The following is a 288,358-nucleotide window of genomic DNA, read 5'->3' as shown; positions in this document are numbered from 1 at the left end:
ATTTAGTTGGTAAGTACTGGTAAAAACAATAAAGCCCCCAAAATAGCTAAAGGGAATCAATAATGAGTAAAATAAACAAACAAACAAAAAACTCATTTCAATGGTGTTGTGGCTAAATCTGGTTCTGAGATTCAGCTTTTGTATGCTCTTCTACTGCCTCCTGTCTGAATTCTTTCATTATGAAAGGAATAATAAAGAAGCTTACATATCACATTGACTTTTTTTTAATCCCTTACCTTCCATCTTAGAATCAATACTATGTATTGGTTCCAAGGCAGAAGACTGGTAAGGGCTAGGCATTGGGGGTTAAGCTACTTGCCCAGGGTCACACAGGTAGGAAGCTTGTCTGAGGTCAAATTTGAACCTAGGACTTTCTGTTTCTAGGCCTAGCTCTCTCTATTCACAGAGCCACCTAGTTGTCCCGATACTAACTTTTAATGAGAAGTCCTAGAATTTCCATTTCATTTATCTATTCCTAACAGTTAATTACAATGGCATCTGGGGCTTAAAAAATAGGAAAACTATTGCTTCTGTCATTCTGAGACAGACTTATATGGAAGCTGCCTGGATTCTTAGGACTCCCAGGATGAGGTCTACAGTTTGAGCTTCTCTGCCTAAATGAAATAATCTTCTGAGAGAAAAATGAAGTTCCATTTCTACTTCCTACATTACTAGCTGTTAAATCAATGAGAATTTTCTATGAAAAATAAGGCAAGGTTTTAAATTTGGAAAATTTACATGAATCATTTCAATCAGTGAATCAACAAGCACTTATTAAATCAACAAGCATTTATTAAGGGCCTCTGTATGTGGTCCTTATAAAAGCTGTTATAAAAGGGAAAAAATCTGCAACAAAAGCCTGCTCTCAAATAGCTTACAATCCCTTAAGGACTCTTTTCATCCTAACAACTGGCCACTTCAAACAAAAATAAATAAATAAATATGTGACTGAGACATTCCCTGCTTTCAATGGTCCTGTGTTTATTCTCCTATATGGAGTCTTTGATGTCTGATGAAGGCTGAACTACACCTGAAAGCCTTCCCACATTCCTTACATTTATAAGGTTTCTCTCCAGTATGAGTTCTCTGATGCTGAGTAAGTGATGAGCTCTGATTGAAAGCTTTCCCACATTCATTACATTCATAGGGTTTCTCTCCAGTGTGAATGACATGATGTCTAATAAGAGCTGAGCTATCACTGAAGGCTTTCCCACATTCATTACATTCATAAGGTTTCTCTCCAGTATGAATTTTCTGATGGATGATGAGGTTTGTACTCTGGCTAAAGTCTTTCCCACATTCATTACACTTATAAGGTTTCTCTCCAGTATGAATTCTCTGATGGTTCGTGAGATTTGCACTCTGACTAAAGGCTTTCCCACATTCATTACATTTATAGGGTTTCTCTCCAGTATGAATTCTCTGATGCTGAATGAAGGCTGCACAATAACCAAAGGATTTTCCACACTGAATACATTTATAGGGTTTTTCTCCAGTATGAGTTCTTTGATGATTTGTGAGATTTGCACTGTGGCGGAAGGCTTTTCCACATTCGTTACATTCATAGGGTTTCTCTCCAGTATGAATTCTCTGATGCTGAATAAGGGCTGAGCAGTCACTGAAGGCTCTCTCACATTCATTACATTTATAAGGCTTCTCTCCAGTATGAGTTCTCTGATGTTTTGTCAGGTTTGCATTCTGGCTGAAAGCTTTCCCACATTCATTACATTTATAAGGTTTCTCTCCAGTATGAATTCTCTGATGCTGAACAAGGGATGAGCTCTGGCTGAAGGCTTTCCCACATTCATTACATTCATATGGTTTCTCTCCAGTATGACTTTTCTGATGTTGAGAAAGGGATGAGCAGTAGCTGAAGCCTTTCCCACAATCATTACAAGTATAGGGTTTCTCTCCAGCATGTATCTTACGATGTTTAAGTAGTTCTGAATTCTTCCTATGTGTATTATATTTAAAGAGGCCTTTTCCTATAGGAATTCTCTGTTGTGTAACAAGGACTGACCTCAAACCAAAGTTCCTTCCAAGTTCACTAATTTCATGACCTCTCTCTCCAGGGGAAGGTTTCTTGTGCGTGATTTTTACTTGCCTTAAATCTCTCTCTTGGTTTTCCTGTTGCCTCTCTAATCTGCCATCACATTCCCATGTGTCTTGAAAGGTGGGGTTCTCTGGACTAATCCTTGGCAGTGTTTCCATTATTGCTTTTTCAGATGCAGGTGAGTCATCTTCAAAAAAGTCAAGATTTGGGGGTGATTTTTTGGACTTAGGTACAGTCTCCCAGTCTGAAAGAAACAAACAAAAAATGAATATGTCTCTTGGGAGAGACATTGTAATAGGAATGTTGCATACCCATACAATTTTATATTCTTTACATATACATACTTTAAATGATGTGAACAATATTTCAGCTCATAGTACACAATGTCAGGCTTCTCTGGATACACCAGAAACCAGTAACCTATGTTACAATACCAAAGAAAGCACTAAAACAATCCTTAATTACATGCAGGGGTGCTACTGCTAAGACCCATTGCAAAATCATGAAGCAAATGAAATTTGTTGTTGGCACACTCCTATTTAGCATTCTATATCCTTCTCTCAATCAGTGATGCCCTTCAAGCATCTGAGGCCCTAATGCTGCTCCTGACTTTCCAATACATCCTGAATACTGTGAATCTTAAAATTGCTCAGACTATACCTTAGAAGATTTGGTTAAGCTATTCCACTATTTTAACAATGGAGGTACTTGGTCAGGAATGTATTGAGAACTTTAAAATTACTCCACCCTGCTCAGACAGTGCCTTAGGGGAAGATAAAGTTGGAAATTCCTGATTGAACAATGAAAAGTCCCCAACTCTTACTTATAGTAAAGCAAAAACTCTAAGCTAGGGGGTCTGTTTTTAGATATAATACAAAATGGTGCTAAGTACCTATAAAGGTTAAATTAATCATTAAAAGGTCAAGCAACTTACAAAAGGCAAGCTTAGCAAAAGAGATGTGAAATATTCAGAAGATATAATATACTCAGAGAAGGTGAGGACTAAAGAGTGATGAGAACTAAGAATGGGCAGTCCTGGGAAAAAGCATCTACTATGATTGGTAGATGTGAAAATTTAGGGGAGGTGACATAAGAGAAAATTCTCTTTAAAAGGAGCTCTCCGAACTCAGTTGAGGGTTCAGGAGTTCAGAGGAGGATCTCTGAACTCAGTTCAGGAGTTGAGGATTTCAGTGAAGGACTGGAGCTTGCTTGAGATGATCTTGTGGTGAGTGATAAAGACTGCCTCTCTCTCCCTTGGCCTAGGCCCTTTCTTTTCTCTCTCTCTCTCTCTCTCTCTCTCTCTCTCTCTCTCTCTCTCTCTCTCTCTCTTCTCTTAATTCCTTCATTTGTATTAATTAAAATCTCCATAAAACCCAACTGACTTGTGTATTTTCATATTTGGGAATTTTCCCATGGCGACCACTTAATTTTAGATTTTAAATCAAGATACTAAAAATTATCTTTACAGTTTGGCAGAAACCTTTACAGTTTTGGCAATTCACAGTCTTGGCAAACCATATTTTCACGGTTACAATACTTCTGCCAAACCAACCAAATCATGGTAGGAGTAAGAAAAATCTGCAGTTTTAAGTCTTGGATCTACACTATTTAAATGACTTTTAAGCAATTTACTTCCTTGAGCCTCAATTGGTTTCCTGATCTGGAAAAAGAACATATTCATCAAGAATCAAAAATAGAAAGTTTTTTTTGTTGTTTTGGAACTTCAGGAAAAAAATTTTAAGAAAGTTCACTGAAACATTTTTTCAAATGCACAGAAAAGAACACAGGAAATTTAGAAGGAAACAGATAAATGATAGTTTTGAGACTGCTAAGGGTAAATTTTTGGGTTGTTGGCTGAATATATTATATTGGTGGTCACCAGGGATTAAAATTCAATCCCAATTAAATACTCAAGTCAGTTTGGGATTTTATGGTGGTTTAATTACAATAGAAGGAAGAAATTAAGAAGAAGGAGAAGAGGGAAAGGGTATAAGATTTTCTCTGGCCTGGCCTAAACCAAGGGGAGTTCAGAGGCCTCAGCCAAGGGGCCTTCTCAGAAGATTAAATCTAGCTTGGCTTCCAGCCACGAGGCCTCCTCCAAGATGAGGGGCCTCCTTGGAGGATAGTGCCTTCAGGAGGTCAAGGAAAGGGGGAGTTAGCCTTATCACTCACCATGACCGATTCAGGAAAGACACCTCACCACACTACAGAGCTATTCACAATAAACTCCACTGCCAAGTCTGCCAAAGCCACAAGCCTGCCAAATGCCACCAAGAGCGCCCAACACTGTCGAAAGCAATCACAGGAAGTGACGTGAAATATACAGACAGTTCTTTATATCATTTCCTATGTCTCACATTTACCAATGGTGGCTTAAGCTTGGCTTAGGACAACCCAGGGAGTCAGTCAGTTGTTTCTGATTTGTCACTTGCTAGCACATGCTGGTCTTAGGCCATCCTCCCTTTCAGTTAATCCTTAAGTGGGGGTGTATACATTCTTGGTTGCTAGAATTCTAAAGACTAAGCAGGGTGGAGTAAATCTAAAAATTCACAAAACTAATATACTGAATTTATTATATACTTTCCAAAAAAGTATAATAGATATCAGTGTTTTCAAATATAATTCTCTTTTCTGCTCTTCTTTGAACTGCACATGGAAGTATTTTTTGGTTTTCATTAAATTCATAACCAAAAAAAAGAATCTTAACAAAGAAAATAAGTCATAGATGATGAGAGCTGGAAGAGACCTTTGACATTAGCTATTCATTTTAGTAAACATTTTTAAGTAACCACTGTATGTGCAAGGCAATATACTAGGACCTTAGAATCCAAATACAAAATCAAAATAGCCCCTGCCCTCTTGAAGCTTATAGTACAGCACAAACACTGATAAACAAATATAAATAATGGACAAAATAAAAACAAAGTCGCTTCTGGGATGGGAGAGCACTACCAGCTTTAAGTATGCGTAAAGATCCTAGGGCAGAGGTGCCATTTAGCCTGATTTGAAGAAATTGTAGATTCTAAGAAGCAGAGATGCAGAAGGAGAATATTCTAGCCATGGGGAAATATGCAAGAGATCTAACATCACATCTCAAAAGCAACATATCTGAAATGAAACTCATTCTCTTTCTCCCCTAAAAGTGCATGTCCTCCTGACTTTTCTGTTTTTGTGGAGGTTACTCACATCCTTCCAGTTACTGAGGTTTGCACTCTTGGAGTCAGCCTGGCCTCTTTATTCTCTCATTTCTCATACCTAAGCAGCTGCCAAGTCTTGCCAAGTCTAGTTGTACTCCACTCTTCAATTTGTTCTTTTATCCTCTGAAATGGGAGCCAACCCAATTAAGGTTCTCATCATCTGTCACCTAGACTATTAGCATAATTTCATATTTGACCTCCCTATGTCCAGACTCTCTCCTCTCCATCTTCTACATGGTTTCCAAAATAATATTCTTAAAAGACTGATCATGTCATTCCTCATCTGGAGAAGCAGGGGAGTATGTAAAATAAACTATAAACTCCTGTTTGACATTTCTATGTCCTTCACAATCTGGCTCCAGCCCTACCTCTCCAGATACATTTCACATTACTCTCTCAATCTATTACAGCCTATCTGGTCCACTTGCTGTTCTCTATACCACAAACACTACATTTCAAATCTCTGACTTGGCACAGGCTATCTTCCATGTCCAGAGAAGGCACTTCCTTCTTGCTTTTGCTTCTTGAAAGTTCTCATTTCCTTCAGGGTTTGGCTGGTGCCATCTTCTATACAAAGACTTTCCCGATTCTCCCCCCATTCCCCACAATGACTTCTTAGAGCTCTTCCCTTCTTGAAATTACTTTGTATACTTTGCATTTACTTATCTATAGATATAGATTCTCCAGGTAGAATGTAAACTCTTTGAAGGCAGGGGCTCTTTTGTTTTTCTTTATATTGTCTTGCACACATTAGACACTTAAGTAGAAGTGACTTGAATTAAGAATGAAAAAGCTCTCTGAAGGAGAGAATTTAGAAAGAGGAAAATAAGAAAAGTAAAGTCAATTTTGAATGACTCCCAGTTAAAAAGCAGAAGCAAGTATCAGAAACAGAAAGGCATGTCACAGAGCTATGAACAGATCTAATGTAGTATGATTTCAAAGAACCTAAGTATGTCTGCTTCGGTGAAAAGATCAAGGAGAGCACAGAAGTAAAAAATGACATTGATTTTTACTTGGAAAAAGTAAATCTTCAAATTCCATTTCTTCTACCATGAGCAGGATAGAAGAGCAGTTCAGGACGATATGGATGGAATGGGGAGCAAGGAAATGGAGACAAGACCTCCAGACCATGTGGAGAATAAGATGAAGGAATGTCAATAGACAAGAGCTAGAAGGGGCAATAGGATTTATGAAAAGTTCTTGTTAGGATGATAAAACCTGTGTGTGTTTAAAAATCAATATATTCATGAATCTACAAATAAGGTGAAAATGAGGATGCTAAAGAGAGACAAAAAAATTCTATATAAAAGTAAATTGTTGTGATATGGGAGTGAGACCTATGAGAAAGTAGAAAGCGATTTTACCTATAGGTGAAAAGTCACCTCTGACTGTGGAAAGAAATGTTAGAAGAAAGATATCAAGTATTATTTGGGGGGTGGGATAGGGGAGTTTGAGAACAAACCACTGCCTTACCTTAAAAAGTATCACCATTTCATCTGTAAACTTTGCTGTTAATAATAGCTTTCACATTTATATAGTGATTTATAGTACCTTTAAAAATGCTTTCTTTACCACAACCTTATGTGAGTTAAGTAATATAGCATCTTCGTTCTATAGCTGAGGGAACTGAGGCTCAAAATGCTCAAGTTACTTACTCAATATAAAACAATGCTGCATCTGGGACCAGAAGTCAAGTCTTTTGACATAAAACCCAGTGCTCTGTTAATTTTCTTCCTTTTAAAAAATATTTTAAATTTTTTTCTTTTTAAATTTTGAGTTTCAGATTCTCTCCTTTTCTTCCATCCCTACCCACCCACTGAGAAGGCAAATAATATATTAATTATATATGTGAAACCATGCAAAACATATACTCTGTTAATTTTTAATCTTATTCTCTCACTCACCTGAACAAGTGCTTCCTGGAACTTCTTTCCTGGGTATCCATGATTCTTCTCCTTCTCCTTGCTCCAACTCAGAGTTCACATCAGGTTTAGAAACTGGAAGCCCTGCTCATGGGGGAAGAGATGAGCTTTGAATGTTTGTGGCTACTACAAAGAACCATTTTAAAGTTCAGCTATGGCCCTTGTTCTTAAGGAAGAGGACATAATATAAAGGATCCAAGGAACATGCTCTGAAGAAGAGACATATCAGGAAATTATTCTTAGTTCATAAAGAAAATTATCTAATTTACCCACCAGGAGTCTCAGATAATTAAGTTGAGGAGAGAAAGTTTTTTTTGTTTTTGTTTTTGTTTTGATGGAATGGGAGTAGAGGGGAAAAGAATAGAGAGACAATGGATAGAGAAAAGTGAATGTCTCAGGTCCAACACAAAGACATTTCTCTGGGAACAGGGAATAGAAACAATTTGTTCCTAGGCCCCAAGAAGGTTAGGTATTTATGACTCATGAACCCCAAGCCAAAATTTAATTAAACCCATCAGATGATATTTTGGGTTTTAACAATTGGAGAGCCAGATACACAAAGAGGCAGTTGTTCTTACCCAGCAAAACCAAATTCCTATACTTCTCCAACATCAGATCTTTGTATAGGTCTTTCTGAGGAAGTTCTAGTTGCTTCCACTCCTCCGGAGTGAAGTCCATGACCACATCTTTAAATGCCACAGATTCCTGAAACATAAAATATTTCTATTCACCCAAGGCCTCAACTTTGGAGATGGTCCTAGAAAAAGGGCTAAAATGGTCAGAATTAAGTGAGGTAAACCATGTTATGGAAATAGATACTGACAAAGTCTTGGGTGTTTCAAGTCAAGCACTTATAGAATATTATAACTACCAATGACAGCTGGGCTCTGATGAAAAAGAATTATAAAATACTTTTTTCTATCTTGGGGTTAACAGTTTTGCTAAGAAGAAAATAAGAATAATATAGCCCAGTGCTTTGTATTTCATATTTCTTAGAATATGACTATACAATCTCAGACCTGGAAGGAACCTCAGAAGCTATCCAGTTCAACCCATGCCTGAATAGGAAATTCCTCTATAATTCTCTCAAAGCAGTCATATCAAGAGCTAGAAGGGGCAAGAGGATCTACAAAAAGTTCTTATTGGATAGATGAAACCCGTGCATGGTTAAAAATCAATGAGCTCATGAGTCTATGAATAAGATGAAAATATGGTTGACAAAGAGAGAAACAAAAAAGTACTATATAAAAGTGAGTTATGAAAGGGGAGTGAGAAAGAGATGCTATCTTACTTACAGATGAAAAGTCACCTCTGACAATGGAAGGAAATTTAAGAAGACATAAAATATTATTATTATTATTAGGGAGGTTTTGAGAACAAACCACTGCCTTTCAATTTAAAAGTATTATCCTTTCATTTGCAAACTTTGCAGATTTATATATTACACTTTAAATTTCAAAGAGCACATTACATTTGTTAACTCTTTTAGCTCCGAGGACATAACTAGGTAGGGAACACTGTACTAGGACTGACACAAACTGAGTCTAAATGCTGGTTCTGTCATTTACTCTGCCAGCAGCGATTCAACCTTTAACAAAATACTTAAATTCTCTGATCTTCAGATTCCTTATCTGTGAAACATGGGCAATGACTTTCTGGCCAAGTCTCATAATCACTCTAGAGCTCAGCTTCCTCACCTGTAAAATGAAGTGACTGGAGCAGTTGGTGTCTATAATTAGATGAATTTTAATGACCCTGCTAGCTTGTATATGCTATAATTTCTATCACTAGGAGCAATATATTAATGTTGTAGGGTTGCAGATTTCAGCTTACTATAGAAACAAATTTCTTAACAATTAGAGCTATCCAAGATTTGAATGAGGACTTTAAAAGGTAGAATGTTCCTCATCACTAGAAGTCTTCTAGTAGTGAATAATATGACTACTTTGGGGGGATTAAAGAGGAATGTCTATCTAGGCATGGGTTGAACAGGATGACTTCTGAGGTTCCTTCCAGGTCTGAGACTGTATGATTCATATTCTTTTTTTTTTTAACCCTTACTTTTCATCTTAAAATCAATACTGTGTATTGGTTCTAAGGCAGAAGAGTGGTAAGGGCTAGGCAATGGGGTTAAGTGACTTGCCCAGGGTCACACAGCTAGGAAGTGTCTGAGGTCAGATCTGAACCCAGGACCTCCCATCTCTGGGCCTGACTCTCAATCCATTGAGCCACCTAACTGCCTCCATAAGTCATATTCTAAGAAATGTGTACAAAACACTGGGCTAGGCACTAGAATAAAGAGATAACTAAAGCAAGATCCCTACCCTCAATTCTACAAACTTTTATAAAGGGACCACTGTGTGCAGGGCACTGTGCTAGGTGGTGGAAGAAGTTCAAAGGGAGTTTACTCTCAAGTAGGAAGTTATGACATATATACAAAGGATTGAAGTACATAAGTATGAAGCTGGAGGATGGAAAGGTAATTGCCAATGGGAAGAGAGGAGATGATAGATAGGTAGGCACATCTGTTCTTTTGCTTTCATTTGGAAAGGTTTTTTTGATGGCAGTATTGGAGAGTGGGAGGTCACAGAGTGCTGAGCCAAAGGATAGGAGTAGAGAGAGAAAGCACAGTACTACATAGTAAAATTAATATAATTAAAATATAGAAATGTGGGTTTCTTTCCGCATTCTTTATATAAAGTCAAATTTGTATAATGCAAATTTATGTAAAGTGAAAACTTTTTGTACATAATGATTCCTTTTGATCTTGGGTGCCAACAGAGGCAAAGCATCCAAAATGAGGGAGGCAAGAGTAAATAGTTTTACCTAATCAAACACATGGAATAGTGTATTCAGTTTGGGGCAACACAATTTATTGCTATGATCAGTAAGATCTAGCTTGCATTTATAATGCTTTAAGGTTTGTAAAGCACTTTGCAAATGTCCTCATTTCTCATCTTGCTGTACTAACTCTGGGACTTCTCTGAGTCCACCTTGCCCCAGGAAACTCATCATTGGGATAATCTCATCAACATGTAAGCTACCATCAGCTTTGGTAACCCACCTCATCACTATCTCCTCTATCCCCCAGACTGGAGAATGGGGTCACGAACTTCAAAACTTCCACTTAAGGAAGAAGTTTAATTCTGATTTCTCCTCATTTCTCACCTGGCTACTAAAAGCTCTGGGGCTTTTTTGACTGCTCTACCAGACCCTTGAGTTGGGTCCTTTCCCTCTCTACCAGCCCCTACTCCATATTTTTTAGCCTTTTGTGTGTGGTCTTCCACCATTAGATTATAAGCATCTTGAGGGCAAGATCTTTCTTTTTCCACATATTTCTACCCCATTTCTTAGCAAAGAGTCAGGCACATAGTGGACATTTAATAAATGTTTACTGACTTTTTCATTTTATCCTCAAAACAACCCTGGAATGTGGGTGCTATTATCATCCCCACTTTTCAGATGAGAAGACAGAATTTAAGTGACTTGCCTAGGGCCACATATAACTAGAAAGTGTCTGAAGATGGATTTGAACTTGGGTCTCCTTATTCCAGGCCCAGTTCTCTATCCATTATACCACCTACCTGCCCCTTGTGATAGAGGCTGGCACTAGAGAAAAATTGCCAAACTGAAGAGTATATGAAATTGATCACCTCGATGGGGGAGGGGCCCCAGGAGTGGAATCTGGAGGAAAGAAGACTCTAGCTGGGAGAGCAGTGAGGGTCTCTCCATCTTGAGACTTCTAAGAGAGACAGTGGGAAAAAGACTTTCTCCTGAGGGTTACCCATTTTTCCTGCTGGTGACTGGAAATCTTTCCCCCCAACACTTTCCAATTGAAGGGACTTTCTGAAGAGAAACCTGAGCGGACTTTACCTCGGCTCCTGTTACCCAGGGGTGAGTCAACCTGACTTTCTCTCAGGTGGCTCAGGCTGCCAAGGCCCGAGTTACCCCAAACTTGAGGAGGGAGGAAAAGGGTTTAGATAGAGACAAGGACCCTCTTTTCCCACCTTCCTTTTCCCATTCTTTCCTGCCCGTTATTCCTTTTGTATTACCTGATTGAGTTAATATTAAAAGTTATCTGTTCCCCAAGCTGAGTGTGAGTGAACAGATCAAGGGGAGACCTTTTGGTCTCGAGTTGTAGAAGGGCGACAAGAGGGACAAGAGCAAATTGAGGAGAGCAGCTTTATATGATTTAGATTATATATATATATATATATATATATATATATACATATACACACATATACATACATACACACTCTTTTATATAAGGTACAATCTTTCAGAACCATGTTCTATTCACAGGTTGCATTCTACCAAGTTTCAGGTCAAATACAACTTCATGCATTAGTATCTCTAGTTCATCTTGACTGTTAGTTATATTTTGTGGATTTTGACATGAAAAGTACATCATAAACTATATAAGACATTCTTCATCTACTTGCTCTTTCTTAACGGTCAGGACAATTCTTTTGAGTGGTTACAGATCTCTTCCAGAAGACTCCACATTACTCCAAATACCTAAACTTATTTCCCTCACTTTCTCCAACAGGAAACAACTACTGTCAGGTCTATTTGTTTTGCAGAGACTATATACTTTCTTCCACCTCAAAGTCATTTTGCTCATGCTATTCACACCTACTTTCCACCTCCTTACTAACCAAATACTACTTCTTTCTGTCTTTCTCTCTCTTTTCTTCTTCTTTTTAAACCCTTCCCTTCTCTCTTGGAATCAATATTTTGTATTAGTTCTAAGGCAGAAGAGCAGTAAGGGTTGAGCAATGGGGGTTATGTGACTTCCCCAGGGTCACACAGCTGGCAAGTGTCTGAGGCCAGATTTGAACCTAGAACCTTCCATCTCTAGACCTGGCTCTCAATCCACTGAGCTGCCCAGATGCTGCCCCACCCCCTTTACTTCTTAAGGCATGGCACAAACCCTATCTCTTCCATGAGGCCTCCTGACATTAACTGGAGTTATAAATCATGGTAAGTTAAAAAGATATGGGTGGGAACCTAAGAGGTCATCTAATCAAATTTCCTCATTTTTACAGATGAGTAACTAGAGGCCCCAAGAGGTGAAATCTTTTGCCTAAGGTCACATGGTAAGACAACTAGGTCTTCATCCCAAAGCAATAAAAAAAAAGGGGGAAAGGCCCTGTTTGTACAAAAATATTTATAGCTGTTCTATTGGAGACTAAAGGGATATTCCTCAATTGGGGAATGACCGAACAAAATGTGGTATATGATGGCAATGGGATACCACTGTGCTATAAGAATGATAAACAGAACGATTTCGAAAAGAACTGGAAAGACCTATGTGTTCTAATGCAGAGTGAAATGATCAGAACCAGGAGAACATTATACATAGTAATTGAAACATTGTGGGATGATCAAATGTGACTGACTTTGCTACTAATAGCAACACAATGATCCAGGACAATTCTGAGGGACTTATGAAAAAGAATGCTATCCACCTTCCAAGAAAGAACTGTTGCAGTAGAAATGCAGATGAAAACATGATATATCACTTGTGGGCATATGATTTGGGGTTTTGGTTTTTAAAGATGACTCTATTACAAAAAAGAATAATATGGAAATAGGTATTGAGTGATAACACATGTATAATCCAGTGGAATTGCTCGTCAGCTCTGAGAGGGGGGAGGGAAGAAGGGAGGGAGAGAACATGAATCATGTTATCATGGAAAAATACTTTAAAAAATTAATTAAAAAAAGACTGAAACAACTGAACAACAACATAAATGTATATTGATTTACATGTACATAGGAACATATGTATTTATATTGTGATTTTCATTGATATAGGGCAACGGTTTCTAAACATTTTTTGTTTAAGTCATTATGAGTTTAAAAAGTTAAGTCTATACTCCCTATATGAGCAGAAGAAGTTAGGAAAGTAAGCCCACATTTCTTACTCTGTAAATATATCATGTATATTAGTTTTAAGAGGCCCAAAAAATAGAAACTAGAAAGTCTGCGCTAAAGATGAAATAAATATCTTAAATATATTTTATTTATTAAAAACAAAACTTTTTTTGCTCTCTATAAAAAGTATTATTGATAATATTTTTAATAAGAGCAATATAATTGAATATACTTTTTTAATCTTGGTTTTCACATTCTGTGATGCAGTAATTCAAAAGTCTGGTTCTAATTTCTATTTATTTGCTACTTAATTTTAATGGCTTTCATAGCTGAAAGACACTTTATGTAGAGATACAAACTGAAGTACTTAATAAATAATGATTCTCAATTAGAAAAAAATTATTTACTTACAAAACTGAGTAATATGGAAAATGTGTTTTGCTTGATAATACATGTGTAATTTTGAAAAAAAAAATCACATGGTAAGGAAATAGTAAAGTCAGGATTCAAGCCCAGCTCTCTAGGACTCTTTCACAATAATCTAACTATTTAGCAATGGAAGAAGCCTCAGAGATTAAGTCTAACCACCTCATTTTATTTTATTAATTTTTTTTAATTTGAAAATTTTTATTTAATTAATTTAGAATATTTTTCCATGGTTACATTATTCATGTTCTTTCCTTCCCCTCCTCCTATCCCACTCCCGTAGCCAACAAGCAATTCCACTGGGTATTACATGTGTTATTGATCAAGACCTATTTCCATAATATTAATATTTGCATTAAGGTGATCGCTTAGAGTCTACATCCCCATCAACCCATGTGATCAATCAGTTGTTTTTCTTCTGTGCTTCCACTTCCACAGTTCCCTCTCTGGATGTGGATAGTGTTCTTTCTCATAAGTCCCTCAGAACCATCCTGGATTTTGCTGCTAGTAGAGAAGTCCATTACATTCAATTGTGCCACAGTGTATCCATCTCTGTGTATAAGGTTCTCCTGGTTCTGCTCCTTTCACTTTGCATCACTTCCTGGAGGCAGTTCCAATTTACATGGAATTAATTCCTCCAGTTGATTATTCCTTTCAGCACAATAGTATTCCATCGCCATCATATACCATAATTTGTTCGGCCATTCCCCAATCAAAGGGCATCCCCTCATTTTCCTTTTTTTTTTTGCCACCACAAAGAGCACGGCTATAAATATTTTTGTACAAGTCTTTTTCCTTATTATCTCTTTGGGATATGAACCCAGCAGCAACCATCTCATTTTAGAGATGAGAGTGGAGTTTCAGGTGGGAATTTAGAAAAAGAAGCAGGATCTGACTCCAGATCTGGTACCCTTTCCATTACACCACACCATCACATTTATTAATTGCTTTATTCATGTATGTCTTGATTCCTCCATTTAATCTTGAGAGTAAAAACTATCATGAATCTTAATATTCTTCATAATCTTACATTCTTCATAGAAGTCACCTGAACACAGAGTATGAATAAATTCAATCTGATTAAATATGAGAATAAGAATGTTGTATGCAGAGAAGAGGAATGTTGGGCAAAAAGGAATATTTTCTAAGGAATTCACCAACTCTCAGGATTGGCTGGAGGAAACAAGTCTTCAACCTAGGGTACCTAAGTGAAATTTCACCAGGCAAAGAACAGAAAAGGAAATTTGTCCTAAATGAAAAAACATATTCCAACATACCTGGGACTTGGCTGTCAAAAGCACACCAGCCATACCCTCATCTTCTAGTCTCCCTTCTTCAGAAAGGACAGAGTCCTGAGAATAAAGACCTAGAAGAAGAGAAAAGAATCATTAAGGAGGCCCATACTGCAATTCTCAGTTTCACCGGACTAGAAATTCTATATAAAAAAAAATATTTTTATTGGAAAGAGAGAATTAAAATGAAACAAAAGTAACTACATTTCTCTCAGGGCTAGCCAATGCCCCAATTCTGTTATGATCACAACGGGAATCCTAAGATTTGGGGGGGCGGGACGGGGGAAGCTGACTTGGGAACTGCGAATTTTACAACTTTGTTCCCTAAACAGTCTAATAATCAAACTGAAATCATGCCCTGTGCATTGGCAAATCACTGGATGTCTGTTCCTTCACCTATCCACAAACCCATCAGAAGCATGTAAGTCGATGAAAAATGGTCTCTACATAACTTTGGTGCCTCACTGCAAAGAGCAAAGCCAAAAGGGAAGAATGCAATACCAGGAAGGTACCAGACATTTATTCCCAGAATCTACAACACCCCAAAGGAAGAAAGATCAGAGAGAAGGAAATAATTTCCTCTTCCCTCTACTTGCCAGGGTGGGGGTGTCTGTTTTCCCCAAAGCCACAGCAGGGAATTTAATCCATCCCTCCAGGGCACAGACCCTTCCACCCACCCCTCCAGTAACTCTCACCTCCTTCTTGCAGCATTGGGGTAGTATGCCTAGGTCACTGCCTCCCGAATGGATAGGAAATGGATGGCCTCCTTTAAAAGCCCAGACTTCTCAGGGCAAGACGTTTGGCAGCAAAGGCAGAAAATGCTCTTTTCCGTGACTCTCACCTCGGTCCCGAAGAGCCGTGGAGAGGCCTCTGGTCAGGACTCTCCACTCCCTGCATCAAAGTATATGGACACCAGGAGGGTCCTCGGAGAACGAGTCATACCTCATTTTACGATCTAAATGCTGGAAAGAGGCTACTGACCGACCCAAGGTCACACAGCTAAGAAGCGGAAAGGACGGAATTCAAAGTCAGCCGAGTCTGCAAACGTCACGCACTTAGCCTTTGCCCTTGTACGAGCCAAAAGGGATCTCTGAGGTCTCCTGTCTGCTGCCTCGGCCCTGCAGACTTCCGCTAGGTGGCGGCTGCAAGGAGGGCGGGCGAAACGGGAACTGGGGTCTGAGGGGGCCTCTGGGGCCTCTGGAGCGCCAGGCCCCGCCCAGCAGGGGCCTCCTCTACACCCCCCCACCCCCCACCAGCGTGAGTTCACCGGAGCCAGGGGAGCAGGGCAGTGACTGAACACAGCTCGAGACCCCGCCGCCGGCACTTCCGGTCATGCGCGGAACCTTTTTTTCCAAGTGCCAGACTTTCAACGGAGTTCTCGCGACGGGCACTCTATTCCCCAAATCCTTACCAGTCACTCTATCAGCTGATTGATCTATAGATAGATATGGGTATACACACATGTACACATCTATTACACACGCATACGCACATGTACACAATTTATACATGCATATATGTGTGTGCATATATACAGGCATATACCCTATATACACACGTGCAATTAAATATGTGCATATCTACCTGGTTTATAGATATATGCAAATGCACACGGTAGGCATACGAATATATGTGTGCATGAGTAGGCATACATACAAAAGACATATATAAAGTAAATACTAGGGAGAGGCTGTGTAGCTGCTGGGGGTCTGGGGGAGATGGAATCAAGAAAGATTGAATGTGGGAGTGACTTTGAAGTCAGACTTTCTTTAAGGAAAAACCAGGCATTCTAAGAGTGGGAGGGAGCACCAGCGGGAGTTTATCAAGACTTTCTATCCAGTTAACTTGGATGACTCTTGCAAGCAGTATAGAATTTGCTTCTAGATGGACTTTATTCCACCAAATGCCATTGTTCAGACTTTATCTCCCAGAATCCTGTTGTTCCTTTCACTTGTCAAGTTCAAAATGTTCCATTTCCCCAACAGATGAGGCTTTTGGAAGTTGTAGTTCTGAGTCTCCTCTGGAGCAGATACCCATGTTTGGGGCCTGGGGTCCCAGGGACCCACCAAAGATTGACTCTGCCTCTGACAAACTTGTTAAGGATCTGATAAAGACCCACTTCCAGGAGGATAAAACTCCCACCATTTGAGTTTGTGGTAGATGGGATCTGGAAGTGATCTATAACTCTCCTGGGTGCTCCAGTCTTTCTGAGAGTCTTTGCTACACCCCCACCCCCCCCACCCCAAATATTTCCTCCTGCTACTTGAATACTAATGTCTTTCCTTCCCTACTGCATCATGTTGTTGACTAAGACTGTTTCATTCTCAAAACACCATCTCCCAGTGTGGTGCAATGGAAAAAGAAAAATGCTAGATTTGATCAGAGAATCTGGGTTCAAATGATAATTCTGCCACTTTTTTACTTGTGTAATCTTCCTGAGCCACAGTTTAGAAAAGGAAATTGGATTAGATGAACTCCATTATTCTTTCTATCTCTAAATTTATTATCTTGGATACAAAATTTAGGGTAATGACAACTGGTCTTCCTCTAGGTATTAAGAGGAGTTGGTTCTAAAGGGTACCCGTGACAAGAAGTCTTGCAGGACCTAACTTGAGACTGGGGCCTCAGGGTTGGCCTCAGCATTCACAAACTGCGGGAGCTTGGGAGCCACAGTTAACACAAAAGGGTCAGGGAGATTTCTTTTATAGTAGTAGTGGTAGTCCTACATGATCGAGAATGACTATTGTCTGTGCAGTTTCATCTACGTTGTACCCTCATGTGGCTTTGAAGTCCAAAGGCTGAGGCGCAAATTTTGTGGCACATGGGGCATGGGACGCCAGTTGTTACGGGAGGTGCGGTTGTGGCCTGATGTCGGCATTCACGCGCAGCGGCAAGACGTCGACGTCGTTCATCTTCAAAGGTGGCGGCGGCACGGTTAATGTGGGTTCGCCAGCTGCTTCTGTCCGAGGCAGCAAGTTCTAGTTGCTTTGGTGTAATGCCACTTCAAGTTTGACTTTAGCTGATCCTTGAATCTTTTCTTTGGTTGGCCTTGTTTCTTGAGTCCAGCTGACAGTTCACCATAGAATACCTGTCTTGGTATTCGCTGTGGGTCCATGCGGATGACGTGTCCAGACCATCGTAGCTGGGTTTTGAGGATCATGACTTCGATGCTGGTGGAGTTGGCTCTGTGATTCGGTCCTGCCATTGGATCCTCATTATTGACTGGAGGGAGTGTTGGTGGAATTGCTCCAGCTGTTTTATGTGCTTCCGGTACAGTGTCCATGTCTCACAACCGTACAGGAGCGAGCTGAGGACCACTGCGTTATACACTTTGAGCTTCATTGCAGTGCTTATACCTCTGTGTTGGAGGACTTTGCAGCGCAGTCGCCCAAGTGCCTGGCTGGCCTTTTGGATCCTGGCATTAATCTCGTGGTCTAGGGACCCGTCATTGGTGATGGTGCTGCCCAGGTACTTGAAAGTGTTGATGTTAGAAAGCTGTGTGCCGTCGATTGTAATGCACGGCTGGTTCGTTGGCCTCCCTAGTGCAGGTTGGAACAGCACCTCTATTTTGCTGAGGCTGATAGTCAGGCCAAACAGTTTTGTTGCTATGGAGAACCTGTTCACAATGGTTTGGAGATGATTTTCTTGGTGGGCCATGAGAGCACAGCCATCTGCAAAGAGAACTTCCAGGATGAGTCTCTCTGTTGTCTTTGTCTTTGCAGTCAGGTGGCAAAGGTCAAATAGTGAGCCATCCAGTCGGTATTTGATGTCGACGCCCAGGTCTAGATCCATCACAGCATGTAGTAATACTTGGGTGAAAAATAAGTTGAATAGTACCGGAGCGAGGACACAGCCTTGTTTCACGCCATTGGAGATGTTGAAGAGATTGGAAGTCTCTCCACCAGATAGGACTTCCCCTGTCATGTCGACATGAAAGAGCTGGATCAGCTTGACGAATTTTGCTGGGCAACCAAGCTTGCTGAGGATCACTCACAATGCGTCCCTGTTCACTGTGTCGAACGCCTTTGTCAGGTCTATGAAGACAATGTAGAGACTCAGGTTCTGCTCAGGGCATTTTTCCTGCATTTGCCTCACCGTGAAGACCATGTCGATGGTGCTGCGATCTGGTCGGAAGCCACATTGTGATTCAGGCAGGTTCTGCTCTGAAACAGATGACAGGAGACTGTTGAGTATAACACGGGCGAGGATCTTTCCAGCCGTGGAGAGTAGTGAGATGCCTCTGTAGTTGTCACAGGCTGCTCGTGAGCCTTTGTTCTTGTATAGGGCTACGATGGAGGCATCTCTGAGTTCTGGGGGCATGTCTTCCTCTTCCCATATGCTGGTCAGCACTATGTGGAATGCCTGGAGTACCTTTCCATTTAAGGCCTTGTACACCTCGGTTGGGATCCTGTCTTTACCGGGTGCCTTGCCTGCACTCATTTGTTTAATGGCTTTTTGGACTTCCTCTATTGAAGGAGGGACGTCAAGTTGTTCAATGGAGCGGTTTTGGGGGATCTGGTCAAGGGCTCTTTGGTCTACTGAAGAGGGTCGGTTGAGAATCTGACTGAAGTGTTCTTTCCACCTGTTGCTGATGCCTTTTTTATCTTTTATGAGAGTGTCACCGTCAGAGGATAGCAAGGGAGTGGTGGTGGGTTTTAATAGCCCATAGACAGTCTGGAGGGCACTGAAAAATTGTTTGTAGTTTTTCGTATCAGCAAACCACTGGATTTCTTCTGCCTTTTTTTCCCGCCATAGGTCTTGCATCTTCCTGATCTCACACTGCGCCGTGGCTTGGAGAGACTTGAATCTGTCCTTTTTTGGAGCAGAGTTTGGGTTATTTTGCCACTCCATAAAGGCTTTGTTCTTCTTGTTCAATAGGTCTTCAATAGCAGTGTTGTTCTCGTTGAACCAGTCCTGGTGATTGCGTTGTTTGGGGCCTAGGACTGCCTTTGATGTTTCCTTCACTGTGTCTCTGAACTGGTTCCATTTCTTGGTTGAGCTTCCAGTGAGTGGTCCCTTGGCAGACAGCTTGTCGTCCAGGCAGGACTGGAACGTTTGCAAATAAGATGGATCTCTAAGACAACTCCCGTTGTAAAATGTACAAGCTGTCTGGGCGCATTTTGGATGGTGAGGTGCAATGCGCATTTGAAGAGTCACTCTAACCAATTGGTGGTCTGTCTAGCATTCAGCTCCTCTCATGGCTCTGGTGATCTTTACATCCTGGATGTCTCGCCAGCGTACAATGATGTAGTCAATGAGATGCCACTGTTTTGATCTTGGGAGCATCCACGTTGTTTTATATTTGTTCGCCATGCTGAACACAGTGTTCGTGATGGTGAGTTCGAACTCTGAGCAGTTGCTGAGTAGCAGTAGGCCGTTGTTGTTCATTTTGCCCACGCCGTGTTTGCCGAGCACTCCTTTCCATCTCTCATGGTCCTGGCCAACGCAGGCGTTGAAGTCTCCCAGTAGTATCAGCTTGTCATTTGTGGGCACTGAGTGCAGGACGGCACTCAGGTCAGAGTAGAACTGCTCGATGGTCTCCTCTGTGCTGGTCAGTGTAGGGGCATATGCGCTGATGATTGTGGCATACCAGTCTTTGCTGAGAGGCAAATGGATCTTCATGAGCCTCTCGCTGATGCCCACAGGCAAGTCTGGCCGCTGTTTGAGCAAATTGGTCTTGATGGCCAGGCCAACACCATGGATTCTGTCTTCATTTGAGGCTCTACCTTTCCAGAAGAAGGTGTATCCAGTGGTGGGTTCGCTGAGTGATCCCTCTTCTGGTAAGTGTGTTTCACTTAAGGCTGCCATGTCGATGTTATATAGCTCCAGTTCTTTACCGATTAGATCTGTTCTTCTCTCAGGTCTTGGGGTATTCTCTCTATCCAGTAATGTCCTGATGTTCCATGCTCCTAGTAGGAGTTTCTTTGTATTTTTTCTTTGATTTCGACTGCTTAAAGGGATGACCCACCAGCCACGATGTGCTGACTGGGTGTTTGTAGGGCAGGCAATGTTTGGGACACCTTTTCTAGTCCCCTCCCTTGATTAGGGTGAGCAGTGCTGTCCTAGAGAGGGCTGCTCAGTCGCCCAGGATGCTGCTGAACGTCCCTGCTGCCCTACAGGACCGAGCCACCACTGGTCCGTGGGCCGCCTATGTGCAGGATCGTGACTACAACTGTCAGCGGTCACCTCCACCTGTTGCGTCGTCACTCCCCCATCGCCGCAGGTCTTGAAGAGGGTGGATAGGGTTAGGATAGATGAGCTTGTACAAAGTTACTTGTGCGTGAAAGAGATTTAAGTGGAAAAGTCGATGCACAGACAGTCCCACTCTCTCGGCGTTGGAAGCCTGGGTCCAGTGGCACGAAAAGTCGTTATACCTGGAGACTTCCTCAGCTGCATTGGATGGCCGTGTTGTCCTTGGTGCTCCAACACACCCTAAGCACTCCACAGCGCTTTGCTGCGTCACCCTCTCAGCCGTTGAACCTTCTTATTGGTTTCTTCCGTCTGTTCAGCCGAAGCAGTCTTCACATGATGGGTGAGCAAAGCCCTGGTTCACCATGGGTCATACTTTGCACAGCCCCTCACTTAGACCAGAGGCACAGATCTGACCCTGTTACTCCCCACTCTGAAAACCCTATTGCCTTTAGGATAACATACAAATTCCTCAGTTTGGCATTTAAACATTTCCATGATCTGTCTCCAATTTAAATTTCCTGGCTCCAAGTCCTTTCCAGATTTGGTTCTTTTTACTCCACACTTCTACATTTGTCAAACTAGACATTTCATCTCCACTTCAATGCATCTATACAAGATATTCCTCCTACTTAGAATGTGCTTCTTCCTCATCCATGCCCCCAAGAATCCTAATCTCCCTTCAAGAGTCAGCTCAGGAAACAATTTCTTAATTGGTTACATGGCTTCTGAACTCCTTTCTCTAATCCACATCTCAACACCATAATTTCTCCCTGAAATTTTCTCAGATCCCTATCCTTAGTGTTCTCCCCTCAATTCAACTTGCATTTGCTTCTCTGTATATGCCCAATGTTAGCCCTTTGAGGGCAGGGTCTGCCTCATTTTTGTCTTTATATCTCCAGCCCTCAGCAGGAGTAGGGCCTTGCACATTTTAGTAAATGTTTATCACATCAAACATGCGCAAATCTTGTCTCCCCAACTAGAGGATAAGCCTTGAACACTACTGGGTCTCAAATAACAATATGTCTTCAATGTGCTTTATATTTAACAAAGATCTCCCACATATACACTTCTCTGGCATCCTCCACTAAACCTGTCACCTAATGGCACCTGTTGAAAATAACTAATTCAGGTTACAGTAGGGAGATAGTAGGAAATAAAAGATGGCAATCATTTTGGGGGAGATTTCTGTAAGTCAGTTTGACCTAGGAGTGGATGAGGCAAAGGAATAGCAATAAAAAAACAAAAACGTTAAGATACAGGGGGCAGATAGATAGCTCAGCAGATTAAGAGCCAGACTTAGAGATGGGAGATCCTGGTTCAAATCTGACCTCAGACACTTTCTAGTTATATGACCTGGTGCCAGTCACTTAACCCCTATTGCCTATCCCTTACCATTCTTCGACCTTGGAAACCAATACACAATATTAATTCTAAGACAGAAGGTATGAGTTTTTTTGGGGGAAAAGGTTAAGGTAGTAACATATATATATATATCTGACCATGTCCTAGAAGGAGCAATGGCCCCATAAGAAAGCTCTTTCTCCCCCAAACTCAAATCTTGGAGAATGTTAGGGGGGAAAAAGACCAAGGAAGTAAAGAGCAGAAGCCAGTAGTAACTTTTTAAGAAGTAGTTATTTCTCAGAGGAAGATAAGAAAAGAAGAATATCAAAGGAAAGTGAGAGAAAAGGGTGAAATGGGGAAGCAGGTGTGGTGAAATACAGACAATAGAACTACAAGTGAAAAAGGTAAAAGAAGACACAGAGATGGTTGGGTGGGTTAGTATAGTGATAGTCTCTTGGTGACCGAGAATGACTATTGTCTTTGTCCGTTTTCATCTATGGTGTACCCTCATGTGGCTTTGGAGTCCAAAGGCTGAGGCGCAGAGTTTGTGGCACATGGGGCATGGGACGCCAGTTGTTACAGGAGGTGCAGTTGTGGCCTGGTGTCGGCGTTCACGCGCAGCGGCAAGACGTCGACGTGGCTCATCTTCAAAGGTGGTGGCGGCATGGTGAATGTGGGTTCTCCAGCTGCTTCTGTCAGAGGCAGCGAGTTCTAGTTGCTTTGGTGTAATGCCAGCCCACTTCAAGTTGGACTTTAGCTGATCCTTGAATCTTTTCTTTGGTTTGGAAGAACTCATTATTTATGCAATCGAATCCTACCATAACTATTAGATATTTAAGCTCTCACTTCATTTGCTACACTTTGGAAAAATTCCAAAGGTAAGTTGAAGTCAAATAAGGGCTAAGCTCTGAGTAATGGCTTTGTAACACTGATTGTATTCATGTGGGTTCTTTTCAGGATGAATTCTCTCCTGTGGACTAAGATGGAAACTTTGGATAAATGATTTATGTTTTTTCATAATCATCAGGAACGTGGGTTTTTCTCCAGAATGAAGTTTCTTTTCCTCCTTTATCTCTCTCCCTCCGTCTCTCTGTCTGTCTCTGTCTCTGTCTCTCTTATTCTCTCTCACATAAATGCTCTGATATTGCTTAAGGTTTGTGCTCTTATTAAAGCCTTTCCTAAACTTACTGAATGCATAAGGTTTCTCTCCAGGATAAGTTCTCTGATGGTTACAAGCAGTTGCAAGACCTTTCCATATTCAGCACACCTAAATGATTTTTTTTCATATAAAGGTCCTCATGTTATTGGATGAATATTGGATGAAACTTTCTTCATAGATATCAAATGTCAGATCTTTCTCCAGAAAGAAGTATTGTATAATAAGGTTTCGGCTCAGATTGAAACTTGTTCTAAATTATTTACATTTGTGAGTCTTTCTCTTATTGATTCAAATGAGACTGCCTTTACCAGAAATATCCCAAATGGAAGTCAAATCCTTGATTTTAGTCCAAGTATACAAATCTGAAAGAAATTAAAAATGTAAATGTCATCTGTTCTCTATTCTGGGATAAAAATAATAATAACTGACATTTATGAGGTACTTTAGATTTGCAAAGCACTCTATTTGAAATCATCTTATAGCATACATACATGGATATTACTATCCTCATTTTTTTCAAAATAGAAACTTAGAGTTTATAGATATAGTCAGGATTTGAACTCAGGTCTTCTTTACTCCAAGTTCAGTATTCTATTCTACACATCAAGCCACTTACCAAAAAGTATACAGCAATGATCCTGTAGGGAAAAGGATATTGCTTTACTGGAGAAATAATAATTAAGCATAAATTAATGCAGACTCAGAGTATGTGAATTTTCAAAATCAGATTTTTTAAATCTGAAAAACAAATGAGAAATAATTGAAGAGAACCAAACATTTTTGGTAGTAGCAAAAAAGATGGAAACAAAAATATCATCAGTTGGAATGGCTAAAAAAATTGTGATCCATGAATGTAATAAAATATTATTATGCCATGAAAAATGACAGATATGAAGAATTCAGATATATGGGAAGATTTATATCAACTGATGAAGAAGTAAGTAAACAGAATCAGGAAAATAATATACACAATGGCTACCACAATGAAAATGCAAAAGAAAAAAGGAAAACTAAACAATAATAACTTACTGTAATAGGGGATTATTTAAGTGAGAAATAATAATTCAGTATCAGATCTGCCAATCTCCTCCCCTCTCTCCCTTCTTCCTCCCTTCACCCTCCCTGGTTACCTCCCTCCTTGTCCCTCTTCCTTTCCTCCCTCCCTTTCCAGTTGATTCTTCTGTTGGTCTCTCTAAAATCAACTCAGAGTGAGTATTATGTGTCTCAAATAAAATACTCTTTTCTCTTTTCTAAGATTAAGTAAGGGGTTTATTTGGGAGAAAGGGAAAGATAAGAAGATGGAGGGAAAGAGGGTTTGAGGTTTCCCTAATACTAGAATAATACCTAGGTTGGAGGATGGTGGAATATAGTTCAGATTTGGAAAAATTGGTTAACAGGTCTTGAAATTTAGTCACTGTAGTAGAGCAGAGAGAAATCAGAGAGCTGGACTTTTGCCCTTCCTCCTTTCAGTCTCAAGGCAAAGAGACCCAGTTTTTCAGTTTGTCAGATCCTTCTCAACTGTCTTTCCTCAGTCCTCATTCCAAATAGAATGTTCATCTTGATTGATAGTTCTGGAGTCCTTGCTTTTCCAGCTCTGTTGCAGACTTTTCCAATTTTTCTCCTCCACATTACTTACAAAGTGGAGTATAATTCTACAGGAGGTGGGAAATGGATCCTTAATGGTATCAAGGGCTCAAGTATTTCTGATGAAAATAGTGGAGCTGAATAGAACTCCCCCCTCCCCCCATCTCTCTCTCTCTCTCTCTCTCTCTCTCTCTCTCTCTCTCTCTCTCTCTCTCTCTCTCTCTCTCTCTCATAAATTATGTATAGTTATAATGACCAAGTTTGGTCTCAGAGGAGAGTTGAAAAATGTATCTCCTTCCCTTTTGTGAAGAGGTGGGGGACTATGGGAATAGAAAACTGTACATACTGTCAGATATGGTTAATGTGTTGGTTTTGCTAAGTGCCTTTTTTTCTCTCCTTAAAAATTTGTTATGAGTGATGACTCTCTAGGGAGAGGAAGGGGAAGAATATATCCATAAATGGAAAAGTATAAAACAATAGGTATTAATCAAATTATTATTAATCAAAAAATTATTTTAAAACAGCCTGACTTTATTCATAAATAATGGGAAAGCCATTGACAATGAAATATTTTGATTTGATTCAAGTAAAACAATTCCCCTTTACAACCTGGTAGACAAAAACAGAGAAATATTTACTATCTGATTAGTTAGATGCATTATTTTTAACTTTAGTTTAATATTTCCAATCCTCTGCTTCCCTTTTCCCCCTTCTAATTTTTCAGGATCAAGAAGTTTTTTTGCTTGGGACTATTCCAAGTATTAGCCTCCCTCTTAACCCTCCCTCTCCCTATTTCCCTGTTGAATTTGGTGTATTTTGAGACTAAATGCTATGTGTGTGTGTGTGTGTCTGTAGGGGGCTGTATGTAAATGTGTGTGTGCAGGCATCTTTTTTTGTTTGTTTTATTTCAGTACCTTTGTTTGTTTGTTTGTTTGTTTTTTTGTTCAGTTAAGAGTCAGGTTAATCCTAAACTTGCTTCCCTCACCCTTTCCTCCATCTTTGTATGTTCTTCCCATGTACTCCTATGAGAATAGGCAATCTCTATCCCCTTCTCTTTTCTATATTGCTGTTTTTGTTGCTGTTGAGTCTTGTCTGACTCTTCATGACTCCACCAGCCAATAAGACAGTAGGACAATAGTATCTATGGGGTTTTATTGGCAAAGATACAGGAGTAGTTCGCAATTTTCTTCTATGGTGGATTAAGGCAGAGGTTAAATGACTTGCCCAAAGTCACACAAAAGTAAGTGTCTGATGCCACATTTGAATTCAGGTTTTCCTTGACTCCAGGACCAGGGCTCTATCCACTGAGTCATCTACCTGCCTCTTTTTTTATACTAGTACATTCCTTTTATACACCTTTCCTTTTTCCCTCATAAAATCCTCATAATAGAACAAAACTACCCTTGTCCTCAGTTTTTTCTTAACTCCTTCAATGCCTTTTGAAGATATTAATATTAAAGTAATGAAGGGGGAAATGTTTGTTTTCCCCCATTATAGTTTTAGCAATTTGTCATCTTACAGACCCCTTTGTAAGGTAAATGCTCAAATACATTCATCTTTATATGTTTCTCTTGACTCTTACGCTTACATTTCAAAGTTTCTACTCAGCTCTGCTATTTTCATTAGAAATGCTTGAGTCCTTGACTCCATCAAGGATTCATTTCCCATCTCCTATAGAATTATACTTCACTCTGTAGGTAAGTTATTCTTGAGTATAAGTGTATATTTTTGCCTTTTAGAATTTTGCCTTTTAGAACATTATAATCCAAAAGAAGACTATTGTTCCTTAGTACTTGAACTCTTTATTTAAAGTCACATGTAATTTTTTAAAAAGAAATCTTACCTTCTGCAGAAGAGTGGTAAAGAGATAAACAACAGGGGTTAAGTGACTAGCCCAGGGCAACACAGCTAAAGTGTCTGAGGCTAGATTTGAGCCAGAGACCTCCTGTTTCTAGGCCTGGCACTCTATCCAATGGAGTCACCTAGCTGCCTCCTACTGGTAGTATTTTTTATCTTTGATATGAAAACTTTGGATTTTTGTCTATAACATTTCTGGGACTTTTCCTTTTTGGGTTTTCTTTCTGGAATTGATTAATGGATTCTTTCTATCTTCACTTTGTCTGATAATTCTAATAGATTGGGGATTTTTATTTATGGTTTATTGAAATACAGTATCTAGGTTTCTTTAAAAGATGGATTTCAGGGAGTCCAGTGTTTCTTAAATTTCTCTCTTTAACCTGTTTTTTAGATCAGCTATTTTTGAACATAGATACTTTTTATCTTATTCTTCTATATTTTAGATTTTTAAATTTTGTTTTAATATTTCTTTTTAAAATATAATTTGTATTCTTTGAAATATTAAGCATTTATTTTTTTTTCTCTCTCCAACCTTCCTCCGCTCACTGAAGAGACAGACTGATGGAAGAAAGAAAGAAAGGAAAGGAGAAAAGAAGGAAAGGAGGGAAGAAGGAAGGGAAAGAGGAAAGATAGTCAATAGTAAATAAACATTAACAAGATAAATAGGAAATAATGAACAGAGAGAAGACACTAGAATTAATAGAACTTGGGATAGGCTTCCTATAGAAAACAGGATGTTATTTCGAGATTGAAAGAAACCAGGGAAACCAGTACCTTATAATAGGGTAAAAGAAGACTGGAAAAGTGAGAGGAGAGTGGTCAATTATGAAGAGCTCTTAATGCCAAACAGAAGATTTTTGTATTTGATTGTGAAGGTAATAGAAAGTCATTGGAGTTTATTGAGTAGGGGTGGGGTGACATGGTGGGACCTGTGCTTTATGCAAATCATTTGGTTGCTAAATGGAGGATAGATTAGAGTAGGGAGAGACTTGAGGCAGGGAGACCCCAAAGGAGGCTAGACATCTCAAAGGTTAAATTGACCAGCCTTGGCAAAAGATTAGATAGATATGAAATATAGTGAAGAGTTGAGGATGATGCCGAGGTTAAGAGCTTGGGGGACTAGGAAAAAACTAGTGATATTGGACAGTGATACCAAATATTAGACCAAGTAAGGATTTAAGGGGAAAGATAATGAGTTCAGTTTTGGTTATGTTTAATTTAGGATGTCTACTAGACATCCAGTTGAGAAGTCTGAAAGGCAATTAGAAATGCAAGTGTGTAGGTCAGCAAAGAGGTTAGGACAGAATAGGTAGATTTGGAAATCATCAGCATAAAGATGATAATTAAATTCATGGGAGCTGATAATATCACAGAGTGAAATAATATTGATGGAGAGAAGAAAGGGTCTAGTCTAGTATCCTGTTGGAACTCCTTTAGTTGGAAAGTGTAAGCTGAATGAGGCTCTAGCCAAAATGCAAAACTCTAAGGGAAACAACAAACTGGGGGAAAAAATTTTATAACAAATTTCTCTGATAAATGTCTCATTTTTCAGACATATAAAGAACTAAGTCAAATCTATAAGAATATAAGTAATTTCCCAATTGAATGGTCATAGGATATGAAAAAGCAGTTTTCAAATGAAGAAATCAAAGAATCATATGAAAAAATATTCTAAATCCCTCTTGATTGGGGAAATGCAAATTAAAACAACTCTGATGTAATCATCTCACATCTATCAGATTAGCCAATATAACAATAAAGGAAAATGATAAATTTTGGAGGGGTTGTGGCAAAATTAGGACACTAATGCATTGCTGGTAGAGTTGTGAAGTGATCCAACTGTTCAGGACAATTAATTGGAATTGTGTCCAAAGGGATATAAAACAATGCATACCCTTTGATCCAGTAATACCACTATTAGGTTTGTCTTCCAGAGAGATAAAAAAAAAGGGAAAGGACCTACTTATACAAAAATATTTATGAATGTTCTTTTTGTGGTGGCAAAGAATTGGTAACTAAAGGAGACTACAACTGGGGAATGACTGAACAAATTGTGCTATATGATGGTGATGGAATACCATTGTGCTGTAAGAAATAATGAACAGGATGATTTCAGAAAGAGCTGGAAAAACCTACAAGAAATGATGCAGAGTGAAATAAGCAGAACCAGGAGAACATAATAACAGCAATATGGTGGGATACTTAAATGTAATAGACTTTGCTACTAAGAGCAATACAATGATCCAGGTCAGTTCTGAGGGACTTATGAAAAAAAGATGCTCTCCACCTCCAGAGAAAGAACAGTTGAAGTAGGAATGCAGATGAAAACATATGATTTTTCACTTGTTTATTTGGGTATATATTTTGGCTTTATAAGATTATTTACTTACAAAAATGAAAAAAAAAGTAAAATTGTTGAGTATAAGCAGATTCTCAAGTTAGCCATATCCAAAGACATTTCTCTTATCTATGTATTGGTCCATTATCCTTCTGTCATGAAGGAGTAGCATTGTTCTTCATCAGTACTCAGGAATCATGGTTATCCCTAGTTGATAAGTGTTCTTAAGGCTTTTAATAGTTTATTTTTATAATATTGAGGTTATAGCATAAATTGTTCTCCTGGTTCTGCTCACTTCACTCTATCATGTCTTCCCAGGTCCCTCTGAAACTATATTTCTTCATTTCTTATAGCATATTAGTTTTCTATTACATTCATATATCATGATTTGTTCAGTCACTCCCCAATTGATAGGCATTACCTTAGTTTCCAGTTTTGTTTTGTTTTAGGACACCACAAAAAGCGGCTCCCTCTTTTGTTGAATAAAGTGTTTATATATGCATGTGTGTTTCCTCTAAGGACTATATTAATTAATAACAACATTTATTAATAATAATTTTTCAGTTTCCTAAAAAGTTTAATATGTTGTCTCATTGAGGTATTTATCTTAATGAAATTTGATTTTTAATCTACTAATTATTTAAAATTAAATTATTTAGTCTTTCAGTGATTTTAATGCCTTAAGTGACTCATTACTTAATATAAATGTTATTGCATTTTGATCCATAAATATATATTTAATGCTACTATTTTTTGCATTTGTTTTTGAGATTACATGTTAGTACATGATCAGTTTTTACAAAGATGTTATATATATATCTATCTGAGAATATGTATACTCATTTCTATTTCCTTTCAATCATTGTAGGTCACTAATATCTAACTTTTCTAAAAGTCTAGTCAAGTCTTTAGCTTCTTTTTAGGTTATATCCTATTTAGGGTTATATTTGTCTAGCTCTATTCTAACTATTAAGTGTCTCATTAAGTCATTGATTTCTGTTTGGATCATTCTGATTTTTAAGGATCTTATTCCTTAAGTAAGTTATTTATTCTCTTTCCAGTTATTTCCTCCAAAGATTTTATAACATTAATTTTTTTTTTCAGTTGGGCCAGGTAGGTAGAATAATGGATAGAGTGCCAGGCCTGGAATTGAGAAATCCTGAGTTCAAATTTGGCCTCGGACACTGCCTAGCTATGTGACTATGGGCAACTCACTTATTCCTGTTTGCCTAGTTCTTGCTCTTCTCTCTTAGAGTTGTTACTAAGACAGAAAGTAAAGTTGTTTATTATATATATGTATATATTTGCTCAATTTCTTCTATTTATTAATGTAGATGTTGAAAACTCATTTTTTTCTTTAGTTCTACTTGTAGTGTTACGGAGATCCTCTCTCCTTCTAGGTTGGATTTCTGAGTATCTCTGGATCTAGAGTAAATCTCTAGAGTCAATTTTCTACTTACTCATTTTTCTAGGCCTAGTTCCTGAATTTTTTCTTAGTGCTAGGACCAGGTTCTGCCCTCTGTTGTGCTTTTAGGTGGAGTCAGTGGTCTCAGGTCAGAAGTTGTTGGGTTCCTGTGCTGACCTCCATCTCCTAGAATAAGATCAACATTCATTATTGGTAAATATTAGTGGCTTCTTCTCACTAGGCCTTGGCTCTTTGGGGTTCAGAGTACTGGAACTCAGGCCCTTCTATGGTGTCACGGGATCTCAGAGCTCAGATTCAGAGATCTGGGGTGAACAGTGCTACATCCAGACTTGTTTCGAGTCCTTTCTATTTGCTTCCCAAGTCCATGCTGTGGGTTTCTGGCCAGTCTGAGGTTTTCCTGGGGGAGCTTTTTATTCTTGCTGCCTCTGGATACAGAAATATGGAGGCCGCAGGTGTCACTTGCTGATCTTTGGTCACATCAGGAGGCATCCACCTCATTTGCTTGCCTGCTGCTGGTGCTGGCTTTCCTGGCAGCCCTTGGACTTCTGGTGCACTTATTGTATGGAGGAAGTCACTTTAGATTCTCTTTGGATTTCTGGTGATATTTTTAGATATTTGCTGGAGCAGTTAGCTGGGAGCCAGGCCCCATCTTGGATGAAAACAGTAGGTGTATTCTTGGTTGGTTAAGCACCAGGCCCAAAGAGCATGAGCAACTGCTCAGTTCCAATGGGGAGAACATTTCTGCAGTGTTGTACTGAAGAGTTTTCTTCTTTATCCTGTTTTAGCCAACATTTGTAATCAATAGTGTAGAAGGAGACCCAGAAGACACATTTAAAGTGCTGCTGGAGGCCAGTAGCCCATGGAATGGAGCCTTCTATTGATGCCATGAGTTCTGTGTGCCGGGCACAGCTTCTGTACTTCGCCTCCTGTGTAGACCCTTCCCATCTTCTCCCTTTGAGATGGGGCAGTCACGTTCTTTGTATTTTAGCATCTGTTTCCCAATAAAACTGGCTTCTCTCCAGTCCTGCCTTTGCCCTTGCTGTGTCTAACACCAGGTGGTACTGGGAGAGCGGACTGCAGCACAACCCTCATCCTGGTTCTTCCACAGAGCCTTCCTTTTGGGTAAAAGCTGCAACTCTGGGAGTGTGGGAGGGGGAGATCTCTCACTGGGAACGAAAGTTGCTTTTACCCCCACAAATCTTTGATTACTGGCGTCCCCAACACTAGAGCACAGAAAGTCTGGTTCCAGGGCTCAGAGCACCGAGGATGAGCTTGTCCATTCATGACGGGGTCACTGATTTCCATTTGGCCCTATGGATCTGGGTAGATCTTGCTCTAGAATGTTCTCCTGGGGAATCTTCCCCAGCACCTCTTCATTTTAACCCAAGCACTGACTGGCTAGCCTTTCAAACCACTTATCGAATTTGCAGATGTCCTCAAGCTCGCAGAGATAGTTAACATTTGATGATAAATCCATGATGCTGCCTCCTCTGATTTCTACACAGGAGCTGTTTGGGTCCACACTATTGCTGCTGCTGAGGAGTGTAATTCGATTTCCTGAGCCAGGACAGAGCATTGAAGCCCTGAGCTGCAGATCAAGTTAGAACTCCCTGGCTAGGGCTGCCAGGACACTGCCACTGCTCCTTGGTGCCCCGGCCAAGTGCTGCTGCTGCTCTGGGACTTGCTGCCTCACCATGCTGGAGCCTGGAGGCATTCCCTCTGCTTTTCTTTATGAGGACCTGAATACCATTCCCAGTGTTGGGGCTGGAACAATGCCTTCTGTGACAGGGCCTGAATGAAGCCTTCCAAGTCCAGGCTCCCAGTGGCACTGACACCAAGCACTGGTGTCTTATACCAAAGTGCCAGGGTCTGAGCTTTATCCACTTGGACAAAGGCTGTGCTGTCTGCTGCTGGTACCCATAGACTGACAATTCTGCCTCTGACTGGTCCACATTGATGAGATCAGAAATGAATGGCCACTTTCCTAAAAATAATAAACAGTATTTTTTAAAGCCCTCAGCAAGTGTCATCTGCAATGGGGATAAGTTAGATGCCTTCCCAATAAGATCAGGAGTGAAGCTGGGATGTCCATCATCACCTCCATTATTTAACATTGTACTAGAAATGCTAGCAGTAGCAATTAGAGAAGGAAAAGAAATTAAAGGTATTAAAATTTGCAATGAGGAGACCAAGCTATTACTCTTTGCAGATGATATGATGGTCTACCTAGAGAATCCAAGAAAATCAATTAAAAAACTAGTAGAAACAATCAATAACTTTAGCAAAGTTTCAGGGTACAAAATAATCCCACATAAATTATCAGCACTCCTTTATGTTTCCAACAAAATCTAACAGCAAGAGTTAGAAACTCCATTTAAAATGACTCGAGACAAAATAAAATACCTGGGAATCTATTTGCCAATACAAATCGAGGAATTATATGAACACAACTACAAAACACTCTTCACACAAATAAAACTAGATATAAAAAATTGGAAAAACATAAATTGCTCATGGGTAGGATGAGTTAATAAAATAAAAATGACAATCCTCATTGCTATACCTATCAGACAACCAAAACACCAGAATTAGAAAAAAAGTATTATAAAGTTCATCTGGAAGGAAAAAAGATCAGGAATATCAAGGGAGATAATGAAAAAAAAAGTGAAGGATGAAGGCCTAGCATTACCAGATCTAACTATACTATAAAGCAGTGATCATCAAAACTATATGGTACTGGCTAAAGATAGAATGGCGGATCAATAGAATAGACTTGGGGTAAATGACAGTAGTAAGATAGTGTTTGATAAACCCAAAGATCCTGGCTTTTGGCATAAGAATCCACTACCTGTCAAAAACTGCTAGAGAATTGGAAAACAGTTTGGGAGAAATTAGGTTTAGATCAACATTCTATACCAAGATTAATTTAGAATCGGTAAATGACTTAAATATAAAGAAGGAAATCATAAACAAATTAGGTGAACATACAATAGCATATTTGTCAGATCTATGGGAAAGGAAGAAATTTAAGCAGGAGATAAAGAACACTACAAAATGTAAAATGAATAATTTTGATTATATTAAATTTAAAAGTTTCTGTACAAACAAAACCAATGCAACCAAAATTAGAAGGGAAGCAACAAATTGTGAAAAAAAATTATAACAAAAACCTCTGACAAAGGTCTCATTTCTCAAATCTATAAGGAGCTAAGTCAATTGTGCAAAAAAAAAAAAAATCAAGCCATTCCCCCAATTGACAAATGGTCAAGGGATATGAATAGGCAGTTTTCAGATAAAGAAATCAAAACTATGAATAAGCACATGAAAAAGTGTTCTAAATCTCTCATAATTAGAGAAATGCAAATCAAAATAACACTGAGGTACCACCTCACACCTAGAACATTGACCAATATGACAGTAAAGGAAAATAATAAATGTTGGAGAGGATGTAGAAAAATTGGGACAGTAATGAATTGCTGGTGGAAGTTTTGAATTAATCCAGCCATTCTGGAAGGCAATTTGTAATTACATGCAAAGGACTTTAATACACCTTTGATCCAGCAATACAACTGCTGAATTTGTACCCCAAAGAGATAATAAGGAAAAATACTTGTACAAAAATATTCATAGCTGTGCTCTTTGTGGTGGCAAAAAATTTGGAAAATGACAGGGGTGTCCGTCAATTGGGGAATGACTGAACAAATTGTGGTATATGATAGTGATGGAATACTACTGTGCTATAAGGATTGATGATCTGGAGGCTTTCCATATGAACTAGGAGAACCTCAATAAACTGATACAAAATGAAATGAGCAGAACTAGAAGAACATTTTACAAAGAAAGTAAAACACTGTGGAATAATACAATGTAATGAACTTTGCTACTGGTAGCAATGCAACAAACCAGGTTACTCTTGAAGGACTTATGTAAAAGAATGCTATCAAATTGAGAGAAAGAACTATGGGAATAGAAATTCAAAAGCAAAACATATGACATCACTTATATATATATGAGTATATGATTTGCAGTCTAGGCTTTAAAAATCAGTCTATAGCAAAAATGAATAATAAGGAAATAGGTATCAAGTGGCAATCCAGTGGAATTACTTGTTGGCTCCGTGAGGGGGGAGGAAAGAAGGGAGGGAAAGAAAATGAATCATGTAAACATGCAAAAATATTCCAAAAAATAAAAATAAATAAAATTACTCTAGACAAGATTAAAAAAAGAAAAGAAATAAATGACCACATAGGATGGTTCAGGGGGACTATTGCTGGTGGTCTTTCTTTTCTATGCAGACAGATTTTATTATTGCCAGTCAGCTCAGCTCGAGGAACTCATCTTCCTTCCTTCCTTCCTTCCTTCCTTCCTTCCTTCCTTCCTTCCTTCCTTCCTTCCTTCCTTCCTTCCTTCCTTCCTTCCTTCCTTCCTTCCTTCCTTTTTTTCCTTCCTTCCTTCCTTCCTTTCTTCCTTCCTTCCTTCCTTCCTTCCTTCCTTCCTTCCTTCCTTCCTTCCTTCCTTTTCTTTCTTTCTTTCTTTCTTTCTTTCTTTCTTTCTTTCTTTCTTTCTTTCTTTCTTTCTTTCTTTCTTTCTTTCTTTCTTTCTTTCTTTCTTTCTTTCTTTCTTTCTTTCTTTCTTTCTTTCTTTCTTTCTTTCTTTCTTTCTTTCTTCACCCCTCTTCCAACTGATAAAAAATCAACATTTTTAACAGATGTGCCTAGTTAAGCAAAACAAATCCTCATATTGACCATGCCCAATAATATACATATTTATAACTCTGCATCCCGAGTCCATCACCTCTCTGGCAGGAGGTGGATAGAATGCTTCATGATCAGAGTTGTGGTTATCATTGCATTAATCAAAATTTGGGAAAATGACCTAAAGTCAATTTCTTACGTGCAATAAGACATTAGAGGGCAACTAAATGGCTTAGTGGATAGAAAGCCAGACCTGGAAATGGGAGGTCCTGAGTGCAAATCTGACCTCAAACACTTCCTAGTGTGACCCTGAACATTTAACCCCAATAGCCTGGCCATTATATCTCTTCTGTCTTGGAATCAGCACTTAGTATTGATTCTAAGACAGAAGGTAAGGGTTTAAAGAAAAAAATATATTAGATCTAGGTGACCATATTTCTGTGTGGGATAGCAGATGGTAATTCCTTTTACCTCTAAGGTTCTCTGGGACTTAGAATTTTCTTTGGAAACCTCACTTGAGGCCTTAGGAACCCAAATATCTGCTACAATTAACTTGTTTTCTGTGTGTTAAAGAGAAACAGATGGGAAAAACTCATTAACACAAGAGTGTCCCAGGAGTAAAAGAAAGGAGAAAGAAGGAATAGGAGACAAGTGATGAAGAGGATAGAGTTATATTTATATTCCACTCAAGATAAGGACGGCTAAGACGGATTTCTCTCCCTTCGTCTAATATAATGTTCAGCCTATCCATACTTTCTTATCCAGTGTGATTTTTCTGTACATCTTTGTATCTATGTGTGTGTGTATGTACGTGTGTGTGTGCATCCTTAAAGGAGTCCTATTCAGCATGCTGGAGGTCTTCCTTATTTTTTTGTTTTTGTTCTAAATAGCTCAGGGATGCTAGTACATCCCAGAGTCTCCCAGTTGTCTCTCATTTTCTAAAAAAAACCCTTACCTTCCATCTTGGAATCAATACTGTGTTTTGGTTCCAAGGCAGAAGAGCAGTAAGGGCTAGGCAATGGGGGTTAAGTGACTTGTCCAGGTCACACAGCTGGGAAGTTCCTGAGCTCAAATTTGAACTCAGGACTTCCTGTCTCTGGGCCTGGCTCTCAATTCACTGAACTACCCAGCTGCCCCCTAGCTGTGTGATTTCTGACTAGTCATTTTTCTTTTCTTGGTATGTGTTCGTCTCCTCAACTCAGAGGGTTCTTGTGAACCCAATTATTAGACTCATCAATTTATGGTTTCAGAGAGTTTGAAATCTCATGGGTAGAGAGAAATTTTGCAGTTTTCAAACCTTATGGAAGACGGATTAGACTTATTTTGCTTGACTCTAGAATGAAGAAGTGGGAAAAATGAATAGAAATTTCAGCTTTAGTTTTGAAGAAAGAAAAACCTTCTTCAACTATTGGAGCTATACAACAGTGGGACTGACTGCGTCAGCAAGTAGTGGATTCTTCCTCGCTGGAGCCACAAAGACCGAATGACCATTTGCTAGGGATATTGTAGAGGACTGCACTCCGGGGTCAGGTACCAGATTGACTGGAGGGTGTCTTCTAATTATTCATTGGTTCTGTAAAACATGAAGTCCTAAACTTGGATTCAAAAAATTAAATTCACAAGTACAATTTACAAGAGGTATAACCAGAAAACAGCTAGTGTGAAGAGACAACTATTTAAGAAACATGCAGTTCAGCTCCCCTATTTTTGCTGCCTCCTCCATGGTCCCTAGGAGGCAGTAGCAACTTCCTCTAAGCCTGAACCTCTACTGGCAAGATGATCATAAATGTCTCAAGGATCTGCTTCTCTCTGTGACTCTCTAGCCTCAGTGTTGAGACACTACAAATCATGCTAAGGAGTAGATCTCTCTCTTCCTTGTTCTGATTATTTTAAAATAAAATAGAGATATCTTTTGTTTTTACATCATCAGAATTTTTCATTGTGTCCTTTCCACTCCTCTCTCTCTAAGATAAAAGAAAAAGAAGAAAAAAATCCTCAAAACTAATTGATACATAGAAAAAAATCTGGCCATATAGAATATTGGACACTTGTAGGTCCCCCAACTGGACAAAAGAGTGGGCAGAAGAATTTTCTCATGTCTTAGGGCTGTGCTTGTTCTTTGTAATTTTATTTTTACTTTCAGATGTTTGGCATTTGTTCTTTTTTATTTACATTGTAGTTATTATGTATTTACAGTTTATATACAGTTTTCTTTCTTTTTTTGAAACCCTCACCTTCCATCTTGGGATCAATATTGTATATTGGTTCCAAGGCAGAAGAATGGTAAGGGCTAGGCAATGGGGGTTAAGTGACTTGCCCAGGGTCACACAGCTAGGAAGTATCTGAGGTCAGATCTGAACCCAGGACATCTAGTCTCTAGGCCTGGCTCTCTAACTACTGAGTCACCTAGCTGCCACATGTATATATTTTTCTTGCCTCACCTTACTTCACTCAGTATCATTTCCTGCACATCTTTCTATACTTCTTTATATTTATCATATTTGTTGTTTCCTAAAGCATCGTGATATCCCACTTCAGTCATACACCATAGATTATTTAGTCATTTCCCCACTGATGAACATCTACCTTGTTTCTTGTTCTTTGCTACCTCAAAAATGTTGCTATGAATATTTTGGTGTTTATGGTGACTTTCTTCTTATTAATTTCATTTTGGACGGTATATGCCTAGTAGTAGAACTCTGGGTCCAAGAACAAGGCCATTCAAGTCACTTCACTTACCTAATTGCACATTGGCTAAAATGGCCGTACTAATTCACAGTTCCATCAATAATGCATTAGTATATCTGTCTTTCCATGGTCTTTCCAACAGTGACTGTTCCTATCATTAGTCATCCTTGCAATTTTTCTAGGTGTGAGGTGAAATCTGAGGATAGTTCAGATATGCGTTTCTCTTATTAGTAGTGATTTGGAGCAATGGTCTCATTCTTTCTCGTCTCAGAACCTCTTTTCACTCTTAAAAATTATGGAGCCCAAAGGGTTTTTGTTTATGTTATGTGGATTACATGTATTTCTAATTGTCATAATATAAAGGAAATCTCAGAAATGTGTTAAATGTTTATTAATTCATTTAAAGTAATACTAACAAATCCATTCCATGTTAACATAAGTAATATTTTTAGTGAAAAAAATTTAGTTGCAAGTGTAACATTATTTTACATACTTTAGCAAATCTTTTAAATGTCTAGCTTAATAGAAAAGAGTTCATTTCTTATATCTGCTTCTCCATTCAATCCATTGCAATGTTATTTTGGTTGAAATAGATGAAGAAAATCTGGTCTCACACAGTTATGTAATTGGGAAAGAAAGGAATATCTTACAAGGCAAATAATGTCTTAGTATTATTGTGAAAATATTTTTAACCTCACCGATCCTCTGAAAAGGACCTCCAGGGTTCCACAGATCACATTTGGAGGATTCTTTCATGTGGTGGTGAATATTTTGCAATTCTTTTGGTTCTTTTATATTTTTCCATCTTTTATCTATTGCAGAATGACTTTTGGTCTTACAGATTTAAGTTATCTATAGCCATCTTGGATACCATACCTTTATCCTTGAAACTTGATATAAAAATATTTTCCTCATATGAAGAAAATACTCTCATCTTAGATGTATCATTTGTGTGTGTGTGTGTGCATTTGTGCAAAAGCTTTTCAATTTGAAGAAATCAAAATTCTTGGATTGATTATTTTTGCTCTTCCACCTTTTATGTCTGGAGTGCAGTATATTCCTATGATTCCAGGGGCAACTTTTGCCTAACTTGTATCCTATTATCAGGGGCTTAGATATGAGTCTATTTAGTTGAAAAACTGTTCTTAAAAGCCTAAGGCCTTGTAAACTTTGATAAAGGGCAGTCAGTAAGAATAATCTTCAAATCTGACCTCAGGGTTCCATAGAGATGAACAAGAAATATTTGAGCCAATACTGTGTATTAGACAGCAAGAGCACATAGCACAGAGAGAGCTTGGAGGTGACAAAATTACCCAGGTCCCTCTGTACTCTGAAAACTAGGCTGCTTTTACTCTAACGCTTGATTGACGTTCCAGCAGCCTGTTGTTATTTCAGTGGTGTCCAACTCTTCCTGACCCCATTTGTGGTTTTCTTGGCCGCCATGCTAGGGTTGCTTGCCATTTCCTCTACCAGCTCATTTTATAGATAAGGAGATTAAGGCAAACAAGGTTAAGTGACATGCCTAGGTCTGGCACAGCCTCCAGAAGACCAGTCTCCCTGACTCCAGGACTGGCACTCTATCCACTGCCCAGCAGCCTGTTGGCCCAACTGAAAAGGGGATGTTCAAAGAGTGAGGACCAGTTTACCTCAATGGAAACTGAGGATTTCTTTGTTCTTATCAAATAGGTAGTATTGTATTTTTCTTTATATGTCTCTTGTTCCCCATGAAGGCAGGCATCGTATCTCATTTAATCTGCCTACTGTTCTAAATGCAATAGTGCTTAATATAATTTTCTTGATATGTTAAATTGGAGATAATAGTACTCTCTTATTCCCTATGATATGTGTTAGCTCACAACACAACTAGATTCCCAACAACGAGGACACACTGGTCCATGGTTATGAATACCTACATACACATGCCTCCCCCCCCCCCCCACTGCCCACTTCTACACACTTCCAAAGGTTCACATCTATATGTAATAGACACCAACTCATAGTCATAACTATGGGAAGATCAGTAGCGATGTTCACGTAGGGACCATTTGACCATTTATTAAATGCCTACCATGTTTCAGGTACTGTTGAATCACCAGAGATGACAAGAGCAGCAAAGAAAACCAAGAGTCCCTGCCCTGAAGGAGATTACTGCTTTCTGCTGAGGGAAAAACAACATGTGCTCATATAATTACAAAGTAGGGGAACTGGGGAATTTTGAGGAAGGGCCCAAGATCTGAAGCAAAACCTCTTGCAAGAACCAGTAGAACATTATACACAGAGACAGATACTCTGTGGTTTAATCGAATGTAATGGACTTCTCCATTACTGGCAATGCAGTGATCCTGAACAACCCGGGGGGTCTACGAGAAAAAACACTATCCATATTCAGAGAAAGAACTGTGGGAGTAGAAGCACAAAAGAAAAAAACAAATATCAATAATATTGAAATAGGTCTTAATCAATGACACATGTAAAACCCAATGGAATTGCATGTCAGCTACGGGAGGGGGGTGGAGGAAGGGGAGGGAAAGAACGTGATTCATATAACCATGGAAAAATATTCTAAATTGATTAAATAAAAATTTTCAAATAAAAAAAACAACCTTGCAATAGTGCTATTAGAGATGGGTTTTGGAGGAAGCTAGGGATTCGAAGAGGAAGAGGTGAGGAAGGAGTACATACCTGGCAAAGGTACAAGACAGGAGAAAGCAAAGCTTGCAGAAACACTGGGAGCTCCCCGGCCCTGCCTACATCACTCTGAGAGGGCAAGGCTAGAAAAGAAAAGATGAGGTTGTCTTCCCTTGATGGGGGGGGGGGGGGGCTGTTGCCATGGCAAACATAAACCTCATTCTCAAATATGCAGGATGTGCATTCTTGCCCTGCTTAGTGAAGTCTGATTTGGGGATCCCTAACCAAGGGCAGATGGTACTGGTGGTGGTGGTGGTGGTGATGGTCAGGGAGGTGATAATGTGTTCTCACTCCTCTCCAAAGTTAAGCAGAGCTGTGCTAGGCCACTTGATTCATCATGATACTAGTAGAATTGCATTCAGTCATCTTCCTAGACTTTTTCCCTGAGGACTCCAGAAGGGGGTCCTAGGAAACGAAGTCCATCTTGATGGCTAGCTTCCCTCTAGATATTCAGATTCCAGACCTGGAACTGGGACTTCTGAGAGTGAGGGTAAAAGTGGGCATGGCAACTACTAAAACTTTTGGAAGTCATGGACTTCTCTACTAGCAGCAATGCAATGATCCAGGACAATTCTGGGAGACTTAGGAGAAAGAATGTTATTCACATTCAGAGGAAGAACTGTGGGAGCAGAAATACATTAGAAAAATATATGTTTTCTTTCTCATTTCTTCTTTTGAAGGAAAAAAAAAGAAAAACAAGACCTTTGTAATAAAAATGTACAGAATGTTTCTCCTTTCTTATCTTCTACTACTTTTTCCAAAGACATTTGGAAATCCAAATGAGATTATTTAGATAAAACAGTTTCCATGACATCCATACCTTCCACTACTGCTTCCATAAACCCAGGTGCTGAGATGCCTCCGGGAAAAACACAAACTAGTTACATCCAGCTAGCCCATGAAAGCTATCTTCTCTTTGTCTTCTCCTTTAGGACTTGGTAGTGGTTGATCCAGGAATCCGGCACTGTGTGGCATCAGCTGTCTGGCAGACTCTCAAGCCTGTGTGTCACAAAGCTGCCATCTTGGTTATGTCTTCATCTCCTCTCTCCTCAACTGTTGCATTTGCAGGCTTCCCTAATTGGCCCCTCTGCCTCAAGTTGTCCCCTGCTCAAATCCATCCTCTACATAGCTGCTGAAGTGATTTTCTTAAACATTAGGTCTGGATCATTTCAACAGATCCCTTTTTGCCACTGGGACAAAATATAAACTCCTCTGTGGGGCTTTTAAAATTCTTTGCAATCTGGCACCAACCTACCTTTGCAGCCTGAATGTGCATTGCTCTCTGAGGGCTCTGTGGTCTAGCAATATTGTCCTTCTTCCTGTTCTGCAGTGTCTTGTTTCTGGTGTGCCTTTTCCCATTAGAAGTCAGGAAATTAGAAGCGCCACAAAAGCTCTCCCTTACTTACCTCATTCTTTTCGAATCCCTTCCAAACTAACCTCAAGCACCATCTTCTAACTGAAATCTTTCCTAAACCCTACCCCCAACTGCTAGTGACTTCTTCCCTAAACTACTTAATACTTATTTTACGTTGATTCTCTGTACACTTGTAAAAAAGGTTTCCCATGGGGCAGTTTTGAGATTTAATACATTTGAAAGCATAAATGCTACATACCTAAACCCAATGTTTTAGACTAATTATTTAAGATTTAAAAATAATCATATGGTTCTTATTAAAATGCCAACATCACTAGCTTGGGATACACATCACTCTAGTCTATTTTTGAATTTTGTGAAAACTTTCATCAGCTGTCTTTCTGTGCCTGGAAGCATTTATAATTTGTAATCCTAGCCACCAGTTCATTCAAAGAATAAGTAGTATTGCATACATGACAGCTTTGAAGTTATCCTAGAAGACAAGAAATCTAAGAGATGCTTCAAACCATCAAAGGGATCAAGCAAGATAAGTGATAAGGGCTAGACAATGGAGGTTAAATGACTTACCAAGGGTCACATGACTAGGAAGTGTCTGAGGCATATTTGAAACCAGAACCTCCTCTCTCCAGGCCTGACTCTATCCACTGAGCTACTTAGCTGCTCCTTCTGAAGTTATTAAAGCTTGAAACTGCCCAAAGACTTTTTTCGGACACCAGGTAGATACACAATGACTTCTCTGATAGAATGTAAACTCCTTGAGGGCAGGGACTGTTTCATGTTTAATTTTTTTAGTATAGTGCCTGCTTAACAAATGATAGTTGAATGACTGATTAACTGATTGATTGACTGATTACCAAGAGGGCAGCTTACTGGTATGAGGCTCTTTAAACCTAGCCAGACTGATCCTTAGAAAGCAGAATCTTTCTATTTGGGTTGTATTTGTTCAAGCCTTACTTATGTGATAGAACCTGCCAAAGCTTGTGTTGTTCTTGCCTTTGAGAACTTAGGGTCACTTTCACGACATGAAGCATCAAGGCAGGACCTTATAGAGGGACTTGCAGGGTTCCAAGAATCAAATGAACTGTGGGATGTGCAAAGAAAATGACAAAGAAACAAAAATGATGTACATTTATATACACTTTCATGTCTAAGCCTCAAAAGAACTCTGTGAGGTAGAGAATATAAACAGCAATCCCATTTTCCTATTGTTTGGGGAAAGAAACCTTGGAGTCAGGAGATGTGGGCGAGCACTCCAACTTTGGTCACTTACCAGCTATGAGAACTTAGGAAAAACTCAGATCAGTTTCTTCATTTGCAAAGTGGGGATGATTTTTATTGACATCATCTACTTCATAGGACTGTGGTGAGGCTCTAATGAAATAAATTCAGGCATGATAAATTAATTTGCCTACTCAAAAATGAAGTAAGGATGGAACTGACATGATTATTTAGCCCACCCTGTATTTTCATAGCTGATTTTTGAGCCCAAGTATAAAACTTTATATTTATCTTATTACATTTTCTCATAATCATATTCAGGCCATCATTCTAAGTTTGCGCAACCCTTTGATTGATGGAGTTTGCTTTTCTGCCCAGAATTGTTACTCAAAATAAGAAGGGAGGTAATAAGAGGGAAGCTAGCTGCCTTTGATGAACTGTTACCAGATCCAAATGAACTTGGCTGGAGTTGGGAGTTCAAATCCTGCTTCAGATACTAGCATGATTCTGGGCAAGGAACTTAACCTCTTTCTGCCTTAGTTTTCTTATCTGTAAAATGGGGATCATGATAGCATGTACTTTCCAGGGATTGTGAAAAAAAATGATAAAGAGCTTTGTAGACTGTAAAAGTGCTATATAAATGGCAGTTTATTATTATTATATCCTAGGCACACATAAATACAGAGTCAAAGTCAATGGTCTTTGAAAAATTGTGCCCAGGGGTGATACCAAAGGAATAGATAAGGACAAATGTCATCCTGATTTTTTTTTTCAGGAAAGAGAATGGAACAGTAACTTCAAGACCAATGGTTTGATTGTGTTTGGTTCCTATCAAAACTTTAGATTATCAAAGGGCTAATTAGGAAACACCTAGGCAATGAAGTCATGTCATGAAGCTGTCATCTTGCCAGATTAGCATTTCCATTTCTGACAGGTTTCCTAGACTGGCAAATCCAAGGAATGTTCTAGATATGCTATACTATTTTATCAAGGCCTCTTAGGAAGCCTCTCTGGGTATTTTTTTTTTTTAGGAAAAGACAGGGAAATATAACTGGATGGTTGTCTAGGGAGGTGAATTTGGAGCTGGTTGAAAGGCCAGATCCAGACTCTTATTGTAAGACTGCCTTTCCATTGACCTAGAAGAGGGAAAATTTATTGAATTGCTGAAGAAGAAAAAGAAACACCAAAATCTTGTTTTAATATTAGCAAAAAAACCTGTAGAAATGGGATTTTACTTGATGATTTCTTCCTGAGCTGAATTAATGTAAATGATTAATAGTTTTCTGAAGTATCATCACAAAAGAACTCTTGTCCTTAAGTTTGTGGCTTCTCAGCACTGGCTGTTGTATAGTAGTCACAACTACTACCACCCAAAGGGAATTTATGAATCAGATCAAAAGAAAAAAATCCCTAAAACTTATCCAGTTCCTACTAGGAATAAGGTGAGAGGAAAGGGACTTGAATTTCGGGTTGATTTATGAAAGCATTATATTAAAATTTTATCAGAATGTTCCTTCTAAATGACCTGACCTTTCAGTAATATCTGTGAAAGGTATTACATTATAGTATAAGGCCATTCCCAGATAAAATACTATTTCTTTCTTTTGAAAAGGAGTCTAATCAGGATAGCCTAACTTTTCCAAAGGAAGAAAAGAATGTTCCTTAGAATATTGTTTAACAAGGAAAATATAAATGACATTGAGCAGCCTGCTAAGTGGCTCTTTGTTGTAATCATTGTTAGCTCTGCTAATTGAGCTACCTTACGTTCTAATATAACAGAAACTGCAGCATTTCCCTGCTTCCTGTGTGTTCAGCTCCTTTTGCCTTTGGGAAGTCAAAAGTTCCTTTGCTTTAAGGGGCTGTGCCTAGCTGAGCTTTACATTCTTTCAATCAGTCGGTTTTTCTCTCTGGAGATATGTTGGAAACAGGATTTTTTAGACTAGCCTTCCTGGCTCACAGCTGTGCCTGAGAATCCTCTAAATGGATTTACATACCTTATCCTGATGCTTTCAATGTATAGTTCCAGTCATCTCATAAATCATTATTCCTGAGTCTTCCTATCTGGTTCGTCTTGTCCCATTTTTCTTATTTTGTTATTGTTTTTAAATTTTATTTTAAGATATTTTTTCCATGGTTATATGATTCATGTTGTCTCCCTCCCTTTTCCTCCCCTCCCCCCAAAGTTGACAAGCAATTCCACTTTAGAATTTTAGTTTTGGTTTAGTTAGGTTTAGAAATGTATTATCACTCAAAATCTATTTCTATATTATTCATTTTTGTAATAATCTTTTAAAACCAAAACCCAAAATCCTATACACAAATAAACAAGTGATAAATCATATTTTCTTCTGTAGTTCTTCTCCAACAGTTTTCTCTGGATGTGGATAGTGTTCTTTCTCATAAGTCCCTCAGAATCGTCCTGGATCATTGCATTGCTATTAGTAGCAAAGTCAATTACATTTGATCATCCCACAATGTTTCACTTTCTGTGTACAATGTTATCTTGGTTCTGCTCATTTCATTCTGCATCAATTCTTGGAGGTTCTTCTAGTTCATATAGAAATCAAGCAGTTCATCATTCCTTCCAGCACAATAGTATCCCATCACTGTCAGATATCACAGTTTGTTTGGCCATTCCCCAATCGATGGACTCCCCCTCATTTTCAAAATTTTTTTTGCCACTGCAAAGAGCACAACTGTGAATATTTTTGTACAACCATTTTTTATTATCTCTTTGGGCTACAAACCTAATAGTGGTATTGCTGGTATTTAAAGCCCTTTGCCCGCCCCATTTCTCTAAAAAAGAAATATTTCAGCAAGTAATTAGTCATAGAAGTCACCCAATTTTCAAAGCTGGCTCCATTGTATATTTTGCTTTTTAGGAAGACTTAAAACATTTCCTTTTTAAATTTTTAGTCTTTCTTAAAAATATATATATACATAGGACTAAATACAAGCAGTATAAATGAATGAAAAGAAGCCAGGGAGAGGCAGCTAGGTGGATTGAGAGCCAGGTCTAGAGATGGGGGGTCCTGAGTTCAAATGTGACCTCAGACACTTCCCAGCTGTGTGACCCTGAGCAAGTCACTTAATCCCCATTGCCTTGCCCTTATCACTTTTCTGCCTTGGAACCAATACACAGTACTGATTCTAAGATGGAAGGAAAATGTTTAAAAAATAAAAAAGAAACCAGGGAATCAGTTTCTACAATAAACAAATAAAATCATGTTGTCCATGATAGGAAAAGGGATAAACTTATAAAAGGTGAGATCAGAATTTTAAAGTCTACTTTTTTCCTATGTTGCTGCAATATTTAAGTCTTTACAATTTCCTTAACCCCCTCTCCCCAACTCACTACATCCTGGTTATCATCTCCTCCTCACCAGACTTTGAACCACTTGCACCCTGGACTCTGATTGAGCTTTCCCCTTCTCTTGCTGGGATCCAGGCCACTACTTCCATCTTTATGTCATGTACCTGCATATGTGTCCTTTCCTCCTCGTCCTTCCATTTCCACCCATTCCCACCCCACTTATGTGTCTTCTCACCTTAGAATGTAAGCTTCCCAAGGGCGTGGGTTGTCTTATTTGTATTTATAGGGTTTAGCATAGTACCTGGCACAAAGTAAGTACTCTACCTGTTTTTCTATCTATACATCAAGTTAGGGGGTAGAAGTTTGCGCAATTTAACTAGATTTTGATTTAATATTTCAACATTTTCTTAAAAAAATTCCTTTTTGTTAACAGTCTTCAGATATTAGGAAGGCTGTCACAGGAAGAGAAATTAGACTGATTTTTTTTAAAATATATTTTATTTGATCATTTCCAAGCATTATTCGTTAAAGACATAGATCATTTTCTTTTCCTCCCCCCATCCCCCGTAGCCGACTTGTGATTCCACTGGGTATTACATGTATTCTTGATTCGAACCCATTGCTTTGTTGATAGTATTTGCATTAGAGTGTTCATTTAGAGTCTCTCCTCTGTCATGTCCCCTCAACCTCTGTATTCAGGCAGTTGCTTTTTCTCGGTGTTTCCACTCCCATAGTTTATCCTTTGCTTATGAATAGTGTTTTTTTCTCCTGGATCCCTGCAAATTGTTCAGGGACATTACACCACCATTAATGGAGACGTCCATTACGTTCGATTATACCACAGTGTATTAGTCTCTGTGTACAATGTTCTCCTGGTTCTGCTCCTCTCGCTCTGCATCACTTCCTGGAGGTTGTTCCAGTCTCCATGGAATTCCTCCACTTTATTATTCCTTTTAGCACAATAGTATTCCATCACCAACATATACCACAATTTGCTCAGCCATTCCCCAATTGATGGGCATCCCTTCGTTTTCCAGTTTTTGGCCACCACAAAGAGCGCAGCTATGAATATTTTTGTACAAGTCTTTTTGTCCATTATCTCTTTGGGGTACAGACCCAGCAGTGCTATGGCTGGATCAAAGGGTAGATATTCTTTTGTCGCCCTTTGGGCACAGTTCCAAATTGCCCTCCAGAATGGTTGGATCAGTTCACAACTCCACCAGCAATGAATTAATGTCCCCACTTTGCCACATCCCCTCCAGCATTCATTACTTTCCTTTGCTGTTATGTTAGCCAATCTGCTAGGTGTGAGGTGATACCTCAGAGTTGTTTTGATTTGCATCTCTCTGATTATAAGAGATTTAGAACACTTCTTCATGTGCTTGTTAATAGTTTTGATTTCTTTATCTGAGAACTGCCTATCCATGTCCCTTGCCCATTTATCAATTGGAGAATGGCTCGATTTTTTGTACAATTGATTTAGCTCTTTATAAATTTGAGTAATTAAACCTTTGTCAGAGATTTCTATGAAGATTTTTTCCCAATTTGTTGTTTCTCTTCTGATTTTAGTTACATTGGTTTTGTTTGTACAAAAGCTTTTTAGTTTGATGTAGTCAAAATTATTTATTTTACATTTTGTGACTCTTTCTATGTCTTGCTTGGTTTTAAAGCCTTTCCCCTCCCAAAGGTCTGACATGTATACTATTCTGTGTTTACCGAATTTACTTATGGTTTCCTTCTTTATGTTTAAGTCACTCACCCATTTTGAATTTATCTTGGTGTAGGGTATGAGGTGTTGATCTATTCCTAGTCTCTCCCACACTGTCTTCTAATTTTCCCAGCAGTTTTTGTCAAATAGTGGATTTTTGTCCCAAAAGCTGGGATCTTTGGGTTTATCGTATACTGTCTTGCTGAGGTCGCTTTCCCCCAGTCTATTCCACTGATCTTCCTTTCTGTTTCTTAGCCAGTAACAAATTGTTTTGATGACTGCTGCTTTGTAATATAGTTTAAGGTCAGGGACTGCAAGGCCCCCATCATATGTGTTTTTTTTTCATTATTTCCCTGGATATCCTTGATCTTTTGTTCTTCCAAATGAACTTTGTTATGGTTTTTTCTAAATCAGTGAAGAAGTATTTTGGTAGTTCAATGGGTATGGCACTAAATAGATAAATAAGTTTGGGTAGGATGGTCATTTTTATTATATTGGCTCGTCCTATCCATGAGCAGTTAATGTTTTTCCATTTGCTCAAGTCTAGTTTTAGTTGTGTGGAGAGTGTTTTGTAGTTGTGTTCATATAGTTCCTGTGTTTGTCTGAGCTGTGTTTGGGGGGAGCTCCGAGGGCAGTGACTTTCACTGGGACTCGGATAGAAGGCCCTGAGGGTTGTTGTTGTTTCCGATGACCCTGCTCTCTGAGCGGGGCGGGGCTGCGGCTTCCCGGAGCCTTGGACTCTGTGCTCCTACCCCTTAGGTCCAAGTGATCTTGGGTTCTGGCTTTTGAGGGGGTCCATACCTTCTGATCCAGGTCTAGGTCCAGGAGGAGGATTCCCAGGGTCTATGCTGTTGATCGTCTTGAATTTCGGCGCCTCAGGAGCTTATAGTTTGAGATCGGTCGGGAAGGGTTTTCTGGAGATCTGAACTTTAGCTTTCTCTAAGCCGCTATCTTGACCGGAAGTCAATTAGACTGATTTTGCTTGGTCCCAGAGATAGAATTTGTAGCAAAGGACCAGTTTTGGTGATTACATTAACAACAATTTGCATTATCCAAAGGGTTGCCTCAGGACACAGTAGGTGTTTGAAGGTGTTTTACCCAAAACTCCCTCATTTTCATCATACCCCAGAATTTCAGAACATGGAACTGCCACCTAATTTTCAGAATAAAAACTTTATTTAAGGAAAACAAATGTAATTTTTGATTAGATTAATGTTGGAGATAAAAATCATCTGGACAGGAAATCAATTCCTAAAACCCTTGATAGTCTGAAGAGAGGGAGATGGACACAATACTTGAGTCTTATCCTTTTTCTTCTTCAAAGAAAAATGCATGGATGAAAAAGACCAATGCTGAGATTTCAAGGTTTTGTAGTTGTTGTTTTTTTCCCTGCCTAATGCCAATTCAAATCAGAATTAAATGGGAATTGACTCCAACAGGACAGAAACCCCACCCTCCCCCCTATATAATTGGGCTACACCCTGCTCAAGAATGAGGGCACTGTGGAAATGGTTTGTGGGGAAAAAATCTACCTGGCCTAGATCTAGCCACAATTAAAACTTTTCATACGCATTCTGTCTTGGCTCTTTCAGTTCTCGATAAGACCTAAGAGTTCTGAAGTGAGATTATGTTTATTGAGAGATCCAGAAGAACCTCATTTTCAAATCATCATTCTTTCCATGATCAGGTAGTCTTCCCTTGCCTGGCAAGGATACTCAATCTTCTGATTGAAAAAGGTGGAAAAAGGTCATCATCACCTTCCTTGAAAATGAGCTTCAATTTGCTCTAAAGTCTTTCCCTTTGTTTCAGGAACAAAGAATATTGTGAAAATGATGTTGAGGACACAGAAGGCAGAGAAAAGCCAGAAAGTTCCATATGGAGTTAGAACATTCTGCAAACAAAAGAAAAACCTGTCATTTAAAACAAAATACAGACACCAGAGACAACAAATTAAACTCTTGGGTAGGAGGTTGTGGGGAAGTTTCATACCTTTCTCTTCCCAACATTAGATATCAATTAACATGGCATCATCCTTAGTAAGAAAACCCTCTTCCCCACAGGCTGTGATTGCTCTTCTGGGCACACTTGTCTACACACTCTAGGTGCTTCATACTTGTTGATTCAAAGAAAGCTCTTAAGTATTTTAACCATGTAATAGAAGACAAAAGAGCTCATGGAGATGTAATTGCCACTCAGTGGTTTAAAAAGTGATGTTGTTAAGGGGACCCCAGAATGACTGGGGCTAAGAAGCAAACTGGAGACTGGGAGATTTTTATCTTCTAGAATTTTGGTAGTCAAGGGGAAGAAAAAGCAAGGATGAGCCTTTTTTAAAAAAAAGAATAAGGAAGATCTGAACAGCAGAAAGAAGCAGGAACCAAGAGGAGGAGGAATTGATGATGTGAGGACAAGGAAATGATGAGTTTGGAAGAAGATGGGGAAGGATGACATCGAGGCATAGGTGGAGAAAGGTTATTTAATCCTGTGAAAGAAGGAAATGGCTGAGTCAGATTTAGGGGTGTGGAGTAATAATGTTGAAAGGGATAATTTTGGATAGCCTTGTTCTCAATAAAGAAGTTAATTCATCTACTGAGAGTAGGCTAGTGTCAATACAGCTCAAATAGAAAACAAAATAAAATCTGAATGTTAGATCTAAAAAACTAACCAGAAATGCTAGAGGAGAGAAGGTTGTGAGGAGTATGTATGACAGGGAATCAATAAGGGATGAATCAGATGGTTATAATTCGGTGGTAAGGCCCCAGGTATCCATGACTAATTAGAAATGGACCCAATCATCATCCGAAATTTTAAAATAGTCCAGTATTTTAAGGCTTACAGGCTTTCCTCACTATAAATGACTGCTGATATTACATAGACCTTTGGAGAATGCACTGAGGAGTTTTTCAGTTACATTAATAGGTGATCAGGTGGTCCTGGGAGTCTATTATTTATGGCATTTTATGGGAAAATGCCTCCCAAGTTCCAAATACCAAACTCAGACAAGTGATCAGAGTGAATTGCTTCTGTTAAATATATTACAATGAGGAGTGGTACAAAAGATTAGAATGTCAAGGTGCAGAAGTAATCATTGTCCCCTTGCTTCCCTACATTAGATCACATTCTTGTTCCCTGAAACTATCTTTCTATTGTCTCATGTGATTGCAATTGGGGTCTGTGTCATATGCACGTGATATTGTTTGCTGCACTTTGAAACCGCAATAAGCTTTTGCAATCTGAATACTTTAAAGTGTGTTTTTCTTTTCTTTCCATCACAAGAAGAGGTAAAAGTCCATCCCAGAGGCACAGGAGGCTCTTACCATGAGGTCGCTAAATTCTTTTGTCACAAGAAAGGACAGCATCCAGTTGGTGAGAACACAAACTCCACTGGCCAGTCCCTTGATTTGGAGGGGGAATATTTCAGACATCACCAGCGAGGGAATGGGACCCCAGCCTAGAGAAAAACCTGAAATTTCCAAGAAATAGAAGAGGATTACTAAAATCATAACATAGAGTTGACCATGGGCAGACGGATTTTTCGAATGTAGCAGATCATGAAGCACTTAAGATGGCACAGACTAGTCAAGAGTCTGCCTGGGGAAAAGACAGGTGAGAATCAGGATGGGATCTGGAGCCTGACAAGGCCATTCTGACAGACTCTCCCAAAAAACCATCTAAAACTCTCTCACCTATGAGGAAGAATCCCATGCTAAACACCGCTAGCCACGGCAGTCCAGGGCTAGTTCCTATCGACTCTGGATTCAAGTATGTGAGGAGGTTAGGATGAGAAGAGTTGTTGGGAATCTGAACAGTAATTTTAAAATAGATACCAAACATCATGCAGCTCACAGCCATGATAACACCTGCAGAAGGAAGAGAAGAATCAATAGCAAGGAGTCTGGCCCTAGGTCAGAGGTTCTTTAAAAAAAAACAAAACAAAGCCCAAACAGAGAAATTTTTTTATGCCTTATCTTTTTCTTTCTTTCTTTTTTTTTTGGTGAAACCACAATTATTTCTTCAAGAAGAGTAAAGTCTGAAGTTTATCTTGTCACAGGGAGACAAGGTTTAGAAAAGCAGTTGTTTCTATCCCTTTGTGACTGAGCCTTTTATGTCTCATTTACTGATGGATGTTGGGAGAAGAATGCACAAGGTATCGGTGAGGTGTCTCCTTATGACCAACCCTGGCATTAAAGTGTGCATGCGTGTGCATCTTTTAACTTTTCCAAGAGTCAGGTTCCTCCTTTCAAAAAGGGGAATAACATCTGTAAAGTACATACCTCATTGACTATTTTAAGGAAAGTGCCCCAAAATCTTAAATTGTTATAAGAATACAAGCTGGTATCATTACCCTCAAAGTTCTGAGCCTGATTGGACCCATTAAGAAGGAAACAAATGTTAATATTTTACCTATCGTGAAGATTGAATTTGGCTCTCATTGTAACAATGTACTTAGTACTAAGTACAAGGTACTTAGCTCTTCCTTGATTGTGAAGATTAAATTGTAATCCCCTATTTTTAGATTTTAATCCCCAAAGTGTAAAGCACAGTACTTCAAGTTCTACCCATTTTTGGATTTTAACCACAAAAAGGTGTGAACACCCATTTCAAACCTTTAGTGGAAGGTCTGTGACCCACGTGTGAAAGAGTAGGCAGTCCTGGAGTGGAGTGTCAGCTATGATTGGTAGATGTAAAATTTAGGGGAAGTGACACAAGAGAAAAATGTCTTTAAAAGTGGAAACAGAGACACACAGAAGACAGACACTCAGACTTGGAGTGAAGACAGATTTGAAGGGAGTCACTTGGAGTGAAGTCACTTGGAGTTGAGACTGATAAAAGAATCTACTGATTGAACTGACAACGTGGTGAGTGTAAAGGCTGACTTCCTTCCTTGCCCTTTCTGGAGGCATGAGCCTCAGGGAAAGGAGTCTCAAGACGATGGCCCATTGTCTTGAGGCTCCTTTCCCCTGGCTGGGGCCTTAGAATTGCTACCTGGGTCAGAGGAAGCCAGAGCTCAATTTCTCTCTCTTTCCCCTTTTCTCTCTTCCTTAATATCTTCCCTCTATTGTAAAACAAACTATCATAAATGTCATTTGACTTTAGTAATTCATTTTGGGGATTTAGAAATTAAATTCCTGGAGACCAATTAAATATTCAGCCCAACCATAAAATTAACACTACATACCAGGCATTGTGTTATATGCCTTAGAAACATTATCTCATTTGATCCTCACAACAATACTGGCAGATAAGTGCTACTCATCTCTGGTTTGAAAACTGAGGAAACTGAAATAGGCAGAGGTTAAGTGACTTGTCCAAGCTCACACAACTAGTAACTGTGAGAAGCCAGAGTTGAATTCACGTCTTCTTGACTCCTGGTTCAGGGCTTAATCCATCATACCACCTAGCTGCCCTGTGACATCATTAATCAGGACCAATTCTTATCTTCTGGGATCTCTTACACTTTAATTATCTTAGAAAATTTTAAAACTAGAGTTCTTAACTTGGGATCTGTGAACTTGCTTTAAAAATAGTATTTCAATATAATTGGTTTCCTTTATAGTTTTATATATTAAACATGAAATCTGTTGGATTGTAAGCTCCTTGAAGGCAGTGTGTAAAAGAACCCCTCTCCCCCAGAAATAATCATGTACTGGGGTCGTCCTACCCGTGTCCCCAGACTGCTAGCTTGACTTCAAGTGACTGGACGTCACATGAGTGTACTCCAAATATAGATCATGAGAGAAGTGACCTAGACATAGTGACCTGGAAAGGATCAGGTTAGGATACAGGGATAAAGGGGAAGAAATAAAAGAGGGGGTTCCAGGAAGTGCTCTCTCTCCAATTCCTTGGACTCAGTGGTATAGGACTGTGGCTGAGATAGAAAGTCATGTGAAGAGCACCACGTGGCGAGATTAGAAAAGGCTTAAATCTCCCTCTATTTCTATGCTCTCTATTTCATATAAATATTAATAAACTCTATGGAAATTAGGGACCAGAGTGTTTATTTAATTTAGTTTCTACAGCAGAGGCCTTTTTTTTTTTTAACTAGGATCTCCAGAACTTAGCAAAGTGACCGGCACATAGGCATTTAATAAATGTTTATGGACAATTCACGATTATACTATTCAGAGGAGCCCATAGGCTCCACTAGACTGCCAAATGGATGCATGACACAAAAAATTAAGAATCCCTGCTTTATTTTGGAGGGGAATTGGAAATTATGCCCGAAGGGTTATAAAACAATGCATATCCATTGATCCAGTGGTATCACTACGAGATCTGTATCCTGGAGAGATCATAAAAAGCGAAAAGGACCTGCTTGTACAAAAATATTCATAGTTGCTCTCTTTGTGGTGGCAAAGAACTGGAAATTGAAGAAAGGGATGTCCATCAATTGGGGAATAGCTGAGAAAATTGTGGTACATGATGGTGATGGAATACTATTTTGATATAAGGAATGATGAATAAGATGATTTCAAAAAGAGCTGGAAAGACCTACATGAACTGATGCAGAGTGAAATAAGCAGTACCAGGAGAACACAGTAATAGCAACATTGTGGAATGATTAACTATGATACTTAGCTACTCTTGGCAGTACAATGGTCCAGGACAATTCTGAGGGACTTATGACAAAGAATACAATCCACCTCCAAAGAAAGAACTGTTGGAGTCAGAATGTAGGTGAAAGCATATGATTTTTAAATTGTTTATCTGGGTTTATGTTTTGGGGTTTTTGTTATATATGATTACTCACTTTAAAAAATGAACAATATGGAAATGTTTTGTGTGATAATATAAGTATAACCCAGACTGCCAGTACTGGGAAGGGGAAGAGAAGGGAGGGAGGGAGATAAATTCAATCATGTAACTTAGGAAAACTTGTGTGAAAATTCATTACATGTAATTGGCAAAAAAACTAACTAACTAAATAAATAATTTTTAAAAAAGAATCTTTGCTTTAGAGCCAATGAAACTTACCTTGCCCTACTCTCTCTGTCTCTAAGATTGATTGCAGCAAGGCCCTGCCCTTCTTGCATAGGAGAGATGGTCCCTATATTTTAGTCCTGTAAGTCCTGAGTTGACAAGATCAGGCAATTCCCTCTGACTATAAGGGTTCTCCATTTGATTCATGGACACTTGTCCAAAGACTGGAATTAGAGCACAGTCCACTTCATTTCCTTATAGATGCTGGTAAGGTCTGGAATTGTGTTCCGCTCACCTGACAGCAATAGTAGTACCTTCCGACCAGCTCTGTCCATGACAAGGGCAGCTATGGCAGTGAAGACCACCTGCAGGACTCCCACAATGACTGTGGCAAGGCTACCATTCTGGGCAGGAGACAGAGGATCTAGGGCATTAACATCTCCAAGAAAGAGCACATTTGGAAAGAGATTTTCATAATGAAGGAGGTGATATTTCTGCAGAGCACTCTGGAGTCTTTCACAATGACCACTTTTACTGACCAACAGAATATTTTATTTTATTTGTTTATTTATTTTTAAACCCTTACCTTCTGTCTTATAATCAATACTGTGTATTGGTTCCAAGGCAGAAGATTGGTAAGGGCTAGGCCCTTACCTAGTATTAAGTATTAATTATTAAGTATTACCTAGTATTAAATGACTTGCCTAGGATCAGATAGGAAGTATCTGAGGCCAGATTTAAACTTAGGACCTCCTGTTTCTGGGCCTGGCTCTCAATCCATTGAGTCACTTTGATGGCCCCAACAAAGAAATTTTAGAAAAAGACTGCAGCAAGTCAACCAAGCTCATCAGAATATAAGGCTATTTTAAAAGGGTCAATAAAATAATCTGAATTAATTGGTGTCAACTTTTACCTTAAAGTTGGCTTCTTCAAAAATTGTTTCTGCATAGAACAACATCGCATTGATCCCTGAGAATTGCTGGAACATCATCAGCAATACACCAATGAGCAATGGCTTGTAAACCCCTGGATTCTTCAATATTTCCAGATAAAATCCCTGTTTCAGAAATAGGCATTTTCAGATAATTTTACAATTAAAAATTGGAATTTTAGACTTGGAAGGGCCTTTGAAAATTAGAGGTATCAAATATGTAGCCCTTAATACTTGTCAGTACAGTTTGAACCAAATCAAAATAGATTGAGAAATATGTAATAAAACAGACAAAAATATAATAAGACATAGATAATACTACATTTTAAAACTAAGTCAATATGTAGCCTATAGTGATCTTTTTGTATGGATAAGTGGCCTACATTTCTACTTAAGTTTGACATTCCTACTGGAAGACCATCTACTTTAATTCCCTCCTTAGAAAGATGAAGAAGCTGAGGATAAAAGGAATGGAAGGAGTTGCCAATCATGTTAGCAAGTTTGTGGAGTCACAATCCAATCTAACTTTGAAAACCCTCAGAGGAAGAAGGAAAGTTCTTTTCTCACTAAACTATGTGATCTATCACTTCCCCAGACCTCAGAGGTTTCACAAAAGGAGAAGGCATTTGGTGCTAAAACGATTTGGCTAAAACAATGGCTACCACTATGTCAGTGAAACATCTATGGTAGAAAGAGTATCAGACAAGCAGTGATCTTTGGCTTGAAGCTCTAGCAGCAGCAGCCTAACTTTTGGTTGCTCTTTCCTTATCTGCCCTGCCTCACATCTAGAATACTCTGTTCTGGTGCAGGAAAGCTCTGATGGGGCTGAGAGGGCTGGCCAGGAGGATCCATCTGTTAAAGGAAGTGGGGATGCTTTGCCTGGAGAACAGAAAGTTTTCTTGGGCCATGATAGCCACCATTAAGAATTAGAAGGGCTGCCATGTGGAAGAGGGATTAGATTGATTCACCCTTGTTGGCAGCATGAAGGAAGTTATAGAAATGAAAACTTCAACTCAAAGGAAGGCAAAATTTCTCAACAATTAGAGTTGTCAAAAGTTGATCTGACTGCCTCATGAAATAATTAGTATGGATTCCCTGTTCATTGCAGGGATTTCAACGTAAGGCTGAGTGACAGCTTGTTGGGGAATTTTTTTTCAGGCATGGTCTGAACAACTTCTGAGGCCTCTTCCAACACATATTCAGTGCAGTGGTCATCCTTACTCTTACCTCCTTCAAAGAAGCGAATGAAACAGGGTTTGTAAGAAGGCTTTAGATAAAATCAGCAATTTTTATACACACAAAACACATGATTAGTGAAGGGTGAGTCTGCTCAAAATATTTATAAAAACTCTGCTCTTCTCAACATGCGTCTGGCCCCATTCATGTACCAGATTTATTACATTATCACTGCTGATCATCTGTCAGAGTTCCGGGAACATCCAAGGGAGGTAATGAGCAGGGAGAGGCTCTATCTTGAACAAAGGAAAAGATGGCCACATCAGTGGGATTATTTACACATCCCTGTACATGCTGGTGATGGCATATACACTGTGCCATTTTGGGGTGGTTGACCTAGGTTCAAATCTCGGGTGTTACTCCTTATTAGCTGTCTGACCCCAGGCAAGTCTCTGGACCTCTGTGGGTCTCAGTTTCTTCATTTGTAAAAAGGGGGTGGACTGGATCACCTCTAAGCTCTCTTCTAATTCTGACCTTTTTGGCTGAAAGTTGCATGGGGTGACCAAGCAGTGGAAGGGCACCCAGCTTTTAGGCAGAAGATCTGGGTTGGGGTTCTATCTCCAAAACATATAATCCTTGTTTCTTAGGAAAAATCATTTAACTGCTCCCAGTCCCAGCTTCTTTCTGTCTCTGGCTCTCACAGGGATAATAATGATAATATTATCCCTGTGAGAGCCAGAGACAGAAAGAAGCATTATTTACCTTGTAGGGTAAGTTATGTGGAAAACTATTTTGTAAATTTTAAAGTGCTAAGGAAAGGGAAGCTACTAGATGCAACTTTAACTGCTAACCAGACACAAAGCAGACATTTCAGACTCCTTACCTGGTCCTCATGGCTGCATTCCTCCTCCTCCTCCACCTCCTGCCCTTCCCCCCACAGAAATTTCATGGCAGCCTCTGCTTCCTGTTTCTTCTGCTTATTTAACAGGAACCTTGGGGTTTCAGGCATGAAGCACATGAACAGCAACATGAAGAAAGGTGGGAAGCAGGCTAGCACGGCCAGCCAGCGCCAGTCCAGCACTAGCCCTGTGGAGGGAGAAAGAGGCGAGAGAACAGGGGAAGGGAAGGCATGAAGAATGTTACTGAGAGCAACTCCCCACAATCCCCACCACACACTACAGAGAAATGGGGCATTCAGTTTGCTTCCCAAGGGGCCTCAAACGTGGCCCACTGCGATCACTGGCCCACAAAACCCAGCCTCTCCGTGGCATAGGACAGGCAAGGTGTTACAGTGAAAAACACAGCACTTGGGAACAATGAGCCATGGATTTTTAGTCCAGGGTCTGAACTTGAATTTCTTCATCTATAAAATGGGGCTCTATAATATCTGCCATTCCCATCTCACCAGGCTGTTCTGAGGATCAATGTGGTATCACTGAAATAATGCTGGAGTGGAAGAAAGAACACGGGGTGCCAATTCTTGCTCTAAGCTAAGCTCCAGACTCTTCGTGGCTGAGTGACCAGAAGCTTTATGGTGTACGGAGCAGAAAGGACCCAGAGCTTGGTGGTCTGAGGCCCCATGTTTAAATCTGGGCTCTGGCATTTATTGTTTCTGGGATCTTGAGTGAGTCCTACCAGCCCCCCTGGTCTGCTTCCTCCACTCCAAAAAGAGACAGTTGAACGAGGCCCTCCTAGCTATTTATCTTATGGTCCTAGGAGGTCATTTGACTTCTTTGTGGAATGAAGAATGGTACGAGTTCTGCAGAAATAGGAATGATTGTTAAATGATATGGTAACAGCATTTTGAAGAGTTGCTGCTATAGATGTTTATGGCTTTGTCCTGGCTAAAGTCCAGAGAACTGTACCTGCAACATATGCTCCGAGGATCCCAATGACAATCATCAGCTGCACACATGAACCAAGCAGTCCTCGTATTTCTGGATAAGATATTTCAGCTATATATACCTGTGTATCCCAGAAGGCATTAAAATTAGATAATTAGAATACAAGTTAGGTTTTCTATACATAGGTTCTTTTACATTTTTATTCATTTTTTATCGAATTTGACAAGTATCAACCATATATCTCCATTTACAAAGAACAGGAAGATTAAATATGAAACCATTAATCTCTATTATGTATTATGTTCAGATTTTTTCTTTGAAAAATTAAATATTAAATTTGTCATAAAATCAATACTTTTCTATGAAATTTCTTTTTTTTTTAAATCCTTATCTTCTGTCTTAGAATTGATAACTAGGCATCATTTCTAGGGCAGAAGAGCAATAAGGGTTAGGCAACTGGGGTTAAGTAACTTGCCAAAGAACACAAAGCTAGGAAGTATCTAAGATGTCTCTATTTCTTTCTGAAATTCCTAGCTTTCTTTCTATTTTGAAACTTTTTTGCTGAACCTTTTTTTTGGCATCTCTATTCTTATCCTTTCTATTTTTAACCCCAGACATTAGCTCTCCTGTATAACAAAGAAGGATAATCAAGCAAAACAAATTCAGTTATCAGTTTGGATCTGAGGATGAATGTCTTATTCTGCACCTACAGTTGGTCACATCAGGCTGTAAAGACACCTGATTGGCTCTTTAGAGTTAATGCAGCTTCTAACTCCCCAAATCAGAGACCTCCAGCCTTAATTTCCCTAGTAGCAGGGACTACTGGTATATGTCACCATGCTTGACAATCATATCTGTTGTCTTTTTTAAAAATTTTTAGTTGATTTTTTCTTTATTGTCTTTTTCACTCTTGACCCAATGAGAAAACAAGCAACACAAAACCCTGTTACACAGTCAAGAAATACATTTCTGTGTTGGTCATGTCTAAAACACACAAGTCTCATTCTGAACTGTGTCCATCAGATCTCTATCTGGCCATGGGCAGCATCTTTCCTCATGAATATTTTGGAATTGAATCACATGTTTCTAAAAGTTAAGTCTCTAATATTGGAATAATGATCTCTAACAAAAAGTTTACTGTCACTATCCTGATTTTAAAAACAAATTTACAAACTGAAACATGTAAGCTGATTTCACTACTGTCTTCCTTTTTCCACCTAAGAAATAGAGACTTGGTCTCAACCAAGGGCAGAGATCATGAGAAAACGAAGAAACCCAAACAACTACTCTTCCTCGCCAGGCCTCCCAGCTTGTGACTCCTCTGGAGTAGAACCTGTGAAACAATATCAGATTTTTTGAAGCCCTGTAGGAACAAGCCATGGTGTCCTGAAGGCAGCTCAAAACTGGTTCAATTGTTAAAAGTTCAATTTAAGTGTTTTAACCTCATAAATAGGCCGTAGCTTGCCTTATTATCTTGTTGACTGTCTAGATTTTAAAAAGTGACAGAGAAATGTAATAAGTCATATTAAGTATAAAAGTATGTTGTGTTACACATTGATTTTTTTCCTTCTGTATAGCTAACTTAATTAAGCATTTACCAGCAAACTCAGCTTTAAAAGCTTTAAACAAATTCTGGCTAGGTTCCAAAATTTAAAAAGTAACAATCCAACTTTTTTTTTAAAACCCTCACCTTCTGTCTTAGAATCACTACTGTGTATTGTTCCAAGGCAGAATAGTGGTAAGGGCTAGGCAATGGGGGTCAAGTGACTTGCCCAGGGTCACACAGCTAGGAAGTATTTGAGGTCAAATTTGAACACAGGACCTCCCATTTCTGGGTCTGGCTCTCAATCCACTAAGCCATCCAGCTGCCCCTGACAATCCAAGTTTTAAATAGCAGTGATATTTCCTACATGCACTAATTCAGCTCATATTTGTATAGAACTTTGAAAAAAGCAGGTAAACAAAGGTTATGTGACTTGCCAAGGATCACATGGTTAGTAAGTATCTCAGGGTAAATTTGAATCCAGATCTTCCTTTACAAAGTATGCACTCTATCAACTATGCCATCCAGCTACCTATCTATCTGCTACTTTCACTTGGAAGTGAACTTCATTTCATTTTTGGATAACTAATTGTTAGGAAGTTTTTCTTAACAATGAGATGAAACCTTCCTTTCTAAAACTTGTATCCATTACTTTTAAGTTTTGCCCTCTGGGATCAAGGAGAACAAATCTAATACTTCTCCATATGAAAACCCTTCAAATTTTTTAACTAAACAAGAAGGAACTTGTTAACAGAAAAATGATCAAGTTAAACCCAAATAGTGATTTAATTTGTGTTTGTTGTTTATTCAGTTGTTCAATCTGATTCTTTAGGACCCTTTGGACCACAGTGTAGAATTTTCTTGGCAAAGATACTTGTTTGCTATTTCCTTCTCCAGTGTGTCCCCATTTTACAGATGAGGAACTGAGACAAATGGGGGGTAAATGGCTTGCCCAGGGTCACATAGCTAGTGTCTGAGGCTAGATTCAAACTCAGGTCTTCCTGACTCTAGGCCTAATGTTCTATCCTCAGAGCCACCTAGCTAATCCTAAATTTGTGTATCCTGCCAATCAAGATGATTTGCCCAAGAGACACAGAGAAGGAAGTAATGGTAATATCTATCACTATGTTATGCTTTAAGGTTTGCAAAGTGCTTTACATTATCTCATTATTTTACAACAACTCTGGGGAGTAGCTACAATTATTATCTCATTTTACTGATGAAGATATTGGAAGCAGAGTTTAAGTGATTTCGTCCAGGGTCGGAGGCAGGAATTAAACTTTTATTGTTTTCTTTTCTAATTTCAAGCTAAATGTTAAGTATGGCTTTAGAAACATTCTGGCTATCACTTACCCTCTCAGGTACCCCCCCCCCCCAGGCAACTATGTAAAGTGGTGGCTGATCTGTTCTTTTCAGGAAGAGGGAATTCTTTATCCCTAAAGAAATCATAGACTTGGGCTAAAATAAACCAAAATAAGCCCCACCCTATAATGCCTAAAGAAGAAAGTTAAAGAATGAATATGTTCAGTAGTCAGAAGGCCTGAATTCAAATGGTGGTTCTAAATCACCAGCAGGTGGATTTACCCCCCAGACTTTAGATTTTCTCTTTACAACAAAGGGGCTGGCTTAGATAGGGAATTTAGAAGGAAGGTCCAAATCTTCTGGACTTCAGGTGGTGTTCAGCCAGGGGGTTAAGAATGGTTTTTCTGTTTTGCTTTTTTTTTTTTAACAATAAAACTTAAAAAAATATAATGTATGTCAACATGGAATCTAGGAACCCCAAACTTGTAGCCTAGTGGGATTTGATGAACCCCAAGTTTCAGGACTACAGGTTGGAGACCCCAAAGTTTGTACTTGTCCCTTTTCCCATGGGAATCTACCCTGAAGGGAATCCTAGGCTGGCAGTTGTGGCTAGGCCACAAGTTTGGGGTTCCTAGATTCCATGTTGACATGTATAACCCAGTAGAATTACTTGTCAGTTCTGGGAGGGGAGAAGGAAGAGGAGAGGGAGAGAACATGAATCATGCAAGCATGGAAAAACACTTAAAAATAAAGTAACTTAAAATTTTAATGAAAATCATTCTTAGCTTGAGAGTCTAGACAAAAACAAGAATAAAAGAAAGCAGCCAAGGTTAACTAGCTTGTTGACCCCTGGACTAGACAGATGATCTGTCAGTTCCCCTTTCCAGCTCTAAAATGATGATCTGTATTTTTTTTTTTTAATCCTCAGTGACTTTCACAAGTTTAGTTCAGTATAACTCTTTGAACCTGGGCAGAATGAGAGTAGAGACAAGTAATTCTGGTGTAGGACTCTTCTTGTAAACAGGTTCATACTGATTTTTCATATGAAGATGTGTTAATATGTGTTAAAATGATATGAAATGAGATGCTTTTCTTTCCAAGTTCAAGTCACCTGAGTCTGTAAGAACCAAAAAAATCTAGACCATAATCCTTATCTATATATTATCAATTTCATTTGCCATATTTTTCAAGGGTAAATTTCTTTTAAAAATCTCTATTTCTGTGATGTATTTTCCAGAAACCAACTACTTACAAACTAGTTTGGCCTTTCAAGCAGTCAAAATGTTCTAGGAAGTTCTTCACTTCAACTTCAGGGAAAAAGGTTTCATTTTCTTCCTTTTCTTAGGATACCATTTTAGATGATGGAATTTCACATTTGACTCACCGCGGAAACAAGGGAGCTAATTCCACTTGCCAGGCCTGTCAAAAGACGACCCCCATACAGCATCCATATGTTCTGGGCCCCAATCATCAGGGTGAAGCCACCAACAAAAGGCACCGTGCAGAGCATCAGAGTTAGTTTCCTTCCAGCCTGGTCTACCAGCCAGCCACCTACCACACCTCCAAGAGCAGCCCCAACATTCAAAATGGACTGCCAGGAAGAAGAGGTCAAGGACAGAAGTTTAAACCACTTAAACTATTATTCCACATTGAAAGGTGGGGAATAGAAAGAACAGTGTCTTAGTTAAACAGACACAAAGGTCTTCTTACCCAAACCATAAGGTAATTAGGAATATTAGTGGTATGGATAATTCCCAACAGTGGATAACTCAAATATAACTTTATAGTCAATTTTGGAATGCACAGAAAGTTTTGAATGCAAGTTTATTTTTCTAATTCCATTTGACTTCTGATAACTTCAGTCTCTAATGACCAGATTTGATTCATATTGTTTAAAAAAGCCCTGGAAAATTGATTAACAAACAGCTCTGGGCAGAGCTGTTTCAGAAGCTGAGAAAGACGATAAGAAAGATAAGTTCTGAACTTTAAAGCCCAAACTTCTTGCAAAACATGGGTGTATTTGGGCGATGGGGCTTCTGCTCAGAGTTGGGGGGTTGGTGGGAGAGGGAAGAACCTGGGGGGGTTGCCACATTGAAGTGATAGGAGGATGGGAAAAGGTGTTCCAAAGTCAGAGTAAGGTAGGGGGTTACTTATGGGGTTGGATGGGAATGACAAGAGAGGAGCTCCTGGGAAGTCAAGATAAAAATTTGGGGTGGGTTTTCCTGAACAGACCTGGGGAGAAGTTGATGAGGGGGCCGGGAGCAAGGGGAAATATAGGCTTGGAGAAGTGTGGGGACGGGGTGATGGTCAAGAGCTGTTTTAGAGAAGGGGATCTTACCCCGAACCAGGAGGCTTCGTCATCGTTCAGGTAGAGGGGTCCTGCTCCCGCCCGCCGCAGACTGGGGATGGCAGGGGAGCTATAGCCCAGGACGAAGCCAGCGCTGAGAGGGCCCAAGGTGGAGGCGAAGGCTGCCAGGAAGAGGCCCCAGGACCGCCGGACGCTGCAGGGACCTCAGCTGGTAAGGGGGGATTGCCACAGCTGCCCCTCTCCGACCCGGGAGCCCTCCACTCCACCCTCCCCATCCGGAGAGCGCCCCCTTCCCTAACCCAAGCCTTCCTCCGCGGCTCACCTCCGGCTCGGTTCTTCTCCCCGGGACCCTGGGCCCACTTTGTTCAGCAGCGGCTGCGTCGCCTCGTCTTCCATGGCGTCCGCACAGCCGCTGCCTTCTACAGACGAAACCCGGGGGAGCGGAGGCCACAGTAGGAGAATCAGTCACGATCCCGCCCGACCCACCGCCCCGAGCCGGGCGCTCCGGGGTGGGGGTGGAGCCTCTCAAGTTGGATGGGTAGGGGGCGGAACATGTTCATCGCCGAGCCTGAACTGGCATGGGGGCGGAGTCATGGCGGGGAGGGGCGGAGTTGGATTCCACTCTTCCAGTTCAGGACTGGGGGCGGTGCTGGTATGGTGGGCGGAGCCAGAGCCCATATGATAGGTTCTGAGCAAGCAGGGGCGTGTTCTACGCACGAGAGGCGTGGCCTTGGACTCCTTCCCCTGGGGCTGGCTGAGCGACGGAGGTGATAGATAAGGTGGGAGGCGCAAACAGAGTCAGACTCAAACACTGAAGGCCAGTCAAATCCCATACTTTATTTTGGGATATAGGGTGGGTGGTAGGTGAGGAGGGACACAAGAGCCATCCAGGCCACGGCCAACAGAGCTGAGCGGTCATACACGGAGTCACAGCACATACGGACTTGGCACGAAAAACAATGAGATACAAAGAGGATTTAAGACACTTGGTGGTTCGTCCCTTGATAGACAGCACAGAGGGAAACTGAGCCACAGCCTCACAGCACAGGCTTGGTAAGTAAGGGTTAGGCAGCACAAGGCTCTGAGCAAGGGAGCCTGGGAAATAAAACGAACGGGGAGAGAGCCCTATATGACAGGAACGGACAAAATATTTCATTTTTAACACCTCTCCCACCAGCACAACTGCCCTCCTTCAAAAGGGTCCCCTTCTTTCCGGGAGAAGCCATTGGAGACCCAAGGCGGAGCCGGACAAAGAAGGCGGCTCCAGAGCTGTTGCCTTCCATTGACCTGCCTGGTCTCAGGAGTTTCTCGTAGGTCAGAGCTAGAAGGAATCTAAAGATCTAGTCCAGTCTCTTCATCTTATTGGCGAAGAAACTGAGGTCCAGAGAAGGGAAATGACCTCTCTAAGGTCATACAGCTAGTAAGGAGCAGAGTGGGATTCGACTAGGTTCTCTTGGCTGTAATTCCACTGCTCCTTCCACGAGAACAGCTTCAACAAAAGAAACTGTCTTAAAAGGTGGAGGAGGGTCCTGGTGTGGGGGTTCACGCCTGTATTCCCTGCTGACAAGGGTGGCCGGATAGATCTCTTGAGTTGGAAGTTCTGAGCTGCAGTGGGCTAAGCCAGTCAGGCGATGAAACTAAGTGAAACTAAGTCCTCTTCTGTATGGTGAGTACCCCTGGTGTAGGGGACCAGAACTTTCAGGTAGATTAAATAATGGGAATGGACCAGTCATGAGTAGCCACTGCCTTTCCAGCCTGGGTGAGATAAGGAAACTGAGTTAAAAAAATGTTTTTTTTCCCTTTAAAGATTGTGGGTACTTCTTTTAAGGGAGCTCATTTATCAAAGAAGAGAATCTTTAAAGGATGCTCAAAGACAGTGACAGGTCATAGGATGTCATATGCTTGGAGCTTAAAACATTCACAGTAATTCTGAAGGATCAGTAAAGATGAGCACACAAAAAGAAACACCTCTACTGTAAATATCTATGAGAAATTTACTTTTAGCCCCTCTCTTTTCAAAGGAAATCTTAACTTCTTCAGAAACCCAGTGGACAGTGAAACTGGCTGTCTATGACCTGCTTTTTCAAGTAGTTCTGTACCAGGGAAGGAACCACCTCCACTCATTCTGGTGTCAGAGGAATGTCTGTTTAAAGAATGTCTATTTTGCTCTAGGAGGTAACATATTTGAGCACAAACTAATCTTACAGATGTCTTTACACCCACTCAGCAAGAGATGAGGCCAAACCTTAGTCTTGAGAGCTTAGGGAGAAGACAGAAAGGGTTATAGAATTTATAGACTCATTGAATTTAAAATGGGAATGGACTAGAGATCATCTAAGGCAGCATGGTGTAGAAACCAGGAAAACCTGACCTGGATTCAAATCTTGCCTTCTTCACTAGCTGTATAATCCTGGGGAAGTCACAACTTCTTTGAGCCTGTTTCCTCATCTGTAAAATGGGCATAATATCTGTAGCACATATCTCATAAAGGTGTTGTGAGGACTGAAAAAGATAATGGATGTAAATTATTATTTAAGTATTGATTATTATCTAGGCCAACCTCTTCATTTTACAGATGGAGAAACTGAGTCTCAGAGAGGGGAAGTGATTTGCCCAAGATCACATAGCAAGTTTAGTCAAGAGCCAGGATGAGAACCCAGGTGGGTGGCAGCATGGTACAGTGGAAAGAGCATTGGCTCTGGAGTCAGAGGACTTGGGTTCAGTTCTTGCCTCTAAGCATTTACTACCTGTGTGATTTTGGGCAAATAACCTCCCTGGGCTTCAGTTTCCTCATCTGTAAAATGAGGACTAGATGGCCTCTGAGATCTTGTCCTGATGCCCAGGCTAGTGCATTTGACACTTCACTTTGATGTCCTTTAGGACAGAGGTCCTGTGGGGTCTGCAACTCTCTGGAGTCCAGGGAGAACCAGATTAAAATGTAATTGGAAAATATTTAATAAATATAATCAGGCTTTTGAGCATGCCCAGTTTGCTCAATAGGGAACTTCCTTGGATTGTTCAGGTGTCTGCCTTTAGGCTGAATGAGCCATTTGTTCTCTGGCTGGGCAAAAAAGAAATGCAAATACAATAATGCATAGATGTCACCCTCTAAAACTCAATATGCAGCCTGCAGGGATCCTTTGTATAGATAGGTGGCCTTCTTTTCTATTTGAGTTTCACATCCTTAGTCTAGAACCTCCTAGACCCTTGTAACATTGGGAGCCTAAGACTGAAGGTCACCCACAACAGCAGCAGTGCTTCTAGTTGGCTCCTGTAGCCAAACCTGCCTTCTTTTGTATTTGCAGCTTATATACTCTGGCAATGGATGAAGGTCCAAGACATGGAATGAAAGAAGTCTGGATCAAACTGCTTAGTTTGATCAGGATCAAGCTGCTTAGTTAAAACAACTTTTTTTTTGGGAAATCATGTAGTCCCCCATAGCTACAATAGCCTAGGAGTAAAGGCAAACTGTGACTTTGAAAATCCAAACCCTAGAGGCTTTAGCCAAGGTCCAGGAGGATTTTCAGTTCACTCAGGCAGCCTGCTGGTCTCCTGTCATCTCTCTTATCATGGTCTATACACTTTAATACAGATCCCTTAAATAAAATAATGCAGAAATATTCATCATGGCCTCAAAGAAGCATATGTAAATGTGGAATAAAGGCATCTCTTCCCTTTATTTTTCTCTACCTGCCTCCCTCCACCTCCACCCAATAACTCTCAGCACTAAATGAAAACAACCTGGATTATTTCACAGAATCTTAGAACTGAGGTGGTCATTCAGACTTCATTTAAAGACTACAGAGATGGAGCATTCTGTCTACTTTTGGTCCACTCTCAGTGACAGGAAGTTTTTCCTTGTTGTTGTTCAGTCATGTCTGACTCTTTGTGACCTTATTTGAGGTATTCTTGAGAAGGATCCTAGAGTGGCTTACCTTTTCCTTCTCCATCTCATTTTACAGAGAAGAAGAAACTGGGGGCAAGTAGGGTTAAGTGACTTGTTCAAGGTCACACAGCTAATAAGTGTCTAAGGCCAGATTTGAACTCAAGTCTTCTTGACTCCTGGCCCAACGCTTTATCTATTCACTGTACCACTTAGCTGCCAAACACATTTTCCTTTACATTAAACCTCAATCTGCCTCCCTTACAGCCACTGCTTCTAGTTTTGCCATCTGGGGCTACACAGAACAAATCTATTCACTCTTCTTGCCTTTTACACACTCTAAGACAATGATGACATATTTGTTAAATCTACTCATTTCTAGGTGAAATCTTTTCAGTTCTTCCAATTTATCCTGGTGTAGCACAGTTTAAAATTTCCCTCTCCCCATCCTGGTTGCCTTTTTTGGACACACTCCAATTTGTCAATATCTTTCCTAAAACATGGTGTCTCAAGCCCTGGATTCCAGCACCAAAGATTTGAGACCTCATCCTTGGCCCTGACACCTCTTCATTTCCCAGAGATACTTAAAGTTGGGGGGATTTAAATGCCTTATTGAAAGGCACTAAGTCAACAACAAATACCAATAGTTCTCCATTTATGTAATTTCAGTTCAGCAAGACCTCTGTGTAAAGTGATTATTTTTTTCAGAGGGAGAGAAGGAGATAGGAAGGGAGCTGGCACATGGTTCAAAGACATTTGGGACAGAGAAGAGAGTATGAAGACCAGGAAGGGACACCATGAGGCTTAGGGCCAGCCACATGGGGGAGAGGAAGAGCACACAGGAGCAGACACTTAGAGGTTGGACATAGGCTCAGACAGGAGAGAATGGGCAGACAGCAGATAGACATGCATGGATTGGACATTGGGGTGGGTGGGTTGAGCACGGCAAAAGTCTCCTTTCTAGATGCCAGAGGTCTCAAGCCAAGCCCCTATTTGGGGGGGGGGGGGTGGCAGTCTCTCTGTATCTGTTCTGCTTTTATTTGGAGGGTTTTATTTTTGAATTTTTAAATTTTGGTGAGAAGGTGGGAGGCCACAGAGTGCTAAGCAGGAGTGGATAGAGAGAACACAGTACTATAGAGAACTGCCTACAATTCTTTTTATCTCTTTTAAAGAAATAGGCAAGTGAGAGAGTGAGCAAATACATATCAAATATAAACAATTCTGGTGAAATATTACTAGGGACTCAGGGTGGGGGATATTAAGACAGTGTAGAAAACTCCAATTTTTGGATCTATTTAGGGCTTGACTGGTTTACTGATGTCTGCTGCTTAGTTTGTAGAACCTTTGAAAACAGAAGAAAACTTAAAAATTCATCTAGTCAAATCTCCTCTTTATTGTTCTCTTTTACATATGAGGGAACTGGTTTGCCCTCAACCAATAAAGTGGGAAACCAGGGACCTGGGAATGGAACTTAGCACTTAGGACTCAAAATTAATGCTCTTCCCATCAAACTACATTCATTTTTAATACTAAATAAATGTCTGTTGTGTCTACACTCAATCCAACTGGCAAAATAACTGAGTTCACAGAGTGACCAAAAAGGGTAGGGAAGGATGAACAACCCCCAACTCCAAATATGAATACTGTATTCTTTTAGTTCTCAATAATTTTTCAAAGACACAGGGATGTTTTTAGCTTTCTGTGCAAGGAAAATATACCTGACTGGTTAGGAACAATGTCCAACTCAGCTTGGCTCTATCTTTGTCTTACTGACATTCCTTTTTTAGCAAGTATTAGACTGAGAAGTCATGGGCTACTTTCTTCCCTTCTTTTCTCCTTCTTTGATGGTGAAGATACCATGAGGATAACAATTCCTTACATATTTTTAGCACTTTTGATTTTTCAAAGCATCTAAACATTTATCTAAATTTGGTTCAATCAACAAATATTTATTGAACATCTGCTGTGTGCAGAGCCCTGTGCTAGGCCCTAGGTAGGAGAGGCAGATAAAAAGTTTACCTCTTCATAACATAATTGTGAGGTAAGGGGGGCCTTAAAGGGAAAGAATACTGGACTTTGGGGTTAGAAGAGGTAGTTCAAATCATGGCTTCATTATTAAGTTGAGTGAGTCATTTCTGATTTTTAAAATGGGTGAAATGGGGATATTTTATATTTCTTATTTTATAGGACATTTGTGATGCAAGGGATTTATAAACCATATGATGTTAGATCAAGTGTTTTAAATCTGGGGTCTACAGATCCCAGGATAGATTTCAGGGGGTCTGTGAACATGGATAAGAAAAAACTGTATCTTTAGTTCTACTAACCTTTGCCTTCCTTTGTAATCTTCTGTATTTTATGTTTAAAACTATTATTCTAAGAAGGAGCCCCATAGGCTTCCCTGGACTGCCCAAGGGGTCTCTGACACACAAAGGTTAAGGAGCCCCATAATAGACAATATCAGTAATAATCCTTATTATGACAGATTAGGAAACTGCAGTCCAGGCAGATTAACCAAAATTAACAACTATTTCTATGGCACTTTAAGGTTTACTAAGCACTTTGATTACAAAGCCCCATGAAACAGGCAGCCCAAAAAATTATCTAACACATCTTAACAGATGAGGAAACTAAAGCTAAGAGTGGTAAAAGGATTTGTCCAAAGTCACACAGAAAATTCTGGTTAGATCTGGTATTAAAATATGGATGAGGCTCATTCTTGTTCCTTCTATGAATCCAAGCTATCTTGAGACTTCTCAGTCTTCATAGAGGCTGATAACAAGCTTGCTGGGTTTTCTCACAAGAGAAGAAAGTCTAAAGAAGTCAGGTATGAGAATTTTGTGGAGACCTGGGACTGACAGAAGAGCTCCCAATACTGACATTGAGAGGCTGAATTTATTTAAAGATTTGGCTTGACACATCTTTCCACCTCTAACTATAATCCTTTCTGAAATCTTGGAAAAAGTTGAATGCTTTCTGATGCATCATTTAAAGATAATATAAACACTACTATATCTAGAACTCCTTACCAAAGAGACCATTCTTCATGAACATGCTGATGTCATGGTGAAATCGCTAGGCTGGAAATAGGACCCATATGGTTTCTAAGACTACAGCAGGCTAACATTAAATTCTTTACTTCAGCTTAGAACAATTAAAAAACACAGAATTTTAAAACTAAAAGATCACAATTCATTCACTCATTCAAAAATATTTAATGAGTGGCTGTGTGCAGTATACTATGGGAGATAAAAAGTTGTACAAAAGTGGTACCAGCCCTCAGAAGTTTCAAATATAGGGGAAATAAGAAGTACTTGGAATATCAGGCAGTATGTGTGGCAAGTGCCTTATGAGGAGTACATGCTAAGGGCTTTGGGAGGGTAGAGGGTGATGGGTCATTTCTGGCTGGATCAAGTCATGCATTGTGGAGGACAAGACACTGGAACTGTCTTGAAGATTGAGTTGTATTTTAATACGAAAAGATTAAGAGATGGGGGGGCACTTCAGGAAGAGTTAAAGCTCAACAGCAGGAAAGCACAGTGCACATTATGGGGAGGTGACTGGTTAAAAGAGTGGCTGAACCAGAGTGTTGGTCTTGTTAGAACAGTGGGACTTAACAATGGACAGATAGATTAAGGCCAGATCGCAGAAGGGGAATAACCTGCTCAAAGTAATGCAGCAAGTGAGCAAAGCTAGGGATTCGGCTCTGATTTTCCAACTTCAAACACAGTGTACTTTTTTTATAACACATTGCTGCCTCCCACATACTGCCTCCATTTTGCAGGATCCTTGTCTGATGACAGAACAAGGTTCTCCATGAACATTTCCAGTGATGGAGAATTTACTGATTTATTGGAGAACTTTGTTAGAAAAATTTTCCTTACTTTATATTGAAACTTGTACTCCATTTATTCATGTCTGTCTGTTGGATCAACATAGGACAAATTAGTGTCCTCTTTCATATAACAACCCTTCAAATATTTGAATATAGCTCTCTTGTTCCATCCTCTGCCTCTCAGTTCTTTTGACTATTTATATTAGGACCTGCTTTCAAAACCTTCAATATTCTGTCTTCCATCTTGTTATCATCCCTCTTAAAATATGGTGTCCCAAACTGAATACAACCCTCTAGATGCAGCCTGACCAGCACAGGATAATAGGGGACTATTATATCTTTTGACTTAGCTGACACAAGGTGTTCCCAGAAGTCTCAATGCAGCTTTAATTAAAGTTTACTACTGCATGAAGACTTTTGGGACCCTCTGCATACCTCCACAAATGCTGCCTGATATCATGGTCCTCCACCACAGGCAGTGTGGTGTGGAAGCTCTCCCGGTATCTCAAAGGCTGTCATGAGAGGACAAGCTTTGGCAGACCCAACTAGGGTGGAAAGGCTTTGGGTATGGGCTTGGAGATCAATCCTATGTCTTTCAGTTGAGCACGAACCTACTTATATTGGGAGAGGTTTGGCACCAGAAGGATAGTCACCAAATGAATGATTTGTTTTACCTGTAGCATTTCATAAAGATTGTCTAGTAAAGTATAGAAAGTTTGGGCTCTGATTCAGGGAAAGGGGTGCCCAAACTAATGAAATGATGGATCTTTTCATGTACTGAAGTAAACAATTATAATAGCTTTTAAAAGCATTCAAATCATGGTTTGGCTCAATCTGAATTTAAGACAACTAATCCCCAGGTCTTTTACCCATAAATCATTATTATGTTGGGCAATCCTTTTTTCATTCTCAGTTGTCCATCCAACTACATTTATTTCACTGTCTGAACAGTTGATCTTTATCCATTTGGTATTACTTTGATGGATACATGATCTCATTGACGCTGGCATTCCTTCAAAAGGAAGACTGTAACCCATTCATACCTTCTCATCCTGTGTGACTCTTGTCCATGCCCTCCTATAAATCTTCCACAGAGGCTGGGGTAGATCTTTTAATTTTGTGTAGGCATGCAGGCTGTTCATTAATGATTAATTGCTCTTGCTACATGATAAGTTCTCTTTTTCTGGTCATACATCTCTTAGATGATATCTTCTTGCTTCTACTTGTATTTAATATTCATCAGCCTATTCACAGAGTGCAATATTCACAGAGCCTATTCATGCCTACCATGTACTTTTTCAATGTCTGCTGGGTTAATTCTTTGGAGACTGGATATTCCATGACTCAAACAGCATCATTAGAAGAATACTGATATTAAAATGATGGGCTTTTGTTTCTGGAAGAAGCTGGGGAGGGTCATTAAAAATACTATGCATTTTCCATAGGTGATTCTGCCTTCTGTCCTCCTCTTGTTCAATTCCAGGCCCAGATTATTGTCCATGCTCAGTTTCTGCCTGTATGTACCAATGGATGACTTCTATAGGGTTTCCATCCAACTGTATATCCTAGTTTGAACAACAGGAATTCTTCATCTACTTAAGTTTATTTTCTGGGTCTAGTTAAGATGAACTCTTGAGTGATTATGGACCTCATGTAGGAGGCTCTGCAATGTTCCAGGGTTTGATGAAGTAGGCATATTTTAATATGCAAAAAGGTGCATCTCGAAGACTTCAGTATCTTTAGGGAATTCCTCTTCTATTGGAATCTGTGCCAGACATCCTCTGTGACAGTGGCTAATATTTTTTGGTAAGCATGTTGTCCTGTTTTTTTTTTTTAATGTCTTTCTTGTTATTCATAATCAGAGATCTGTCAGATAGTTAATCCTTCTGGCAATGTTGTATGATTTGGACATATGTGTGGGAGATACTACATTGGAGGAAAGCCTTGAAGGGAGCATTTTGTCCTAGTGAACAAAAACTTTTATATTATAATCAACAAACAATAAGCACGGTGGCATTTTGTCTTCTCTACATCTTTCAGTCACTCATGTGACTATAAAGAGGTATTGTGTGAAAGCCTGGCCCTTCCCTTCTCATGTCCTCATCAACAATGCTGTCAGTTAGTAGGTGGATTGTTTTCATGAAATTGCTGTAGAAGAAAAATAGGCCTTAATGGGTTGATAATTATTGAATGTTTTCTTAGTCATTTAAAAAATAGTCTATGTTTTCCCCCAAGTGTTTAGTGTTCCTTTTTTTCAAGATATCTTGAAAATTGAGTTCTGTACCTTGTTACTTTTCATCATCTTGGTTTTGGCTCAGACTGCTGGGATGCTTTAGGGACTTGGTTCTGTCATGGATGGTAATGGCCATCTCATTGAACTTTGTGCCACCTGAATATTCAACAAGTACATCTTCTCTGTCTTCATATAGATTTCTGAAAAAAAATATTGCCTAGAACAAGGCCAAGACCAGAGCCCTAAGGCACAACACTAGAACATTCTTTTCAGAGTGGCTTCAACCTAATACCTTTGGGAGATGGTTGTTGAATTCTTTGGGTATGGCCGTGAAACCAGCTTTGAATGAATGTAACAACTATCATCCATCTCACATTTCCTAAGCTAATCTACTTTATCAAATGTCTGCCATGCAGGTTTGCTATATATTTGTTATATTCTGGGTCAGTCATGTCCCTAATTTGTAAATTCATAGATTTTGAGCTAGAGGAGCCCTTAGAAGTCATCTGATCTAATCCCACTGTTTTACATAAGAGGAAACAGAGGCCCAGAGGGATGAAATGAGTTGTCCAGGATGACAAAAGTAGTAAGTTAGTAAGGTCAGGATTTGAATTCATGACTCCTCAGACTTCCAAATTCACTACTTTTTCCATTGTACCAAGCTGCCTCCCCTAAAAATAATTCTGTTGATGGATATAGTACCATTTTGTCAAATTGAATTTCTCTCCCTTAATTCTTATCATACTTATGATACTATCAATGTAGCATGGTAGATAAATATTCAAGGTAGGCAAAGATGATATTCTGTAATAGGACTAGTTTCAGTTGTACTATATTAAATAATATGAATCATTTTAAAAACCATCATTCAACTATCCCATTCCCTTTACAGTTTCTCTAATTTCTTTTCAAGCTAAATCATGTGGTAACAAAGGACAAAAAATAATTCCCCCAGAAATATCTAAATAGACACATGCTTTCTTTTATAAAAGCTCCTATTTTTCATCAGTAAGTTACATGGAGTAAGTAACTGAGGTGAATTTCAACAAATCTTCAAAATTCTTTATTAATAGGACCAGAAATGTTATTGACTTTATATTGCAAAACTCTTTGAACTGCATATTTAAAGATAGTAATTTAATGCACCATGTGTAGTAATAACAGGTGCATTACCATGTAAATCATTTTATGAAAAATGGAAATTCACCTGAGTTACTGACCTTCATATTTTTCAACGCTTTAGAACATAGAAAAGAACCATCCATAACAGTAGCCTAAAACTACAGCCCCTGGGCAGCACTTAATAATTTTATGATTATTCACATAAAGTTGAATTTAGGTGACCAAGTCTTAGGCAGATTTTTGTTTTTGATCACCTATTGTCTTCTTGGCACATTAATTAGAAATGATGTTTAGCTGTCTTATCTCCTCCTTTCTGTCACTAAAGTATCTCTCTTCATGGTGTGCAGGTGATGCTGGGTTTTAGAAGGCTGTGCCATCTAGAAACTTTGGCATATCCTTCCAAGTTGGAAAGGTTTTTCTTATGAACCCAGCAACAGACATAGGACCCGCCTAACTAATGGTGGAGAGGCTCAGCACCAGGGGGTTGGCCATTATTGAGGAACGTTTTTGGCCACAGCAACTTGTTTAAACTTACTACAAGAGCTAATGGATCAGTTGCTGTACTGGCTTTCAGGCTGAACAGAAGTTTAAATAAAAGAACTCTTCTGCTTGGTTTTGCAATCTGAGGGGTTACAATCTACATTGATGGAGAGAGAATCACAGCGATGAAATAATGGATTCCTAAAATAATGAAATATTAAATTCTTCTCTTAAATAATGGAAACAAATGCTCCCAATCCATTACAACTATAGTTTAAAGTACTAATTCCAAGTTTTTTGTTTTTTTTTCCTTGTAGCTCCTTATGGTACTGTGTCTGTTATCTTCACTGTGTGAAAATGGGGAGGAATGAAAACAGCTTGTCACATGTATGGTGGCCTCCTTCTGGTTTTCTTCCTCTGTATTACACTCAGCTTCCCTCCCCCTTGGGTATTTCTATCAGATTTCTAAATGCTCCTTTGAATTTGTGACTCCTCCTCAAATACTCTGGCTCATCTGACGCTTATAATCCCTCCATGGAAACAACCTTTAGCAATTGCTTGTTCTTATATATCAGGATGAAGAGAAGCCAAAGTGGGGAAAATGACAGGATGAAGAAGACAAAAACAATATTTTTACATTTAGAAAATAGTTTTTAAAAAACTATGACATAACATAGGAGTCGAGGAGGTGAGCAGAAAATGATGAGATACCTTTGGAGTATAAATGTTCCAAGAGTTAATGGACCAGTTCTTATTTCGGCTTTCAGGCTGAATCAGTGCCTAAGTAAAAGAACTCTTCTGGCGGGTCTTGCCTTTGAAATGATCCTCTTCAACCATCATTCATTCTCTGCCAAACAAAACTCTGGCCTTTATTCTGGGGTTTCATACTGAGTTCATCATGCAAAGGTAAGGACTTTTCCAAGTAATCCATAATATGCAAGCTAAGGAGACAGTATTGATGTTGCATTTATTTCTCTTTCGGTTTTTATATTAAGGCTGTATCTCACAGGTTTGTGGGCTAAAAAAAATCCACTGTCATAGCCTGAACTATAAAAACTGTAAAATCATTGACCTGTTATGTTTCACTGAATCAATATATAAAGTAGGAAATCACCCTTTTAGAGTTAGGTCCAGTATTATATAGACTACATCACTTTTTTTAGTTGGACAGCAAAGGTCCACACAAAAAGAGGAGAACAATAGAATCAGATGTACTGAAATCAAAGGGTTGTAAGACTGTACTTGATGGGAAATGAGAGGAATCTGCCAACAGAATTGGAGAACTAAGAGGAGACAGCATTGGGTGGTGGGGAGGATCAGGAGGAGATCATCAAACTTTTATAACCAAAAGATAATATATATTTTTAACACCATCTCTATATTGTAATACAATCTTTCAAGGTAAGAGGCTAAAATTTCACCATGAAATTTCTTGTAATAGGCAGCCCCCAAACTGTTCTTAACCTCTTATGCTAAGCTAGGAAGGAATGACAACATTATATATCTTTGCATGCATAAGTGGCAGGTCCATCCATCAGGTGGTGATTAGTGAAAAGACAAGAAAATATGCACAATATTTCAAGATGACAGTTTTTTTCCTTGACATTTCGATTTAAAAATAAAAAAGAATCTAACATGAAAGACAAGGACACTAAAGGAAAGAAATCATAGTGTCTCTTGTTTTCAAACAAATTCTTATTCTTCTGCATATCAGGAAGGCTACCTTTGAAATCCAGCCAATCAGCTTCCCTCTAAACAGTAGGCATGGGACCAGCAGAATAGGAAAACAGCTGGCTACACTTTTGTGTAACCTCATCACTTCTTTAAATCTAATCATGGCAAAACTGAGTTATCAATAGGAGCAGGATTTCTTGGTTATAGAAAGTAAAGCTAAAGAAAAACCCTTATTTGTAATAAAATCAAATGACTTCTTTATAAAATATTTCTATGAAATACTTATAATGTGAAATAAATTAGAATTGTAATGAAAAATAATTCTTAATCTAAGTATTTCAAATATAAGAGGTTTGAGGTAAAGAAGAATGAATACTTTTATTTTATTAAAAGTTTCAATCTAAAACCTCAATGAAATCTACCACTTTTATTCCTAGAGGGGCTGATGGTACTTGAACTGGGAAAGCAAGGATCAAGATGGCACCAAATGTTTAAGAGTTACCCAAACTGGCCTAATATGCAGAACAGTTGGTCCAATAGAGCAGTGACCGGGATTCCTCAGGAAGTGGTGTCGAAACTTTCCTAGAGAGTATAAACTTCTGTAAGAAAAATAAAGATGGCAAATATGATTAAGATTGTCTTTACTTCAAGTCAATAATATCTTCATCAAAGGAAGCTGTGAGCTGAAATGGGCTTCCAGAGGGTGGACTCTCCTCTCTAGTGGCCAGAGTGTCAGGATCTGAACTTGTAGAAAGGAGACGCCCATCAGAGTTGTCTTCAAAGGAAGGCCTTTCAAAAGAGCCTGATAAGATTCTATAAGAAAAGAAAGAAAAATTACTGTATAAAATAACTAGTTAGGTTAAGGTACCTTTTACTGTGGTACAATGGAGTAGGGACTACTGACCTAAAATTGTTAAGAAATTATTTTTTTCTCTCTTCCAGTTCTATAATAATTGATGACACTGACATAGAATTTAAGATGCTTAAAGTAATTTTCATATATTCTTTCATTTGGATCTCACAATGACCCTATGAGGTAGCTTCTATAGTATCCCCACTTTACAAAAGAGGAAACTGAGGCCTTAAAGATGTAATTGACTTGCCCATGATCACATGAGTGTCAGATGGGGCATTAGAATCCAGGTCTTTCTGACACCAAGTACCCTATGCCTCATTGCTTCTCAGTCCATAAGTGACACTGACCTCTTTATAGTCTAATGTAACTACCTTTATGTAATCATGATTACATGATTACATGGGCACATGGGAGGTCACATGGGACAGATTCAGAGAGGATCTGCCCAGAGATCCAAATGCTTATAATGATGCTGTATGTCCACCCCACCCCAACCCCTTCCCTCAACCACAAAGGCTGAAATGTAGTTATTGCTGCTGAAACCCATGATATTGGTGCCCTCAAGGGGTCAGAGGCCCTAGATTTAGAGCTGGAAGAGACCTTGGGCATCACCCCATCTGGCTCTCTAGTTTTGAAGATGAGGAAACAACAGGCAGAGTGACTTAGCTGAAGTTTCACAAATAGGAAACAGCAGAGCTGGGATTTGAATCTAAGTTATCTTTCTTCAGAGTCAGTGTTCTGTCTGTATTTTTTTTTGTTATTGTTATTGTTTTTAAACCCTTACCTTCCATCTTAGACTCATTACTGTGTAATGGTTCCAAGGCAGAAGAGTGGTAAGGGCTAGGCCATGGGGGTCAAGTGACTTGCCCAGGGTCACACAGCTGGGAAGTATCTGAGGTCAGATTTGAACCCAGGACCTCCCATCTCTAGGCCTGATTCTCTCTCTACTGAGCCACTTTAAGCTCCCCCCTGCCTCCAATTCTGTCTGTTGCACTGTATTGATTAGCTTCTCTGCTGTTTTTAACTCTCAGAAAAAACTGGGTTGGGAATGAATGAGAACATTTCCTCTGATATTTAATTCCTTTTGGTAAGCCAAATTTTAGAACAAGATGATATGGTAAGATTAATTATCAGACAGGTACCAAGAACCTCAGCTTCATCTACGTATGTGTCAAAACCAATTTTAATCTACCCAGTTTTAATCACCTACTATGTGAAATGCTATGGTGAACAGCTCAGTTGTGGTAGGAGTGGCACTTCTTTTGTCTAGGCTGAACTGGTTTTCTTTTAAGGAATCATGGAGGCCATTCTCAGGAGTTTATCTGGCTTCCTTTTCCTTGTGGCATAAAAGGTCCAACATATGAAAAGTTGCTTTTGGAGTGGAATGCTTTCTAGTAGAATGGTCACAGCTCTGCTGGAATACCTTTCTGACCGAGTCTGGCCAGTTGCTATGGCGAATGTGGAGGTACAAGGGAGTAGAATGTGATTTGAATTAGTATATTTTAAGATCCTAGCAAACAGGAATGTTTCATTTATTGAATTTAATTTTGTCCCCAGCACCTAGTATAATGCCAGGCTCATGCTAAGAGCTTGACGAATGCCTGGTTGATTTTTAACTTCTGGGAGTGTGTCATGTGGGTAACACTGTCATTGCATCTTAACGTCTGTGTGTACCTTACTGTATTCTAATCCCAACACTAAGCCATTGGACTGACCCAGAATATCAAGTTACCTGTCGCTGCTTGTTGACCTCACTGCTCCCTGCTTGGGCTCCCCTTCTAGCAGCTTTCGGGATGTTGTCTTCGGCTTTGGTGATCCTTCAGACCTGGGTCCAGCTTCATCTGAGAGGCCTAGACCCAAGGGGAAAGGACTGGCTCAGAGGAACACAGAAACATTCTCAGGGTCAAGGTTACTAGAGAGGATCCTAGATTAGAACACAGGCAGATTACTACAGAGTTGACAAATAATATTTGGTTTTCTCTGATCATTACTTGTGTGTTAAAAGAATTTAAAGGTTGCTGGTTCTCTTCCTTTTTTTTTTTAACCCTTACTTTCCATATTAGACTGAATACTATAGATTGGTTCTAAGGAAGAAGGGGGAGAGGTAAGGGCCAGGCAATGGGGTGAAGTGACTTGCCCAGGGTCACATAGCTAGGAAGGATCTGAGACCAGATTTGAACCCAAGACCTTGTCTTTAGGCTTGGCTCTCAATCCACTGAGCAACCTAGCTACCCTCAAGGTCACTGATTTTAAGTGGCCTTTTTAAGAGGTAGGGAGGCTTAGTTATATTTATTTTATTTATTTATTTTAATAACCTTTACCTCCTGTATTAGAATTAATACTAAAGGTTAGTTCTGAGGCAGAAAAGTGGTACAGGTTAGGTAATGGGTATTAAGAGACTTGCTAGAAAGTGTCTGAGGTCACACAGTTAGAAAGTGTCTGAGGCCACATTTGAACACAGGACCTCCTATCTCCAGGTCTGTTACTCAATCCACTGAGCCAGTTGGCTGTTATCCTTAAAATATTGTTAACGGGGGCAGCTGGGTGGCTCAGTGGATTGAGAGCCAGGCCTAGAGACGGGAGGTCCTGGGTTCAAATCTGGCCTCAGACACTTTCCAGCTGTGTAACCCTGGGCAAGTCACTTGACCCCCATTGCCTAGCCCTTTCTACTCTTCTGCCTTGGAACCAATATACTGATTCCAAGACAGAAGGTAAGGGTTTAAAAAAATATTGTTAAAACAATCCTTGTCTCCCTCTTCACATTATCACCAATATGAGGGCCATTTCCACTACAGGAAAGTTAACACAATATGCCTTTGCCACACAGCATTGTGAATTATCATTAACACTGGCAAAATTCCACTGCTTGTCCCTCTTCTCTCTTTACATAACTATAAAGTACAGAGATTCCTGATGACAGTTACTTCACCTAGATCTAGGCTAACTGGCCTGGAACTGCTAAGACCAGATCATGGCCATCCAGTCCAGAACTTGAATTTTTCCTGTCCTCTAATCTGCTCATGTCCCCAACTCTCCCATGTTCAGAGAAAGACTATGCTGAGGATACTGATGCCCTTCCTTGCCTCAACTAAACAGTCCCTCCACACAGGGCTTTTACAGGTAGGTTTCCCGATCAGCTGGCACTTTCCTTTATTTTCTGGCAAGCAAACTCCCGTCTCCTGCTCCCCTAACCTCTGTGCTCAGAAGTTACTATTTGCTGACAAAAATATCTCTCTCAGCATTCTTGCTTCCATCCAGTCTCCACTTAACTGCTCTTATGCCCACCCCTTCTATTATGGCTTCTAGAATATCCATATCATTAATAATTTTCCCTCTATCCTAGAACTTTTCTTCTCATGTTCTTTTCAACTTCTTTTCTCCTGAAGAATTCTCATCCCTGGCCACCCATTTTAGTGCTAGTTGCTTTTTACTCTCCAAAACACTGGGCCAGGAGGAGGAATGGGCATACACTTTGTTTACCATGGCCACCTCCAGACTATTCTGCTATCACTTTGTATCTATCTATAACATTCACTGTATTGCTTTCTTATGAAGTTCAATACCTGGATTTCGCAGTCTTCCTCTCCTCCCTAACCCTTTTTCTCATACTTGAGAACTTCAATAAACACATTGACATTCCCTCAAACATGTGTCCCCAACTCCAGTTCATTCACCTTAACTTCTACATCTTTTCATCATCACAGCTATCCATATATCTCACTCTCAATACAAAGTTTAGAAGCTCCATTATTTTGGACACTGGAATACCACTTTGTTATCCTTCCATCTCTCTACACACTCTTCACCTTCCTGATAACATTTAATCATTCTTTAAGGTTCCAGTTCTTCTGGTCTCACTTTCCTTCTTCAACAGCCTTACTCAATATAACCAATTTCACAATTCATCATACTCCACCCTTGAATGCTTTTCTCCTTAGTCATTCTACCAGCTAGGTTCAGCCCATCCTCTACCCTTCCTTGCTTCTATTGTCTTTTTGGCTCCCCTAGTGTAGCTGAACTGTGTCCAGTACAAATTAGTATTATTTAATCTCTAGTGGACCTTAATATATAAAAATTCCCTCTCCATCCTGATTTATCCTCTATCGGCTCCCCCACAGTCACAATTCTACATTTTCTCTTATCAAGCACCCACCCTTCCCTGCTTTATACAAATTACCTTGCTTCCTACCAGACTGAAAAAACAGAGGCCATCTAATGGGTTTCCTCAATTCCCCTTTTTTCACATCTCAAATACATTTACCTTTTTACCAATCTTTAACTTTGTTCCTATGTTTTTTGAGGCAGAAGTGACTTTTCTATTTACTGAGGCCTCAAGCTTTGTGTCTTGCTTCTACTCCCACCTGTGAAAGTGAGAAATTGGAATGGTTTGCAGCAGGAACTGAGTAGCTGGGATTGATGATCTGTCATTCAAAGGAGAACATTCTGTTTGCAATGTGACCAGGAGAAATGGTTGGAAGAAGGGGATCAGACCAACTGAAATCTGAAGTCTCTTAGCTTTGGAGACAGAAAGAAGTCTTTTGTCTTTTTAGCCCTGAAGACAAAAAGGAGAAGAGTCTCTTGGCTTGGAGACAGAAAGAAGGACAAAAGTCCAGCTCTCTCTGATTTGCTCTGTTGTGATACAATGACTGAACTTCCAGACCTGTCAGTCCATTTTCTCAAACTGAACTATATTCCACCATCCTCCAGCCTAAGGCTTATTCTAGTATTAGGGAAACCCCAAGCCCTCTTTCCCTCCATTTCTTATCTTTCCTTTCTTCCCCAATGAACTTCTTACTTAATTTCGAGAAGAGAATGAATATTTATTTGAGACATCATAAAACACACCTTGAGTTGATTTAAAGAAACCAATAGAAGAATAATCAGGAAGGAAGGAAGGAAGAAGATTAACAGCCCTGATCTTTAGTTATCACTTACCATTCAAATAATCCCTTATTACAATTTGGCACCCAGACTGACTGAATTCACAATCCTGAAGACAAAATGTTTAAGCAAGTGATCTGTGGGGTGGTAGTGTTGGCAGCTATTGCAGGATATAGGATTTATAATATCTTGTATAGTACAATGACAAATATGATTGTTGATTCTGTGGAATATATAACTAACACCAAGACGTTCATACTAAATATACCATTTCAAAAAGAGATGATACTTTGGCAAATACTGACACAGATCTACATCATTTCAGTGGCTGCAATACAAGCTATGACCTACCTTAAAAACATTTATAGATGTGTAATTCCTAAAACTACAGCATAGATCATAGGTAGTGGATACTAATTTGAAGACACTAGTTAAGAAAATGTTTGAGGAATTCTTAAAGGCAAAAGGGCTAGATCAAATAAAGGATAAGGGAAATGATCAGGCAGACAATGTACCTAAGGATAAAGAAAGGCCAAGAAAACAAAGGCCAGGGCACAATGACAAAGACACCAAGGCAAATAATGAGGCTGAGAAAATCTTTCCACTTAAAGACATTACCAAGATATCTAATACAGCTAGTGTATTGCACTCCAAGATTCATAGACAATTTACTACTCAGGAATTAGATTCCATGAAGAAAAGATTCCCAAAATTTATCAACGAGCCCCATAGAACGCATAAGGAGCTAAAAGGTGATTTTCATATTTTTGAACCCAATTTTGAGGATGCAGAATTTTTTCTGGCAGAATTTTTTAGCCCCCATGATCATCCACAGTTTATTGATAGGACTAGATGAGAAAGTCCCTGACAAGTTGGCCTACAGAGGAGCAAAGAGAGGACTTTGATTTCTCTCATCCCATTAGCATGACTTATCTAAGGAAATGCAGGGAGGACTTGCTCCAAGCCATAAAAATGCGTTGATCAAAACCAAATGCTTGGAGAAAATTTGATAGAATGGTGCAAGACAAGGGAGAACATCCAGCTTCATTTATTGATCGCCTTTCTGAAACAGCTGAAGCTATAATGAGCATAGAAACAAATATAGATGAATTTGTAGTACACAGTAAGGAGACAATTTATAAAAGGTTGCACACCACACCTAAAGAATTCCTTCAAACAGTATTTTCCTAAATATGATACAGTAAATTTGACTAAATTAAGAGATGCTGCATCATACATATATGACAGTCACACAGAGCAAAGTAGACAGGTGACAGATTTAAAGCAAAAGTTGAAGGATTCACAGAAAAATTTAAGAGACAAGGAGATTGAAGAAATTTCTGACATAAAATTGGACACCTAATCAAAGACTGTTTTTTCAAGAAGAAGTGTGAAGTTAATAATAACAAAAATACACAAGTGAAATATAATAAGCAGAAGTCTACTTGTTTTAATCACTGCTCTTTGAAATCAAGTCAACAAGCCACAAGTCTTTAGGAAATGAGAGATGCTATAAATGCAGGGACTAAACCCAAATATGCAGACATGGTTAGGAGAGAATTATGAAGCCAGGACTATAGTGTATTTGCATGGAGATAGAGAAATGCAAAAAAGATAGACTGCTATTAAACTTAAGGGAAAACAGATAAGAGACAATGGAAAACAGATAAGAGACAATGAAAAGGCAATGTAAGAAATTGAATCTGTGAGTGGTGAGCAATGCAAACCAAGTAAAAGATCAAATGACAGGCAGAGAAAAGTAAAAAGAGTTTGATGAAGAAGTTAAAAATATCATTTCTCAAGTAAAAACTGAGATAGGAGACTTAGAGGAAAACTGTATAGTAACCACTCATGCAAAAAGTAGAAATCAAGTCAAAACATGCTTGGAAAACTTTTCAGTGCAGATTGGGCACAGGGATTGAATTTTGTAAAAGTCATAAAAATTCACATAAACTTAAATAGGAGTTAGTGAGATATACAGAGGAACAAAATTTCAATTCCCTGCAGCAAAATGACTGTAGCAGAAAAATCAAAGCACAAGTTTACTGTTACCAATGAGGTTACTGTTAATGGAGCTGTAAATGATTTTAAGACATTCACAGATTTGCACAAAACCCCACAAAACACAGTTAATTCTTCAAATAGCTATGTGGCACAGATCTTCTTAGAAAAAAAAAACATCTAATTTGAATCTAGAAGTTGAAAGTTTCCATCCTACAATGACTAATTTAGAAAATACAAAATTTAATAAAAATGAAGCTGACATTACATTTGAAAATACTACTCATATTCAAAGTAATGGAGGTGAAATAAGAGTTAAATTTAAAAAGATGAATGGAATGAAAAACTTAGTAACTGATAGAACAACTAAAGATTCAAATGGCAGACTTAAAACCAACATTCCAAGTGGAGGAGGGGGGGTCTGGCCAAGTAAAATTATATGAGATTAACCATAGCCATGATTTAAATTCATTTTCCAATGAAGTAGAGGATATAGTACAATAAAATTTAGATTAAGATCACTTTGGAAATGATTTAAATCAAGAAGATTTAACTAGTTCAAACATACAACTGGTAGAAGGTAGCAAAGAAGTGCAGCATGCAGAGTGATTAATTAGCAATACATACCATAGCTACACAAAAGCCAGAAATATATGTATGGAGTACTGTGGGGAAGAATGAAGGCTCACATCCCAGGGATAACAGGGGAAAATGCTGCTGTACTAAACATATTCCCAGAAAATAACATCATAGAGGGAAAGATTTCTATCTCTACACAGTCAAAAGAGAGTGAAGATGAACAAAAACTACAGGCTGATGATAGGGTAGAACCTATGAATTTTAGCAATAGCATTGCATATCTGCAAGAAGCAGTTAACCCCATAACATCAATTTTATCCTCTCAAAACACAACTCCAAATATTATTAATGAGAAAGAACCAGAAACAGATTTGGGAATCCTAAAAGCCGGTGACATAGGGTTAGATCAACACAGAAAGCCAGAGTTAACAACATCTGACACAATTTTACATGGCACTGAACAAAATCCAATAAATAACATAAGGATTACAGAATTCAGTGACTCGGAATCTGAAACAGAGTCAGAAGAAATACCAGATGGTGTAATAATAATGGATCAAAATAGCGATCTAGAATAAGAACCCTATGAATTTTACAGGCTTTATCAGGAAGTGGACGGAGATTGGGATGTGTGGGGCACAAATGAGGAAAATGAATACCTGAAACCAGAACAATCAAAATCCTATGAATATGATGATGATGATGAGATCTTTAGGCACAGAACAAGTTGTATATCATTGAAAGAACTCTTTGCTAGATTAGGAGTTGATAATCAAGAAGACTTTATAGAGAAATTGAATTACATGGCTTATACAGATATTGATTATGAATGGGAAGGAACATATTAAAGAACAAACTGGATGGGAGATAGATATACAATTTCATATCTATTCTCTAACTTCAAAAACATGACAGATACCATCTGTGGAAGAAGATTGAAACCAAGATTAGTTTGAGTTCCATAGGGCAACATACAACACAAAACCTTGTGAGAATAAAGACTAGTCTTAGGTATGAAAATAAAAATAAAAATAAAAATATTCTGGCAAAAGAACAACTAAGGAATTTAATCACAACAAGAAAACTTCTAAGCTTTTAGTGAAAACTCCAACTTCATAACTATGACAAATATAAACACTTAGGATGCTATTGAAGCATCTACCCACATTGAAGGAGTGGTTATCAAAGACTTTAACACCAGCTTATAGATGAGAACTGAAACAGGTCACCCATATCTCTTAGCCTTCATCCTAAAAACAAATCTCTACCGGGGGAAGGAAGAGAGGGAGGGACTATTGAAGATGAAGATATTACCTCATAGTTTCAGATATCTCACAAGAAACAACAATGTGATCATGTAATCAATGAAGATACACAAACATGACATCTGAAGCAAATAGCCCTAGTCATAATCAACAACACAAATAGCCCTAGCAATAATCAACAATAGTCCCTATGAATGGAAAGCTATGAATGGAAAGCTATTAAGGACAAAACAGAAAGTACAGACAAGAGAGCATTGCACATGTTAAAATAACAGAAAAGCTCTGCTAAAGCAAATGAAACAGCTCCGGATAGGAACATAGACTGTAAATCAGACAGAAAAGAAAAACACACATTTTAAAAAAATTAGCTCCAAAGAAAAGTCTCTATATAATCTATACAAAGTCTGTGCCAACAATAGTAACAGCAAAGAAAGTAACAAAATTATTTAACATGAAAACGTAACTCCATGACCAAATGAAATACATTATATCCAAATTTTATTTCCAAGATATATCTAAAAGACAGCAAACAATAAATCCCCCTGTGAAAATTCAAACATCAAAAGATAAGAAAACTTCAAATTTGCAATCATAACATACAGCTAATAACTTATACTGCATACATCCACTCATGAAGATGATCATATGTAAAGCTTACTTCCACACATGAAGAACAACTAATGTATACTGACAAGCACTCATGAAGAATTCATATCTTACTTCCATGCACAATGAAAATTTTCAATCTTATATACATGCACATGTAAAAACCTTATACACATGCATGTTCCTGAATGTTCTGGTATGTTCCTGAATGTTAAAGGACACAGGACTTCAATCAAGAGGTGATGACAGACAAAATGTGTCATGCAGCATAGATGAAAAACCAAGACATAATTTTCTACAATCAACATCAAAAGACAGGGAAGGCTTTGAAATTTTGGACTTGTGATCATGTAAGAATGCGACATATATGTTAACACCACATAAATACATACATGCTACACAAAAATACAATGGAAAAAATCTCATGGATTGGGTAAGTATATAACATATGCATAATTGCAAAACAAGATTCACACTGATATTTAAATTTCTGTGGAAAATTCAAAGAAATTTCTTATCTGCATGACTTTACACAGAAATAAAAAACAATGAATTATATTTGTACATATGTAAATCTGTATAGATACAACCTATGTACATATGTAAATACTAATGTACTAACAAACTAACTATATTAGAATAATTTATTAATGTTCTAATAACTAACTGTAGGGACAGCTTAGAGAAATTTGTTTAAAGTCTTAGGGAAGTAGGGACAGACATATACTTAAGTATAGAAGTTAGATTACATTATGATTTTAGGTTAACAATTGTTAGTAATAGAACATTTTACTTAGTTGAATTTATAGACATTAGGAGATGACAGTTTCATATTCAAAATACTGTTGAAATTGTTTAAAATTGTTACATGATTTGTTATTATGTTTAAAACTATATTAATGTAAATTCTTTACTTACCTAAACCATTTTCCTATACCCAAACTTAGCATAGAATTAGGTAGATAGAATAGCTAAGATGTATTAGGATTTGTTGTTTTGGGAGGGTGGAGGAATAAATATATATATATATATATATATATATATATATATATATATGTACATATATATATCTAAAAGGTAAGTAACATTAATACAAGATGCTGGTTGCATCTTTTTCCAAAGATGAAAAGGGGGGATTGTGGAAGTGAGAAATTGGAATGGTTTGCAGCAGGAACTGAGTAGCTGGGATTGATGATCTGTCATTCAAAGGAGAACATTCTGTTTGGAATGTGACCAGGAGAAATGGTTGGAAGAAGGGGATCAGACCAACTGAAATCTGAAGTCTTTTGTCTTTTTAGCCTTGAAGACAGAAAGAAGGGTCCCTTGGCTTGGAGACAGAAAGAAAGGATAGAAGTCCAGCTCTCTCTGTCAGTCCATTTTCTCAAATTGAACTATATTCTACCATCCTCCAATCTAAGACTTATTCTAGTATTAGGGAAACCCCAAGCCCTCTTTCCCTTCATTTCTTATCTTTCCTTTCTTCCCCAATAAACCTCTTACTTAATTTAGAGAAGAGAAAGAGTATTTATTTGAGACATCATAAAACACACCCTGAGTTGATTTAAAGAAACCAATAGAAGAATAATCAGGAAGGGGAGAGAAGAAGGGAGGAAGGAAGGAAGGAAGAAGATTAACAGCTCTGATCTTTAGTTATCATTTACTATTCAAGTAATCCCTTATTACACACCTCTCTGGAAGCCTGTCCTATCATTCAGATATTTTCCCTTGGTTTCTCTTATCCCGAACTCTTCTTATCTACTCTACTACCTCCTTTCTGGAAGCCTATACGCATAGTGAAGTTTTGTTCAAATTTTTTAAAAAAGTAGACCTTTCAATTGACTTTCCCCTACCCTCAAACTGTCACTGCCATTCAATATCTCTTCTCTCTGTGGCTACTAAACTGCTAGAAAGAGTCACCTATATGCATTCCCTTCCTTTCCTCAGAACTTACTTCTCAATCCTTAAAGCCTGGCTTCTGTTTCCAACACTTGATTGAAACCTCTCTCTCAAATGTTAACAATGAGCTCTTACCTGCTAAGCCTGACTGCCTTTTATTAGTCTACATGCTCCTTATCATGTCTTCAGCTTTTGACATTAATGATTGCTTCTTCTTCCTCCTCCCTTATATTCCACAATACTACTTTTCCCTGGTTTTCCTTCTATTTGTCTGACCACTCCTTCTCCAACTTGTTTGCTGGATTATTATTAATTTCTTACCCCAAGACTCTGTCTTGGGCAGGCCTCTCCCATCTCAATAACCAGTCTTTATCTTTACCCTGAACTTAGGCCTCCTTGCATTCTATTCAACAAGCATCAGATTCAGCAGCCTTTTGGATACTTCCATCTGGATGATCATAAAAGCAGGACTTATCATCTTTTGTCCTGAGTTTAACCCTTTCTTCAGGGTTCCCTCTTGTTTTTAAAGATACTACCACCTTGTAACCTTAAAGTCATTCTTGAATCTTTTCTTTTTCTTCACCCCTTCTGATATCCAATCAGTTGACACATATCATCTTCTCTTGAACCCACTCTCTTCTCTTCCTGCACACAACTATGTGCCCATTTCATGTCTTGTAAACTGGCACTTGATAGAGAGGTAGCATGGTACAGTGGACAGTACAGGATTTGGAGTCACAGAACCAAAGTTCAAATTCCATTTCTGCTTTGTGACCTTGGGCAAGTCACACAACCTCTTGGTCTCAATTCTTTATTCCTCTGATAAATTAGAGAGTTGGTCTCAACATCCTTTAGGGCTCCCTTCCAGCTCTGAATCTGTGGTCATATAAGTTGGACATTTGAAATAGATGCCTAAATGGTGCCCCTGTTTTCAGACTCTCCTCTTCAAGTCATCTTCCAAAGGCATAGGACTGACTCTTAAATTTAAAAACCTTCCCCAGTTTCCTATGTGCCTGTAGGGAATACAGACTCCTCTGCCAGTTAGTGAAGGGCCTTCATAATTGGGTTTCAGCCTACCTCTCTGGTCTCATTTCATATTTCTCCCCTTCACACACTGTGTTTCTGAAAAATTGGACTTCTGGCTTCTGCTCCCTAAACTGGACAGCCAAACCCTCACCTCTGACCCTTCCTCCAAGCCTGAGAACACTCCTTAATATTCTTCCTCTCAGAATTCTTATGTTCCTTCAAGTCTCAACTCAGGTACTTCCTCTAGGAGGGGAGGTCTTCTGTGATCAAATGATCATTAATGGATCATTGTTTTAAAGCTCAAAAGAATGCTAATAATCCCTTAGTCAGGCTCACTAATTTTACAGATTGAGAAGGAACTGAGACCCAGGAAAGTTATCTTGTCTAAATGCCTTATTTTACTGATGAGAAGATGGCAGACTCAGGGAGCATAAGTGACTTGTCTAAAGTTAAGAGGTGACCTTGTATGACCATGGCTGGATTTGAATCCAGATCCTTTGACTACAAATCTAGAGCTCTTCCCAGTGCATTCTGTTAATGCTCTCTCCCTACACCTTTCAACTCATGTTGTATTTACTTATCTTCGAACATGTTTTGTCTCCAAAGGAGAAAGTAAGATCCTTGAGGGCAGGGCTGTCTTAGTTTTGTCTTTGTTTCACCAGTACACAGTAACTTAAACATAGTAGGCATTTAATAAACATTCCCTGAGTTAAATTAAATCAGCTTTTTGGTGAGAGAAATTCACCTTTTTACCCTTTATTCACAGAAGGATGACTGATGTTAAGAAGAAAAAAACTGGGTGGATTAAAAAAAAAGATGCTGAAAATCCATAGAAAATTACCCAGAAGTTCTCTTCGTGTCCTACTTGCTATTTCTTTAATTTCCATTCGAGAGAGAGATAAGGAGTGAGTGACAGGAATGGCTGCTATGCCAATCCCCACTGAAGTTGGAGTAGTGATGACCTTGGGGACTAAGGGTGACTTCAGAGGTCGCTCAATGCTTCTGCCAACAAGGTTTCTGAGAGGAATCTTGTAGAGATTTTTATATGGAACATCACCTAAAATATAATTAGGAAAAAGAGAGTTTTAAATAAATATATATCTGAAATTAGAGTAACAGACATTTCAGGTAAACACAGTGCATGGGCTAAATATTTAAAAAAGAAAAAATTTCACTAATATAACACTATCATTATTATCTTCTGAGTCTTGATTTGAATGAAAATAAAAAATGAGAGTTCTTTATGGTGCCTCAGTTTCTTCTGATAGAATTTTCTAATTTTTTAAATTAACATTTTATTTTTTCTGATTTCATATAAAAATAATTTTTAACATTTAAAAAAGTTATGAGTTCCAAATTCTCTCCTTTCCTTTCTTCTCCTCCCCCTGAGATGTTAAGAGACATTGTAGGCTATACATGTACAGCCCCCTAAAACATTTCCATGTCAGTCATGTGAAAGAAAACACAGAACAAAAAACCAAATTTAAAAACCTAAAAAAAAAAAAAGTAAAAATTAGTATGTTGTGAACTATATTCAGACTCCATCATTTTTTTCTTTGAAGGTTACACCATTTTTTTTATCGTAAGTCCTTCAGAATTGTCTTGGATCTTCAAATTGCTGAAAACAGCTAAGCCATTCACAGTTGGTCATCATATAATATTGTTGTAACTAGGTACAATGTTCTCCTGGTTCTGCTCATTTCACTTTGTATTAGTTCATGTAAGACTTTTCACATCTTCCTGAAAGCATCCTGCTCATCATTTCTTAGAGCACAGTCATACACCACAACTTACTTAGCATTCCTTAGTTAATGGGAATCCTTTCAATTTCCAATTCTTGTTACCACAAAAAGAGCTGCAACAAATATTTTTGTGTACATAGCTGCTTTTCCTTTTTAAAAAAGGATATATGTGCCTAGTAAGTGGTATTGCTGGGTCAAAAGGTATGCAATTTTATAGCCCTTTGAGCATAGTTCCAAATTATTCTCCAGAATGATTGGCTCAATATAACTCCACCAACAGAGCTTTAATATCTCAATTTTGCCATATCCCCTTCAACATATGTCATTTTCCTTTTCTGTCATATTAACCAATCTGACAGGTGTGAGATGGTACCTCAGAGTTGTTTTACTTTATATTTCTCTAATCTATAGTGATTCAGAGCATTTTTCATAGTTTTGATTTCATCTGAAAACTGCCTAGTCCTATCATTTGACTATTAAATGGGGAAATATCTGTATTTTTATAAATTTGACTTGGTTTTCTATACTTTTGAGAAATGAGATCTTTATCAGAGAAATTTGCTCTAAAAATATCCCTCCATCCCCCCAGTTTTTGCTTTTCTTTTAATCTTGGCTACATGGGCTTTGTTTGTGTAAAACCTTTTACATTTAATATAATCAAAATTATCCATTTTATATCCAGTAATGCTCTCTATCTCTTGTCTGGTCATAAATTTTTCCCTTCTCCATAGATCTGATAGGTAAGCTATTCTTCTAATTTGCTTATGATATCACTCTTAATATATAAATCATGTGCCTATTTTGATGTTGTGAGATATTGGTCTATATCTAGTTTCTGCTTAATTATTTTCCAAATTTCCTAACAATTTTTGTCAAATAGTGAGTTCCTGTCTCCCAAACTGAGATTTTTGCCTTTATCAAACATTAGAATACTATGTACTGTGGAATGTGTATCCAATCTATTTCACTCATCCACTACTCTGGTCTCTAAGCCAATACAAGATTGTTTTGATGATGATTATTTTGTAATACAATTTAAGGTTTGGAACTGCTAGGCCACCTTCCATTTTCCTATCAACTGAAGAATCATTCTCATTTTCTAAGGCTTTGCCACTGGTCCATTGTCAGGGACTGTCATGGGATTGTGTTGATTCCTAGAGTCTACTAATGAGGCCTTTGTATTTCTTATTATCCAGTCAGGTGAGAGAGCCATTCCTTCTTGGGTGAATGGATCATGTTTTTGTTATTTGTATTTATTTCACGTTATCATGAATTAGGGAAAACTGGCTTTAAAGTTCTTGAATCCCCAAAGTGCTCAAGGTGGCATTCCAGATTCAATAGTGCATCTGCCCATGTATTCTTCTGAAAGGAGACACAATGGTTGCAAATTGTGAACTGAGTGAACTGTCACAAAAAATGAATTGTCACTGACTAATATCCAGGACTGACTGAAAGAGTTCCAGGTGTGGTAGAGTGGAAAGAGCACTGGATTTTGAGTCATAGGATCTGAATTCAACTCCTAGTTGTGTTTCTGTAAGCAAATCAATGACCTTTTCTGGGACTGTTTCCTCACCTATAAAATAAAGGGGTTTGCCCAGGTGATCTCGGGCTGAATTTAGTGTTCTTTCAAGCTGATGACTGTGGTTTTTAAGTGGTACTTTTAAAATAACAACTTTTTCTAGATCTGGTGGTTGCATTCTACTATCAATAACATGAAAGAAGTCACAGGAAGGGATATGGGAAATACTGTCCATGAAGGGACACCATAGTTATGCTCTCAGGAACAGTGCAGCAAATGGCCTTTTCAACTCCTAAAATGGTTTCTCTGAACTGTCCACAGCACCTTCTTCCCTCATCTTCTTAGCTGAGGATCTTGTCTCATTCTTTTTAAAATTCTCTTAAACTTCCATTTTAGGATCAATACTAAGTATGGTTCAAAGGCAAAAAATCAATAAGGGCTAGGCAACTGGGGTTAAGTGACATACCCAGAGTCACACAGCTAGAAAGTGTCTGTGGTCAGATTTATTATATTGTAAGTTTTATGGATGTGAAGTGCTATGAAATTTCCTCCCTCACATATTTATGCAGATGTATTCAGATTAATAGCCATCTTTTAGAGGAAAACAAAACATGAAACCTGCAGCTTGATGAGAGTACAAAGAAGTATTGGCAATTATGTTTATTAGCCTAAAAACCATGGCTGGCCAGCCATTTTGTTCTTTGGTCTTCCTTCATTGTTTTTTCCTCCTCTTTTTTCCTCTCAAAGTAATTGTCTAAAAGTCTTATTTGAGTAGGGGAAGATCCTTGCAAAACCCTGGGCCTATGTTGACTGATCTGATTCTCCCAGTCCTGGGGATGTCTTCATTCATATTTGTTTTAGCATTTTGCTACAGCTTGAAGCCTATGACTCCTCCCCTATATTCCAGGTTCAGTGAAAAAGAGACTTATAATGGGCTCCAAGCCATTCTGCAGAAAGGAGTACAAAAGTAGCTTCTTATATTTCTTTATTTTTTTTTTAAACCCTTACCTTCCATCTTAGAATCGATTCTAAGGCAGAAGAGTGGTAAGGGCTAGGCAATGGGGGTTAAGTGACTTGCCCAGGTCACACAGCTGGGAAGTGTTTGAAGCCAGATTTGAACCCAGGACCTCCTGTCTCTGGGTCTGGCTCTCTTCTCAATCCACTGAGCCACCCAGATGCCCCTGCTTACTATAGTTCTTAAACCAGTCAGGATCCACTTAAGTAGGAAGCCTGACTAGTGATCAGAGGAAGCATGTTTTACTTTATTACCTTTTTACTTTTTATGTTATTTTTAATTTTTAAATATTTTTCCATGTTTCCATGATTCATTTTCTTTCTCTCCCCTCTTCTTTTCCTTCTCCCAGAGGCAACAAGCAATTCCACTGGGTTGTAAAATGTTATCACTTGATACCTATTTTCATATTACTCATTTTTGCTATAGAGCTCTTTTTAAAAGCCTAAACCCCAAATCACATACCTATATATACATGTGAAGAGTGACATCATATGTTTTGCTTTTGCATTTCTACTCCCATAGTTCTTTCTTTCAATGTGGATAGCATTATTTCCCATAAGCCCTTCAGGAGTGTCCTGGCTTGTTGCATTGCTACTAGTAGTCCATTACGTTGAATTTTTCCAGTGTTTTACTTTCTTTTTTTTTTTAAACCCTTACCTTCCGTCTTACAGTCAATACTGTGTATTGGCTCCAAGACAGAAGAGTGGTAAGGGCTAGGCAATGGGGGTCACACAGTTGGGAAGTGTCTGAGGCCAGATTTGAACCTAGGACCTCCCATCTCTAGGTCTTGCTCTCAATCCACTGAGCTACCCAGCTGCCCCCAGTGTTTTACTTTCTATGTACAATGTTCTTCTGGTTCTGCTCATTTCACATTTATTGAAGTTCTCCCAGTTCACATGGAATTCCTCCAGTTTATTATTCCTTTGAGCACAATAGTATTCCATCACCATCATATACCACAATTTGTTCAGTCATTCCCCAGTCGAAGGGCATCCCATCATTTTCCAATTTTTTTTTTTTGCCACCTCAAAGAGCACAGCTATGAATATTTTTGTATAAGTATTGTTCCTTATTATCTCTTTGGAGTACAAACTCAGCAGTTGTATTGCTGGATCAAAAGGTATGCATTCTTTTAAAGCTCTTTGTGCATAATTCCAAATTGCCTTCCAGAATGGCTGTATTCATTCACAACTCCACCAGCAATGCATCAGTGTGCCAATTTTGCCACATCCCTTCCTACATTTATTATTTTCCTTTACTGTCATATTGGCCAATCTGCTAGGTATCAGTAGTACTGCAGCATTGTTTTGATTTGCATTTCTCTAAGTATGAGAGATTTAGAATACTTTTTCATGTTCTTATTGATAGTTTTGATTTCTTTATCTGGAAACTGCCTATTCCAGTCCCTTGACCAGTAGTCAATTAGGGAATGGCTTGATTTTTTTTTGTAGAACTGATTTAGCTCCTTATAACACTGAGAAATGAAACCTTTGTCAGAGGTTTTTTTTAATAAAAATTTTCCCCCAATTTGTTGGTGACTAGTGATCATAGGAAACATGTTTTAAGTAATTTTTCAGCAAGTTGTTACTAAGATTTATTTATACTGTGCCAAGTAATGTGTGGTGACACAAAGACTAAGTCCCTGGCCTGAAGGAATCGCTGATACATAGAATCTTAGCTATTGGGAGTTACCTCTTTCCTTTCAATAATATTTATCCCTTAGAAGTGGTCCATTCCCTCTGTTGGAGGGGATGGGGAACTCAAGGTAGCTTGTCAAATTTGAATACACCTCTGCTTGTCAGGAAGTTTTTGATACTGCATTGAAATCTGCTGTCCTGTAATTTATGTATAATCAGTCCTAAAATAAACCTTACCCCTATTATATAGTAAAAGCCTTTAAAGATTGAGGACAATTATTGTATTCTCCCAAAGTTCTCTCTTCTTCAGGATAAACCTTGAGCTGATGCTCACATAAGGAGAATAAATCCAATCAATCTTCCACACAACACTTCAAATATTTGAAGAGAGCTAGCATATCCCTCCTAAGGCTTTGTAGGTCAGGGATTCAGGGATTGTTAACTCTTTCATGTATGGACCTTTTGGGCAGTCTGGGGGAGGAAGGAGAAATCCCTTCTCAGAATAATGTTTTTAATACCCGAAATAAATAATCATAATAATAGCTACCACTTATACAGTGCTTTTAGGTTTGCAAAGTGCTTTATATGTTAACTCATTTGCTCCTTAAAATAACCCTGTGAAATAGAAGTTATTCTTTTCCTCATTTTATACATGAGTAAACGAAGGCAGACAGAGGCAATATGACTTGTCCAGGGTGACATAGCTAATTAAAAGCTGATGCTGGATTTAGTCTTCCTGACTGTAGGTCTATCACTCTATTCATTGTGCTATGTATCTGCCCCATAAATAATGTACATAGGATTACAAAGAAAGCCAATTCTAATGAAATAGTTATCAAAAGACAAAACAAAATGCAACCAAATTCATATACCTTTTGTTAAGAATCCCTAAATTTAGTAGAGTCTCACATGGAGAATTCCTTCATTATCCTGGTTACTTTTTAATGGACATATGCCAAGTAGAACAACTAGAACTGGATATGGTATGTCATATATTATCTGATGAGGTTAGGGCGCAGTAGGACTATTCACTATCTCATCCTCATCACTGTATTTATATATTATTGCAGCCTGAGAGAACTGCCATTTTTGGAAGGGGGTGGGTCTTCATACTAAGAGCTACTATCCTACAAAATATGTTGGGGGCAGCTGGGTAGCTCAGTGGATTGAAAACCAGGCCTAGAGACGGGAGGTCCTAGGTTCAAATCTGGCCTCAGACACTGCCCAGCTGTGTGACCCTGGGCAAGTCACTTAACCCCCATTGCCTAGCCCTTACCACTCTTCTGCCTGGGAACCGATACACTGTATTGATTCTAAGATGGAAGGTAAGGGTTAAAAAAAAAGAAAAAGTAAAAGAAATATGTCTGCAGTCCATTAACCCCCCCCCCCAAGTCTTTTTATCCCCATATGAATTGCTGTCTATCCACGTTTAACCCATCCTCTGCTTGTGCAATTGATTTTATTTTTATTTTTTACCAATTACATATAATAACACATTTCCATACAAATTTTCACAAGTTATATGACAGAAAATACCTGGAGAGACACCTAGTTTATCCTACCAAGAGAAATGTTTTAGTTTGACTTTTATGGCTGTGAAACCAATATGGTTGGCAAAAAAAAAATGCAACAGTTCATTTAATAATTATTTTTTCTGTCAAAGTAAGGGGAAAAAATGACCTTAGCTTCTTAGGGCACTTTTCAATTTTTAAATTCTTTAAAAATATAGCTCAATCCCTTATACCTGCAAGCTTCTATTTGATCACTGTTTAGGAGGGTCATCCATAGCCTGTGTCCTGTCTCCTGTAAACTGCTCAGGAATGCAGCTGCTAGGTGAGGTTGTAATTCTAGGCCAGTTTATGAGGTTTTTTGCTGTTATTGTTTTAAAAGACCTAAAGTCAATATAGTCAGCCTCTTATTACTTCCCCTTCCCTACTACACCAACAAACCCACATTACTGTGAGGATTGCAACTCTTCCCTCTTCAAAGTATACACAGCCCTCAATTCTCCTTGCAACTTCTCTGAGACATCTAATCATCTTTTCCCTTTAAATTCTCCTGCTGGTGTTTGCTGTAACCTGATTTCAAATTAATAAAAAATTTGTGGACATTAGTGGCAGGGAGCAATAATAGGGTATACTATTATGTCCTGGGCACTGTGCTAAACTTTCGGGATACAACAAAGAGGCAAAAGATAGTCCCTGCCATCAAGGAGCTCACTGTGTGACCTTATCACACAAATCATTTAACCCAATGCTCTAGACAACTTGTTAAGGCCATCAGAGGCAGAACAGATTCTGTCCTATATCAGCAGAGAGAATTTCTTTATCCTACGCCAGTAAAATGTCTTCCTCCCCCAAAATAGGGACAAAAAGACAGAGAACTTAATGTGCTCATAGAAAACACTTTGCCCAACTCTCTCATTTTGTAAATAAACTGAGGCCTGTGCCAGTGAAATGATGTGTTCAAGGCCACACACATGGTGTGACAGAACAGGGATTTGAATCTAGATCTTATGACTTCAAATCCAAAGCTCTTTCCCCTACATGTTCAGAATGTTGTGCAGCTATGGCTTTTTCTGTTTCTAATCCAGAGTGACTTAAAATCCTATTATGGCAGAGAGATGTATCCTATTTTTGAAAGACTATCTATTTTTGTAAAACAGTTATGAGTTAGCATGATAGGAAAAACAGGACTTCACCTTCCCCCAGGGAAGAAGGAAACACTGGAGTCTCACGGCCTGTGGGTGTCTGAGGAGAATTGTGGGCACTGGCATCCTTAGAACTGCTGCTAGACGAACTGTTCACTGCTGCAGCAGCTTTGAAGTATATATCTGACTGGAAAGAAAGAGCACAGGTTTGTGGAACTGCTAAGCATTCCAGGTCCTTCCTTTATTCCTCCCCGAAATCTAGATCATCTCATCTTTCTTTGTACTCTCATTACCCTCTCTGTTCTGCACAGGCTTGTTCCCTTACCATGGTCAATTCAATTCAACACACAATAAATAAGTTCCTACTGTGTGCAAGGTAATTTTCCGGGCACCAGGGAAACAAAGATGAATGATACCGTCCCTGCCCTCAAGGAGCTTACAACGTCCTAGAATTGTACACAAAGAGGACACTTGGTAAAATGTTATAGATGCAAAGGAAACATTCAGGCTCAGTGGTGTGACAGAGGTTGGCACTAAAGAAAAAGTGCAAGGCTGAAGAGTGGGTGAAACTGATCACCTCGATGGGGGAGGGACACCAGGAGATTGGAGTCTTGAGGAGGAGAAGACTCCAGCTGGTAGAGGAGTTGGTCATTTTCAGTCTTGAGAAGCCGAAGAGAGGTTGAAAAAAAAGACTTTCTCCTGAGGGTTACCCATTTTTCCTGCTGGTGACTGGAAATCCTTCCCCCCCCCCCACTTCCCAATTGAAAGGACTTTCTGAAGAGAAACCTGATCAGACTTTACCTCAGCTCTCGTTGCTCAGGAGTGTCAACCTGACTTTCTCTCAGGGGGCTCAGGCTACCAATGCCCGAGTTCCCCCCAAACTCAAGGAGGGAGGGGAAAGGGTTTAGATAGAGACAGGGACCCCCTTTTCCTACTTTCCTTTTCCCATTCTTCCATGGCCATTATTCCTTTTGTATTACCTGATTGAGTTGACATTAAAAGTTATCTGTTCCCCAAGCTAAGTGTGAGTGAACAGATCAAGGGGAGACCCTTTGGTCTTGAGTAGGGGAGGGGGGACAAGAGGGACAAGAGTGAATTGGGGAGAGCAGCTTTAGCTAAGGAGTGAAGGCAGAAGGGGGAAAACCTTCAAACCCCCTCTCCTCTCTCTGAGCCAATCCTAAACATCAGCTGTCTCCCCTGAACCAGCTTTGAGAAGGGGGGTCTCCACTCTTTTCCCCTCTCAATACTGAAAGTCTGAACCCCTTATAATATAAGTTAACCATCCCTTTATAATACAGTGGGAAATCTGAGGTGGTAAAGAACAATTTCACTGCGGATGGTGGAGAAGTTCAAGAAAGGTTTCATCAAGGAAGAAGGTCTTACAGACAAGGATTTCAATAAGTTTTATTGTTTCTTTCTCCCTGCCTTGGTCCATATTGTTTTATTTTTCCATCTAGAAAGTCGTCCAATCTATGTGAGATAGCTAAGTGGCACAGTAGATAAAATGTAGGACTTGGAGTCAAGAAGAACCAAGTTCAAATCCTGCCTCAGATCTGTACTAGTTGTGTGACCCTGGGGAAATAATTTAACAATTCCAACTCTGAGTTTTCTTATCTGTAAAATAGAAGTAATAATTTTGTTGTGAGGATGAAATGAAGTAACATGTATAGAACTTTGCAAAACCTTAAAGTGTTATATAAATGTTAGATTGTTGTTATTATTATTATCTATTTATGCTTAAGACTTAGAGACTCAAATCCCTTCTTCATGCTATTTCCTTGACTGTCATCACATTTTTGCATTATATCATCATATAATTACTTGTATTCTTTAGGGTTTTTTTTTCTTCTTCCATGTTCTATAGCCACTATATAGAGGACTAAAGTCTCCAAAGAAGGAGTCTAGAATCTGGAGACAAGGTTAGCAAGTCATTTTGATTGGGGATAACAAATATTCATATAAAGAGATGGGGTAAATCACAGGTGGAAATTGTCACAGGAAAGAAACCTACTTTCTAACAGACGGTTTGTAAATGTGGCCATTAGGGACAATCTAAAAATTTGGTCAATTTCAATGTAAAGAGGAATTGTAATCTAATTGATTACAACATTTTTATGTACTGAAGTACTGTTGTGAAAACAGAAACTTACAGGTTTGATAAAGAATTGATAAAGGAGAGTTGAATAGTAAGGAATTTTAAATTATTTTCTCTATATTTTTAAAATACTCCCTGTCTTAGTAACAACTGTATGACAGAGGGGCAAGGGGTTAAGTGACTTGTCCAGGGTCACACAGCTATGAAGTGTCTGAGATCAGATTTGAACCCAGGTCCTTCTGACTCCAGGCCTAGACCTCTATTATGCCATCTAGTTATCCCAATTTTCCCTATTCTTCAGGAGAGAAAGTGCTCTGGTTCCTGAATGGCAGTATTGCTTGTTTAGGCAGCCTGATGAGTAATTCTTTAGGCTCAATGGAAATAGTTCTGAAAACTCCTATTCCTTTGGCTTAAATTTCATCCTTACAAAGATTCTTCCCTTCTCCATGTGTACCAGAAACCAAATTACAGATTGAACATATTCTATGAAAGTGATGGATAGCTCATTCTTTAGTCAAATATACAGCTCTCACTGCTGGTTAACACATTGGCATGATGGTTTAGTTTGGTTAGAATAAATGGATTCTCTAAAGCCTGATCACCCCTGGGTGAACTGATAACATCCTCAAGTTTCTGAATTAAAGGTCAAACCCTGGACCATGAAAAATCTCAAGGTGCAGCTACCCCATAAAGACATACTGTTCCGAATTCCAATTGATCAAACCATCTCAGTGCACCATATAACTGGATTGTAGGGACTGTGTCTTCTATTTCCTTTGTTACCTCTTGGAACATTTAATACAGTGGTCTACTCCACAAGGGTCACCCAAGGACTCCTATTGTTTAAGTCCCTAACCAGCAGACTTTATTATCTGAACTTTCCATCCTTTCTTAAAATTTAATAAATGTGTTGATTTTAAATTCTACTTCTCATATACATCCCAACTTGACCATATGGTATAATGACGAACATTTTATTCTGAGTAACTTGGTTTCTCTTCTTTTGCTTGGTAATTCATTCACGGAATAACACGAGTACACTGCATTAAAGCTTTCTGGCCCCAGTTCTACTTACCCTTGAAGCTACAAGCTGAAGTTGAGGCACAACAGCTGTATGGACTAAATTTCCATTTACCACCAAGCGGATCTCAATGGAATCAGTAGTAAAGGCCAGAATGTATGGAAAAGCACACACTACAAGGTAACAACAATAGGCATTAGTTACAAATGCATTGTTTTCACTATAGTGAAGAGTGGTATTATTTCTACTGTGATTTCTTTTACATATAAGGATTATTTGCACACCAGGAATATAGATATCTAGGAGGTAGATCAGATTCATCACATGGAGAACAAATAATATTTAATTCAACAAATATTTACAAAGTTTCAACAATGTGGTAGGTCCCTATACTTCTAATGAGGCTATAGAGAGGGAAAATGACATAATAAGTCCTTAAGGAGATTATTATCTAACATATATTGCTAAGTAAGACACAAGGAAGAATGGGATGGGGTAAAAGTGAAATAGAGAAAAAGGGACCTAGGAAAATGTAAGGAAGGAAAGAGTTTCAGCTTGGGAGAATGGATAGAATATCATGGAGGAGGACATATTTGAGATGGGCTTGAAGGAAGAGAGGAATTTTAGGAGATGGGGATGTGATGGGAATATATTTTAAGAAAGGGGGATGGCCTATATGAATTCCCAGAGGATAGATACTGAATATCTTCAAGGGAGAAATGAAGAGTAATTCTATTTTTTTTACCTTTACACTTGTGCTTTTTATCACATTCTCTCTTACCTTCTGTCTTGGAATCAATGCTGTGTATTGGTTTCAAAGCAGAAAAGCAGTATGGGCTAGACAACGGAGGTTAAGTGACTTGCCCAGGGTCACATAGCTAGCTGGGAAGTATCAGGACACATTTGAACCTAGGACCTCCTGTCTCTAGACCTGACTTTCAATCCAGTGAGCACCTAGCTGTCTCCCTTTTTTCCTGACTCTTGAAGGACTTTGTTCTCATAAGTACTTATCTCTAGCATCTTTAATTTCTTATTCTCTATTGATTCCCACTAAAATCTTAAAATTGTGTTGTATTGAATGTGTAGCTAGCACATGACCAAAATATAATGTTGCTGCTCTGGATTAGTTCTTTGTCTAAAGTATGAACATGTCCTTAATTTCTTTTTCTTTCTCTTCTTTTCCATTCATCTTGGAACCCTTGCTCTCAGTCTCGCCAGAAAACATTCATCCCCATCGTTCCCTGTCTCAGTTACCTCCTAGACACTGCTGGCCTTGACGTCTGAACTACTCACTGCTTGCTCCTTTTGATCCCTAACTGTGCTTGGACCACCATCCTTTTCCAAAGGCTTCTTGACTTTTTCCTGGAGGATTAATTTCCTAAAGCTATGACACCTGTTTAGCCTTAAATAGGTCTCCCTTATCTTAAAAGATTCAACATACCTTCTCTTATCTATTCTGTCCCCTCTGGCCTACCTCCTTATTTCTCCCTCCTTTAGTTGCTTGAATGGATTTACATCTCCTCTTCACCATTCATTCACTACTATCTTCAATCTGGCTTTCTTAAGGATCACCACCAACTTTACTCTTTCCTAGTATCTCAAGTCTTTCCTTTGCTCTCATTTTCCTACATGACTTTAAAGCTTTTTTGTTGATCACTTTTTCTTTCCTGAAATTTCCCCTATGCCACTGACTATTCCTTCTGGATTCCCATTGTTTTTATTCCTTCTAAGTGTCTTTGATCTCTTCTTTTCTCTTTTTATAATTTCCCTTTCCCTCAATAAGTATATTCACTTTCCTGACTGGCCATCACTTTTCTGATGCCCAGCTTTTATCCCTTCCTCTTGCTTGGGTTTCATTCTGTAACTGGCTTTAGAGTATTCTGCCTTTACTTCAAACTTACATTTGTACTGAAACTTATTTTTCCCTCTTAAATGAACTTCCCTTTCTATCTCAACAGAAACAATATTCTGTGACTCAGGCTTGAAGCTGAATAGCTATTTTAAACTTCTTTCTTTCATCTTCTCTGTCTGAACTGTCTCCTGACTGCCTGATCTCTCTTGTGTGTGGCTGAAACCAGACTAAAATATAATTTGGAAATATTTTTAAAAATAAGTAAAATACAATAGGACATAGATAATGTTACTACGGCTTATTATAAATCAAAATGTGGCCCATGAGATTCCTTATGTTAGGTTTAATGACTCCTATTTTTATTTGAGTTTTTTTTAAAAGAAAAACCTTTACCTTTTATCTTAGAATTGATACTAATGGGGGGCAGATGAGTAGCTCAGTGGATTGAGAGCCAGGCCTAGAGACAGGAGAACCTGGGTTCAAATGTGACCTTAGATACTTCCTAGCTGTGGGACCCTGAGCAAATCACTTAACCCCCATTGCCTAGCCCTTACCTACTGCTCTTCTGCCTTGGAACCAATATACAGTATTGATTCCAAGACGAAAGTAAGGGTTTAATAAAAAAAGAATTGATACTAAGTATTATTTCCAAGGCAAAAGGATGGTAAGGGCTAGTAATTGGAGTTAAGTGACTTGTCCAGTGCCACATAGCTAGGAAGTGTCTGAGGCCACATTTGAACCCAGACCCTTTTGTCTCCAGACCTGGCTCTTAATCCCCTGAGCCACCTAGCTTCCCTCCTCTATTTGATTTTTGACACGACTGCTTTATAACTTCTTTTGGATTCATCTCTTGTTCTCCAGTTTCAACTTTCATCCCCTTTCTCTTTAGTTTCAATCTTGTCCATAATAGTTTGTTCTGATGTTTTAATATAGAGCTCCATTTTTGTAGGAAAAAATGAAGAAGAAAATTCATAGTTCTTTCTTTTGTGACTTTTGCGCTGAAATACAAGCCTTACTGTGGACCACCTAGTGACAAACTACTCTAATTGCAGATGAAATAACAAAGGGAAATAATGTTTGAAATGCTAAGGGATGAGAAGAAACATGTGACTTCACTTAGGATAAAGATCTCATTCTTTTGCCTAGCACTTATGGTTTAAGGTTCTATATAATCTCTGCCCTTTCAATCTCGGGGCCACACTGGCCTAATCCCTGTCCAGCACACATGTCCTGTGCTCTCCTGCCTCTGTGTTTCGCTAATGCAGTTTTGTCACTGGAAGTGCCTTCTTCCACCTGTTGAATTACTAACCACTCTTTCAAACCCAATTCAAATGCCATCTCTGAGACCCCAGCACCCTGCTCTGATATTTTTTGATATTTTTTATAAAATATATGTCACATCCTCTTTGGAGTCCCCATTTGAAGGCAGATACTTCATTTTCTAACTGTATTTTCCCCAGTGTCTAACATACGGTCTGCACACAATAGATACTTTCATAAAAGTGTGGTTGTTGAACTGAATGAAATTAAATCACAGAATTATGGAGAAGAAAGGATCTCCAGTCCAACATCCTGGTCTTAGCTGAGGTTAAACAGCACAATGAATGATTAGCAAGTAAGGGAAAACCCTTAAGATGCTGACACTCCATGGGGGCATCTGGGTAGCTCAGTGGATTGAGAGCCAGGCCTAGAGACAGGAGAACCTGGGTTCAAATCTGACCTTGGATACTTCCTAGCTGTGTGATCCTGGGCAAGTCACTTGACCCCCATTGCCTAGCCCTTACCACTCTTCTGCCTTGGAACCACTACATAATGTTGACTCTAAGGTAGAAGGTAAGGGTTTAAAAAAAAAAGAAAAGAAAGATGCTGACACTCCTCCAGATACTCAAATGCTATGGTAGCTGGGAGTAATAAAGGCTATATGAAAGATAAGAAGGGCTTTAGGACTGGCAGCATTTAAAGAACTCATGATTTCTCTTCTCATCCTTTTTTTTGGATACGGTATAATTACTAAACCAATTAGTGAATTTTTATATGATATTAAAACATTTAGAAATACTCTAAAGAGCTTATTGCGATGCAGTTTTTCTTACCAACAGCATAAGGAACCTGGTTCCAACTAAAGTGGAAGTCTGATGCTGACGGTTGGATCAAGGGAGAGCCACCATTAAAAGGACACACCTTTTTATAATTGCAACTGTCTGCAGTAAAAGAAAAAAAAGATGCTTATTTATACAAAAGCAATTATGACCTGTGGCATGAAATAAAGTTGAAAACTTTACAGCCTTTACAATGGGCCCATCATGGCCCATTTCATGATATTTCCTAGATAAGTCTGACACAAGTAATAATGAAACAAATAGTTCTCAATGACTCTTGGGAAGATAGTTTAGAAGAAATGAACCCTAAATGGAAAATATCATTACAATTCTTTCAAGGGGAAGAAATGCCCACCTGAAAAAAAAGGCCAAAGATTCCTGTTTAAATATAGATTAATTCCTGTTATCTCTCAAGCTTTTAGAATTCTGTCATGGTAAGATGAATATTAGGACATTATTGAACATGAAAAAATAGTCCTGAACATTTTTTCTTAACTAAAGTTGAGAATGCTTTCATTTTTTTTTTTGTGATTGGGTGGAATAGGGAGATTTGGGGTATGGTATTCACTGGAGGGCTGGACAAGAAATAAAATTTTTTGGTCATGGCATCTTAGGAAGACCATCTACTAAGGTATGGAGTTACTATAATATATATCAGTGATGGGAATGTCCATGCTAACAAAACCACAAATCTTCTGATTAGTGAAGTACGTGGGGACATTATAGCCTCAATTCTAGCTCCAGTTCATAAGCATATATTTCCTTGACTATGCCAAACTCATAGGGCCAAATGATTTGTATTCCATCTCACCAAAAAGTTCATGCCTGGATAACTAAAGAGGCCTATTTTGTTCTTTAGTTTGAAATGGGTGAAATAAAAGTAGGTTTCCTATGATTCTTTTCAATATAGCCTTTATTTTATGATGCTGATTAAAGAAATGAAAAAAAATACCCTACATTTCCTTCAATAAAGATCTAAACTGCTAATATTTGTTTTCCAAAGCAGGGAAAGTTGTTCTAAATTATTATGGATAGCTAGCTACTGTATGCAGTGATTAATGTTCCCTAACTTGTATACAATGGCCTTGGGTCAAAAGCAATAAAAGTCTGGCCTCAAACTGTATTCTAATCAATTGCATTTAATCACTAAACAGAAAAATTCCACTTCTTATAAAAAATTTTTTCATTGTCTAATATAATCTTAATATTCTTCATAGCTTGAGGCAGTTTCTATTTTAAAAGGTACAATACAGTAATGCCATATTTATCTGGCATTATCTAGAAATGAACCACTGTGATTTAATATGCCAAATGTTAACTCCTTAAACACTCAAATTAAAATAAGTGTATTTGTATAAGTAGAAAATATCCAAAATGTATTGTGTACTTTCTCCTGTTAGGATAAAGATAAAAAAAACAACAACAAAAAAACAAATTCAAAGATTTGTGACTTCACTGTAGGTACGATCGCTTCTATTAACATAGATTAAAACTTTGTTTTTGGAGATGGTCTTCATGAGTTTCTGGGACCAGAAGAAATACATCCTGTTGACCAAATTTCTAGTGATGGGGAAATAAGTATATATACATATATATAATATATATGATATTCATGATGAGGTCTTTATTCTCAGTCTTCATGTTGTTCAGTTATATCTGACTCTTTGTTATCCCATTTGGAGTTTTTTGGCAAAGATGCTAGAGTTGTTTTCCATTTCCTTCTCCAGCTTATTTTACAGATGGGGAAACTGAGGCAGACAGATGAGGAAACTTAGGGTTAAGTGACTTGCCCAGGGTTACACAGTTAGTAAATGTCTGAGACCAGATTTGCACACACAAATCTTTCTGACCCCCAACCCCAGTAGTCTATCTACCACACCACCTAGCTGCCCCTCTCAGTATTCACACAGACACAGACACAGACACAGAATTTTCTTTCTTTCAAATGTTCCTTTTACATTTGCTTTTGGGTCATTTGTCTCTTTCCCCAAAAGGTGGAATGAAGGGTATGCAACTGTGACCTCTTATAACATCAATTATTGCATCAAAGGACTTCTGCCAAGTGTTCTTTTACCCTCTGGCAAATGGTTATCTGACCCCTTTTCTTGGTAATCAGGGCATTTTGGCTTAACAGCAGGATCTGAAATATTTCTATAACTTGAACATTTTTTGGGGGGAGGGAGGGAAATGTTAAAGAGTAAAAGCAAATATATGACCTTCTTGCTCTGTAACACCTCAAAACTAATCTACTCTTAGGGATACTCTCAAATATTTAGGTACTCCAAAGGAATGATGATGACTACATCATCTTGTTACAGATATTTCAAGAGAAAAAGAAGTCATTAGTTTAAAGTTCCTCACAAAATTTCTTGAAAGAGCTTCACTTCACACAAATCATTTCCCAAATTTCCTCCTAAAGCCTATAAATCCAATAACTTATTTAATGTTTTAAGATAACTGATATATTAAGTTTTAGGTCAAATTTTTCATAGAAAAGAATGTGTTTTTATGTGCTGACCTGAGGCACTTTCTGTAATCACTGTACAAAATGCTGATGTGTTTGAATCTTTGTAGACTTTTCTAAAGAGGGCTCTATTGTGATGTGAAAAGAGTACTGGGCAGACCTGGGTCGTGGTTTCAATTTGGTACTAAATAGCATGTAACCTGGGGGCAATTGATTTTGCTCCCCTTGGGCTTTTTCTTTAACTACAATAAAACAGGAGGATAAGACCAGATAATCTCTAGTGATTGATCCCCTCTACTACACAACTGCTATGCCCTGGAACATAATTTTATTCTTTTAAATTATTATGGAGGTTTCTAGTCGTATTTGTGTTTTTATTATATATCACTCAATATACGAAAGGGGGTGGAGCACTGAATAGAGCTCAGATTGGAGCAAGGACAACCTAGGTTTTAGTCCTGCCTCTGACCCATACTAGTGTAACCTTGGTCCAGTCATGTAACTTCTTAATGCTCTAGGCAACTTTCAAAGATAATAAACTGCAGAGAAAGGAGGACTTTTGGAAAATGATTTGTGTGAACTATATACCTGGACTGGCGAAGGAATTTCTTCACTTGAGAATTCTCTTTTTCAATGAAATCATACTGTTTATCATATTTTGATGAATTTGCAGCTCATGGCAGTGATTATTCTCTCCAGTAGTACAGACTATAGTCATTGATATGCCTGATTCTTTTCCATGTCCTCCTCTAAATCTACTATTTTGGTGTCTATTCATCATGCTAGGGCCTTCCTCTTTGGCATTCTGTGTGGATACCAATGAGACACCAAGGCTGTTTATTTGTCATCCCTTGTTTATCTTACATCCTTTGGTCTACATCCTTTTTTGGACATTTATTTCTTTGATGAAATCTTTTATTCTTACAATATACCACTTCCTCCTTTTTGGATGGCTGGCAACTTAAATTTTTTGGAGAGGATGACAATACGTTGTCAAAAGGAAGAATACTTATGTTAAAAAGATAAGCCTTGGGGGCAGCTGGGTAGCTCAGTGGATTGAGAGCTAGCCCTAGAGACGGGAGGTCCTAGGTTCAAATTTGGCCTCAGACACTTCCTAGCTGTGTGACCCTGGGCAAGTCACTTGACCCCCATTGCCTAGCCCTTACCACTCTTCTGCCTTGGAGTCAATACTGTGTATTGGCTCCAAGACAGAAGGTAAGGGTTTTAAAAAAAAAAAGATAAGCCTTTGTTTTAGGAAGAAGCTTGAGGTCATCAAAAGAACTATGTAATTTTTCAAAAGTATATTCTCTTTCTGTTCAATTTTGGATCCAATTCATTGTTCATCTCCAGTGTCTGTCATACATGTATTAATATATGTATGTTTGTACACATAGCCACATACACACTGATTTACCATCTCTACATTGTCCCTCTAACTGTATGACTTAATTTGGTAAGAGACATTCTTTAAACTCTGTGGACAGTTAGGTCAAACTTTTAAAAGTAATTATGAATCTCATTTAACATTCTCTATGATGTTTGGGAGCTAGGTACAACTAGCAGAATGTCATTGGCAAACAGTAGGATTATGATTTGTAGGAAATCTCTCTTACAGAGACATGCACTTTGTTGTGCATGTCTTCCTGGGTTGTTTTTTGCTTTATTAATAATTAAAGGGTCGAAACTATCTCAGTGGTTATATCTTTCAAAGAACTTTGCATAATTTTGACATATGCATAGGAGGGTATGAACAAGCATTTATTAAAGGACTACTTTGTGCCAGGCACTGTGCTGGATCCTCACAAAAATCCTGGGAAGTAGGTACTATTTTCATCAGTTACAAGAAAATAGAGGCAAAAAGGGTTAGGGGACTTACTCAGGGTCACAAAGAATAACTTCATATTTGAGGTCAAATTTGAACTCAGGTTCTGACTCCAGGCCTAGTGTGCCACCTAGCTACCCCTGGAGAAGAGCTGTTAAGGCAGCACTTTATTGATTCAGACATTAAAAAAAATTACCAGCAAATAGTAAGATCAATAGGGGTCTTTTATTCTCTTTATTTTTCAGTCGATTGTGTAACTGTACATGTGATATGCTACATGATATAATTTGCAAAAGCCTTCCTATTCCTCTTATATTTATATTAAAGTGTCCTCAACATCTGTGTAAATATTTCATAGAGATGGAAGAGTAGGCATGTGGTAGGTTCTCTTAACTGACTTTCTAAATGACTCTTTAATGTTCTCTTGACTGATTTTTTTCAGTTATGATAAAATCTGTGATTTACTCCAAGCAGTTGGTACTTTAAATTCTTTCAGCTACCTTGATAACTGATCCCAGTATCCTCAAAATTGTGTCACATCCAGAAGCATGGACCATTTCTGGATTTTATGTGGTCTGGTTCAGTGGCTTTTCCTACTTTATTACAGTTTTTACCTCTTGTGGTACCCTGTGAATTATGATGCTAAAGCCAAAATGAGGTGCCTCCATCCGCAATACTGATGAAAAGAGTGTGTTATAGAAATTCCAATAGATCTTTCCTAGTTTTCATCTGTTATTCTCCTAATTTCAATCTTAAATGCTCATAGAATGATCTGGCATACATTTGCCTTTTGCCAAGCTTTCTGTAAACTTGTCTTTTCTTCTGCTTTCCTATATTGATGAGATTATACTTATAATATTCTACCATTTCCCTTGGTACAGTATTAGAAGTAGGCTATATTTTAAGTGAATGTTGTTTTTGGCTGATACACCTTGGCTTGGAGATTAAGTATTTTCTGTTTGAGACTTTCTAGTCTCTATAGGTCTCTTCATCATGTCAATTGATTTGCGGTGGCTAAATTTGCTTAGGAATTGTGATAATTTCTATTAACTGTTTTCTTATCCATTTCTAATTCTTTTCATCAACATTCAAATTCAAGTTATTCAATTACATGCTTTATCTTTTCATTTTCATTTTTCTAATTTGATATTAGCTTTGATGTTTTCTCTAAAAAGTCAACTGTTTTCATAATACACTTGCTTCAAAAATGGCTTCTATATTAATAATCAGTTATTTCCTGCTTATTACAATAGAATCAATTTCATTTTTTGGTGGGATGCTATTGGATGCTCACTATGCTTATTTATATTCTTCCTCTTTTTGAAGAAAAAATGAATTATTGCACAGTAAACAATGAGAAATGTGAGAAAATCAGGGGGAAATGGGCAGACTTCTATGAATTGCTAAAGCAAATAAGCAGAACTGGTAGAACAATATGCTCAATGATTACAAAATATAAATTAAAGGAACACTAAAAGAAAGCTGAATTTCGAGTATTTGAAAAACCAAAGATGGTCAAAGAAAATGAAATATCTCTTTCTCTCTTGGTTGGGAAACTATCAGAGTACAATGTTGCAGATACTATATGATGATGTCACTGTTTCAAGTGCTTTTTCTTTTTTCTTTGTTACAAAGGAAGGTTCAGTTCTGGGGTAGAGTAGAGGTGGGATTGGCATATCCCAAAATTACAGAAATGTGAAACAAAAGGTATTGCTAAAATTTACTTGGATTATAAAATTGATAATTTATGGGTATGAGGTCAGTCTGGCTTTCTTCTGCTTGTTGAAGAGCAACTGACTCCTTCATGACCCCATTTGTGTTTTCTTGGCAAAGATATTAGAGTGGTTTGCCATTTTCTTCTCCACCTCATTTTATAGATGAAGAAACTGAGATAAACTGGGTTAAGTGCCTTGCCCAGGGTCACACAGCTAATAAGTATCTGAGTATGGATTTGAACTTAGGAAGATGAGCCTCCCTAACTCCAGGCTCTATACCCTATTCACTGCACCATCTAGTTGCCTATCTCTCCTCTTCAGAACTGAGAGGATTCTGGGAAAAAGTCAGAACCCAATTTGGGGGGAACTGAGATACAGGGCAAATAATCCAATTATATGGGAACTTAGGTACAAAGGTCACAGTGAATCTTCCAGAAAGAATATTACTGAACAACTGATCTATATACCTCCTAAGTACAAGAATTGATCCCAGAATTTATTTCAGGGATAAGCCTCTCTGTCTGATTGTCTGTCTGTCTCTGTGTATGTGTATTGAGCAGTTCAGTTATTAGATTTAGGAGTTTGAGGGTAGGAAGCAAGGTAGGATGTGAATTCACTTTTCAGTCTAGATGACACAATATCAAATGAAATGAAAGAAAGCAAGTGTAATGTCCTACCTTGCTTCCCATCCTTGCAAAATGAGCTGAAGAAGGAAGTGGAAAACCACTTTAGTACCTTTGCTAAGAAAACCCCAAATGGGATCATGAAGAGACACACATAACTGCAACAACTGAATAACAACAACACAACACAAAGATACTAATTGTGTGATTCTGGGCAGGTCACTTAAACCTGTTTGCCTCAGTTTTTTCAACTGCAAAATGGTAGTACCTATCTCACAGGGCTGTTACTTAGCAGAGTGCTTGATACATAGAGGAAGTTATATAAATGCTAATTGTTATTATTAGTTTATAGTATACTAAGACTCGTGGGACAGAAAACCATTGTACTGGCTATTTCTACCAGCTTCCTGACATTTATAAATTTGACCAACATAATCTATATCTTCATCCAAGTCACTGATATAAATGTTGGAGAAAATAAGGCAAATTAAAGAGCTTAGCAGCATTCTATTAGGGACTTCTTTCAAGACTATATGTTAATACTTTAATTACATTTATTCAATGAACTACTTACTGATTTGCTGTAATATATTCTTGTCCCCCTATATTTTTTCTATCTTGTCCACAAGGATATATGTTAGTCTTGAAAGAAGTCTGTAGTAGAATGCCCAATTCATAGTGGAACAGGAAGCATTTCACTAACATCCTCAAGAAGTGACCATTTAGCTTTTGCTTAAAGACTTCCAATGAGAAGAAGTTGACTACTTCCCGAGGAAATCCATTCCTCCTTTTGGATAGCTTTAACTATTAAAATGTTTTTCCTTGCATCAAATCTAAATCCATCTCAATGTAACTTCCATTTGTTGGGGCCTAGTACCTCTAGTACCTCTTCAAAATGTCAGTCTTTCAAATATCTAAAGACAACAATCATGCCACTGATGATCTTCCCTCCTTCCCTATGTTCTTCATTTGATCCTCATCCAATATCTGATGCCCATATGGCATAAGTTCTTCAGTGCTTTCACAATCCTGGTTTCCCTCTTCTGGACACACTCTACTTCATTTAGATCTTTTAAAAAAATCTGAGGACTGGAACTGAATACATCACTCCACATTTGGTATTTTCTAGAGCAGAGTAGAGTAAAACTATTGGTCTCCTTGTTCTGGAAACTATGCCGCTCTTACTACTGCTTAGGATATCAATCAACAATTTTGGCTGCCATTGAACACTGTTCATCCATATTGAGATTGTGATCCACCAATATCCTCAGCTCCTTTTTACAAGAACTCTTTTCTCAAGAAGTGGTGGCTTCCCCCTCCTTGGAGGTTGGTTAAGGTACTTGTCAGGTATGTTATAACTGTTGAGTGGAGAATTCTTTCATTTATGAGTTGGGTTAGATGGTCACTGAGATACTTTTGACTCTCATGTTTTGCAATTCTGTCTTGCATACCTGTTCCATCTTATATTTCTGAAGTTGATTTCTCAAACCCAAATATAGCATTCTGTATATATCCTTATCAAATTTTATTGAGTTCTATTAAGTTTATATTTCTAAACTGTTCTATCAGGTCCCACTAATGTCACTTCTCCGCAGTAAACTTCAGTTGCTCCCTATAACTTCCAGGATAAAACAACAAAACAATGTAACAAAATCTTGTTTGGTGTTCAAAGCCCTTCATAACCTATCCTCTCAAGCCCTGTTTCCCCTCCTCGACCTCACTCCACTTTCTGGTTTTCTCACACTTTACTCTCTAACACATACTCTTTAACTGGCGTCCTTGCTGTTCCCTGAACAAAGCACTCTCAGCTCTGGGTATTTTCTCTTCTGTCCCTCATGACTGGAATGATCTCCTTCCTCATTTCAACCTAGTGATTCCTGTGGCTTCCTTTAAGCCCCCCCCCCCCCCAATCTCATCTTCCACAGGAAGCCTTTCTTCACTCCTCTTAATTCTAATGACTTTGAATTATTTCTTACTTATTTTGTATTTTGTTTATTTATACATATTTAATTGCTTGTTTCCCTCATTAGATGGTTAACTCTTCAAAGGGAATGAGTATCTTTTGCCTCTTTTTGCATCCTCAGTGTTTAACACAGATTGGCACAGAGTAGGTGCTTCAATCTACACTCCATCATCCCAAATGTTAGATATACTCCTAAACTTTAGGTTTATCTGCAATCTTATTTGCAATTTATATGCAAACTTCCCAAGCCTGTTATTTATATCCTTTATCCACATGGCCAAGCAGAGATTCTAGTAGCAATTCTACAGAGATCTTTCTCAAGTTGATATCGGCATATTAATGATCAATCCTTCGGATACAATATTTTAATTAGTTCTAAGTACACCTAACCTTACAAACATCTTAAACCTAAGCATAGCATGATGGACTCAAATCTAAGTATACTATGTCTAAAGTATCCCTGTAATCTACCAGTATATATTTTTCATCTTCACCTGTGATTTCAGTGAGGGGATTCTCATTACTAATGTGGATGAGCAATTATTTTGCACCTTAGAATCTCAGAGAGCTGTTGGGGACACTGAGAGGTTAACTGATTTATCCAGTGTTAGACATGTATGTGTCAGAAGCAGAATTTAAAGCTCAAGTTCTCTTGACCCTAAGAGATCTCTGGGGCATCTGTCCACTGAACCAGCTCCCTCTTCAAGTTAATAATAATCGTAATGATTATGGCTAACTTTTATATAGTGCCTACTATGTGCTAGGCACTGTGCTAAATGTTTTTCAAATATTTAATTTTATCCTAGTTACCCTGCCAGGCTGGCTTTTAGAGGTAGCTGGGTGGTGCAGTGGATGGAACTGATGGACCTGGAGTCAGGACAACATGAATTTAAATCCAGCCTCAGATACTTACTAGCTATGTGACCTTGGGTAAGTCATTTAACCTCTAGGCTTCAGTTTTCTTATCTGTAAAATAATAGCACTTACCTCTCAAATTGGTTGTAAGGATCAAAATGAGATAATATTTGTAAAGTGCATTGCAAATCTTAATGTACTATATCAATGCTATTATTATTATCATGCTTTAGTGACTACTTCTTTCCTTTCTAGGACCTCACAAATTATCTTCTGAATGATATATTCTAGAACTTTGCCTTTTTCCAGTCTTATGGTGCTTTTTTCATTTTCCAAAATATTTCAAATATTGTTGATAGTGGCTTAGAACCATACCTACCAAAATAAACTCTAAAATGGAGTGGTCACTTTCTCACAAAGTTCTCATTGTCACCTCAAAACTTTTTCTTGGTGAGAATCAGGTCCAGAATTTCAAATCTGTTAATTAATTCCTTCTACTTTTGAAGGGTGCAATTAGCATTAAGGCAAATCACAACATGAAACGATCTTTTGGACAGAGAGCAAACTCTAGTTAATTGTCTTGATAAATGAATCTCTCATTACTACTCCAATATGACTATGCCAAGTTTGTAATGCTCCCCAGCTTTCTCTTCCATTCACAGAACTCTTCTCCTCTAGCATCTTCTTGCCTTGTTAGCAGTCTAGGATCACTAGAATACTAACATCAAAGATAAGAGCAAAATTCAGGTCCTAGATGAAACAAAGTGATTTCTTGTTCAGAAATTGTTGCTTGAAATAAATTCTTACCATGAGTCTTTCCACTGGTTTGGGGATTAGTCCTAGTTTAAATTTTCAGAGATCATGCTATTTTATTATTTAAAAACTATAGGAGCATTAGAAGCAGTTATCTCCAGCTTCCTTTTCCTTGTCTTTATCAGTTTCCTTAAGCTCTTCCTCCAGCTTGAGCCCCTCTCTTGTTCCTGTTCCCTGCTCTTTTAATCTTTCTTTTTCTACCTGTGTCCTTCTCTACCTTCTTGAATTCCTAGCCTATGTATTTCTTGCCTATGTTTCCCCATAAACTCTGTACAGAGGAACTAACAAACAGAAGATTTCTTCTTTAATTATAACAATAGCACCTAACATTAAAATTGTCTTTTAAGGTTCAAAGAACACTTTACATATCTTCTTATTTTTTCCTCAAAAAAACGGAGGCAATTTTTTTTCATCTTACAGATAAACAAACTGAAGCTAAAAAAAGAGGTTAATTAATTTCTCCAAGATCACACAACAATTTTCCAAGATCATGCTATTTCATTATTTGCAGACTATAGGATCACTAGAATACTAACATCAATGATAACAGCAATAAGAAGTTTAGTAGAGTTGAAGAAGTGATCCAGATTGCTCACTACCTTTTGTTCAACTCTGGGCCTAGTTCATTATCCATTTTCATTGCTTGAACAAGATACACATGTTGATTTCTAATTTAATGAACAGTACATCCAACTAAAGTCACAGTTTGGTAATACTTTTTTCTTATCCACCTTGGTTTTTGCAGTGTAGATAGTGAACTCTTTTGAATTTTGGACTCCACTGGGGAACTTTTTAAGCATTGTTGAGGTTGATGTAATTCTGCATCCTATCAGCTCTTTATCAGGAAGAGGGTATGTTTCATTATGAGTCGTCTGGAATTTTGGATAGTTACTGAGTTGATCAGAGTTCTAAAACCTTTCAGTTGTTTGTCTTTACAATACTGCTACTGTATAAAATATTCTCTTGGTTTTGCTCACTCCATCCTGCATCAGTTCATACAAATCTTCCTAGGTTGCTTTGAAACCATCCCCTTTATCACTCCTTATAACACAACTGTATGAAGGGATAATATTGTTAATACTCAGGACAAAGTGGGACAGCTGAGTCACAGAGTCAAGAAAGGAATAAATATGGCTACTCCAATATCAAATTTCTGCCCCTCAGAGGCCTGGAGGATTATGTATTCTAATGGTTAAGGCAAGTTAATAGGGACTAAGGGAAAGGTATTCTTAGAGAAGAAAATAAACATACTCTACAATGTGACTTAAAAAAACAACAATAAACAAACCAAAGTCCAATCCCATTGTAGAATCTAGCCTTAATTTACTAGGACACTAAATCCAAAAGGGTACAGTAATGAGAATTGCATTTGGACCAGATGTCTGTCTAAAGTGAGGGAAGAGAGCATGGAGTCATGGAGGACGTATTATACAAAGAAGCAGTATAGATGCCAACAAAATGACTTTTCCCCATACAGCTTTATTTTCCAATATCTTATTTTACGAAGGTGTCATGCCAGCTATGTCTGAATCATTTTGCTACATGGGCTAGCATGGTCAACATACCCTCTCCTTGCTCTACCATTTCGGCAATGGTAGGGGCCAAAACATCATTCCTCCCTGCAGTTTACTCACTGTACAAATCTGGACTAGTTATTTCTCTCTGGGCCTCAATTTCCTCATATGTTAATATGGAAGACTGAACCAATCTCACTTCAAGTTCTACATCCCATGATCTTTTTCATGTTTCTTTGGAACTAAAGACTGTATATGAGTGAGTTGTATGTTGGTTCCCCTATTCTTTCTTTGGCCTCCTAACATTATTAGTCTACTAGAGGCTCATGGGCCACCTTGCCTCTGTCAGTCTAGGATCTTCTGGATTGTTTGTAGTTGCTGATGGTAGAGAAAGGCATGATGTAGTTTGGGGTTGAAGTGCTCCCTGGCACAATAAAGACCTATGGAACAGAGTGGCTAATCATAGGTGGCAGGCAATGGGGCTTACCACTTGAGAGAAGGGACCTCTCCCCCAGTTTCTAGGAAGTGTTAATTATGTTCTAGGAAGTGGAAATTATGTTCCAGGAGGACAGCTAGAACTGATGCCTAAGGGCTTCCTGGAGATGTGGCAGCCCATTTGTCTATGGTTTTGGTTCCTTATAGAGTATACTACAAGTTGGTCAGAGCTGCCACTAACTTGCTCAGCTAGAGAATGACTGTGGACCACAGAGTAGAGGCATCAAACACATGGCCTACAACACTCTTCAGTGCAGCAGGGAAACAGATTAAAATGGTATAAGGAAATATTTAACAAAAGAAATAAAAATACAATAGAATATAGGTAATGTTAATATGTGGTATTCTAAGTTAATATGGGGACTCACAGGGATCCTTATATACAGTTTGGTGGCCCCCATTTCTATGTGAATTTGATACTACTAGAGTATGTAGAATAAATGCATGTAAGATGGAGGAATACATAATTCACATAAAAGGACATGATTTGGATAGATTACAAGCTTGCTGGCTTCCCATCAGAGTCCTTGCCCAGGTCCAGAATAACTTATTTTAAAAGACCAACAGATAGGGGGTAGCTGGGTGGCTAGTGGATTGAGAGTCAGGCCTAGATACAGGAGGTCTTAGGTTCAAATCTGGCCTCAGACACTTCCCAGCTGTGTGACCCTGGGCAAGTCACTTAACCCCTATTGCCTAGCCCTTACCAATCTTCTGCCTTGGAACCAATACACAGTATTGATTCCATGATGGAAGGAAATTATTTAAATGAAAAAAAAAAGAAAAGACCAACAAATGTGTAGCATTTTGGCTACTGAAAAATCCTAGGGACCTTAGACATCCCTACATGGGCTGCCATGGGGTTTAATGGCACAGGGGAAGTATTGTACTCCAGGCCTCATGGGGATGAATGATGAATATATAATAGCATTACAGGCAAAAAACTGAATTGCAAAGAACTAGAACAACTATTGTACCTGCCATGGAATGGAGCAAGTAACTCTAGTCAAGATTTAGTGGTTTCAATGATCTAAAGGAGGGACTATCAGAGTGGCCTGATCTTCTGACTGATCAAACTGGTTTTTGACCCAATCTATCTGCCAGTGAACTGTGGTTTCAGGTAATTTATGTAATGGTAAGATGAATGTGTTAAAAAGTTGATCCAGTAGACCTGGCATTGGTGAAGATGCCAGTTAGTCTAAAGTTGTTCTAGGTTCTTATGCTGGATATAGATAGTAATGGATGTAACAAAGTTAACAACCTGTGTTGCTCAGGTACCTTCCTCAAATGTAATTCTTACAACAGGTAGCTTCTCCCATGTCATGTGTTTTTTTTCCCTGGTCTCCTAATTAATACATTGACTGAAACTATTCTTCCCAAAATTATCTGTGATTTCTCAACTGCCAAATGTGATTGCCTTTTATTGATCCTCATCCTTCCTGACCTTTGTTTTACACTGCTGACTACTCTCTTTTCTCTTGGTTTCTATGACAACATTCTTTTGCTTCTTTTCTCACCTGTTTGACCACCCTTGGCTGCTTAGGTCTCTTTTATCTTTATGAAACCATTTAAGTATACATGGGTTTAATCATCATCTTAGCACAACTGACTTCTAGATCTATATAACCAGCTTTATTCTCTCTCCCAAGTTCTTGTCTTATCTCACCAAATTCTTGTTGCACATTTCAAACTTGAAGTCCCATTGGCATCTCAAACTCAATATGTCTACAAGAGAACTAATTATGTTTTCCCCAACATCCACCTCACTATTAGGAATGAAGAGGATTCTCTGGTGGGTAGGGATATTATACATGACCCCATAAATTCCACGGAAGTTAGTGAATATAGGAATGGCAAGTGCTAGCTAGAGTTGAATGATTGGAGAATGGAGTTGGCCAAGACCTAGAGAATCTTAAAACTACCACATGTTTATACAATTTGTGTGGGGGGGGGAGGGGAAGAAGAGAGGGAGAGAGAAATTTACTTTATGGTTTTTATCTATCCTCTTGTGTCTCCTGGCATTAAATCTCCTGCACCTTCTAATGCCTCCAGATATATTGTGAATCTCTGGTTTTGATCTATCTTCTGTTTCTGGCAGCACCTTCTTCTGGCCCTTTCCAAATAACTGATCTATCTGGCTCACAGTGTCTTTTTAAAAACTATTAGCTTTTGTCTTAGAATCAATCTTAAGTATTGATAATAAGGTAGAAGAACAATTAAGGCTAGGTAATTGGGATTAAGAGACTCTTCTAGGGGCACACAGCTAGGGACTGTCTGAGGCTAGATTTAAACCCAGCACCTCCTGTCTCTAAGGCCTGGCTTTCAATCCACTGAGCCACATAGCCACCCCTGGTTCATAATATCTTAAGATGAATAGGTATGACCAAGTGTCATTTATACTGGAACTTCTCTACTAATCCTTTTATCCCCAATCCTGGGACCCGGAAAGGATTCTACCTGGACCATGGACACTTCCCCACTGTGGTCTGTGGCATACACACCACCTAGGGACTGGGTCATGCGGCATGGAGAATTCTCACCATTGCTTTCTACTCTAAAATGTCCTCTTTCTTATTTTGACTTTTAGGGTAGACATTATCTTAATGCTAGAATTACTAGAAACTTTTAGATAAATGAGATGTTACTGTACTATACTTTTAAAAACATTTGGATAGTTTAAAAGATTAGCATTGATATAGAAAAAGTAAATAAAGCATTTGATTTTTTTATTTATTAAAGTTAATTGAAACAAATGTTTATGAAGCAGAAAAAAATAAGGAATTTAGGGTCAAAGCCTCTGGGTTTGACTTTTGGTTCTGCTTCTCACTAAATGAATAAACTTGGGCAAGACACTTAACCTTTTTGCATTTCAGTTTCTTCATCTGTAAAGTGAGGGAGTTGGACTTGATGACTTTCAGGGTCTCTTCTAGATCTAAGTCTACGAAGCAGGAAGTTTTAAGGAAACAAGTTATTATCTGCTGAATTCAGGAATATCTGGGAGGAGTTTATTTCACCTATAATTAGGAAGCCAATAAAAATAAATCGTCTTTACTAAATCTAAGTATACTATACACTTGACATCATTAATATAGCTATTTTTAACAAAATAAGAATATATTTTAAATTTTGGTTTGTAGTAATTGCATTGTTACCAACAATTCTGAGATATCATCTCACACCCATTAGAATGGCTAAAATGACAAATGTTGGTGGAGATGTGGAAAAGTGTGGACACTAAAACACTGGTGGAACTGTGAACTGACTCAACCATTTGGTAGAGCAATTTGAAGTATGCCCTGAGAACTATAAAATTGTGTATATCTTTAGACCCAGCTATACCATTGTTGAGTCTATTTCCCAAGGAGATCTGAGGAAAAAGGGAAAGAACATATATGTTCCAAAATATCTATAGCAATTCTCTTTGTGGTGGGAAAGAACTGGAAATCATGGGGATGTCCATCAATTGGGGAATGTTAAAAAAAAATCATAGTATATGACTATGATAGAATATTACTCTGCCATAAAAGACAATGATCAGATTAATTAAAAAAAAAGAATTATGTGAGGTAATGAAGAGTGAAATTAATAGAACCAAGAAAATATTATATATATCTATAGATTTAATATTTGAAGAATAACTTATGTATGGTCACCTCCAGAAAATGAACTGAGAAATGGAAGCATGAAAGACATAATCTATATATTTTGCTGGATGACACCTTCTATGGTTTGAGAAAGGGAGGTAGAGGCTGAATTTTAAAAAAAGTTTTTAAAATAATTGCATTGTTCTTTTTAAAATTTAAGACACAATTTTAAAGTAAACTAAAACAGCTCTTCCCACCTAAACCTCCAAAGGTTTTAATGTATTATTTCAACAAAGTTAACATGAGATACTTAAAATAACATTTTTTTGGTGTGCAAGTTCAGTCTTCACCTTTTTTTTTCTTTAATATATTTAAACCTGGAACAGAAAGATGAATTTTCCAGCTTTTTCAGTTTTTAGACAATTTCTCATTTTAATTATGACACAAAAGTTTGTCTTTTTAGCTATGGAAGAATTTACTGTGGTTTAATAGACTCAAATTTCAAAAATTTCTGATGAATCTAGGTGTTTAAGTTTTTATTTATTTATTTATTTGTTTATTTATTTATTTATTTATATTACTTTCTTTTTATAAACCCATACCTTCTTTAAATTTTTTTTTAATTTTATTTGGTCAATTTCAAATATTATTTCTTGTGTAAACCCATATCTTCTGCTTTAGAATCAGTACTGTGTGTTGGTTCCAAAGCTGAAGAGTGGTAAGGGAAAGGCAATTGTGGTTAAGCAACCTGCCCAGGGGTTGGTCTAAGGCCAGAAAGTGTCTAAGGTCAAATTTGAACCCAAGATCCACTATCTCTATAGGCCTGGCTCTCAATCTACTTAGCCATCTAGTTGCTTAAGCCTTTCATCAATTCAGTGGTATAATTTTGTAATTTTGTAATATTTTACTTCCCCCTCAATTGCACATAGAAGCAATTTTTAACATTTGTTTTTTTCAAATTTTGACTTTCAAATTCTTTCCCTCCCTCTTTCCCTCTCTCTCAGATGGTAAATAAAATAAGTTATACATGGGTTTAATTTTTAATAAAATCTTGTTGGCAATTATATTTCATTCTTGATCCTCAAATTTATAAAAACTCAATTCTTGATAATTAAGTAGAGGATCTCCATGTCATAGTCAGATTTTAACAGTTAGATAGATCCTCATAATGAGAATTAAGACTATAAGAAAAGCAGAATCAGGAATTGAAATTGGAAGGGACCTCAGGGGTAATTTAATCTAATCATCTCATTTCGCACATGAAGTAATGGAGGCCCAGAGAGATTACATTACTTACCCAAGACCATGCAGGTATGAGCAGTAAAACTGGAGTTAGTAGATCAGCTCTTTTGATTCCAAATCTGGCATTATTTTCCCTATATTATACAGCCTCATAACAAATCACTATTTAGAAAAATTTTCTAAAAATCTTTGTTACTACATTGTCCTAAATACCATAAAAAGTTATAACAACTATTCCACAATAATAGTTCCATCTTTAACATATCTGACATGAAAACTACTTGTATATAATTTTTATTTATAAAAAGGTTTTAATAAAACAATCTGATTTAAATGAATAACATCTGATTTTTATTTCGGAGAAAAGTTCATTTTTATTTATCCTGACCTGCCCTAACTTTATATTTTTAATTTTCTTCTCCCTTTCCTGTCTATCTTTCCCTCCCTTCCCATCCTCTGCAGGTACCTAAAAGGAAAAAAAGAATCAAAATCAGTTTACCAAAGGAAGCACTCTGATAACTATTTTCCTGATTGATTTCACAATAAAGACAAAAGGCCAAAGTAAAAATAAGTTTATTTAAAAGTTTAAAAATCTTACAAGAAATTAAAAAATAAGAAATCTAACAACTATCTCATTACACTGTAAAAACAATGACTAAGAGACAGGATGTACCAGTTTACATTTGGGGAAATCTCTGCTCCCATTTGTAAATGGGTATTTCCAGTGGGAAGAGGTTTTATGAGGGGCAACATGGTGCAGTGGAAAAGAGCACTGGACTTGAGAGTCACATGATCCTAATTCCAAGTCTAACCCTCAAATATCTACTAGTTATTATGGGCAAGTCCTTTCATTTTTTTCTGAGCCTCAATTTCCTCATCTTTAAAATGAGAAGAACAATTCGTCTATTGACTGAGTGTTGTGAGAAAAGTACTTTGTGAACCTTTAAGTACTATGTAAGTGTATGCTATTATAAGAGCAACCCAGGCTAGCTCTTTTGCTTTTTTGCAAATGAATAATTAGTATTTTCCCCCTTGAAATGGTCCATAACACATACAAAAATCACACACACAATTTATTTCAAGAAGAGTTTAAACAAATTCATGGTATAAGTTACTAATAAGAAATAGGAGGGGTTTGGAGTACATCCTTATCTTTTGAAGATAATACCATGGAGGGCAATACCACGCTAGCTCCCAGAATATTCTTTGATATTTCACTGGCAGAGAAAGTAAAAGATTCTGTGCAGACTGATCCAGCTGAGTATTAGTTATATTGTAAGCCATACCTGGGCATAAAATCCAAGGTATGGTATATGTCAATGGAAATGATGAATTTAGCCAAGTATTATGGCACTTGTATAAGCCTCTATAAAACTTAAAAAGGACAAGTCTAACACATTTAAATATTTTAGAAATGAAACAACACTTACAGTTGTAACACAGCAGCAGTCCAGCTTCCCCATCTTCATACACATCAATAGCTGCAACAAAATTAACCTGTAATGATAATGGGCAAGGGTAGTGGGCAGACTGAATACTGACACTACTGAAAAAGATTGTTTGAATCAGCGAGATGCATAGTGTGGCCATTAATATCTACAATTGGCCCTTTGCATGACTGAAACTCAGGAAGGTATGAGTTCACTACTGTGAGGAAATATCTATAGAGCATTTATGAATGGGTGGTGATCAGAAAACACTGAGGGGAAAGACTGGAGGTAAAGATAGGTCTTTACTTCAATAGATGTGCCTTTATATTGATTTCTTTTTTCCTTCCCACATGGTTCAAAAGAAATATTTTTCTTTCTTCTGCCTGTGTTTTCAATCTTATCTCTTCCAGATTTTAAGGAGCCTTGCTCATGCCACTTTCTTAGCTTTTCTACTAGTTTACATACTATGTTTTTAACTATTTTTTTTCACATAAGTGCACATCTCATCTCCCCAACTACACTTGAGCCTCCTTATGGATGTGGACCATGTCCTATACTTCTCCCATCACCTAGCTTAGTAACAGGCATATGGTACTGTTCAACAGTAATCACTGCCTAGTTGGTTGAAGTGGATATTAAGGCTTCTCATTTTTCTTTCTAGTTTGGGTGAAATCCATTATAAAGCCTAGCTGGAAGTACCTTCATCACATCATTTTCTTTATCATTCAATGGCACCATTATTCTTAAGAGTTACATTTCTAAATCTTAGGCTTATTTTTGACTCTTTTCTCATCCATACCTTTCCTAGTCAAAGTCCTGTCAATCCTATATCTGTTATATCTCTTACATAAATGTATTCCTTACTCTATTGTCATTGCTACCCTTCATTTGGATTACTATAAGGGCCCTTACCAGTTTTCTCACCTCCATTCTTTCCTGCTCTAAACTATTTTTTCACATTACTGCCGGTTTACCATTATTCATACTTAGAACTGGTCTTGTCATTCTTCAGATCAAAAATTTTTACTGGCTGCCTATCACCTCCTGTGTCAAGTGAAAATTCTTTTCCCCAACACGTCTTGCTCAGACTCTATTGGTGTCTCTACACTTTTCCAGGTTTTTCTTATTTTTCTTCCTCCATAAAATTGGATTGCCTCTCAAAATGTTCTCTATGCCTTCAATGTCCTTCCTCAGTCTTTTTCTTCTATTAAATTCCTACCCAACCAGTAAAGCTCGATTCAAATAATACTTCCTCAGAAGCTATCTCTACCCATTTCTGTCTATAATAAAAGGTTAGTAAAATTAATTTTTAAATAATTAAATAAAAATAAATTCATAAAAGATCCCTCCTGGCTCTTCTGGTCCAGGAAGGACTTTTTAAAAAAAATTCTCTAACACTTATCACTTATGCATTACCATGTATTTTGTTTTTGTATCTTATGCTCCTATTAGAATATAAATTCCAAAGGCAAGGACGGTACTTAACTTAAACTTTTAAAAATCTCCCCTAATGTTGAACTCGGTACTCTGTGCCAATAAAACATTTAATAAATATTTGCTGACTGATAAAATTTGTATATCTCCCTTGTGGAGAAATAACTTCATTATTGTTCTTTATAAGTCTTCTATTTTGTTTGAATATGTTTAAAAACATGTTCTGTGGAAATGTGTATGAAGGAGCGCAAAGTTATTTAATCTTCTAAGTCTTGATTGATGCAATAAGCTACGTGTAGCCAAGAAGTCCACTGGTTAGAAAGGAGGTTGAGAAAAGCCAAAGAACTTCTTAGGTAGAAAAGGCAGATTATGGCAAAAAAGTTTGTTTGAAAAAAAGAATTGTGATGTGCTTTTTTATATAGGTCACCAATTTTATGTTGCCATGTGACTCTTTTATTTATTCTACTGTAAAGGTAAACTGGAGCTTTTCTTTAATAAGTTATGAACAAGAGAGTAAAGGTCTTTTTCATGAGAACAATCAAAATTTGGATGAAAGCTACCTGTGAGGGAAACAAAGCTACCCAGTGGCAGTGAAATAACCTGCTGGAGGTTCTGCTTCTAAGAGAGGAGATTCGGAACAAGATAGTTCTATTAAAAGTCAGGGAAGTATCAGGGGTAGATTAAAGAATAATTGATAACAATCAAAGATTAAAGAGAAAGGCACCTAAATGTATCTAGGGTTTTGGATTTAAAAAAAAATCTTGCTTTAAGTTGTGTTATTTGCAAAAATATAGCAGCAATTCTTTTTATTATTTATTACTATTTTGCTATTTATTATTATGTATCACCATTTATACTAGTTACTAATTCTAGAAAATATAGCATTTGTATATTTTATATAAAAAAGACAACCATAGAAAATTATGCTAGTCTGACTTTAATTAACCAAGCATAGAGGAAGTCTCATATGTTCATATCATAAGGCTAAACACTGGCTACCAAACTATTATTACCTGGCCTGCCTTGTGGTACCTTATCCATTTGGCAGGTATAGGCCCTACTGTTAGTCTTGCAATCATTACTAAGTGATGACAAATATTATCACTTTTCCCCCTACTTCACAGAGATAAAATTGTATTCTCAAATGAAAGAACATGGCCAAATATTAAGCAAGAACATGTGTCTAAAGTCAGATCTAAAAATTTGAGGTCACCACTGATGATGAATGATTTTTCTCTGATCTCTGGTCCATATCTTAAGGGCCCCACGTGAAGTGTATTTCAACTTACTATAATTCCTCCAACTAGATTAGCAGTTCTTAAGCTTTTTGGTCTCAGGACCCCTTTCTAGTCTAGCACTTACTGAGGGCCTACCAAGGAGGTTTTTGTTTTGTTTTTTTTAATGTGGGTTACATCTATTGATAATACCCATTAGAAATGAAAATAGCTTGGGAATATTATGAAAATAGTTTTTACCTCCAGAGCCTTTTAAAGGGTTTCAGGGATCCTAAGGCATTCCTGCACTATACTTTAATATGGCAAAGACAGAGACTGAAGACCTAATTTGTCAATAGAGCTCTTTCTGCTAGTTCAGGGACTGCCAGTGGGTTTTTGGGACAACTTAGGTTCTGGGATATGTGCTGATCCTCAAATCTATGCTCTTTACTTACCAGACCTGAACTGCTAAGATTGACCTCACTATCTGGATCACAGGGAAGATTCCTGCCTCTCCTTTCATCACCGTTAAGAGTATCTAAGCCCTCCTATAGTCACACATATATTCTGAGGCTAGAAGGCAGAACCCCCAGTTGCTTGCCTCTCCAGAATCCCCACAAGGATCTGATTACTATATATGATTTTTCTTTTCAATTATGTGAATCTCCATTTTCATTTATACTCAGATGGAATGAATGGACAGAGAAGGTTAAAAAATCATTAAAAACGATGATACAACTATAGGTACATTTTATTTAGAAAATAAAACACAATTAGTCATTATAACACGCAGTAAGAACATACAATAAATGATGGTCCTCTTTCATTCATGTTGGCCATGCTATTATGAACTTACCCTGTTGGCATCCACATGGTGCAATCTGAAAGACTCTCCTGTACTCTCATTCACCAAGTCAAACTGATGCCGATATGCTACACAAATCAGATTGTCATTCTCTTCGGTTGGCCCATCCACCAAGGTCATCACCACAGGGGGATCAGACAAGCAGATCTCCTGGGTCACAAATGAGGACATGTTAGAAAAGGGTTAGGATAGGAAGAAGCTAACCTGTGCCTCTCTCATAAGTATACTGTTCTCCCAAGGCTCTTTATAACACTGGACTGGTTAGGCAAATGGTGGTGACTCTAAATGGTTAGCAATTATATCCGATTTCCATGTTTTCATAACCTGTTCTCAGTTCTCAGGATGCTAGCCACGAAAAGGGTGCAGATTATGGATTTTATGAAATTAAATCAATTCAAAACTGCCACTCTTCATCTCCAGTTAATTCAAAACTGTCCTGATTTACATATTAGAATAACTTGATGTACTGAGTGCAAAAGATTCTAACTGTATCTAAGCAAAAAGAAGATAAATGGATTCTTGTATCTATCAATGATATCTCAGAGCCCTGTGTTCATGGTTTTACCTTCTATGATTTTAATACCACCAATTTTTAAAGTAGGCAGTAGAAATAAGATCTTAAGAATGAAAAAGAATGGGCAGATCTCAGGAAAGGTGGAATAGTGGGGAAAAAAAAATCCCTGGGATAGGAATCAAGAGGCTCAGGGCTATTCCAAGCTCTGTGACATTTTATTTTTTTATTTATTTATTTTTAAAAAACCCTTACCTTCTGTCTTGGAATCAATACTGTGTATTGGTTCCAAGGCAGATGAGTGGTAAGGGCTAGGCAATGGGGGTTAAATGACTTGCCCAGGGTCACACAGCTGGAAAGTGTCTGAGGTCAGATTTGAACCCAGGACCTCCCATCTCTGGCTCTCAATTCACTGAGCTACCCAGTTGCCCCCTCTGTGGCATTTAGCAAGCCACAAACCTTTTAACCTGAGACCTAATAAGTTATGTAAGCCAACCTCTTTATCTACACAGGCTTCTCTTGATAATACTGGTAAGAAACTCAAATTGAAATGGGGATCACCAAATCATATATATATATATATATATATATATATATATATATCTTTGCTTAGAAAACCACATATCAACATTATCTATGTTATGTTGTATTTTTATTTATTTATTTTTACTTATTTTGTTAAACATTTCCCAATGACACTTTAATCTGGTTCAGGCAACAATATAGTCCCTGTGTTTGAAACTTCTGCTCTACCAGCCCCTCTCCCCTTACAAATAGATACTAGACTTTGAAGGAAAGAACATTGGCCTAGCAAGTCAGGAGATCAGAGCTCAAAGCCTTTATCTGTCACTAACTTGAAGTGTGACCCCTCATCTGCAAAATGAGAAAGTTGGACAAAATGATTTTTAAGATTCCTTCTAGCTTTAATGTTCTTTAGTTCTTTTTCTATGAAATATTTCTGAAAGCTTGAAGGAGTCTGAGAACAACTTCTTAGGAAGTAAGATGCAATGAGGGAAATCTTGATTTTCACAGTCCCCCAAGGGGGTATCCAGAGCATCAGGGAGTTTTCCCAGTTTGTTCTCTACAACTCAGAATAATCCCTGCACCAAGCTTTGTTGGGTAAAAGGAAATGGCCTGCACTATCCAGGATATTACACACACAGCCTAAATCAAGCTAAAATTTATTAGAAAAGAAAACGAACCCTGATATACTGGAATTCTTCAACAGGTGATTCTGATGGTGAGGACAACAATGAGAGGCTGGTTAAACCACTTTGCCTATTGTGTTTCCTTGTGATAAGAAGTAGCTTGTTTCGAATTGCAACAATAATCCTCAATTCACTGCTGTGATGAGTGTTAATGGCATACAAATGGCAACCTGTAAGGATAAATAAATTGTAACAAAACCTCAAATTAAATTTTATAAACAATTTTTAGATTCTTGGGAGAAATCAAATTTCTTGAAACTCTCCCCCAAGTTATGAGCAATTCAATTTGTTCATTAACATGTGACTAATGCTTTATAAGCTAAATTTGACAAAATTTCCTCATTTTATATTTTCACCAAACCACAGAAGATGTTTAATAAAGCTTTTCTTTTGAACTTTTGCCAGAAGACATTCTTCTCACCAGATATTTTTTATTGCCCCCAACATGTTCTTCTAGTTTATTTTATGCAAAAATCTGATCATATCATTTTGTTGCTCAAAAATATTTAGTGTCTCCCTAATGCCTACTGAATAAAGCTCAAGTTTCTTGTGGGAATTCAAGGTTATTCAAGGCTATTAACTTGGTATCCCACTCCTTTTCCAGTCTTTCTCATGTCATTCCCCTCCATGCAACCTATATTTCAGTCAAAAAGAGTCTGCTTTAGTTCCCTGAAATATAGTTGATGCTTTCTCACCTCCATAATATTCCTCTCACTTCTTCCTAGTCTTTGAATATCATTCTTTCTCTTTATATGAATTCCTTCCCATTTTAAAAAATGCTATTTGCTAGATGGAGTCTTCCATGCTTGCTTACATTAGTAATAATTTTCTCCTTGAATATCAAGTAAGTCAATGGTTCATGGTGCATTTATTATGTGATATTGTGTATTATTGTGTCTCATTCCCAACTGGACGATAAATTCCATGGAGGAAGGGACCCTATCTTAGCTAAACTTTATTTTTACCACCTCCAACAATGTACTACATACAAAAGGCATTTAACATTTGCTTAATTAATTACTAAATGCTAAAACATCCCCTGCCACCACTCTAGTGCAGGCCTTCGTCACCTCATACCTGGCCTATTACAATATTCTTTTGTCCTACTTCAATCCATGCTCCATTCAGCCATTAAAATGATTTTCCTAAAATGCAGGTCCAATAACTATGGCTCCCGAATACCTCCAGAACCAAATATATAATACTCTGTTGGGCATTCAAAGCCCTTTATAACCTAGCTTCCTCCTGCCTCCTATTCTTATACCTTACTCCCCAACATGTACTGCTTGATTCAATGACACTGGCTTCCTAGTGGTTGTATAAACAAGACACTCCATCTCTCAGGTCTGAGAATTTTCTCTGGCTGTTCCCCATGTCAGAAATACTCTCCCTTCATAACATTCTGACTATTGATGCCCATAACTTCCTTTAATTCCCAACTAAAACCTTACCTCCTTCAGGAAGCTTTTTCCACCTCCTTTTAATTCCAGTGCTTTCCCTCTTTTAATTATTTTCTGCTTATTCTGTCTATAGTTTGCTTTACATATATTTATTTGCATGCTGTCTCTTCCATTAGATGGTATTCTGGGCAGGCATAGTTTTTTTCCTCTTTTTGTATTCCTATCACTGGGCAAAGTGCCGGGTATAGTTATTACTTAATAATATTTGTCAAATTGAATTGAATTTTTGTTGAATTGACCCAAACTCTTAGTTATTTTCATTTTACACAGAACTTACACTGGGGAAAAAAGGAATAAACAGTCATTTAAAAACAACAGTAAAAGCCAAGTCACCTTTTGTTTTTTCAAGTTTATTTTCTCTACAGTCATACTTGCTCTTCACTATCTGCTTTCCTTCCACATCTTTCCTCACAGTGCTTAGCCTAAAGACAAAGAGGCGAGCATCTTTTCCTGTTAAGAGAATGAAGATGAAAGCACTTAAAACATACAAAAAAGAGAATAACAGCAAGTTTTCCCCAAATCAATAATCCTTACTAATTACCAGAATGAAGAAACTTTAACATACATAACTAAGTGTGAAAAAAAACCTATATGACTAGAGAGGAATCTTGCTGAGAAACTCTGCAGGTCTAGCCAACCCCTTCATTGTCAGATGAGGCTCAGAGAGAAATGCTTGGATAGTATTGCCCAATTGGAAGAGCCAACTTTTGAACCCAGATCTCCTGGTTTCTAAGCCAGAGCTATCGACTATATTTTGTGTGGTTTTTCTGCAAATGTCTGATATTTAATTCATTTTTTAAAAAATCCTTACCTTCTGTCTTAGAGTGATAAAGGCCAGGCAATTTGGAATTAACTGACTTGCCAAGGGTCACATAGCTAGGAAGTGTCTGAGGCCAGGACCTCCCATCTCTAGACCTGGCTTTCAATCTACTGAGCTACCTAGGTGCCCCCTTCAGTGTTTAGTGTGGATGATAACATAAGTTCTTTAAGGGCAGGGGCTATTTTGTGTTTGTGTTTGTGTTTTTGCCATTTATATCTTTAACACAACAGGCATTTAATAAGTGTTTACTAAATTGAATTCTGCATTCACAGAGATATCAGTTTGCTCCTCACTAAATTAATTCTCTTCTGAAATTTATCACTACAAAGGGGCAAAATCATACACTAAATACATAGTGAAAACTTGTGAGTTAAATAATTGAGAAACTAAAATTTTGAAAGATCTCCAAAATTATCTCCCACATGACAACAAAAGCTATTGTAAAATCATATGTAGTAATATAAAGAGGGAATTGTTAAGACTTTTGGCAAATGCTTAATTGGTTCACTATTCTCTGTGATCTAATTCTTTACAATAGATGCGTCCTTCACCTTTCTCTGCTTGGGCTAAACTTTCTTTCATTTTAAACTGGTATGAAGGCCTATGCCATGTTTCTGTGCCCACAGTGCATTCTGTGGATATAACAACAACAGGCATGTGAGTCAGTATACTGGCTTATTCCCATGCTTTCTTAATAGTTCTCTGTTATGAGATACTATCCATAGCCATCTTAGAGATCTTTGAGATTTAGTCTTGGGGAATAAGCTACAACATCAGTGTAGAGAACTGCTGTATTCTTATCATTAAATCCCCATAAAAGAACAACATCATCTGTCCGCTTGTAACTTATAACCAGGGTCTTATTTATTCCTCTCTCTGCATTTACATGTGTTATCTGCGATAGACTCCTCAAACCCACCCCAACTCAGTCTGTTTAAGTGTTGTCTTTTTTTCCCCAAATCAGAGGTTATCTTGGCTTTAAAGCCTAACTCTCATCTCTACATATAAGCAATTTCTCTTCTTCTTGAATTTTTCATAGTTTCTTGCCTGGACCTGCCTGTTACAATTCAGTTCCCCTGTATACATGCACAAATAATAATATTAAAATGTTATTAATGCTATAATGAATAATCACAAATAAATATTATTAATAATATTAACAAATAAAAGTATCTTTACTCCACTAGTTATAAGCTTCTTGAAAACAAGACCTGAGTTGTGTCTATTTTGGTATCTCCATTTCTTGTCTCTGTACCTTGTACATGGAGGCACATAACCAGATGTGGTATGACCTGGGAAGAGGACAGTAAGACTAGAAATTCCTTTGTTTTGGAAATTATATTGACACAGTTTAAGATTATACTGTCTGTTTTGACTTCCAGTTAATATGGTTCACCATAATGAACTTGTACTCTATTGTACTCTCAATTATTTTTTATAGTGGCAAAAAACTGGAAATTAAGGGGGTACCCATCAGTTGGGGAATAGCCAAATAAATTATATTACTTTATAAAACACTTGTGCTGTATGCAATGATGAAAAGAAGTTTCAGAAAAACTAGATAAGGATTATATGAACCGCCATCTTGCTGGTTTTTTCCATACTAAACTTCCAAGCAGCTGATTTTTTGAACCCAAGCACACACTGAACCCAAGAACCCAAGTACTTAGTTGTAGGTACTGAATAACTGACAACATACTTTCAACTCTCTTTTTATATGTGTTATGCATTAGGTTGAGGCATAGATGAATAAAAGTGCTAGGCCTGAAGTCAGAGGGAATTGCTTTCAGAGCTTTCCTCTGATATATACAGTGACCAGAGTCACTGGAATAGTTTTGAACTTGATTCCTCCTCTAAAAAAAGGTCACAATATCTACATAGAGTTGTTCTGATGTTCAAGTGAGATGTTCTTAAAGTGCTTTGCAAATTTTGTGCTTGTACAAATTAAAGTGCTTGCAAATGTACTATATATGCCATCTAACATGATGATGATGATTATTTTTAATTGTTGTTTCTTTTATAAAAAATATTTTCTATTTAGAAACACCTGTGACCTCATCCTAAGAAATGTTAACAACTTTAACTTTTAACCTTTAATATTAAGATATCACTTGACATTAAAAACTATTCCATAATGTTGATCATTTTTCTGATATTTCACAAATAACTGAAGCTATGCACACATTTATCAAGGTGACATGTTATTTCTAAACTACAGATAAGGAAACTAAGATAAGAAGAGACAATGGTGAATATAATGTTATATCAAAGAGCTTAACTCTGCCTGAATTAATCAAGTCTTCTAGATATTTTCTAGAATAAATTAATGTCTTCTAAACACATAGCTGTTTCTTGACCTGCTTTTCTTTTTCACAGGATTATAAGATTTAGAACTAGAAGGTACCTTAGCAATCTTGTAATTCCTTTTATTTTAAAATTTTAATTTAATTTGTTTAATTAACAAAAATCTATGGGGCAGTTAGGCAGCATAGTGAATAGAGTGCCAGGCCTGGAGTCAGGAGAAGCAGGATTTAAATCTGATCTCATACAATTCCTAGCTATATGATCCTGAGCAAGTCACTTAATCTCAATTGCTTAGCCCTTGCCACTCTTTTGAATTGAAATGAAGTACAATTCAGAAGGCAGGGGTTAGATTTTTTTAAAATTTTCTTTCCTTTCCACTGTCCCTAATCATTAAAAAAACTTAATAAGCATAGTTAATAAAAATTGCCAGATCCAAAAAATATGTCTCATTTTGTATCTTAAGTCAAATATTTCACTATTTGGATGTGAGTAGTATGCTTCATCATTGGCCTTCTGAATCAAGGCTGATCACTGTGTTGATTAGAATTCCTGAGTTTTTCAAAGTTGTTTGTCTTTACAATGTTGTTACTGTATAAACTGTTCTTGTAGTTCTACTGTCTTCACTCTGCATCAGTTCATATAGTCCTTGTCAAGTTTTCTAAAACTTCTCTTCATCATTGCATATAGCACACTTGTTCTATAGTCATACACCATGCATATGTCAGAATTTATTTGGTTATTCTCCAATTGATAGGTATCCTCTTAATTTCTAGGCCTTTGGCACACTACAAAAAAGCTGCTCTGAAGATTTCTGTATACAAGCCCTGCTGCTCTTTATTGGATTTCTTTGAGATACAGGCCTAGTAATACTATTACGAAGTCAAAAGGGTATACATACTTCAGTGACATTTTGGGAATAGTTGCAAATATATGTAATGTGTATGCCTCCAATACAATAATAAGCCTCCAAAGAGGCTTTCCAGAATGGCCAGACTATTTCATAGCTCCACTGACAGTACATCAATGTGCTTGTTTTCCTGTAGCCCCTCCAATATTTTCATCATTTTTCCTTTTTTTCAACTTTGATAACCATATGGGTGTGATAGCTTGTTGTTTTAATTTGCATTTCTCTAATTATTAGTGATTTGAAGCAATTTTCACATGGCTGGAGATAGCTTAGATTGCTTCTTTAGAAAACTGGCTATTCATTTCCTTCAATCCTTTAACAATTAGAATGACTCTTATTTATGACTTTCTAAAGATCATAGAATGTTAGGGTTGACCTCTGAAATTTAGGGTTCTAAGAACAATTATTGCTAAGAACATCACCATTCTTAACTTTATGAAAATGATCTCTTCCCAGTGTTCTCTACATTTGAGACCTCCTCTAACTCACAGTTGGATATAGTCCAAGCCACAAGACTTTTCCTGGGCAGTGCAAATCCAAACACAAATGGAAAGTCACTATCGTTAACTAGACCCCTCTTAAAAATGTATCCAGGGACTCTTACCTGCCCCTCATATTCTCTCTCCCTACATGATTAGCTTGTGGTCACCATGTAAGGGCTATTTAGGAATGCCAACTCAGAGCCTTGGCTTCTGTCTATTGTCTCAGAGTATGAGAGAAGTTTGATATCCTTTGTTGTAGCTGTTAGCAGTAGCTGCTGCCTTTCTGTTTCCACAGCTGTACTGCCCTGACTCCTTAACAGAGAGTGGTAACAAACAGATAATAAGAGACAGAGTCAAGATAGGAACCCATTATCTTCTGATATTATTTTTGGAAAGGTCCAAATCTTGTTGTTCTTACACCATGCCATTTAGTTTTGTCTCTTTCTATTTTCATACCCACTCATTTAAAAATCATCAAGGGCTTTTTCTTTTTTCTTTTTTGTCATTCTGCTAACCACCAAACCTAGATCCTGTAATAGATGATGGCCAAAATCCAAAAGATTTGGAAATCTTAAGAATATCATTAGGATGTTTCAGGCATTTCATCTTCTTTGCCTCAAAAACTAAGACTGTTTATTGTCCAAGAAGACACAGACCCATTTTTTCAATAATAGGGCAAATCTTCTATATGAAATGCTTTTCTGGGCAATAGAAGATAATAAAGGTTTGCCTTCTATGGGAACTGTGGTGATGAAGAAATAGACATCTACAGATGAGAGCAGCAACTCTAATAATAAATACTTATAAATTAAATTAATAAGTTTCTAAGATTAATTTTTATTCATAACATGATAAGGTGCTAACCTGCTAAGATTCAGCTACATCCATAGTCTTAGAACATAGCTTTGGGCACCAAGAGATGACATGACTTGTTCAGGATCACACATCCAGCATGTATCAGGAGCAAGACTTGAACTTAGCTCTATTCTGACTGAGGTATTCCTCTTTATGGCCCTTTATTCACTGTCATCTGTCTCTTGATTAAATTTTAGGTTGCAATAATATAAGTCTGGTTTTCAGAAAAAAGGATGATTTTCAGATAGTTTTCCTCCCTAGTCAGATTAATTCTGGAATATGGGGGAGAGAGGAGGACCCAAGATGTCAAGGTGAAGATAAGGACTTGCTTGAGCTCTCCCAAATTCCTCTCCAGATGACACTAAAATAATACCTCAAAAAATCTGGAATAGCAGAATCAACAAAAGGATAAGGTGAAACAATTTTCCACCCTCAAGACATCTTGGAGGGTCAGTGGGTGATTGGGGTGAGAATGGAGCACCATCCAACACAGGCTATACTGGTACAAGTAATGTTAGCACATGCTATACCCAGCAAGCCAATAGCAAGTTTGGGGGGTAACTGATTTTGTAGTTGCAGGTAATTTTCAGAACTTTCAGTCCACAGCCTATAGAGGATCATAAAACTAGTCAGAAAGAGATTGCAGGAGACCCTGTGCTGGTACTGGGAGCAGGACTATGTTGCATTGCCCACAGGTTGGCACACAGTTGCAGGTTGGCAGTCCCAGGGCAAAGAGAAGAGCTAGTGAGGTGGGGACCTTGGTCACAGTTCCAGAATGGAGAATGCTTGTGGTTGCTCACAGAACACAAGAAAGAACAGTGACTACACCTCTCCTTATATAATACCACCTTGGAAGAACTTAAAACTTACAGACCCCTCAGAACTAGCTTTGAAAACAGCAGTATGAAAAACCTGAAGTAGCACAGCCCAACTTTAACATAAAGTTAAAATTCAAGAAATAGGCTGGAAAAAATGAGTAAATAACAAGAAAAGGAATGTGACCATTTAAAGTTACTATGGTGACAGAGAAGATCAAAATGCAGACTGAGAAGAGGACAACAAATTCAAAACAGCTATATGCAGACCAATTTACATTTTTCTCAGATTTATAAGAGCTCAAAAAAGAGTTTAATAAAAAAAGAAAAGTAGAGGAAAAACTGGGAAAAGAAATATGAGTAATACAAGAAAATAATGAAATGAGTCAATAACTTGGTAAAGAAGGCACAAAAAATAGTGAAGAAAATAACATCTTAAAATGGAATAGACCAAATAATAAAAAAGACACAAACATTTACTGAAGTCTTCCTTAAAAAGCATAATTGGCCAAATGGAAAACGATGTACAAAAATTTACTGCAGAAAATAAACTTTAAAATTAGAATAAAGTAAGTGGAAGCAAATGATTCTATGAGACATCAAGAAATAATCAAACAAAATCAAAAGAATGAAAAATAGAAGAAAGTGTGAGATATCTAATTAGAAAACCACTGACCTGGAAATAGAGGTCAAGAAGAGATAATTTAAGAATTACTGTGTGACCTGAAAGCTAATGATTAAAAAAAGAGCCTAGCTAATCATATTATTGCCCTGATACAGTAGGAATAGAAGGTAAAATAGAAATTGAAAGAATTGCTGAAAGAGAACCAAAAATGAAAACTAGGAATATTACAGTCAAATCCAAATATCCCAGATCAAGTAGAAAATACTATAAACAACCAGAAAGAAATAATTCAAATATCATGAAGCCATAGTCAGAATAACACAAAATTTAGCAACTTCTTCCCAATAAGTTTAGAAGGTTTTGAATATGATATTCTGGAGGGCAAAGGAGCAATGATTACAACCTACAATCATTTATCCAATAAAACGGAGCATAATTCTTTGGGGGGAAACATGAGTATAATGATTATTATAATTTGTATATGTATATATATACACACACACAATAACCTATCCAAAATATGGAATATAATACTTCAAGGGGAAAAATTGACATTTAATGAAATAGTGGGTTCCCAAGCATTCCTGATGAAAAGAACAGAGCTGAACAGAAAATCTGAATTTCAAATACAAGACTCAAGAAAAGCATAAAAAGGAAAGAACAATCATAAGGAATTTAATAAAGTGAAATAATTTATGTTCTTATATAGGAAGATGATATGTGTAACTCTTAAGAACTTTGAGAGAGAGAGAGAGAGAGAGAGAGAGAGAGAGAGAGAGAGAGAGAGAGGGCATGGGTATGAGTTGACTAGGAGAGGAGAAAAAGAGAGATACCAGGAGAAAGGAGGGAGAGGTATAAAGGGTTTATCCTTTATTATTAATATTATTTCATGTAAAAGAGGCATGAAAGAGGAGATTAGAGGTGGTGGCGGGCAATGCTTGAACTTTACTCTTATTGGAATTGGCTCAAAGAGGGAGTCCAACATACACATTCAATTGGGTATAATTAAATTGGGGAAACATAAGTAGGAAGGAAGAAGGATGAGAAAAAGGGGTGAGGTTGATGGAAAAGAGGCCAGATCAAGGGAGGTGGTGGTCTGAAGTGGGACAGGGTAAAAGGAGAAAGAAAGAAGGATAAATAGAGGGGAAAAGTAAGTGGAGGGAAATATATAGTTAGCAATCATAATTTTGAATGTGAATGGGATAAACTCAGTCCTAAAATAGAAGCAAATAGAAGAATGGATTAAAAACCAGATTCCTACTATGGCATTCACAAGAAACTGTAAAGATAAGATTGCAACATAAAAGAGATTTGCAAGAAAAAGCAAGAGAGTTGGAATTTGGTGAACCACCAATTAACCAGTTGGAGACAAGATTCCAATAGAATTTGGGACAAGGGGCAGTTGGGATGCCTAGCAGCTTGAACAGACTGTTCCTTTCCTCTGACTGTTGGATTTCTTGTTGCATAAAATAAAGCAGGGAGATAAAGTATATGTGAAGAATTTTAATAGAGAATCATCTATAGAACCAAGATGGATAGGTCCTCTAGACGTGATTATGATTACTCCCCCATCGGTCAAAGTATCTGAGAAAGATCCATGGTACCATGCTTCACATGTAAAACTACATTGTACCCATAATATTAACAGCGATACAGAAGAATTAAAAGTAATAACTTAAAGAAAATATATAAGAAAATATCTGAAATATTGCCAAGAGCCCTAATAATATTTTAACTATTTGTTCCTATAAGTGGAAATCTATACATGAGAGTACAATAAGAACAAAAATGAAAGCACTGCATATAATAACTCAAGAACAATAACAACACAAACGAGAGACACAAGTACAAGTTACAACAGAAATAAGAACTGCAAAAGCAATGATGAAATAAGCTCCAATAAGAAATGAACTCTGTTTACAACAATGAAAATGAAACAGTTACTCAATTAAGAAGACACATCTCTGCAGAATACATTACATCATATATAATTCTATTTACACCAACAAGAACATAAAAACCAGACTAAAGGAAAAATTCTATCTCCAAGAAAAATTCAAAAGTCAAGATAATCTTTTAATAAAAATACCTCAAAGAAGCAATTCTATTTAAAATGAAACCCCTTGTGAAATTAAACATCAAATAATATAAACAATATCATATTTCAAAATCATTAAATACACCTTGAAATTTTATACAGTACAACATACTATATACCCACACACACTTAGATTAGCATATGGAAAAGCATACTTCCACACATGAAGAATCAACTCATAAGGACTGAAAGGCATGCATGAAGAATTCAAACTTACTTCCATGCACAAGCAAACAAAAAAACAATCTTACATACATGCATATAAAGAGCTTACACACCTGCATGTTCCTATATGTTAAATAACATGGGAATTCAATCAAAGTGAGAGGACAGATAACATGTGTATGCTGAACAGATGAAAAACCCAAGACATGTATGTTTTCTACAATCAACACCAAAGAGATGGAAAGATCTTGAAATCTAGAACTGATGGTGATGAGGTCACATAAGAATGCGTCATGCATGTTAACTTCACACATAGGCACATGTACATATACAATTACGCATAAGCACAATGTGGAAAAGAATCTGATGGATTAGGTGAGTATGTAACATTTCATAATTAGAATACACAAAATTCATATTGATACAATTGTGAGTTCTGTGGAAAATTCAAACAAAGAAAATTTCTTATCTGCTTGATTTTGAACAGAACTCACATACAAAATGTATCATAATTGTACATATGTAAACTTTGTACAGACAAACACTATGTACATTTGTAAAATACTAATGAAACTAACAGTCTAATGTTAAGTTACTGATATTCTAACAACTAACACACAGGGCAAGATTTAGGGAAGTTGTTATTTAAAATTCTAAAGGAATTAGGGACAGATTTAATATAAGTTAAGATACTTGATAATGTTAGGAACAAATATTGTTTTATGAAAACTTTTATTTAGAACAGGATATAGTCATTAGGAAATAAGGAAGTTATATTGTTAATAACATTATTTAAATTTCTTGTGTTGGTTATTATTGTGTTTAAAACCATATTTCTGTATTGCATTTCTATGACCTACACCACTTTCCTTGATCCCAAATCTTATCATAGGGTTAGATAGTTTAGAATAGTGAAGACAGACTAGGATTTTTATTGGGGGCGGGGTAGTAGAATATTTTAAAATAGTATAGTTTCAGAGTTTAGATAGTTAAGTATATTAAGTAATAATATGAAAGGTAAGTATGAAATTACTTATGCAGAATTACTGGGTATAAATTCTGCTAAAGAAGAAAATGCATATTTATAAATATGAGATTGCAACACAAAAGAGATTTGCAAGAAAAAGCAAGAGAGTTGGAATTTGGTGAAATGCCAATCAGGCAATGCAGGGGTGGTTTAAAATTAAATTAAATTTAAATTAAATTAAAATTAAAATTAGGGAAACTATCAGCATAATTGATTATACCAACAAAAAAAACCAATAAAAACTGTATGATTATCTCAATAGATGCAGAAAAAGCTTATGATAAAATACAATACTAATTCCTATTATAAATATTTCTGGAAAACAGAAATAAGTGGAGCTTTCCTTAAAGTGATAAATAATGTCTATCTAAAACTACCAGCAAGCATTTTCTGTAATGAAGATTAGCTAGAATTCTTCTCAATAAGATAAGGGGTGAAACAAGGAGGTCCATTATCCTCATTCTTATTTAATATTTTCCAAAAACTATAGCAATAAGAAAAGAAAAAAAATTGAAGGAATTAGAATAGGCAATAAGAAAACAAAACTAGTTCTCTCTGAAGATCATATGATGGTATACTTACGAATCCAAGAGAATCAACTAAATGACTAGTTGAAATAAGTAACAACTTTAGCAAAGATGCAGGATATTAAAATAAGTCCACATAAATAATTAGCATTTTTATGTATTGCCAACAAAGTCTAGCAGCAAGAGATAGAAAGAGAAATTCTATATAAAATAAACTAAAATAATTGGGACTCTACCTGCCAAGACAAATTGAGGAATTAAATGATTACAATTACAAAACACTTTTCATACAAATAAAGCTAAGATCTAAACAACTGGGAAAATATGAATTGCTCATGAGTAGGACAAGCCAATATAATAAAAATGACAATTCGAATTAATTTACTTATTCAGTGCCATACCAAACTTCCAAAAAGTAGTTTATGGAGTTGGAAAAAAATGATAACAAAATTTATCTGAAAGAACAACAGGTCAAGAACATCAAAGGAATTGACAAAAAAATTTTGAAGGAATGTGGCTTAGCTGAACCTGACTGGAAACTGTAATACAAAGTGGTAATCATGAAAACAACCTGGTACTAGCTGAGGAACAGAATGGTGGATCAATGAAATAGATTAGGTACACAATATATGGCAGTAAATGACCACAGTAATCTACTGTTTGATCAATGCAAAGATCCAAGCTTTGGGGACAAGAACTCATATGACAAAAGCTCCTGAGAAAATTGGAAAACAATTTGGCAGAAACTAGGTATAGAGCAATATCTCACTTTATATACCAAGATCAAGTCAAAAAAGGGACATGATTTAGACATAATGGGTGATAGATATAAGCAAATTAGGGGAACACAGTGTACTTGTGAGGGGGAATTTGATGATATCTATTTGGGGAGTGTTGCACCAGAATGTAGCTAATTGAGAGAAGCTGAATCTTGAGCCCCTCCCCTACACTTCCTGTTCTTCCTTCCCAACTGTCTTGATGGAGATTTTCTCACAGAGAGTAAGTTGTAATTTTCCCACTAATAACCAATCCTACAAACTAGTACTTTAACTAAAGGATCTTTTATTCTTTGGGGAGAAGGAGATAAGATGAGGCTGGGGAAAGAGGGATATCAGGGTCTCCATAATTCTAAATTATCCTATTGATCGAAGGCTTTTGAAATAAAGTCTCTTCAGAAAGAACAAAAATATCTCCTCCTAAGGGGAGATAATAACAGCACTGCTAACAAGTCTCTTATGGGCAAGATTTGTCTTTTTCCAGTTCCAAGTAGAAGTAGAAATGTCAGAAACAGAGATAAAGTGTAGTGATCTGACTTCAAACCACTCTCCTCATCGGCAGGGGAAGGGAAAGCTGAGATAAGTCTGGCTGAGTCCAACTGTCTCCCTTCAAGAATTCTATGGAACTCTTTCTCTCCCATCCCCTGATGATCTGTGTATTCCAATGTTTTGAGCTCTCCTTGCTTTGCAGATCCATTTTTTCTTTGCCCAAATTTCTTCATTCACAAAATATCCCCATTTCTGTCTTTGGCAGAATTACAACCCGGAATTCTGCACTCCATTTCTCATCTTTACCTATTATCTCCTAATTTCTTCTAAGCTATGATACTATACTATTTTAAAGTATTCCACAGCCCCCCAAAATAAAAAAATCCTAGTCTATCTTTACTATTCTAATCTATTCTAAGATTTGGGATTTAAGGAGACTGGGGTAGGTCATAGCATACAAGTGTAATACAGAAATTATGATTTTGAAAACAATAATAACCAATACAACAATTTAAACAGTTTTTTATCCTAATGAACTGTAACCTGTTCTAAGTAAAACTTTTATAAACAATATCAGTTCCTAAAATTACTATGTAACTTAATTTATGTTAAATATGCTATCAATCTGTCCCTAACCTATCTAGGGTTTCAAATGACTTAAATTATCTTGCCCTGTGTGTTGTTAGAAATGTCAGTAACTTAAAATTATAATGTTAGAATGTTAGTTCCATTAGTATTTTACAAATGTACATGGTGCGGTCTGTACAAATTTTACATATGTACAATTATGATACATTTTGCATGTGAGTTCTGTTCAAAATCAAGCAGATAAAATTTTTCCTTTGTCTAAATTTTTCACAGAAACTCACAATTATATCAGTATGAATTTTTGTGTGTGCTCTAATTATGAGCTGTTACATACTTACCCAATCCATGAGATTTCTTTCCTCGTTGTGCTTATATGTGATTGTATATGTGCATGTGCCTGTGTGTGAAGTTAACCTGTATGACAAATTCTTACATGACCTCATCACTATCAGTTCTAGATTTCAAAGTCTTTCCATGTCCTTGGCGTGGTTTGATTCATCATGAGTGGATGTATGCTTTTCTGTGTGATAATCTTCATGTGTGGGTGTATGTAATATGTTGTACTAAGTAGATTTTAATATATGTCTTCTAATTCTGAAATGTGATATTGTCTTTTATCATTTGATGTTTAATTTTTCAAGGGGTTTTATTTCATGGAGATTTGGCTTCTTTGAGATGTTTATGTTAGGAGATTATTTTGACTTTTGAATTTTTCTTGGAGTTAAAGAGTTTTTCTTTGCTCTATGGTTCTTATTTTCTTATTGGTATTGACAGAATTATACATGATGTAATGTGTTTTGCAGAGATGTGTTTTCTATGTTAATTAACCTTGTTCCATTATTATTGTTGTTTTTTATTATTAGCAGAGATCTTTCCTTATTGGTGTTATTTTCCTACATATTTGGGACTATTTCATCATTTTTTTTAGTGCTAATATTCTGTTTTATCTTGTACTCTTCTGTTTCTCATTTGTGTTGTTGTTATTGTTCTTGTTGTATGCAGTGCTGTCATTTTGTCATTCTTCTTTTACTCTCATGTATTGATTTCCATTTATAGGGACAACTATTAAGATATTGTTAGGGCTATTGGCAATATTTCAGATTTTTTCTTATGCATTTTCTTTAGGATGTTACTTCTTGTTCTTCTACACTGCTGGTAATATTATGAGAATAATGCTGTTTTACATGTGAGGCATGATACCATAGATCTTTACCCAATACTTTGATGGATGAGGGAGTAACCATAATCATGTCTAGAGGACTAAGAAGCCCATTCCAGATGAGCACCTCATCCTCAAGACCACATTTGAGGAGCTTATTCAGCGATGCCTTGCCTCTGCCACAGACCCGCAAACAAAGAGAAAGTTAGATGATGCCAACAAACACCTGGAATTCCTATATAATAAACTTAGAGAGAAGACACTTTCTCCAACAATCCTCAATGGTTTGCACAACATTGCAAGGAGCGTTGAGACTCGGAACTACCTAGAGGGCCTGAACATTCATACACATGTTGTGAGCAACAGTAACTTCAGCGAGACCTCAGCCTTCATGCCAGTGCTCAAAGTGGTTCTTACCCAGGCTAATAAACTGGGCGTCTGAGTGACAGGCCCTCTCCAACCAGCAATGCCACTCTTTCAGGATCCTCCCCTACCCCACCCCTACCCCCCATGTAAGCTGCAGCCCAGGTGCCAGTGCTCACTGGCATGCTTCTATGGCTATCAAATTGAGAGCCTTTATGCTATTTTTGCAGATAAACTCACTTTAGAGTGGCTCCAGGACCTTGTGCTTTTTTAAGTTTAATCTCTTATTGCCCGGAAATGATTTCTCTCCTGCAGATAGTAGATTTCATGGATTACATATAATATGGGCTACTAAAGTAAATATTGTACTAATAAAATGTTTTTAAATACTTTGATGAGTTGTTTTAAAAAGAACATTCAGTATGCATTAAACAGAGGTAAAACCAGTTTTACTCCATATTCCTCCACATCCTTCGGATCAACCAGATTAAAAAAATATATAATCTTAAAAAAAAAAATCTTGGTTCTGTAGATGTCTCTCTAGTAAAATTTTTCACATATACTTTGTCTCCTGGTTTTATATTATGTAATGAGAAATTCAATGGTACTCATTGCACTAACAATCCTAGCTTTCTTAATTCTTTCAACCTATTTTGTATTTCTACTAAATAGTAATGGAATTGACATTCTCCTTTTAACATGGATAATTAGGGGAACATAGTTTACCTGTCAGATAAGGGAAGAATTTATGATCAAGAAAAAGATATAGAGCATTATAATATATAAAATGGATGATTTTTAATAAATTAAAAAGGGTTTGCACAATCAAAATCAATGCAGTCAAGATCAGAAGGAAAGCAGAAAATGAGCATAAAATTTTATAGTAAATTTCTCTGATAAAGATCTAATTTCTCAAATATATAGAGAATTGAGTCAAATTTATAAAACTACAAATCATTCTCCATTTGCTAAATGGCCAAAGGATATGAACAGGCAGTTTTCAGATGAAGAAATCAAAGCTAACGTTATATCAAAATACTCTAAATCACTACTGTTAGAGAAATGCAAATTAAAACAACTGAGGGACTACCTTACACCTATCAAATTGGCTAATATAACAGAAAAGGAAAATGGTAAATATTGAGGGGGACATGGTAAAATTGGAATGTCACTGCACTGTTGGAATAGTTGTGAACTGATCTAACAATTCTGGAGAGCAATTTAGAACTATACCCCAAAGGCCATAAAAATGTGTGCATACCCTTTGACTCAGCAATATTCACTACTAGATCTGTATCCTAAAGAGATTTTTAAAAAAGAAAAAAGACTTATTTATATATATATTTGATATACATATACATTATATACATATGTTCATACATACATATACAAATAAATGTTTATATTTATATACAAAAATATTTATAGCAAGTCCTTTTGTGGTGGTAAATAACTGGAAATTGAAGTGATGGCTATCAATTTGGGAATGTCTGAACAAGTTATGTATGGTTGTAATGGAACTATTGTGCTATGAACTAATGCAAAATGGGCAGAACCAGGAGAACATTGTACATTGTAACAGCAATGATGTACTGTGAAGGATTTAGATTTAGCTATTCTCAGCAATACAATGATCTAAGACAGTTTCTGACTAATGATGAAAAATGCTATACACTTCCAGAGAAAAAAATTGATGGATTCTGTATGCAGATCAAAGCATACTTTTTAAACTTTATTTTTCTCTTCTTTTTTTAGGTATGTGTTTTCTTTCACAAAATGGCTAATATAAGGATGTTTTACATGTCTGCACATGCATAACCTATATCAAATTGATGTTCTTCTCAATGAAGGGAGAGGGAAGGAGAACAGGAGATAATTTGGAACACAAAATTATAAAAAATTAAGTTAAAATGTTTACATGTAATTAGAAAAAAATTTTAATTGGAGTATGATATACAGTTTTAGAAAGGATGTTGATAAACTGGAATGAATCCAAGGAAAGGCAGTCAGGAGAGGAAGAGGACTGCCCATCAGGATTAGGTGAGGAAATTGGGGAAAAGAGAAGATTTAAGGAAAACATGATAGCTATCTTTAACTATCTGGAGAATTGTCACATGAAAGGAAAAATTAGAATTGTTTTGCCTGGAGGCAGGGAAATAAACTGGAGGGAAAGAGTGGAATTTAATAATAGACAATGGAAAGGCTTCTTAAGAATTAGAGATTTAAAATGGGCTCTCAGGAGGTGGTGAGATCCTAGCAACAAAGCTCTTTAAGCAGAAGCTATAATGCCCACCTGTTATAGCAGAAGCTATAATGACCACTATCCTTGGGATGTTGTAAAGTGGTGGGTTCATTTCCACATAAGTTAAAATAAGTGACCTCTGAGTTCTCTTCCATTTTTGAGATTCTGAAGAATTATTCTGGAAATTTAACAATACATCTCATGCGTTATTTATATAATTTGACCTTCCCTTGAAATCCTACTGCATCATATGACTCATTCCTACTTCTACTTGGAGTAGATGATACAGGATAAGAGAGAAATAAAAGCTGCTTAACTCTCTTTATTTTGGTTGTTGTTGGTTTTTTTGTTGTTGTTGATGATGTTTGTACTAAAAAGACAGCAAAAATGGCTAATAGGGAGTTGATACTCAAGTGATTAGATAAAGAGCAACCTAAATACTTTTGAGGAGTTCAAGTCACCTTTGTTTCAGGTAGTCTACATCAGTGGTGTTATACCCAAATAAAAATGCATCCATGCATGCTATATATTTACTTAGAAGATCACAAATTAACATTATTTATGTTATATTTTCTTTTTATTTCTTTTGTTAAACATTTCCCAATGATGTTTTCATCTGATTCTGGAGGAGTTTCGCCACCAGTCAGCTGTGTATTTGATACCTCTGATCTACATGCTCAGGATTGCTAGATGTTTTGCTAGTTAGCCATCTTTGAAAGGTTATAGAGATTGGAAGTGAATGGATAGAATTGGAAAAGATGAAATGTTCTGATTTTCAAAACCTGGAAGAGAATGTAGCCATCGAAAGGTTTGCAGTCATTTTTCAATTATACCCTCATTTGAGGTTTTCTTAGCAAATATACTAGAGTAGTTTTGCATTTCCTTCTCCAGCACATTTTATAGATGAGGAAACTGAGACAAATAGGGTTAAAGTGACTTGCCCAGTCACACATCCAGTAACTTTTTGAGGAAAGAGTTGAAATTCAGATCACTTGACCCTTTCCAAGATCCCTCAGCAACTCTGGTTACAGGCTCAGGAGATCACAGTTTAAGCTAGAAAGGACTTTATAAATCATCTGCTCCAATGTGTACTTCCTAGACTGATGAGACCCAAGAGCCTACCCATTCAACTGGCAGGAGTCATATGTAATGATATCTCAGGCCCTGAAGGGGCTTCTCTTGTGACCTTATGGCTTCATCCTTGCCTCCTGAGTCCAAAGATTGTCATGGGCTCAAATATCTCTGGTAACATCCCTGCTTGTGTCTACTTTCTATCTGACATTCTTAAATTTGGGAGGTGTCATCTATTGCCCTGCTTTGGGATAGTCACCGAGTTGGAGTTGTTAGCTTTGCTCTACTTTAATGAGAGGGCACCACTCCTGGCATCCTCCTTTGCAGACTCCTTTAAGGTATCTACAAGAAAGTCATGTCACCTTCCCTTCAACATACCAAAGAAGGACTCCCTTTTTCAGCACTGAATGGAAACTAATTTTTCTATAAATCCCCTTTCAATTGTAACAACAGACTCCAACAGCCATTATGACTTCATCAAGAATAGGCCACACCATATTTTATGACAAAACTAAACTGTTAGATTTAGCAAACCATTTGATAAAGTCTTTCATGCTATTTAGAGAAAAGATGGAGACATGTGAGCAAGACATTAGCTGAACTCAGAATCAATTGAGTGACTAGACCCAAAGAGTTGTTAACTTGGAAGGGATCCAATGGAATGATTGTCCCAAGGATTTTTGTCTGACCCCAAGGGAGAAAGCTAACATCCTAGATAATAAGTAAGGATTCAAAAAGGTTAGATCATTTAGCTTAATCTATCTATTATTTCCACTTCAATACCCTGCATCAGAGGAAACGCCAAAAGGGAACATTCTGTCCTGCCAATTCTTTGAAGGAATGGCAGTTTCTTTTGTCAGCCACTCTGCTGGGACATTACTTCTTTTCATTATTGCTATCCACTTTGTCCAGTGATGAATTCTCTGATTTTTTCTTTCAATTCTTTTTCAAGATCTAGTGAATTAGCAACAATTGCCACATCCATTTTCAGATCTAATACCTATGTTTAACATTATATGCAGTGCTGACAGAGGAGTTTGTATCATCTAATTCCCTTGCTAACTAACTGTAAGGAGCTCTGATCTTACTGAAAAGGACTTTAATTTGTCCACATATATATAATACTGACTCTTGGTTTAGATTATATGACATTTACCATTATCACCATTACTATCTGATATATTGCTAGACAGAAATGCTAGCAATAGCAATAAGAAATTAAAGGAATAACATAAACAAAGAAGAATGAAAATTATATACTTTTGCAGAACTCTAGAAGTTAACTAAAAATTAATTGAAACAATAACTAGCAAAGCTGCAGAATATAAAACAAATCACCAGCATTTCTGTATATTACCAAAAACAAAACAACCAATAGGAAGAGGCAGGAAATTCTGTTTAAAATAAGGATGGAACATACAAAAGACACACATGGTGTCTATCTACCAAGATACAAGGAGCTACATAAATACGACTACAAAACACAGTGTATAGAAATAAAGGAAGTGTAAGTTGAACTAATATAATGAAAGTGAAAAGCTCATGTAAATTAATCTGTTTATTCACTGCCACACCAATTAAATAGAGGCTTATTTTATCAAACTAAAAAAATAATAACCAATTTCATCTAGAGGAAGAAAAGACAAAGAACCTCAAGAGAAATTCTGGGGGAAAAAAAGAGAAGGAAAGGGGTTAAGCATATCAGATTTCAAATTCTTTATTCGACAATAGTAATCATCAAAATTATTTAGTGTTAGTTAAAAAGTAAAGAGGCTGATCAGTGGAATAATTAGGTACACCACATAGTCAAATAAGCAAACCATAATTCTAAGGAACAAATAATGAAAAATTCTACTCATCTCTTGACATAGAAGTGATGGTTTCAGGGTACAGAATGGTACTGCATCTTTTGGATATGACTAATATGGGAATTTGGTTTGTTTGACTATACATATTTTTATAGGTTTTCCTTTTCCTTTTCTGTGTTTGTGTGTGTGTGTGTGTGTGTGTGTGTGTGTGTGTGTGTGTATGTGTATGAAAAATAGAGGGAAAATAAAATAAATTAAAAAAAAACACCACACCTTTAAGTAGCTTTCTGCTGCTGAGTAAGTTTAGTTTAGAATTCTTAGTCTGGCATTCACAGCCTTGCATAATCTGACCCCAATTCACCTTCCTAGTCATATCTCCCATTATTTGTCTACACAAGTATTTTGGGGAAAATGAACTACTTACTCAATATTCCCCATACAGGTTTCACCCTTTCCCATCTCCATGCCTTTGTTCCTAATATATCCTCCTGTAGAAATGGCTTTTTAAAAATAGGATTATAGGTTTTAGCACTAGAGGGTCCTTAAAGGGCATCGGATAAGTTAATCAATCTATTAAATACCTACTATGTTCCAGGCAACATGTCAGGTGCCTGGAATTCATATATAAAAATGAAATAGTCCTTGCCTTTAAGGAACTCTTATTCTATATATAAATAAATATGTCTTGAAAAAATACAAGGTAATTTTTTTTGGAGGGCTGGGAAGAGCATTAACAACTGGGAGATAATGAGATCTAGAACTGGAAGAGACTTTAGGGGTTTTCTAAGATCCATCTCATCAGACTACATACAAGTCTATCCACCAGAATTCCTGCTCTAGGATTGTCTTGTCTGGTGGTTGCTTTCCATCTCTGCCTCATTCTATGTCCTTGGAGGATTTAACCTTTTTTTCCTGCTCTTTCCCAACTTCCCATCCCTTCTTGAGACCAAGCTGTCCTGATTGCTGGTCTTACCTGTTACAGATTTCATCTAAGCACCCTTCTCCCTCCCATCTATTACACTGCCTTTTTCATCTTTGCAGAAATGATATCCTTAAATAGCATTAAGGCCTCAGTTGAGTTATAAACTATTAAGAAATATTTTTATGACAGTCTCCTAGTTTGAAGTCTTTAGTATCATGGATCAAAGTCATAGTTAGTCTTTTTGAATAGAAGACTTAGTTAATGTCAATACCTTTTTTTTTTCTCATTTAAACCCTTACCTTCCATCTTGGAATTAATACGGTGTATTGGTTCCAAGGCAGAAGTGTGGTAAGGGCTAGGCAATGGGGGTTATATGACTTGCCCAGGGTCACACAGCTGGGAAGTGTCTGAGGCCAGATTTGAACCTAGGACCTCCCATCTCTAGGTGTGGCTCTCAATCCACTGAGCTACCCAGCTGCCCCCAATGTCAATACCTTTTAAGGAAGGCTTCCTTAATTACTGCTCTCTCTGAAAAGGTAAAGAAGTAAATCTTCTATTCAAGTACTTTCTGGCTATTCAGCCAGAAATGATCTTTACTCACTCTGAATAGCAATGTTTCTAGATCATTCTTAGGACATTTATCACATGTTATTTTGTATGGCATAATGCCTGGAATATAGTAGGTAGATAATGTTTTTTGTTTGTTTTACTGACTGGCAATATAGCAGTTACTTATGTAGATCTTACTTCATTTTTACTTGATTTATAAGCTCCTTTAGGGCAGGGACTATATGTTTCTATCCCCCTAACCTCCATTAAGTCCAATACCTGGTCCTGCAGATGAAGGAAGAAGGAAGGAAGGAAGGAAGGAAGGAAGGAAGGAAGGAAGGAAGGAAGGAAGGAAGGAAGGAAGGAAGGAAGGAAGGAAGGAAGGAAGGAAGGAAGGAAGGAAGGAAGGAAGGAAGGAAGGAAGGAAGGAAGGAAGGAAGGAAGGAAGGAAGGAAGGAAGGAAGGAAGGAAGGAAGGAAGGAAGGAAGGAAGGAAGGAAGGAAGGAAGGAAGGAAGGAAAGAAGATTATTTTATACTAATAACTAAGATTGTACTCCAATGAGTGATAAGTGTCAGAGACTGCATTCATACCCAGATCCTCACTGTATTGAGTAGTCTTTTCATGGAAGCATGCTGCCTCCTTCTCAAGGTAGACAGCAGTTTTTATCATGAGTCATTTAAAATGATCTTGGATCATCATATTGATCAGAGTAGTTAAGTCTGTCACAGTTGATCATCATTTCAATATTGCTCTCACTGTCCACAATATTCTCCTAGTTCTGCTCACTTCATTTTGCATCAGCTCATATAAATCTTCACAGATTTTTCTGAAATCACACCATTCATAATTTTTTATAGCACATTTATATTCTATCACATTTACATACCACAACTTGTTCAGTTAATGGACATCTTAGTTTCTAATTCTTTGGCACTACAAAATGAGCTGCTAAAAATATTTTTTGTATGTATAGGTCCTTTTCTTTCTTGTTTGATTTCTTTTGGGTACAGACATGATAGCTGTATCACTGGGATAAAGGATATACAAAGTTTTATAGCTCTTTGGGAATATTTCCAAATTGTTCTCTAGAACTATTGGACTAATTCACAATTCAATGAGCAGTGCATTATTGTCTCTATTTTTCCACCTCTTCCAGCATTTATCATTTTTCTTTTATGTCATGTTGGCCAATCTGATGAGAGTTAGATACCTCAGAGTTATTTTAATTTATATTTCTCTAACTTATAGTAATTTAGATTTTTTCATATGAATATAGACAACTCTAATTTCTTCTGAAAATTGCCTATTAATATCCTTTGACCATTTTATCAATTGAGGAATGGCTCTTATTTATATATTTTTCATTATATATATATATTTATATAAAGCAAATATAAATTTACTTTAGTTTCCAATATACTTGAGAAATGTGACCTTTATTAGGGAAACGATGTAAATTTCTTCCAACTTTCCTGCTTTTCTTCTAATTTTGGGTGCATTGGTTTTGTTTGAACAACAAAAAAGTTTAAGGTAATCAAAATTATCTATTTTATTTCCTGTGATCCTCTATCTCTTATATGATCATGAACTTTTCCTTATCCACAGATATGACAAGCAGCTTTTTCCATGCTCAGATTATAATTTAAGCTTATGTTATGTACCCATTTTGAGCCTGTCTAGGTAAATAGTATTAGATGTTGGTTCAAAGGTGACAAAATGTATTTCTTCCCTCGTATTTCACATAGATAAACTATTCTAGTATTTACTGCTTTGGGGGAAAAAATACTGGGACTTGTGGAAAGAAGAGAAGGAAAGGAAGATGGGCAAGAAAGAAGGAAGGAGGGAGGAAAAGAAAACAGAGAAAGGAAGGAAAGGAGAAATTGAGGAAGGGAAGAAGAAAGGAAGAAAAGGAGGGAAAAGTGGAAGGAAAGAGACATTCATATACCAATAATTGAAGCTTAGTTCATGCTTGCATTTTAGGTTGATACTCTCTGTACTAAATGGTCTTCCCAGGTAGCAGACAGCTTTAATTTAAATCTTGGAAAAAGAGCTGTTCCCTTTCCCTCTATAATAAAGAATAAATAAGGAATAATACCTTTGTCTGCTCTGGTAATCAGTAGGTCCAAGAATTCAAGTACATGTATCTGTTTCACTTGCAGAGTTTTATCAAATACTGGTACTATTGGCTGGCCATCTGAAAAAGAAAATAATTCATTCAATTCTACAAACATGGCTTGGGTTTGTTAAATATTTTACAATATGCTTACAGTTTATTTTAATGCTATTTGTCTTTCTAGACAAGGGAGGAGAGGAATTTCTCTTACCAGAGCTTTCACAAGTTTGTGCAGTGAGACCATTGCTCTGCTCTCCTTATTCTGGATGGAAGATAAGTGCTTCCTACCCCAAGGGGTTCATCAATGCACAGTGAGATCCACTGGCAGTGAGATGTGGACAATTAATGTTTCCTCAAAGTTAATCAAAGACAAAGTAATGTCTACCAAATCAAGAATTCAATTCTGTTCCTCCTTATACCAAAGGTCTGAAGAAGAAAAAAAAATCAAGGCAAGCTGGTCTTTTTAGAATCTACACTCCCCCACCCCTGCTTTAAAAAATACAATATAAATTTTTGTAGAATATCATTATTTTTTCTGTTAAAAGAAGAGTTTAGGTGAAATAATGTTATAAGGTGGCAGTTAGTTCTATACAAAAATCAGTACTATGGGGATGGGGGCTCAAGGGCTAGCTAGCTCAGATTGCCGACTATCCAGTTTGAGTCTCATGTATCAGGCTGAATAACATTATGATGGAGTTGATTATATTTTAATAACATTTTAATGTAAAGTCCTCCCTCTAGTGTCTTTTCACAGAATGCAGGTAGCCTTGGGTTCACAAAGGTAATGCCAATGGATTGCAAACTCTGTTGGGGCAAGCACATTGGAAAGGTTTTAAGCATGAGCCAAGTGATGTGCTATTATACAGACAAACAATATTAACGAAATGTAGAGACTCATTAATAGAAGTCTGGCCACTAGATGAAGCAATCCTTTTTTGCCATAGTACATTTCACATAAATAAAAAAAAATTTCACATACATTTCACATAAATAAAATCAAAGAATCTTAGGATAATGTCTGTAAATATAGTGACTTAATGTTTGTTGGGGCAACATTATGTCGAGGTATACCTATACGTAAAAATAAAAGGTTCCTTTTAGGATTTTGACTTAGGATCATAGAGTTAGAGTTGGGTTGGACCACAAAGATTTTCTACTCTAAATTCCTCATTTAACAGGTGAGGAAACTGAAGCACCGGGAGAGGAAATGATTTTCATAAGGTTAATAAAAAAGGAGGCAAATGTTTCAGGCTATACCATATAGTTAGGAATGGGCAGAGATAAGATTAATATCTAAGTCCTTTACAAATCTAGTAGTCATTCCATAATATACTGTCTCCCTCTCAAGGTAGTAATTTTTTTTCTCTTGCATTTCACATGGTTACACCATCCTAACATATACTGCATTTGAACCTCACATTCTCTCTGAATAGAAATTTTAAATATTTCATTCTATCCTGGATCAATAAACATTCTTTCTTTAAAAAAACAAACAAATCCTGAAACCAGAGCAGTAGAAACATCAACAAAAATGAACAAATGACAGAAAAGACAAATGAGCAAAAATGTTTTGGAATAATATAGGTTATGGCTGTGTTGGAGACTGAATTTTATGAATAAAGCTCAGTAAGGATAATTATAAAGTCCTTTACTTATATTTTTTTAAAAATCAGTAGTTCAAGATGAGGCAAGTATGTACTGAGAAAAGTCTATGAAAAAAGAGCTAGAGGTTTTTATGGTCTGTAAGTTCAATTTGAATCAAGAATATGACATGGTCCCAAAACTAATTTAAGGGTTTTTATTGGTGGTGGTATTTGTGTCTGTTAATGGGAACTCCAAATGAGTAAATGCTTTCTACCAGCCCTACAATCTTAGAGAGCTGCCTGGATCACTGAAGGTTAGGAGACTTGCCCAGAGTCACATTCAGAGGTGTTTTATTTGTTTCATATACAGTTGGTGTGTGTCAAGAGGTAGTATCTGAATCAGGTCTTCCTGAATCTGCCAGCTCTACCTCTAAGATGATCTAAATTGAATTAATGAAAGCATAATATCCAGAACAAGAACCTGAGTAAATGACATTTGGAATACCATGCTCAGTTCTTACTGAAAATATTGACAAGATAGAGCAAGTCCTGAAGAAGGCATGAATAAGATGAGTAAATTGGGGGATACACGATAACTATCTCTAAGTATCTGAAGGATTGTTGTTGTTATAGAGGCAGCAGACATGGTTTGCTTGGTCCAACAGGGCAGAAATGAGAACTAGGGAGAGGCAAACTTTAGCATTGTATGGAGAACATCTCGAGATGTTCCCAAAGTGGACTGGGCTATTTGAGAAATCTTTAAGCTCAATCTAGATGATGTCTTATCAGGCTTATTACAGAAGAGGATTTCTATTTAGGTATACCCAAGTATTTTCTGAGTTCTCTCCAAGTATGATTCTTTATCCATACTTACTATATCCAGAATTTCCTTTAGAGTCTTTGGAGCTGTTCTAATTGTCTATTAGTTTATTAAGTGTGTTCTCCAGTGCATAGAGAAGAGAGAAAATTATAAAATCAGTTTTATAAGTTAGAAATTTATCCTAAGCTTAAGTGAGATCTAGAACAAAAGAGAAAAAATTTGAAATGCTATAAAAATTCCACATAGGAAGTTACTTGTTTTGCTACCATATTTTCACTTTTCCCTATTATATTTTTTGTTTTCTTCCTTCCTTCTTCTCTCCCTCCTTCCTTTCTTTGAAATCTTACTTTTCTCTCTCCCTTTCTTCCTTTCTTTTCCCACTGAATTAGAAGTTTTGGCTAAAATACTGTTTACTCCTATTCAGAAAAGTTAGGAATGTTTCTGAGAGAGGTACTGAAATGAAGATGTCACAATCATGAAAAATATCTTCATCTTCCATTGCTGGGAACTGGAGCTAGTCATGCCTTCTTAGTTCTGATTAGTTTCTGGTCTTTTCTCAGTTGCAATTATTAGGTGAAATATTAAGTGATGGCAGTCTACTAGTGACTCTACTTCTGCCAGTAATTCTCCTTTGCTGTTTGCATTAACACTTCCCAAGAAAAGGAATTTCTCCAAGATCACTTGATATGTCTTCTCTGGAGTGTCTTCCCCATCACCTTAATAATATTTAATTTTTTTCTTTAATTACATGAAAAAAACAATTTTTAACCTTCTCTCTCTCTCTCTCTCTCTCTCTCTCTCTCTCTCAGTTTAAGGCAAATTCTTATCCTTTTCCCATTGGAGCATCTTTCTAAAAGAAAAGTGTTATCTCGAATTTTGGAGTACATTTTCTATCTCATTGGAGCAATGAATTCAGTTAATATCTTATCTTAACTTGTTTGGCTGAATCATTATAAATAAGTCATTACTTGGTGGAGGATTTTGGTGCAAAAGGTATCATGTTTTCTTTCATCTTTCGTATAAACATGTAGTGAATGAGAAAAAGTTACTCTAAAGAAATGTAACATAATAATCAATATAGATAATTTTTCATGTTATCAAAAGGTTACATATAGTAAGTGCATTTTTTGCTGACAACCGTCTTTTCTATGGCTAAAAACTATATATGTAAATGGAAAAAAGATTTTTTTTTGGAAAAAACGACCTATGGCTTAACATGGTTATGTAGGAAAATATCTTTCAGCATTTCCTTTAAAAATACATAAAATTTACAAGATATTTTTCTATTAAATAGGTAGGAATGATCGTGTCATATTTAATTAGATTTCAGACTTCTTTGAAAGTAGTTTTTACTACTACTGAACTTTAAATGATCTTGAACAAAAATGGCTTTGTGGCAAATACAGTTATCAAGTGTGAAAATCTGTTAATAAAACTGGTAAAATGGGACAGTGAAATATCATAGAACTTACTCAAAATAATATTGGAAGGTTCATAAGCTGGAACAATTCAAAAACAAAGCAAAAAACAATTAGAAAATTACAAGAGACTACAATCTCAAAAGCATATCATGGAATACATAGAAAGCCTTTAGAGTTATCCTGTTTTGTTGCTACTAGATGTGAGAAAACAGGAAAGCATGATTTTGTAGCAGGCACGTGAAAACAGTAAAAACGCCTATATTTATACTTTGGCCTGTACATTTATTTAAACAGTCCCTATTTAGAAAAACCCTTGATTCAGGAGATAACTTTTTGTTGGCCAGTAATGCTAATTCTTAGAACTATAAGACACAAGTTTCCAATTCTAGTTGCATAATAAGGATATAAGAAGCATCAAATGACATTTATGAGGGTAAAAGGTTGAGAATGGAAGAGAAATTTAATCTATATATCTGATCAGAAGAGAATTAGGAGTTTTCTTTACATACAAATATTTTAATTTGTAGGATAGGTATATTTACTAATACATTTCCTCAGAAAAAGAGTAATAATTTTGCCACTAGTTTTACCTAAATGACTTGTCCTGGGATGATGGTTATTTTCAAGTTTGTCTTAAGAGTCTATCACAAAAACTAATGAAGCTTCAGTTCATTTTATATATATATATATATATATATGTATATATATATATATATATATGTATGTCATAGCAGGCATATCACTGTGGGTAGAAATGAGAATAGAGGCTTAGCCTTGCCATTCACTAGTTATGATTCAGGACAGAGTGTTTAATCTCACTGGACCTTAAAAGGTGGGGCTCTTCCCTCAGTTCTTCCAGTTTCTAGTGATAACCCTGGGAAGGTTGTTTAATTTCCTTGGGCCTTAGTTTCCTTATCAGAAAAATAAATAAGTTAGACTATATGATCTCTATAGTCTTCAGTTACAAAATTTCATGACTCTATTAGTCTGAACTAAAATAAATTGAGATTTTTATTATTTTCTCCTAAATTAATTAGGAATAGTACTGTGATTGAGTTATAGTTTCTAAAATTAATGAAATGAAAAATCATAAATTTTTAGGAATTCGGCAGTTAGAAACAGATATGCAACTAAACAAGATAATGAAATTTAACCTATTTTAAATAAGGATAAAATGATAACAATCCTGTTATAAGGTACCTTCATGTATTATAAATCATGGCCCTTACCTGTGTGATTGTATAAATAAGACACTATTATAACATAGAAAGCCTACAGTGTGGGTATTATCACAACATTTTGGAAGGTTGCTACTAAAGTTAAGTCTGATCATTATTTGCATGTATGTGGCCCAACTGCAACATTTTAAAGTCATTAACCATAATTTTTTAGTACATGGCCTCAACAGCAAATGGCAGTATGGGGTTATGGAAAGGATATAACACTTATGAGTGAAGAAAATTGAGTTCATATACTGGCTTAAACATTTATGAGGTCTGTGACCCTTGGCAAGACACTTCACTTCTCTTGGCATCAGTTTCTACATCTGTTCAAGAAATTTAACAGTCTTTTCTTACCTATATCACAGGACTGTTGATAATATTTTTTAGCATTGTATTGACCATATATTAGAAATAAAAGCTAACCTACTCCCAAGCCAGATTTTTAAGAGGTATACACTCTTCCTTGAGACTTTATGTTTTAAAGTAATATAAATTAAACTGTGGACTCTTTAGGGGAAAAAATCCTTTCTAAGATTAATGGTTTTCCCAGAAGAAAATATGATCAATCAAATTTTGTTTTCCAGTACAGATTTATTATCATATTGTCCCCTTCTTGAAAAGTATTTGCCTTTGCTCACTGATTAATTTTTAAAAATGTATTAGTCAGGGGGGTATATCATTTTGGCTGTTGGGTATTGTCCTTCTGATCACAGATTATGCTTCTTTGTCACAAGGCTACACTTAAGCAGACAGTCCATCCTGTATTATGTATGAGGAGAAGTAAGTGCATGTCCTTGATGCCAATCTCTCAGCAGTTTTAATTCTAGGAAATGGCACCAGACTAAAAAAAGGATATAGGCTAACAAAATGCCTGCACTCTACTATGTACCAACAGTAACTCCCTGTCACACATGGGAGCAAAGTACAAACACTAATTTTTTTATGTACTCTTATCCTGTGGTATTCCTGCTTATTTCCATAATCTTCACGAACTGGACTTCTAAGATCCTATATCCTCAGAAATATATTATTATTTAGGATATGGAAAGCTATATAACAATTTGAAGGAGGCAGAGCAGTCTCTGAGAAAGTGATTGAATATATCTTAGTTTCAGATAAAATCTCAGAATCTAGCTAAGGGGTCACTGATGAGCTCTTCTGCAGATTTTGTTTTGGGTATGGGGACTTGTGATTTAATTGGTGTAGGGAACTCTCTATGAAAGCAGCTCAATAGTTGTCCTTTAATTTATAGTTTCAGAGAGTTGTCTAGGGGGTCACCAAGCAGTTAAATAACTTGCCCAGGGTTCATTCCATAGATAGCATGTCTTCAGTGAGCCTTGAATTCAGGCTGGCATGCCAAATCTTCTAATTTTTCCACTGTGCCTCCAAAATCTAGAGCATCCCACCTGCCTTCAGTGAGTTCCTAGTGATGCCTCCATTTTGGGGAGCGACCTTCCTTCTCTCCTCCTCTTAGCTGTGCTCCTGACTTTCCAGACATCAACCCTGCGATCCTTCATCCTTACCTACCGCCCTCCTCCCCCCACCCCTCTTTCACCGTGTGTGGTCTGTGTTTCGTCTTCCCTTATTGGACTTAAGTTTCTTGAGGGCATATTCACATGTTCTACTGTATTTTTATTTACTTTGTTAAATATTTCCCAATTACATTTTAATCTAGTTCCGCTGGCTGTGTTTTGCCAGGATACTCTTCCTGCCAGACAAAAACAACAGGAGATTTCCCTTCTTCAGGGCTGAGAGGGCTAGAGAACGCTAGCTCCAAAGGACAAGGGAGCGATGGCCATGCCGGCGTCTGGCGACACCTGCTGGGCGATCCTGGAACTACAGGAGAGCTGGACACCACAGAGGCTGAGGATCACAGTCCCTTCTGGCTCATGAGGAAGCTCATGAGGAAGTTTCCATTATTTTCCAAAGTTTTCTAAGTCAGTAAATAAGCATTTGTTAAGCATCTATGATGTGCGGGGGTGGGGTGGCAAGTCAGTCCTTGCCCTCAGGGTGTCCCTGATCTCAGTGGTGAGACAACAGGCTAACAAATCAGTGATAGGATAACTGGGCAATAATAAACCCAGGAAGCCCAGGGAGATGGGAGATGGCCTAAAAAAGGCCTGGAGTCAAGAGGGAGCCTCTGTGCCAGGAAGGGCTGGAGACCAATGTAGCTGGATCTAAGACTACTTGGGGGAGTATAAGATGAGAGGGAATACTGCAGGGGCTAGGTTATGAAGGACTTTTTCCCCCCCAAACCCTTACGTTCAGTCTTAGAATCAATACTATGTATTGGTTGTAAGGCAGAAGAGTCATAAGTGCTAGGCAATTGGGATTAAGTGACTTGCTCAGGGTCACACAGCTAGGAAGTATCTAAGGTCACATTTGAACCCAGGACCTCCTAACTCTAGGCCTGGCTCTCTATCCACTGAGCCACCCAGCTGCACCCTTATGAAGACCTTTTAATGTCAAACACAGGATATTGTATTTAATCCTGGAGGGAATAGGGACCCCCTCCCCACTGCATATGGGGGGGGGGTAGTGACACGACTGTCTCAAGACTGGAGCATTAGGAAAATCATTTTGGCAATTGATAAAACTTTCCTTTTTCTTTGATATTGTCAATTCTGTGTTTCTGAGAGAAGTTAGTGATAGTGATTTTTCTGGGTTCAGTGTAGGGAAAGGTAGAGGATAATGAGGGGGAGGTAATGAGAGAAATCACAAATCTTCTGAAGCATTCTTGTATCTTTCACATTGTGAGAGTCTTTGACACAAAGTTTATGAATGCATTAGCTGGTGTTTTATAAATTTCAGCTATGATTTCTTGATATTATTTTCAAAATAAATCAGTTTAAATAAGAAAATGAGAATTTATAGAATTTTATAAAAAGTTGAGTCATGAAAGGAAAATTTGGAACCATTTAGTCCAACTAATTTTATAGGCAAGGAAACCGAAAACCAGAGGCTGAATAATTTGCCTAAGGTCACATAAGTAGCAAATAGCAGAGTCAAAATTCAAACTTGGGTCTTCTGGTTCCAATTCTAGTGTTCTCTTTCCACTAGATCATTAGTTAAATGACTTGCTCAAGATCATCCAGTAAGGCCCTGAGTAGAGACTTAAATCTTGTGTGTCTGACTTTAGGGCAAGAGTTCTTTCCACTTTGTATTTCATTTGACTCTTTGCTAATCTCACTATGGTACAAAGTAGGTTAATAACCTAAAATGAATCACATTCATCATTGTCAAATTCTGTCACACAAATATAGACAATTATAGGAGCAGCTACTCACTAACCATCTACTAGCAAGACGCCAGCATCTGTAGAGACCAGCAAGGCCTGGCCCCAGGAATCTGCGCATACAGCTTCATGAGGAAAATTACTGCAGAAACACTGGGACTCCCAAGGCTACAAGACAATACAAGCATTGAATAGTAAGTGCACCCGAAAAATCAAACCATGGCTTGTCAATGGAAATGTTCAGTACCATGGCTGAAACAGTAACACAGATGCCCTTATTGAACACTTCAAGATTGAAAAAGGATCAGGAATTTGTTAATTCTCTCAAGGAGCAAAACTCCTTTCAATTAATTCATTAAAAGAAATCTATTAACATGTTTCTATGACTGTGAAAAATATTTTCCTATATTGTCACAACTCATTTCACGTTTCGGGGGAGTCAAAATATTACAAAAAAATTACTACATGAAGAGTGTTTCTCTTTCCCCTTGAAGTTAGACTAACTGATGTACATTTTCAAGGGGAGATGAAAAGATGTTTGGCTTTCAAAATTATATCCCACCGCTTTGTTTTAAGTGAGATAGTGAATGTATAGTACTTTGTAAATCTTAAAGCACTATATGTTAGCTATTAATATTAGTTATTTAAAAAGGTCTGCCTCCTGTGTTGCTGATTCAGCAAAAATATCAAACCACACATCACTCATGAGCTTGATTCTATTTCCATAATACTGTTTCTTGACCAATTTAACATTACAGAATCTACAAGAGAAAATTAGCAATGCTTACAGGAAATGGGCCCATGAAAATAACTATATTACTTCACATAGAATATATGCACTGCATAGATTGTTTTCCTTAAATTGGACACTCAGTTTCATTTCTGACAGCATCACTTCTCATGTTGCTACTATACCTACCTTTAGTCTAATATAGGATGGGAGAAAATCATATCACAGCTGTTCAAGAGGCTCTGAAAGGGTTAATAATTTTCTTTTTTTGGGGGGCAGGGAATAATTAACTTTCAAATCATATGCTTAGGTTCTGAATGTCCAAACCCCAAAGGTTGGGGCTGATTTGATTACTCAGCCAAATTGTAATGCTGAATCTTTATTCCTGCTTGTGTTGAGACACAGATGTCCTAGAATAGTTTCCAGATGTATACAAAAATATGGAACACTTACATATGCATATGTGTACTTTTATAGCAATAAAAATGAAGCAGTCACTGAGGAGCTAATTCATATTATCATCAGGCCTCAAGGTGGAGGTATTTTCAGGAAGATAAAGCAATTATATTTTCCATATGTAAAATTCCCTCTGCAAAATCAGACAATTGCCAAATACGAAAAATGAAGTTTTAATTGGTGAGATGCCCTTTTTGGACTGGTCTTCTGATGAGTATAGGGATTGGATGACAGAGAAAAGAATCTATAGAATACTAAAGAATACTCTTTAGTAAAGGCAGTGCCTGCTTCTAATGAGAGTTTAATTCATATTTCATGATTAAGTTGTTACCAATGTGCAGAAGAGGATTTTGCCCTTAGTCCAAGTTGTATCCTTACTACACAAAACTAAGACTTGGCTAAGTCTAAATATTAACAGCTTATGTGACTATAGCTCACAGAATGAGGACTCCTGAAGAATCACATGCGTCTCTCAGTGCTACTCCAGGTTTGGTTGTTTTGAGATGTGTCACAGCCTTCCTGACAGCTCAGTTATGTTTAGCATACAAAAGCACATGCAGAGAAGAGGCAACTCAAACAGACAGACTTTACTGTGTTTATTAGGGTCTGAAGTCTTGATATGACAAGCAAAAGGAAGCAAGAAGACATACTTAAGGAGGAGAGTGACTTAAGAAGGATATCTGTTTAATGCCAACAAGCACTTATTAGTCCTGGCACTGGGTGCCAGGGATAAAAACAAAAACAAAACAAATAAGACATAATCCCAGCCCTACAGAAATTTATAGTCTAACAGTTAGGGAAAAGTCATGGATGACTGTGACAGAAGGGGGAGTGTTGTATGTTTACGGAAGTCCAGACAAAGTGCTCTGATAAACTCTTATTATCTGGGCAGGCCACAGGAAGAACATAAGAGGAAAGCATATGGGGGAACAGTAGCCAGAAGTGGAAACAAACAGTTTGAATTGCCTCTGATAATTCATTCAACTTCTAGCCTGTATGATATCTGAATCATTTCTAATCCTGTGTCAGGAACATATGTATCTTTCACTCCAACAAAAATTTATGTTCCCTAAATAACCTTAATGAGTACAATGCAGACTAGAATGAAATATTATCAACTCACCTCTTTTTTACAGAGACCTGAAGTTGCCAAGCTAGTTGGAGCATCCCCTCTCACGATAGTTTTCAGTTTCAGTGCCTTAACAGGACAGATAGCTCATTTAAGGTGTGTTCAAATTCAGATTTATGACAGAAGGATAAACAGCTATAATTTGCACAATAACAACAGCTGGCATTTACACAGTGCTTTTCAGTTCAACAAAGTACTTTCATAGCCATCACCTCATTTAAATTTTCATGACAACTCTGAGGGAAGTAAGGCAAAAATTATTATTTCCATTTTACAGAAAGGGAAACTGAGGTTTGGAGAGGCTAAGTAATTTGCCCAAGGTTATAAATCTGGGAAGTATGGACTCTGAACTTGGCTCCAGTTCAATTGTCTTTCCATTCATCAAAAGAGAGGTAATTTTAGGCTCAGGTATTCCAATGTCCCATAATGTTGTCTTACTGAATTTGAATAATAGTAATTTTCTAGCAAGTTTTAAGTGGTCACAATCTCTTACCAATGTATTGTTAACTTAAATGTTTCAATTAATCTGTATGCATTAATACCTTAGTGCCTCTCAATCTAAAAAATGTTTATGATGTACCTAATCCCTGAGAGATATTGTACTCTGGGCCACAGATAGGAAGATGCGAAAAAAAAAAGATGTAGTCACTATCCTCAAGAAGCATATTATAAGACTAGAGTAGTGATGGTGAACACATGGCACACGGCTTCCCTTCTCCCTCCCCCCCCCCCCCCCCCCCGAGTTTGTTACTAGAAAGGCAGAGGGACTTGGGTGGAGCTGCTCCCTTCCCCCTCTCCACTGTGCCTGATGACATTTTTTTCATTTCCCATCCCTCTGCCCAGCAGCAAATGGGAGCACATGGGGGGGTAAGGTGGGCAGCTCACAGGTGGCAGAGCTGTAGGGAAGCAGAGTACTTGGGCCACTCCCTTCCCCCTCTTTATACTTGCTAAGGACATTCCTCACTTCACCCACCCCTCTGCCCAGAAGTCCAGTGTTTCTCTCTCCCCTGTGTGGGGTGGGCAGGTGGGTAGCTTACCCAGCATGTGAGGGGGAGGGGCACAGCACTTAGTCTCTGAGGGAGAACAGTCATGGCACTTGGTCTGGGGGGTGAGGTGGGGGCAGGATCCAGCACTGTCTCTAAAAGGTTTGCCATCACTGGAGGGTCTAAGTGATGTAAGTATTAAAAAATTAGGATGTGATTGAAGGAATGGGTAAATCTAGATATTGGGCTAGATTTGAGGGAAAGATTACTTTTAGCTGAGGAAAACAAATGGGGTGTTATGTGAGTTAAGACTTAGAAGGAAAAAAAGGGATTCAACACTCTAGGATGTAAAGAGTTATCTCACTCACATTTGTGAGAAAGCATTTAAGGCCAGGAGGTGGCAAGATAAACTACGGAAACAATTAGTTTAATTTGGCTAAAACTTAAAAGAGTATATTAGATGTATTCTGAGGTGAGTTGGAACAAGGCTGTTGATAACCCTGAATATCAAGCAAAGGGATCTTCTACAGGCCAGAGGAAGATGCTGAAGTGATCAGTCAACTGACTGGGGAAAAATTCAGAGACAGGGAACTGAGTAAACTGTGGACAGGAGGCTATTAAACTGATCTAGGTGAAAGATGATGAAGGCTTGAATTAAGGCACCTAAAGCATGAGTGGAGAATATTGGGAATAATGCAAGAAATGGAAAAGAGAAAGAATTGACAGGGAGAAAGAAAAGTCAAAAATGATACTGAGGTTTTGAGTATGGGTGCCTGAGAGCATGGTGGTTCAGAGAAACCAAGAAGATGGGGCAGATCAGGTTTCTGGAAGGAGATGGATGAATTCAGTACTGGACATATGAAATCTAAAGCACTGGTGGGTCACTCAGGTGAAAGAATTTTTCAGCCAGCTGGAGATATGAGATTGAAGCTCTAGGGAGAAGTTGGGAGGTAGATTCAATTCACTTCAATGAAGCCAACTATGTTTAAGACATTGTGCTAGGTGCTAGGCTAAGCTAGGGATACAAAGACAGAAATTAAAAAAAAAATAATGCCTGGCCTCAAGAAGCTTACATTCTACTGTATTGTAGAGTTGTAGATTATATTAGATATGTAGATTTAAAAATCACTGGTAGAGATGTGATAATTGAATCCATGGGAGCCCATGAGATCTAAAAGTAAGAAAATAGAGAAAAAAAATGCTGAATACTAAGGTATGAGTGATCAATTAATCAACATTTATGAAATTCCTACTATATATGCAGGGTTTTAAAGAACTTATATTTTATCAGGGCAAATAATAAAAACATAAACAATTAAATAGAAAATATATAAAATACATAAAAGGTAATTTGGAGCGGGTAAGTAGCTGGGAGGGTTAAGAAAAAGTCATATAGGAGGTGATGGCCGATCTATGCTTTGAAGGATACTAGAGAATATAAAGGGTGGAGATAATGAGGAAGTACATTAGAGGTATGGAAAACAGACTCATGGGAAGAGAGATGGAATATGGGAGAACAGATATGGGCCATCTTGTGTGAGGAAAAGGAAAGAAATTCAATTTGGCTAGACCATGGAGTGTGAAGGAGAGTAATATGTAATAAGTCTGCAAAGGTGGACTAAAACAAGGATGTAAATGCTAAGTAGATGTGTTTATATTTTATCCTAGAAGTAAGAGGGAGTCATTGGAACTTTCTGAGCAAAGAAGTAGCATATTTAGTTTTACAGTTAAAGACTATTACTTTGGAAGCTGTGTGGAAGATGCATTGAAGATGGGGGTGGGGTGGGGAGGAGGATCTTGATATGGTTAGTCTAATTAGGAATGGTCTAGGTTAAAGGTGATAAGGGTATGAACTAGAGTGGTGGCCATATGAGTAGAGATAAAGGGTGGATGCAAGAGATATTGGAAAGAAAGAATTTATAAGACTGTGTTTGGCTATGGGGATAACAGAGTAAGACTTTGAGTTTGTGAATATAAGTCAGTAGAAGGATTGTGGTATCTTGGTTAAAAAAAATTAGGAAGCTAGGAAGAGAGATGGATTAGTGGTTGAAACACAATGAATTTTATCTTGAATGCACTAAGTTTGAGATGCCTACAGGAAATCCTTTTTTCAAATGTTCAATAGATAGTTGGTACCATGGGACTGGAGTGAAGGAAAGAGATAGGCTAGTTACAGAGATCTGGGAGTCATCTTCGCAGAGAGAACGATATACATGGGAACTTATGAACTCATTGAGAGAATATAGAGAGAAAAGAAGAAAGGCCTAAGGCAGAGTCTTGGAAGTATACTCATGAACCAGAGAAGGGGAAGAAATAGTCGGGTAGGTTGTAGGAGGAGAACAAGGAAGAGTAGAGTTGGCAAAATCAAGGAAAGAGACAAGGTCTAGAAGGAGGGAGTACTGAATCAATGTCAAATTCAAAAGCAAAATCAAGGAAGTTAAAAAGTGAAAAAAGGCTATTGTATTGGACAGCTCAGAGGCCAATGGCTACCAATGAGAGAGTAGTTTTAGTGAGATTTGGGGTATAGAAATCAGACTAAGGGATTGAGCTATGAATGTGTGGTGAGGAAATATAAGTAGTAAGTGTATACATGCCTTTTTAGAAATTTAGAAGTGACAGAACAAAGAGATATAGGATGACATAATAACTTGAGGTGATATTGAGGAAAGCACTTTATTAGTTTTAAAGCCCTATGGAAATAGGAATTGTTATTATTATTTTTTAAGTACTGTATTTACTATATGCCTGTCTCCCTCCTTATACATATACATGTAATAAAAACATGAAGTCCATTTCATATACATAGTATCCATACTATTAGATGCAACATTGTATCTAACATTACAAACATAGATGCAACATATGACTTTTGGTTAGATTTACCTAGTTCTGATAGGGAAAGGTTGAGGTCCCCCACTAGTATAGTTTTACTGTCTATTTCCTCCTTAAAATCCTTTAGTTTCTCCTTTAAAAATTTGGAGGCTATACTATTTGATGCATATATGTGAAGTACTGATATTACTTCAATGTCCATACAACCTTTTATCAAGATGTAATTAACTACTTTATCTCTTTTAATCAGATCTATTTTTGCTTTAGCTTTGTCTGAAATCATAATGGCTACTTCTGCTTTTTCTATTTCAGATGAAGCCCAGTAGATTTTGCTCCATCCCCTTACCTTTAGTCTGTCTGTGTCTACCTGCCTCAAATGTGTTTCTTGTAAACAACATATCATAGGATTCTGGTTTTTAATCTACTCTGCTATCTGCTTCCATTTTATGGGTGAGTTTTACATTTACATTCCATTTACAGTTATGATTACCATCATATATGACTTTTGAAGTCTATCTTACTTCACCACCTACAGTAATCCTAAAGGTGACCCACTTTGATGGCCTATGCTATTTTATATAAGCATTAAAATAACAAGAAACTAAAGTTTCAGACATTTTGGAATACTCAATTTGAAAGATTGCCCTCACGTAGAAATCATTTCTAAATGAAACTTACCTGTCCGATTCTAACAAACTCTGCCTGACGGGCTTCCTCTTTCTTCCGTGCTGACTTGGGTGACTCTGGTAAGACATCACTAAAAGATCGTCTATTAAGCATGTTCTAAATAAAAGGAAACAAGTCAGTGTAGTGTGGAAGGAAGAGTGCAGACTTTAGGATAAAAATGTAGAGGTCTGGGTTCAGGTTCTGCTACTTCATATTAGTGTGACCTAACTTCTCTGGACCTTAGTTTTGTCTATCTATATAAAGAGAAAGTTGGACTACATGATCCCTAACATTCCCTCCAGCTCTAAATCCCATGATGTTATAAAGACTAGTTGAGAAAAATATTTTAAGGTCTTGTCCTAGGTCTCTGCTTATTATATTTCCTTTGAATTATCGCTACTATTAGCAGAGCTGGGATCAGACCCTAAATTCCATCTTATACCAAGCCTATGTGTATTTGGGCAATTTTTCCCCTTCATTGTATGTAGGGATTCAAGTGACCCTCTGATCTGAGAAGTGGGGAAAGATCACAAAGTATAGATAACATACTGATAGCAGTGAAGTCTTGCAGTCAATAGTTAAAAGAAGGGGCAAGTATCCAGTGCCATAAGCTGATCTGATACTGGCTTACTTGCAATCAAATGAATGAGGCAATGTAACCACCAAGAATAGAATTATTTAATAATAATAGCAACAATAAATGACCCACATTTCTACAATAATTTAAGGTTCATAAAGTCCTTTCTAGAAAATAACCCTGTAATTTAAGTAATACAAATATTATCCTTATTTTTCAGATGAGAAAACTGAGGCCAAAAGAAGAGAAGTAAATCACCTATCTTCCCATGCTTAGTTTCAGAATCATATGGGAACATTTGAAAGTCTCCTGACTTCAAGTTTAGCATTCTTTCCAATAAACCATAGAACTCCAAAGTCTCTTCCAATTTTAAATCCTATCTTATTTTTCATAGGCTAAAATCTTTAAAATATAAATTATCTTAATTTATAGTAAACACAATTATGATTTGTTGGTATAAAATAAGGAATAAAACAAGGAGATATAATCTAGCCAAAAGTATTTGTCGTTGTTATAGAGGCGATCTAGCATGTCAAAATTAAACAAAGATTCCCTATAGGTGATGAGGAGCTAGAGATGCTCTTTTTGAAGGTGATATTGCGCTAGTTATCAGGAGTCCTAGAATACTGCACAACCTCCTGGACAGGAGCCATAATCATTCAAAAGATTTTAGCTTAACCATTCACACAGGAAAAGCTAAATGGATGAGGAATGTTTATGATCCAGATTATGACATGTGGTGAGTTGGAAAATATACAGAACTTGTCCATCAGTAGAAATGTCTCAGATAGACAGTGCAAATGGATGAGTTGGGCCCATAATTGAAGAAGAGAAGAACAGGCAGATTGCCTTTGGGAAATTGTAAGGCTCCTTCAAACTTCCAAACTTCTGCCAGAAACAATAGTCTTTTTAATATCAATCTTATATTGATTATTGTATATCTGTGAGCCACAGAACACTACATATTACTCAAAGAATTAACACATATCACTCAAAGGGTAGTGGATAGGTATATGGTGGTTTGGGCAAGCTACAACACATAAAAAATAATGATGAAATGATTGAGTAAAAGAAACCATCAAAGAAATATATAATAATAATTTTTAAAAAGATAGGCTGGTGATTTGGCAAAAGTGAGGCATAACTGATAGCCCATGTATTCCACTGCACTGTCCACTTGACATCAATAGGTTTCTGTCATTAGCAGGAATGTTCATATTGATGTGATTGCAAATTTATTTGAGGACTTCTTATCACAAAATACACCATTACTGCTCTTTCTGATAGCCTATGTAGAATTCTAGGCCACTTACAGCCATTGATCAATTATAATTTTAAGAATTAAGGCAACCAGTCAACTTTTCTAAAACAAAACTTATTTTCTTGAATTCCTCTTTCTGAAGTTCTGCTCAACTAACAGTTCTTACATGAAGGAAGAGAGCCATGTGTTACCTTGTGCAGATCTGGCATCAGATCCTGATATAAAGATCTAATCAACATATCTAGAGTTCGTTGTCGTTTCTGGGAAAATGTTGGAGTTTCCAAGGTAGCTTTTTCACCATTAATTACTAAAAAAAACCAAACAAACCAAAAAACAAATTCAAAAGGGAACCCAAAATAATAAATCAGAAATTAGATACTCAAAAAACCCATCAAATATTGAAAGTGCTTAATATGTACAAGACACTAAATTCAGTGCTGGAGACAAAAGAGAAAGACAAAAGTCTCTCTGCCCTCAAGGAGCTTACATTCTACTGAGGGATACAACACAAATACATAGAAAGACTGCCTCCTTTTGAAAGTTTTCCCCAATGAATTCCCTTTAATTCAATGATATTACTCTTCCCTCTAGGTGCCTTTAATATGCCACTTTTCTTATTATATTGTAAATTCATGGAGCATAGAAATTATACCCATTCAGTCATTACTGAAAGGAACTGAGCCAACCAAATGACACTTAATGGAACTAAATGTAAAGTTTTCTTCTACTAAGATCCTTCTTTGATGCCTCATCACAGTGTAGCAATGATGCTGAGCTTCTGAAGGCTATACCAGTGAAGCAAAAGCTCTGTTAGTTATAATTGGACTAGAAAGGCTTTGAGTATCAGTACAGAAACTCCATGTTATCTAAAAGGCAGTCTATCTAAATACACAGATATTTATCACTGGAAACCTAGTCAGAGATTTTTTTCTTTCGAGTCAAAACATTCAAACAGTCCGCTCATGTATAGAGAGGGCAGCTGAGCGACTCAGTGGATTACGTGTCAGGCCAAGAGACAGGAGGGTCCTGGGTTCAAATCTGCTCTTGTATAGACGGATCATTATCTGCATTAGTGGACGGCATACTTATACCAATGAAACCATAGGTCCCTGAGGTATGAAAAATAATGTCATAATGTTTTACATTTTGGTTAAAAAAAATCAGATGCACAAACACAGCTAAGCAGACTTGGCTTAAGAGCAATAAAAATAACCTGATAGTTAACCCAATATCAGTCAATTAATACCACCTTACGTATGAGTGCCACTTCAGAGTTTTCAAAGAGTTTTTGGAATCATAATTTCATTTGAGCCTCAGAATGGTCCTGTAAGCTCAGCCGAGTAGGTATTATAATCTCCAGTTCATAGTTATGGATGTCAGTGACAATATAGAAGGCTTTAAAAATAAAATTGGTGAGGTAAGGAGAACATAAAATAAGGGATAACATTGCTATTTAGAATGAATAAGATAATGATAGAAGATGATTTAAGGAAAGCAGAACTACTCAATGTCTATTTTACTTCTGTTTTATTTACCAAGATTGATTTTAAAACTGGAAAGGATTGCAGGGAGGGGGAAGTGGTTACTAGGAAACTGAAATGAAATATAAATAGAGACTGTAAGACAGTACTTGTTTCCCTCAATCAATTCAAAATACCACGCCTGAATGGACTACATCCCAGGGCACTGAAAGAACTGATGGATGTGACTGCTGAATTTCTATGAAGCATCTCTCTGAGATAGTATAAAGAAAACTGGAAGTGTCACAGGAGAGAAAACAGAAGACTATCTTAATGTTTAAAAAAAGGATGAAGATAAAGTCTCTATACTATATAAGCCAAGAAGCTTAATAGGAGTGGAGAAAAAGATCATGTGAGGAGAGAGAAGTGCTGAGGTGGGGAAGAGGTGTAAAAGTGCCTATATTAGGTAGCTTTGATCTTTTCAGTAAAGTAAGAAGTGAAGTAATCTGCTAAAAGTAAGGGGCAGGCCACCAGTGGGATGGGGCAATGACTAGAGAAAATCATTACCACATAAACTAGGGGAAATGTACTAGGGAGTTTTTGAGAAACAAATAAAAAGTTTGCAAAAAAGTAAGGAAGGGCTACTAGGGGTTAAGTAACTTGAATTTGGATCAGTTGAAATCATGGCTACCTCCAGCAGCATTTTAGGAATATCAGCAAAATAAGAGAGGACAATGAAAGATTTGGAACTAGTATAATGGGAACAGGAGGAAGCCAAGGGGGTGAGAGAGTGGAGGGATATGTTGAACACATTACTGAAATAGTTAACTATGCAGTTTGGGCAGAGTAATGAGGTAAGAAAGACAAAAACTGGAGTGTTAGACTAGGAAAATAAAGAAATAGTGAAGAAACAGAGGTTATAATGAGTATTGATCCCAATTTTATCCAATTGAAGGAGTGGGAGAGTTGGAAAAACTAAATAGTATATACTTTGAAAGGGATTTCAGAAGATTTTAGGAGTGGAGCAATTTCAAATATTGGTGAAGTTGATGGTACAATTATATAAGTGGTCTACTGAAATCAAGGCTATTGGGATTAACTGATGTTGAGGAACCATAAAGTTGAAAAGATTATCAATGTGGATCTTAAAGTCACCAAGATGATAATGGAAGATAGGATGGAAAGGGAGACTGAACAAAGTGGTGCATTGTAAGAAGATAAATGTGACAGCAGTGTGCAGCTTTTTGGTATATTCGGCCACCCAAAAGGATTCATTCTCTTAGTTGGATAGGTAGAGGTTTACTGCAAATCACACATTATGAATGTCACTTTAATAAAAATCAAGTTTTTAAAAAAACCAACTACTTTCTATTGGGTAATCTCCACTTTAAGCAACAGATCTGAGAAAAATAACCTGGAACAACTATCGCTTGTTTTAGCAATAGACAGAAAATTGATGCCAATGCAGTTAACTGCAAACTTCTAGAAAACAAAATTATGAACTCCCCTAATAATACTTTATAGACCATATTGAATATTCTAGTGTTTTCTTTAATTTTTGTCAAAACATGTACTGAAATACATAAATTAGATGGAAGGGGTTTCTCAGAAGAAAGATTGTGAGGAATAAGAAAATTCCAGGTACTGGGGTGCAAAAGGCATGGAGAAAGGATATGGAAAATCATATAAGAGGAAGAGCAAGGCCATTTTAGTTGAAGTTTAGAGTATATAAGGGGGAATAATATGTGATTGGCCTGGAAAAAGAGGCTAGAATAACAATATAAAGAACTTAACATGACAAACAGAAGAGTTTGTATTTTTATATTATGAGACAATAAGGAGTCACTGAAGCTTCTTGAGCAGGAGATCAACAGTCAAACCTCTGCTTTGGGAATATTAATTTGGCTCAATTATTGAAGACAGATGGCAGTGAGGATAGTCTGGGTGTTGGGTGACTAATAGGAAACTACTGCAGAAGTTCAAGATAAAGAGGTGATGAGAACTTGACTAGGGAAGGAATAGGTATGAAATAAGGGAATGGTGAGAAAGAGAATGATTTCAAATTATTCAGGAAAATAGTTTCTAGTTTTGAAACTTAAAGAATAAAATATTAGTAGAAGTTTTAAAGGCTTGGTAAGAAGATCCTCAAATGGGCTTGCAAGATGGAATAGTGGAAAAAATATTAGTTTTGTAGGCAGAGAGCCTGAGTTAATCACCTTAATTCTGCTCATATAACTTGAGGATCTTGAATGAGTTTCTTACCTTCTTTAGACCCCAGTTTCCCCCTCTATAAAATAAAGGGGTTGAACTGAATGATTTCTAAAGTACCTTCAAAATCTAAATCTTCTGATCTTAATATTTCTTTAAATCCCCTTTTCTTCTACTTTTAATAAACAGGGCCATTCCTATCTTTTACACCAAGATGCCACATTAGGCAGTCTATCAGGAAGGAAATTATAGGGGAAAGAAGTCACATGTTTAACCTTTATAAAGGGGAGGCTGAGCAAAATTCATGAAGGAGAAAACATACCAGTAAATATAGAATACAATTTATAAGATCTATATTTGAGTCAGTTCACCACTGACAAATAATCATACACATTAGTTGATTTTGGATCGGGTTCTAATCAGGAACTCCTCATAATCTCAAACTCAGTCACAATCTTCTTACACCATTCTCTACTCCCTGTCCCCTTGCTAAGCCCTCAATATATCCACAAAGAGTGATACACCAAAGTAAAAACACAGAGATGGACAAATTTGAGGACCAAGTATAAAGAGAGATACATGACTTAATGAACAAAGGGCAGAGAAGAGGTAATGGAAAGGTAAAAGGGCAAGATGTTCTGCATGGATAGGACAATGGGAGAAGTAAGTCAGCAAAACACCCACAGAACAGCAGCAGAAAATTAAAATTACTTTACTAAAAGTTCATATGATGCATGGAGATGCACAAGAGGGATGAAGTTTCCTTGTGAAGTCTCATGAGATAAAATGGCAAAATACATGGCGACCTAGACCAAATAAGACTTCCAAAAGGACCTCAAAAAAGAAACTTACATTTCACTAGCAAAAAGTCCCTGAATTCCTGGTGATCTGTAAACACAGGTGGGGATGGCAAGGGCGGGCCAAAAAGGGGCACACTTTCTTCTGAAAATATTTTCAGCCTATGGAAAGAACATTGTACAATTAATTGGGCCCCTTTTCTCTAAAGCACTGACTGTACACACCAGAATTTGTTATGCTAAAAATAACAACTCATATCATATAGGACTTTCAGGTTTATGAATAGCTTTCCTTAAACTCTGAGAGTGAACTAGTGAAAGGATGATTATTCCTGTTTTACAGAGGAGGAAACAGTCTTGCAGAGAAGTGACTCGTCAGAAGTCATATAGATAGTAAATATAGAAGCAAGGATTCCAAACCAGGTCTTCAGCGCCCAAGACATTTAGCATGTTTTCTACTACTGTCTCAAACCACTAATTGGTCCAATGTCCTTTTAATGTGATTTATATGATTATGTCTTCTGGGTCTTCTGGAGGGCCTGGAGCACACCTCTATTTCCTATTCCAAATGACATGTTACTTTGGGGCATAGATAGTATCTTTTTCTACATTCAGTGATTCTATCCATTCAATTCAACCAAACATTTATTGAATACCTATAATTATATTGCTTTTAAGTGTTCAATAAATATTATTACTTTACTATAATAATGCTTTAATAATGTTTTCCTCTGATATCTCATATCTGGAGGTTGTGGCATGAAACTCAACCCTGGACAGTGCCTACTAAGGTAGAAGGGCTTCAAGTATAGATCCAAACACATGCCTATTATCTGAGGGTTAGTTGAGGTAAATATGGTAAATTAATTCCCAAGAGGTTGATCATCAGGTGATAATTTACTTTGGCCACAGCAACTAATTCAACTATCCACTAAGGGCATAAGAGGAGTCAGGTATGGTCTGTATCAGTAGAGAATCACCAAACCACCCAGACAAAATCTCAACTCCTTAAAGAATTAAAAATGTGACAATGAAAGGCTAATACAACAAGGATAAACCATATGGAAAAGAAAGCCAACTCTAGCCAAGTCAATGTTCTCATTTTAAACTGCAACAATCTCTTGAAACATAGTTGCTTTGTGTCCAAAGAATGAGACTGTAAAGGACTGCCTTCAATAGGCTTTCCTTTCCCAAAGAGATGATGGCTCCAATTAAAAGTCACTATACTTGGTGGTTATTCCAAATAAATGCAATCATTGTAGTAGGAATTAAGTCAATGGCTTAAGACATTTTAATAGCAAGAATCTGACTAAAGGCAATATCAAATTCAAGAATAAGTGTAAGAAAAAAGTATAAATGTAAGAAATAAAGAAAACAATTAGGTTAAAGTTAAAACTTACCTGAAGTTGTCATTTTGTTGATTATACCTCACTAAGGCAAAAATATCTGCCATGTTTGTTAAAGAAATTAATCAGTGATTTTAAATGATATCAATGATCAGTTTGTACTTAGAAAAATTACTGCTGATGAAAAACAGGATATGGTGATAGTAGCCACTCTTCTGCCTAACACTTCATATAATTCAATCTTCACATACTTGAACTGTGACAGCAATTTTATTTTCAAACAGATGGAGGAAAGTAGTGGTTCAGGGAAACAAGACTGTTAAGTCTCTACAGCAGCTTTGATAAGGCCCATTCTATGAGGAAGGAATTTACAATACTTCTAAATCTGTCAGAAAAAGTTTAATGATGATTCTTGATAGAAGCCATATTATCAATGAACAATAAATTAATCAACAAGCATTTGTTAAGCAAATATTGTATACCAGGAACTGGAGATAATACAAAGACAAAAATGAAATTATTCTTGTTCTCAAGAAGCTTATGTTGGAGGAACCAACTTTAAGCATATAAATATGTAAAACAATGATAAAATAAACACAAAGTAATTTTAGGGTGGAGGCATAATAAGCTTGGGGAGCAAATGGAAAGTGATGCTTAAACTGGGCTCTGAAACAAAATAAAAAAAACAACAAACAAACCCAGCTCAGATGAATGGAAACAATGCTATGAAAGGGATGAGATCCCTCAAAGAATAATAATATTCTAAACACATTACAATGCCCATATTTACTCACATTTCAAGTAGGAAATTAAGAAAAATTCTTTTCCTCCATAACTGCTCCCACTCCAACTTTTTTACCCCATCTCTTGCCTTGTAATAGTTCTCCCAGAAACACCGTATTTTGATGGAGTCCTTCAAGGCCATGCCAGTGTCATCCAAGATCTGATAGGTGTTATTACCAAGCTAGAAAGGTTTTACTCAATGATCAACTATTTTTATTCTATGAAGATATGTCTGAGAAATTCCAGAGAGACTCATCCTTAGATGACTGGTTACAAGTTGTAAGGTTTTTGGTTATGGTGACTATGAAACTGATAGTCCAAAACAACTTTATTCTGCAGCTTTCTTCTGCACTGACGGTGGCAGAGCAGTAAAAAAAATGTTCAGAAGGGGCAGCTGGGTAGCTCAATGGATTGAGAGCCAGGCCCAGAGACAGGAGATCTGGGTTCAAATCTGGCCTCAGACATTTCCTAGCTGTGTGACCCTGGGCAAGTCACTTAACCCCCATTGCCTAGCCCTTACCACCCTTCTGTCATTTTAAGGTGGAAGGTAGGGGTTGGAAAAAAAGGGGGTTCAGAAGAGCTAAAGAGTCATATGTTTCTTGGATGATTTAATTCCTCCCATTTTTAATGTGCTCTATTCAATAGTATGCCAGGAAGCTGATGTACCATGACAACTGAACCAGAAAAGGGTTAAAAGGTTGTTTGTAGTTCTGATGTTCTTTTTATAGAGAGATGAACAAGAAATACACAGGTGTGGATTGGTTGGCATTTTTAACCAGAGAAGGCAATACTCATCTTGATGAAGTTAGAGATTGACACCAGTATTTAAATAGGTTCAAGCAGTGACACTTAGTAAGTAGGAGGCTTTTCCATGATGAACAGACTTTGTCCTTGCTAGAGCAAACAAAATATTATTGAGGCTTTTAGAAGAAGAGTTGGTCAGCAGTCACTCCTTTCTCATCTCTTCTCTCTCCTGAGCTAAAGCTCTCAATATTCTGAGTATGTAACTCCTATACTGCTGGTGGTTAAGATGCCAGAAGTGAGTTGACTTTGTGACAGCTGCTTGGCCCTTCTTTTTCTTGGACCAATGGAGCTTGACAGGAAAATGAATAAACGTAACCACTTGCTTTCAATCATGATTTTAATAAATGGTGGTATGTCTCTGAAGTCTGAGGGTATAGGAATCAGATGACTGCATCCCATCTTCTAACCTATCTCATTACAGAGCAAAGATATCATAAATATAAGAAGGTGAAACAATGGGACTAAATAAACTTTTCAACTTTTTAAAATATGGAAATTATGCCTTTAAATAGATCAAATGAATAAATGAAAATGTATAATACAACCAGTTGTCAGAATTAACTAACCATAATGGTAAACACAAGAAGACAAGTATAAGAAGCATAAGAAACTTTTGTATTTGGTGCTCCAAAGAGTATGTCTGAACAAAAGAAAATAGGATACGTGTAAAATGAGAGCGAATCATAGAAGGCTTGAATGCTGGAGAAGATTCTTCTCCTTCCTGGAACACAATGGTGACGATATCATTTCCAATATGGCGCTTCCTTTCAACCTGTAAATAAGGATAATAACATATTATGTAGATTTAGGGGGGGAAACTGCAACTCAAATAAGGTTCATAAAAAGGAAAAATTCTTTAATCCCACTTTCATGGGAATCCTTTTTCCATTTTCAGTTTTACTGTGATGTTTTTGTTTTTATTTTTATTTTCACATTACATTTACAGATTTATCCTGCTTCATGAAAGGTCTCTTCTAATAAAGTGAAATAGTTAAGAAGAGCTAATTACATAATAAACTCAAATGAATGTTCACAAAACACTATATTTGTAGTACCTCAACCTATTGAAAAAAATGAACAGAAATTTATTTTCTCTTCCTCTTAACCCAATCACATTAAGAAAAAAGGAGCAAAAAAGCAAATTTCATGTAATAATTATGCACAGACAGAAAAAAAAATTATTCAGCAACTGTACACAAAAATCTAAATGCCTCACAACAATTGAAGAATGGCTGTACAAGAAACCTTTCTCAAGAAGTTCCCAACTCTGTGTTTGTATACATACGTCTTAGTTTGAGATTGTGCCACATATAAATTACTAAGCGAAAACTCCATGCAGAATATATTTTCCTTTGTTCAAACATGCAGAATGAAGACTCTAATTTTCCCCAGATCTCTGGTTACTAGTTACCTGTCTTTCCCCCATGGCATTTATTAGTGACAAGTCTTTAAATCTTTTTTTTAAGGAATCTAACAAGAAGTTAAATAGAAAAACTACATGTCCTAGAGAAAATGAAATCTTTCCCTCAAAAGCTAACAGCACAGGCAAGTGCATTTGCACATGTATTATATATGATATGACATTGTTAGATCCCCAAGGGCAGGGAGAGAGGGATCACTCTGCACATGGCTTTATTTAGCACACAGTAACACTCAATATTGAAAATCCTAATTCCTTCCTTGGAAGGACACTATTTGTGGCTATTGGTTTTATTTCCTGGATATTATTGTGTGTTTGGTCATTGAAACAATGAGAAAAAGATAACTAAAATTCACTTTGAGGCAAAAGAAAAATTTTCTCTCTGTCTAACATCCCATCATCTCAAGTACCAGAATTTGTTAAGATGATTCTTTATAAACTTTGTTATGTAAATTATTATTGTTAAAGTAGGAAAACATTGGCAGTACTTGGTGTCAATAAGAGTCATTGCTCAGGAATCTGTAAGTGAATATTTATGGATCACTAATACAAGTACTAGTGCCTGGAATCTGATAAGTATTTAATAAAGGCTTGCTGACTTTCATGACATGATGATGATGTCAATATGAATTGCAATATGAATAGCATATATAACCTATATCTGATTACTTGTCATCTTGGGAGGGGAGAGGAAGAAGGGAGGGAGAGAATTAGAATTGTAAATTGTCAGAAAACAAACACGAAAAACTAATTGGGAATAAAAAGTGATAAAAAAGAAAATAAATAAGTGAATTCTGGATCATAGACTATTTGATATAAGGTTTCAGGATAACAGCTAAGAAGAGGGCAGTCTCTATGTATACTGGACATTAAGGCTTTAAAGACCATAATAGCACATCTTTATGGGGTAGCTAGGTGATGCAGAAGAGAGAGCATTAAGCCTGGAGTCAAGAAGACCTAAGTTCAAATCTGGCCTTAGACATTTACCAGCTGTGTGATGTAGGGCCAAGTCACTTAACTTGTTTGCCTCAGTTTTCTAAGTTGTAAAATGAGGATAAGAGCCCAAAGTAAGTGCTATGTAAATATTAACTATTTTTATGACTATTATTTTTAGGTTACATGCCTTTTTCATTTTAATATAATTTATGGGAGATGATAAAACCTTATGGAATGAGCACTAGCAGTATAGTCAGAATTGCTATTCTGGAGTCCTGGCTCTGTTTCTTAATGCCAAGGTCTGCAAGACAGTTGACTTCTTAAACACTTCTGTCTTCCTCTGTAAAATTAATCTAACAATTGTACTAACTCACATGGTTTCTATAAGAAAAATACCTTGTAAAACTGAAATTATTCTGTAATTTTTTTATTTAAATGTTTTTATTATGATGATAATATTGTACTCACTTGCTGTCTATTCTCTTTAGAGTAGGGTAACATGGTGGAAACATGAAACATGATTTCATGTCCTTGGTACACGGTATATACAGAATATAGTCCTGTGGTATCATCTGTGAAAATATGAAGATACATTTATTGAACACAATATATGGAGTCTGTAGGAAGAAAATTTCTATTTTGTGGACCAGGGTAATAGTATTGGATAGCTAGACATCTGTGCAGATGTGTTGGGACACATCACATATCTACATTTATACAGACAATACTTGATTATCTACATTAGTAAAGGGGAGAGGGATTAGCATGGATAATCCCAAAGGAATAATTTAAAGCTAAGTTATATTTGTTTTGGGAATTTGATTTTGTACTTACATTTGATTATGGGTGTGTCTGGTATCCTAGAAATTCAGAAATAAAATATGTGATTCAAGCAGTGTGGTGAGGTGGGAAGAGCATTGGACTTGTAGTCAGAGAAGTGGGTTTGAGTCTTGGCCTTGCTGGCCTTTGGTCGCCTTGTTTAGAAAATGAGAAGGGGGCACTAGGAATCTGAGGTCCTTTCTGCTTCTAACATTCTGGGTACGTGTTTTTTTCTGGCAGCTCTGCTCTTTTCTCCATTTGTATATTTCCACATCACACTGAAGACCTGGGTGACTTCATCTCTGAGACTAAAGAAAAGCACCAGCCTAAGGAAAAGCTACTCTCACTATTCTCTCTGGTTCCCATCTTCCCTGGGAGTGGAGATTAGTGATTTGGTTAAAAACAGAGAATGCTACATTGTTCAGTTCCTGTTAGCCTGGCCAGATGAAAGGTGATCAAAGATGATTATACTGTCAACAAAAACAGTGTGTGATGTTGCAGAGAAGCAGAAAGCTGCCCTAGAAATCATTTGCTTATAAACAAGTGGGCTAATTATAAATGCACATAGAACTATGTCCCTGACAACCAGGGGTACAGACTTCATCCCATTTTAATAACCCCATAATCCCATAATAATAATTATGGATCAATGACTTCATTGGTATGGATACTTCCTCTACTAAGGTAGACTAATTAAACTCCTCCAGGTCTTAGTAAACAGTCTTCACAAATTGCTTTCCCAGTGTGTGCCCCAACCTGTGCTCCCCACCCCCACCCTGATACCTCCCCACCCTCTTAAAAAAATTCCTTCCTTGATAGCCAACTTTAGCCCTTAGATGACAGAACTAAAGGTTATGCATGGCCCAGAAGGGCCTGCCTGAGTTTACATTCCACTTGTACACTTGAGGGAGGTGAGGGAGTAAGGGAGTTACCTAGGAATTTTAATAGTGCAAATAAATAAATTTAAATTAAAAAAAAAAGAATACAGGGTCATCTCTCTAACATGATGAAGCATGGAAAGAAGCCCTCGTTGGGTGATTCCCTATAAGCTTCAAGAAAGTCACTTCACCTCTTTGTTGTGTGTCAGTTCCTCATCCATCAAAGGGATATAATTATGCCTACTTAATTATATCAGATTATTGTCAGGATCAAATGACATAAAGGAAGTGAAAATACTTCAAAAATTGCAAGCACTATATAAAAATGTAGGAAATTAGTATCATTATCATCATTATTATTACTAGTACAATAATTTGAAACATACTGGGAGGTCTGATTTGTGTACACAAAGCATAACGATATCACAATGTACATATAATTAGTATTTCTATTGCCATGATGTGCAGGATACTTCATGACTTTCTTCCAGTCACATTTGTGCTGCCTCATTCCTGCCACTACATTTATAAGGCCAAATACTGGCTGGATTATCTCTTGAGAGATGTCTATAAATGTAAAAATGTGACCACAACCACTGGAAATCTTACTTTTGGTGTCCAGACCTCCTCGATATCCCGTCCAGCCTTTTAGTGTAATTGTGTCACCCAAAAGATTTACTAATTTTTGAAAAGCTTCACTGCCAGTTTCTAGAGAAAGAGGAAATCAAGCATTAGGAAAGTTATCCAAATCAGATGCCAAGTGAGAACATATTGATTCACAGTTTTCATTCTGTAAGGGAAACCTGAAAATGGGTACATGGCAATATGTACTACTGATAAGTAAAATGTAAAATTCACATTCTTTCTCCTTGGACATCCTCCCTGCAGGGAAAGACCACTGTCTGAGGAACTTAAAATAGTGCTTTATTTTGGGCCTCCTATAGTTAAGTTTCACAGTTACCTATGTATACGTTATATCTTTGGCATGTGATATCCATAAGGGCAGGGACTGCATCTGATCTTAACTTTGTATGTCCTTCAGTGTCTAGCGGTGTTCTGCCCAACAAGAATTCACTGAATTGGAAGCAAGCAAATGAATTTGCTGAACTAAGTTGGAAACCATACTGTAACTTCCATCATGGTAGAGGAATACTTAAGAGAAATTCTAGAATGAGACCAACCAATTCAGCAAAACATTACATGGCTGACAGATATTGTTATAATACAAGTTCTATCCAATCAATCAACATTCACATGCTTATGAGTTTACAGGTAATTTTTAGGCACCAAGAATACCAAGACAAAAATGAATCCAATTGAAATTGCTTACATTCTTTTGGGGGACACAACACACATACACACAGAATAAATACAAAATAGTTACAAAATAATTTAGAGAAGGAGGGCATTAGTTGTTGGGGGAATCAGAAAGGCTTCAGGTATAAGATGGTGCTTCCACTGAGTTTTGAAGGTTGTAAGGGATACAATGAGGGAGATGAGAGGAGGAACAGAAATCCAGTCATAATGATGACCACAGCAAAGGCATAGTGGTGGAACAAGGAGTGCTGGGGGTGAAGCACTGCAAGACTGTCAGCTTTTTTAGATCACGGATTGGCAAAAGGGTGACATGCTGTCTGTTTTTGTATTGTTTCTCCAGATAAGAATGATTTTTTTAACATTTTAAAATATAACAAAATTTTATTTTAAACTATGAAAATCATTTTTATCCCAAAGGCCAAACAAAACAGGCAAGGGCAGGATTTGGCCATAGGCTATATATAGTTTGCTGACCCTTGCTTAAGCTCATAGAGTGTGGGAAAGAAAGATGGGTGGAAATGGCAGTGAAGACAAAGAGTAACCTGATTGCCTCTCCAGAATTGCTGTGATGTAGGTGGAACTTGGCTCAGGAAGGAAGACAAAGTGGCAAATGTCATTTGGGGAAATTATTTCTCTGTCAGTGTTGAATGGGAGAGGCATGAGGGGAAGAGGTCTAAAGTGAATGAAAGTGGGTCAGTTATGGAACAGGAATTTCATAGTACACAATGTTCTTAGTGGACATCTGTGATAAGGAAGGTGGGCAGGTTGGTTAGTTTTCAAGAGCACTGTAATTAATAGTTAGATAGTTTAAGTACCATGACATTAAAAATACTAGAGAAAGATCTCCAGGACATAAGGCAGATCCTCTATGAGGGAATTAGGGAAAGTTGTGGGCAAGAATTATCCAGGATGAGGGCCTGCCTAGATGGCAATCTGCACCAGTAGAGGGGGTGCCCACTGTGAGGAGATCACAGGTCCATTGAAAGATTACAGCCTATTACACAAAATAATTTTTGTAGAAGCAGCAGAGATCCACGAATTTCCTTTTGATAAATTTTTGTCATGCAAATTACTGACTTTGACAAGGGCAAGGGCAAGTCTATCATTACTCCATTTCCTTTATCTTCTGAAGTCACAAAGCACATCTACATCAGTGCTGTACATGTTACACAGCAGCACGTTTTTCTTCTCCTATGAAATGGTGGAGAGCTTTGGGCTAAAAAACTGGGATCATAAACTTTACAATATATCATTATTGATAACTGTTTCTTTGAAAAAAATTGTTAAAACTGAAAAAAAATGGGTTGCTAAAACTAGCTAACCAGAACCAAAGATTGATTTTATTCCTAGAAAGTAAGAGTGATCATTGGACTCACCATTACTGAACATTTCATCATCTGTGAGTTGTCCATCTTTGGCATAAAGGATCCCAAACTTGAAATTTACACAGCCCTTAAAAATATAAAGATAAAATTTTAGAATAAAGATAAGAATTGAAATTTTTATCACTTTTGTGGGAAAAGCAAGAATGATTATAAAATGTTATATTTTGAAAAGAAAGAGAACATTACTAATATCAATAGGACAAGAGTATAGTATAAGTGCATTAGATATGGAGTCATAAGCCCTGGAATCACTGCTCTGATACTAGCCCTATGAGCCTGAGTAATTTGTTTAACCTCTCTTGGCTTCACATTTCTAATCTGGGAAATAGGGATAATAACCCTTATACTGTCTATGTCACAGGCTGTTCTGAGAAAAGTGCTATATAAATCTTGAAGAGCTATAGAAATTGCAGATCTTATAGGAGATACCCTTTGGATCATAGGATTATCAATATAGAGCTGGAAGGGACTTCAGAGACCATCTAGTTCAATCTCCTAATTTTATCAATGAGGAACCTGAGGACAAAGAGGAATGGTAACTTGTCCAAGTTACACAGGTAACACAATGGTTAGAGTGCCAAGGTTGGAATTGGGAATACTCTTTTTCCTGGGTTCAAGTTTGGCCTTAAGCCTAGTGAGCCTGGGCAAGTCTCTGTTTGCTTCAGTTTCCTCATCTGTAAAATGAATTGTATCCTTGCCAAGAAAATTCCAAATGGGGTCATCATCAAGAGTTGGATATGACTGAAATGACTAACAGCAAGCATCAGAGGAAGGATCTGAAACCAGGTTCTCCGACTGATCTTTCTACTGTACTATATTTCCTGAATAGTGCTTCCCAATCCCTTTGGGACCCACATGGCTTGCATCTAGAAGGATAATAGGTCTAAGGGGAGTTTCAGAAAGACAGATTTTGATCTAATTTTCATGAAAAAAAAAACAACAACTTCCTACAAATAAAGATATTTAAGCATATAACAGGTTACCTTGCCAGATAGTGCATTTGTTAGAGGTTAGGCAGCCTCTGGATGACCACAAGGAAATGAAGAGGGGATTTCTGTTCATGTATAGATTAGACTAGATGGCCTCTGAAGTCCCTTCTAGAACTAAATCTATGAACCTAAGTATTTGTTGTCCTGTTCATAAGGAAAAACCAAGGAATGGAGACCATTGATGAATGACAACTAGATCTCCAAGAGTGGCTTAGGTAATGGGCCAGTGAGTCATGACTGAAAGTCAAGTCAAAAGGCCATGCCCCTTCTCATACACTCATGGGAAGAACTGGGAAGTTGGGGAATTTGAAGGAGAATCAATTTATATGATGAAGCTCTCTAGTAAAAGGCAGCAGTTGAGGCAGAGGAAAGCCTATGCAGCTGGCATTGAACTCATGGAGAAAGGATGAAAAATGTCCTAGGGGTGGACAGATAATAGCTACCATAAGGTTTTATCACTGAGTGATAAATTCAGATTGATTGAACTTCAAAGGAAGAGAAGCCACTGACTGATGGTGATAGGGGAAGAGTCTAGAGGGAGCAACAGAAGAAAGGAGTGTTCTGATAACTCCACTATGACCAGTGAGTTGGGGGTTTTGAGTGAAAGTAGTCATTGCTGGAAAGGGTGGCTAAAGGTGCCTTATCATCAGAAGGCAGCTGGGTCTCAGTGAGAGCCAGAAGATGGAGGGAATATTAAAGGAATAGATTTAAGATACAGTCTGGAGGTTTTTGTGGTAAGCCACACCAATTTCCCCTTCTGTAAAGATCTTCCTGGTGGCATAATTATAAGAATTTTTCTAAGACCTAGATGGTTTCCAAACTGATGACATGCTGTTGATGGAGAAATCTCTATAATACAATTCCTAGCAGTTACTGAAAAAATTGATCATGCCATATTCCCTCCAGTCAAAAGGATCCATACAGTCAAAAAATGCATTGAATAACACCATATATAACATGTCCTATATATTGTGTTGCTGGTATAACAGATGAAGCATGCCCTCTTGCTGGCAGTCAGGACTGGGATATTATTCTGAAGCCCCCAATAAAGTCTTTAACTATGGCTTTCCTTGGTATCTCTAGCTTTCGAAACTCTAGGAACCCTTCATGCCCTTCCCTCTCCCACCTCCCCTAAGGTTAAATCTTCTTGGCTTGGCTAAAGAACTAGAAGGTTTCCAACAAGTTTCTTCCTCTATTAGAGATTACCAAAAGCCAGCTGATTCAGTATATAGTTTTATGCAGCCCCAAATGAAGAGTTAAAGGTTATGTTGAAGAAGCTGAGCACACAAGCCAAGGTAGAGGGCAGTAATAACCTGGAAATAAAGTAGGGAATTGGATTGGGTGCCATTCTATATTGCTAACTAGAGGCATGTGAGGTCCAATAAGTAACTTACACTAAGAGGAGGTAAAGTCACAGGTAAACACCTTTATTTTTGTATAAGCATTAATAGCTATACATCTGAGTTGGTCTAAAGATTCCTTTCTCTGACTTAATCAAATGTGATTTGGAGATCAGGCCCATACTTGTCTCTAAGAAAGTAATGAATGCTACCTTTGCATTTGAAAATGATCTTTATATGATATAGGAATTATTTACGCTCTGAATGTTTAAGAGAAATAACTTGTGAATTAATCTGTTCATAGGGTTTCATCAATAAATCAAAAAACATTTATTATGTGCCTGTTACATCCCAGTGCTCATTTTCCAATTTTTAAAATATAAATTCAATTCATTCATTTAAACTAGATTATTTGAAGCCAATGAACCAGCAAACACTGATTAGGTATCTACTGTGCCAGGCACTGAGCTAGACACTGGGAGACAGAGAAACAAAGAATGAATTGCTATTCTTAATGAGTTTATTTTCTAATGAGAGAAATATGTATATATGTAAATATAAACAGAATAAGCATTAAGAGCACAAATGTAAATAAGTACAAGGTAGTTAAATATGAGGTAGTTAGAGAGAGAGAGAAATGGAGGGATCAGAAAAGGCTTCATGTAGAAGGTGGAGGTTGTATGGAGTCTTACAAGAAGAGGATTCTCTGAAATAGAGGTAAGGAGACAAGTGCACTCCAGGCCTGGGGGATGAATAGTAAAGTGAAACAGGGATGAGCAGAATTTGACTGGATCTCAGTGTATGGGAATGGGAATAATGAATGAGGCTGGAAAGATATGTTGGATCCAGGTTATGAAAGTTTTAAAAATCTAAACAGATTTTATATTTATCCTAGAATCAATAAGAAGTCACTGGAATTTAAGGAACAGAGAAATGACATGATCAGATCAGTTAAGGAAAATCACTTTGGCAGTTGTTTGGAGTATAGACTGGAGTGATGTGAGACACCAATTATGAAGCTGGTGCAATATTCCAGGTGAATTGTAATGGGGGCTCAAACTAAAGTGGTGACTATATAGGTAAAGAAAAGGAGTTGAACACAAGAGATATAGAAACCAAAAAATTTTGCAGCTGACTGGGGTTAGGGAAAATCAGAAACCAAGTATGTCATTGATGATATGATCACGAGACTGGAAGAATGGTAATGACTCACAGAAATAGAGAAGTTTAGAAGAGATGTGGTTTTTTTTGGGAGGAAAGCTAAGTCCTATTTTGTATATATTGAGTTTTAGGTTCCTTTTAGCTCTATGATTTATGAACTTTTCTCTCCTGTTATTCAGAGATATCAGTTTGTTTTTGAAAATGCTTCAGCTACATCACATAAAATGTGATATTCTTAGGCACAATTATTACTATTGTTTTATCATTAGTTTTTTGACAAGAAGTATTCATTTAGGTCTTTTTGATAGTATTTCTCTTGTTGGTTACTAATATATTTTAAAAAAAACCCTTTATTTTCCTGGAGATGTCAGGCAAGGCCCTCATTATTTACCACTGGTGGGGAGAGGAGGATGCTGAGGATAGGCCAGGAGGGACTTGAGGTTGGGAAAAAAAGTTGGCCCTTCTAAGCAGAGAATAAGTAGCAGTCCTCCAGGAGACAGAGACCAGGAGTTGGTGAATCACCAGGAGGTCCAGCAGATTTTCATCAGTAAAAGAGAACTGATTCCTGCATGATGAAGGCCTTGGTTCTAGGGCAGTAAGGTATCAAAAGGCTATAGGTGGCAGCTAGGATGAGCCTTTATGCACTGCTCCTTCTCTTCTTGAAAGTTCTGGAAGATTTGAGTGTATTTGTTTCAAAGGTCCTTTGCCTTATAATATGCTATGTCTACCAGAGTGACTTTTCAATTATCCTTCCTGTATAGCCTAAACTTGTAGCCCAGGTATTGCAGAATGGTACTGTGCTGGTACAAAATGAAATTTCCATCTATGAACTCAGGAAGCTTCCCATAGAAATGGCTAACCATAAGGTCCCTTTATATTGAGATTTTTTTGGTTACTATATCTTCCTTCCACATCCTGCCAAAAATCATCCAATAGCATCCATGCAGCTTTGCATAGCCTTAGAATGGGTAAGGAAGATGATGATACAAGGAGGCAGAGCTAGAGAGCAAGGCTTGACTACTGTTTTTAGCTACATTGTGGTCTCTAAGTGTAGTATTTAAAGTTCTGTCTTTATAAATTTATCACTTCTGTATCTTTAGAATATGATATTTCTTTGTACATGTTCTAGGCATACATTTGAATAAAAAAGAATATTCCCTACTTTCATTATTTAGCTATCTCCAAATCTCTTACAATTCCTTTCTTTTCAGTGTTTGCTTTAGGTCTTTTTTTTTTAGTGTGGAAATATTATAATTTGTTAGTGCGATACTTAAGTCTTCAACTATTTTTTTAATCTTATTTTTTTGCAATTGATGTTTTTGCAATCATTTTGCAAATGATTTTTCTTTAGAAAAAAAATCAGTTGATTTGTTGTTAGTTATGAGATTATATTGAAATTCTTCCATTAAAAATAACACAAAGGTATGATGCAATTCTCTTGTTTATTCCTCTTAATGTTTTCTAATATTAATTCAGCTTTGTCTGATTCCAACTCTTGATTCTTTAGTGTGAGACTTTGGTTCTTCCTCTACTTTTAAATCTTTGTGTGTCAGGCTTGGGTGTTTGAAGTAGACAAAATACTATTGGAGGGGGCAGCTGGGTAGCTTAGTGGATTGAGATCCAGACCTAGAGACGGGAGGCCCTAGGTTCAAATCTGGCCTCAGACATTTCCTAGCTATGTGACCCTGGGCAAGTCACTTGACCCCCATTGCCTAGCCCTTACCACTCTTCTGCTTTGGAACCAATACACAGTATTGATTCCAAGACAGAAGGTAAGTATTTAAAAAAAATACTATTGGAATTTGCTTTTTAATCTATCCAGAAAATAGTTCTTATGACTAGGGAATTCAATCAATTTACATTCAGGATTGCAATCATTAAATTGGATTTTTCTTCCTACAATATACTACATCCTATTATCTATCTAATCACCAAGAACAATAATAGAAATTATTTCATGAGTACTGATACTATTCTAATCTTAAAGTAGATACACAAACCAAATAGTTCTTATGTTTTATGTACAATATTACCCTTGTAAGTTTTTTTTTCAAGTTTAACTTCTTGACCCTTTTCCTTATTTGACATAGGAGAATCACTCTTGATTGATCTACATTTCCTTTTTCAGACTTGCATTTTTTCCTTTCTTTTTATTTCCATAACAATGTTATTCTTCTCATCAAACTTTTTATTTTTGGCTTTTGTTTAAAAAATTACTTCATCAACCTACTTCTGTGATTTAGTTAATTTAAACAACACATGGCTGGCTTGTTTCCCTACTATGAAACTTCTACTGAAGTAGATGACACTGATTGATGTCTCACATTGTGATAACACATACGTATAATAAACAAATCGACACTTCTGCTATTTTAGTGTTTCTCCCCCACTCTCATTCCCATCCTTGCTGTCACCATAACAAGGTGATTATATTGAGAATGATGTTGATTAAAACAACATTATTTTTATTTTATTACTCCTCTACATTATTTATAGGGAGTCAATGACTAGTCATTCATTATAGTAAAGGGTCCTTTTACCTTGGTGATGTTATTGGTATATTTGTACATCAAAAATTTCTCCAAGGCTGGGTTGCTTGCCGGGAAATTCCTGAAACTTTTGTGATGTCTTACAACAATTACATTTTTATCTTAAAAATTTATAATCAGTTTTCTTGGGATTTGGTGGTTAAATTCTATTTTCCTTGATTTTTATATTACACTAAAACTTCTTTTGTATTATTCATCTTAAGAGAAAAAATTCCTGTTCAATTTGGTATATAATATGTGTATTATAGTTATAGTGGTAGTCTCTCGGTGACCGAGAATGACAATTGTCTTTGTGCATTTTCATCTATTGATGTACCCTCATGTGGCTTTGGAGTCCAAAGGCTGAGGTGCAGAGTTTGTGGCACATGGGGCATGGGACGCCAGTTGTTACGGGAGGTGCGGTTGTGGCCTGGTGTCGGTGTTCACGCGCAGCAGCAAGACGTCCACGTCGCTCATCTTCAAAGGTGGTGGCGGCATGGTTAATGTGGGTTCGCCAGCTGCTTCTGACAGAGGCAGAGAGTTCTAGTTGCTTTTGTGTAATGCCAGCCCACTTCAAGTTGGACTTTAGCTGATCCTTGAATCTTTTCTTTGGTCGACCTCGTTTCCTGAGTCCAGCTGACAGTTCACCATAGAATACCTGTCTTGGTATTCGCTGTGGGTCCATGCAGATGACGTGTCCAGACCATCGTAGCTGGGTTTTGAGGACCATGACTTCGATGCTGGTGGAGTTGGCTCTGTCGAGGACTTCCTGGTTGGTGATACGGTCCTGCCATCAGATCCTCATGATTGATCGGAGAGAGCATTGGTGGAACTGCTCCAGCTGTTTCATGTGCTTCCGGTACAGTGTCCATGTTTCACAACCGTACAGGAGCAAGCTGAGGACCACTGCGTTGTACACTTTGAGCTTCGTCGCGATGCTTACACCTCTGTGTTGGAGGACTTTGCAGCGCAGCCGCCCAAGTGCCTGGCTGGCCTTTTGGATCCTGGCATTGATCTCGTGGTCTAGGGACCCGTCATTGGTGATGGTGCTGCCCAGGTACTTGAAAGTGTTGACGTTAGAAAGCTGTGTGCCGTCAATTGTAATGCATGGCTGATTAGTTGGCCTCCCTGGTGCAGGTTGGAACAGCACCTCTGTTTTGCTGAGGCTGATAGTCAGGCCAAACAGTTTTGTTGCGGTGGAGAACCTGTCCATAATGGTTTGGAGATGATTTTCTTGGTGGGCCATGAGAGCACAGTCATCTGCAAAGAAAGCTTCCAGGATGAGTCTCTCTGTTGTCTTTGTTTTTGCAGTCAGACGGTGAAGGTCGATTAGTGAGCCATCCAGTTGGTATTTGATGTAGATGCCCTGGTCTAGATCCATCACAGTATGTTGTAATACTTGGGTGAAGTATAGGTTGAATAGTACTGGAGTGAGGATGCAGCCTTGTTTCACGCCATTGGAGATGTTGAAGCGATCGGAAGTCTCTCCACCAGATAGGACTTCCCCTGTCATGTCGACATGAAAGAGCTGGATCAGTTTGACAAATTTTGCTGGGCAACCGAGCTTGCTAAGGATCACCCACAATGCGTCCCTGTTCACTGTGTTGAATGCCTTTGTCAGGTCTATGAAGACAATGTAGAGACTCAGGTTCTGCTCAAGGTATTTTTCCTGCATTTGCCTCACCGTGAAGACCATGTCGATGGTGCTACGATCTGGTTGGAAACCACATTGTGACTCAGGCAGGTTCTGCTCTGAAACAGATGACAGGAGTCTGTTGAGTATAACATGGGCGAGATTCTTTCCAGCAGTGGAGAGTAGTGAGATGCCTCTGTAGTTGTCACAGGCTGCTCATGAGCCTTTGTTCTTGTATAGGGCTATGATGGAGGCATCTCTGAGTTCTGGGGGCATGTCTTCCTCTTCCCATATGCTGGTCAGCACTATGTAGAATGCCTGGAGCACCTTTCCATTTAAGACCTTGTACATCTCGGTTGGGATCCCGTCTTTACCGGGTGCCTTCATGCACTCATTTGTTTAATGGCTTTTTGGACTTCCTCTATTGAAGGAGGGATGTCAAGTTGTTCAATGGTGTGGTTTTGGGGGATCTGGTCAAGGGCGCTTTGGTCTACTGAAGAGGGTCAGTTGAGAATCTGACTGAAGTGTTCTTTCCACCTGTTGCTGATGCCTTTTTTATCTTTTATGAGAGTGTCACCGTCAGAGGATAGCAAGGGAGTGGTGGTGGGTTTTAATGGCCCATAGACAGTCTTGAGGGCCCTGAAAAATTGTTTGTAGTTTTTTGTATCAGCAAAGCGCTGGATTTCTTCTGCCTTTTTCCCCCACCATCGGTCTTGCATCTTCCTGATCTCACACTGTACCGTGGCTTAGAGAGACTTGAATCTGTCCTTTTTAGGAGCAGAGTTTGGGTTATTTTGCCACTCCATAAAGGCTTTGTTCTTTTTGCTCAATAGGTCTTCAATAGCAATGTTGTTCTCATCAAACCAGTCCTGGTGGTTGCGTTGTTTGGGGCCTAGGACTGCCTTTGATGTTTCCTTCACTGCGTCTCTGAACTGGTTCCATTTCTCGGTTGAGCTTCCAGTGAGTGGTCCCTTGGCAGACAGCTTGTCGTCCAGGCAGGACTGGAATGTTGCAAATAAGATGGGTCTCTAAGACGACTCACGTTGTAAAATGCACGAACTGACTGGGCGTGTTTTGGATGGCGAGGCACAATGTGCATTTGAAGAGTCGCTCTAACCAATCAGTGGTCTGTCCAGCATTCAGCTCCTCTCATGGCTCTGGTGATCTGTACATCCTGGATGTCTCGCCGGCGTACAATGATGTAGTCAATGAGATGCCACTGTTTTGATCTTGGGTGCATCCACGTTGTTTTATATTTGTTCGCCATTCTGAACACAGTGTTCGTGATGGTGAGTTCGAACTCTGAGCAGTTGCTGAGTAGCAGTAGGCCATTGTTGTTCATTTTGCCCACGCCATGTTTGCCGAGCACTCCTTTCCATCGTTCATGGTCCTGGCCAATGCGGGCGTTGAAGTCTCCTAGTAGTATCAGCTTGTCATTTGTGGGCACTGAGTGCAACACGGCACTCAGGTCAGAGTAGAACTGCTCGATGACCTCCTCTGTGCTGGTCAGTGTTGGGGCATATGTGCTGATGATTGTGGCATACCGATCTTTGCTGAGAGGCAAATGGATCTTCATGAGCCTCTCGCTGATGCCCATAGGCACGTCTGACAGCTGTTTGAGCAAACTGGTCTTGATGGCCAGGCCAACACCATGGATTCTGTCTTCATTTGAGCCTCTAACTTTCCAGAAGAAGGTGTATCCAGTGGTGGGTTCACTGAGTGATCCCTCTTCTGGTAAGCATGTTTCGCTTAAGGCTGCGATGTCGATGTTATATCGCGCCAATTCTTTACTGATTAGAGAAGATATACCACATATATATATATATGCATATATATATATATATATATACCAAATTGAAAAGGGATTTTATATATATGTATATATGTGTATGTATTATATTTGGTTTTTTAGACCCTTCTAAAATCATCTTTTACTTTGTCACCTTAGTCTTAGAATTTAAAGATGATATATTTGGATGAATTGAATCTCAGGCTTATCTCCATGAATCCTGTCAATTTAGAATATTTTCCATGATCTCCAAATTCTTACAAAATTTTACTGCATAATTTTTGAATGATGGTAGTCAGAGTTTTTCTTCATCTTTTTCTTCACCTTTCTTGGTGAGTCCAGTAACTTATAGGTAATCTCTCTCATCCCTAATATAAGTTTTTATTTGATATTCAGAGCTTGAGGAATTTGCAACTTTGTGTTACTTATGTGTATATCATATTTCCTCAAATATATCACAAGAATTGTATCTTTAAACCTTTGTTGAAGACAGCTAGCCGAGGCAAAACTCACTGCTTTCTGAGGCAGTCCATTCCATTTGGGATAATGTTGTTGATGGTTAGGAAATCTTTACACTGGGAAAAAACCCATTAGGAATCAGAGGGTTTGAGTTCTACTACATTTTGCTACTTACATCACACATGTGGGTATGACTTTGGACAGCTTACTTTGGACTCTGGACAGTAACTTTGGACAGCTCTTTGCTTCCTTTTCTGTGAACATTTGTGACCTCCCATTCCCCACCAACCTACATTTCACCTTAGTTAGCATTCTTTCTTTTCTTTTTTTCCTTTCCTTCTCTCCCTTCACCCTAGTCCTATCCCCACCCTGCCCCGCCCTTGGACATAACTTTCTGTTGAAGCTGTTCTTTGGCTGGTTGGTTTTAGTACTGTAAACTACTTCTGAGCAAACACGAAAATTTAGCAAAATTATGTAAACTTGATCCTGAAGTTTTAGAATGGCAAATAAATGTACAATTGTTATAACAGGAATGGCTAAGCAGAAAGTAAATTTCAATATGTCATTATAGAGGCTCTACTTTATGTAGACTTAAATTAATGTGAAATATGTACCTTCATATTCAGAAATCTGGATGTTTCCTTCATACATTAAACTATTAATAAGCATAAAAATATTTCACTATAATGTGAAGAGGATTAAATAGTCTCTAGAGCACCCTTCAATTCTAAATTTATGATCCTATGATCCTAAGTCTTAATATGCCTTTCTGCAAAATCCACCCATTCATTGCTCTGTTTTCACCCTTTAAATACTTGGAGACAGCTACCATGCTATGCTAACCCAGGTCATCTCTTGTTGAAGTTGAACATTCCTACTTCCTTCATCTTAAAATGGTATGATTTTGAGGCCCTTCCTACAATACTACTTTGTCCATAATATATTTCAATATTTCAATGATTCATTGGAATTCTTTCCATTGATATAGAATGTAACTTCTCTATGATTCAGTACATGGTCTTCAAGAGTTAATGTGGCCAAAAACTTAATCAGTATGTCAACAAACTGGTCATGGCTTTACTTAGGCTGAACCTTGAATGACATACAGTTCATACTAGTTTCATATGTGAAGTTTTTTTCAGCTTGGTTCCAGAAGTTATACTCTGTTAATGTACCTTTCAGGAATGGTCATTTCCAACCCACAGTGAGAGATATCAAAGTAAGACTTTAGTGGAGGTGCGCATGTATGTGTACAATAAATGTCTGTTGATTAATAACCTAAATCTATCCTTTTAGTTCACTTTTTGGATAGTTTCCAAAAGTCAGGAAAAATCATATTAAATTTGGAGAAAAATGTGCAAGACTATATGAACTATAAATGTTGTTAGTTTTAATAGACAGTTAAAAATTATGATTATGAAAATAGCTTTACTCATTTATCACATTCTTCTTCAATATACTATTTTTGTTCAAGCCATAATGGAAGAACATATTTGCTTTGTATTTGTTGATGAGCATTTGAAATGTTTACCAAATTAGAGTTCATTATCTATCCTGCTTGTCAAAGGGAAAAGAATTTGAGAAAAAAAAAGCAAAATTTCTTTGCTACTTAATAGCTATGGGGCTTAAGTTACATAATCACTTTGGACCTCAGCTTCCACTCTGTAATAAATCTGTAAAGTTCCCTGAGCCTTGAAACCCTATGACACTATGATCATCTATATCCTTTGTAAAGCTTTCAAGCATCCACCCAATTGTGCTGCTCTTTGTTTTTTAAATTCTTTTCCTTTAGCCTTTATGGTTATATTTTTTCTCCAGCAAGACAATTCTATTTCTCATGTAATCAATTGGTATGTTTACCTGTTAAAGATACAAGCTATTGCAGTCTGTCATCATCTTATCTTTTTTCCTCTTTACTATTTTAATTTCAGCCTATCCCCCATGTTTTTGTTATTTATATTAATGTGTCTTGCAATAATTTCAACTTTGTTTTGAGAATATTCATTACTTTTTTTCTTCTGGCATTTCCTTGGTTTCTTTAGTGCTTATTATGTTTGAACTTTTCTTTTGTTGTCTCATTCCTTTAATCATTTATTTAATTATTCTGCAAATAAATTTCCTTTTGTGGTTTTTGGCTAATTCTTCAACTCCCTTCCACTACTTGATGTTTTTGCTGCTATTTTTGGAGAGAATATCAAGAAATTTAATTATCTTACTACCTCTCATTTGTGAAAAGTACATCAAACTCTCTTTGTCTATCAATCAGGGACTTTTAAGTTAATCAATCAAAAACTTAAGTACCCCCACTTAATACCTTACCAGTAACTAAGTATGAGAGTTCACAAGTCACTTGCTAGCGTGGGTGTCAATGCCCACCCTCTGGGCAGTGCTAGACAAATTGAAAGACTGAGATTGGTTCCTATAAATTGGGGGAGCAAAAAATTGACATCAAGAAAACTGCTTTAAAAAGGCCAGCTGGAGGATTCAGTCATTCACTCTGCATCATGAGCTGGACTGGAGGAGGAGACTCTTTCCTTGGATTCTACAGTGGTGAGTGGAATGATTCCTTCCTTGGTTCATTGGTGAGGAGACCCTCTGCTCATTGGTGCTTTGGTGGGATACTCCCTTCAGTGTGAGTTCTGGTGATATTCTTGGAGGTCAGCCTCATGTGCACTGAAGGTTCTTGGCAGATTCTTCAGTGTCTCCTGGCTCTTCGAATTTCAGCTTCCTAATTAGGACTTTGGATTCTGGTGAGATTTGCTTTCGGATTCCCATTTGCAGTCTAAAGATATTAGGATTAAATTTAGGGTATTTTGTAGCTAGGTAATACTTTCTCTTTATCCACATTTTCCAACTTTCACTCTTTCCATCTCTTTGCAAATAAAAATGCTAAAAGTCATTTTGACTTAAGCTGTAACATTTATAAATTGGTAACTACAATATTAATTTAGAATTCTCATATTTAGCATAAAACCTAAATTTTAAATTCTTATATTAAATGGCAACCACAAAGGGATAACAAACACCCTCAACTTCCTGATAATTTCCTTTACCTTCTACTATCTCTAAACAAATTCTACCCTCTTTCTAGAAATCCTAACTCTGGCATCATCAGCAAATTTGATAAGTATGCCATCTCTATCTATTTCCAAGTCAGAAATATGTAGAACTCAGGATAGGGCTAAGAACAGAAGCCTGAAGCAATCAAACTAGCAGTCATTTACTGCAATCTAGTAATCAACCTTCTTTGGATATAGAACTTCAATCAGTGAGGATTCATCCTAACTAAACAATTGTCATATCATCTTAACAAGAAATATCTCATAAGAGATGTTGTCTAATGCCTTACTTAAATCCAGATAGACTATATGCAGAGCATTTTCATAATTTAGCAATTTAGTGACCATAGAGGGGGAAAAAAAGTAGTGAGGTAAAATTGTCATGACTGCTTAGTGAACTCATGCTAGCTAGTGTACTGTAAGTTACTCTTTCCCTTTTAAGTGGTCATAAATTATGTATTTAATAAGCCATTCTCAAACTGTCAGGGATAGACATCAACCCATTAGCTTATGAAGTCTCCTTATTTCTCCTTTAAGAAAAAAGAACATTTCTTTCTTTCTAGTTTTGTCAGGGACAGGCATCAATCTAATGATTCTAGTTCAAGCCCTCATCATTTCTTGCTTAAACTATTGTCAAAGTCACCTAATTGGACTTTCTGTTCTAATTCTTTTCCCTCACCAAATCTATCCTCCACACCATTGCCATGATATTTTCCAAGCACAGATATGAGCCATCTCTTAAGAAATTAATCTGGTTTCTTAATATCTCTAGGTTCAAATACAAACTCCTCTATTTTACATTTTAAGCCTTTCCAACTGGGCTTAAACTTGGCTTTCCATGTTTTCTGAATATGACTTCCCTTCAGATTTCATAGTGTGAATCTTAAAACTACTCAGACTCTACTTTAGAAGATTTGATTAAGCTATTCCCCATTTTTAACAATGGAGGTACTTGATCAGGAATGTATTGAGAACTTTTAAAATTACTCCTCCCTACTCAGACAGTGCCTTAGGGGAAAATAAAGTTGTAAACTCCTGATTGAACAATGAAAGTCCCCAACTCATACCTTATAGTAAAGCTAGAACCTTAAGCTAGGTCTATTTTTAAATCTAATACAAAAGGGTGCTAAGTACCTATAAAGGTTAAATTAGTACCTAAAAGGTCAAGCAACTTACAAAAGGCAAGCTTAACAAAAGAGGTGTGAAGTACTCAGAGGATTTAATCTAACCAGAGAAGGTGAGAACAAAAGAAGATGAGAACTAAGAATGGGAAGTCCTGGGAAAAAGTGTCTACTGTGATTGGTAGATGTGAAAATTTAGGGGATGTGACACAGGAGAAAATTTCTTTAAAAGGAGAAGTTAGTTCGGGCAAAGGGGGAGTTTTGAAATTAGTTGGAGTTCATAGTTGAAGTGAGGACAATTTGAATGGAGTTCACAATTGAAACCAGCTTGGAGACAATCTTGTGGTGAGCGATAAAGACTGACTTGCTCTCCCTTAGGCTCAGGCCTAGGTCATTGGCCTAGGCCCTTTTCTACTTCTTGGCTATTAATATCTCTCTCTCTCTCTCTCTCTCTCTCTCTCTCTCTCTCTCTCTCTCTCTCTCTCTCTCTCTCTCTCTCTCTCTCTCTCTCCTTCCCTTCATTCCTTCATTTATATTAATTAAAATCTCCATAAATCCCATGTGACTTGGGTATTTTTCATATATTGGGAATTTCCCATGGTGCCACTTATTTTTAGATTTTTAAGTCAAAACACTAAAAATTATCTTTACTGGTGTGACCAAAACCTTTAGAGTTTGGCATTTACAGTTTTTAACATTAACAGTTTTGGCAATCACGTTTTGGTGGTTACAATAGTATTGCCAAGCTGGATTCTTGCTGTTCTTCACACAAAATGACCCACCTTTCACTTTCTTTTGTTTGCACAAACTGTTCCTCCCTTCAACCCTCATGCCTAGAACAACCCCCCCCCTCACTTTTCCTTCTTAGACTTCCTCATTTCCTGCAAAGTTCTGTGTAGATGTCATCTCCTATGCCACAACTGCCCTTTCCTGATCCCTCAAGCTGCTAGTGCTTTTCCTCCCAAATTACTTATATTTAATTTTAAGAAGCATTTTGGTTTTTGTTAATTGGTAGTTTATGGAATTTATTATTCCATTTAGCTGTACTGGGAATAGAGGAAATTATTGTGCCACAGGATGTCTTTTTATGGCATAATTATTTACAGCCCTTAAATCTTGGATGAATCGATATACTACTTTACCATCTGGGCCTAATTTTGACTTTTTAACAGGTAAAATAGGTGTATTATTTCTGGTTTGCATGGCATTATTATTTCTTGCTCAAATAATGAATTTATTACAGGGGTGATTCCCTCAATTGTCTATTTTGATAGATATTTGAGGAATGGAGGGAGTTGGCCCACCTCTTGTCTTAATCTGAACAGCACCAGCTGATTTAAGCAGGCCTACATTGGAAGAAGATGTGGCCCAAAGACACTCAGGTATATTTGTTGGTATTTCAAAGGTGGGAGGCTCTTTCACCTCCTGGCTCTCTGAGAGGAGTACAGGGAGCAAATTTAAAGATTCCCCAGGTAATTCTAATGACATGGAGGAGCCTAGAGTGTAAATTATTGTGACTTTAAGTTTATATAATAGATCCCTTCACAGCAGATTTGTGGGGGATCCAGGCATTAAAAGAAAAGAATGCTCTACAGTTAGGGGTCCCATGCATACCACGTGAGAAGAAAGTTTTGGAACCTTTTGAAGTGTTCTGATATAATTACTACATTTAGAGAGCCAGTAGAGTTACATTTTTCATCTGGTTTACTCATCAGGACTGATCTAGATGTTCCACTGTCTAAAAGACAATCATAGTATGAGTTTCCCACTTTTATGTTTACATGAGGTTCATTACTATGTGGGGGGAACGGATAGGGATAATTGGCATTAAAATATCAGGAAAATCAGTCTGGAAAATCAAAAGTTTAATTTTTTGATTCCAAGGCCCTTACCCCTATTATCGCATCTTTATAAAGATGCTTGGGCATTTTTCTGGGATCCTCCATGCTGAGGGGGATTTGTTGTTGGGCATTTTGTTGTGTATTATAATTTGTCTCATTTGGAGTATTATTTCCATGATTGTTTTTATTAAAATTTTTATTATTGTTATACCTAACATAATGGTATTTCTAAATTTCTAAAATTTCTAATTTCTAAATTTCTAAAATTACCATTATTCCCAAACTTTGTTATTGAATACTTGATTCCAGTTTTTGCAATTTAATTAACATTAAGTGGCCTTGCTTTCCACATAAATATCATTTTGGTGGCTTTTTTGTGGATTCCTACAAAGAGCATAGCTATGGTCACTCCCTGATTTTTTAGTTTTTCTTTTAACATTTTATTTTCTTTCTTTAAAGCCTCCATTGATTCATAGTTTTTATCATGTTTTTGCATATGACCCTTAAAAACATAGACTGCTACCCTCCTCAATTCCTCTGGGCAACTAGTCCTAAAGTAGTCTTTGACTACTGTACGACAATTCTCAATGAACTGTTTATGAATTTATCTAATATCATGTTCTCTGGTCAAATCAAGGTCTATATGTCTGTTTCCCACCTTGATATGTCTGTCCATAAACAGGGAGGGAGGGATTTTCATCAATTTCTTGTTTGGTCCTTTCAAATTTTGACCATGTATCAGGTCAAACAGAGCAAGCTCTCATGACTGTCAATAATGCTTCTCTGGTTTTGTATAATCTTGCTTAATATTGGGGTTCCAATTTGCATTTTCTGTCAGCCAATGAGCTACTCTCCTACCTTGCTTCTGATTAGCAAGAGAGATGATTTTATTTTTCTCTCCGTCAGAAAAATTTGTAATAGATTTTCAATATTCACCCATTTGGGGTCAAATGTTTTGAATATATTCTCCAATTTTTTTATGATTAAAATTGGTTCTTCTGCAAAAGAAGGGGTATCTTCTTTGAATCTATTTATATGGGTGGGGAGGTGAAGGGTGAATGGTGTCTTAAAGATACCACATCTCTGTTTTTATTAAAGGTGTGTACTTCTGTTAATGGGAATAAACTTTTAACAGAATTTTGTGTTCCTGCCCCTAGGCTCCATGTTTGGTTTTCAATGGAGTAGGTAAGGGGAGGGGGAGATGTAGGAGTAGGTAAGATAATAGGGGAGGGATGGGTTGGGGAGGGTGGAGAGGGCTGGGGCAGAGGAAGAAGATAAGAGTTGGGGAGGGGCTGGGGCAACAGCAGGGTCCGGGGTTGGGGGAAATGGGTTGGGTAGTAAGAGGAGCAGAATTTTGTAGGGCAGGGTGGGTCAGAGACTGAGTCGACTCTCATAATGAGAAAGTATAGAGCAATAAATCTTTCTTACTCTGGGGGCTTTTAAAATACTTTTCAATGCTTTTTATAAAAGTTCTGATCTCCCCTAAATTCTCCACATTTTCCAGTTGACTATAAAGGTCACTTGAGTTATACTCAAGCTGAGCTTTTAATTCTGGGATTTGTTGAATAATAGAAGGGGTAATTGGTTGTGTTGGAAAGGAAATTCATTATATAGGGTGAGGCTGGAATGAATCTCTTATTTGCACCTCTAAATTACTTAGGATATTTGCCAAGTTTCTTTGAGAGAGAAAGAGAGAAAATACTCCACATCCTACTATTATAATCATACCCAAGTAGAGTGCTAAGTCTATCCATTGTGATATGTGCTCTGGGATTATGAACCAATTTAAATACCAAAGAAACAATGTTGTTCCAATTTGGGAAATACTATTAAAATATTTTTGAATTTTTTAAAAATATCATGTTTAAATTTGATTATTAAATTGTGTGTAATTCTGGTTTTTGTCACTACTGGCTAGGGTTTAGTATCAGAGTGTGGTCCATTTAAGGATGTAACACCTTGATTTAATTAACTTTTTGGGTATAGGGCAGGTGAGGAAACCTTTTGCCAGAGACTAAGTATAGGAGGGGCAATGGTAGGCATCTGCCTTCCCCCCTAAGGGCAAAAGGCTAGAACCACATGCTTCTGACCACTTGCTTCCTTCTGTGTGCAAAAACACAGCTTTTCTGAGTTGGCCTGGCGCAAAAAGAGTTTTTATAAATTATTTTTCAGCTTATTTGGGCTCTAAAAACCTCTTAGGGTAAAAAGGAACAGTTTTTTGTTACTTTAATGCTACTCTTCCTGACTGATCTCCTCGTTTTACTTCTCATTTAAGGTCATTCTAAAGACATGTGGGTCTTGGAGAAAAGGGAAATGTAAATCTTGAAATTTCTCAGGCTTGTGAACATTAAAAATTTCCACATTGAGGAATCCTCCATTGGAACAAATTCCCTACTGGAAACATTCCCCATTTTGATGTGAGAACTCGCCAGGATCAGAAATGGGAGGACCTCTACTCCACCCGTTCTTAAGACTGCGTTAGAGGAGAAAACTCCTTGCTAAACAATGGAAGTACTTGGACACATGCTTACGATGAGGCAGGAAGTTCTTTGAGCCATGCCTGTTTTTAGAATTGATACAATGGGATTCTAGGTACCTATAAAGGTCGGGCAGGTTTTCTCTTGATGGGATTAGTCAACTCAGCTGTGTTTTCTCTGGTTCAGACTTACTGAGGAGATTAGTCGACTTAGCTGGAATTCAGATGGGCTGTCTTTTAGAAAGCATCTATGGTGATTGGTAGATGGAAGAACTTAGGGGAGGTGACAGAGGAAAAAAAAACCCGATATAAGAAATAGGAATCTCTTGAGCGAGGAGGCTTGGAGATCTTTGGATCCTTGGAGATAGATCCTTTTGGAGGAGGCCCTTTGAAGATCTCTTGAGAAGAAGTCCCTTGGGAGGCTGACTCTGGCTGGAACTCCCTCTGGGGAGACTCTGTTCCCCAGACACCCTTGCTTAAGACAAATCTTGTGGTGAGATACATATCCTGCTGATGGTGCAGGGGGCCATGCCAACTTATTCCCAGAAGAAAATACTGAATTAAAGGGAAAGATTCCTATCTCTACAGTGTCTAATGAGAATGAAGATGAGCATAAACCTCAGACCAGTGTTAGAGTAGGATCTATGGTTATTAACAGTGCAGAAGATCTGCAAGAAGAAGATAACCCCATACCATCAAGTTTACCAATTCAAGATGAAATTCTAAAGCTTATTAATGACAAACTACCAGAAACTGATTGGAGAAACACAGAAGCTGGTGACACAGGCTTAGATCAAAATGCAAAGCCAGAGTTGCCAACATCTGACAAAAGTTTACTTGGCATTGAGCAAAATCCAAATAACATAGTGATTGGATTCAGTGATTCAGATTCAGACACTGAATCTGAAGGAATACCAGAAGGTGTGATAATAATGAATGAAGATGATGTAGAACAAATGCTGTATCCGTTTTATAAGTTTTATGAAGAAGTAGATGAAAAAGGGGATGTGTGGGACATTAGTGAGAGATAGAATACCTAGAACCAGTGCAAACAAACTCTTACCAAGACACTGAGGAGGAATTATTCTTTGGGCACAAAACAAGTTGCATCCCATTGAAAGAAATTTATGCAAGCTTAGGGGTTGATAATGGAAATGATTTTTATAGATAAGTTAAATTACATGGCTTAGGCAGATACAGATTCTGAATGGGAAGAATAATATCAAGAAACATGTTGAGAACTGGAGGAGGAGATATAGATACAAAATTTCATTTCTATTCTCTAACTGCAAACACATAACAAGTACCATTCAAGCTGCAACAGTGAAACCAAGATTAGTTGTAGTTACATAGGGTAACATACTACATTAGACCTTATGTGAATGAAGACTGGTCTTGGGGTAGCATAGACTATAAGTTATTCCAGCAAAAGAAGAACAAGTAATTCAACGGAAAGAACACTCCTAAACTTGCAGCATAAAACTCCAACTTCATAACTAGGACAGGCACAAACATCTAGTATGCTAGGGAAGTATGGATTCACATTGGTTGAATCTGTTGTTACAAGTCTTTAACAGCAAGTTGTAGATGAGAACTGAAAAAGGTTATCCATATCTTTCAACCTTTACCCCTAAAACAGTCTCTACTGGGGGAATGAAGAGAGAGAGGATACACCATGAAGATGTTACCTCAGAGTTTCAGTAACCTCACAGATGACATAAAAGAAAAAAAGTCCTAGTCATGAGGAGCAACATGAATAGCCAGTAAGAAAAATTCAATAATAAGCCTTGTGAATGAAAGCCTACTGAAAAGAACATAAGAATACTTGCCACAAGAATACAGTAGAGAGAGCCCTGCATATGTTGTAATAATGAAAGGATAGCACCCCTGAAGTATATAGTACAGTTCCTGAAGAAATGCAGCCAGTTACAGCCAAAAAGGAAGAATGCATTTGAAAGAGTGGCAGCCACAAAGAAAAAAAAAAGCCTCAATGTAAAACATAAAATAGTCTCTGCCTGAAACAGTAACAAAATGAAAAGAACTATCTCCAAGAATTACATACAGTAACCATCCAAGAAACAATAGCAGTAACCATATGATAAACCTCCTTGATGAAGAAAAGAAATTGAAATCATTATTCTTACCAAAATCTTCAAAACCTATGCATAATGCTCACACCCATCCATGTAAAACACCTGTACACCTTACCTGCAAGCATGAAGATGTACAAATGAAAAAGCTTGCTCCCCCAATGCATGAATAAAACACATGTTATCTTACTTGCACACACATCAAATTGATACATTCTGGCACTCAAGAAAATTTCATCTTACTTCCATGCAAAAAAAGTAACTTTCACTCTTACTTGCACACACATGTTTAAAATCTTACGTGCACACATTTGTTCGTGGTTTGTTTGTGTGTTCTGGGTTCCTGATTGTACCAGTGGATCGTGATTGGAAGACCACGTCTTTAATCAAGACTGGATGATGGCAACTGGCATGAGGACCAGATGAAGGACCAGAAAGGAAGAAAGAATTTCTACAAGCAATATGACTGGACATGGAAGGACTAAGGAACTTTGAAATTTGGAACTTTTGACCATGAAGATGTGTAAGAATGCATCATTCATGTAAACACCACATAGATGCATGCACATTCTACATAGTAATACATAGCAAAATAAGGTATCTCATGGATTGGGTAAGTATACAATGTGCATAGTTACATGACAACAAGCCACAGTGATGAGAAATTTCTGTGGAAAATTCACAGACAGAATTTTCTTTTCTGCATGAGTTTGCACAGAAATCTACAAGGATGTACCTATGTAAATTTGTATGGATCCTATGTAAACATGTAAGTACTAATAACTAACATGCTAACTGTTTTAAAATAGTTTATTAATATATTCTAATGACTAACATTAGTGACAGTCTAGTGTCTTTGTTCAGGTCTTAGGAAGTAGAGACATAGAAGTTCTGCAGTATAGAAGTTAGTTTGTATTATGATTGTAGGTTAGCATGTTAGTGATAGGAAATTTTTCTTAGTGAAGGTATAGACATTAGGAATTAGAATATTTGCATATTCTTAATGTTAGTGAAATTGTTGAGATGATTTGGAAATTGTTACTTGTTTTGTTATGGAAAACTATGTTCATGTATTTCCCCTACCTAAACCATTTTCCTATGACCCATTCTTAGCTTAGTATTTAGATAGATAGAACAGCTTGAGTTTAGGATTTTGTTATGGGGGGGGGGGGGAGGTAAGAGTATATTTCAGAGAGCAAAGGGTTAATAAGATAGATAGATGAAATTATTATTAAGGTAAGTAACATTGAAAAAAATGCAAGTTGCATTTTTTTCTAATAAAAGGGGAGATTGTGGTAGAGACTTGAAGAGAGAGGTTTTGCAGGACAAGCCAAGATGCAAGAACCAAGGCTGTGGACCTGGCTGTCAATCAAGAAGAAGGTTCCAAATGGAATGTTCCCAAGAGTTGGCAGTTGAGGCTGGCTGAGGACCCTTGTGGGGCTGGCTTGGTTTTGGGAGCTCTCTGACCAAGGGAGAAACCTCTGCTCTCTCTGAGATTTGACTGACCAAGAGTTGGAGGAAAGCCAGGCTGAAGGAGAGACTTTTCTTGATGGCTGGCTGAGGGGGAAGAAGCCCTGAACTAAATTTGTTAGTTCTGTCCCAGGCTGAAGGACTCTTGGGGGTGGGGGGGTTCTGGAGTTAAGCTGAAAGACCTTGGTGGCTTTGTGAAGAAGAAAGAAGATTTTTAACTCTTTTCCTCCATCTCTGACTGTCCCTCTGTCACAGTTGTGATTTCCCAAGCCCTCATAATCTTCCTTTTAGATTAGGGACACCCTCATCCCCCTTACCTCAGTTTCCCATCCTGTTTCCCAATAAACCCCCTGACTTGAAAAGGAAAAGAAAAGAGTATCTTTATAGTTCACTCAGGGGGGAGGGAAGAAGCCAAAGGTTTCAAGAAGAACTGGGAGGTGAGGGAGACAGGGAGGAGAGGGTGAAGGAGGGAGGGAAAGAGGGTAGGCGGCGATTAGGAGAAATACTGATCTACTAGTCATCAGTAGGGATCAGTAGGCAAACCCCAGAGTATTCCTCTTTAGCAGTATCCCCTGTGGCTCCATTTCCCTCTCTCTCTGTAGCAAGTGTCCCATGCTAGCAGCAGCTGCTCTCTAGTCACAAGTCAGAGCATCCAGTCACTGCAGCAACAAGTAATAGTGTCACACAGATTAACATTTCTATTTCAATCTCTCCTATTATGCAGAATTCCTCACAGATTAGAAAGTGCTAAAATATACAAGATCTTTCACTACTTAGGAATGTAATTCATTTGGGCTAGTAGATCTGAATTCATTCACATTGATAAATGCTCTCCTCACATATCTTGGAATTCACTTTTTCTTTTAATCACTTTTATGCTATCTCTTCCAGTTGCAGTATCATTTTCTTGACAGAGAAGACAAGAAGAAAAAGGAACTGACTAATTGTTTTCCCAATCTCTTTTTAACATTTCTTCACTCATCATAAACTTCAAACTTTGCTCTTCTTTTTTATTCTTGCTTTCTCTAAGCATAGCTTAGTCTTTTTTTGTTATCTTTAACGTTCTTCAAAAGCCTCAGATCATTTGGGGATTTAGTATTTTTAGCATTACTGGTATTATCTAAGTTCATGCCCCTCTTCTTTAATTGTGTTTATTTTGCTATGCATCTTGATTTTATTTTTTACATTTGTTCTTTTTAAAGCATGAACATACTTTGGTTTTTATATGATTCTCCCACCCCTTCCCAACTCCCAATACAATAATTTGCTATTATATTGTCACAATTCTGATTTTAGTGTCTCATGCTTCTTGTGGAACCAAGGCCACAATTTTGATTTTAGAATGTTTCATGCTTCTTGTGGAACCAAAGTCACTGGATCACAGCATAGCTGTATGAATTTTTTGAAAATGATTTTGCTAAAGTCTAGGACAAACATTTAAATAAGTTAGAGTTCCCCTCTTGTCAAGAGTCATTATTAAATCTCATTGTCATTTGAAAAGATCTTATGAGGCAGTCATCATCTTTCTGGTGTGTTATGTGTCTATGTTAGGAAGATTCCAGGAAGGCAAAATTTACAAGACATTTTGTGAAACATGTAAGATACAAAGAGTATACAAACACAGGTATGGAGAAAACTCCTGGGATAAACTAAGCTGTACTTCTCTATCATGAAGAGTCCCTACTAGCTTCTCTTGCTTTCCTTCCTTCTGGCACAATTGGTTCTACAACCAGAGCACAAGGATGCTTACAAACATCAGCACAGAAGTCTTGAGAGTCTCTGGGTTTATGTGCTATCTATTGGCAGGCTCAGAGTAGGAAGAAGTGATTCTGGCAGTAGCCACTGCTCTCCTGATCCTCCCATCAATAGTGATTATCAGACTGCATTGATAGTGAGACACTAGCTCTTATATACCTCTTTTACACATGGTCCTTCCTTTCCACTACTAGAGCTGCCATATTAGTTCAGGTCCTAATACCTCCCACCTAAAGGATTAGAAGAACCACCTAATTAACCTTGCAGCCTTCAGGCTATCTCTTCTCCAATGCATGCTGTATACTGCTGTCACAGTGATATGCTTAATGCACATAGGATCACAGATTTATAGCTATACCTTTGAAGTCATCAGGCAACCTCTTTTATTTTAAAAATGAGAAAACTAAATTCTAAATGGGTCAAATAACTTTCTGTATGTCATGCAGGTAGTAAATGACAGAACTAGGATCTGACTTAGGTCTTCTTGATACCAAATCTTTCATCCTTCCCATTATGCCATGATACCTTGTTCTTAACCCCAAATTCTTTTCACCCCCCCAATATACTGAAAATACTTTCATTAACTTCCCATTGTTAATTAAAGTTAAACTGCATTTAACTTAAAAAAAAAAACCCTTATATCCTGATATTTAAGGCCCTTTACAATATGGTTCCACTCTACCAACAATCATTTTATAACCTTTTCTTATGCTACTGTCTTTTATACACTACACTTTCCATACACAGCTAGGTGGTACATTAGATAGAATACTAGACCAGGAGTCAGGACGACCTGAGTTCCAATTCAGTCTCAGACACTTAGTAGTTTGTGTTCCTAGGCAAGTCACTAAACCTCTGTTTACCTCAGTTTCCTCATCTGTAAATGGTGATAACAAGAGTACCTCCTTCCCAGGTTTATTGTGAGAATCAAATGGGCTGATAATTATAATGTGCTTAGCACAGTCCTGACACATGGAATGCTATATACACGTTAGTATAATCCAATTTTGAGCATATCTAGTTTGACTAATGAAGGCTGTGCATGCCTTTAAAGGCAGTGCAGCTGAGTTGTTTGCTCTCTGTTTCCACTGTCATTTTGGCTACACCTCGTGTAGACACTCTGAACTGAGCTGGTAAGAGGGAGAAGGGCTGTGCCCTTACCTGCATTCTCTCTTTTAGCCTGGCTCTAAGAAATGGGCCCGGTGCGGGGTGTCTGTTTCTGTTCTGTACTCCGTTCTCTGTTTCACATGCTGGAGGTGATTTCCATAGAACCATGAGTTTGAGCCTACCGAATCCCAGTGGTACAGCAGTCAGCCATTTCAGTATGGAACCCCTGTGAAGTCGGGGTGCCAGGGCTCAAGCCTAAGGAGGGTTTTGGATTTGGATCTGGAATTGTGCTCTATGGGAACTGAACAAAGCTATGAATCTTATCATTTTCCCCTTCAGATACTGAGATAGTACCAAAGGGAAGGAAAATTATGCTTTCCATGCAGTGAGAGAAATAAGTTTATATATATGATTATACTTCCTAAAGTAAAGATGTTCCTTTGTAATAGCTCCACCGTGTTACATTAGCTATTTCATAGGCTTAGAGTTGGATAGGACCTGGGAGAACAGTCCAAACTCCTCAAGCTATAGATAAGAAAACTGAATCCCCAAATCAATTAAGTGACTTTCCCAAAGATGTATAGCAGAATGAGAATCTGAAACCAGAGCCTCTGACTCCAAAACCAGTGTTCTTTGCATTATATATACCATGTTTCCTCAGCACCAGGGCCTTCTCATTATTACTTAATTTTTACTCTGTCCCAACCCTGCCTTCCTATCTTTTTAATTTTATCTACCTATCTACCTACCCATCTACCTACCTACCCATCCATCCATCCATCCATCCATCCATCCATCCATCCATCCATCCATCCATCTATCTATCTATCTATCTATCTATCTATCTATCTATCTATCTATCTATCTATCTATCTATCTTTTTAACTTTTACCTTCTGTCTTAGTATCACTACTAAGATAGAAGGGCAGCAAGGGCTAGACAATTAGGGTTAAGTGATTTTCCCAGGTTCACACAGCTAGGAAGTATCTGAGGCCTGATTTAAACCCAGGTCCTACCATTTCTGGGACTAGCTCTCAATCCACCGAGCCACTTAGTTGCCCCTCTTCCTACTTTTTTTTAACAATCTTCCCCAACCCTGGGCTGGATTCTCTCAGGAAATCTCCTCCTCCTGAAGTCCTTTCCTTCCTTTAAGGTTCAGCAACAGTTGCCACCTCTTCCATAAAATTTTGCCCATCTCCAAGTCAGAAGTGATCTCAGAGTACTTGGCAGTTATAGTCTTATTTTTAACAGTTATTTGTACATTTATGCATATCTTATCTCCTTTTAAATAAATTCAACAAGCATTAAACATCTACTACACACAAGGCCATATATTCAGAATACAGAAATGAAAAACCAACTTGTCCTCAAGAAGCTTACAATCTAGGAGAATGAAAGATGTGTACAACATTTCTCTAGCACTTCACAGAAAATAAATAACCTGTCCCAGATTGCAAATAGCTGAGTTTCAAAGGTCTGATTTGAATCCAGGCCTCCTGACCACTCTACCATGTAGCTCTCTCAGTAAAGATCACAAGCTCTGAGCACAAAGGCCCCTTTGTCTTATATTTCTTTGTACCTTTCCTACTTAGCAGAGTGTCTTCCACAGAACTTAATTGTTGTTAAAGCAATACTCTTATCAGCACTATTTCAGTCAGAAATTTAGAATGGTCTAAACTGTTTGGCCTAAGAGTTTCAAAAAAGATAGGTTCATAGAGAAGACATGATATAACCACAAATATAGGCTTAGTTCTCATTCCTCCCCCAAACTGTCCTTGACTCTTTTAATTCCATCTTGCCATGGTTCTAATTTTCATTTTACTTTCATTGACACACTTGAAAAAACTGTCTACACCAGATACCTTAATTTCCTTGCCAACAAATTGTTTAAACCTTTTGTAACTAGTCTTCTACCTTTACCCTCACTACACTCCTGGCAAATGCCTTATACATGCCTTACCTAAATTCTTAACCATATGTTAAAACAAATTTTGCAAAAAAAAATTTTCAATAGTTTGAGGTTCCAGATCCTTCCCCTCTACCTCTTTTGTCCAAAATTTGGCAATTTACTCCTTCTTCTGAACTATGCAAATCCTTGTCCATACTGGGCATTAAGCACTTGGGTATGTATTGCTTTTATAAAGTTACCTTTTCACTTACCTATCTTTCCCATTCCCCCAAGTAATAATAAAAATGCATGTTTCTCTTGTTTATAAGATTTGCAAACAAAATTCTTTATTATGTTATATATATTTATAATATAATATCACATTTTTATAGCACTCCTCTGTAGTAATCAGCACAAGTCTCCTTATCTTCATTTCACAGTTGAGAAAAATAAGATCCAGAAATTTAAAAAACTTGCCTGAGGTTACAAACTAGTTGAGATTCAAAGTTCTGACCTGAATCCAGGCCTCCTGATCACTTTACCATGTAGCTCTCTCAGTAAAGATCATAAGCTCTCAGCACAAAGGCCCCTTTTGTCTTATATTTCTTTGTACCTTTCATATACTTAGCAGAGTGTCTTCCACAGAATTTAATTGTTGTTAAAGAAATACTCTGATCAGCCGTATTTCAGACAGAAATTTAGCTCCTTGTCAGTAGGACCTGTCAATATATTTATTAACAAAGTTCCACCACAACAAACGACTTGGAAGATGTGGCAAGTAGAGGTTTGCCTGTATTTTCATGCTTTTATGGGCACCTGGCTCCTCAGAATAAAAGCAAGAGCTTAAAAATATAGTGATTTAGTAATGATGTGATGGGTTGTTAGGTTGCTCATTGGAAGGGAACTGAGTGAGAGATCATCTATTTCAATACTCTTATTTTACAAAGGAGTCAACAGAAGTTAAAGAGAAATCAAAGACTTGAGGTACAACAGAAATAGAATACTGGGTTTGGAAGTAGAGAAAGAGGGTTCAAATAACTATTTTGCTACTCACTATCTTGGAAAGTTAGCTAACTTCTTTGCACTTCAGCTTGCTCATCTATAAAATGTGGGGCCTGGCCCTAGATGCTTTTCAACAATAAATTCTTGCACCTTGGTCATCTGACCCTAGTCTAGGGCTCTTTCAAGAATATGACACTGTTATTTGAGATAATTAGAGTCAATTTGACTCTTTTGACCAAAATACTATATACAAACTAATACAAGGCAACCTCCAATCCAATCTAATCCAATCCAGTGCAGTGGAAGCACTGACAAAATGACTGGATTCTTTAGCATCCTGCATTAGGTTCTTCAGGATCTACTTACTTTAGTGACTCAATTTATATATGTTCACTGATCAAAAAAATTATAAAACATGGAACATATGTGTATAAAACATTTGTAAAGAAACTTATTTTTATAGAATTTTTAAGTTCTAATTTTAAATGCTTGAGGATTATTATGTTATTTCTTTAGAGCTTTGAAATGTATAAAACAATTTCTTTATAGCTACCCATTGAGATATATAGACTAAAGATCAGTATTCCCATTTTATAGATCAAGAAATTAAGACACACACACACACATGAGGATTAAACAGATAAATATTAGATTTGAAATTCAAATCCAAGTCTCTATGAACTCTAATAAAAAAAAATTGTTTTTTCTTTAAACCACATCACTCTCTCTCTTAATTAGCATGGCACAATCCAACATGGACACATTAGAGTTATCTCATCTCACAAGTAAAAATGAAGCTTTAGTGACAATGGCAGTTGGCTCCCTTCCCAGATAAAATTGTCTTCTCCTTGAATTTCTCCTAAAACTTTGCCTAGGATTCTTCTTTATACTTACCTTATTTTCATTTTATCAGTTATTTGAAAACTTATTCATCCCTCAGTTGGACAGACTGTAAGCTCCTTGAAGGCAGAGCCTATATCCCTGGAATAGGTCTTTGATATGTTTGTTGTACTGAATTGATTTGAAACATGCTTCACTCTCAGGGAGGAACATGCTGAAAGTGGAATGAGATGCATTTTGGGAGTTACATTGCACTACTTTTTTCTTTCTCTTCCTTTCCATAGTTCTTATAACTGTGATTATTTCTAGAATGTTCTAGAAGTTTGAGCAAGTTATTTGGTTTTAAATCATAAGTTTCACTCTGATTTTTTCCTTTTTTTTTAAGCCCCATGTTTCTTCTTATAATTGCTTGAACAATTTATTTGTGATCCATTTTCTCTTTCTATGTTTATATCTTGAAAATAATTTTTAAAAATTAGGAACATATCTCAAATTATATAAAGGAAGTAAATGAAAAGTATGATTCTATAAAAATGTTTTTATTAGCATAATTCTCACACTTCACCCAATATATTTCCTGGAAGATAATTTACTATTCAAATGGTGAGATTATTTGATTAAATAAATAGTACCACTCTAGGTGACCTGTGAAGGTTCTTAATGATAACACCTTTGTAAGCATTTTCATTTTTTATAAACAAGATTCCACAGGTTAAAAATCTAGAAGAAAGATCAGAAATAATTTAGTGCAACCTCTTTTATATTTGTTGTTTGTCGTTCAATTGTTTCAGTTGTGTCTGACTCTTCTTGGCCCTAATTAGGATTTTACTGGTAAAAATTTTGGGGTGGTTTGCCATTTCCTTTTCCAGCTCATTTTGTAGATGAGGAAACTGAGGCTAACAAGACTGAGTGACTTGCTCACACAGCTAGTGAGGTTGATTTGAACTCAGGTCTTCCTGACTCTAAGCTGCACTCTAATCTCTTTGCCATTTAGCTGCTCCCCTTTCATATTAAAGATCAGGAAATGGAATCTCATAGAGAAGATCTAACTTATCCACTGTTGCATAAGTTTAAATAGCAGAGCCTAGATCCAAACATAGCTCTTTCCTACTTCTGACCAAGCCTACCACCTTGTTAAAACTGTTTTAATCAAATCAGTCCCTCATAAAAGAAAAACCAATGGAAAGGGAAAATAAATTTCTTTCTCAAAGTTAAGAGACTAGAGGCTAAAATATTTGAATAAATTTATATGTCATAGTAAGAAATGTTCACAATTATAAATTCAATCATACCAGGTATATAAGTTATTAATGGAGAAAACTATTAGGGTTCTTCCCAAAAGTTTTCTAGTGCCTAGCTGCAAGCAAATGCTAAAACAGCCCAAAACAGACATTTAATGCCTTTTAAGCAGACATGCTTCTGAGTATATAATCAGCAATTTCTGCTAAAATGTATGGTCACTCAAAAAAAAAAAAGAGCTATATTTATCAGCACCACTGAAGGGTGACCCATTTTGTTGAACAAACATATCAACAGCAATTAGCAGATTCCACATATGGTGAGGTTATACTCACCTCTTGTTCTTCAAGAACCAGTAAATCCTGTTAAAGACATTAAAAACATTTTATGTTCATTTCCAAAGATGGTTTCACTTTCTTTGAAGTCAAGCTAATTTATTCAGTTTGGTTAGTTTTTCAATATCCTTCTCTAAATTATCAAAATCATATCAAAATCGGTTTTCTAATTATTATTCAGACAATGTCACAAAGAAAGGAGTCCCAGCTGAGGTTCTTTGTTCTGGGAATCATCTGCTCCTTTCCCTGCTACAGTTTAGTTCAAAGAGTGATTTAGTAATGACAGATTCAAAGATTGCTCTTTGGGAGGGAACTGAGTGAGAGATCATCATTTCAATACCCTAATGTTACAAATGAGTCAATTGAAGTCTATATATCAAGTAAATTGAAGTCTATATATCAAGTAAAACAAAACCTTATTCAACTAGAATGACTATTTGTATAAAACAAACAAATGAATTTTGTTTTCCTTTTGGAAAAGTGAAAATTACATGACAAAAAAACACTTCACCACTAGGACCTCCCAGAGCGGAAAAGGATATTAGGAAGACAATAGTAGAGGGTTTAGATGGAGCAGATAATGGGAGTAAGGGTAGGAACCAAGTAGAGTAGATGACAGACTGGTGGTAGGCATTCAGAGCCATTTTTTTCACCCTGCACTGACTTATGCTACCATAATATAGGCATATTCTAATTTTGAAACAAATGAACAGTAAAATGAATTCTTTACCAGTCAAGGCTTTCATTTTAGAAAAAGGACATTTCTATTAACCTGGCATTACACACAAGAAAAAAGATTTCACTGTTCATTCCTATCTTTGAGTTTCTTAGAGATTACATAGGGACCAAGGCTCAGAATGATCGGATGACCAGCTTTAGGTCTGAAATGATATGGGCCCAGAAGTTTTACTATTGGTCTGATGAAGGAGCATCTGTTACCCAAAGAGCTTTCAAACTAGCTCTAAAGATGAATACTCCATAATCCAGGATCCATAATAGTAGCTACGCCTGCATGGTCACAATGAACACAGTCCAGGAATGGAATTTTTATTTGTAAGATTAAATGGTCAAGTTTGCATGTTCAGTTTAGTCCCTAAGCAAGTCAATATAGACGATAGGTTGGCTGGCCCTCTTCTGGGACTTTCCAAGTCTTTTCTCTCCAAACTGACATCATTTTCTCACTTGGCTTTGATCTTTAATTATCAGATTCCTTCCAAGATCCTATCACAAACAGAAGCTATTCCTAGCTAGTCTAATGTAGAGACCCAACTTTCTACCACTTCTCATCTCCCTTTTTTCTCCTCTGGCTCCCTCTGCCCTTGTCATGGCCTCAGTTATTCCTCAGATTAAATCCAAATTTGACTGTAATTTTTCTCCATTATTCCTAGTTCTTTTCTTTGGGGGCAATAGAACAAGTCTAATCTCTGTTCAATGGCAGCCCTTCAAATACTTAAAGCTAATCATCTTTCTCCTCCTCTTTATAGCTAAATATTAACAGATCCCTCAAATGATCTTCCTCTATCATGGCTTCCAGGTACTTTTGCAATACTCCTTTGGATGTACTCTAGGTTGTCAAGGCCTTCACAAAAAGGTGCCCCAAACTAAACCTCAAAGACAAGGACAGAACTTTTAGTGAGATAAATTTATTTTCTATTTGATTTTTGACATGGTGTCTTTCTAATATATTTTCCCCTGTATCTGAAGCCAGCAGCTAAAAGGAAAGGTTTTATGATTAATTTTAAAATACTTAATACAAATAATAATGATATTATTTCATCTTTTATTAGTAATGATGATTTTTAAATCTAAATATTTTAAAGTAAAAAAACAACCAAGAATACAAAAGTTAGATAAAGTTTCTCCAAAAAGAACAACAAAAATCTCCTTTGACTAGAAAAGTGGTTCTTAACCTGGAGTTCATAGATTATCCATGGATAGATTTTAGTGAGAGATCTGTGAAGTTGTTTTTAAAAAGTACATCTTTATTTTCACTAATATTTAATTGAGATTTAATATTTTCTTTAAGTTATTTTAAAGCAATATTCTGACTGTGGATTTTACCATATTGCCATGAAACAAAAAGAGGTTATGAAAACTTTAACTTTGAACTAATTAATGGAAGATGGATGCCCTTAAATTTTAGAGAATTTTTGTTGCATCCTTTTTTTCTTGGAAAGGAAAATAAAGCACAGAGGCACCTGAGCAGATCATAAACTAGCTGGGAGAACTATCCTCAGAAACAGGGCATAGAAGAGAGCACATCATCAAGGATACCTTGAGCTGCAGTGCCCATACCTATAGCTGAGGGCTAAGTTAACATGGAAGGTAAAGGACTAACAAGTGGTAAAAACTAAAGTGGAAGTGAGTGAAAACAGCCATGGATCTTTCTTTGAAGCAAAGTTATAATATAAAAAAAAAAAACAGAATGGGCTAGGACTGATTAGAAAGGAATGGGAATGCTTTTGCATGTGTAATTGTAATTTTAAAGGTGAAGTAAAGGGTAATCTTTAAATGTAAGTTGTTTAAAGTGGCTTAAGTTTTAATTTGGAAAGACTTTTTTTGAAATATAAAAAGTATGGAAATTTCTTTGAGTTTTATCTTTGAGAAGAAAAACTAGGTTAGATATATAAATTGTAGGGGTACTTTTAAAGAAATTAATAAATTCCTTAAGCTTGAAGCTGCAAAATATATACTTTTTCTAATTTTAATTTAATTTGATTTTTACAAATTACATATAATAACCAATTCCTACATAAGTTTTCCCAAGTTATATGATTGAACTTATCTCCCTCCTTTCTTTCTCTTCCCTCCTGGTGCTGGCAGGCAATTTGATCTGGGTTATACATGAACAAAATATATGCTCTGCTAATTTTCCAACATGCTCAGTGATGCCATGAGGCCTATCATCACTTTGGCAGTAGTCTTATCTTTTACATGAAAGTTCTAGTTCATAAGTCATTGATATCCCCTTCAGTTTTCTCATTGCCACCATTTCTCCCTTCTTAAATGCCTACATGACTCATAGGAGGTAAATCTTTACCTTCTACCTTGTCTTGTACCATAAAAAGGGTGCAAAATGCTTCTTTTAGGTGTTCTGAATTGTTTGTTTTTGTTGTTTTGTATTATTACTATCACCATAAGGAAACATTGAGGAAGATTAGAGTAACAAATCAAAGGAGAGGTTTATGAAGTTTTATTTGCCAGACTATGAACTTGCAAGGAAAGTAGGCCTTATTTCTTCTTACACCATCCTTTTTTAACTTTGATAATCATCTACTTTTAAAAAATTAATCTCATTTGTTTTGACATCACCTTCATTTGAATTCCTACTTTTAAGTGGTATTATCTTTTCATTGGGCTCAGACTGGCACAGCTAAAGATGTCTCAGCCTTCAGTTCTTGATGTCCTTAGTGTCAGAATGTGTCCTCATCAACTCTCCATTCCCAGATAAGTTTTCTCTTGTTATTTCAGCTGTAAGTAAGTGACAATTGCCTTCTCCACCCTAATTGTCTAATCTAGGAGTCATCTTTAAAGCTTTGATAATTTCCTGTCTTTATTCTATTGATACAGTCTTTGAGAATTGAGAGATACCCCAAAATACTCCAAATAGGCATCAAAGTAAGACTTTAGTGGAAGCAACCAAGATTTAATGAATGAATCAATCTTATTTGTCTCAAGTAATTTTTTAAAAAATTCTAAAAATTTTTAGTTGTTCTGTTTCTTTTTTCTTGTAAATAATATTTTATTTTTCAACCAATTAACATGTAAAAATAACTTTTAACATTCATTTTTAAAGTTGTGAGTTCCAAATTCTCTTCCTTTCTCTCTTCCCTCTCCCCTCCCTGAGACAGGAAGCAGCCTAATAAAGATTTTACATATGTAATCATGTAAAGCATTTTTCTTTATTAGTCATTTTGTGGGAGTGTCTCATGTAATTTGACATCATTTTTCAGTTAAAAAAAGGGATAATCCTCAAAACAGCAATACTCCTTCTAAGCATGTATGGTCCATATATTTCATATACCAATTCTAAAAAAAAATAAAGTTTTCTTTTACCTTTTGTATCTCAGGATGAAAAATCTCCCGGGGCCCTTTTTCAAACTTGTCCAGATTCATGGCACTGAAATAAAAGGAAAAGAATGAAATTCAATGCTGTGTGATAGAACCTGAAGCAATAACAGCAATTCCCTCTTCCTCATATAAATTAGCCTTAAGGAAATGAAGTAATTTGTAACAAGAACTAGAATATCTGGCAAAAAGTTGTAATGTTTTAAAGTACATCATTTCCCTCTCAATCTTTTCCTAATATCATTATTCTATAATAGAGGGTGCAAAGATATTCTGATTAAGAATTTTAAGATGTCAATTTGATAGTTTAACTATAAAATGGCAAAAATAGCCAGAAACAACACAACTAAGTGCTATAAGCATTGGAGAAATAAGTACTATACTGCACTATTGGTGGGCCTGTTAATTGGAGAGTAATTTGACAATATATTTTAAGACTTGCAAAAATGATCATGCTGCTTGACCAAGTAATCCTAATGCTGAAATTATGCCTGAAATATATTATTAAAAGGAAAAGGGGATTTTTATGTATAAAATATTCATAACTAGTTTTACTTTTAACAGTAGAAAAATTGGAAACTACCAATTAGGGAATGACTGAAGAAACTGTGGTAGGCCAATATAATGGAGTATCTTTGTGCCATAAAAATAACATGTACAAATATAAAGAATTATGAACAAAGTGACAAGAGGATAGAAGTTAAAAAAAAAATCTTCAACAATACACTATGCTTTTGACTATGACTATGATTAAAAAAATGGCAACAAAACGTTGGAACTTGATGGAAAAGATCAGAAGAGGGCAATGAATAAATAAATTGTACTTATTATTCTGTTAAATTTTACATTATTATTAATAAATCATAGTGAAAAAGTTTATAATTTATAGTTTTACAATGGGGTGCAATTCCATATTTTCTTGTGTGTATGACTGAAGTTGCATTTATAATATGAAGTTACATAAAAACAGGGAGAAAAGGAATAATTAATTACTTGAATATTTGGAACCTCAGGCATTTTGCATTAACCTGAGATTCACCCTCATTTTTCAAAATAGAGACAAACAGGGAAACAGAAACAGATAAAATAAGTCAAGATCTTCAACTATTTTCTTCTTCAGCAACTCCTACTCTAAAGGACTGCTTAAAGTAAGGCTTTCTTAAGCAGTTTTTATTGTTCTGTTGTTTTCCAGTTGTGTCCTGGCTTTCAGTAACCCCATTTGGGGTTTTCTGGGCAAAGATCCTGGAGTAGTTTGCCTTTCCTTCTCCAACTCATTTTACAGATGAGGAAACTGAGGCAAGCAGGGTTAAGTGACTTACCCAAGGTCACACAGCTAGTTAATTGTCCAAGGTCACACTTGAAGTCAGGAAAATGAGTCTTCCTGACTTCAGGTATAGCCTTCTATCCACGGCACCACCTGGTTCCCCCTCTTAAGCAGTACTTGTTGCAGAATTTCTGTGAGATTATTTCATCATTCATAAAATGAAGATCCTAGACTAAATGATCTCCATGATTTCTTCTAGGTCTAAGATAACTACAAGGGACTAAAATGTAGCAGTAGCATTTATAGTGAACATTTCTTTTCATTTAAAGTTTTAAGTTAACAAAAGTAAAATCTTTCCTTCATTCTACTTGGTACTATATAATTTTAAAATGTACATCTTTAAAGAATTCTCTCTAGCCAAACCTCAATTTAGCAGTAGATTTTCGGTTAAAAAACTACATACATATACCTCTAAGTATGCTGTTAACTATATATTAGAATTCTTTATGTAGTAGTTAAAAGATTATATTTTAGGAAGTTGTATTCAGGGAGACAAGAGGAGGGAGGAATTAGGGAGTCTAACACAGAATAAAATATTAATGGCTTCTGTTTATTAGAATATTTCAGCACTAGAAAGAGGTGTGAATTCTCTGAAGTGTGTCCTGCCTCCAAAGATTACAATCTTTTATTTATAGAGGGAGTATTAAGTCAGTGGTTGGTTCAGATCTATATTCCCCAGTGTCCAGAGCTCCTTGATGCGGAAACTCCCTCTGTCAATGCAGATTGGCAACTGACCTGCAAATTAAACTTCTGGAGAAGTTTGCCTGGAGAATTGGGAGTTCAAGTGGCCTGCCCAGGGTCACACAATGTGTCCAGTGCACAACTTGACCCTAGGACATCCTGACCGTAGTGCTGGTTCCCTCTCTGCTCTGCCTTGCTCTCTCTCCGTCATTCCCTAGTAGGTGGTTTTGGAGAGTCATGATCCAGGTGCATGCCTTTTAATCATGATCCTTACCTAACTTAGCAAAACTGCCCTTCAGATGACACACACCCAATATAATTGTCAGAACTTAGGTTTTTTGCCAGAACTTTATGTGCTGCTTTTTTTAAAAATGCCAGTCTGTTATGAAACATAAGAGGATGTCTTTGATTGAAGATTCTTAGAGTATTTATTAAAGTAAAATTTTACCAGATAAAATGTTAATAAATTCAAGAAGAGAATTTTTTAGAGCAATCAGAAAACTACATGTAGACTATAAGATATAGACTACATTTTAAACTACCTATACCAATAACATGTCCTAATCTTAGAGCTTCCAGCAGATCAAGGATTGGAAAGCATTATTTTTTCCCATGATTCTTTTTATGTGTGTGTACATGTGTGTATACATACATACATATGTATATATAAATTTTTCTTTCTATAATACATGTCCATTGCTATAACATCACAAGTTTGAAGAAATTATCAAGCTTGATTATCCTTTTCCTAGGAAAATGAAGAGGCTATAATCTCAAGAGTTAGGGCTGGATTAGTGATTGTTGACATCCTAAGACCCCTCAAGTAGTAGTGGTAGGACTAAGATAGATATAAGAAGGCAAAGGTGAGTTTTCCCTCTTCTAGGAAAGCAAAGCTTAGTTCAGAAATAGGAAGTCCAAGTCCAAAAACCACCTCAACAGCCCATAGTGGTAGGCTAAATTTAACAAAATGCAATCTAACAATGATAGATATAAATTTCTATACTTGGTTTGAAAGAATTTATTGTCCTATATAAGTTAGGAAAGGCAATGGCAGATAACATTAGAGAACTGGGTTTGTATCTGATGTAAGGAAAAACTAAGAATTAGAGATGCCAAACTACCATAGACTACCTTGAGAAGTAGGGGCTTGCCCTGAAGTATAGTTGTTTAAGTTGTCTTTCAATTATTACTTTTGAGAGGATTCCTGTTTAGGTATGGATTGGGTTGTTCCTCTTGCCTGCAATGTTACCTCTCTTATCTTTATACTCTTGGAATCTGACTTCAAGACTCAACTCAAGTGCCATTTCCTTTAGGACTCTTTCTGATCCCTCCAAGGAGCTACTGCCATTACTTCTGAGGTTACCTTCCTACTACTCTGTATTCATCTTGTACATTCTGATTTACAGACTGTCTCTTCCAGTAAAATGAGAGCTCTTTAAGGATATGGACTGCTTAAACACTTTTGGTTGCATGGCACTTAGCATAGCTTGGCAACATAGTAAGCACAACAAATTCTTACTGATTAACTGACTGAATTATATGGTTTCAATCATCACTATTGATTCTGTGAGACTTGAAAAATTTCAGAATTAAGATAATTAAGATCCTATGACATGAATCTTTAAATGATTTGGGTAAAGATTCTTGAGATTGAAATCCTATGATACAAACAAATAATTCTGATGAGAAAAAAGGGAAAAAATATCTGAAGAGGCTGAAAGGAGCTCAGTGGGCTTTTTAAAACCCTTTCCTTCCATCTTAGAATCAATACTGTATATTGGTTTTAAAAGCAGAAGAGTGGTAAATATTAGGCAATAGGAGATAAGTGACTTGCCCTGAGTCACACAACTAAGAAGTGTCTGAGGACACAATTGCCTGGCTCTCAATCTACTGAGCCACTTAGCTGCCCCTAAGGTCAGTATTTTTCTAAGCACATACACAAGATAACAGTAAAGGAAAATAAGAGAGGTTGAATAAAAAAGAGTACTATTGTTTTGAAGGAGGGAGGGAGAGAAACTAGAACCAAAATTTTGGAAAACAAAGGTTAAGAATTGTTTTTACATGTAATTGGGATGAACAAAATCTCTCTCTCTTCCTTCCTCCCTTCATCCCTCCATTGTCCTTTAAACACAATTAGGAAGCCCAAGGCTTAGGGAAAAGTCAAAGAATGCAGGGAACAATGGAATGAGCATTGGATCTAGGATTAGGCCAGGCTAGCTCAGCCACTTACTGTCTGTATGATGTTGGAAGAGACCTTTCTCTGGGGATCAGTTTCCTCATCTATAAAATATGAGGGTTGAACTAGAAGACTTTCAAGCTCTAAATTCTATGAGCCTAAGATAATTAAAAGGCCCACTTAAGGGGCTGGGAAATGTGAAGATGAAATTATCATTAGGCTTTATGAATGTGCACTGACTATCATACCTATTTCTAAGTTCTTTTGACAGGATATGAGAATATGGAGATTAGAAATATGTTAAGTTCTTACTGGTCTCAGCAGAGCCCCCAGCAAGATGAATTCAGAGTAAGAGTAAACAGACTAGAATTCAGAAGACTTGAATTCTAGTCCAAGCTCTGTCACCAACTTCAGGCACTTTATAGGTTTTTCAAATTTGTTAATGCCCTGAGTACTTGTATACATATGGCTTAAGCTTTGAGAAAAGTATATGCTCTTGGCAGGATCAACCAGGTAGAAAGGAGAAAAGAAGAAAAAGGAAGCCACTGAAAACTGCCTTTCTGTTTTTCTTGCATCATTTCTTACAGCAGCCATATTCCAATATATTTATTAACTACATTTGTTTTTTAGCCTCTTCTCAATCAACTTAGTTTCCAGTTCTTTTCTAATTAAAAAAAAAAGCTTCCTTTTTTTAGTTTTCTGAATGGATGGATTGGAGAGTGAAGAGACTAGAAGAAAGACTTGGGACCTTTATTTAAGCAAAAATGTAATGAATCAATAATATGATAAGATTGCAAAAAGGTTAATGAAATACTGTAGGTTCCATTAATAGAAATCTAGTTTCCAGAACAAGGAAAGTGATAGTACTTTGCAAGTGAGACTATAGTGAATATTATGTTTGGTTCTGGGGGGCCACATTTTAGACAGGACACCAGTAAGTTATAGTTCTTGCAGAAGAAGGCTTTCAAGATGGCATACAGCACACTGAAGGAAGCAAGGATGTTTAGATTGGAGAATTGGTTTCTATTTTGTACCGGGAAGTATACTAGCTACTGAGGATACAGAGACAAAAATGAAACAGCCTCTGTCCTTAAAGAGAAATAAATTATGTACATGGATAAGTAAATTCAAAGAATATGAAAAGTTTTAAAAAATAATTTCAGGATGGGGAGAGCATTTATGAACTGGAGGGATGTGGGAAGGAGTACACTACAGACATGAAAACTCTTGTCATGATATCATGTGAAAGAAAGATTAGATGGATTCTGTTTGGTTCTAAAAGGGGAAAATTAAGAATAATAGGAGCGAGGAGGTATTCTTTAGCTTAATATAATGGTAAAACTTTCTATCACTTAGAATTTGAAGGAAAATGAATGTAATTCCTTAATATGTAGAGAAATCACCTTCACTTGACATGCATAAATGGAGGCTTAATGACCAGTCAAAATGTATATTATAGAAGGGATTTATGTTTTGAGTAAGGTTGAATCTGATATTCTTTAAAGTCCCTTTTAACCCTGTAATTCTATTATTATTATTCTATTCAGCTGACATTTATAAAGACCTATAAATAGGTTCACAAAATGCTTTATAAACAAACATTCTTTCATTTGATATCATAGCCACTCTGTGAAGGAAGTAGGTAGGAAGTGAAATAGATAGTGTGGGAGTTGGAGTCAGAAAGATCTGGGTTCAAATTCAGCTTCAGCCACTAAATAGCTATGTGATCCTGGGCAAGTTACTCTATGCTTCAGTTTCCTCATCTATAAAATGGGCATAATAATAACACCTACCTTACAATTATTATGAGGATCAAATGAGGTAACATACACACACACGCACACACACACACCACACATAAAACACTTTGTAAATGTTAAAACATTTTAAGGAAAATATAATTGAAAGGGGTTATTACACAACTACTTAAGCAAGAGAAACAACATTCAAACCAAAGCCTTTCCTGACTCCAAGTTGAGTTAAAATATACTGCTATTAATGACTGAGAAAATCCAAGAATGACAATATACCAATAAATAAAACATTTATTTAAAAAAATATGAATAGAAACTAGTATCAGAATTACCACTAGATGGATTAAGAGCCAGTCCTAGAGACGGGAGATCCTAGGTTCAAATCTGGCCTCAGCCACTTCCTAGCTGTGTGACCCTGGGCAAGTCACTTGACCCCCATTGCCTAGCCCTTACCACTCTTCTGCCTTGGAGCCAATACACAGTATTGACTCCAAGACGGAAGGTAAGGGTTTAAAAAAAAAAAAAGAATTACCACTAGGTAAGAAAGACTATATAAAGAGAAACTGAAAACTTTTGATAACTTTTTTTCATTTGTGAGCACTCACCTTAAAATGGACTTCACTGAGAGTGTCTTTGTTGGACTGTAGGGGAGGCATATTTTCTGGGTACCCTGTAAAGATAAAACAGCAACAGAGGATGAAGTCAAACTAGTTGTTTCTCATTTAAAGCCTTCCCTTGCTGTCAGGAATTTCTAGTGCCTGAGTGTCACAGAAATGAAGAGCCTTAGGATATTGAGGATTCCATGCTCAAGCATTCTTATTTCTTTTCAAAAGGGTTTATACTTTTGTAGAAGAAAAGATCTAGAAGGCATATGCTTTTGTGTTTCAATGGGCAGATATTTGAATCAAACTAGGAGGCAGTTTAGGTAAAGAAACAAGAAGCTAATCTATCCTCCATTCCTAGTGTTTATAACACAAAGCAAGTAAATGTCCAAACCATTTGGGGTATCTAATTACCTATTCCTCAGAGATCTCTAGAGCATATTTCCCAGTTCTTGATGATAAAATGTATGTAGGTAATGTACATTTTATGCATATACATAACATATTTTAACTACCTGGGATAGCACACATTTGTGATTATTTTTTATTTTAAAAACAATGAAAACAATTTTGCTTTCAAATATCAAATTCCAACATACTTTCATTTCTTTGCCAGCAGTTTCTTAAACACAAGGAGAAAGACAGGGAGAAAGAGAGAGAAAAAATCAAATATATAGACAGATACAGAGAGACTGGAATAAATGGGCAGAAAGACACAGAGACAGTCAGGCAGAAAGATACAGGGGAGGAGTAGAGAGAGAAGGAGATCTAGATCTTCAGGATCCTGAGAATGACATGGCCCAAGACTTCTCATTTTTTCCCCAAAGGAGTTCATACATATATAGAAGAGAAAAAACTAAAAGACATATGCTTTTATGATTCTAAAAGGCAGATATTTGAATAAGAGATGGTGAGGAAAGGAGAGAAGGGAGAGGAGAGATGGGGAGGAAGGGGATCTGGGGGGGAGACAGACAGGCAGGCAGACAGACAGACAGACAGACAGACAGACAGACAGAGAAGAATGGAAGAAGGGAGACAGGGGAAAGGAAAAGTCAATTAAGACTTCTTATAGCCAAATCACTGGCAGGGATCAGATGTACAAGTGGCTTTTCCTATGAATTATCATTTGGTATTCTTTACATTGTCTAATTTCCCTGGGGAAGTCTAGTAAACTCACACTTTTGGTTTTCTTAATCTCAGTGATACCCAACTACTGGATGGCTATGTGAAAAATGCCCTCCTTTCCCTGTCACCATTCCTTGTTTCTATTCCCATCCCAACTCATTCCTATCCTTCCCAAGTTTCCATCCAGTCCTTCCCTCTCCCTTGCTTTGTGTCCTCTAGCATGCCTATACTATTGTTAACCAGTTTCTTTTCTTCCAGCACTCTTTCCATCTTTTGGATTCATAGAGGCTTGGATCCCCCTTTCCCCCAAGAGCACCTTCTCTCATTGTCTTTGAAAGGCTGGGCTAGAAGGAGGAGTGAGCATACTTTTAGTTCCCCATTGCCACTTCCAGATATCTTCACTACCATTATCACTGAGCAATCTGTTCTTCTTTGAAATTGCTCCATCTAGATACATCATCATATCTAAATCTTGATGCTATCTAATAGCCTTCAAGTAATTGAGGCAGCTGGTGGCACTATGGCAAGAGCACTGAGCCTGGAATCAGGAAATTTATTGTTCAGTCATTTCAGTTCTGTTTGATTCTTCATGACTCTATTGGGGTTTTCTTGGCAAAGATATTGGAGTGGTGTGCCATTTCTTTTCCCAGCTTATTTTATAAATGAAGAAACTGAGACAAACAGGTTTAAGTGACTAACCCAAGATCTCACAGCTAGTAAGTGTCTGGTTTCAGACTTGAACTCAAGAAGATGAGTCTTCCTGATCCAGGCCTAGAGCTTTCTATTCACTACACCACCTAACTGCATCTATATCACAGAGTTATTTTGAGGATCAAATGAGATATTGGATAACAACAAAAAATGACAATAACAACAAAAAAACACTTGCACAATACCTGACACATAACTATATAATTGCTCATTCCCTTTCCCCAACTCCCTCCAGGAGTTCAGTACCTGCTCACAGGCATCATTTCATGTTCAAGTCCATAAGCTTGAAGACTCCAATATACTTTAAAATATCCTAATTTCCCAGTTTATTAACCTACTCAACTCCCATGACCTAATTTTCACTTTGATTCAGTCACACATGGATGGTCATACCATAAGTGTTGCTTTCTATGCTCAAATACTCTGACCTTAATTCTTATCTTTCCATTTTGTTCTGTGACTTACTCTTCTTCTTTTTTTTTTAAAAACCCTTACCTTCTGTCTTGGAGTCAATACTGTATATTGGCTTCAAGGCAGAAGAGTGGTAAGGGCTAGGCAATGGGGGTTAAGTGACTTGCCCAGGGTCACACAGCTGGGATGTGTCTGAGGCCAAATTTGAACCTAGGACCTCCCATCTCCAGGCCTGGCTCTCAATCCACTAAGTTACCCAGCTGCCCCCTGTGACTTACTCTTCTAAATCTACTTTGTCTGACACTTCTAATCTCTCCATCCCTCAGTGCTTTCCCTGGTCATAATTCCTGTCTTGGCTATCCCAGTCTTCAACCCATATTTAATAATTTAATCTGTAACTGTTTTCTATGTGTACAGAGCTCTTGACCTCTTTCTTCACTCTGACTTTGCCTAACATCATCCCATAATTAACGCCATGATCTTCTTTTTCTACTCTTATAGGCTGCAGAACAGTGCTGGGTAAAGTCACATAAGCATGCTGAGTCCACTAAATGTTTCTGTTATCTAATCTTAACTGTGGCATTGCTGAATCAAGGCAATCAATTTATTATTCCTTAACTGAATCACCATAAACTTACAGAGGCTGTTTACAATTTTTTCTTTTCTTTTTAAGCCTTTCACAATACTCCCCATAACTCATGTTATTGAGAAAACTGATACCATTCACCAGCAGCTCCCTCTTTTCTTTTACATCTCAAAACCCCTAGACATCATTCTCTGTCCTTATCCTCTTTACTTCAATGTGACAATAATGCATCTTCTCACCAAAGGCAATCTTTCTCTTTATATCCTTGAATCTACTCCTCACATCCCTTCTAGCAGCTTACTCCATAACTATCTTCTTTGCTCTCCAATTTAAATAATAACCAAACATGTTATTTGTTTTTGTATTATTTTCATTTCCCAATATAGTCTTCTCTCCATAAAAGAGTCATCTCTTAGAACAAAGAATAAAAGAGAACAAAAAATAGTTAAAAAAAATTAACCACTGTATTTTTTTTAACCCTTACCTTCTGTGTTGGAGCCAATACTGTGTATTGGCTCCAAGGCAGAAGAGTGGTAAGGGCTAGGCAATGGGGGTCAAGTGACTTGCCCAGGGTCACACAACTGGGAAGTGTCTGAGGTCATATTTGAACCCAGGACCTCCCGTCTCTAGGCCTGACTCTCAACACATTGAGCTACCCAGCTGCCCCCTACCACTATATTGACTAAGTCTGACAGCTCAGTATACAGGTATGTATTGTTCCATATTGATAGTTCCTCATCATTTCTACTTTCTTTTTGATTCTCTGTCTACTGGCTCCTTCTTTGCTCCCTACAAGCATCTCAAAGTCTCCTCCGTCCTTAAAAAAATCTACACCTGAGCTTGCCATCCCTTGACTCTCCTGTAAACTCTAAGTCAACAAGCATTAAAGTGCCTACTCTGCTCCAATTAGTTGGTGGTTGGGATATATATGTATATTCTGCCTGGTGAGCTGAGCTGAATCAGCGAGATCAGCTGCACTTTCTCTAACGGTGATTACAGGCAGTTATAGGTAGTTATAGGTTAGGTATTAGGCAATTTCTTTCTCTACCTCTCCTATATTTTTCTCCTTTACTATATTCATTTTACTAGATTCTTTTATGATCTCTATTTTAATAAAACTAAACTGTTAATTGTTAAAAGTTGCTAGAAGTTTTCTTTTCTCTGGCTCAAAGGAATAATATTAATTTACAACTCTACTATATTCTCATTAAAACTTAAGTTATTAAAAGGTGCTCTTTTATTTTTGTCAAACCCCTATTTTAACCCTTACAATAATGAGTAAACCAAAGAACAAATCACAGAAATAACAATTATGTGAAAGAAAATGATAATGATGGTATCAGTCTTCCAAAACACCCAAATTTTTCATATAGATTCAATTACAAAGTTCTTCTTAAAGAAATAAAGAATGCAACAAGTAAAAATATTATTTGTTATGTAGGATGGATTTCTAGGAGGAGGGAGAAAAAGGAATACTGGAGAAATTTTTGAAATGTAAAAATAAAATATATTGGTAAAAATAATTTAAGTCCAATTCTAGTGATGGGGGGGGGGGGGCTGACTATTCAACAGTGTGACTGGCTGGTGCATTATCAAGAACCTAGAAAAGAGAGGAGTTATTGAAAGAGTATGTCATTGATTCCACCAGTTAAAGCATAGTTCAGAAGAGACTGTTTTGGTTTTCAAGAAAGGCTTAAATAAGACTTTAAAGGATTATATCATTGAATATCCTCTGCCTGGGAATCTGGTAGCCCTCACTGATATAACTGTTAAGAGGGGGGCTAATATTTTTTCTAATGATACTTTATTACCTTCTAGCAACTAGGAATAAGGAAACAATTTGCCTGCTTCTTCCCCATATCCTATCAGCTTCAGTTAGAATAATTTTTAGTTTAGTTTGGCCCAGACTTGTGATTTCATTGGTATTGGGGATGAGGAAACTCCCTCTACCAATGAAGATCAGCAACTGTTCTGCAATTTGTCATTTTAAAGAAATGCTTATGTGAGGATAAGTGACTAGCCCAAGGCCATGCAACCAGTAAATGCCAAAAAGAGGGACCTGAATTCACTAGGCCAAGCTTCTTTCCATAACAGTTCAAACCCAAACTATTTAAATGAACTGCTGATTCTAAAAAAAAAAAAAAAGGAAACCAGAATGAATAAAGATACTGATATTGTTCATCACCAAGTAAAATATTTCCCATAACAAAGAAATTCAGAAACTGCCTTAGCCAGCAAATACTTCATCTTCTTGCCAAGTAGAAAAATATCAAAGTCAAGGGCAACCTCAATATAGAATATAAACTTATTTGCAAAATACCATGGAGAAGAATGTGAAATAATTAAAACAGTATCACCAAAGACTGAAAAACTCTAAGGGAGAAAATGAATCTGAAAAAAATCTATGCACAAAACCTAACTAAGCTAGCTGGTTCCAAGGATATTTATAGATGAAACTGAAGGAGAATAACAGACACAAAATGGAACAAATTTTCCAGTTTTTCTATAGTGATTTATCTTTTAAAAAATTCAAGACAACATTATCATATTTAGATCATCTAACAGTTCAGTACTGAAGGTCTGAGAAAATAGAGCACTTAGGACAATAAAGTTGAGAAGTATACTCAATCAAGAATGTAAAAAAGAAATCCTTGTTAGGAGGGAACACACGTTCAAAATCACTTGGAGTTTAATTTTCAGGTTACCTTTAAAATAATTTTGTTGTTCAGTTCCTTTCAGTCATGTACAACACTTGGTGCTTCCACACCCCTGTCTAGGATATTCTTGAGAAGCAGGCAGTTTCCCCATTCATTTTCTATACCAGACTATTTCTTTAGTCCCACAAATGATGGGAAAAACAGTGAACACAAAATCCAATATATTTGTTGATTTAAATTAAAAAAAAAATTCAACAGAGTAAAATGTAGTCTTAGATGATTTTTTACACTTTAAAATCTCCTTCCTTTTAATAAGATTTCTCCAATAATTAAAATAGCTTATATTCATATATATGTGATTTTCTAGTGCAAAATATTTTATAATTGTTATCACTACTCAATTGGGGTATGAAGTGCAAGTATTATTGTCTCCATTTTACAGATGAGTAAACTAAGGAAACAGTAAATCACTCCAGTATCTTTGTCAAGAAAACCCTAAAAGGGGTTATGAAGAGTCAGACATGGCTGAAATGACTGAACAACAACAAAATACTGAGGCTTAAAGAGAAAAAGTGGTTTTAATTACAGCATATGGGGGAGTTATAATTTGACTTTGTTAATGCCATCATGAAAAATGCCCCATTCAATGAGACTAAACTCTCTGTTGGCAAGTCATGATGATGTCAAGAAGAAATTAATTTATATGAGGGTGATCATAAAGTGAGGACTTTATTTTGCTATTTATTTGCTATAATACTAATATATTGGAATTTATACAATTATATCCTTTGTTAGGATCAAAGGATTTAAAACTAGAACAGAAATTGGACTAATTCCTTCATTTTATAGATGAGAAAAATGAGGCCCTGAGAGAAGACGACTTACTTAAGGTTAACAATACCACATTTGAACTAGCATACCATGCAAAAAAAAATTAGCTTGGAAGTATATATATATATACATATATATATATACACACACACACATACATATGCATATATGTATATATAGAGATAGATAGATAGATAGATAGATAGATACTAACATTGCTCAAAATATTTTTAGAATGTCCCTTTTGAAACTGTCTCAAGTGCCTGTGGCATATTCTTCTAATTGACTTTACTGGCCCCAATTCTTTGTCCCTTAAAAATGAATTTTATTTTCAGTAACAGACAAAATTACTTTTTGATAAAAAGAACACTGAACTTGGCATCAGGATATCTGAATCTGGGCCATTGCCCTTAATAGTTGTGTGACCAAGGCACTTAACTGTTCTAAGCATCAATTTTGCCATCTATTATAATGGGGATGATAATACCTACCCTTTCTACCCAACAGGTTTCTTGTAATCAAATACTTTGTAAACCTTAAAATACTATTAGTGTAAATTATCTTCATTTTTATAAAAATGACTTATGAGTAAAAAGAAGAGAAATTTTGTCATTTGGATCATAAAACACAAATGAGCTATGAACTATAAAAAGCAGGAAGATTTTATTATTTTGATCATAAACTATCTCTGAAAACAATTCCAAAAAACTAGTTGCCAAAATGTTTCAAGAAATAGTAGCATTGTTGGAAAGGGTACTACACTAAAAAACAAATGCTCATTTTAATGTATATATCCTATACCTCCTTGTCTCTACTTCTGTCTTCCTTGGCTTCCTTTAAGCTTCAGCTAAAATCCCACAATTTACAATAAGCCTTTCCTTGTCCTAGATGTCTTCCCTCTGTGTATATTTATTTTTGTGCATAGGTGCTTGCATGCCACCTCCCCCCCTAAATTATAAGCACCTCAAAGACAGGTACCATTTTTGTGTTTCTTTGGCTCTTTAGTGCTTGGTACATGGTCTGGTATGTGGTAGGTGCTTATTAGATGTTGTCCTGACTTGACAATATTCTAGTGTTTATTTTTAAAATCTAGCTAAACAGTTGTTCAGCTTTTATGCTTAAGTGTATTTTAAAATATTAAGTTTAATGAAGACAGCAATCTTTTAAAATAGCTGAAAGGACTGGCCTATTGCTAGGCCTTAAGCAGACAGACAAGATTCCATGTCTGTGTGACTGAGGCACCTGCATGCTGGGAAATTCATATGTACTCTTTGACTAGATTGGTATTTAGGGCTAGAGGAGCAAACTGTTAGTTTAGCAAACTTCATCTAACACAGGTATGTAAGGTTAGTAAATTTTAGTACTCCAGTGTCCTGTGGCTGAGTAAGGGAGGAAGGGTTGAAGTCTACACCATTCATTAATTGGCTACTCTTCCTTCTCAATCCCTGTGAAGCTGCCCAGCAACAATAATAAGCTATAAGGGTTGAGACCCAGGAGATCTGGGCTCTTGATTGGATACAGATTCCACTGTATGGCCAAGCTGCCTTCAATCACCACAAGCTTGTGGGACTGTGTAGAGTGAGAGAGAATCACACACAAAGGCATGCCTGACTCGATCCTTTCTTGGTACATTCACTCTCACCCATGATTCTCTCACAACAGGGTATCTAGAATCATTCAAGGTCAAGTAAACTTTACTATTGCCATGAGAAAACATAACAAAACAAAATAAAATAAGACAATGGATAGGTGAGACAGGACTGCTCCAGCTTAAGAAACTTCAGAAGGAATTGCTGGGCAGAGAAGACACATAAATGGGGCATAAAAATGTCTATAGCCCAAATGAATGTGTCGAGTAGAAGTAATTCTCATTCTGGTTTGAGTCACAGCTGTGCACTAAATTAGCACCATGTAAACTCTATACTTGGTTACTCTCTAGTTCCTTTTCAGATCTGATTATGATTCCCAATTTTTCACTCTGTTTTTCCTTTGGCCATCCCACCTCCATCCAGACTTTTATCTCTACCATTCATCAGTCTGGCTCTTGATCTTGGCTTGTTTGTACACAATTCTGACCTCAAACTGAACAGGAAATTTAAAAAAAAATTATACATTTTTAATTAGCAAAAATCTATTTTTTTCTCCTCTCCAGCTCCACCCTCCCCCCATTAAAAAAACAAAAAGGAACAAAATCTTTATATACATAGTCAAATATCAGCATTGGCCATGTCCAAAAAATATGTCTCCATCTTCACTCTGAATACATCACCTCTCTGTGAGTAGGTGGAAAGCATGTTTCATTGTGGCTCCTTTAGAATTGGGTTGGTCATTTTGTCAATAATAATTCTTAAATGCATTAAAGTTATTTGTCTTATCAAAGGTGTTATTGTATTTTTTTAAACCCTTACCTTCCGTCTTGCAGTGAATACTGTGTATTGGCTCCAAGGCAGAAGAGTGGTAAGGGCTAGGCAATGGGGGTTAAGTGACTTGCCCAGGGTAACATAGTTGGGAAGTGTCTGAGGCCAGATTTGAACATAGGACCTCCCATCTCTAGGACTGGCTTTCAATCCACTGAGCTACCCAGCTGCCCCCAATGGTGTTATTGTATTAAATGTTCTCCTCGTTCTCAGCAGAATCATTATAGAGACAGGAATTTTCCCTCCTACCTCCAACTGCTTTTCAAACAAATGAATGCTCAATTGATACCATCAATTCTGCTCAGTGGAAGCCCTGGATAGGTCATGAAAATGTCCTTGATTCAAATATGAGGGAAAGGAAGATAATTCTAATTCTATTGTAATCTTTGGGTTAGTTTACAACATTTTAAAGGAAACTGAGAAGATCTCTATGAACTACAAAAGAACCAAGCAAGAAGGGTTAGGAGAATAATTTGTAAAATGATAACCTTATACAGAAAAACAACTTTTGGAGACTCTTAGAACTTTGTAAAACTTTTAGAATTCTGATCAATAATGATAAAGCATGAGTCCTAAAGAATGAGGATGAAACATACCACTCACCTCCTATCAGAGAGGTGATAAAATTTGGAAAAACATGTACATTTTCAGACAGGGCCAACGTAGGAATTTGTTTTGCAAAGCTATATCATGAGGGCTTTATTTGGGGGGTTTGTTTTTATATTTGCTCAACTGGAGGGGGCAGTAGGAGAAAGATTTGTTTTTTAAAGGACATTAAATTTTTAAAAAATATATCATTAAAATGTGGTTGAAATGAAGATTTGACTTAAACATATATGTGTGTGGGTATATATATATAAATGTGTATATATATATACATACTATATATATTGTATCTAATACTTTTCATAGTGAAGAGATAAACTTGTGGAATGCTTCACTATTTACAACATTTGAATGAAAAGAATTGAATAAAAAGAATAAGTATTGTTAAAAGGGCAGAGAACCCTAAATTACAAAGGGTCCAGCTCATTGCACATGGGGAAGATTGTTTTTTTAATTAGAACCCTTACCTAGAATCATAGAAGAAAATCTTTGCCAGACATTCTAACCCTGAGCACACCACCACAGCTCTCATAAAGAGCTTTGGCACACAAATAACAAAAGAAAAAGGAAGAAGAAATCACCTGCAAAAGACTTGCCATGACACCCAGGCACAAGATCCTTAACTAGACACTGGTAAGTGGCAATTATAACAGCAACAACAATAACAAAAATTCACATTCTATAGCACTGTAAGGTTTATAAAGATCTTTACTCACAATAGGCTTAGTGGATAATACAAATAATAGCCATATTTTAGAGATGGAAGAAACTGAAGTTTACATACATTGCATAATTTTGTTCAATGTCAAGCCACTAGCAAATGTATGTCAGGATTTTAACTCCAGACTCTTCAGATTCCAATTTTGGCATTTCATTCACTACTAGGTGAATTTACTACTTTAATCATTACTAAGCAGCTTGGTACTTCAGTGGATAGAGCACTGGGCTTGGAGTCAGGAAGGTATGAGTTCAAATCCTTCTCAGTCACTTACTAGCTATATAACCCTGGGCAGGATTGTTGTGAGGATCAACTGAGATAATATTTGTAAAGTGCTTAGCATGGTGCCTGGCACATAGTAGGTGCTATAAAGATGTGAACTATTATTATCATCATTATCAAATCATATTTTGTTCTATTGCTATCACAATCTCAGTGAGCTCTCTAGCTAGAAAATTCTTTAGGTTTGTGGCTCCCTTGAGGCCACTGTGACCCCTCACTTGCACTATTCCCATACAACATCCTGGTCTCCAGCTGCTCTCCTCAGCAACTGACCACATCCACTCTGTACAACTCCATTTCCTGTTCTCCTTTGCTTGTAAAACTCTCTGGATTCTGTTCCTTAGAAATGCCTTCTCTGAACCTTTATTTTCTTCTTATTTTCCTTTTTTATCCTTCTATCAAGTCATGCCAGATGAACTTGATTTTTTTAAAAGGATTACAAAATTAGTATTTGAGGAAAAATGATGGAGATAGAATTTTACCTAGATTTTTTAGTAAAAAAATTTGTAAACCCGTATACTACACTAGGTATTGGTTCCAAGGTTCCAAGGTTCCAAAGCAGTGGTAAAGGCTAGGCAATTGGGGTGACTTGATTAGGGTAATACAGTTAGATGTCTGATGCCAAATTTGAATCCAGGACCTCCAGTCTCCAAGTCTAGCTCTCTATTCAATAGGCCACCAACTGCTTCTAGCAAAGCTTTTAATGAGACATTTCATATTATTCTTATAGAGACATAATAGAAATCTTAGGTGTTACAAGAGAAAAGAAGTATGTGAAGGACTGACAGGAAGAAGGATTACAGTTTCATCTTTGTTTGGCCCAAGAAGAGAGTCCCAGAAGAATCAAAAGCAATGAGCAGAAGTTGCGAAGAAGTCACCTTCAGTTTAATGTTAGTAAAATTGTCCTAGCAATGAGAGCTGTTCAAAACTGGATTGGGCTGCTGTGAGAGCTGACATGTCCCTCTGTCTTTGGAAATACTAATTGAGAATGGTGAGATCTAGGGTGACCAACCTCATCCCTATGTGTGGCTAAGGAGAATTGAAAGAGTAGGTCAATGGGATATAAAGAAGCTGAAGAAATTTATATAATCACATACATATGTCAAGGTTATACACACATACACATATACATACTTGCAAACATATATGCATTTTTGTATGCCTAGCTGTTAACAGCCTTCATAATTTGGTCAAACAACTTCTGAATGAAGCCTTTGTTGATTTCTCAACTGCCATTATTCTCCCTCCCAAACTTCTTTGTTTATAACTATTTTGTATATATTTATATTCACTTTCTATTCATGCTGTGTATATATTCATTGAAGTTCTCATTGTCTCCCCTATTAGAATATAAACTCTGTGAGTAGGGAGGGCAAAATATCACTGATGCCATTAACAAGAAGAAATGGGGCTGATAAAAGTATCTGATTTTTTTTTCTATTGAGAGGAAAACATAAGTGGATAGTAATGAAAATGAAAGATAATGAAAAAAACTATATAGGATTTAGAAAGTTCATATTCCTTTCAAATATTTTACTTGGAAACGTATTTGATGAAAGTAGGAGACAGAATTTTAGAGCTAGAGGGAAATTTAGCAATCACATTTACAGTTACGTTTTGTTATTAGTTTCTTGATTGGAAAAAGTGATCTATCCTTATCTTTTTTCATGATCATCACTAAAAAGAGTGCCCTGGGAAAAGAAGAATCTGAACAGGTAGAGGGTCAGGCAAGGTTTTAAGGAAGCCAGATTCCTTAGCAGTAAAAAAAAAAAAGGGCTGGGCGGGGGGGGGGGGGGGGGGGGGAAACAAAGGCCTTTTCCTGCCATCTGGTGGCCAAAGTAAGCTACAAAGACAAAGTTGAATGAAAAATTGGGTCTTTATTACAGAAGTAAGTAAAAGTAGCTTTTCATATGATAATACTATAAAACTTAAAGCTTTAAATGAGCTGTTTTATAAAACACAAAATTAATAGCAAAAGTAATAGCAAAGTTAATTTGATAGCAGTAGTAGGAATTGCTCATGATGTAAGTTACTCTGAATATCACCAAAAGGTTCACTGCATCTTAATGGTTTGATTTATTCAATAAAGTGCCATGTTTATTTTAAAATACAAATGGAGTGGCATGATTCTTATTATTATTTACATCAAACTTCAAGAGAGAAGCAATAACAAGCCAACAGGAGAAAATTCCTCCCAATCAAGTGCAATATAAGGATAGAATTCTGGGTTTTCCAGCACAAATGGTTGCTCTGGTTCTGAAGCAGTGATCTCCAAACTCCTTTGATTATACATTCCTGTCAGTATAAAGGCAACAATGGCAGTTAGGTAGCACAATGGATAGAATATCAGATGTGGAATCAGGAAGGATCATCTTTCAGAGTTCAAATCAGGTCTCAGATGTTTACAAGTGGTGTGACGGTAGGCAAGTCATTTAACCGTGCTTCAGTTCCTCATCTGTAAAATAAGCTAGAAATGGAAATGGCAAACCATGCCAGTATCTTTGCCAAGAAAACCCCAGAGTCATGAAGAGTTGGACATAAATGAAAAATGATCAAAATAGCATCAGTAAAAAATGCTGAGTACTACTCTTCCAACATGTGTGTATAATGACTTATTTAGAAATCAACATATGTACTACTGTACTAATAATTATGTATACCATAAAATAGTCAGAAATAGAAATTAACAAAGGATAAGTATGAAATATTTGATCTAGGATGCGGTTGGTTTACTGAAAAGGAAAATGACATCTTTGTATTTGTGAGGAAAATGACTGAGCTGTGTGAGCCATAGACTTGGAAAGGAGAAAGACTTCAGGAAGGAAGAATATTTAGGAAGATATTGTAATAGTCCAGTGAGAGATAATTAAGGTCTGAATCTGGGCTGGCAATGTGTGAGTAGGAAGAAGGAGGGATAAGGCTAAGTGTGGTTGTGTTGGAAAATGAGTCCCACAATTGGCTACCAAAGCAATGGTAGAATTCACCCAGTCTTCCCATTCTCCTATCAGCTGATCACACACAACCTGGGTTAAGTTTATTTCCTACTCCCTAATGGGTCCAAGCATGTCCTCAATTTGAATACCATTGATTTAGGAGACCAGGGTGAGTTTCATCTGTGTGATGAAGATGGATGTTTTGGTTCACAAGTAACATTATGCAAAATAAAGGCAGGAAGGGATTCAGCAACCAGAAGGCAGGGGCTTAAAAGACGGGAAGAAAGAAATGGGATGAGCCTGTGTCTGCTAGGTCAACAGGCAGATATTTTAAATTAACATAAAACATTCCTAAGCAGAAAAGAAAAAAGTTATTATCAAGAAATCAATTCTCTCTATAAAAGAAAGACTATACAATGTAGGGAAAGAAAGCTGAATTTGATCTGGGTTTGAATCTTGGTTATGCCACTTACTACCTCTGTGAGCCTGGACAAATCATTTAAGTTTCTTGTTCTTGGATTCTTCATCTGGAAAATGGAGCTTGACTAGATTATATCTAAAGTCTCTTCCTGTTTAAAAGCTATGCTCATACCAAGAAAAAAATCAGTCTTTCTTTTTTTTTCTTTCCCTTCCTTCTTTCCTTCTCTCCCTTCTCTTTCTCCCTTTCTTTCCTTCCTTTCTTCCTTGAGTTCCTATGAACTCCATTTAGAGGGAAAATTTTTTTAAAAATAATTTTCCATGGACAACTCTCTAAAGAAAGGATCTGAAGTTCAGGGTTTTGTTAAAGAGGTTTCTGGATATAGCATCCAGCTCTTGGGGGCAGAGGGCCACTTGTTTCATTTTAGGATTTGACTGGAATCTACAAGACTTTAGTCACTTTCTCTTGAAAAGAAATGACAATAATATCAAACATGATTTCTTTATTATAGAAACCTTATCGACAAAGGGTGTGTTTCTGACATTGGGCTCTAAAGTTAATTCCTCACCCATAGAAGTAAAGACTCTGAAAAACCCAATGTTTCTTCAACTATAACGTGGGGTGATACTGCTGGTGAATATGGTGCTGATCAGAAGAAAGCACATAAGTTCTGCTACTAGCAGAACTAACAGGGTGGAGAATATCAGAGTCTTTCAGCCTGAGATGGTCTAGATACAGGGAAAATAGTTAGAAGTAAGAAAGGTGATTTTCTGTGACTATTGTACCATCTTATCATCATAAATAAAGATATCAATGTGTAATATTTCATCTTTATACCAAAAATAATGTGCACTGTATTGGGGTGAGTTAGTGACTATTGCAATGGCCTCTTAGTTCATAGTATTATATTCATGGTGGTTTCATAGTGAAAAGAGCACTGGACTTAAAAGAGTAAGGGTACCCTTACTACTAGCAGTGGACAAATGATTTTGCCTCTCTAGAACTAAGTTTTCTTTAAAATGAAAGGCTAAAATATATTCCAGCTTATGAAATACTCCCAGCTTTGCCCTCCTTGGTGGTGTCATAAGTAGGAATTGATATTCTGCAGCTATTTAAAAGGAATGATAGAATTACCTGCCCTTCCTCTACCAGGCTCTAGCCAACAAAGAAATGTTCTTCAAGGAATCACAGAACTGAGTAATGAATCTCCATTTTCAAAAGGGACAGGACTTTCTTGATTCAACAATATGATTCTCACTGAGTCAATTGGGCTAGACTGAGAGAACTTATTTTCTCTTCATAGAATGATGTAGGACTCCCCTTGATCCACACTATCTCCTTCCAGTAGTTGAGCTGTCAAGAAAAGGCACTATCAGTTTGAAAGAACAACAGAGGTATAACTTTGGATCATAACTACGGGGCATATGACCTACAGTATGTGATCTGGTTTAACCAGGAGTATCACATAGGGCTTTTGCAATTTGGTTCTTATCTTCTCTTTATATCTCTCTTTTCTTTGGGTAGGTGACAAGGAGTCACTTCTAGGATCTGCCTTCTCTTCAATGAGGGAACAGCCTCTCACCCTTCCTTTACCCCAAGTTAAATAGAGGAATGGAGGCTGAGTTCTGTTCTACCTTATTTTTCCTTCTTTCTCTTCTAGCAATTGTAAAGTCTTTGTCTAAGCATGTTTAGCTGGGTTTTGGAAAAGAAGTCTATTGTAGTCCTCTTTACAAAAAAAACCATAACTAAGTGCCTTATATATTTAGAAACATTACTAAGGATTCTATTTTCCTTATAAGGGAGCTATTAGAATGTTCATTATTAAGAATTTCCTTGTAGCCTCTATGCCAATGGTCTGATGTTTTTGTTGTTCAGTCATTTTGACTGTATCTGACTATTTGTGACCCCATTTGGAATTTAATAAACATTGAAGCTCCTGCTATGTATAAAGCCTATTTATGTTCTAATGGCACAGTTCCTGCCCCCAGTATAATAAGAAGGGGCATATATGTGTACAAATAAGCAAAATACAAGGTTGAATATGATAATATCAAAAGAGAGGTAGAGTCAAAGCATCCTTAGAAAATTTGAGGAAGAAGAGATCACTTTCAGTTGAGAGGCTTCAAAGAGGGGGTAGAATTTGAGATAAGACTTAAAAGGAGAGGTTTTTGACAAAGAAAAGGGGAATATGTGATTTAGATCTGAGATGGAGTAGGGGTGCTTCCTTGAACACTATTTGGATGGAAGTAGAAAGCACAGGGTAAGATAGTGCATGAGTTTGGCTAAAAGGCAAAGCAGGTATGAAGGACAATAGTGTGAATTAAGTCTGGATAAATCAGAAAAAATTGGTCTAAATGCCAGTGGAAATGAGAATTTCTGACAACATGAAGGGCTTCTGTTAGGTTTTGGGGAAACAAAAGACAAAAACAATTATTAAACCCTTTCCTGGGAGACCTAGAAGATGCCTCAAGGAGAGAGAGAAGTAGATTGAAAGATAATTATAGAAGGAAGACTAAGTTAATAACTACAGGAATCAGGAAAAACTTCCCAAAGAAAGTGCCACCTGTTAAGAGCCCATTTTATTCCATAGGAAACAGAAAACCCTAGAAGATGGTTGAACATGGGAGTGACATGATAGTTTGAATTCAAATTCCAGCTATGAAGTACTTAGTTGTTCTTAGATGTGGCTTTGGACAAGTTCCTTCTCCACTCTGGGTCTTTGTTTCTCCAACTATAAAATGAAGAGTTGGGTTAGATAGACTGGGAATCTAAGCAGGCATAGGTTCAGCTATCACCTCTATAAAATAACAGTCATTTGAGATGACTCTCCAGCCCTGGTCTATCTTTTGATATGAAGTCCCATATAATCAACTTCCTGCTGGACATTAGGAGATTTCCTATTGACACCTCAAACTCAACATTTCCAAAACAGAATTTAAGTTCTTTAAGAACAGGAACTTCAATTTTTATATTTTTGTTCTCAGTGCCTCTCACAGTGCCTTCTATGCAGTAGCTGCTCAACAAAGGCCTACTAAGTTAAAGTATGATTATTTTATGTGAAATATAGATTAGAAAGGGAAGACAGCAGAGACAAAGAAAAACGTTAGGAAGTTATTATAATAGTTCAGAAGAGAGTTAACAAAAATTGGAACCAGGGTGATGTGGTAGAGGCTGGAGAAAGAGAGAACTTGAGAGTAGAACAGTCATTGCAGAAGAAACACTTCCCTTCAGTTTACTTTCTCCATTTCAAGAAGTAATAGTTTCCCTCAGTTTACTTTTCTATTTCAGTGGTAACAGTGAAAGTAGAGAAGAAGTATTTTAGATGTAGAATCAATAGGACTTGTCCACTGATTGGATGTGGAGGGTGAGGGAACAGAAGGAGCCAAAGAGAGCACAGGATAGTGGGAAGATGGTGGTGTTAGCCACAGAAATAAAGAAGTTGTGAGAAGGGGCAGATTTAAGCAGTTCAGTTTTTGATATTTCTGAGTTTTAGATGCTAGAAGAACATCCCCCTTGGAGATGTTCAGTGGGCAAGTGGAAATGCAGGACTAGATCACAGTGAAAGATCATAGATAAATATTCAGATTTGGTATCATATAAGAAGACATGTGGTAACTGAAATCATGGAAGGGTGTGAGATTTCTGACAGAAAGTATATAGAGAAAAAATGGTTAAGGACATCATATCTTGGAGGACACCAGTACTTTAGGGATAGCAGGAGAAAGATGATTTAGTGAAAGACTCAGACTGACAGGGAGCAGTGACATTAGATAGGAAAATTGTAAGAGGTTGTGTGTGTGTGTGTGTGTGTGTGTGTTTGTTGTTATTGTTTAGTTGTTTCAGTTGTATCTGACTCTTTGTGACCCCATTTGGGGTTTTCTTGGCAAAGATACTGGAGTAGTTTACCATTTCCTTCCCCAGCTCATTTTTATAGATGAGGAAACTGAGGTAAACAGGATTAAGTGACTTGCTCAAGGATGTACATTTAGTAAGTATCTGGGACCAGATTTGAATTCAGGAAGAGATTTCTTGACTGTAGGCCCAGCACTCTTATCTAATATACTAGCTAGCTGCCATATTATATATATACTGCATTGCCTCTTCCTCTCTTACATATACCAGCTGTAGAGAGTGGGCAGAAACACTTGTGATGTCCCAGCATTATGTTATTCAATTCCTCCCTGCCAATCTTGCAGTTGAGCTACTCAGTATTCCTTGCTTCTGGATCACATGATCCCCTCTAGTTCAGACAATTTCTGATCCTGCTATTGTGGAATTTTCATGAAGGCTAACACTCTCATGCCATTGTATGATTTTTTTTTTTTCTGGTGGGCCACAAGGTGAGAGGGGAAGCAGGGAAAGCAGAGAATTCTCAGAAGGGCAAACAAGGCCTCTCCTCTGTTAAGTTGTAAACAAATAATGGTCATGTTTTCCGTGTCAGAATAAAGATTAAATTAAATGCAACCCTGCAGAGGAATAAAGCTCATAGGGGTTTTGACACCTGGCAAAGCTGCCCAAGGGGTCCTGGTATATAGACAAGGCCTAATTAACAAACCCAGGACAAGCAGAGAAAGATTCAGTGTGTCATTATCATCTTTATTTCACTTCCCCCTCCACATTTCACACAAAAATGGCACTGAGGGGTTTACTCAAGCAATCCTTAAATACCTTGAAGGATTCAGCTGTGAGAGCATAAGGCCCAAGAGCACTTCTCCAACAGCTTGTTCATACTGCTATCATTCCTGCCTTTAACTCCTTCATTTTCTCACTGATTTGAGAGTCTCTAGGAAGCTCACGCCTCATCTTCCTTTCCACCCTCTTCTTGACACCTAAAACAATTCTGAAAAGAAGCCTTCCATTACCTATAATTTCTTTAACATTTCCAAGGTCATTTTTATCTTTTAAACCTATCATTACCTTCTTATGTCTTGCAAGTAATAAATACTCAACAATACAGAAATTTTTTCTTTTCTCTTTTGCATGCTAAGATTCAGTTCAAAAAGCAATTTACTGAGAACCTACTAAGTATTTTAAGAATAAAATTGTTTTCTTAAGGGACTTAGAATCTCATTAGAGAAACAAAAGGCACAATTACAAAATAAATAGATGAGCTAATTCCAAAGTGAGTTGTGCATAGAGAAAAAAATACTCCCAGCTCCCATTTCAGTAGCATGTTGTGGATTCACTTAATGCTCTTCTTTTAAAGAATTATTGTGGCAGCTGGCAAAAATTCAAAATTCTATTTCTATTTCAGGTGTAGATTAACTCCTTTATCACTTTTACCAAGAGACCACAGCCACATCACACCAAATTGCCTCTTACTGCCCTGGCTCTCACTATCATTAAGTTCAAGTGGCATGCCAACACTCCCTTCCTCCCATCCCTCACATTTATTCTTATCAACTCTATTCTTCCACAGGCCTTCTCCAACCCAACCACTGGCTAGCTCATTCAACTCTGTCCTGTGGAACACCTACTCTTTTCTGAGTTTTCTCTTCTATTCTTGCAATTTTTTCAACTATAACTTCCAATTCCTTCATTTAATTAAAATGTCTCTCTTCTCTGGACTTAGCACTACCTCTGTAACTCTCTCCATTGGAGGGCAAGTGGGAATAGTCTTTGCTCCCTAATTAAGGTTCTAGTCTATTCTTCCAGAACATTTAATGCTTTCGTGTATGAATCACATAGTCTTCCTTGCCACCCTTGACAGGGACTTATATCTTCACGATGAAGACCTAGCAACCTCCTCAATTCTGGTGACCTCTATTTCTGCACTACGTCAGGAAGAACAAAATTGGCTGAACTATATAAGAGAAATTGCAAGCATTTTCAGTGAAATCTGTTCTCTGTCATAAAAGCCCATCTTTTTCATGCTGCTGGTTGTATACCATGGAATGTAACAACTTCGTAGGGCAACTTATAGTAGTACGGTGGGTGTGAGTCACCTACAAAATATGTCTATGAAGGCTGGGGCGTGAGAAGTGACATCAAAGATACATCAAGGACATGTATGACTGCAAGTAATAAGTAAGTCATATAATCAAAGTTGGGGAGCATAACCTGGGGAGTCACACTGCTACTTGCAAAATACTAAAAGATTCAAAGGAAGGCCTCCAGCATGTTGGCAGAGATGATCTTTTATGGAGATTTTATAGATGGACGCAGAAAAGCATTGCAATGAATAAGCATGAGAAGGTATGAATGACTGTCATCTGCAGTGTATCTTTGAAATATCTCAACAATCTGATCATATGATCACTAAGGTTTCTTTCAGGCCTAACATTTTGTCTCTGAATATAACTTGTATCCAAAGAGATCAAGATAAAAAGCTGCATGCAATTATCTTTTACCAACTGGAATTTTACCAACAACATATATGCAACTCTTCATACTGCATAAACACGGTTATTAACATACACATAGGTGACAGATAACTATCTTCATGCTTTAGGAATAACAGAGACTAATTTTCATGTGTGGCTTTGGAGGTCTATCCACATTTCACAGCCATATTCATTTTATTTTTCAACTTCCTGTCTCTTAGGCATCTAATTATATCTAAGCTAAAGACCTGCTGATCCACTATGATACTTAGTAAGTCTTCACTGATACCATTTTCTAATAGGTAGTTTTACCAGTGACAACTTTATTCTAATGAGCTGCTAGGTTCATTGAGGTAAACTAAGAATAATGCTACCTCTCTCTGGCTTTTGTCTGCATCTTCCTACTGCCATGGAACCTTATCTGACTAGTGAGCTTTTACTTGACCTTGCTGGAACCCAGGCCTTCTGTGCCATCGTTCTTCCAGTTCTGATGAGTGAGCTTTTGCCTTATTTTCTTGGGGCCCAGCCCTCCCATGTTCAAGTTTGTGTACCACCAGTGCTTCCTGCTTCCACCATCCCTTTTTATGTCACCTTCTCCCTTTAAAATCTAAGCTTCTCGAGGGCAGGGAATGATCTGATTCCTTGTATTTGTATCCTTAGATTTGATTCCTTAGATTATGCCTTACAGATAGTAACACTTAATAAATGCTCTCATATGCTCTCCCCTCCCTCTTTCTCTTATTCAGCTATTAATCCCTGATCAGTGTCCTCATCTGCAAAATGAATGGGACAGCCTCTGAGGTCCTTTCCAGTTTTAAAAGTATGTCTCTGTATTTCTAGTCTGTGAGATAGCCACTACTGTTTGCCAGCTGTACTAGTCTCACAAGAATTAGAGAGAATGGTCCACAACTGAGCTAACTGGGGGCAGCACTGTCTGCTAGTAAGGATCAAAGGCCTTTATAGAAAGGTATTTCAGTACCTGTATGAACTACTCTGACTTCATCTGATTGTGAATTCCTTTAGGGATGGCCTTATTTATCCTTTTCTTTTCCCTACTGCATACATAGCACAGATCTTTTTTTTTAAACATATAAAGACACACAATGAATACTTGTTGAATGAATGTAATTAGTCTAGCTTTGAAAAACACAATAAAACTGAGGACACAATCAACTGAGACTTCAACCATTCTTAATACTTACTGTTTTTCGCCAGAGAATTGCCCTGTATTGAGGGACACGTTGATTGTTCTGGTCAGAAAGTGCTACAGACAGAAAGAAAGGGCTCTTCTCAATATCAGTGCCGACGTAATTCTGATGAACTGGAAAGGAAATGCATTCAGAATTACAGTTACAATTTGCTTTTTCATTCCTCTTTCTTACTCCAGCATTCTGTAATTGTAGTTCACCCACAAACCTATCTGCTCTCTTCATACCTGGTTGCTGGAGGTATGAAATATTCCAAGCTAACTTCTTTTATTACAAGTTTTCTACCTCTTTTCCTAACTCTGAATTATCACTTCCTAGAAAAAAATTCATTGAAATGATATAAATTTTAGATTTCTTAGGGACCATTATACGTCACTTATTGTAATCTCATCTTATAAAGAAACTGAGGCTGAAAGGCTAAGGTTATAGATCTGGTTGATCTATAGCTCTGGTAGATCTGAGCTCTAAGTTGAGCCCCTGGTCTGGCCATCCACTGTTTACTATAGCATCCTCCCTTCCTCCTTCATTTTTAATATTCATTATTTTAATGCCGTCGTCACTCCACTGCATATTTAATTCTTTCTTTGTTCCTACCTAATCCAATTTTCTCACAAATTAAAAATATTCAACTTTCTCTGAAGAAAGGTTTTGTAATTATGAATGTTCCCTGCTCTCAAACCTTGATGACACCTTCAATATATTCTTTGAAGGCAGGCACCAGATCTATAGTACATTCTGTTCTTTTGGTATTTAGTCTATCAAGTGTCTTTAGTATTTTAATACATCTGCCATCTCATTATGGTGTATACAAAAGGATACTTTCCTCTATTGATGGAAAGACCAACTCATTAAAACTTTCCAGAATGTGTAATTCTTGTTCATCTCTTTCCATAAAACAATTTCAATTGAGCACTGTGTTCAAGGCATTGGGAATACTAGGACAGCTATAATATATACCCATCCTTCTTTCTAGGAACTTATAATTCAATAATTAGGAAAGGTACATACACAAATAACTACATAAATGACACAAAGGCAAAGGAGAGATTCAGGTATAAGAAATGTGAAGTTTGGGGGCATAACTTTTATTTAGTAGAGATAGTGGTGCAAGAGAAGGTTTCAGAGAGGAGGAGGCATCTGAGTTGCTGCTTAAAGGCAGGGAAAGACTTCCAACAGTTAGAAATGGGGTAGGTAGGTGAGAAGAAAGGGAGTAGAGGGGACAGTGTGAATGAAGGCAGAAGGCAAGAGAGCAGGACAAGAATAGGGGGATGGAGTATATATAGTTCAAGTCTGCAGGTATCTAGAAGGGAAGTTGTGTGTGAAGTTAGGACAAGGTAGAGAGCCTGGAGCCATATTATGTCTCAAATTCTGGAGCACAGATTTTCTACTTTATTTGCTAGCTGACAGGGAGGTAATGACTCAAAGAGTCTGGTTCTGTGTTTGCAGTCTGCTCTCTGGTAGGAAGTTTAGCCATTTCCTAAACTGTTGATTTCTGCAGATTATTAGAACATGCAAACAGCTGCTACATTAATGCTCCAAATAGCACTGTGGAGAGCCTGACAGAATTAAAGGAAACAGACATCTACATCTCTGGTCTTGTGGGGATTCCTTCATTTCCTTCTTCCTCTATCACTAATTTTAGCCCTTTACACATGCTACAATGCATGTACAATATGCACACAGAATATGCTACACTATGTGTGGCATTTGATTCTATGGACTCTAGAAGTTGTTTTTTTTTTTAACTCTTCCCTTCTGTCTTGATATCAATACTAAGATATGGTGATAAGGGCTAGGCAATTTGGGGTAAGTGACTTGCCCAGAGTCACACAGTTAGGAAGTGTCTGAGGCCAAATTTGAACCCAAGTTCTCCTGACTCCAGACCTGGTGCTCTATCCACTGTGATACCTAGTTGCCCTTCTTTAGCAGTTTTTTTTTCAACAGTAAATTTCCATTCTACCTTTTCAACTATTCAAGCTGCCTTTTAACTCTTCATTTTTAGGGCAAGAATAACTGCTTATAATTCATTAAAAAGTTCCCCCCCCCGAAGTTCTGAAATGAACCTTTAATTTTACAAAGCTCATCTTTAACCTTGAAGTCAATGTTCTAAATTAAGCTTCAATGCACTAGATCTGATCGTGTCAGTTTAATCTCTGCATGTTCTGTAGATTTAGAGAAATTATAACATTAAAGCTTTTTTTTTTCCCTTGGCATTTTAAATGTCCATTCTTCTAAAGTAATATCATTACCTTGTCCTAAGAAATACTTGAAATACCATCTGGTATGATACTCTGGGTTTTCCAGGTGCACATCTGTTCTCCGCCAGATACCTGGCAAATCAGGAGCATTCTGAAACAGAGCAAAATGATGCCATTAGAAGCTTATTCAGAAAGAGTAAACACAACCTGGAGTAAACAAGTAGAGTGTATAAGCTAAAACAAACAGAAATTATAGGAAATTTTTTTTCAAAAGTAGAAAAATTGTTAGTACATGTTCTGCTGAAAACTTACAGTAACCTGATTGGAGCTCTATGTGGGAGAAAGGGGTGAAATTGGAGTCAAGAGACTTGGGGACAAATTCCTGCTCTGAAACACCATGTGACCCTGGGCAACCATTTTGGCCTATTTGGGCTTTAGTTTCCCAACCTGTCAAATGGGAGTAACAGTACTTGAACTACATACCCCATTGGGGTGTTCTTAGGAAAGAGTTTTGTAAATCTTAAAGTAAAGTATCGATGTGTGTCCTAAATATCTGGCCTCTCATCTGTCTCCATCACTAGAGAAGTCTAGGGTCTGGATTCCCTATGTCTAACTGATGAACTCAGCTACTATTATCCCAATCTATGATTTCATGGGTCTCTCTCTCTGACCCAGTGCTTCAACGATATGTATGGACTTGGATCTTCTCTAGAGTTTGGTGGTCCTTGGAAATCCCCCACTGCTTTATGTGACTTCTGTAATGTGATTCAATAAGCATTTACTGAGTACCTACTCTATACTCACAGGGACGTTCACAAACTATGTAATGTAAAGCTGGGAGTTACTTTAAATATTATATAATTATAGGATCCTAAAACCATAGGTCTATAGCTGCAAGACAGCTTACAAATTATGGAGTCCAACCCTCTCACTTTACATATGAGGAAACTAAAGCCCAAAGGAAGCAATCCAACTTGCCAAAGGTCACAGAGTTTGTAAGTATCAAAACTGCCCTGGTCAGAGTACATCTGGAATATTGTGATTTTGGGCACTATGGTTCAGGAAAAATATTGACAAGCTAGAGAATGATGATGATAACAAATAGTATCTTTCATTCCCCCACACACATATACATATAGATTTTAACATACATATACATTTTAAGGTTTTCAAAATGCTTTACAAAAATTACAAAATACAAATACAAAAATTATTCCATTTTATGCTCACAATAATCCTTGGAGGTAGGTGCTATTATTCCCATCTTTCAGATAAGTAAGCTGAGGCAGATAGTGATTATGACACTTACTCAAGGTTACACAGCAAGTAAGTGTCTGAGGCAGGATTTGAACTCAGGTCTTCCTGCCTCTAGGCCTATAACTCTATCCACTAAGCTACCTGGCTGTTATACAAAAGGAGGATAATTATAATGATGAAGGCTCTCAAGTTCATACTATATGTGGATCAGATGAAGGAACCACAGATGCTTATCTTGTAAAAGAGAAGATTCAGGGTGGCATGGCAGCTCTCTTCTAGAATCCTAATGACTGTCCCAAAGAAGAGGAACCAAGACGGCAGAACTAGGAGCAATGAGGGGAAGTTGTTAAGAGGCAAATAAGATTGATGTCCAGAAAAAATTTATAAATAATGAGAGCTATCAAAAAATGGAATGGGCTTTGTGGGAGTCACCGGGTTCTCTCTCACTGAAGGTCCACAAGCAAAGGCTGGATAACCTATCATTAAAGAGAGGACAGTCAGAATTTTTTTTTCAGATAAGGGTTGCCTTAGATAGAGGATGAGGTCTCTTCCAACATTGTGAATTTGGGGATTCTGATCTAAGAATGCAAATCTGAGCCATCTTCTATGTTATTTTTACATCTAATAACAAAGTTTACAAAATTGAAATGTGCTGATGGAATGCATCCTCTTTATTAAAAAAAACCAGACCATCATATTACAGTTAGTAATCATGTATTAGCTCCTCACTCTCTTCCCCCCCAAGTAGAGAATTAAGTGTAAACAATTCAGAGAAGATCTTAACTGATGAAGTAATAAAATAGTGTTGAGAAAAATGAGAGATAGTTGGAGCATGATCCTATATGGAGGTTATAATACAAAACCTAAAGTAGTCTCAGTGTCTGGGGGGTAAACAAGAATTTTAATCCTTGATATGTGAACATGTGCCACACATATGGACAGCTAGGTAGTGCAGTGGATAGAGTGCTGGGCCTGAAGTCAGGGAGACTCATCTTTCTGAGTTCAAATCTGGTCTCAGACATTTATTAGTCACTTCACTGTTTGCCTCAGTTCTTTATCTGTAAGACAAGCTGGCAAAGGAAAGGGCAAATACTTCCAGTATATTTGCCAAGAAAACACCAAATGGGACAGTGAGGTGGCTCTGTAGATAAAGAGCCAGGCCCAGAGGGAGGACCTGAGTTCAATTTTGGTCTTAGACACTTCCTAGCTGTGTTACCCTGGGCAAGTCACTTAACCCTTTTGCCTATTGCTTGCCTTTCTGTCTTAGAATGACAATGGAAAATAAGGGTTTTATAAAAGAAAAAGAAAATCCCAACGGGTTCACAAACAATCAGATACAACTGAAACAAATGAAAACAACAATAAAAATGTATATTAGGTGAAATTATGAATTAGCCTAATGCTTTGCTGGAGTAATACTTAAGTGCTGCTTTAAAAGGCATGGGAAACAATCACATTAGGAAAGAAAGAAACTTTGTGGTGGAGCAGAGATCCTGGTCACCTTTGCTAAGTAACAAGTGATCCCACATAGGCAATTTCTATGGCATGTTAAAGTTTGCAAAGTGTTTCATCATAATTCTGTGAGATGGGTAGTGTAAGTATTATCATTCTTATTTAATGAACTAAAGAGATTGAAGATCCAGGAGATGAAGTGACTTGTTCAGGGAAACAAAGGTAGTAAACTAGGATTAAAAATATCTCTCCTAAATCCGGAGTTTTTTTCACTTTACTACACTGTTTCTCTTTGTAAGAATTTAAATTTAGGTTTTTATGCTAACATGAGAATTCTAAAGTAATATTGTGGTCAATGATTTAAAAATATTACAGCTTAAATCAAAATGACTTTTAGCAGCTTTATTTATAAAGAGGTGGAAAAAGTGAAAGTGGAAAAATGTAGATAAAGAGACAGAAAGTACTGCCTAACTACAAATACCCTAACTTTAATACTAATGTCTCCAGACCACAAATTCGAATCTGAAAGTGAATCTCACCAGAATCCAAAGAAACAGGAGATGCTGAAGAATCCTCTGAGAACCTTCAGTGCACATGAGGCTAAAACCACTAAGAATCTCACTAGAACCCACGCTAAAGGGAGTGTCCCACCCAAGTGTCAATGAGCAAGAGAGAGTCTCCTCACTAAAGAACCAAGGAAAGAATTCACTCCACTCACCACAAGCTGATGCAGGATACAGGGAAAGAGTCTCCTCCTCCAATCCAGCTCACTGATGCAGAGAGAATGACTGAATCCTTGAGCTGGCCTTTTAAAGCAATTTTCTGGAAGTCACTTCCTGATGCTCCCCCATTTTATGGGAACCAATCGCAGTCTTTCGATTTGCCTAGCACTACCGAAGGGAGTGGGTAGTGACCTTTGGATGTGTGTGCTTACTCTAGTAAGTGACTTGTGAACTCTCATACTTAGTGACTGGTAAGGTACTAAGTAGGGGTACTTGAGATTTTGATTGATTAACTTAAAAGTCACTGATTGATAGACAAAGAGAGTTTGATTCACTCTTCACATCTTGTAGATTAGAATTAGAAAGGACATAGTCCTTTTTCCAGATGATGAAACAGAGGTTCAGAGAAGTTAATCAACTAGTCAATTAACAATAATTAATTAAATGCTCCCTATGTGTCAGGCACTTTGCTTGGGCCTGGGCATACAAAGATAAAAATGAAGAAGTCCCTGGCCTCGAGGACACAACATCCTGTCTGGTGAGACAGCATACATGTATATTGGTATAGAAAGAGCATGGACAAAATGAATACAGGATAGTTTGGGAAGGGACGGTGCTAGCAGGGGAGAGTGAAACCTAAAAATGTTTCATGTAAAAGATAGGGTTTGAGTTGAATCTTAAAGTAATTAAGAGATTCAAGATGGGGAAACAAATTACAGGCCTAGAAGATAGCTAGTGCAAAGGTATGAAGATGGAAGATAGTGTCACAAGTGAGCAGGTGAGTCACAGCAAAAAGGTCAGTTTCAGGAGATCATAGATTGTGGGAAGGGGGATAATATATAATGGAGTTGGAAAAGTAAGCTGGGGCCAGAATATGAAGCATTTTAATTCCCAGATCCTAGAGATAATAGGGAGCCACTAGAGTGTAAAAGAGTGTATAGGAGAGCAACACGATCAGACCTGTGCTCTAGGAAAATCATTTTGGCAGTTGTATGGAGGATGGATTGGAGTGGGAAGATACTTGAGGAAAGGAGACCAATTAGGAGACTATTGCAATAGTCCCTGGGAGAGAGCCTGAATTAAGATAGCAGCTGCATATGGAATGAGAAGGAGTTGATTATGAAAGATATTGTGGAGGCAGGAATGACAAGACTAACATTATATCACAGAGCTATTAAATAGAAGACTTGGAATTTTAGCCCCAGGGCTCTTTATTAATAGGGTCCAAGGCTCTTTCTAATATAGGAGGCTTTGGGGGAGTCTAAGGAGGCCCAAATAGAGCAGACTAAGGGGATAATAGAAGCTGATGGGACCAAGACCTGATTTCTGGTTGGCAAGACAGGTGTAAGTAAATGGAGAAGTTTCAAAGCTAGAAAAATCATACATCGTTATATTGCATAATGATATTAAACACAGTAATATTATATGTCAAAGATGATAATATAGCAGTGAGATTCCTTTTTTCCCTCTTTCTGGGCTGTCATATGGAAGCAGAATTAAATATTCTATTTGGTTCAGAAAAAGAACTAGGACCAATGAATAAAAGTGATATAGAGGCAGATTTCAGTTAAATAGAAAGATCGTTTAGAGCAGCTCAAAAGAAGAATAGGCTAAATAAAAAAAAACTAGTTGATTGATTGACTGGATTCTTTTGTGAGGTACTACAGTACATCTCTTGAGGCTGTCAAGGAGCAGTCTGATGACCTTGTTAAGAGTACTATTATTTTTAGACAAGAGTCTATCTTAGAATCAATACTGAATATTGGTTCCAAGGCAGAAGAGCTACAAGGGCTAGGCCAAGGGTCCCCAAACTTTTTACACAGGGGGCCAGTTCACTGTCCCTCAGACCATTGGAGAATAAAAACCTAACCCTTACCCTAACCCTAACCCTAACAGGCAATAGTATACACAATGCAGAATCCCAACCCCAAGGTCTTCCATTGTACAGCCACATAATCCTTTGTGTAGCATCTCCTTCTAAAGCACCATTCAAAGGATTATGTCACCAGAAGTAGTACTGAGTGTGAGCAAGGCCACCCTTGTGCTGTAGTTTGGGGACCCCTGGGCTAGGAAACTGGAGTAAGTCGACTTACCCAGGGTCATACAACTAGGAAGTGTCTCAGACTAGTTTTGAGCCCAGAATCTCCCATCTCCAGGCCTGGCTCTCTATCCACTGGGCCACCTAGCTGCGCTTGGGATAGGCATATTATTGAGGGGATTCTAATTCAAAGGACTAAATGACCTCTGGGATAGATTCTACCTTTGAGAGTCAATCAACAACAAAGGACCTGAAGCAGGATGGGATGGAAAGAATGACACACTTAAACCTTTTCTCAGTTAGGAGTTAGAAAACCCCAAGGCTTAAATTCTGGCTCTGAATAGGTCATTTAACATCTCCCACATCTCAGTTTCTTTCCCTATTAATGAGGGGGTTGGTCTCAATTCTTGCTAAAATCTCTGCCAGCTCTAAATCCTCTGATCCTATGAGACAGATAATCAAAACCCTACTTTCTACAGCACTTTCTGACCTACAAAATGTCTTCTTCACAGCAACACTCCAAAGTAAGTGATACAGCCTCCGTTTTACAGAGGAGGAAATGTAGAGGATTTATCCAAGGTCATGTAGCTTATAAATTACAAAGCTAAGTCAAACTCAGTCGTCTTTTAAGACCAGTGTTTTTTCTACTCCAAAATGTAATTTTTGTTTCTTGTACTAATACCTTATGTTTCCTTCACAGAAAAGCTCCACTGGTACACACTGCTCTATACATTCTTCCTCTGTTGTCAGGAGAGCGTTCTCTTGTGTCTATATTGGAATACTTTAGGTTTTCATTTTTATACCACTTGTAGCATAGGAAGCTACTAATATACCGCAGAGGCCTGTGATAGCAGTACTGCTTATTATGACTTTTTTCTTAATGCTTCCTTCAAGGATGATGGGCAGCTAGGTCATATAGTAGACAGGGCACTAGGCTTGGAATCAGGAATACTCATCTTCATGAGTTCAAATCTGGCCTCAGACACTTAGTGCTATGTGATCCTGGGAAAGTCACTTAACCGTTGTTTGCCTCGGTTTCCTCATCTGTAAAATGACCTGGAGAAAGAGATGGCAAACCACTCCAATATTGGATATGAAGTGTTCGACATGACTAAACAGTAACAAATCAGGGATGATATATGAAGCTCTAAGGAGATGCACTGAAGCTTTGGGTGATGTTTTATCAATAAATCTCATCTGGGTTGTGGTTTGCCAACCTCTGCTTATCTTCTATAGTTATCTTTCTTGATCTCTGCGTGGTATCTGACACTCTTGGCTACTCTTCCCTCCTATGATATTGCTCTCTCCTGGTTCTTCTTCTGTCTGTCTGACTGGTCTTTCTCTGTTTCCTTTGCTGGCTCAGTATTCATGTCATGCTCCCTAACTGTGGATGTCCCCCAAGGCTCTGTCTTGAGTTCTCAGGTCCTATTGATTTACTTAATATCTCTACCCAGATGACTTCCTGATCAAGCCCTAGTTCTCTTCTGAGCCCCAGTTCTGAGCCAGTGACCTACTACACACATTAAACTGGATGTCATTGTAAAACCCAGTAGAATTGTACGTCAGCTCCAGGAGGGGTTTGGGGGAGGGGAGGGAAAGAACATGAATCTTGTAACCATGGAAAAATATTCTAAATTAACTAATTAAATAAAATTTTCCAAAAGAAGAAACACATGCAGAAAAAAATAAACTGGATGTCACACAGGCATTTTGACTCGACATATTCAAAACATGTTCTCATTTTCCATACCTCACCCCCTCCCTCACACTTTCCCCCTCCCTTCTTCCAAATGTCCTATTTCTGTGGAGGGCACCACTGTCCTTCCAGATCTAGTTTTGCAATTCAGTGTTAACACTTGATCCTTACTCTCCACTGCCTCATATACCCCATAAGTTGCCAAATCTTGTTTCTACCTCCATGACATCTTGTATATGACCCCTTTTTTCTACTCACACAGTCGCCACCTTAGTTCAGGCCTTTATAACCTTTCACCTGAACTGTTTACAACAGCCTCCTAACTAGAAACCCTGCCTCAAGGCTTTTGCCTTTTCAATCCATCCTTCATGTACAGCATTCCTAAAGTTATTCCCCCACTCCCACCCATCCAGTTAACTCCAGTGACTTCCTCCTACTCCTAGGATCAAATAGAAACTTCTCTTTTTTTGGCATTTAGAGCTCTTCATCCCTGGCCTTATCTAGCCTACTAACCTTACACTTCAGATTTACATTCTGAGCTCTATGACCTAACCATATCACCCTTCTTATTGCTCTACATGTCATATATATTATTTCTCCTGTCTAAGCATCTGCAGTGACTGTCCCCTTATGCCTGGAATGCTTTATCTCTTCCTCTTCCTCTCAGAATCAATGGCTTCTTTCAAGATTCAGCTCAAATGGCACTTTTCTACAGGTGGCCTTTCCTGCTCCCCCTCCTCTTTTCCCAAGAAACCCTTATTTTCCATCTTAGAATCAGTACTATATGTTGGATCTAAAGTAGGAGAGCATTAAGGGTAAAACAATGAGGGGTAAGTGACTTGCTCAGGCTCATACAGCTAGGAAGTTCTGAGAGCCTTATCTCTACTCAGGGCTCTCTATTCACTGATTCACCAAGCTGTCCCCCTTGTACCTGTTTTGCACTTATCTATATATGAGTCTATTGTCTCTCATGTTGTAATGTAACCCTTGTGGGCTGACTATTCATTTTTGTCATTGTATCTCCAGTGCCTAGCACAGTCCCTGGAACATAGTAAACACTTAGTAACTGCTTGTGTCTTGATTAATAATAAGCATGTGGAACATAAGTTCCCCAAATGGTTCATCAATGTGTCAAAAATGCTATACTTAATGTGTGTGGTGAAGAAAATGGGCATCAAATATATTCCCTTACCTCATCTGAAGAGCCATTTTCCACTCTGAATCTTCCAGCTCTTTGTATGGCTCCATCAGCATCACTAGAAATAAGCTAGGGAAAACAAAAGGATTAAAATTAGGCAGGCAGTTCCTGATTTCTGAAACTCCCTTTTGTCTTAACACATCTAAGAATCAAAATTCAAGAATGGGAGATAAAAGAACAGAGAGTGGAAGTTTTTAAGGTGAGTTCTACCAGCTAAACAGGCAAATATCCATTTTTTCTTAAAGATCCTTCAGGGAACATGATAAATTGTGGTAATATACAACAAAATATTTTCATTAAGTTTTGCTACTATGGGAAGAAATCATCATTTAATAGAAATATTAAAATGAGTCACATCAAAGAGCAGATAATGTCTAAAACAAAAAATGTGAAAGGTACAATGATAAAAGACTGAAATCCAAACCAAAGGTATTTTCATGGCACTATTTTCCTTGTAGCAATATATTTAATAGAATTTTCATCTAAATAAGTGGAAAGGCTTGGATGGTAAAAAAGAAATCAGCCTGCCACAAATTCAGGCTTTGAAAAGGAAAGCCAAATGTCCAGTAACTGGCTGGCATGAAATCAGAACTCTAGTAGTATTATTAGAAAGCCATATTGAGTTATTTAGTTTAAGATGACTTAAGAAAATTCCTTTCCAAATTAGGCAGATTGTATTTTAGCTCTAGGTACAGTCTCTGATTACACATAATCTTCAAGGCAACACTATGATTTAATTCTGGAGGATAGGGGAGTGAGGAAGGAAAATGTGGTTTGGCAAATATATATTGATCATTAACTTTAAACTGCTGATTCAAGATTTGTCATCTTTCCTCTTCCTCAGTTTCTAAATAACAAGCCTGGAAATTCACATGGCCCTCCTCTCCTATTTTTTCCCCCTTCCAATTTAGATTCTGCAATAGGCTTTGTATCACACAAACTATGGCTAAGAAGAAAAAATAAAAGCTTGAAAATTCTTTTCCAGAATGGGGAAAAAAGGGTTTATAAATTTTAATTGTTGAATTCATTGTTTCAAACAAGGAAACTACTGATATATTGCTTTATTTTTCAAAAAAATATTTTCTAGAGAACTATGCTATAGGAAACTTTTCTCTACATAGGAAGGACTATATCTATAATTTCATTTGTATAGAGAACTCCTAATAAAGATATTTCCTCTACCTTTGAAAGTCATGACTTTCTTGGTAACTTCTAATCTTAGAGAGATGCCTAGAGCATTGAGTAGTTAAGTGACCTGCCCAGAGTTACAGAGCCAGTATGGGTCAGGAGTGAGACTCGAACTCAGGTTCTCCTGGCTCCCAGCCCAACTGTATTCACTCACTACACTGCACTGCCTCTACATATACTTAGCAATATCATCCACTCCCAGCTTTAACTACCACTTTTATGGATAACTTTCAAATCCTTATGGTTAGCATGTTTTCCTCAGTTTCTTTAATTGTATATTGTTTCCCAAGCAATTCAAACTCAAAATGTCTAAAACCAAACTTATCAACCTTTTCTCAAAACTATAACCTTTCTTATGTTGCTTATTTCTGTAAATGGGGCAAGCCACTTAGGTTTTTAATTTGGTTATATTTTATTTTCTTCCTTTCCCTTTCCCTAGCTCTGACTTTTTCCTGGGTTCTATTGAATCTTCCTTCAAAATATCTCTGGAATTTCCCTTTTTTCTTTCTATTCACCCTGTTAGAACCTAGATTCTCATTTCATCATGACTGGATACTTTAGAGCAGGCTTCTAATTGGTGTTCCCTTCTCTAATCTAGCATAAATCGTTTGTTAGATTAATTTTCCTAAAACAACACTTTTATTTGCCATATTTTCCATCAAAAACCTTGAAAAGCTTACCTATTGCTTAAAAGATTTGGTCAAAACTCTTGACTGCAGAATTCAAGGCCCTTCACAATTCAGCCCTTATCTACATCTTCAAATAACTACTTCTCTAAGCTAACCACTCAATAAAGTCTAACTCACTAGTTTACTTATTGTTACCCAAATATGCCATGTTCATCTTTGACTCTGCATCTTTGTGTGTGATAGCTCTTACCCCGGAATGTCCTCTCCTTTCATTTCTCCTTACCTGTATCCAATCTGTCCTGTAAGGCCCAGTTCAACTTTTAGTTCCTCTGTGACACTTTTCTTGGCCTCTTCAGCCTTTAAAGAACTCTGGTCCTTTCCATTCTTATAGTATTAATTGCCAAATTAAGCGATATAGAAAAATATGCTATCTTGTACTGTTATTTGTCTATTTATGTATCATGTATCTTATCTCTTTAACTAGCCAAAGCTTCTTAGGGCAAATACCATTATTTCATATGTCTTTATCTCCCATACTGCATAGCATAATGCTTTGAATAAAACAGTCAATAAACGTTAGGTTATAATGACATGAAACAAAAGAAGCATCAGAACTATAAACATACTTTGGGCAGAGCTGACTGTGCCTGTCTTTGGTTGCTAATTTCAATTCAATGCTGAGGGATTTGGAGTGTGTGAGAAAGAAGCATTTTCCTATAATAAAAGGCTGGGATAAAACCAGGGTTGGATTAAATAGTGGTATGTAATAGTTAAATATTCGTGAGAAAACTGCCAAACTCTACCTAAGTGTTTGTTGAACATTTCCTCTAATTATAGGAATTTAGTGCTGGAAGGGAATTCAGAATTAATCCAAGCCAGATAAGGAAATTGACAAACAGAGAAGGGGAGGGGCTTACTTCATATCAGAGGGGAGTAAAAGGTGGAGTCAGGATTCAAATTCAAGTCTTAACTCCAGATCCACAGTGTTTTCCCACTACACCATTTTGCCTTATGTCATATCATTCTGGTTCCTCCTTTCAAGAAGGGAAGGGGAAAAGCATTTGTTAAGTACCTACTATATGCCAGGAACTGTGCTAAGTAAGCACTTCAAAATATTATCTCATTTGATCCTCATAACAACCCTTCAAGGCAGGCGCTATTATGCCTCATTTTGCAGGGGAAGAAACTGAGGCTGACCTGCCTGGTATTTTAAAATGCTCCTGGGCCTAGATGTTTTGAATAGCGAGGTTGGTTTTCAAGGCAACATATGATCTAGCTGTAGAAGTGACTTTATTAATTTAATTTGATTTTTTAAAAGGACATTGAAAGGAAAATGGTCTTATTTAGATTTCTGACAAATGCATGTACTTTTAACATTCAGACTAAAACATCACTGCACATCTGATGACAATTTATACTCTAATTTTAGGGAAAGTACCAAAAAGGAAGTAAAGAGTTGCTATAAGTACTGAGTTTGCAAACCTAAACAATAAAAATACCAAAGGAAAAAGTTAGTCACCAAATTTCCATTTACTGATCTTCATTCATTCATATTAAATATTATGTGCTGAATGCCTATCATAGGCAACAAATAGAAGAGGCTACAATGGGGATGATATAGGAATACAAGAAAGAAACTGCCCTTGCCCTCCAGGAACTTTAAAATCTGGTAGAGGGTATAAGACAAGTACACAATCAAATGCTGGCTTTAACACAGAACTAAAGGAGAAACTTTCTAAAGGTATTCACCTGCAAGACAAAGAAGCTACCAATATTCTTCTAGTACAATATCAAAGAAACACACACTATATCAGAAAGATAAATACAATAAGCTAAACAGGTTTGAAATATAGTCAATCCTTATCACAAACTTGCAGGTGCTGTTATTCTTATAATGTTCAATTTTTCATTTTGGTTCACCAGAAACACCAGTCAGGCATAAATTACATATTAGCTGTGTTAACAAATGAGTGATGTATCAGTGCAGTGTCTGGGAGGTACAACTGTGTGTTAGCTAGGACTCCTGGAAAACTAGAAGATATTAGTTCTATAGTGGTCTAGTAAAGCTATTTGGACAAAAGGTCACTGACTTGTGAGGCATCTGATTATGAAAACTAAGTTGATGCTGGTTGCATCTTCAAAGAAAGACTAGAATCCTGGGCAGCTGCACAGAATTTCAGAGTTGGAAGGGACCTGTAGTCCAACCCTCTAATCCCTCTAAGAATCCCTCTAAGTTCAACGACTTTCCAATTATGAAGACCTCCAATGGGGGAGGGAGAACTTGCTACCTCCAAGACATCCCATTTCCCTTTCAAATGATCTAATTAATATGATTTTTTTCTTATATCATCCTAAACTTGTTTCTGTGCAGCTTTTACTCATTAATCTCATTTAAAATGAGGACCACCAAAGGTCCTAATAAAGTTAATAAACATTTATTAAGCACCTATTATGTGTCACACTGTGCAGTGTGCTAGAATAATACTATATGAACTAGCCATGTGAAAGGTCTATGGATTTCAATGCCATGTGGATGGTAGGTTGATTGTATTACTACAGACCACCCTATATGGATGGATAGCTTTCCAATGACATGTGTATTGTATTTGTATGTATTTGGGGTGAGGGGCCAAGTCTTAAATTTCATCAGTATAAGCTACACAGAATTTCAGATCAGCAGCTCATCAAAAACTTAAATTCTTGCGCGTCAGATATGGGAGGGGAGTGGGTGGAGGGGAGGGAAGGAACCATGTAACCATGGAAAATTATTCTAAATCATCTAATTAAATAAAATTTAAAAATAAAATAAAATAAAACTTAAATTCTTAGGAAGTTGACTGGTGTATTGAAAATATAAGCGAATGACCAATGGGCACACTGCTGAAATGTGTCAGAGGTGGGGCTGGAATAAAGTGTTTCCTGATTTCAAAGCTCATCCTCTTTCCACACTAATTCACACCCATTTCAAATCCCTAATAAATACATTTCAAGTTGTCTACTCAGAGTACCTATGGCTCAGTGGAAAGAAAGTCAGCTCTAGAAATGGAAGTTCTGTGTTCAAATTTGATCTCAGACACTTCCTAGCTATGTGACCCTAGGCAAGTCACTTAACCCCATTTGCCTACCCCTTGTTGCTCTTCTGACTTGGAACTGATAGAGTATTGATTCTAAGACAGAAGACAAGAGTTTAAAAAGAGAGAGAGAAAAGAAAGGAGCCTGCTCTTTCTTTTGCTACAAAAAATTTGTTGATAGCTTTTGTTTTTACATCACTGTACTTCCCAATATATCTTTCTCTCTACCCTCTGCTAGAGAGCAAAAACAAAAGAACAAAAATTTTTAAAAGGGGGAGAAGACACAATTTGGCAAAAATAGCAAACTTAAGTAAAGAAGCCCGACATTATATTTCATGTTTCATAAGATTCCCCACCTTTACAAAGATTATTGTTTGCCAACTGTGAAAACACATTTGGTTATGGCAAAATGTTATTTTAAAGGCATATTTCTAACATGGCATCTCATATCCATACATCAAAATCATTCAAAATTCTATGAAAATAGCAAGAGAAAGCCTTATTTAATAACCTTTTAATCTTAAGCAATAGATGAGACACAAAATTAGAGAGATGTATACTCAAAAGTATGGAGACAATGCAGAATCTAAGTTGAAGAAGGATTCTCTGTAGAGACTGAAGGTCTCTAAATGCTCCTATTGGTGGAAGACATTGTGCTGGCTGTATCCAGCCTTGGAACACTGAAGAGTCTCTAGGAAAAGATTTGTAATTACTCAAAAGAGTTTGTCCTGACTATGTAAGAAAAGCCAAGTGAATGAAAAATTTCTATTTATCTATCTATATCCATATACATGCAATTACTTTTCATATCAAAAACTTTAATACACAAAGTAGTACTGAGAGTAATTAAATGACTAATAATCAAAATCAATTCGTGATACTAATACAAAAAGCAAATTTGCCCTCATGGATATCAGAGACATGGTGAGATGAGACCCATGAATAGAAGATGGCTCCAAAAGGTTATACTTTATATAAAAGAAAGGAGATAGGTAAGGAGGAGGAAGTATGATATCACTGTAATATTAAGAAAGTATATTCTTCTGGGCAAATCTAAGGAAAAGAGGGTGGAAATATGCTGGAAAGCATTTGAAAAAAGGTCATTAAGGAGATAAATAAGCAATACCTTCATAGAAGTACTCTATAAATCAGCAAGAAAGTAGGAGGAAACAAATGAAAAATTTAGGACAGACAAAACAAATGGAAGTCTGATATAGTAGTAGAGCAATGATGAGTGACTTGAACTATCCAGATATCTGATGGAGACACAAATTGAGGCAGCTAATAATTTATTTACTTTCCTCAAAAGATAAAGAACTTAGAAGAAGAATGTCTATTCTGGGTGCTCATTCTCACCATCAGGGAGGGGACTAGTTGTTGGAAAGGAAATGATGGAAATCTTAAGGAAAGTGACCACTCTATCTTTTAATTTGTAACAGAGAAGGAAAGAGAAGCCAGGAACAGCCCAATAGTACCTTGGATTTTGGGAGAGCAGATTTCAAAAGGTTCCAAGGGGTTCAAAAATGGGACACTTTCAAGAATGGAATTTTGAAGTCACTAGGTACCAATTTCAAGGAGGACGGAAAAAAGGAATTGTTGCAAGACTAATTTTGATGCACAGGGAACTCACCAACCAACTTAGATTTTAAAGTCTTGTACAATAGACAGAAGCAAGATAGAGAGCAAAAAATGAATATAAAAGCATGGCATGGTCTTGTAAGAATATAGTGTCAGGAGTGCTGAAATTAAAAAGGAATTGAAATTAGAGAAGAAAGCTAAGAACAATCAAAAAGGTAAATTGATTTGGTTTAATTTTGCCTGGAGAAAATAAGATCAAAGAATGGATAAAACTACTGCTTGGGGTGGTTGGGGCAATGGTAAATATTTTTGTTTACTTGTCATTTATCAATTTTTATTTTATTTTTGTTTTTTTCTTCTGCCAAAGAAAAGGATCTTTGGATTGGAAAGCACTGAACAAAATTGCTAATAGGGAACTGATAATCAAGATAAAATAGGAGATATTAGGAGACTACCTAGCAAAACTACATCCTTGGGTACTGAAGAAACTGGCATATATGACTGCTTAGTCTATCAGTGATCTATGAAAGTTTGTAAAGAACTGGAGAAGTACCACAAGACTGAAGCAAAATAAATGTCCCATTTTTCAGAAAATGGAAGTGAACAGAACATGTAAACTATGGGCCAGTGAGCTTGATTTTGATACCTGCCAAAAATTCTACAGTTTACCTAGATTTCAGCAAAGTCTCTCATTCTATTCTTGTGGAAAACATGAGTTAGTTAATAGTACAGTTAGGTGAATTTGGAACTGGGTTGAATAGTCATAACTAGAATTTAATGTTTAATTAATACTTTGATAGCAACCTGAGAGAGAGGGTCTGCAATGGGGTGCCCTAGGGTTCTGTTCTTGGCTTTAGGTTATTTAACAATTTTATCCATGATGACATACTTATCAAATTTATGAATGACCCCAAATTGGAAGGGACAGCCAACATACAGCTTGACAGAGTCAGGATTCAAAATGATCTTGGCATTGAGCCAAATTGAATAAGATGAAATATAATAAGGATGATTCAATATTTCAATTTGAAAGGCATTTGTAGTGCCTTTTATGTGTCAGGCACTGTGCTAGGTACGAAAGATTCAAAGACAAAAATGAAAGAGTTCCTGAATTTGTGGACCTTATATTTTATTAGAGAATAAACTATAAATAAATATAAGTAAATGCACAATAAATACAAATTAATTTTGAGATTTAAGGAGTACTAACAACCTGGGGAATCAGAAAATACCTCTTATAAGAGATGGCCTTAGAGTCAAGCCTGGAAGGGAGGTACAGGTTCCAAGGAGCAAGGGTTACAAGGGAGAGAATTTCGGATACCAGAGATAACCTTTTGCAAAGGCATACCAATGCTGAGAGAGATATAAATTGCAAGTAGGCCAGTTTGGCTGAAACACAGTGTACAAGAGTAATGCATAATTACTTTGATGGACTGAAAGTTCAACATGAAGACAGCTTGACAACAGATTGTAAGGGGCTATAAATGCCAGACAAGTAAGTTTGTATTTTATCTGCAAGACAATAGGAAACCATTGAAAATTCCTGAGAAGGGAAAGTCTGATAATAGAACCATGCTTTAAGAATATCAATTTGGCTGCTGTGTGATAGATGGACTAGAATAGGAAGAAGCTGGGGGCAGAGAAACCAGCCAGTGATCTCCTGAAATAGTCCAGGCTTAAGGTGATGATCACCTGGATTAGGGTGGTGTGAGGGAAAGGAAGGACAAAGATTCAAGACATGTGGTGGAGGTAAAACTGATAAGCCTTTGTAAATGATTCAACCTGGACAGGGGAATGGTGAGAGTGTGAAGAGTCAAGGATGACCCCTAGACTATCAAGCTGACTGATTGGAAGAATGGTGTCTCCCTCAATAGGAATAAGGAAATTAGGGAGAAGTATAGCTTTAGGATGAATAAGCCAAGTCTTACAACTAGGTTAAAAAATCAACTTCACAAGGACAAGATGGAAAGGCATGATTAGATAGCAATTAATTTGAAAAAGATCTGGGAACTTAAATGGATTGCAAGTTTAATATGAGTCAACTCGGTGATATGAGAGCTAAGAAAGTGAATGTGATCTGAGGCTGTTTTAAGAGACTAGCATCTAGGAAGATGAGAGTGGCCCTGCTCTTGGCCCTAGTTAGACAACTTCTGGAGTATTATGTTCAGTTTTGGATGCTACCTTTTAGGAAGGATAACCTGGAGAATGTCCAAAAGAAGGCAATCAAGGTTCTGAAAGCCTTTGGTTCATGCCATAAGAAGTCAATTAAAAGAACTGGGACAGTTCCTGCTCTTAGAGGAAAGGAATTGAGGCATGCTCATAAAGAACATTGGCTGCAAATGAGTTCTATTACTTTTCTGTTTATCTTTGTCCTAAATAAAAATTACTATCTTATTAAAAACAACAACAACAACAATAACCAGGTGGTCCAGTGGATAGAGTGCTTGGCCTGAAGTCAGGAAGAACTTGAGTTCAAAACTAACTTCAGTCACTTACTAGCTGTGTGACCCTGGGCAAGTCATTTTGTCTCTGTCTCCTACAGTTCCCTCAATTATAAAATGAGGACAATAACCATAATAATAATAAACAGGGACAATTTATGACAGTTGTGGACAATTAACAAGTTTTAGGACAGTTATGAGAAAGAAAATAAACAAGGACTATTTAGAATGAGGAAGATTTAGAAGGGACATGATAACTTATCTTCAAGTATTTGAAGGGCTGTCAGTCATATGGAAGATGGGTAAAGGGAGGGGAGGGAATAAGCATTTAAATAAAGTCTATTATGTGCCAGGCACTACGCAAAGCACATACAAATATTCTCTCATTTAGTTCTTACAGCCACCCTGGGAGGTAGATTTCTTTATTAGCCTCTTTCTGCATTTGAGAAAACTGAGAGAAACTGGTCAACTGCCTTGTTCAGGATCACAAAATCAATGGCTGACTCTGGTCTTCTTGACTCCAGCACTCTATCCACTCTATCCACTCTATCCACTGTTGCACCATCAAGCTGATTTGTTCATCTTGGGCTCAAGAGACAGAACTGGGAGTGAAGGATGGAAATTAAAAAGCACCAAGTTTATAGGCTTGATGTCTAGAAAAATCTCCTAACAATTAAACAATCCCAAATTGGAATGGATTATCCTGGAAGGCAGAAGGCCACTTTGTTGGTGGTCCATGTAAAAGCTAGAAGCCCATTCACCTGCTTTGTCAGAAAGGGGATTCTTTTTCCATTTCTCAGGCTGGGTTGGAGACCCCTTCAATTCAGAATTGTGTAACTGTATGAGTGCAGAACATCTCCTCCCTCTTCTCCCCCCAATCCAGGCAGTCACACATTTGAACTTTTTCAATTGGATTAATGGAAATTCTCAGTTTGTAACTGTTTCCAGAACACTGCTGCCTGTGCCTGGTCAGGCTTTAGGATGACAGCCTGAGGCACATCTCAGCCCAGGAAGCACTCTTTTCTCCAATTTATTATTTAACTACAATTGCCCCATCATAGGGTATATTCCTAAAGCACAAATCTGACTATGTTACTTGACACTAAAAAAGTTCAGTGGTTTCCTATTGTTTCTACAATCAAACAGAAACTCCTCTATTTGGCATTTAAAGCATTTCCTAATCTGGTTCTAGACAACTTTTCTAGGCTCTTTGAATAATTAGTCTCCTTTGCACACAGTGTTTCTAACAAACTGACCTATTTACTTTGAAATTCTACCTCTCCTGCTCCCAGGCCTTTGCACAGGCTGTTTCCCCTGCCTGAAGCACATTCCCTCTTCATCTGTCTCACAAAACCTCCAGAGTCCTTCAAAAGCTCCATTCAGCAGGGCAGCTAAGTGACTCAGTGGATTGAGAGCCAGGTCCAGAGGTGTGGAGGTCCTGGGTTCAAATTTTCCTAGCTGTGTGATCCTGGGCAAGTCACTTAACTATACTGCCCAGCCTTTACTGCTCTTCTGCCTTGGAATGAACACACAGTACAGATTCTAAGACAGAAGGTAGGGGTTTAAAAAAGGAAAAAAGCTCCATTCAAATGCTACCTCCCAAACAATGCCTTTTCTGATCCTTCCTCAGCAGCTTCTGCCTCTCCTCCTCCCCCAGAATATACTTTGCATCTGCATTCTGTGTGTATGCATGTTCATTTACATATATGTACACATGTATGCATGTTTACCGCTCTGTCCATGTGACATAGATTTCCCCTGACAAAATAGGATTCTTGATGGCAGGGACTCTTTCATTTCTTTCTTTGTCTCCCCGGTGAACACACAGGAGGGACTTAATCTTGGCTTGCCGCCTGAGCTGCCCATGGCCATCCAGTTATGAAGTGTCTGAGCCAGGATTAGAACTCCGATGCAGCACGTTATTTACTCCACCACAATATCCACCCATCTCCCCACAAAGAGCCAGCATGACTTCATCACGATTAGATCATGCCAGACTAACCTCATTTCCTTTTTTTAACAGGGTTATTGGATCAGAAGGATACTATAAAGAGAGTCTATGGAGATTCTAGCAAAACATTTGACAACACTGTGAAATGCTACCCCAAGTGGACAATATGGAGAGATGTGGGCTAGACACAGGTTCGGCAAAAGGCAGGGACAAACCTAGAGGGGTGGTGTTCAGTCTGGGCACAGGCTGGCCTCTGAGGCTCCCTTTGAATCCAATTCTGTAATGCTTTATTCTCACTTCTCCAGATTGTGCCACTGCTGCTTCAGTCATGTTTTTTCCTCACTGTCCCCTGAACATGCCAAGATCATTGCTATCTCCATGTCTTGGTTCAGGCTCTTTACTCATATAATATGTCCTTCCTCCCCAACAAACCAAATTGTACACATCCTTCAAGGCTGGCTCAAGTTTCACTCCTTCAATCAATCCTTCCCTGACAAATTCCACCCCACAAGGAACTCTTTTCTCCAATTTATTATATACCTACAATCTGTACCACATCTTTATACCTATTCATACTATGGAGGAAATAATACACCCCATTTTCCTAACTAGATTATAAGCTCCCTGAGGACAAAGGTCAGATCTTGCATTTCTTCTGTATTCCCTCCCGCACCCAGCATACTGATAGACACAAAGCATTTCAGAAATATTCAATGAATCGGACCCAGAAAACCTTTAGTAAGCACACATTTTTGACAGATTCCTTATATACTACAATCTGTCAAGAAGAAAGTTTGCTTCTCAAAGCCTTTTAAATTAGTGGGTGGCAATAAGAAAATAAACTGTATTGAAATAACTCATATTTTAAATTTTAAAATAAGAGGGAGTATCTAATATTCTATAAATAATTGTTTACCAATACAATGGAGAAACACACTTTCTTAAATCTTTATCCATGTTTTTTATGCATTATAAGGTACCAGTTATATCTGTCTCTGAAATACTGGTGACTGCTGGACACATATATTATTTTCTTCTTTTAACATGTAAAATGCTGTTTTAAAAATCGCCCAACAACTTGGTAGAAAATGTATACATATTTTCACTGCAGAGGTCTATAATCAACACATTTATCCTGTTTTAATCAATGCTTTTTTTTTATTTGTTTCAGAAAAGCAACCCATATTTTAACCTTAGCAACAAAATGAAGCACTTTATTAACAATATATTATGGAAATTAAATCTTTCTCTTTCAATCAAAAATTATTTTATCCAGAGTTATTTGCAGTTGCTACCTACTTTTCAAAATCTGTTATAAAAAATATTAAAGCACAATCTCTCTCTATGATTTTTTTTTATCAAATCAACAGAGATGTGAGGTTAAAAGTGTGTAACAAAAGAAAAAGATTAAGATGATGTAATTGTCAAAGCCGCTCAAGCACTCTGATTTTTTCCCCAAACCGATCCAATCCTTATACTATGCCCATGGTATTACAGAATTAGAAAATATGTACAAACAAAATCTGATAAGCTTGGTGATTTTAACAAAATATAAAACAATCTGTTAGCACTGAATAGAACTTACCAGCTCCACAGATCCATAATGTTTTCTACTGAATTCCCCTCGTCGGCAACCTAGGTCTTCTGAGACGGAGCTGGAACAAAAATGCTTCATCAGTATTATACATAGCTCTCTAGCCACAAATCTTCTGCAAAAATCTACCACCATTTGCAAAAAAGAGCTCCTACTGAACAAGGTTTGAGCTCATCACTGCAGGGGAGCCTCCTTGCAACACACACAATCTCCAGCAGCCATTGCAGAGACTGGTTTTCATGTTAGCCTCAAAGAAAATAAAATGCTGAAGCCATCCCTGGAAGGGCAGACAATGAGGAAATTAAATATTTAGCCATTTGCGATCGATTGAGATTTCCAAGACGGCTACTGGTGGTTTATAATTGCATTTGAGAGCTTTCTGTTTATAAGCAAAGGGAAGAGAAACCCTGCAGTAACCCTGATGCATGTCATGAAACAGCTGAAGCAAATCTGCAACCATTTTGTATGCTGCAATTAACTTCCATTCAGGAGAGTCTCTTCTAATTGTCTCAAATATTCAACAAATAAAGAAACATATTATTTTACTGCTAAATTTAAACTCAAAACAAAACACCTTCAAAAACCACTGTAGATAGGCCCATCTCCTTTAATTTAAGAGATCAGTGTCACAGCACAAAGGATTTAACAGAAAATCTAATATTCAATTTGGGGGTCTATTAGGGAGAGTTTCTTACAAAGCATACAAATAAAAGTCTTAGCTCAGATAAGACAAATTGCAAGCATTCCATTTAAGAATAAGTTAAAACAAAAGGCTAGACAGCAAAAATTGTCATTATACCTTGGGCACAAAAGGCATTTACTCTATTTCTTGTTATATCTACAATCCTAATCAGACCCCATGAAATGAAATGAGATATGCAAACATAAACCATGCAATTTTACTCTAAGGACTTTTCCATTAAATCTAAAGTCAGAGAATTAATTAATTAGAATGAAATACAAAAATAAAATGTAACAATAAAATGGCATTTTAACATAAAATCCAAAATATCCTAAATCTGATAAAGAAAGAAAAGTGCATTTAGTACCCTTTCATCCTTTCTTAAAGAGCAGGCTAGGTTTTCTAAATTATTGCCCTTTTGCCATTTTCAGGAAGAAAGCGACTGAGATGTTCATCACACATTGAACTGGATCTCTTGGCCAGCACACTGCTTGATGGGCTCCAAGAAAGTCAGCGTGATAGAAATAAGATTAGAGAGTCTGATGGCATTCTGCTGCCACCATTTCACAGGGCTGGCTGAACTCATCTTGGATGAGAAATTTAACCTTTTCACTCCCTCACTTCCTGTACTGAAGGTGCTATAGGAGCCGTCTAGCAGAGGTTACCCAGGCAATCTTTCTATATCCAGAGACAACAAAAGAGAGGAGGAAACCTCCCTCTGCCACTCTGTCCTGAATTTTACCACTACTTCCTTCTGTCATGCCTGACTTTCAATTTTCAGATCCTTAAAGGCACTCTTCTTTTTTCTCTTAAGTTTTTTTTCTTTTATCTGTCCTCTAATTTTTTATTGAGGCTAAAGTGGAGCACTTGGCATCATCATGAAATGCAATTCCTTTTTCATACTATAGATCACATCTCTCTGCCTATCTCTGTCAGAATCTTCGTTAGTGAGAAGACTGTTGACTCAACTACTTATTACTTTTGAGTCTTGTTCTGTTCTATACTATCAGTATTTCATAATCTATGAGTTAGAAGGAGCTTAGAGATTATAAAACCAGACATCTTTATTTTAAAAATGAAGAAACCAAGGTCTAGAAAGGTCAAGTAAGTGACTTGTCTGAAGTCAAACAGGCAATAGACAGCACAGCTCAGTTTTGGACCTAGGTTGTCCAGCTCCAATTCCATTACATCATGCGGTATGTATTTCGATTAACCTGTCTAGGACTCAGGTTCTTCATATGCAAAATGAAGGTGCCAGACTATGTCCCTAGTGCCCTAGTAGGCACTGAGGCCTCCTTTGGAGTCGTGGTTTCACAAGAAGGGGACCATGGGCTGACCCTAAGTAGTGTGTGATCAGTCTCAAGGTGGGAAGATGGGAAGATGGGAAGATGGGCTGCATCTTAACCTCTTCATGATAGCCAGATATGTGGTTTGTTTCCAACTCAAACACATCCTTATCTTTTAATACTACCTCCCATAGTCCCCTCCCTACATTTTTTAAGGTCCCACCTCTCCTTTTGGTCAACCTTTGCTGACCCTACCCAGGCACTTATAGCAGCAGGTGGCCAGGTACCACTGGGAAATCTTCCCTTTAACCACTCAATGCCTGCCCTATGCCGCACAGATCACTTTGGCTAAAAGTGGCTAAAAGGAATCCTTAGGAGCGTTGGCTGTGTGTCCAGCAAGGAAGAGCCAATCTTACCTCCATCTTTTCATTCTGGATGGGGAACAGTCATTTATTTTATTATTTTTTAAACCCTTACCTTCCATTCTACAATCAATACTGGGTATTGGTTCTAAGGCAGAAGAGTGGTAAGGGCTAGTCAATGGGGGTTAAGTGACTTGCCCAGGGTCACACAGCTAGGCAGTGTCTGAGGCCATATTTGAACCCAGGAACTCCTGTCTTTGGGTCCGACTTTCAATCCATTAAGCCACCCAGCTGCCCCAGCACAGTCATTTAAAAAGGCATAGGTGGAAGGCAGAATACACTGCAGATCTTATTATATCATCTTTCCTCCAAGACCCCCTCATCTTCTGAACTTCCCTGTTTCTATCAAAAGTAACGCTAACCTTCTAGTCACCTAGATTGGAATCATTGGTGCAGTCCAGGTGTTAGCTTTGACTTTTCACTCCCCTTCACCTTATAAATCCAACATTGCCTTATCAACGTTGCTTCAACAACTTCTCTCTCCTCTGTCCTGTCTCTATTCACACAGCCATAACTCTAATTCTGGCATTTATTACCTCTGCCTGGACCACTAGAACAAATTACTAATTGGTCTCTTTACCTTAAGTCTCTCTTCATTCCAGTCCATCCTTCACAAAGCTGCCAAGTGATCTGCCTACAATCCAGTCTGATCATGTCACTCCCATACTCAATAAAATCCAGTGGCTTCCTATTGTCTTTAGGATCAAATATTATTTCATCTTTATCTCATAACTTTTTAAAAATTCTATTTTGTTTAAGTTTTGTAAAGTACATAATGGTTAGTATAGTGGGACATAAATATGATCCATAAATAAGTAAATATTCATATAATGGAGGTGCTTGCAAAATTTTTTTTTTTTTTTGCTGATGGAAGTGTGTTTGGAAACAGTGGCTAAGCTGATTTCTAAGTTCTGTTCAGGCCCTACATCCCATGATCTTATTAATTTTGTCATAACAATCCAGAGGGACTTCTGAGAAAGAACACTATTCACATCCAGACAAAGAACTGTGAGAGCAGAAACACAGAAGAAAAACAACTGCTTGATCACATGGGTCGATGGGGATATGGACATAGACTATAAGTGATCACCCTAATACAAATATTAATAATATGGAAATAAGTCTTAACCAATGACACATGTAAAACCCAGTGGAGTTGCTCAGTAGTTGTGGGAGGGGCTGGGAGTAAGGGAGGGAAAGAACATAAATCATGTATTCTGGAAAATGTTCAAAATTAATTAATTAAATAATTTTTTTGGTCATAAATGTCTTTAATCAAAGGGGCAAATTACATAGGGCATTAGATAAGGTAGGAGATAGGGGAAGAGTTATGATGTGAAATATAATTAAATGCTAACTAAAAGAATTTTGAACATACCAGAAAACATAACCCCACCCCACCTCCTGAAATCTTTTTTTGAATCTTGAAGCAGAAAGATAGAAAGGGAAAGTACTGGGCTAGGTTAAGGGAATCTGGGCAAGAAGTATAACTTTTGCTAGGATAAATGTAAAATTCTGAAGAGACTTGCTAGTGAATCTAATCTAGGAAAGGTCAGGTCCTGGAAGAAGTTGGCTACAAGGAACTTAAGATTTCTCTCCTCCAAGCAATCCCAAGAAAAGACTTTGAACACCCATGATTGAAATAGTCCCTCCCAGCCTTTCCCAGATGGACAAGACATTTGTTGAGAAGAAAAAGATGTGATAGGACATTTAACTGATTCCCCAGCTCTGCTCTTTTTACTATAAACTAAGCTTTGAATTTCTGAGGGAGGGGTAAGAAAGAATTCCATTATCGTCTTAATTAAAATGTAAAGGCAGGTTGAAAGGAAATAGAGAAATTCATTCACAGTAAAGTATAATCAGTGGGCCAATCCAAAATGTAGTTAGCCTGCTCAGAGCTGAAGAAAACAGGAAAGATAAAGAAAGATAGATGTTAGAGAGGAAAGCGGTGCTCAGATTTTGAAGACTGATCTCATTGCTAAGAAAGTGGGTGTTTGCTCTACTGGCACAGATAGTTTGCCTTCTGCGTGTCTCATCCTTGCTATTCCATAAATCCTCCAAAGGGGAAGATGAAATAAGCCTTTATTATGCAACTGTTACATGCCAGGTATTTGTTAAATACTTTACAAATACTATCTGATTTGATCCTCTCAAAAATTCCATAAGATAGGAGCTATACTTATCTCTATTTTATACTTGAGGAAACTGAGGCAAACAGAGGCTAACTGATTTGCCCAAGGTCACATAGATAATTTGTGTCTGAGACTGATTTGAACTCAGGTCTTCATGACTCCAGGCTCAGCATTCTGTCCTAACTGGCTGACTAAGAGGATCCACTAAATGCTAGAGTCTTTCCATCAGTTTTTTTAACACCTCAAAAAAAAAATGCCAATTCAACTCTCAGACTGGCCATCTTCCGTCAGTCATCCTCATGGCGTAGACATGACACTGAGCTCCAGAAGTCTATGCTTAGTGAAGCACCAGTCCTGGCAAGTTCTGAGAAGCAGGAAAGATTTCTAGTATTGGCTGGCTGACAGAATCGTGTCTCACCACTAGAACTGCCCGCTAGATGATTTTTTTTTTCCTTTGCTACCACAATGATTCAGTGCCAGGAGATACACAGCTCTACTTTGCCTGATTTCGAAGCTTTTATTTGTAACACACTTTGGAATAAAGGAGCTTCCTTCCCAGATGATCTGTTTTAAGTATTGTTGTACTTTCTTTGGTCATGTATATTGTCACTTCCTAATTTATCTGGGGAACTGTTTATTTAGCACCTGATTTATCTTAAGAATTTGTTGACTACATGACCTGCACTGTAAGTTGAGCTTGTTATATAATGGGCAGTAGCAAAGCCAGGCACTGGGCCAACCCGACTCACAGGTGGAGAGGATATCTCTTCCACCTGCTATGTGATGTGAAACCTGCTGCTACTAGGCTCCACCTGTCTTAAACCATACTCCCCACTGGCCATTATGGGTGTTACTTTCTCTTGACACTGGCCTCAATTTCCAACCATAACTATTACTTAGGGAAGGTGATTATGGAAAACAGAAACTATTATCTGGGAGAGCTTGAAGCTTCATCTCAATGGAACATAAGCACAGATCAGTTTATCAGATTAGGGTAAAGCAGAGAAGGTCTGGTCCTGAAAGGATAAGATATAGGATTGTCTGGGAAGTCTCAAGGAATATAGGGCCATCAATTCCCTTAGCAGCTGGTGGTGTCAGGGTAGCATAGGGCCAGGAGCTGATTGAGCTCTGAGATTCAGTGGGGTATCACTTAAAGCCCTTCATACTCTGGCTCCAACTGATCATTCCAGACTTATGGAACATTATTTTCCCTTGGGCACTTTTGATTCCAGTCCAATTGCCCTACTTTCTGTTCCTGGTAGATGACAGTCTGTCTCCCTTCAGGCTCTGTGACTTTACACAGGGTGTTACCATGCCTGGAATGCTCTCCCTCCTCACTGCCACCTCTTGGCACTTAACCAAGACTCAGCTCAAGTGTCACCTTCTATAAGAACTCTTTCCTGATTATCCTTTCTCTCCATTCTCTGCGATCCTTCCCACTTGAAATTATATTGTATGTATTTTATATTTACTTATTTGTGTGGGTTTTTTTACCCTAGTAGAATCTAAGCTCCTGAGAGCAGGGGATGTTCTTATTTTTGTCTTTGCATCCCAGTATTTGCTTAGTAAGTGGTTTTTGAACTTTAGATAACAACTCAAGTTTCTATGGCATTAAGTCACAAAGCACACTTCTCACCCCAGTCCAGAGAGGGACTTTTGCTTTTGCACAGGCTGAGCAGGATTTTAACTTCAGGTCCTCTGACTTCCAAACCAGTATTTTTTCCATTACACTATGCTATTTTATATAACAGAATTCCTATAATTAATATAATCTGTTATCAAGTTTTTAAAAATACCTCCAATTCCATTCGGTTCAACAAATATCCAGGCACAAAGCTAGGGGCAAGGGATCTAATGCCAAAACTAAAGCAGTCCCTGCTGTGATATGAAACATGCAAAAAAAATTAGTAGATACACAGATGTGGGAATTATCAGAATAGAGGGGAGTTGATCCCATAGAAGCTAATGGATTCACCAAGAAAAACTGTAGTGAGAGAAGAGGGCCTAGGATAGAGCCCACACATAGTGGATGGAACATAGCAGATGATACAATAAAGGAAACCAAGAAGGATAAACCAGACTGGTAGGAGGATACTAGGCCTAAGTGAAAGACTAGGGTTTTTTATATAATGGAGATCTAGGTACATTTATAGGCAGCAGAAGAATGAAATGAAAAGGAAGACTGAACATTATGGAGGAAAGGAGCATGATCTAAGTGGCAAATTCATGGTAGACACAAAAGGGGATGAGATCAGAGATGTGTAAAGAGGCTGGTGTTAGCCAATGGAAAAGTCACTTCTTAGCCACTTCTTCCCCTAAAACCTGGAGTAAAGGAAGAGATAATGGTGATGATATTGAAAGGGTATGTGATGTGAAAGTGAAGCTCTGCTCAGTTTGCAATGCCACTCCACTGCACAGCATGCTGCTGTACTGGGTACTCCTTGGAGGCTCTCATCAAACTCTACTTTTCAGTTTCCTTTTGTGTTTTGTCTCCCTCCTTGAGTGCAACAATTGCTTTTCATTTTTTTTTTGGCTTATGTTTCTAGCATGTAATACAGTGCCTGGCACATAGTGGATGCTTAATAAGTATTAAGTGAATTTTAACTGAATTGAATTAAAATAGAAATGGGGAGAAAGAACTTATGATGGACAGCTTTAATTTTATCAGTAAAGTCTTAGATAAGATCTTTTGCTGAGAAGGTGGGGTAAAAGGTAATGTTGGCAGTTTGAGAAGTGAAGGTTTTGAACAGACTGTTCACATACAATAGTCATTGCAGGTCTCCTGAACCCAAGTCTTATGTCTTTTCTACTCTACCATGATGCCTTACCAAATGCTAACTCCTATTCATAAGATACATTAAACCTGTTCTTCACAACAAACAATGGAATGGTTAATGGGAGTATTATTACCTCCATTTGAAAGGTGAAAAAATTGAGGCTCAGGAAAGCTGTGACTTGGGAGAGTCATTCAACTGGCAAGTGCTTGAGGCAGCACTAGAATTCCCTTCTTTCCATCTTAAATGGAAAGGATCTCCCATTAAAGCAAACTAACACTTCTTGCTTTTGGAACAGTTCCAAAAAACCTTTTTCAATAATAGGATACTAATAACATAAGACAATGAAATCCTATGGGACTTACCAAAGTGAATACATTCTGCAAGCAATACCAAAGAGTCAATATAAGTTGCCTATTCACTGATAAAGGGTTTTTTAAACCTCTGTGTTTAAGGATTTGTATTTTTCAAAATTTCTTCAGTACTTCAAGGATTTATTTGTGTGGATACTCTTTTCACATCTTAATAAAGGGTTTCATTACTTGCCATGGCCCCCCAAAATTCATCAGTTGGTGATCAATCCTCTAGTAGAGAAAAAATATTTTTTTAAATGAAGGAATTGTGCTAATTGATGCTGTCATACCAAATAAATATCCACACAAAATAAGTATAAAATCCTGAACTTAGATAAAGTGAAAAACCTCAGTAAGTAATTCAGATTTTTTTTCACTCCTATAAACTTACTCTAAACAGTCTCTATCTTTAATATTATGGTGTCCTTTTAAGTTCTGATAGCAATCATTGATGTTTTATTCAATTCAGTCTTGCCAATAATCTCCCTATTACTTCCATTTAACATAGGAGGAATCTAGGACTCAGAGAAGTTTTGATTTACTTAACAGTAGATCCTATAACCACTGTCTTTATAAATCTTAACCATCACTGTTTGCCATTTATCTGACCAACTTCATCCCTAAAAAACAGTATGTATAAGTGAAGGAGACAGTCACAAGATCCCTAACAGGAAAGATGGTCTTTTATCTCATCAAGAGAAGTCACAAAAAATGAGGGACATACAGGAAGAAGAAATGTACCACTTTGTAGAATTTGCTTTATGGAAATGTTTAATTAGCACCACAGTTGTTCAAGCTATCAGCACCATGGCTAGAGGTAGCAAATGCTGTGTAGTCAGTTCAATGACTAGGGGAAAGCAGGCTTACCCTGGACATTAAAGGAGGGTAGCTTCTAGTGCTGGTAGAATTACCTAAGCTTGCCAATTTGAAAACTTACAAGTGATTTGGTATAAGTAAGAATAAGACATAGATGAAAATATAAGGGTGTGAGGAGAGTATTATTGCATTGTCTAAATTTCCAGAGGAAAAATTTTCCTGAAATAGTGTCTCTGAGTCTCTCACCCTAATGTGTCAACTGCTATAGAAGTAGCTAGAAGAAAAAGTCTCTGTGTCTCTGGCAACACCCCAAGATAGTGAAAGGTCAGTGATAATAGGTGAATCCTGAGCTGGACTTGTAATACACTTAACTTTTTTAAAGCAAAGCAAATAGGTAGACTTCTGGGGGTGGAGTCACCATGGCAGAGTAAACCAGAACAGCTCCATGTCACCACAAGAATCCTCTCTGACCAAGATTAAAATGTCACTATAAAATGAATACAGGAGTGAAAGGACCAACAGAGAAAAATTATATAACATGAAGAGGCATGAAAAATCTTTACAGAGAGGGGAGGATAAGGGTGGTGATGGGCAATGCTTAAACTTTACTCTCATCACAATTGGCTCAGAAAGGAGAAAACAAGTCTACTCAATGGGGTATAGAATTCTGAGGAGTAGAAAGGGAATTAGAAAAAGGGAAAGGGGAGGTATTTTGAAGGAGGAAGAAATGGAGAGTGACATAAAACAAAATACTGGTGAGGAGGAACAGAGTGAAAGGGAATAGAGCAGGATCTAAAGGATAATACGAAGGAGAGAAATACACAGTTGATAATCATAATGCTGAATGTGAATGGGATGAACTCATCCATAAAATGGAAGCAGATAGCAGAGTGGATTAAAAACCAGAACCCTACTATATGTTGTATACAAGAAACGCATATGAGGCAGGGTGAAAACACAGATTAAAGGTAAAAGGCTGGAGCAGAATTTATTAAGTATCATCTAAAGTAAAAAAAAAGCAGGAGTAGCATTCATGATACCAGACAAAGCTAAAGTAGAAACTGATCTGATTAAAAGAGATAAGGAAAGAAATTACATTTTGCTAATGGGTACTAAAAACAAGGCCCAAATATGCTGCCTTTGGGTAACTGGGAGAAATGACACAGGCTACTTTTAAAATGACCTCTGATTTAAAAAACCTATCCCATCCCTCTATTCTAACCCCTTTATACTATTTCCTAAAATCATTCTGAAATAGGACCAAAAATGTAGAATTCAATTTGTCCATAATTATAAAGTTAGTTAATTGGGGAGCCAAGATTCCACTCCAGCTATCCTGACTTCAAGTCCAATGTTCTTTCTATTCCACCATGATGCTTCAGCATTCAGTCTATTTATAACAGTCCTCTTCAGGATGAATGAGAATTATTGATTAAATTATATTTATTTTGAAACAAAGCATTACTCTTCCATTAAGGCAATGTTTGTCATAAAGCATAAACTCTGGCATGTCCCATACCAGGCTGGAAAAGCTTCAAATAAGAGACAAATACTGTTATTTGAAAATCAGCCTAGCTCCATTTGGAGAGGCTCAACAATATCTAATAATCAATTGTTTGGTCACAGCTTCTTAAGACTATCTGCCTAGTCGAAATATGCCTGAGGGGAAGAAGGACCCAGACCAATTAAATAACAAATTATTCAGAGTGCAAAATCAAACATTAATAGTTAGAAAAACAGCTGTCATTATGAAATGTCTCATGAAACAGTTGCTCTTCTGAAGCAATAGGAATGAGGTATGACTTTGGAAATATTTTAAAATGAAAGCAAAGAACAACATGCAAACCCTCTAGAGAGGACTATGTAATAAGTGAACTCCACAGATAGCTAGGAGTAACTGATATACCAGAGGTAAACTTACAAAAAAAGATGTGTCAGGAAGGTTAAATAACAAGGATTGTGGACATCATGCTCAACTGACAGACAATGTTACAGATCCATAAATAGTCAACAATGAGGGCAAAAACTTAAGCAGATGAACTAGTGAATGGTTTGACTACTTAGCAAAGGTCTAAATAAAATCAACAGGGAATCAGTGGTTCTAGATTTTAATGGATCTGGACAAAGATCTTAAGGAATGATGGCGGATTCAAATACTGGCATATGCTAGATGTTTTTAAGGTCACACTATGTTCTTGAGAGATTTTCTAAAAGTTTATCACATCATTGCTTCCATAAATAAAAATATGGCCTTCTAAAAAAATCAGAGAGGCAAATGTTTCCTAACCAGAAACAAACATTAATTTTAGGTAGAGCTGATAAAAAAAACATCATGCCAACTTCCAATCCCTACAAAGGATTTGTAAAAACAAATTATACTAAAATTAACTTACACTCATCAAGAGAGTTAAAATTATTTGAAATAACAATGTAAAAATCACAATTTGCTTTAAGTTCACCAATAATCAGTATTTACAGAATGTTCATAGAATCACAGAATGTTAACATATGAGGAAGTACTGCAGAAATTATCTAGTCCAACTCACTCACTTTATAACAGGGAAACCAAGGATGAGAGAGGAAAAATGACTTTGCAAACCTTAAAGTATTATACAAATATGAGTTATTTCCACCCTTACCTATAGTCCTAATGTTTCCTTGGTCAGTTGAGGTGATATATGTGACTGAGAAAAGGCAGAAGATAACTTACTCATGGTTGCCTCATAGTTTTAAACATACTGATGATAACAACTCATAAACAGCAACTGTCAATTACCCTACTCCATTCTGCCTCAGGAAGGGAAGGAAAGGTGGGTAGAAAACCCTGGCTCTCTATTCTTCCTAGGAATAAATAGAATATAAGACCTATTCACCTTTGAACAGAGGTTGCTACCTTACAGGGTAGGGAATGTCCAGGGAAATCACTCTGGATACCTTTGGGAGGAGTCCCAGCTTATGAAATATTTTATTTAGCAGCCTTCTGATCTTTCACTGTAGTTGGTTACCAAGGCCTTATCTTTGGTACTGACCTCAAGGTACCTTATAATATAGCAAAGGCAGCATGGTTTACTGAAAATAAGAGAGTTCCATCTTTAAGTCCCAGCTGGTTTAAGTCATTGTTTCCCTAAACTAAAATATAGCCTTCTAAGAAAATGAGGTTAAGAAAATAAAAAAGTACATGCTATGCCTAAACAGGATCTATAAGAGCAAATTATACTGATTCATAAAAATAAGTTGAAACAACCTCAGAGGAGGGGGCATCTAGGTAGCTTGGTAGAAAAAGAGCTAGTTCAAATCTGATCTCAGATACTTCCTAGTTGTATGATCCTGAGCAAATCACTTAATCCCCATTTCCTTGCCTTTACCACCCTTCTGTCATGGAACAAATATTTAGCATCAATTCTAGGATTCTAAATGAGAAGTAAGAGTTTAAAGGGGAAAAAAAATCTCTTACACCAAAATTAAGAAATTTCTGTTTTAGGCATTGATAGGAAACAACTCCAGCAAAAAGACAACTTTTGATAGTTTATACCAACAACATCTCCAAGATGGGTACCAAAGAAATTCCCAACTACCTATTAAATTTTGTATACAGAGGGCTATAAAACTATTTGAACCAAAAGACATCATTTACATTTTGGTATTTTTACATTTTCTATTGCTATCCTGTTCCACAAATGTTGCTCTCTCTCAAAAACTCAAATTATTCAATTCTCAATTCCAATTCTGGAATGCCCAAAATAAGTGGTAAGAGATTTTACAACTCCTTGATTTTTACTAATTTCTTCAAGTATTTAGAATACCCCATTTTATTCTACAATTCAGAATTTCCCCTTATTCCCAATTATCCCTTTATGGCTTGGCTTGCCCTGAGTAAACTGAGACACTATAACAGGGAAACAAGATAGCAAAACTAACTCCAGAATCAAATGAGACCATGTACATCAAGTACTTTACAAGCAATGAAGCACTCTTGTCACCTGTTATTACCAGTATTCTTTCACCAAAACTTTCTGCAGATATCTAATTATGTGCCCATAACTCTGGGTTAAAAGCCATGCCAGAGAATGTAAGCTGTGTAAAGTCCTACCCAAAGAAAGTCTTCCAGGATGACACAGTGATGCATTTTATGTCTAGCAAGTAAAGACTAGCCAAGGGGCAGGTAGGTGGACACAGTTGATAAGGTGCCAGGCTTGGAGTCAGGAGGACCTGGGTTCAAATACGGCCTTAAATACTCTCTATGTGTGACTCTAGGCAAGTCACTTAAGCTCAATTGTCTAGCCTTTGCCTCTCTTCTGTCTTAAACCAGAAGGTAATGGTTTAAAAATAAAAAAAGAAACTTGACTAAGCTTAGGTCAGAAGGTCAATTCTAGTATGGGAATTCTGGCCACAGAAATACTCAAATCCTGTCTACCAAGTCATGAAGAGGCTTTGATCTCCTTTGGCATCCACATTGGCAAATAATAGATCCTTGAAGTACAGATGTAGAATGATTATTTAGACTTAATGGTCCAGTCCTGTGATGTCATCAGTGCTTGGTTTGTGTGTGTGTGTGGGGGCACTGACAGGCTAAGTGACTTGCTTACAATACACCGAGAGCTTAGCATACTGGAAAGCACACAGCAGGTACTTAATAAATGCTTGCTGACAGTCCCATAGCTAATATATACCAAAGGCAGGACCTGAACCCAGGACTTTCTGTCTCTAAAGCAAGCCCTCTCTCCATTATGCTATATTGCCCTTCTATTATTAGTTGTTATCATTCACAAGAGTCAGAATTCAGTCAAGTCCAATAGGTTTGAGTGTGTTGGGATGGCCTGTTGGTTCTAATTAATAGAAATAGTCTTGGAGAAGGTAGATTAGGCAGGATGATAACTAAATTCTAAGTATCCTAAAGAAACCAAACTATTTTTGGTTCCTCACCTAGTTTCCTGCCTAGAGAAAGACAAGGGGTACTAGTAATGGTATCAAGGGGTCTCTAAAGGAAATGGAATCTCATTGTTTGTATGTATTTAAGGTTGAAATGAATTAATGAGTTAAAATTAATGAATTAATGAGTTAAAAGCATAAAATTAAAAGAGGAAAGAATAGATCCTATCTCCTTTGGCAATCAAAGTTCTGACTCCTACTATATACTAGCTGAAGCCATGTAGAAAGGCAATGTGAGGCAGCACAGACCAGTAGATTGGAAAGAACACTCTTCATAGAACTATGGATCTAGCTCAGAGGGGCTTTAGCCTAACTCTCTCATTTAGGGATAATATGACTGAGGACCATCAAGGTTAAGTGACTTGCTCAAAGTCATGCACATAGAAAAGGGCAGAGCCAGAATTTGAATTTGGGTCTTATGACTACAACTTCAACTTTTGATGGTCAGATCTTGGTTCTAACATCAATTAGTTTGGTGATTCTGGGCAAAATCACCTGGCTTCTCAGCCTTAGTTTTCTCATCTGTAAAACAAGCATATATATATATGCATATATACATGCTGCTGAATGGATTTGAAGTTAGAAACAAAATTTAGTAATAAAAACCACAAAGTTCTCACCGCAATGGCTCATCATAGAGTGGAGAAGAGTATGGGTTCCCAAAGCTTAAAAACTAGTTCTAAGTCACATTAAATGGAGCTAAGATTTTGAGTAGAGGCCAACAATGGGATGTTATCTGCAGGCATTCCTTGCTATGCAGTTGCCTGGAAAATGAATATGGGTGCACTGAGAGGCTGGCTACCAGGTGAATTTTTCTGTCTAAGGAACTTATAAGGGTTTCTAATCTGCATTAGAAAGATCCTGATTTTTCAAAGTATTAATACGAAGAACAAATTTTAACTAGAACTAGATTAACAAAAATCTTTAGTCCAATGGCAGTCCTTAAGACTATAACAGATAAAGATATTTCAAATCCGTATAACACCTAGCTGTTCCTGTATAATTGGGGCACTTAAAGGTACTTTTAAATGTGTTCCTCTAAGGATTTTAGACAATTCTTCTATAATCTAATTATTTATTTAAACCAAAAGCTACTGTAATAACCCATATACACCATTAATGAAGGATATGTTCTACAAACTTTAAGTTTCAACCAACCTCTGTCAATTTTTAGTTAGGGGAGCTTCAGTTAGAGATGTTGCTATATTTTCTCACTCAACTTCACAGGCTTATGACAAACTCTTATTGCTGCTGTATACAGTATGTATATATCCTGTGGATTTTTTCTTTAATAAGTCCTACCTTACTATGTTTAGATTTGCTATTCCCCTTTTTTGGAGAAATAGGCACAAGATGTTAAAATTACTTCCTGGAAGTAAACCAGTTTGGAAGAGATTTACCAAAGGGTCTAGGTTTCCTAAGTCTTCCCTTCACCCCTATCCCCAATCTAGGTAGCTGATAATCATTAAGAGGACAGCTCTGTATCACCACAGTGGGGCCACCTACCAGAAACTGCTAAGGAAATTCAACAAATAATTATTAAGCACTTACTTTGTATAAGGCAGCGACTAGCTGTTGGGGGAAGATAGGAAATTTCGATAAGAAACTGGTCCTGCCCTCATGAAGCTTACCCCCTAGTAGAGTCATAGTGACTGTGACCTGTTATTACCCTGGGAAAGAGAACTCCTTGGTAAGGAAACTCCCTCTTCAATGCAGGTTGGCAGCTTCTCTGCACTTTACAGTTTTAGAGAGGTGCCTAAAACATTGAAAGGTTAAGTGACTTGTTTGGGATCACACCATATGTAACAGCAGTAGTCCTGGAACTCAATCCTTCCTGGTTAAAAAGCCAGCTCTCTAATCTATGGCCCACTGCTTCTGCAGGGGGATATGCCTCCTTTCACCAGAATGCACAATATTACCCAATAAATGCCTTACAGAAGCACAAAACAATGGGCTATGGGAGGTCTGAAGGGGAAGGTCATTATCAATTAAGGAAAACAGGGAAGACTTCCAGGAGAAGTTAGTATTTTGGTTAGAGTTTAAAAGATTAAGAGGGAGATGGAATAGAGTCCAGGCAGAGAGTGCAGCATGAAGACAGCAGCAGGAAAGTGCTGGTTGTTTTCTGGGAGGCAGTGAAGCGTAGTGGAAAGGATGCTAGATTTGGTGTCAGAGGACTGGGACTCAACTTCCAGCTCAGCCACTTACTGTCTGCATGACCTTGGGCAATTCCTTTCATATCAGTTGGCCTCAGAGAGATCACAGAGATTTTCTAGTCCCAATCCCCTTCCCTCTCCCTCATATATAATATTTTATAGTTGCAAATGATCTCAGAGATTCTCTAGGGTAAGGATTCCTAAGCTTTTATTTTTGGTGTCAGACTCCTTGGCAGTGTGGAGGAGTCTACAGACACCTCAGAGTATTTTTAAATGCATAAAATAAAACACCAAGATTAGGAAAGAAACCAATTACAATGATACACAGCATTTTTTTTTTAAGTTCACGGACTCCAGTTTAAGGACCCCATACATGCAAGTTAGAATGCTGTAGGAGAGTATGAGACCAGGCTGGAAAAACAGGGCATTATTTGGTAGTTGAGGGTCTTGAATGTCAAGCAAAGGAATTGGAACTTTATTCTGAAGGCTATGGAGCAGGGGTTCTTAACCTTTTTTGTGTCGTGGATGGACCCCTTTGGCAATGTGGTGAAGCCTACCGACCCCTTTATATGCACAAAATAAAATGTAGGTGATTCCAAAGGAAACTAAGTATACTGAAATACTTTTGTAGAAAAATACATATGCACACAAGTTCTTAAACCCCGGGTTAACAAACCTTGCTATAGAACTTCCCCCGGGTTGTATAGAAGCATAGGAAGGGCAGCTCAGAAAGGACAGGGAATGAGAAAAGGCAGCAAAGAAACAAGTCTTGAACATCAGACTAGCAAGAAGAAAGCCCTGAACGCCAAGAAAGAAAAGAGGGGGGCTGGAAGGAGAGTCCAGGTGACTGGAACTAGAGAGAGAACACCTCCCCTTCCCTCTGCCCCGCCTCTTCTGGCCCCACCTCTGGCCCCTCCCTACCAGCCCCGCCCCCTGCCCCGCCCCTCCCGCTCCGTGTTACCGCTGTGTGAGGCTCAGCAGGCGGGTAGACGTCAGGTAGAGGCCACTTGGTTCCTCCATGAGGGCAGCGGCGGGGAGAGAGCGCTTAAACTCCCCGCTCCCGCGGGGTCGCAGCCATCGGGCGCCGGGGCAGGGCCTGCAGTGGCGGCGCAGTGCCTCCACTCGCTTGGTCTGCTCCCACAGCCCGGACCCCCGCAGCCAACCGCCGCGCTCTGGCCCCGCCCCGCGCCGCGCCCTGACCACCAATCGGAGCCTGTGGCAGCCGCCCCTCATCACTTGCTTGATGAGTAATTGGTTCCCTGTCAATTTGGTCCGGCCCACTTCGCCAGGGCTCTGACCGCACAGTGCACTCTGGGAATTGTAGTCCCCTGGAGAAGGGGCGTTGGTTTAGCCATTGCAGAATCCTTCATCCCATAATGTTAGTGATGGAAAGGACCGTGAAATATAGAATTTTAGAGCTGGGTAGGGTATGGAACGTTAGAGCTAGAAGAGATTAATTTAGAAAACAAAATAATAGCCCTGTAAGAGAACTTAGAACATAGAATGTTAAAGCTGGAAGGGATTTCAGAATCCAGGCAATCACACTAGTTTAAAGCCCATTTTAAAAAGACCATTTCGGAGTTCAAAGGAAGCTTAGAGTACATCTAGAATGTTGGAGTCGATACAGAGCATAGAAAACACACGGTCACAGCTGATAAAGTTCTTTTCTTCGTGAGGCTAAACACTCTCTGTTATTTTGACCAGTCCTTGTATGACATGCTTTCAAGTCTCTTCACTAACTTGGTTGCCCTTCTCAGAATATGCTTCAGTTTGTCAATAACTCTATTGGGACTTGGTGCTTAGAACGAAATAGAATGAATAGACAGTTCCAAAAGAAAGAAATCTAGGCTATCCATAACCATCTGAAAAATGCTCCTAATCAGTCATTAGCAATGAGAAAAATGCAAATTAAAGCAATTCTCAGATTCTACACCACACCCATCATATTGGCAAAGTGGATAAAAAGGAAAATAATTGTTTTTATTTTATTTTATTGATCAAGAAAAAATTTTCCATGGTTATATGATTCATGTTCTTTCCTTCTGTACAAAAATAGTAATAGCAGCTCTTTTTGTAGTGGCAAAGGACTTGAAACTAAAGGGTATCTATCAAATGGAGAATGACTGAAAAAATTATGGTGTACAAATCTATACTATGTATATATAGTATGTAAGTAATGGAATACTATTGTGCTATAAGAAATTAAGAAAGAGCCAATTTCAGAAAAACCTGTGAAGATTTGTATGAATTGGTACAGAAGGAAGTGAGCAAAACCAAGAGCACAATTTAAACTATACTAACATTAATACTGTAAAAATAAACAAACAAGTATGAAAAGAACTCTGATTAACACAATTATCAAACATGATTCTGAGGCCCAGTGATGAAGAACACTACCTACCTCATGACATAAGTGATGGACTCAATATGAAAAGTTGAAAATTTTGGACATAGCCAATATTGGACCTTTTTTAGGGTGACTATGCTTGCTTATTACAAAGGTGTTTTTTCCATAGTT

General features: G+C 37.4%; 3 protein-coding genes and 1 long non-coding RNA gene across 6 annotated transcripts; 1 reads left to right on the top strand and 3 right to left on the bottom strand.

The window, feature by feature from the left end:
• Nucleotides 1-774: 774 nt before the first annotated feature.
• On the bottom strand, nt 775-16,105 carry ZNF79 (zinc finger protein 79). Its single transcript, XM_007474673.2, has 5 exons — nt 15,469-16,105; nt 14,759-14,847; nt 7,751-7,877; nt 7,155-7,256; nt 775-2,297 (listed from the first exon to the last, which is right to left on the bottom strand). Exons 1-5 carry the CDS (start codon nt 15,482-15,484, stop codon nt 982-984), a joined length of 1,650 nt encoding a protein of 549 aa, XP_007474735.1. The 5' UTR covers nt 15,485-16,105; the 3' UTR covers nt 775-981.
• Nucleotides 16,106-49,511: 33,406 nt separating this feature from the next.
• Nucleotides 49,512-65,012, bottom strand: SLC2A8 (solute carrier family 2 member 8). Of its 2 annotated transcripts, XM_001372992.4 has the most exons (10): nt 64,699-65,012; nt 64,407-64,569; nt 63,453-63,659; nt 59,245-59,344; nt 58,263-58,465; nt 56,186-56,329; nt 55,568-55,676; nt 52,038-52,211; nt 51,669-51,814; nt 49,512-50,245 (listed from the first exon to the last, which is right to left on the bottom strand). In XM_001372992.4, the coding sequence occupies exons 1-10, from the start codon at nt 64,770-64,772 to the stop codon at nt 50,108-50,110; spliced, it is 1,458 nt and encodes a 485-aa protein (XP_001373029.1). In that variant the 5' UTR covers nt 64,773-65,012; the 3' UTR covers nt 49,512-50,107. The 2 variants fall into 2 exon arrangements, with proteins under 2 accessions (XP_001373029.1, XP_007474734.1); XM_007474672.3 differs by lacking the exons at nt 64,407-64,569; nt 64,699-65,012 and having other exon boundaries at nt 63,321-63,454.
• A 181-nt stretch (nt 65,013-65,193) lies between these two features.
• Nucleotides 65,194-287,088, bottom strand: GARNL3 (GTPase activating Rap/RanGAP domain like 3). Of its 2 annotated transcripts, none has more exons than XM_007474670.3 (29): nt 286,802-287,088; nt 270,285-270,354; nt 257,836-257,910; nt 249,530-249,629; nt 247,275-247,393; nt 226,058-226,122; nt 219,506-219,569; nt 215,450-215,476; nt 185,319-185,394; nt 183,235-183,333; nt 181,397-181,500; nt 179,236-179,344; nt 177,040-177,085; nt 175,695-175,801; nt 171,366-171,481; nt 169,349-169,453; nt 164,850-164,924; nt 162,597-162,708; nt 154,241-154,339; nt 131,886-132,002; nt 130,087-130,262; nt 128,365-128,523; nt 124,861-124,927; nt 106,338-106,445; nt 102,447-102,565; nt 99,328-99,463; nt 91,555-91,770; nt 80,192-80,309; nt 65,194-78,416 (listed from the first exon to the last, which is right to left on the bottom strand). In XM_007474670.3, the coding sequence occupies exons 1-29, from the start codon at nt 287,071-287,073 to the stop codon at nt 78,245-78,247; spliced, it is 3,228 nt and encodes a 1,075-aa protein (XP_007474732.2). In that variant the 5' UTR covers nt 287,074-287,088; the 3' UTR covers nt 65,194-78,244. The 2 variants fall into 2 exon arrangements, with proteins under 2 accessions (XP_007474732.2, XP_007474733.1); XM_007474671.3 differs by lacking the exon at nt 286,802-287,088 and adding an exon at nt 271,343-272,043.
• On the top strand, nt 160,971-171,373 carry LOC103097814 (uncharacterized). Its single transcript, XR_458161.2, has 4 exons — nt 160,971-161,242; nt 162,569-162,734; nt 168,983-169,120; nt 170,134-171,373. It is a non-coding gene; the product is annotated as an uncharacterized LOC103097814 (long non-coding RNA).
• Nucleotides 287,089-288,358: the final 1,270 nt, after the last annotated feature.

Source organism: Monodelphis domestica, chromosome 1, assembly GCF_027887165.1.
Source record: "Monodelphis domestica isolate mMonDom1 chromosome 1, mMonDom1.pri, whole genome shotgun sequence".
NCBI classification, from domain to species: Eukaryota; Metazoa; Chordata; class Mammalia; order Didelphimorphia; family Didelphidae; genus Monodelphis; species Monodelphis domestica.
Note: the sequence above shows the minus strand (reverse complement) of the source record. Positions and strands in the feature narration are given on the sequence as shown.

Excerpts from the sequence above, each read along its gene's own strand:
- SLC2A8 (XM_001372992.4), bottom strand. The coding sequence starts at position 64,772 with ATGGAAGACGAGGCGACGCAGCCGCTGCTGAACAAAGTGGGCCCAGGG. Across the intron at positions 63,660-64,406 it reads ACGAAGCCTCCTGGTTCGGG|TCCATTTTGAATGTTGGGGC; the intron begins GTAAGATCCCCT and ends TCTTCCTGGCAG. Across the intron at positions 59,345-63,452 it reads TTAGCTCCCTTGTTTCCGCG|GTATATATAGCTGAAATATC; the intron begins GTGAGTCAAATG and ends TGGGATACACAG.
- GARNL3 (XM_007474670.3), bottom strand. The coding sequence starts at position 287,073 with ATGAGGGGCGGCTGCCACAGGCTCCGATTGGTGGTCAGGGCGCGGCGC. Across the intron at positions 171,482-175,694 it reads GGACTTTTTGCTAGTGAAAT|TAATTAATGGTGAAAAAGCT; the intron begins GTAAGTTTCTTT and ends GGTTTTTTTTAG. Across the intron at positions 132,003-154,240 it reads GATTACCAGAGCAGACAAAG|GAAAAGATGCTCGCCTCTTT; the intron begins GTATTATTCCTT and ends TTCTCTTAACAG.
- ZNF79 (XM_007474673.2), bottom strand. Across the intron at positions 7,257-7,750 it reads TAGGAATTTGGTTTTGCTGG|GGCTTCCAGTTTCTAAACCT; the intron begins GTAAGAACAACT and ends CCCCATGAGCAG. Across the intron at positions 2,298-7,154 it reads TCCAGGAAGCACTTGTTCAG|ACTGGGAGACTGTACCTAAG; the intron begins GTGAGTGAGAGA and ends TGTTTCTTTCAG.